The sequence below is a fragment of the Corapipo altera genome, unplaced genomic scaffold, assembly GCF_003945725.1.
Source record: "Corapipo altera isolate COAL_440 unplaced genomic scaffold, ASM394572v1 55, whole genome shotgun sequence".
Classification (NCBI taxonomy): Eukaryota; Metazoa; Chordata; class Aves; order Passeriformes; family Pipridae; genus Corapipo; species Corapipo altera.
In genome coordinates this window covers 12148552-12436909 of record NW_020884882.1, presented here as the reverse complement: position 1 = coordinate 12436909, position 288358 = coordinate 12148552, and the positions used below count along the sequence as shown (strand labels likewise).

At 39.6% G+C, this 288358-nt stretch overlaps 1 protein-coding gene and 2 long non-coding RNA genes across 4 annotated transcripts; 2 read left to right on the top strand and 1 right to left on the bottom strand.

Annotated features, from left to right (window-relative positions):
• The first annotated feature begins 64048 nt into the window (after positions 1-64048).
• On the top strand, positions 64049-69723 carry LOC113945993. Its single transcript, XR_003527248.1, has 4 exons — positions 64049-64144; positions 64633-64734; positions 69236-69327; positions 69442-69723. It is a non-coding gene; the product is annotated as an uncharacterized LOC113945993 (long non-coding RNA).
• An 11326-nt stretch (positions 69724-81049) lies between these two features.
• On the bottom strand, positions 81050-88989 carry LOC113945913. The gene is made up of 5 exons (XR_003527216.1): positions 88948-88989; positions 88549-88679; positions 86144-86221; positions 83769-83897; positions 81050-81195 (listed from the first exon to the last, which is right to left on the bottom strand). It is a non-coding gene; the product is annotated as an uncharacterized LOC113945913 (long non-coding RNA).
• A 445-nt stretch (positions 88990-89434) lies between these two features.
• Positions 89435-208878, top strand: SUCLG2 (succinate-CoA ligase GDP-forming beta subunit). 2 transcript variants are annotated; one of them, XM_027640666.1, is made up of 11 exons: positions 89435-89535; positions 112952-113093; positions 143303-143402; positions 143530-143620; positions 149606-149758; positions 150722-150811; positions 153204-153300; positions 156850-157011; positions 158433-158575; positions 199863-199983; positions 206921-208878. In XM_027640666.1, exons 1-11 carry the CDS (start codon positions 89452-89454, stop codon positions 207034-207036), a joined length of 1299 nt encoding a protein of 432 aa, XP_027496467.1. In that variant the 5' UTR covers positions 89435-89451; the 3' UTR covers positions 207037-208878. The 2 variants fall into 2 exon arrangements, with proteins under 2 accessions (XP_027496467.1, XP_027496468.1); XM_027640667.1 differs by lacking the exon at positions 112952-113093 and having other exon boundaries at positions 89458-89535.
• Positions 208879-288358: the final 79480 nt, after the last annotated feature.

Here is a 288358-nt window from a genome sequence, read left to right as displayed (position 1 = left end):
TCCCAGAATTATAGGCTGCCCATTTCCATAGATTATGGGATCCTTGAGAGACAGAACCTAGGTGACTTTCCTGGCCAAATTCCGCCATACAGCAATATGCCCTGAAACACCTCCACCTGACAAGGAATACCCCTTCTCTGAAATTCCAGCCATGCCAGAGGCTGCAAACTCCCATCCCGCTGGTTTTGGCAGCCAGTCTTTCCAAGGGTTTTACCAGAGCACAGCTGGGAACAAAACCAAAGTGGTGCAGCAGTCAGGGATGCTGCAGGACTATGGCAAACACTGGGAAAAATCTGGGATAAACACAGTCACGGTTTTCAGGGACTCTCTGTGGCTGGAAAAGTGAGTTTACTCAATGCTCTCCAAGAAGTCAGTCAGGTACCTGTGGTTCCAGGAGCTGACTGATGGGAGGTGTTGCTGTTTGCAGAGCTCTGAGCTGGCAGTAGCTCTCCAGATCTCCTGCACAGCCATAGCCCATCCACACCAGCCCCAGCAGCCAACTGAGGAGCACCAGGCTGGGTCAAAAAGTCATAGAATTAAATATTCTAAAAATGCAGATGTGACTCGAGCTTGCCACGCAGCCCAGTGGAGAAAGCAAACTGTCAGTGCCACATCTGCTCACAATTCTGCATTTATTACATTTGAAACGAAATTTTGACAGCTATAAAGCAGAAAGAGCAGTTGTGTGTTTGTATTTAAACATCATTTGGATAAGCAATAACCAGCGATTGGTGTAAACATCTGTGATATTATCTGGCTATTTTTGTTTGAGTCCTGTCACACTAGGAAAGGAAAAGAAAAAAAGAAAAAAAAAATGAAATTATCACATGTGATGGTTCAAATTTGGCTTTGTTAAAGATACATTCCTTTTGATTTTCCCATGCAATTCCCATAGAGTTAAGATAAAGATGTTTGTTTTTTCTATGGAATCAAACAAACATTCTGGTATTTTGGCTTGACTATGAATCATGCTCCTAAAACATTTTTGTTGATTAATTTTTAATCCCAAATTGATAAATTCCTGCTCACACAATAATGTTAACACTAAGATCCAAGCCTCCCTGAGCCCTTAATCTGAATTTCCCTTGTTAGTACTAATGGGGTTTAATTTGTCTATGAGAAAAATAATTAACTATAGCCGAAAACAAGAATGAGATGGAACAGACAAGAGAAAAGACATGATTTTTTAATAGATGAAGCATGTTAGCCTTTTGTTAGGTAATAATAAAGCCACTTTGGTTATTAGTATCCACTATAGAAACACTGAGGAAATTTATTCTAGCCACAGAAAAAGCACTTCCACGGTTTTATAAAAGCAAATATTTTCTTCATGTGTGCTGGGAGGGCAGAGTGGGAACCACTTAAAAGCATTTGTGGGACTTTCAGCTCATCGTAGTTTATGTCAGGCAAGAAAGTGATAAAAGATGTTGATTTTATTAATAATTTATATAAATCAGTATTTATAGCCTGCTCGGTGTGTGGCAAATCGAAGGCCCACAGTACTAAACAACTCATTAGAAACACTAAGCATCAGGATTGTTTAAATGTACACAAGTTCACAACATGCAAACCATTAATTCCCTTCAAAGAAATACACGTGCTTTTATATACATATCTCTTCCCCCTGGAAAGAACATCCATTTTATCCATTTCATCCATTTCTCTTCCATCTCTTGGGGCTCACTGACTGCTCCATTATTGCTGCTCCTGAGGGGAATTCACAGCAATGCTCCCTGAGGAGCAGTGGGAAGCTGACCAGTGTGTGACCCAAAATGTGTTCACACTTGACCCCCACAGTGCACTGTCTTGATGTTACTTCAGGTGCTGTTTTTAAAACAAATGATTTGTGATTAATCTGAGAAAGCTTCTATTTACCACCCCCAACTGAGATTAATAAGGAGGGACTAATAGTGCTACACTTTTTTAATTTTAATCCAGTGGTTAAAAAGAACCACAACCTTTTCTTTTTAATGAAAACTTAATTGATAGCAATATTCCTTAACAAAATTTGTATGGTGAACTAAAGCAAAGAGTTCCTAGATATAGACTCAATCTTCCTTTTCAGCACAGCTGATCTCTGCTGTGTCCCAGTGGCACTTTATGAGTGATGCTTCTGTAACACATTATAAACATTTCTGTCGAGTACTGTGGGTGGAGCTTTTTCACTGCTTTCCCTGGTATTTTTGAGATATTAAATCATTATCTTGGGGGCTGGAAACTAGGACCAGTGTCTAGTTCAGTCTTCAGCTGCAACTGGAAAATCATTCAGGCCTTTTACTTTGTTTTATGCTTTCTTAGCTGACAGTGATTTATGAAGATAGCATTTCCTACATGTTAAAGTTCTGAAAAGATCACATATTAAAGTGATGTCAAAGTTACCTAAACTGTAAGTTGAAACAATTAATTTAAGGCCTAATGCTGTAATGCCCACATTGATCAAATTTTTACAACTGCTTGCATTAAAAAGCTCCTTGATTTCGTGCATAGGCAATTATTATTAAAAGACTGACTTTAAAAAACCTCCTCTGTACGCAGTAGATCAATAACCTGTCCAAGAAGCAAGGAGCTGTGGAAATGAATTATAGAGGGAACTGTGAAGATAAATTATATGGAATAATTAAATAAAAAACCCCTGTGTGTGATTGACAGGAAGAAGACATTTTTGTGAATATCTAGTCAACATTTTACTGTGTTTTTTTCATTCTTAAAGGATACAGAAAAATGCAAATTAGGCCTTTACTGTGGTTTTGGTACCTTTCTTAATTAAATTTAGTCTCAAGGGAAGGACTTGTTTATGACTCTATACTGTGTGCAGGACTGCTTAGAGGAGACCAGGAAAAACATCAGCAAAGACGTGAGAAAGACACAGGTACATTGCAAAAGAAGCAGGAAAAAAGTGCCATGAATTTATAAAGAAATTGTAGCAGATGGCACAGGCTAAAGAAGAAGATGAGTGGGTCAAGAGATGCAGGGAGGAGGCTGGATCCAAACTCTCTGAACAGCCCCGGGTCTGGGCCCATCACCCAGTGTGGGCAGCCAGACCTAAACCTGGTGTCTAAATCTGGCCTCCGCAATAACCCAACATGACAGCTCCTCAAGTTATTGATTTGGTGAAAAACGGAACAAATAAACATTTTTGAATGTCAAATCATCCTGTCCATTACAAATGCCAACCTGCTACGATTCGTGCCTTTTAGCAGAGACTTGAGATTGATAAAGAAATGTTTCTGGAAGTGTAGGTTGGTATGGCTGCAATTGTATTATTTTGCTACTTAATGGCCTAGAACTGAGGACATAGTACATGTCTCAGTTTACTTTTCTGAGACAGCAATTGATAATGTAAGTTAACATGGTATATGCTTTTTATTCATTTATGGGAAGCCAAAGTGATGAAATCACACAGCTTGAGTTTCATAGGCACAACAGTCATATTTATTTAGTGTGCCCTATTTATAGTGGATTTTTAGAAGCTGCAATCCACATGAGTGCCATCATATTAGGCTACAAGAAATTGTTCAGATTGTTTCCTGTTTCCAGCTTCTGTACTAAGGAATAAACTGCTGTGTTAAAGATGTGCAGTGTGAGTAATGTGTGTGGTCATTCATATCTCCAATTATTTTTATTGTACAAATGAATTTATTATAGAGCACTGGAAAATGCCACAATTTGACATATTCTGTATTTAAATATGCATGCTTTGTATCTAGCATAGATTTATAGACAGTATGTTTGTACAAGTGTATCTAGTAAGTTAGAGGGGTTTATTAATCTTGGAATTACTGTGTAATGTAAAAGCATTATTTCTTCAGCCTCTCTATTGTTTAATAGAAATGACAAGTAGTTCAGACATTTGGAGATGAATGAAGCAGCACCAAGAGCAGTTCCCTTGGAAAAAACTCAATAAACATCTACAGTTGTAAATCTAACCACTTTTCTTGGCAAAACAACATTGAAGAACTGTTACAGAATTATAAAATGTTGTAAACCGGCCTTTTTAGGATCGAACAAGAATTTTGCTCTGTTCTGTTAAAGAATGATGGCCGATAACAAACCAGTTTCTCCTTTGCACTTTCCAGCTTAATTACTTGAAACACTGACTACTTCTACCACTAACCATTAGTTTTATGGTAAATCACATGACATTTTAGCCAGAGCCCGACAAACTCACTGTGCTGGGTTGAGCAGGGCTGGATGCCTCCTCCCCCTCTGTGTTCACCGACCTTGGTGCCTGCAGAGCTGCTTCTCTCACATATTCTCCCTCATCTCTCCAGCTGCAGTTTTGGTTGCACAAATACTTTTTCCCTCTTCTTAAATACATTATCCCAGAGGCACTGTCACTGTCACTGATGAGCTTGGCCTTGGCCAGTGGTGGGTCTGTCTTGGAGCCGCTGGCATTGGCTGAGTCAGACACAGGGGAAGCTTCTGGCAGTTTCTCACAGAAGACACCAAAATCTGGATCTCAAACCCAACACACCCACTAAGAAATGGCTGCAGTACTTTAAATCCTGCATTTAACAGTGAAGTTAGTTGGGATTACTCATAGGAGGTAAAGCTGAGTAGGAAGGTATTGTAGGTTTGTATTAGGGGATGTATTATTTCCAGAAGATAAGATGCTCTGTACATGCTCCTAATACAGTCTTCCATCAATGGTCAGCCTGCTAACACTGTGAATGGAAGTGACTGATCTACAATTTGCATTCCCTTTTCAGTCCATCAACAGAACATTATTAAATCCATTGAGCCAAAAGCCATTAGAACAGCACTCACGTATGAAACAATGCACAGGTCTGCTTGTTCCCATTTTTATGCACTGCTATAGGACTATAAATATTCATCGTAATGTAACTGAAAATTATTGAAGTGAGAAAAAAGAGAAACAGGGAAGCCATTTGCTTCAATTCATAAACAGCATCTGTTGGGAAGTTATTCATAGATTGCTTCAGGGCCTGCTGAGCAGCAAGCCCATGGAAAAGGATGCCATTGCAAGCAAATTGGCCAAAACTGCAATGGAGATGCTATTAAACATGATTCACTGACAGCCAGGGAGCATGATCAGGCACCGGGTTGTTTTATGTCTTCTTTTATCACTGGGACACAGAAGTAGCCTCCAGCCAAAGTCTCACACAGCTCAAATTAGAAGAGCAACCTTCTAAGTATATTAAGGCCTAACTAGTGGCAAGAGAAAGTTGCGTGAAGTGATATTACAGTGAATTCAGTTGTTTATTTGTCCCTACCTGGGGCACATGTAAAATCCCCTTGTGAATCAGGGTGGCTATAACCTTTCCTACTGTATAATTTTGGCCAAAAGGTGTTTGCATATCTTCTTGTAAAAAGGTGAATATGCAGCCTAATGGATAAGTGAAAAGCAGTTAATAAGTCAATAAGCATCCTTTAGCTTCTCATTAAATTTCAAAATACAGTTTGGCAGAAAACTGCATCTGTGCAAATCCACAGAAGAGAGTAAGTACATTTTCAAGCATAGTTTATTATTGGGAATAAAGTACTCAGCTGCCAAATTTTGTTTGCTGATTTATAGAGCAGAGCCACAAAAAGGCAAAACTGTTCAGCAATTTTTAATTCAGTTCAAATGGTGCTGAGTCTTCAGCTAATGAACTGGTCTAAATTTTTTTGCCACCTGTAGGATTTATCAGACCATGAGGAATTTGAAAAATGCATTTGCAATCAATATGTGGACAAACAATTTTCCCAACCCCATTCATCCCCTTGTTGCAAATTATTTATACTTTTAATTAACTCCAGCAATACACTGACTGTAAGTAACTGAAAGTGCAGCCTCCTTTGTAACAGGGATGTTACATAGGCCCACAGCTCATAAGGTGAAGAGTTTTCTTACAGATCTTCTCTGTTTTACTGTGTTGTAATTGAGACAAATAGCAAGAGATATGAAGTCATTTGAATGATCTTTTCTGACTACTTTAGAATATCAAAGAGTTGTTTTCTCTTTTCACAAAAATCTGGGGAAAGACATGTTCTTCATCTGCCTGACCTGCATGAAGTGGGAGACCTTCATGTGACTGGTAGGCTTTAAATCAAGCACATAAAAATGTCTGATTTTGCAAACAAACAATGGTATTTTCTCCTAAGAAAACATTAATCATTTGTCATCTGGTTTTTACATTTTGTTGTTGAAGTACAAACTTGACTGTGACTCAAGTGAGTGAAGGTCTTTTGCACATAAAAATGCCTGATTTTGCATGCATTTTTTGAGGGATATTTTGAGCAAATGCCTTTCCAAAAATTAGGACTGTTTCATGCTAGGGGGAAAAAGATAATTTATTCATCAAGTACCCTGGAATGTGATAACTAGCGGGCATCAGTTACATCTATTCATTAGACTCCTTATCCAAAAAGTTAACTTAGCTTTAAATTATTCATTTAAAGGTTGGTACACTCTCCAGGAACAGTAGGAGATGTGGTGGGTGTGATACATTTAAGGGGTAACAAATGCTCAAGCATGGAGAAACCTCCACTCAACCACTCAACCTTTAAACAGAAGAAAAAAAACATTTTAAGAAGTTTCATCCAAATTTTCTTTATATTCCCTTTTGCCATAACGTGTCCTTTTGCTATTCATTTGCCGGGAACTGTTTGCTAAAATAATTGAGATTTTACCAATAAAAGATTTTACTGAGAAAATATTTGTTGCCAATAGATTACAAATCTGAACAGCTACAAGATGTGATGTGCAGCTTCAGCACTCCCTGTTCAACGTGAAGAACTACAGCACGTGATTGACGACACATAATTAAACACCATACCCTGAAAGTCACAGATCAGGCTAAACTGTTCAAATGTGTGTGATATTATCACATCCTAGCGAGGCTAAATGAGAAAATCAATGTTTGACAAGTAAAACCAGATCATAACTTCAGAGATTAATTATTCATTGTATATAACTTGCTTGTCCTTTCATCTCTCCACACCCAAATTGTGTAATTCTATTAATTCCGTGTACACCCTGGTTTTAAACATGGAAGGATGTGGTCTGGCAGCCCCACATCCACAACTGGAATGTAAGTGTGGGTTTTCCAGCTTGGGGGCACCAAGTAAATCCTGTTACTACCCCTCCTCTGTTAAGTCAAGTAATAAAATTAATGGTCCAAGTGCTTTCAGACTCAGGTTCCATATTCTCCAAGGAACTGTATTTTGTGGTGTATTTATCCCTGTCCTCTTACACTTTCAGCACATAGTAGAAAGTATTTGAACAAAACACTCATACAGATCTCTACTCATAACTTCCCTGCTCCCTGAGTGAAGCCTCAGGGACTGTTCAACTGGAATTGGCATAAATTTAGACAAAATCATTTTAAAGATGATCAACCCCCCCCCCCCCCCATTCTTGTTTATGAAGAAAGATAATTAATTTTCAAAGATGCTACTGCATATATTAGAGTCATTAGGAACAGTTCTAATTTCTGCCGAGACAATTTATGGAGATTTCCATTCCTTTATTTATTCCTTTATTAAATGAGGGAGATGCCATAGCAACCCCTGTCACACACTTCCATTCATGTATTGATTCAGCATTATTCAATCTGTATGTAGTTTCATTATTCAATTCCATATGCAGGTTTTAATGTGGCCATTATCTCACATTATGCTGTAGACTCTCCAAATCAAAGCCATTCATTGTAATCCTCCCACATTTCCAGTTTCTGAATAACCTGGGACAGAAAAACAACAACTCTCAGGAGCTGGCCTGGGTCTGAGAAGACTTTACCTATGAAGACTTTCCCCAAATCTTTTCCAATCGATTCCCATTTTGTATCATTTCCACCTAAAATACCAACCAGATCAAAGCCCAGTCATTCATTTGAATTAACTAAATTTATAGTGAGAGGAAAGTCAAACCAATCAGCTTTGAAACAGTCTTGCTCTGGCACATTTCCAGCAAAATTCTATGCTATTCACAGGAGACTTGTCTTCTGAGTACAGATTATTTTATAAAAGCTACATTTCTCAGTATAATTGCAATTTTTTACCACTGTAAACATTTTCAGCCATTCACCAAAATACGGTTAGTCCCTTTTGTGACATAGTTCACACCTTAAAGTGATAAACCCTGGATCATCTCAGCTTTCTCATAAAGGCCACCAGAGGCTGGTGAAATGGCAATAATTTTTCCTCCTGAATATCAGAAAGGACCTATACAACAGTCCATCAAACTACTTAACCACACGATTCTGCAGCATCACTCGTGGGTCCAAAACCAAGTGTGAGCTGCAAACACAGGAACAGCTCAATACCTGAAGCCTGGCCTGGAAGTGTCCCACCTAACCAAGATACCTAATCAGCACACAAATCATGTGTGTAGCTGGTTTTAGGCCATTGTGCAGCTTTCTACTCCTTTTTAAGTTCCCCTGGAACTACTCCTTCCTCGAGTTCAGTTATACACCCAAGTTTATTTCTGTAAGCCCTGCCTTTGCTCTGTGGAGATGGGAGCTTGCTCCTTATGTATGCCAAGCCATTCCAGGTGCTCCATGACCACATTAGCCACGCTCCAGGCCTGCCTTAGGAAAAGTAAAGCAAATTAGTTCAGACTTGGATGTGCATCAGAGTAATCCCAGGGTTATGAGTTAGAGTAGATAACTCCCACAGCCAGGAATATGGGCATAGCAACCTCTCAGGCAGACAGACCCTTGAAAGGGTCACAAATGTTCTGCACTGAGAAACTCTGGGATACATCTACAAAATCCTCCTTTGAGTTTCTTACCTCCTCTAGGAGCTAACACCCTTTTTGCCTGTTAAGGCTTTGATGCAAAAGAGAAGAGCTGTTCACCCACAGTGTGAGAGAAAGTTGGATAACCACTTTTAATGGCATATGGCATGTCCATCTGTTAAGGATATGGCACGTCACACATCTGTGTTCTGGCACCGGCCTGGGAGCAGAGCTGCTCCGAGCTGCTATCAACACCATCAACTCCCTTCCTAAATAACAAGTGATGGCTTTCCCAGGAAGGGAGCAGCAAGCTCAAACCAGAGTCCTGAGCCACACCAGTGCGAATCACAGCAGTGCTTGTGCCTTGTGCACACAAATGTGTCGGGGTGTCAGCACACCACAGCGAGAGCAGACTCTGCCCTTTACATGTAGGAAATAGAAGAAAAAAGAATGGAAGGAAAGCGTAACAACTCTTGTGTAAAAGCTTTGTTCACAACAAATGTTCTTGACAAGCCTGACCCAAACTCCTCTCACCAGACAGGCTGTGAGTAAAAGCAGTGGAGACATTGTCCATATTGTTTTAGTTTTCTGGTCATGCTCTGAATCTTAACAGATCTGAATCTTAAATCCCAGAGCCAGATCTACATCACAAGGTGCCTCAGCAGGCAACTGTATCCATAGTTTTAATGAAGACTCAAAAAACCTAAAGATTCCTTTCCTTAATATTCATTATCCTTCCAGGACAGAGACTCTGCAGGCACAGGCCTAGGCAGTGATTAATCCTTAGGAAAAACCCACTGAGGCAACACCCAAATTTAACTAATCTCATCAGTTTTTTTCTTTAGGAGCAACTCTTCCTCATGTTTGATGTCAGGTGAGGAAAACTACAGAACCAGAAATCTTCCAACCAAAAATTTTTCACCAGGTTTAAAGGATCCTTAGGATAATAATTTTACTCATCTAATTATATTTCCAGTCCAAACAATTACATAAATAGGAAATAAAGATAAAGTTCCCTATAGGCTGCTTGAAATACTGTTCATTCTCCAAAAATGTAATCGATATCTCTGGGGTAGTTCAGAGAGTGAACATATAATCATAAAATACAGGAACAGAATGTGTTAGCAGGGACAGAAAAAAAAGCAGAATGAATGACACGGCTTCAGCATGTAACCCAGGAAACAAAAATACCTCGTTCAGCTGGCATTTTTCAAAGTGATATATGTCAATACTGTTGTTCCCTTGTAGGTTAACTAAATCTATCAAAAATGGATACAGTCTAAGACTTGGTAAAACAGTCTCTCTCTTTGCAGCTGCTTTCTTGAGAAAGTTCAATTTGTATTACAGGAGGCCAGCAGATAGAGAGTCACGTATCTCTAGCTTGCTATTCTCTGCCTGCCTTTGATTTTTATAAATTTGTGCTGTGGTATAATCAGAGCTTTTAGCACTGAAAACATGCATTCTTTTTTGTTAACACTTTAAAATTTGAAAACTCAGCAGCAGGAGGTTAAATCAAAAATCACTTGCCCTTATTCTCTCACTCAGTGGAGGGAAAAGTAACAATAAAAAGAAGCTTTTTGTTAGTCAGAGAAAGCAAGTGCTTTGGGCACTGCAAACAGCACCAGGACAAGGGATTTTTAAACAATGGGCTGACAATTGCTAATCCTGAAAGGGAAAGAATGGCAGGAGGCTGAAGAAAAAGGATTCAACTGCTTTTTCATTTCTACTTTCAAAGAGAATATGGAGCATCATAAACCTTTCTAGCACTGTTCTTATCCATAAACATGGAACAGAACACCACATGCCTTTTTATTACTATGGATATATGGATTACTATTGGACATACAGCACAAGTAAGTGACTATGCACAAGATAGGAGTGGAGGGTTTCCCAAGGCACATGGATGAAAGCATTTCCAGTCCTGCATGTGGAAATCTCTGTGTTTTCAGATAGATTATTCCTGCAGTCTAACAACTATTCACACAGTCCATTTGTGTGATAGCTGAGGGTAAGTACATTGTACATTAATAGTGCTTGTGTTCTGCAACTCTACAAGTCCTCAAAACCTAAGTGAGAAAAGGATATTTTGAATATTAAATAATAGTCACAATACAATATACTCATGACAACACTGGACCTATCTCAACAAATTTCCTCTTTCACTTAGCTACAAGTCAAGGATACTCAGTTTTTTCATGGAGGGATAAACTACCTCAAGTCTTCTTGGACTCTTTCCCTATTTGATGTTGTGCCAATGTACAGTCATCTCTTTGTCCTCTAAGAACATTAAGTTCAATCTGTAGGTCCAGGGAGCTTTCTGCATAACTAAATTAACTTTAAAAAAAATCAAAACAAACCAAAAAACAGTAGAAGGAAGAGGTTGTGAAGGACAAGCAGCATTAGCCTTCACGGCTGACAGCAGCTGCAGCTGCCCAGCTCTGTGGCACCCCCAAAACTCTCTGTTGGCTCCAACACCCAGCAAGTGGCTGGGTGAGACTCCAGGTAAAAAGCCACCACTAAGCTTTGTGCTGTCACACTAACAAATCCAAGGCTTGTTAGTTTAATGCTGCCTTTGGTGTGTCTCTACTCCATAACATTCACAGCAGCAACTGCAGCACAGACTCACCCAGGGAGAGGCCAACAGATGTGGTGAGCTGTGCTCACAGCTAGAAGTGCAAAGTGTTTGATCAGCTGCGTGTAGATAATTAGTTCTATAATTTAAAAAGTTTCTGTTATTCCTTAACATCCATGCTAAGCTGCAGCCATAGAAGTGCTTCTCTAAATACCAACTGCCAGAGGAAATTTCCATTCATGGGAACTTTATTTTTAATTCAAGGAAGAACTGAAAACAAAAGAAATTTGTAGGAATGCTTAGAAGACTCACAGGACAACTTTATATTATTTCTGTAAATTTTAATTTAAATAAAACAATTGATTGATTCCCAAATGCTGTTCAAATAATCTGTTAAGAAGTACAGTGCCAAATACTAAGTGAGGTGATCTTCCAAAACAAGTATCTCCATCTTTCTGTTGGATAATTATTTAGACCACAACAGCTCTGAACTTTGACAGCAGTGAGCATATGTATGCCATATTGGTTGATCACACTTGCCTAATTTTTGCATATCACAGTTCTGTCCACTGGTCACTCAATCCAGCTGTCAGTGGACTACATCTAGTCTCTGTTTTTCTAGGTGAAACCACCCATGAATATTCAGAGGATAACTTGCTCACAACTCCCTTACACCAGCTCAGTGAGAATTTTCTGTATGGGAAAGTCAAACTGTGGTTCAAGTTGGAAAAGAACATGTAAGAACACCACCTTTCCCTGTGCCCTGTGTCCTCTTCAGACACCACTCACCTTATCCTGCTGACTGTTATGACAGAAACTATTTTATTTTTTCTCAGCTCCTGAGAACCAGATCAGAGGGAAGAGAGGAATGGAAGTTACCTCCTTTGCACCAGCACCCTATAAGCTGTTTAATAAGTTTTAGTCTTGTGCAGATGCATTAAAAAAATGAAGCTATTGAGGCATCAATTTGTGCCCACTCTGGCAAAGAGCCTTCTTTATTCTCAATGCCTGTGACAGGAAGTTTGCATCTTGACTTCCAGAGTACAGACTGGAATTTGGAAAAAGAATAGAACATATTTCTAATTCTAAACTTAATAGGTTTTATACTGGGTCCTTGAGTGGTAAACACAAAACTTTATAAATATCATACTTATTGCCACTCACTGGAACAGAACAGCAATGTTAAAAGCTTACATTTCTGATATTATATATTTCTGAGACCTGCATAACTTTGCTGTATAAAAGCTTGAAAATGTTTGAATGGGACTTCTGATATTTCTCTACATTCTACTGACAAGAGCACTACTGTCTTCCTATTTCCACAGAGCTTTTAATTGAAAGTATGCATCTGTTTTTTGAATATATAGAAACCACTGATTAAAGCACTGCCCAGTGCAGTGTATCTGACATTTAATCAACATTTACCCATTGTACTGGTTCTCAATACCCACAGCCAGATAAGGAAGGACTTTTGCTATTTTCAATTCATGTGTATCTGCACATGGCTTTAAAGGAGAGGCAGTATTTCTTCTGAATTCTTTCAGAATTTCTTCTGAATTGCACCATTTCATATCCAGGAGAAAGCACAGTGATGTGAACCTGCTACTTTTGTGTATTTATGTGGAACAGAACTTTAAAAAAAAAAACATATTATCAGCCCATTTCTGCAAATGAGAATGTTGTTTTTCAAGACAACAGCAACCAGGTATTGTATTGCAGAGCTCAGGCTTTAGATGAGAGATGGCAACAAAGGGCTCCTGGGTTATGTGATTGTAGTCCTTCCCTCTCCCAGGTTTTACGAATGTACCTTTTTATTTACAAAAACATGGCTAATCTCAGCCATGTAAAATGATGACCAGGAAGGTTTGCTCAAATATGAAGGGACCAGATTTGATCAATCGTCATTGCTGTTGTTTTTTTCATTCATTGTTCTTACTTTAGATAAAAGGATTCTTAGGCCAAAGGGACTATAACCTTTGATATAACGTTTCATTCAGTTCTTTGATGTGAATGAAACTCCTTACTAAAGGTTTGGGGACAATTTAAGGTATGAACTATGGCCACCAACAGGACAGTAGCAGTATCCTTCTTTTAGAGAGAGTGGTGGCTGCAGATATGAAACAGTTTGAGTCTCTTGTAAAAATTGATTTGGAAATTAAGGGGGAGAAAAATTTATGGGATGATTTTCTCTCTCAGTCAGGGAAATGGTGCTCTGTGGAGCTTTGTGCTGCCAAGTAACTAGCAGATACACTTATGAAACGGGGATTAACAGTGCTGTTTGTTTTGCATTTCTTGATAGATTACCTATGATAAAGACCTTGAGAGCTAGATTTGGAATGCTTACTTTAAAAGTTTCCTTTGTATATACAGTGCCCTACGTGTATAGAGAAATAAATACCTTCATCCTCCATACCCTTGTTTAATAATGTAGAATGTTCCTGTTAGTTCTGTATCACTTTCTTGTAATTAAGACATTAGGTGTCTCTGTTACAGAAATATAATAAATTAACTTCTGCCTTCAAAATACCCTTATACAGTGCAGTTTTTGCTGTAAGGGAGATGCATTGAAGTGGCTGCTGTGTCAGCAATGCTCCTTCATCACGCTGTGCTGTGCCCACCACAGAGAAGTATGACCACAGGAAGCTCTTTCCCATCCCTTCATAAGGTACTATTAGTCTACAAGGGAAAGGATATTCCAAAACAATCCAAGGAAAATGACTTTCAGAGCAAATCCACAATTTTTATTTTTTCTGAATATGTAGGCAGAAACACTAGAAATAGCAAATCCTTTCCTTACCACCATTCTTGAACTGCACTCTGGCAACTTTTTATTTACAACACATGGCAGTAGTACTTCAGCAACTGGGATGCAGTTAAATGTTCATCTTTGCATCTGTAAAATACATATGAATGTTTAACAAACATATCAGATGACAGAGTTTTTAAGGCCTTAAGCTTGCTGCCAACTAATAGTAGTTCTCTTATCTAATGTTCTTGAGTGCTTAGAAAGACTATTGTTTTTAAAACATTAATGACATCCCAAGGCTACTGCAGCAGCCACCCTGTATATTAATATAAATGTTTTAAGGAAAAAAGCACAGTTGAGCCCTCTTAAAACCAAAAGATTGACTTTATTTGAACTTAAACATATGCTTAGAGCTATGCATAAATTTAAGTGTTCTGCTGAGTGGCATTTTTCTTCAAAGAACAGCCCTGTTAACTTCAATAAGACAATTTATATGATCATGTTCTTCTAGTCTTAAAGTATAAATTTACAATCCATTAATCACAACCCCAAACCTATGAAATACCATCATAATGAATTTATTTAATAAAGTTCACTTTTAGTCAGTTCTAAGCCTGACAATATGTCTGTAAGGAATCTCAAGAACATGGGATTGCAAAACTTAAAGGGCACCAAATATGGAATTTTAAAAACCACATCCATACCTTTTATTGGACAGGAAATTTAAAGGAGGTCTTGATGCCATTTCAAATACACTTTTGCATTCAAGCAAAGGTACTTAGGAGCAACACAAAACTGTTTGCTGCTACTCAAACAACAGAAGGGAACAGCCTAGAAATGCGAAGCACTTTTCAGCCTTTTTATGAAACAGAGAAGGCAAGTTGTGTATCAAAGCTTTCTGAAAATTATGCTGAAAAGTCAATTTTGTTAATATTAAATAGGCCGCACAACACCCTTTGATTAAGCAAAGACTTTCAGTTTCCCTGTGAGAGCATCTGTTTATTCACAGTCTCTGCAGCAAAATCCTTTGAAAGGGCATTATCAGGTGAATGTTTTGGGAAGGGGAACATTGTTCCTGATCGAGAGAGTAACTAAATCTGACCAGAAAGAGGTTTCAGGGAATACAACACATGGTGAGCAGGGAGGAGTTGTGCACAGCAGGGCACCAGGAGCCTGCAGCACACACAGGGACCAGAAATACTGGGAACAGCCAGCTCAGGGCTCAGGAGTTGCAGCAGGGGATTATGAGGGGCCATAAGTGCAGAAGGAGCATCTGCTGCAGCTCAGAAAGTCACTTACCTGGTTTGCCTGGACATGAAGAATCACCAAAGATATGGGAGAAGTGGGAAGGAGGAGTTCGTATTAATATTTCATCTGGTGCAGTCACCTTCAGATTTATTTATGTGCCAGGAGAGCTCGTCTCCTGAAATGAAACAGCAAAAAATATGCACATCAAGTTTCAGCTCAGAGCTTGTATGATACATGTTGCACCAAAACTTAAGGATTCCATACTGAAGTAGGGGAGAGAGGGAAAGATACAGAGAACCTCTCATCCCTGGGGATCCTGTGCATCCCCTTGAGAACAGATGGGTTTCCCTGCAGCATAATTCAGATCAGATCTGAAATGCAACATACATTTACCATGCTGGTTTTTCTGTTCTATAAAACATGAAGGAAACAATAGGGTGAAGCCAAGGAGAAATCCACCTTTTGTCCTGGACTTTGGGCTGAAAAAAAAATAGATGTCATCTTTTCCACTTATTTTCCTTGATTAGAAAAGAAAAAAAATGTTTTTCTTTTTCAGGGAAAGAATTCCTCATTTCCTACTTTGTGGCCCAGCCTTTCGTGGCTTTTGGTAACATCAGTGAGATTTGGACAGACAGCTGGAAGACTTGAAGGATATCAGGTGAGTTTTGAAAACTAGGGAGAGAGCAAGAGGGAGAGCAGACAGATGGGTTTGGGCTGGGGGCAGAACCTCTTCAAGCAGCACAGATACTCCAGAAGAGAATGTGTGTCTGCAGCCTCACAGCCAGCTGTGGGAAGTCAGATGAGGCATGAATGGATAATATTTGTAGCAGGAGAGGAAAGAGGAATTATGGATATGGGCATCTGAATCTCTTAAATTCTTTCAGCAGTTCTTTGCTAAATTCTGGTCTCACTGCCATGGGTTACTCTGCAGACTGTAAACTGATTTACAGACCCCACCCAAACCATCTGGATATTGTGATGACATTGCCTGGAACTGATTTGAGCTTTCCAAAGGGATTCGGGCACTTAATTTGTTTGAAAATCTAGGTACTGGCACCCTAAGAAGCTCTGCCATTGATTAGAAGGGTGGTGGGTTTTCATCTATGGCTTCACAACTATTGTTGTAACACAGAAACACTCTTATGTGTCTGGAAAAAAACAGTTTTCTTGGTTTATATCTGCATAATAGCAACACCTGTTAAATTAATTGTTAAGAATCTTAAACATTACGGTGTTCATTCTTTTAGGATAATGCATGATTTACTGTTGAACTTAACCTCTATTGAGATTAAAAGAGAGAAAGATGTGATGGTTAAATAGCTAGAACACTGGCAGATTTTCAGATACCTTTCTCCTGCTAAAAGCAATACTGCTACTCATCCTCTCGAGCTTTAGTGAGTTAAAAGGTAGAAGAGAGCAGAGAGGAAGTTCTTAGGTCAAAATATTACAGAGTAGCTAAGCACAGAAAAGAAGAGAAAAAGCAGTCTCTCAAGAAAACTCAGAACAAGGAACAAAAGCCTAATAATTTACAAGCCTGCTTCTAAAAACAGACACTGCAACGTATTTTCATTGCACTTTAGGCAACATTCCCTACTTTTCATTGAAAAGTGAGGAAAAGAAAAGAATACTTTGCTTTTGCATCTACCAGCAGTGCTTGCAATATTCATCTACTTGACCTGGCACTGGGAGAAAGAAATGAAAAGCAGGTGTAGGAATATCTGAGTGGGTATTGTGCTTTCTTAGAAGCAGGGAGCTGTTCATATTGCAATTTGGGTCTGTAGTTTGAAATAATTGGCAGGGTGCTCAGAGCAGGTGGATGGTTATTTCTAGTCTAGTCTGTTCTGGTCTGGATCAAAATTAATTAATAAAGTAGAAAATGCACTCAGCCTCTTGGCCTTTAGATTGGCTTTGGTTTTATTACTTATGGACTACCTGCAGCCTCAACTATTTTCTTTGTTTGGGTATGTAATTAATTGTTATTCTCAGTTATGGTTGTAAGCATGACAGAAATCATTACATCATGCCTTATATGACGAAATATGTTTTAATTTCACCCTTCTTTTGTGTCTATATGCAGTCTATTGTGTGGCATAATCATCTCTTCTTTCCACACATTGCACTTCAGAACTGGCAAAGTGGAAGTGCCCTTTAAATAGAAATCAAGTTCTTCCCCAACTGTCTTCAACATCTGAGGCAAGGCTGCTTTTTGTCTGATTTTCTTCCTCAAGTCCTGCCCTTCTTGCTATGAGTATCACTCAGCTGAACAGCTCTATCATTAGACTTCACAGGAAGGCGTGCACGAGCATCTGGGCAGGACAGCACCCTGTGCCTCTGAGGCAAGGAGTGAAAAATGTCACCGGCTGGATCCCAGACTGCTGACAGAGCAGGCAGCAGCAGGGGGAGCAAACAGGAGCAATTCAGTAAGTGATACACAGTCCCCGAAGTGATGCATTCTGAAGTTAGACAGAAAGGAAAAAGTAATCAGGGAATGTGTTTGCCATGGTTGCTAGCACTATTCCACTACTCCTCATGAGAAAGGGAAAAACTCTCTAATTTATAGCCATGAGAAGTGTTATCCCCGTTTGGCTGTCAGAGGGTCTATTAATAGTGCTGCTTACTAAATAGCTTATCTAAATTGCTCAAGGTGCTTTTTAAAGCTGCTATGATTGGCCCCATTAAAAGGACTGCTGAACTGAGGTCCAAAGATGCAAGTTTTCTTAGCTTGCAGTCCCTGGTTCCCGCACAACCGACTTCTGTAGGTGATCCTGCTGTGCCTGTGCTGCAAGATGAATTCTAGTTTGGCAGCAGATTTGGGCAAACTCATCCATAGGATCAATATGCCTTATGGCACAGGTAAGTTGAAGATGTCTGCATTCACCTCATGAATATGAATTTGAAACCTGAAGGGGACTGGTCTTGAGTTTATTGGTGTTCCTTCCAGACAGACCATAGGAATGAAGAAAGCTCGGATCCCCTCCAGGTCTGTTTCTCTCTAGGGACCTCCACACATGGACACTTAGTATGGCCATCAATGAGGACAGATGAGTCTGACCCTGAGAGTGGGGATGAACCTCATAAAGACAGATAGTATAAAACCTCAAGAAATATTCCATTAGGAGGGAAAGGAAAGAGTCCTTTTAATAAGATTTGTCCTGTATAAAACACACCTGCCTTTCAAAGGCACAGAATTTCTTGGACAGAAGGAAGAGTGGCCACAGAAGCTGACATTTTCATTAGATGGAGAAATAGCACATTATGCTGTTCTTGTCTAGTCTAAGGTCCTAAATTTTCTTTCTTTAAATGCCATATATATCTTGTGGCAAAAGCAGGCAGTTTGTCAATGAATGACTAACCACCAGAGCAGAGCACCATCTCACCATCCTTTGGCAGCTATTACACCTGAGCAGTATTTTTTGGAAGGAACTGGAAAATACGTGTAGGCTGAAGCTTTCAAAATAAATGAAGGGAAGCTTTACCCTCTCATTTCTAAAATGACAAACTAACTTTCAGCCCAGTTTTTTTCACAGGTTAAAGATTTCAATTAAAAAAATTCTCTGTATTGTAACTCTATGTCAGTCATGCAACCAAAAAGTTGCTCTGAATTCCTAGGGCACACTGTTGCTTCCCACTCAGGGAGAACTGAAAGTATCATATGTACAAGCCCAGACAAAACAGCACAATATTTCGACACAAATTTATTTCGACACAAACTTGAATCACAAATATATCTTTCAGGCTACAGCTCTGCTTTACTCAAGTTGGAATTCCAGGTAACCTGGCAAGAAAAAAAACCAAGAAAATCAACTTTTTTTCAAAGCCTGGCCTTCCGGGTCACAAATTTAAATTATACCTCTGAGACTGAACACTAAGATAAGCTGAAAGATTTGGCAAGAGCCAAACATGAAAAGTTTGCAACTGGAAGATTTAGAGAGTAAAGAGTTTTTTAAATCTACACAGCATCTAATATCTAACTTTGGTGTCAGGAATGAACTAGAAGCCCTTAATTTTTTTTCACTAACCACAGAGGAAGGTTGGGTCCCAAATTTGGGTGCTCTAAGTAGCCCTTTGCTGAGATGTCCAAGTTACCCTCAGGTGGGTGGTGTGAACAACCCTTTGTTACATACCACAGAAGTAGCATTTTGTAATAGAACTGGAGGAAACCTTGGCAAAAACTGGTTTTCAGTTTGTCCTGAGGTTTTAAAGAGTTCTGACACCAGCAGGTTGTTTTTCAGCAGCACAGACATTCCTCCCTATGCATACAGCCATGACTTCATGCTGCCTTATTAAACACAACTTACAATACAGCAGTTATTAGCAAGGAGGCTGGGCATTGAATACAGCACTCTGTAAAGACATGGCATTTTAGCAGAAGGACAGATATTTGAAAACAATATCAATTTAATTTCCCTTTCTTTCCTATGCAAAAAAGCTATAAAGTCTTAGATTTTTTCCTGTAATTTGCTTAATTGATTAACTTGATTGATGTAGATGACTGAACAAAGGGTAAGGCAATGAAAAACAGGCCATTATCTTCATTTGTTAGCATAGTTTGATTTTGTGTAAATATTTGTGTTCAAATTTATTCAGGTTCTTACACTAGAGAGCATTTTTCAAAAGCAAACAGTTCTTACTAACAAAAGACTTGTCACCAGAAATTTCACTCCCCAAAGGTAAAGAGGAACTGACTTCACCAGTCACATATTAGAGGAATTGAAGTGAGATCATAAGCAAGAGAGTAACTGCAAAATGAGCTGTGTTAGAGGGTGCTGCTCCCCCTGGTCCCAGTAGCTGAGAAGCCACTGCTCTTGGTTTGGATTGACACTTTTTCCAGCATGTCAAATAGAAAATTAATACTCTATTTGTTGAGCTGATCCTCAGTGGCTAAATTTGACTGAAGTACAAGATTCACTTTGTAAAGAAGTTGTCCTTTTGATAATTGTGCTGTGCTTTGTTTAGGAAGCACAGAGCAGAGTGAATTGTGCCTGTGGTGATAACAGGCATTTGGCTTTCAGATTTTGATTGTGCCATTAAAAAATGTGGAAAGATTGTTACTCAGAAAGAAGGCCTTGATAAATGATATGCTAGAAGAGTTGGAAGCACTGTGGGGAAAAGGACAATCACAAGAATTGGCTTAACTATTGATTGAAGAAAAATGCTTTTGTCCCAGGAATATCAGCATAGAAGGAGGATGGTTCTGAAGTAAATGCATGTTCTTTCCTGTTCACTGTGGCATTGCTTTAATTTCACAACTCAGTAGCCCAGCTATCACCTGAGTTCCTAAAGAATTGAATAATTGATCCATAATTAATGGACACACAAAGCAGGAAAACAGCAGCAGGATACAGCTAATACCAGAGTCCACTTTGGGGAACGAGGCTGTGTACCTGTCCAACTTTTGGAAATTGTTTTATTAACTTCTGTTAGATATACATGGCCACATGCTGAAAACCACTTTAAAAGGCACAAGGCATTTGGGAAAATTCTATGTACATATGCCAATTTACTTCCTATGAAGAATAACCTTATAAGTTCAGTAAATGCACATGGAGTTTTGTGCAGGGTGATTCAAATTCACTCCATGGCCACAGTAATCAAGAGATTTTCTTTGTACAGATGGAATGAACTGGTGGCACTTTCACATTCAATCACACACAAGGTATCTCAAAGCTTATATGAAAAGTAAAATTTTGACATAGAGGCTTCACCCTGCCCTCATCTTCTCCCCAAAGTTCAATTTACATGGTCAAAAAAAGCAGAGTCATTTTTACCTGGCCTCTGGGCATCTGGCAGTACTACAAGTAACCTTCCTTGCTTCCTGGGCTTGTGGAGAGACGACCTCCTTGCTTCCAACCAGACCACTGTGGTAAGAGAGATCATTCAAAGGCTTCCCATATTCTGGATTTTCCCTGTCCCCATCCTCGTGCCAGCATTATTCACCCACTTGCATATGTGCTCCCTGAGTATGGGCATGTACTCTGCAATTAGCTCAAGTTTAAAAACTCAGGTTACCATAACACCCAGCTCTCAGATATGAACAGATGGCATTTATAAATGCACAGAAACTGGAAGGTGATCCTCTACAGCAAGTTTATTTCTGTAAGCCTTTCAGAGTCATATGAAAATGATAGAGAGTATTAATCCATTGATCTGCTGAGCAAGAGAAACAGAGCAAACTGGCTTCTTTTAGCACCTCTGGCTCTTACTGTGACTTTGGCAAATGAAAACATGTATAGACACCTATATAGGTGGGTTATCAGTTAAGTCTACAGTACTTTTTTTTCAGCACTGGTTCTGTCCTGATGGCTGCCATTCAGAGCATTCCCAAGAAGAAGAATCTCAGAGAGATGCATGGACACCTCCCCATCCTGCAAGGCACCAAACATTTCCTGCATGTTTGTTGTGTAACTTGGATATCAGCCAGCAATGTGCAATTAGAGAACACAAATGAATTAAGTAAAAAGGACATAAATTCATAGAGTAGTAGAATGTAATTCAGAGAACAGACTGAAAACAAGGGTTCTGTCCATCCCTAAAAGCTGTTGGTCTCTGAAAGCCTCAAGCTGACAGCAGTTTGGATTCTAAAATAAAGACTCCATTTCCCATGTACAGCAGATGGAACTAAATGACAGAATGTGGATAAATATAGAAGACTAAAAAATATAATATCTATTTGAAGCAAATAAATCACCAAGCTCGTAACCAAAGGTACCCACCAAAAGGAGCTGACCAGAACTAGCAAGGTCCTCCTGAGTTGATGCTTCCTCCTCAGAACAGGCAGGTTTTTGGGCACTTGTCAAGCTCCTGCATAAGGAATACTCCTCAGACACCTGGTCTGTGGTAAGGAGTGTTAGGGTGACATACATGAAAGGCAGAGAACTGTAGCCAGGAAGTTCTTCTGTTCATTGACTGCTGATAAATTTGGATCAACAGTATGTGTAACATGGGAGCTGTTTTGAAAAGGGTTGGTGATCACAGTCACCTAGAATGCATCAGGAATAATGTTAATGCACTTGCCTGGGATTTGCATGTTGTGGCTTCTGACTGACCAAATAATTCAGTGAAGAAAAGTATCCCCACAACAGCCAAAGGCAGTTTGCCTTTTCCTAGTCCAAAACTCTACATCGAATTTCATCTCCAGGCTTCTTGAAAACTGGTGGGTTAGGGTCGGATTTTTTTCGCTATATATTTTTTGTTGATGCTAAAATTTACCAGCAGAAAGAATCTGAATGCAGCCTAACTTCAGAATGAGTCTGCCTTATTTAAAAGAATGTGCCAGAATTTGTCCGTTCAACTGAAGCATAAAGATTCAGAATAATTAACATAAACACAAGTATGATCTATGTTATGGAGATGGATTCCTGTCAGGTGGGTGTACACGGTTGCAGTGTGCATAGCCAGATGCTCTAGTCATTCTTTTAAAGGACCTAGAACATTTATAATGATTAATCACATTCTAAAGCAGTAATGTATGCTACCATCTGTTTAATTAAATCTCATACTTCCAGACATACGCCAGTCAGCTCACAGGGGTCAAACATTATTTTCCCCCCTTTATACATCAGGGAACAATTGGCTTACACCATTACACTCTTTATGCAGTCCTTCTGGTTTTAGGTACCAACCACTAATAGAGATATGACTGACAGCACGACAGAAGAAAAAACTATTTTAAAAGGTAGAGATCTGACCTCAGATCTTGCCTTCTTCATAGCTACTCTATAGTTTTTAAGCACCTGTTACTTTGTACCCTAGACAGCTTTAGGCATCTTATGCTAAAGCCAACTGAAAGAACAAACTCAACAGGTTATGAAAAAACTTCTCTGGAAACATTTGCTCGCTTCTTCACATGCTTGAGCTCACATGCCCAGAGACTTGTTTAATTCAGTGTAAAAAAGGATTTTGACAGGGTTGCATGTATCATCCGATCCTGTCCATTGCATGAGATTTGTCACTATGATTTTTGGTTTGTTTTATATGTGCCTAAAGGCTTTTTCACCCATTTACTTGTCCTGATTAAAGTCTTGGTTGAAATTGCTCAAGAAAAAAGCAGCCTTGGGGATTTTGAAGATTATCATCTCCTACTTTCATTTTGTAGCTATACTAAAGTATCCAGATTTGAAGTATTGCATTTAATGTAAACTGCTGAAGCATGCTTTATGTTTCAGCTTGAACTTTACATACCACAACTCATACAAATTTGCACTTTATTAACATTGCAACTGTGGGGTTTTTTCTTTGCTTATTTGTTTTAATAGAGGAGTTGCTGAGCTGACAAAATCTGCAGTGTCTCAGGAGCATTCCTGACCTCCAAACCGTACAAGCTGTTTGAATCCCACCCGTTGCCTTTCACCAGGAATGTGCCAACCCTATTGTCCAGCTAGATAAAAATGATCATTTCTGTTGCACTAATTCTTCTCCAAAGTGAGACAGATTTTTTTAAAACATAACTGTTTCTTCTAATGATGTCTGATCCCGAAGTACATCAGGTTTCTTAAACAGAATAGCTGCTGAATCTGCTGTATAAAAAACGAGGGGAACTATTTCAACACCATGTACTTGCAATCAAGGTACATCCATTCCTTACCCACACAGCACTCCCACAAACTGGCCTGATTGCCTGAGGGAAAATTACTGCATTTCCTTGCATTTATGAAGTTGATGTATGGTTTACGTTAGAATGAAATTAAGCAGATTTATCACCTAGCTAATTTAGTCAAATCTTCATACTATCCAGTGCTTTTGTTAAACCTTTCTTAAATTTAAGCCTTAAGTTCCAACTGTTTATTGAAGGAGAATGACAATATATGATAGCTCTAATGAGGTGCTTATGGTAAATATTCTGCTTATCTCCATTAGATGTGAAAGCCTATTTCTGTTCATGCATCTTTTCCATTTCTATTTGGTTATGTCAGTATTTAGGAGAACAGCTTTTCCTATGGAGGGTCTTCTATCAAATAATGGCCAGATTCAGAAGAAAAGGTAGGAAAATACTTCTGGAGAAGAGTCTTGAAATAATCTGAGCGCTAACCCTCTGACTGGCTGCCATCAATAGTCAGGTGTCAGTCATCAGTACAGGTGTTGTTTATAAATTCTGCAACATTAATCTTGAGACATATTCCTTCTGCACTTGGAGGGGAACTATTATGTAAATCTCCTTAAAAGCATTTTTCAAAGTCAACCTAAGAGAGATGTTCAGCCATCTAAAAACATCTGCAAGGCTGAACAGTTCCTCACTCAGACCTTCACGCCCTGTTCTGACGTCTACAATTGCTTCTGAACTTGCAGTAGCTTCACCAACTCCACGATGGCAGGAGAATATGTGTAAAATCAGGTTGAAACTCTATTTGGGGCAGAATAGGAAAGATCCTAATAGAGCTTTGAAGACAGAGGTCCTTGAGAACCTCACTAGAAGCACAGAGCTCTCAGTGTTTTTTGTTGATACCAGTATCACCATTACCAGAGTTTCATTCTTTTCTGTCATTTGATATTTAACACTGTGACAAATTCTGGAGCCTTGGCAAGGGAAGGTATTCAGCTGAGAGAGTTGAGGCTGTTCAACCTGGAGAAGAGAATGTTCTGGGGAGACCTTACTCCAACCGTCCAGTCCCTAAAGGGGCTCCAAGAGGAAGATAGAGAGGTACTTTTGACAAGAACATGGAGTGACAGGACAAGGGGGAATGGCTTTAAACTGAAGGAGGGTAGGTTTAGGTTAGATACTATGAATTCTTCCCTGTGAGGGTGGGGAGGCCCTGGCACAGGTTGCCCAGAGAAACTGTGGCTGCCCCATCCCTGAAAATCATCAAATCCAGGTTGAATGGGACTTGGAACAACCTGGTCTGCTGTAAGGTGCCCCTGCCCATGCCAGGGGGTGGAACAAGATATTCAAGAGCCCTTCCAACCCAAGCTGTTCTATGATTTTATGATTCTAATTCTTACTGTCAAAGAAGAAGACTCTTCATGGCAGAGGGAATCTCATATGTGATTTGGACACTGAATGAGTAGAAGAGTTTAGAAACTATAAGATTGTGCAGATTAGTGGATCTGAATTCCAGAAGAGTATCCTGCAAAAATATAGTCAGATTTGGTTCCCCTTGTAAGTTCCAGTTTGCTTTCCAAAGGGGACATAAATCCTGTTGGATTCTCTTACAGAAACAAGCAACTTACAAATAGATCTCATAATCACTACTTCCCCTGCAGTTTGGCAAATATCCCTTTACATAAAGGGACCTCTTTAAATAATTTCCATTATAAATATTTTAAGAATAGAAACAGTTATTGAAGAAAAAGAATCATATGATTAATTTTTCAAAGGGGTCACTGACCCAAAAGTCACTAGATAAAACAAGTATGCAAAAGTAATTGTTTAGTCACAAAACTTGGACTTGAAGATTGCATGTGCCAAGGTGTAAGACTTTAAACCTGGTATAATCCTGTGTCTAATAGGCTGTCTCATGCAAGGATAAAATAGAAGCATCACTCTTACTAAATCATCAAGGTTCATGATTGCTGCAGCTGAAATGCAGAAATAGACTGAACACAACTTGATCAGACAAGACAACGTCTGTTCTGAACTGAAGGGTTTTATTAAAGAGGCCCAAAATAAGCAGGTAATTTTTAGACCTAATTTCAGAAACATTGCAAAGTGAAGTCCAAAAACAACCTGCTTTCAACTTCCCTGGAAGATTTCACCCCAAGTATCCAGTTAGTCTTGAGTTTCTCACATATGACTCTTATAGGTGGGCATTTTGACTATCAACAATAACCAGTATAGACATATATTAAATTAAAACAAATAGATTTATCATAATATGAAATTTTTGAACATTTCAGGGCTTTAATCTCTCTGACACATCTGAGTTGTTTTTTCTTGAACAGATGGTGACATTACAGTCACCACAAACACTCAAGAAAAATTGCAAGAAAATATAGTTTTACACACAAAATTTAGAGTTTGTGTGATGAAAAACATTGTTGGTGCAGTCTAACACTCCATTTTGAAGCCTGTCCATATTTAAAACCTAAATCCCAAGCAGAGTATACAGCTTCAAATCCTAATAATCCATGCACCAATGAGTTACTGGAAGCAGGTGAAAGTAAAAATCCCTAAAAAGTTACAATAAGAGATTTGTTTTCATCATTTCTTTTCTAGCATTTAGTGATTTTTAGAGTTCTCCTACAAGGGGAGATTAAAAATGCACCTGTATGAGACTAGAGCCAGGTTATCTTGTTGTCCTGAAGTTTCTGCCAGAAAAGGACTTGGAGCAAGAAAACCTCTCCAGAACCTCATATAGATCCAGGGAGATAAAATCCCTTAGAAGAAAACTGATCACAATCCATGATATGAAAAGATCCCTTGTGGGCTATAAATTTGGAAGCTTGTCTGCATGAATGCTCAGGCTCCTAAACTGTCAGTGTAAACCATGAGATTGTGCCTCACACAACAGGATGGTTTGTGTTCAAGATCAAGAGACCACTGCCCCCAGCTTGTCCCCTGTCACATGGTGGGGATAACTGGGTGCTTTGTGAGGAATCAGTAGACTCAGCAGATCTCCTTTTGGATAAGCTGGGATTGGTTCATTTGATGCACTGACTTAGCAAATGAGTAGTTTTAGGAATCTTTCACAAAATGTTCTGGTATCTCTGCAAATAAAAAGAAATTCGCAGAGAGATGGAAGGTCTGGGTGCACTTGCAACCCAAATTTAATCTCCCAGATAATTGTCGAAGCCTCTACTGTTTTGGACTTGTACATATATACAAACCTGCATCTGCATAGGTTGTCCCATCCAGTGAAAAAAGTCTCAGATTGGGAACTACAGTTCTGCTGAGCTCTGAAACTAAATAGATACTTGCTCTTGGTTTTCCCAACACACAGTCCAATTGAATTTAGCTGTCAGAGTTGATATTACTGCCCCCAGCTGCGCCTTGACTGGGCAGGTGGACTTGGTTAGTTCTTACAACCCAGTCAGTCATGGACTCACAGCCAGATATTTTACATTATTAAGCTTGAATGCTCTATGGCACAGGTCAAAGGGAAGGATTTAACACATAAAGCCTCCTATTGTACAAAACAGTAATCCTGCTCTGCACCCCATCAAGACTGAAATTCATGTGGATAAAATAACTGCAATATCTTTCAGAGCAAGAACCACTCAAAACAACAGTGATCATCATAATGGGAAATGCATAATAGGGAAGTAATAGGGAATATAAGTAAATGAAATAAAATGCCTCTGGGCTGAAAAGCAGTAACAGAAAAACTGAGGTAAACCATTACAGCATCAGATTAAAATACACAGTTCATCTAGTGATGGTCAGAAAAAGAAATGCTCTGTAAGAAAAAGCCCCATTTGTTACTGTTGGACAGCTAAAGCATTGCTTTCATCCCACAATAACAGCTTAAAACAATTGCTAGAACAGCTCTCTTCAGCTGGAAGGATTATCTGACTCTCACACAATTCCCGTTACTCAGGTTCATTTCTGAGAGATGTGGTTCATAAACTTAAAGTGATTGATAGTATTTTTGGGATTGCTTTAATGTAAAATTCACTGCTAACGTGATTACATTCTGATCATCTGCTAAAGGAGAGTCCGAGTTAGTCAACAAAAGTACAATGTGCTTACGGCTCAAGGCTCAGAGGGAGGTTGTAGCAGCTATTGGACCTGGAGGGAATTAGATGCATTTACCAGTTTTGGAAAGCTTCCAGGCTTTATCACTGAAGGCTGTTGGAAACACTCCTAAGAGCATCTGGAACTTATAACAATATTTTCCAAAGGTCTGTTGTAGTTCATGCTTCTTGGGTAATTTCCAAAGAACCTGGGTGATTTTACAGCTATTAGAAAGCAATGCAGAAGCCAGTGGCTGAAATTCATTTCCCTTAAATTGCAGGATTAAAAAATCTCAAGAAAGAGTCAAAGGAGTATGAACTTGGCATGCAACAAAACAGAGAGGTCCAGCTGTGAGCTGCTGTGGCTGTGCTTCACACAAACCTGACTCTGTTAGAATAAGGTGAGCACCACCAGTATTATAATGACTCTTGACATGTTCACCTGCCTCCTCAGCTGTCCTTTGCTGTGGCATTTTGTGGGGTGTTTCACATTCTACTTATACCAAATAATAGGAGAAAATCCTATTTAATAACACATTTTAAGAACTTGTATGCAATATCTTGAAATCAATAGAGCTGCAGTGGCTCACCAGCCCTCAGGACACAGTGTGAAGCTATTATCACAAACTGTGGGATTTTATTTCAGTTCCACTTGGCCAGATAGCAATCATTCCTATTTATGTTATAAAAATACACTATTTAACAGTGATCTTTAAGTCAGGAATGATTTAGATGCACAAGGGGGATAAAGTGGTATAAATAACATGGTAGCTCATCTGACAAAAAGAGCTACCCAGCAACGTCTGCTTAACATTGGTTTTCAAAGGACAAGAATTTCAAGAGTAAAAGGAATATTCAGTCTGGGCATTCAGGCTTTGAGATTCTTATTACCAAATAGCCTGGATGACTAGTGTTGGAAACTGAGATGGAATACAGCACTATACTTAGAATCAGATTTTCAAATACTCATATGCTTTGAGACTATATCTGAGTAACTTAAATCTCACATAATCTAGTAATATAGTCTAACCTATATCTTAGTGTCTACACAAACCCATTCATAGCTAAGCTGAAGAGAATTGATGCAAAGTGCTACTCTAAATAATTGTCTTCTTGCCTCCACTTGTACGTAAGAGTTTTCCAAGGGTTAATCAGATGGGTAGATGCAAACAATTCCCCACAAAGCAGACAGAAATTTATGTAGATACAAAAATTAAGTGCCAGGAAACATACCTAGGCTAGATACATGCTTCCTCCCTTAAATCTGTGGTTCTCATATCTCCCTATGTGAGCAAGACTGAACATTTATGCTTTATCCTGTCTGAAGTATTTCTACATGGGATAAAAATCCTCCTCCTGATTAACATCTTTGATATTTCACTCATACTGCCCCTTCCTCCTTGAAGAGGCAAGCTTATAACTGAAAGAAACACTGCCCTCTTCCTACAACTAGGAAAGCAGGCTTTGATTCTTTGTAAGCTGCAGGGACTGCATTATATCATCTGTTGCTTACCCAGGAGAATGGGTTAAACAAGAGGGTAAGGTCTTTGAAGCACGATTGATTTACAGACACCTTCCCACTGGAATATAAACTGTTATCCAGAAAGATAAGCACGAATCTTGATTTATTTTTGATACAAGAATGACTGCAGCAGTAAGAACAGTGGTTATTCGAGCTACTATGTCTGTATCAGTCTTCCCAAGTAGAAAGCTCATAACACTGTACCTCTTCAAACCATTCTGCAGTAATAGGGCACTTTTCTGTGTGACCAGATGACTTTTGACCATGTAAGTTCCTTTGTGCAGAGAGACTGGGAGGTGACCTGTTCACATCTCAGTTGCCTGGACTCTGTTCAAATTCAGCTCACAGATGTTCTCCCTCTCTGTATTCAGTTCCAACACCCCAACCTGTCATAGCCTTGTCTTCCATTTTCTTCACTGTCCCTGTGAGCTACAGTTGACAACTTGCTTATTCAAGCTTTGAGTAATATAGAAAAGCAATAAATTCACTAGAAATTGTATCCTTTTTTTTTTTTTCCCTGTACAATGTCTAGCTCAAATATACGGTTGGTAGATCTGCAAAAAAAAAATCTGCTTAACAATTTCCCTCCCTGCTTTGCAGGTCCAGACAGATTTTAGACATGTTGTACCAAATCATCCAATTTCTACTCTGTCTTACCTGCCACATCTCCACTCCACAGGAAACACCAGAGATGTTTGCTGCTGTAGATCTTCACTTTACTTTTCAGAGTCATCTTTCTGCTAGATCTCTGATAGCTGTCAGAATGTATTGCTTTCTTGCCTGACATTTGCATGGGTCTTCCATCAAATATTGCTTTCCACAGCAATCTACCTGTCCAGATAAGTAAAAATCTCCTTTTTTCAGCTCTTTTCCTGTAAACATTACTCTTCCATCTTTCTATATTCCTCCCACCTTCATCAGCTTTGATTTGGAGCTACACACACACACAGACTGTATACACAAACACAAAGATGCTATAGAAACAACTGAAGAAATTGAGGTGTCTCTCAAAGCATAATCACTCAGAGTTAGGCTGGGAAGTGTAATGTCTAATTTATCATTGCTGGTTTATGCATCACTGTTAATGTCACCAGTGGATGTGCTTCTTCGAGAAGATGGAAATGCTGAGTTTCTTGCATGTAGAATTGTCCCAGAAATGCCATCACATACACTTCACAAGTAATATAAGACTGCAGCAAACTGGTGAACAAGCAAAAACATTCAGTGGTTTTCTTTTTATGGATGAGTGACATTTTAACACTCACAGCTTTAACAGAACACAGTGCATCTGGCTCTGTTCTCTACCAAATTAATGAATGAACTCTGTAAGGGTGGATAATAAATACAGTGATATGCTATCAGTATAAATTGATGAGCTTTAATGATATCCTTCATTCCCCTTTGGTCAGGAAACTTTGTCTTGTTAACAAACATCCAGTAAAAACCAAGAATTTCAGAGATACTCCTTCTAGCCTTCTTCCAGTTTTGACTGTACTTTAGCTGAACTGTTTAGGGTATCAGTTCTTATGCAAAGTTTTGCAAGAATGAAGAATTTAAGAATTCAGATGTTTGTCCAAATCCAAAGAGTTTTCACTTGCCTGGATGAAATAAGATTGCTATGTCTAAATTTTATAAGACATTCTTAAGGACAGACAACCTGACTGAATGGAAACAGCAAAACATTCAGCCAAATATCAGAAAAAGCATTTCCCATTGCTCACAAAAGGACAACAATTACAATTCTGACATGCAGAATAGATCTGATTTCATTTTTGGGTTTGTTATTAAATTCTACTAAACCTGTTGGTGAGTTTCTGAACTTTCCTTCCACCTCCATTCCCAGTGGAATCCAAACTATGAAACATCTTAGGAATGCCATATGAGCCAGGAAAGACCAGACAGAGAGATACCAGTCTCCTTCCATTGGTTCACTGAAGAGGAAACACCTGCTCTGCAGACAGAAATATGAAACAAGATAGGCTTGATGACCTTTAGACACTTCCTGGCTGCCTTTCTCTCCTACTCAAGTGACCAGGAAAAATCACATCAGTGTCAGTGTAGAGTGGGTTGAGGGAAGACAGGTAAGTTCATGGAATTAAAGTTCATTGAGGTTTTCTAAAACCTTAGCACTCATACTAAGAAGTGCAGGAATCTGGCAAGAGTTTTGGGAGGAGAGTCATAAATATGTTTCTTTTTCTACTCCTTCCCAGACATCAGTTTTTGACAAGTGTAAGAGACAATGTGTTGGTTTAGATGGTCCTTGTTTGACTCACAGCTCGAGCAGGCAGGGGAAGCACCTTGAGCAAAGTGGTAAATGTATGACAAGAAATACCTGGGCAGGAAAAAGTCATTGTTCTGCTCTCCTTCTGTCTAAAGAGGGTATTGGTAGATAAGTTAAGGTGAATGCATGCACGTGCTGATGTGTGTATGCAGTGGATGACAGCAATACACACACCTGCCTTCCTCACCACAGCACACAGAGAGGACTGAGGCAGCTGCTCCTGAGAGAAGTGAATTTTAGGAGCTGTAAACTGTTTCCTTGAACAAATGGCAAGCTGTCTCAGTGAAAGACATCTGTGGCTTGCTCCTGGTGAAATTTCACTGTGCTCACATAGAAAAACTGTCTCTGCTTGCAACAGAAGCAGCATATTCTTGTACAATAAATTCATGGATTCTTTGCAAATACCTCAAGCTTTGCGGGCAAATATTAATAAAAGGAAAAGTGGGTCAATTTGAAACCAGCAAGAAAGACACTGAGGACTAAATAAACAAAAGGAGAATTTTTGCAAAGATCTTAAGAAACTCAGTCTGAGAAATAGCCATAGAGTACAGAGCACAGCAAACTAAATATGAGCTATAAATACATAACATAAATACATAAATACATAAATATTTGATTTTGAGATTTTCAGATACAAGCCCTGAACTTCCTCTCCTTGATCTACTGCAGTTTGTTTGTTTTGCATAATAAAATTATTTTGGTTTGTCCATTAAAGCATACTGCAATTTCCTTCCTCCAAAAATCCCCACATTTCAGTGCAGTGATATTAGCTCTGTGAAGACACATGGCTTATTTCAGCTGAGAAGTGTTCTGATCTACAGGAACTAATTAGAGCATTTTCTCGAGCTCATCCCTTTCTTCTCATTACTGGTGACCAAAGACAACTGCTGAGACATGATTACTACAGAACTGTCTGATAGTGTATATGCATTATCTTTACAGAAACAAATCAGCGAATACAACCAGACTAAGGGATAGGGAATGCTTAGGAAAACAGCCACTGGCAGAAAACAGCACCCAAAAGTGTCACCCTAAGGCCACACAAACCATTCTCTGCCAGAAACAGCTTCAGAAAGACATGCTGCTGGGAAAAAGGAAAATAGAAGAAAATAAGTCTGTGCAGGGCGATATGAGTGTTTATTCGTGAAGGTATTCATAGAATGATCAGAGAGTTGGAACACATTTCCTATGAGGAAAGGCTCAGAGAGTTCTGGTTGTTTAGCCTGGAGAACCCTCCTGGGAGATCTTATTGCAGCCTTTCAGTGCTTAAAGGGGGCTTTTAGGAGATATTGGGACAGAACTTTTAATAAGGTTTGTAGTAATAGGAGACAGGGTAATGGTTTTAGACTGAAAAAGGGTAGATTCACACTAAATAGAAGGAAGGACATTTTTATGATGAGGGTGGTGAAACGCTGGCCCAGGTTGCCCAAAGAGGTGGTGGATACTCCAACCCTAGATATTTAAGGTGGAGTTGGATGGGGGTCTGAGAAACATGACCTAGTTGAAGATGTCCCTGTTGTTCACAGAGGGTTGGACTAGATGGCCTCTAAAGGTCCCTTCCAACCCAAACTATTCTATGATTCTGGGATTTCTCATGTGCTCTGCAGGTTGTTGCAACAGATGGGTATTTCAGCCAGTAGTTTGAGGCGTGTGGTATCTTGAGAAAGGCTGAACAGCTTCATACAGAGAGTTCTTGAGTTCAATCAATTAGTGTTATTTACAAATTAGTTTACTTGTTTAGGGCCATTCCTTAGCACCATACTCTAAGATTGATATATTTGACCACAAAGTGACAGTTTGCTTCATCTGCAAATTCTTAATTGCTGTGCAAAACCCAGTAATAATTACATCAGAAGCGAGGAAAAGGCAGGTCTAAGTTGCTCATCCATTTTAAATGTAGATTCATATTAATGGTACAGAATTTCTGCATTTGTGGTGCTTCTCCATGTTTCTGCATGTTATGCCTTTTTTTATTGTCTGGCTGAATGAACTTCTAAAAACCTGAACTAAGTTGTCATAGCATTGTACTCTTACTGGACTGAATGTCCCATGGAGTCAGCTGATATGTCAGCACATTATAAAGACAGAATAAGATTAATGTGAGGGAAGTGCAGAGAGCTATTCACAATATTGGCACCATCGTGCCCCTAAGAAGTGCAAAGGTTGCTCTTGCTGTTCAAACAGACTTGCCTGACTATATGTTTCAGACAGAATGGGTTGCTTTGCTGAAGAGTGTTAATAAGACATGCCAGATCTTAGCAGAGCCAGTCAATATGACAAATCCTATAGTCTGAAAAAAATGGTCAGGGCAGAACTCATCTTCAAAGAGCAACCCCAGCACCAGAACAGACTCAAGTAATTATAAAATCTACTCTGCTGCACAAGCACACTCAACAAAGAGTATCTCAACTTTCCCAGTCCTTCAAAAATCTCTTTTTTTTTTCTACTTTTGAAGTGCAGTGGGGCTTACAAAGCATAAGTTTTGAAAAGCGACAGATTTAAATCCAAACCAAAATAACAACAACAGGAAAACATCGCACCAGGTTTATGAGGGAGAAAATCAGATGGCATTTTTACATGCAAATGATGAATATCTGAGGGAAAGAATTCAATATGATAAATGTGATGCTTCCTCTCTGCTATTAAACGAGCTCCTGTGATGCATTTGTCTATCCCAGCCTTACATTTCCATAGGAAATTGCACAAGCTTTCCCATGAAAATTTGCAGCAGCTGTAAAGGGGATACCGAGCACAGGGTCATGCGTGACTGGTTGACCCATCAATCCAAAGTAACTTGTGGATCTTTTTCCTACAAAGTAAGGAAGCTGAAAAGAAGAAAAACTCTTCTGAGTTTCTCTGTGGGTTTTTTTTTTGTTGTTGTTTGTTTTTCCCACTTTTAACATTTAATTACTGCTACCACTATGTTTTATTTTTTAGGAAGAACAGAGTCTATCGCAGTCGTGGACTGAGTTCATGGCTCAGTAACAGTTTCCCACGGTGCTGCCAGCCAAGGCTACACTGAAACATTTAACTTGGTCTCTCTGTGTCTTTCTGGACTCAAAAAAAATGTATATAATTCAAGAATCCCCTTAAAAAGGTTTTAGTTTATATCATCAGTAGCTATGACAGCAGGGAAAACAATTTTCAGCATTACAAGCAGTGTACACCATCCCTTCACCAGGGGTTTCTATAATGGTGCTATAGCACAGGGATCTTCATAATTTCCCTTTGTGTCCTTCTTCAAATTATCTTCCTTAAAATATTGAATAAAGAGGGAAAACCAAATAATTGTATCACTTTCACAGGCATCTGTTACTTTCTGATATTTATAGTTGGAAGCCAACACCCAAAGTTATCATCTCGCAGTCCCCAAACACATAAAATTTTCACTACAGCCAACAAAGGTTCTGCCAGGAAAGAAGGTAACAGCAAACCAAACACACTGAACCTTATTTTCATAAGGAAAGACAAGATGAAAATGAAACGAGTTAGTCATAAATGTTCTTCTTGAGAGGACACTAAATCTTTAAGATGGTGCTACAAACAAAGGGTTAGATTTCTGATGGAGAAATGTTACAGTTGTTGTGTGTCTGTATTGAAGACAAGGAAAACTTTTCCCATCACTGTAGAACACTCCTTGATTAGGGGGGAAAAAAAAAAAGGAAGAAACAAATAATGACAGCCAATTTCCAATGCTTTTAGGCTATTTCATATCAAACAGTATGATGAATGTAGCAATATCACTTTTGGCTATAGCACAAAAAATATTATTCTCTATGGACGCTGTAGCATAAAACAAAAATGCTTTTATTACCAGTAGCAATGATGTGACATGCCTGATAAATGCCACTTTAAGACTCCTTTGGGTCCCAGCATCCCTTCACACTTATTATCAAGTTACTAATAGATTCTGTAGGTTTGACTGGCCATCATTTAGGAGTGTCATTTACTCTAAAATGACAGAAAAGTAAAATGTTCTAAAAAGCTCAATTTTTCTCTTCCCTGACTGAGTGACTAATGAGTAAGAATAATAACTTTTATTCATGTTGTCTAGGTGATAAAATGGTCATTGTAGAATGATGAATATCAAATAAAGATGTTTTCATTTAACACAGGCAGGGGAAAAAAAAAAACATGAGCCTTTAAGTCCTAAAAATATGAAAGAGAGCAGGCAGATATTTAAGAATTCACATCTCCTCTATGACAACTGAGTCTGTTTTCTGTTGTTATTAGTTTTTCTCTGGATGCAGAGAAACACTGAAAACAACAGGGTCAGACATGTTACAGATTAAATTCTTCCTTGCAGGATGATACTGTCCAAAGGCCCCCACTGAGATTAACACCCTTTATTCTGCATAATGTATAGATGTACCATAAAGGTTAATTCGTGCAGCAGAGTGTAGAAGTTACATAAACTAGATAGGTAGAAGATCAGAGCAGTGAGGGATGCAAAAAAAAAAAAAAAATAGGAGAAAATAGTTGTTAGCAGATTCCTGGCAGATCTCACACTGTATTATATTTAGATTAGAGATGATACTTTGCTTGCAAACACCTTGGAAAGGCCTCTGCAAATCATAATGACAATACCCAGCAGAAGATGATTTTCATCCACAGATGGTCTCTACACTATACTACAGTACCACCAGAAAAAAAATATAAACCACTTCTTTCTGAAAATTTAATTAATTGGAGCTGAATCCCTAATTCTCTAAAGCCATCTAAAAACCCAGCATAAGTTCTTGTCTGTATTAGAGAATTTGATCTCACCATGACAGAGATGCAATAAGTAATTCTATATTAACTAACTCAGTGTAAATGCTCATCTGACCCTTTGCTCATCATGCTCAGTCCTTGCAGTTCAGTCTGGTCAGCAATGGGGGACAGTGGGATTGTTCTCTTCTGGAAAGAACAAAACATTAAATAGTAAACTTTTCTTTCAAGGGAATAGATTTTGTCTTGCTCCTTATCTGGAAGAAAAAGAACAAACGAGAAACACAAAAAAAAAAAACCAAACCAAAGGAACAAACTCCTAAACCCCACTTCTTTTCAACCCAATTTGTGTTGGTAAAGTACAGGGCATTTAAAACAATTTCCTTAAAAATTTACCTTTCCTTAAGACAGCTCAATCCAGTGAGTTCTTTTGTGGATCAAAGGTACAAAGCAATATTGTGTCTGTATAAACATGGCAGCAAGTAATCATATTCCAATGTTATTTAAAGTAAAGGGTTACTTTAGATTTGACATGGCAGCAGCTATGGGAACTTTAGTGGAAATACTACTGATTTGCACAAATAATGTCCTTATTCAGTTTCATTGGCTTCACTGTTGATTTGCATCTGGATGAGTCCACCATCCTCAGCTTTTCAGTTCTTCAGTGTGATTGAAATCTCACTGGAGAGCTCAGTCCTGCCAAAAAGGGATTAAGTGAGCTAACTCTGAGCAAGTGTCTTTGGTTGTTCTCCTTGAGATGAAGAAATTCCATCATAAAAAGGACCTGAAGGACAACGGACCTTTTGGTGTAGGAGATGACTGGTCAGCACTCCAATTGACTCACCAGGCAGAGCAAAGTAGAGACTGGGAGATTAAAGCATCCACTGCCATGGCATCAGTAAAGGAGTCAACTCTGCAGCTTCTTCAGGAGTAGTGCCCCAGCCTCTGATTCACTCTGAGAGGAGCAGAGTGCCTTTGCCACTGTGCTTCTGTTTCATTAGGCAGACTTTGAAACATCAGCTCTAGTTGCTCAGTGGTCAGTTTTGATCGTAAGTTCCCTGGCAAACAGGAGGAAAAAACCCAACTATATGATCAGAAAGATCACGAAATGCTGCTCTGGCTATATTGCAGGCTGTGTAATGTAAACTCTATCAAATAAACACTCCCAGATATTTTCCTACTCTCTGATTACTGTGCTAGAAATGCTCAATAATGTTCAACAAATGTACGAAAACAGCATATGTCAATCCAGCATTTCCTTCAAACTGTTCTATTTTCAGTTCCTGTTTTGTTCAATTAACACTGCTGTAACTGACTCACACTCATTACATCTGATCCTCTTCAGAAGAACAGAAGGAGTTTTCGTTAGCACTGAAAATCTATAATTCACTGAATATTCTGAGCTGGAAGGGATCCACAAGGATCATCAAAGTCCATCTCCCAGCCCTGCACAGGACAGCCCCAAGAATCCCACCATGTGCCCAAGAGTGTTGTCCAAACACTTCTTGAGCTCTGTCAGCCTTGGTGCTGTGCCCACTGCCCTGGGGAGCCTGTTCCAGTGTCCAACCACCCCCTGGCTGAAGAACCTTTATCTAATATCCAACCTAAACCTCTCCTGACACAACTTCAGGCCATTCCCTTGGGTCCTGTCACTGGTCACCACAGAGCAGGGATCAGTGCCTGCCCCTGCTCTTCCCCACATGAGGAAGTAACAGCAATGAGGTCTCCCCTCAGTCTTCTCCCATCTGAACAGACCAAGTGCCCTCAGCTGCTCCTCATACGGCCCCTCCAGACTCTTCACCATCTTCATATCCCTCCTTTGGACACTGTAATAGTTTAATGTCTTTTTCACATTGTGGTGCCCAAAATTACCCCCAGCACTTGAGGTGAGGCTGTAGCAATGCAGAGCAGAGCGGGACTGTGTGTTAGAAGTCATTTGTAAAATTATTTTTTTAAGTCCTAAAGACAAATTCATTTTATACAAGCCTAGAAGACTCTCTTGCTATTAAATCATCATCACTGAAAACATCACTGAAAGGTCATTTTGTCAGCGTTCTCATTCTATATTGCCAGACCCAAATTTTCCTGTGTGTGCCTGGATCTCTCTGCCTGAGGCTGTTTCTCTCTGTTGCTCAGGTGAAGGCAGCTGCTGTGTGGATATACTTTACAATGTGTTTTGAAATTATGCTCTAAATAAAAATTTGGTTCTGTAGGCTGCAATAGGCAAGGATAAATAAGGAATGTGTCTGCTTTAAATACAGTGAGTAAAACACACATCCCTAACACAGAGTAAGAAACATTCCTGGATAGAGGCAGGAAGGTAAGACATTATGTTTTACATAAAATCTAACACTAATGAGCATTTCTATGATGGATTTGTATTAAAATTACCTTGAAAAGATTTTTAAAACAGGTGTAATAAAATGTTCATTTGGAATTGTTATGAATTTTTGTCTGAGAAGCAAGTTGCCTAAAAGGTTCCATTTTCTAACACAGAACTGTATTCACTATGAAATATTTTGCATTATATTTTAATTAAAGTTATAATTACGGAACTAAATATAATTAGCTTCTTTCTTCAAAAGAAATTGGAAGTGAACTTACTTTATTAAATTTTCAATTTGTTTCCTGCAGTGTTACATAGTTTATTCTAATTAATTGAATGAGATCTCATAAATATTTTATCAACATAGAGATGTGATTAACAGCTCGAGTTTTGTGTGTTTTTCTTTTTTCTTTCCAGCTTTCTTCTTCTCTTCATTACCATTCCCCCCATTTTTGTCTTCACTCTCCTGCCTTTGGTGACAATTTCAGTTTGGGAGCCCTGCCAGAGTTCCCCCCCTCCCCTTCCACAACAAAATGCTGCATTTTTGCAGTCTCGGCCACAAGAAGCCATTTTTAACTTCTCTTCAGGAACGTCTGTTATCTAAGGAAGCCCTCATATAACACAGAGCATGGAAGCGACACTCATTTCTTGTGTGATTTATGACTTCCACAGTGAATAGCTTCCTGCAGAATCTCCTCTGCTTTCGGGGTGTGTGTGTGTGTGCAGTATATTTGTTTATTCTCTGAGCAGATAAAGCAGAAAGGAGTAAAAAGGACTGCAGCCCCTCATTAGCACACCCTACTCTAGAGATTACAAAACAGAGCAGAAGGTACATCTCACACAGCTCCCCAGCCCCTGTTGTGTTGCAAAGGGCTCCATCTTCCTGTGCCATCAGTGAGGTTTAACCTTGGGGGTGCTGAATGGAGCCATCGTGGTTTGAGCCTTTGGCTTCACCTGTTCAGCCTCCTGTTTGCCCCGTGGACACTGAGCAGAGCAGAAGCATCAGCACAGTGCCCTCAGGCCCCTCTTACAAGATCAGAGCCAGCATCAGGGGGAAACCACACCAGGGGCTTCACAGGCTCACAAGGAAAGAGGCAATCCCTGCTTCAAAGCATGTCAAAGCAAACAGAAAGGGAGGGAGGACATGGAGGTGAAGCGACCTGCCTGTAGTTACACACTGCAGCAGGACAAACATGAGAATTTGCTCTCCTAATCCCCTCCCCAAGGTTTCCTCCCTCCCACCACTACTGGAATGGGATGATTACAGTCTATGTTGGAAATGCTGCTCCACAGCCACAGTGCTGAGTGGATCCACTTATCAGTATGGAGAGCTAGGCAAATAAACAGCATGTTGTCCATATCAAACAGAAAAAAAATGTAAGTACAACTGTATATAAACTGAATAGTCAGGAAGTAAGAAGATAATCATCATGGCTCTTTATCAGATTAAATCTCTGTCAGTCCCTAGTTTAAAAGGAAAGGGACTGGTGTCAGAGAGTAGCACTGTGTTCTTTTAATATATTCCAGATTAATTTAATTAAACACAGCTTTAATAATATCAAAGGAAAGATTCAGCCATCACCATGACCTTTACTGTCCAGCAATATCAAAGGTATGGGATAAATTGAATAAAAAGGAAATCCATATGTATTTTCTCTATCCATTTAGCTCAGGCAGGCATTGTGTCACTTGCCCATGTTGTATTGTTGACAGCAACAGGTTGAGTATCTTTTAATATCTAAAGAACAAATTGTTTTCTCCCAAGCATACTTCAAACTCCCAGTGACACAAGCTGCAAGTGTACACATTTCCTCCTGGTAAAAAATTTCCCCTAATTGTTTTTCCTGCCTATACATTCCTTTTACTACTTATTCTTTAATGTAGTGCAAATTTGGAAGCAGAAAAGTGAATCAGATTTGTTTCACATTCCACATGTTGAACAAAACTGGGTAGTTTCCATCTGCATGCACAGTAATGATGCTTTAGAATTATGAAATAAATGAGTGGAAGTCTTGTTAACAAGAACCTTACAGTGATGAATCAGTGATCCTGTTGTACTGTTAATGTTGTTTTCCAAAATCTAACACTATTTTCCAATCAATCCAAATTTTGATTGATAGATGAAGTTAACCTTGATGTTTTCAGGCACATTTTGGAAAGGCTGGAGCTGAAACTGTTGATGCCAGACCTGGATTTGACCTGAGAGTTGCTCTATATTTATGTCTTGTAAAGCCTCCATAGCAGCTTTATTGTGCTTGAGTGTTCATCTTCTCTTAATTTACTTTACTTGTCTGAAATCAAGTAGACTGTTACTTGCACAGCTGCAAGGGCAGTAACAACAGCAAATGCAATTTTTATGTGGAGTAGGTCCACATTTCTCAGCTCCTAATACACCAAAAAAGATGAAAAGGCCAGAAAACTTGTTCTGCTGTTAAAATGACAAGATTATGGATATTTTCTAAAATTATTACGAGAGGCCTGGGATTCACATGTAATATTTAAAGCACACCCAACATACTTTAGGCAGCACATTATTAATGTCAAATGAAGTATAGTCTCCAAGTATTTATTTACAGCTCTCCAGTGCTAAAGCTCCAAGAGGGGATTCCTTCCCAGGGCTGTATATTCCACTGTGGCAAACATCTTGTTCCTTCTCAGGGTAATGTAACCTCCCACTTTCCTAATTAACACGTCCTAACCTTTCACTGGCTGGGTTCTCTCCAGGCCAGAATAACACTTTATGTGGTTATTTGACAGGAAACTTTGTGTACTATCAGCATCAGCAATGCCAGCTGGGCCAGCCCCCAAACTCTTAAAATTCCCTTCCCACCACACTTCAACAAACTATGGCATTATAGTACTACTGCTTTATCTAGCAAAGGGTGTTTTATCTCCTTCTCTTGTTTTAGTTTGCTTTCACAGCCACAGTCTCATCTTTTACCTTGTAACATAGCTTCATGTACTTTTCCTGTTACCAGATTCTTTACTGCCTGCTGCAGATTTTTTTTCTCAACATATGGGGAAAACAGTCTCCACACTTTTCTTTCCATTCCATATCCTTGACATAAGGGGTGGTTTAAACAGTTTGCATATGTACACCCAATGGAAAGGGGAATCTGTGCTGACCAAGAGATGGACACTTTAAGCATTTTGTTGAAACAAATTTTAGAGAAGGTTCTATTTTTTTTTTTTTTTGGACATGATTTGAAACACAGATAGTATTAATTTATTTGTAAAGTTAACTCACAACCACTGGCAACACTGTAATCATTCTGTGCTTGCATTTCATCCATTCAGGAGGGAAGAAACGACCTAGACCACTGTGCTAGACATGGGACAGGCTCAGATCCCTCCATGGCAGAGGCTCCCAGCTTTGTGGGCTCGGGTGACCCCTTTACACACTTGCAGCAGAGGGGCACAGAAGCTCCATGGACATAAAAAACCACACTGAAAAGAGAATTACTGGTGCATGTGCTCAGGGAGCTGACACAGGGCACACCACATCGACTGTGCTGGATCCTAAAGAGATGTTAAATTATGAGATGGAGAATAACTCATGTCACACTGCCTGCTAGCCATTTGTCCAGAACAGTTTCTATTTCATATCTCCTTTTAATTCATGCCAAATTTATTGATGATAGAAATACTATGAGTTTGGCTATGCCGAGTTGGAATATTCTAATAACGAAGAGTCCTTGGAACAACTGCAAGGACTTTGAAGCAAGATGTACTAAAACCAGCTCTGAATGTTTTCAGATTGTGACCACTTCTGTAAGAGAGGACAAGTGAACAGCTTTTTGATGTTGGAACTTAGATCAATAACATTTTTAACTCTATCTGTAACTAGACCACAATCTGGATTTTTCAGCCTTTGTGGTTTTGTCACAGCAATCACGTGGCATATGTACCACAGTATCTTGATCAGCAGGTAGCATCTGTCTTGAGTTTTGTTCTATTTAATTTGATAAAAGTGGAGCTCATGCAAAGACAACTAATTGGAGAGCTGAATACACAACCTACCACCCACCATGTGTCATTACTGGAAATAACTCCACAAAGAAACCACATTTGGTGATGAAAAGTTAAGACAGCTTTAAGTCCTGGTAGCATTCTCTCTGTTTTGTTACCCCTCAGTGACTTGGGATGCTTTTTATGACACACACCATACACCCCCCTGCAACAGAAACTGGTCCCAAAGGCATTTTGAGTAAGGGACCTTTAATCCCATAGCTGCTGTACCATGGGCTTTACAATGGCTTCAGGAGTGGGAAGCTTGGCAGTAAAATATGGTCAGAGCATGAAAACTCTCCCCCTGTATCATTTGGTGCTATGACACCAGGATCATTATTGGAACAAAAATTTAGTAAAGAGCTGCCCAATGGCCTGATAATACACAGGATGAAAATGTTGTTTAATGGGCACAGCACTTTCTGTTTTAGGACTTCACTTTGTGGGACAAAAGAGAGACCTGACACTGGGACAGGGGCAGACAAATAAAGACATAACGGACCTGGTGGCTGCAGCATCACCTCTCTTCAGCAGCTTGGAGAAGGATAGAGGAAGAGCCTTAGAGCTGCCATCAAAACTCACGGCCATGAGCCAACTTCCTTGAAACTGTTTGGAAAGTACTGGCCACCTCTGTCCATTCTCTTTAGCCATTTTAAACTCTCCTCTCAGACATCTGCAGGGCACTGCATGACTAAGCAGGTTTCACTAAAAGGAAACACCAGGACTTTACAGTACTCCTGAGAGAAACAAAGGGGGGAAAAAAATCCATATCTGGCTTTTCCAAAAGCCTCTGCACAAGAGCATATCTATGTATGTCCATGTCACCTCCATTGTGATGCTCCTCAGGCTCGTTCAGGGCAGAGTACTTCAGGTGGACAGACCACCAGGGGCATTTATCCTCCCACAGACAATACACCTGTGCCTTCAAACAAGCTGTCAGAAACAGCCACTGCTCTGGGCATCCATCCTGACTTCTCACCTCAGCACCCCTGAAGTCCTTCCTTTGTAGCTGTAGTTCAGGTCAGATTCCAGCTAAGTCACTTTTTCCCATATCAATTCATCTCAACAGTTCTGTCTGCACACAGTGTAGTGTTTCACTTTCTGTTTTCAAATGGGATCAGTGTGGCAGATTCAGAGAGATGCTTTCTTTCATTGTCACCTAGAGAATGCCACAGCTCTTCTCCTCATTCTGATTTACATAGAACAATATGGGATAAGTGGAAACAGTAAAGTTTTTATTCTAGAGGCACTGTCACTAAAATGTCTTTAGAAGCTTCCAGAAGAATAAGATGTTGTCTATTATTCACAGAGCTACAAGCCATGGTTGAGGGTAGTGCAAAAGAATATCCTTTTCTATACAGAGATTTGTTTCACTGAGGTCCAGCCCCCATGGTCTTCCATGTCTTGAGTCATCATTGACCTACTACCAAAGATCTGCACCCAAAAATAACTAGAATCAATCCAAAAAGGACATTAAATTTTTAGTTAATTATGTCCTTGACTCTTTAATGCTAACTCAAGTCCTTGTAACTTTGTGATTAGACACTTCTCAGGTGTCAAGCTGATTTTAACAAAGAACTTCCCAAAAATTCAAAAAATCTGCATCTTTTTTCACTGTTATCAGGGAGATCCTTGAATGACCTGCTATCAGTAGAGTTTAGTTAAGCAAAATTTTCCATTCTTCACATTACTTACATGTTTGATCCAATTAGTTTGTGTCTCAGAAGTTTCCATAACTCTTAAAATATTTTGTTCATTTAACGCAATTAGAATTCAACATAAGTCTCAGAAATCAAAACAATAAAATCACATCTTACTGTAACTTTAAAGCTGTTGCAGAAGCTCGAATTCTTTCCCAAAATCTTTCTTTCTCTCCAATTAACTATGATATATTTACTGCTTATTTCACAACACTAAGTGCTTCAGTTCAAAAGTGCATAAGTAAAAAAGTAATGTGCAAGGCATTTAAACATAACTCAAAGGAAATCCTAAGGACCTGTGACATGCTATTTTTCAGTAGGAAGAAAAACAAACAATTGTGGATAATTTAAATCAAACTACTTTGTAGATTTTTGAACACCACAATTCTAATTTTGTAGCCATAATTTTCACTTTACAATGTACTTCCCAGAAGCCAAAATGAAAATTTTAAGAGTTTTGAATACATGTGGGTGTGAAAATGCTATCAAGGGAAGCATAACTTTTTTTACGGATTTCTAGATGATATACTCACATATCAAAGAGTTGGATTTTTCCATCAGCTTGTTTTCACCAAGCAGCCGAAAGCATGAAATAAAAAGAAATGGGACAGTGTGGTTCTGTGATCAAGGAAATGATGTGGAAATATTCAAGTTCATAAATGAACATGATTATTTTGCAATTAGTTGGAGTTAGACATAGAGGCAAGCAGGCATTCATCACGGTGACCATTGTGAAAATCTAGTGTGACCAGTGGCCTTGAATTCTGTGTGGGAAATTGTTTGCAGCAGCTTCTAATGCCTTTTCTTTTGGATGTGTTCAGAAACCATATGATGTAACATTTTTTATTGGCAAATGTCAGTTATGCAATATGAAAGAGTTCACAAGACAGGGTTAGTTTCAATATATTTCCCTCCACACATCTCTGACTCACACAAAATACCAAAATTAGCAAACATCCTGTTTGCCAAGTTTTCTTTCCTGGTCTAATAGACTGTCAGTATTTTCAAAATTATTGAAAGAAGAATCTGAAGTGATACAGCATAAGATGATCAGTCACTTTGGATTTTTCCATTTCCAATTATATCCTATCTCAAAAGCATTATCTCTAAAATTTTACAAACTGCTACAGACTGGGAAAACCATTTCCCACCCAGGTGCAGTATCAGGTACTCCTGCTTCCAGCCAGGTGTTCCCACAGAGAGAAATGTGAGATGTGTCTCTTTCTGCCACTCACTCTCATTTGGAACTGATTATGAATTGCTTGATCCTTTTTTCTCCCACACTGGAAAATGTTGGCTATTTAGCACTGGACATTCAGGTTTGTCTGGGCATGTTTTTCCCATGTAGGTACAGTCCAGGCCTCAGGCATTGGGGAACAGAGTTAGAGGATGTTACTTTCTGTAAATGTTATATTCTACCCAGGGTTTGATGAACATGATTATAATGGACTCAGATAAAACTTTGATATAAAAAAAGGAAGGGATAAAGGTAAAGTTTATAACCACTTTAATGTCCCTGATAAACCTGTGCCTGTGCTGTACTTGCATCTCTCTTGGCAGTGTGAGCTCCAACATCCCAGAAACAGTCTGGTATATATTGTGCACCTGTGAGCCAGAGACATTTCACAACAGCACAAAGTGAATAAGCACAGAGTGAATATACTGTGGGAGTATTATTTCTGCTGGGAGGAATAGAGAAGGAACAAAAGATACCACATATCTATGAGCATGCTGAAGGGACCTCTCACATTGTTAAGATTTTATAATTGCTTGAGCTGCTCCCTAGGAAAAAGAGATAACTTCTGGGAAACCCAAGAGACTCTGGTGACCATTAGCAACTCTGTAAGAGGGGAAAAAGTTCAGCAAGTAGCTTTTTACCCAGACTAAACAACAGATATCGTAAGTGATCTGGAATGCCAGCTCAGCTTTCTGACAGCAAAGCCACAGAACCATGCCTGTCCATTCTTCCACTACAACCTTTCCTAAGGCTTGGCCTTCAAAGAAAACAGAAATAGACTTTCCCCTACTAGGAGCAAAATTGGAAAGTGTTGAGTCTTGCAGAGCATATTTTCTTATGAGTTTGTTCCTTACATGCAGGCTGGTGTCCTCTTTGGTGAGGACTGAGAGTAGCATCGCTTTAGATGTGCTCACCAGAACAGATGTTATTTTGGGGCCGGGGGAGGGAGCAGGAAGTTGGAGGCTCCTGCTAACAGATGGAAGAGCAACCTCAAGCCTGCTCTAACCCATGCCCAGCAAATGGTACTCATGCTCTCAGCTCCATACAGACTTTAGAGGAAGCTGAGAACATGGCAGTAAGGAAGTACATGCCTGGGGATTTTGCAGAGGGGAAACTGGAGGAGAGAGCCTGCTGAGTCTACTTGGAGCACGCTAGTAGTGTAATTCAAATATTAATAACAGCTGCCGGAAATTTAGAAGAGCCAGCTAGGTTGAAAAACGCCCTGTGCATCTGCCCTTTTGTAACCATGTGCCCAACACATACTCTGTCTCTGCCAGGAGTAGTATTCCCTCTCTGCAAGGCATTACAGTTGGCACGGGTGCCTGCCTGGATCACTGCCGGTCCCTGGCACGAGTGTTGCAGAGAGCAGTTGTTCTGTAGTCCCCAACCTCACTGAACCCCCTCCCAGCACTGGCAGCACAGGGCCTGGAGGAAGAGGGGAAGAGGGTTGTTGTTGCCTCTCCTCTGGACATAACAACACATAGAACTGAGGCAATCTGACCATTTTGATGGCACTCCTGGCTGGAGATGGAAGTGTACAAGTGTAAGTGAAATGTTTCAAAGAATTTAGTCCCTCGTTGGCTACTGCATTTGTCTCCTGCAGCTGGTGCAAGGATAAAGTTGTCTAAACAAGGGCCATCAACTCTTTGGATGGATTAGCCCACTTTTGTGGGCTGTCAAACCAGTTGTGTCAGGGAGTAAGCACACATTCACCTCAGCAGATCTGGTACCAGACTTCTTAAATGAACTCTACTTTCAGGGGCTGCAGTAGTCTCAGCACAGGTGGTTTGAAGGTACCTTAGATAGGTTATAAGTTCTGCATTCATGCCATTGTAGACATATTCAGAGACGACACATTGATTACTGCCAGATGGAGGGAGATGGAAACATGCCATCAGTCTGTGTTTTAAGTCTATCCACCATCCACTCTCACTGTATTTACCTATTTTGTTGCAGCCATGTTAACAGCTCTGAAGAAAATTCTCAGTTTCAGCTCCATCCTACACTCACAGAAAGGAGCCTTCCATTGCCCCAGAGTTTGTAAGCGAAGCCTATCAGCGAGACAAAAAGAGGACAGGGAACTGTTGGATATTGGCCACCGGGGTGGAGGACAGGAAGTGCCAAAGAGGCTGGAATTAATGTAGATCTTCTGAACCTCAGCCGTAAAATCATTCCTCCTCTCAGCTCTTCATCTTTGAGCACTGCACGTTGGGTCAATGACCCTACATATCAGACTGCAGCATCAGCCTCAGAACCGAGAGCTCCTGGAGATCTTTCATTTGTGTTTGTTTTCTTGATGCTCAGTTCTGAGTGCATCCATAGGCATTCATCAAGTACCCCAGCTCCTCTTGAATGACTGGGTTTTTTACAAAGAGAAAGCAAGGAACTTTTCCACTTAAAATATTCTGCTCCAAAGAACCATGGCTGTCATTTCAAAGCTATTTCTAGTGTTAATATTTTCCAGAAGACTGTTTCATTTAGTAATTTGGATCGTAAGAACAATTGTGGGGTATAAAAAACCATGCAAAGCCATATGATCAAAAATCCACAAAGATTTCAGAACATATGAGAAGAAATGTATTTTAAAAAAACCAGACATGCAAAATAAAAGATTCAGATTAAATTCTCATAGCTGTAGGGCTTTTGCTTGCTATTCATGAGAGCTATGCAATTCACTTCTACTTGACATCAGAAATGCAGATTCAGTGAATTCATTTAAGACAAAATTGAAATCTTATCTTTTTAGGCTGGATTTTCCAGCCTTAAATGCAGCTCAGTTTTAAAGAAGCTAGATATTATTTTACGTGAAGCTATTTGAGATCCTTTGTATTTTCTGCACTATATAATTTAGGTTTTATTGTATTTAGTTCATGTGCATTATAACATACCAAGAATAGTTGAAAGATGACAAACTGGGAAATGGGAAAGGCAAAGTAGTCATTTGCTAATGCAAAAAGATAAATACAACATAAATGGGAGGAGCTCTAAACCATTACCTTAAATATGAAGAAATATTTCATGAATAAGCATACCACGAGGATTTCTACATTTCCTAGTTCTTTAGCTACCATGAATAGCTGTGTGTGTATGGGGACAAATTATTAATTGTTCTGCTCCACTATACCCCCTTTTCTACCTGTTCACACCACAGCACTTTCCAGTGTTCTTATTTCCTCTTCCTTAAATGTGAAATCTCCATCTGTTCTCTCTTCTTACTCAGTCCATACCTTACACTTATGGACTACTGCACAGGCAGGCTGACAGCCAGGGAGAACAAATGGGCCTGCTCCAGGAGCACGGAAGTGCAAATATCTTTCCTCAGTTCCCAGAAGGCTGAAGTACATCTTCATCATATTGAACCATCAGCTTATTGTCAACAGAAGCAAATTTCAACCTAGCATTTTTTTCTGAAGTTTCAGTAACTTCTTCATAAACCCAAGGGCAACCAGTTGCTGTTCGCTTTTTTTAAAGGGGAATTTCGTTGAATCTCAAATTCCTTCCTTAAATGTTATAATTGCGTATTGACTTCCCTACTATTTAGCACCTCGCAGAACACATGACCCTGACAGGATTTATTACATCATCTCTTGAGAAAATTCTGGGAGTGAATAAAGGTAAAAAAGGAGAAAAATCTGTTTCTAATTTGACCAGGTCATCACATGCTTTAAATATCAAATATGCTTTCAGTGAAATCTGTTAAAAGAACTCAGATGCTCTTGCTTACTCCAAGGGTTGAAGCTTCTGTCATTCCCTCTTACAGTCACCCCCTCACCCATTCAGGAGATGCAGTTGAGTATTTCTGCATCCCTGAATGACAAAAGGTTTAGTTCAATTTCTGCCTTTAGTTCACTAAGAGGAGCAGCTGTTGCAGCCCAAAGTCTGTGGTCACTTTGCTGTAGTGCAAATCCAGCTACAGAACTCCTTCAGAGTGCCCCTTTGGAGTGTTTCTGTCAGAGTGTGGAGCCAGCAGCAAACACAGGACCACTGCACCCACCTATCTGCATAACAAGGATCTGGGCTCTCCAACTCATCCTGTGTTCTAACTGGTTCAATGAGCAGAACCCATTTGCTAAGGAAAAACAGGATTACCACTAAATATTTTTCAGCTTCCTGGGAGAAAATTTCCTTACTAAAAATAGTTGTGCCCCAATCTGACAGATGCAGGCTGAAGCCCATGCCTACCATTTTTGTCCCTGGGAAAAGCCCCAAGGAGGGCATGTTTTCCAGGAGCATACATGCACCACTTCCTGCTGTGGTGCTGGGGGAAGGTCCAGGCTCAGCCTCCTGCTATCCATCATGTCTTCAGTGATAGCTACATGTAATACCACTTTTCAATGAGAAGGTAGACATGTTGAGTACCTGTCTGCTCACATTGCCCATTTCGTGTCCTAATTTCAGAGAAAACTGCTGCAGAAAGAAAAAAAAAAAAAAAAAGAAACTAGCTATTTTCACAATGCTACACACTGTAACGAAAGAGTCATGAACTAGAAATGAGTCCCCACACTCCTGTGCAGTGTACAAGGTGATCCAGGTTCATACTCTCATGTCACATACAGGGAGCATGCCCTGGGACTTGGGATGGATCATTCTCCTTTCACTAGAGTAAGTGATAATATCTTCTGACAATGTGTTTGCATCACACTCCATGTTTTCTCTTTTATAAAAACATTTCCTCTGTGTCTGCATCTGCAACAGTCCATCAGTTCCAATCAGTTCCCTTTAAGGGTGTAGGACTACTGAACACATTGCACTGCCACTAAGAGATGACAGCACTGAGAGTCTTAAATTGTAAAGAAGGCATGTTTTCTAGATGAATACTTTGAACTTGTAGAAATGAAGCCTGAAAATGATAGTGGCAATAGTAATAATCAAAAAATTAAAGTCTTTGCTAGGATAAATAGACATTGTTCCAGTTACTTTATTTTAATCAGCCTCCTCTAACATGGCATTTGCCTTATAATTTGTATAAAACCCCAACATCTTCTGATATTTATATTTGATTTTGGCACAGAATCATCAAAGGAATGCAGAACAAAAATTGAACAACTTCCTTAAAACCATTAGCAGAGGTAAATTATATCATGAATATGAAAAAAAAAAGCACAGCACACAAGCAGAAGAAAATGAAAGGCAGCTGGGTATAGTAAGAAGAGAGATCAAGGTGCAAAAATAGCAGTTCAAATATTTTAAACATGACTTTAATATTCATCAACTTGTTCTTCTGTATTTTACAGTTCATTCATCTGTGACTTAAGGGTCACACGATAGCAAGCATGGATTGAATTAGGAAACCCATCTTTCCCGGCTTTAGACTCAGCTTTGAATGAGAATAGGTAAACAGAATTTCCTAAGTCCCTGGGTTTTCCAAGCTATGCAATAGAAATAATGATATTTATCTTAGGTTTTAGGATGCTTTGAGACCTGTGATGAAAAAGTGCTCTGTCAGAGTTTGGATAATGTAATGTTGCAGGCAACTTTCTCCTTATTTGACTCCATTCTTCTCTTCAGTCTCTGTTAGGCATCCTTTGGAAATCTGTGGTTCTTTCAAATGAGCTCAGGTCTTTTTCGTATCTGTGCCCTTTCATTCAGTCCCTCTGTGAGTACCCCTGGCACAGGTAAGCCTGGGTATGTTCCTGTGCAGTCACACTGTCCCTCTGCCACTGAACTGCTCAGACTCTACGATGGTGAGGGTGTAAGGCAAGCCCTACATTTTGATCCGTGACAATGACCCAAGTTGTGCCATCGGACAGGGAAATGTATTTGGGTTGTGATTCAGATTTAGTTTTGGAGCAGCTGAATGTCAGGCAGTACCAGGGCTGGAGCCATACTGTTTCTAGAGCAACCCAATTCTGACAATATTCTCTCTAAGCCAGGTAAACATTCTTCAGATCTGCTGGAGTCTGTGTATAGCCTGCCCACATTTGCATGGGCCTGAAACATAGAAAAACTCATTCCCACTGGCACACTCCAGTCTAGATCACCTTCTGTTCTTGGCTTATATAATAACGATTTTCACTGTATCCTTATCAGCTTGTTTTTTCAGGAAATGCATTCTATTTTCCATTAAGTTCTTTTTGCATAAAGAAATTCTTAAATCAAGCAGTCTACCAGGCTTTCTTTATCCTTGACTGACCTTTCCTAGGTTAGCCTGGCTAATGTCTTGCCTATCTATCCACTCCATTACTCCTGGCCTTGCACTGTTGGTATTGAGGGCAGTGCTTTCCAGGAATTACAGGTACAGCACTGTGAGCAGCCACTTCCCTCAGCTGACATCGTGATGAGTTCTATGCAGGGCCAAAATCTTCAGGTTTGATCTTAATAAGGAGCCACTTGCATATTTCTGTCCAGGTGCAACACTTCAGTTTTTAAGTCAGATTCTCAGTCTCACTGTGGATGGGAATGGCAGAATCTGGTGCCCGGGCACAGATCTGCCTTGCTATGCCAGAATTCCTTCATTCACACTGGGCTCTGAAGGCTCCAAGGCACTATTCAGTATGAGAAAAGTCATCTGGATACAGCCCTAAGGAAGTGCATGTCAAATTTAAAAGCTCTGTTGGTTGATAAATCAACGGGAATCCCAATTGCTCCAAATGAAGACCAGGCAGACTTCTTCTTTCTGCCAAGAAGAAACACCAAGTTCATGGCACTGTAGGATCTAAAAGATCCCGTCACAAAGCCTCGTGAATTTTATCCAGCTGTTCATGTACTGAGCCTATTACTATAATTGTGACAAAGGGTTAATGTCTCAGGATAGCAATAGGCACTTGCAGGGTTTATGTACTGTTTTGCAATAAAAACAATGCAAAGGCACCTAAAAGAATGTAAATTATATCGCTGCTGAGGATCCAATAAGCAAAGTGATGATTTCTTGTCTTTGATCTGTGTTGTTGTGCATTGTTATATTTCTGAACTGACAGAAAAGATGCTCATTTCAAGGCACCAAAATGTCTGAACTACTTAGGAATTGTCGCCTTGAATCAATTCTGGTTTCGTATACTGCATCTTCGCCAGCGTTACTTCTTCCAGATCAATTCCACCTCCAAACTAATTGTTTAAAAGCCATGACTTAAAGGAAATATCTGTGGCACTCCCAATTAAAACAAAAATATTTACAGTAGGTTACACAGTTTACACAAAGGTATTGACAGCAGTAAATGTTTCCAAATGAAGATCTTTCACCTTTGCACATACAAAGAAGCTTTTTAAAGGCTGAAGTGCCTATGATAGAAAAACATACAGTACCTGCTTCAACAAGAGAATCAGACATCATTTATAATTCATGTAAGTATATTGAAGTTTTCCACTGCCATCCAAGAGAGATGGTTTCAAATCTATGGAGTGCAATAAGCCAATATTCTGTGTTGCAACTTCTATATATCTCACATAGATTTTACTCAGGAGATCATTTCTATACCGAGGTCTTCACATCTACAATGTGCTACATTCAAACCCCTCACTTTCTCTGCATATCTATCAGCATTAATGTGTCAGCTTGTACCCCGTGCTATTTTCATAAATGCTTTAGGGACACAGATTTGTTGAACAGATAGAAGACAGAGTTAAATGTAATCTGAGAAAAATCAGAAGCAAGAGGAATAGTTAGCTCAATATACAACTATTTTTTTTTTCATATCCGATACAAAAACCAAAGAGAAATGAATGATAGCTCTGGTCAGTTCCTCCTGCATTTAAGGGCTGACACAAAACTGCTCCACATAGTTCATCTACCTCCTCCAACCACACAATTTAAAAGCCCAACAAGTGAGAGGCTGAGCTAAGGGAAGTTCATTACAGTTCAAACACAAACAGTTCAGTTCTGCTCAAAGGCAGACTTAGATTCCATTTGCCAGTGAGGGGAATTTGCACTGTGACTGCTTGCAAGGCATCTAACCTATCCAAGACTTCTTCCTATCACAAGGGCAATTCCATTGCCAGCTCTGTCTCCTCATTCCCTAAAGCTTGTAGTCTCTTAAATAATCCTCTGAAATTTTAGGACTTACATTAAACAGTCATGTATAATGTATAAAATCCAGTTTTACAGTTTGGTTAAAAGTCCCAGAGAATTTGACTTCTAATAAAATTTTCCTCCACCTCTGCAGCTTACAATAGTATTTAGCACAGAGCAGAGATAATGCACCACAAATGACTTTATCGGCTGTCATAGACTTAAAACAGCTTTGTTCTGCACTTGATTAATTTGTGAAGCAGTTTATTTCAGATATTGAAGCTGCTTGTTCTGCATGATTATTAAAACTAAACAGAAGCAAGTATCCATTATTACCTAAAAATAACGAGTGCAGAAGAGGCACTTGGGACCCAAGGAGGTGACATTAATGTTCAACATCTTGAAAACAGCAGCATATCAAATTATTGATGCAAAGCATTTGACAACTGTCTTTCAGAGGCAGGGACAGAGGCTGTCTAGACATGATCAGATATCAAAGTCTACGGGTTTTGCAATCTGATCATTTTGTTTCCCTTTTACTAAGGTAAAGAGGCGCCTCTCAGTATCTGACAGGCTGCAGACACAATGATTATAACAACAATAAGAATAACTGCTCTCAGTAGTACTATTATCCTCTGAATAACTTTGTTGGAGGAACTCCGTTGCAGTTTGTTTATTTGTTTGTTTGGTGGCTTGGTTGGTTGTTATCTCTAATGGAGGGTAATGTATGTATATTCTGTGCCCCTTTGTTACAGCTCCCATTAGACAGGGATTTAGACACAGACCCCAAATTGATGAGTCTCTCCACAGTGGCATCATCTCAAGAAGTTGAATTGGAATATATTCTAGATAAGGCAAGTTGTTCTTTTTTGAATTGGACTTGGTGAGTAAATCTCACTTAACCCTTCACATCCACTGGAAAATTTCTGCAGCTCCTCACCTCACGGTCATTTATCAGACCCCAGGTACAACGATTATAACAGTAATGGCTCTTTTTAGCAGCAGCTTATGCTAACAGCTTTCCAAATGGTATACTATATCTTTAAGATAATAGTAATTTTAGGAATTGATGTGTGCTTGTTTAATAATTCTAATTCAATATCTCTCTTTTGACCCAGACTTCATGACTCTGATTTGTCAACAGAAAATGGTAATATTTTCCTCCAAGGGAAAATTCCAGGTCAAGTGAAAGTTGAGATAGAAAGCATGTGGTAGCAGAAACTACGATTAGGGCATTTGGTTTAGTCTTTTCTTTGTACCAGATTGTGTGGGCAAACCCTGCTAAAGTTTACTTAAGAACAAATTCCCAACTCAGTGTTTGATTCGATGTAGACACTGATGCTGCTGTCATTTGAGTGAATACCTAAATACCCTGCTAAAGTGTACTTAGGAACAAATCCCAACTCAGTGTTTGATTTGATGCAGACAATGATGCTGCTGTCATTTGGGTGAATACCTATGAGAAAAATAAAACAGCTACTTAATGGGAGATTAAGTAATTCAAGTGATTCCTGAAACTGAAACTGTTGAAACCATATTCCATAATATTATTTTTTATTATCCACAAGCTTTCATATGCCTCAAGTAATAACATCCTATGATGCTGCGTTATGACACTTAAGCCTGTGGGTTAAAACATCAAGTTTGCACCAAGTCATGCTGTTTAATACCCCAACGAGTTAAGTCACTCGTGATTTTCAAAGGCTTTAAATCCAGACTGTGCCCAACTGCTATTTATCATCACTAGGAAATGGATTTTTAAGTCACACCTCTCTGAAGGCTGGTCATCACACTAGTGAATCAACTTCCATATTGCAAAAATAAGACTGTTGCTTGTTATCAAGAGGACTTTAGACAGCTGGTCAGTAACTATTTTTCATAGCAGCCAGTGGAAACTTGTAGTAGAAAATGAGAAAATTAAGAGGAATAGGTTATTTGTAGCTCACCTATAAGAAGTGTTTCCCATTTCTTGGCTTTTGAATTTTTTAGAAGTTAAAAAGACAGTTTGTGCTTTGCTTTGGAAAATCAGTACCCTGTTGTGTTAAGCATTAGAAGTACACACAGTAGGAAAATTTTCTTGTCCTTACAAAGCAACTACATAGATCAGAAAACATCCTATTGTCCCAGTTCCAAGCAAGGAAATCAAGGCCATTGTCTGAAAATTGCAGCAGAAGCAGGAAGCAAATTCACTTCTCCTAAATGTGCACAAATCATCTTTCTTTTGCATGAAGTCAGTGAAAGAACAATAGGGAAAGCTCTGAAGACTACAATTATTTAGGCAACTGGGGTAGCACTGAGGATAAGAATGGATGCCCTGTAAGTAATCTTAGCATTCAGACCAAGGTCTGCATCCCCAAAACCCCATGGATCAGAGCTGAAGGTTGTGGCTCACACTGTGAAATACGATGTGGTCACTGCTCCTGTGCCACTGGGGAGCTGAATTCTTAAACCTCCAAGGTTGTCATTTCTCTGTACAGAGAATCCCCACAGACACTGAGGTGCTTGAAGGCGCAGTGGGCTGTGTCTGATCCAGAACAGCAGTGAACCCCTGCCTTGCCCACAGTTACTGCACTGTGGCCTGGTGTTCAGAGAAACAGAGGTGACAGAGGTGCTCCTGCCCTGCTGGGACTGCAGTTTGAAACAGCAAAGCACACGAGTGATGGGAAGGTCCAGGGAACCAAACTGAGTCTTGTCCCAGGCAATGCCCCATCCACACAGGACAAGTGGAGAGGCCACAGCACCAACTGCCCCAACCCACTGCTCCACTCCCACTGTGGGTTGGCACATTTTATTCAGCTCTTCACTGTATGTCTAAACTCCCAAATGCTCTTGAATTCTGCCCCTAAAGTGCAGTGCAGTGCTGTTTGACCAGCCTTCAGGTGGCTGGGATTCCTATTTAACCACAGGTCAACCATCTCAGTGCCTGATCTAGTTCTCCCCTTCTTACTCCACAGCCTCAATTCACTAAGGACTTGGGATATCTCCTGAACTCTTGATCTGTATTATGAATAATGACAGATAAGCAGATAATGTTTCCAGGCTGCTCTACATCCATCTCCAGGATCTGGTGAACTTTTGCTTATGTCAGTAGAAATACCCAATGGAAAAAGAGCCTCTGTCCCTGCCAAAGTCTTCATCTATTAACCCCTTTTTACTAAAAAATGTGTGTCTAACCCCAAATGGGAGGGTTTATCACACAAAGTTTACAAGAAAAATGAGTCGTTACTTAAAAAGTTATTTAATAGCATTGCACACAAATGGCCAGAAAATGTCAATTACTGGGGAGCAGGGTCACAGGATACTTCATGTAATCGCAACCGTTGCTCAGGGGAACTTATGTTTGAGCCTTTCTGACAACATCTACAACACTCTAATTGAACTGCTCGGGCATAGAGGAATTGCTTCTTGCTCCTGTGAAATAGCAAGCAGAATTACAAAAATGGCGTTTCAGAAAAAATGCAGTGTATTTTCAAGCTTTTGAAATGTCACACTCCTGGGCACCAATTTATCTGCGTTACATTGCAACATTACAAATAGCCAGCAAGTCTTACAGGGCCATTTTTCACAATAAAAATACTTTCCTAACTGCTATTTTAGTTCAGTAATGATTGTATAGATCTGTTTATTATGCATTTATATTTATCCCTAAATAACACCTTACTGCTGGCAACATACTGAAATAGAGGAAAGTGTGCAATATTAATGGGGGCCAACCACTTGCCTCAGCCTAAAAATTTTTTTGACTTCAGGTGAAAAAAAAAAAAGAGAGAGAAAAAAGAAAAACTCATGAGAAATCCATAAAGAAAACAAAGAAATCCTTCAGCTATTTTTCTAATTTAATATTGCTTCCACTTCTATCTGTTGTCTTCAGGATAATGGCCATTATGATCATAGTGAAAAGATTACATTGATTGCAGAGTGCCAGGGAAGCTATATTAAAGGTCAATAAGGAAAACTGGGCTATATCTCTGCTGGAGCTATGATTCAGCCTCTTGAGTCCACTTCTGAAGATATTTCCATTGTTTTCTGTTGTATGCAGAAGCAGAGATAAGCTGCCATTTTTAGAAAAGTAGAGCCAAAACCAAGGGATTCCAGCTCCTAAATGCTTTACAGCACCTGTGTTGTACAAGTTTTGCAGTATCAAAGAAACTATCAGGCAATGCAAGTCCCAGTTCTTGGAGACTTCCTTCATTAGCCCTAGGATAGCTGTTCTCACTGATGTATGTCCTGCACCTGCCCAGCTTAGGCTGTCAGGGTTGAGCTGAGGACTCCAAGCCCACATGCTGGAGTGCTAAAACAAAAATATGTTGCTGTATATCTGGCTAATCCTCAGCACTCTGTGGCTTATACGTCTCTTGGAGGCATGCAGGGCATGTCTCAGGAAATGTACACAGCCGAATTTGACCACTGAATATGTGTTCCCTGTGGCACCAGAGACTGCAGTAGGGAGTTATTTCCAGCCAAGAATTATATTGAACCTTTAACACTTCCTGCATTTTTCCTGGAGTTATTGAATAACAATTATTAACAGCAAATTAACATGCAGTTGGCAACAGCTAACATTAATTGTCCTAGCAAAATGCCTGCATAACCCTCTTAGCACTGAGAAAACTGCAGCTCTAGAAGGTCAGGATATTTGATTTCAGTGGAACCTCTACTGTTCCAATTTTATCCTTTAATATATGTGCACACCTCACAGAGGTACCTTCCTGATGCCAGGACTGATAGATGGTGCTCACTGATTCTAGTACACCAGAAAGAGCACACCTACAAATTTAAAAGTTATATTTAAAGTTATGTTTTCTTTGGTACTCACTGAAATAACAAGCTGGGTTGGAGTAGTTTCAACCCAAACAAGGCATGGGATAAATTTAGTCTATTTTTTTCCTCAGACACACAGTGAGACCTGTTTTTGTCCCAGCTCAGCTCAGCATAAACATCTACCTGAGGTGCCTGTGGCACAAGTACCATAATCCTGTGTACCTTCTGCAGTCCCTAGAAAAAAGTCTGTGCCTCCAGATGGTGACTTAGACTAGTCCTGATCTGAATCATACCTGAAGAAGTCAGCATGTCTTCATTACCTACAGAAGAAATCTAAAGGGAAGCAACAAGTTAAAACTCCACTTAAAACTGGGAAATCTCTCCCTTAAGGTCCTAAGTGCCAGTAACTTTCTGACAGGAGATGTTAAAGGAACAGCTCTGGCACTCGAAGAAAATACTTTCTTTTCAAAGAATTAATTGGTACCAAGTTGCTTAGCAGTGAGAGCAATGGAAGATAGTTGGTGTATCTCACATAACAGCAAATATAGATGTTTTAGGACTCCTTAGACCTCTTTCCCCCCCACACACTGTTATGCACAGGTGAGCAGAGATAAGTATTTTTTACACTGTAATAAAAAAATTTTAAGTACTAATAACTATTGTTCACTCTATTGGTGAGATTTTAGTACAGAACCCTTTGTCTTTCTTTGCTGCTTAGAATCATGATATTACAACCTGGAGAAAACAACATTTATACTTTATATGGGCATAAAACAATTCCATGCATATATTCTAAGCACATGCCTTAGCACAGGCCGCCTCACTGGCTGCATGTGTTCATAAACTGGACTCTAACATAAACTCTGCAAGCTTTCAGATTAACAAATCAAGCACACAGAAAGTTGTTCAGCCCACAGTTACACATGTGAACAACATTCTCATGACAGTTTCACTTTATTTGTGCTTTTAGACTGTAGTTGAGGAATGGCTTTTGAGGAATTACAGTTGTTGCTACAGAGAAGCAATGGGCTCAAAAGGAATCTTGGGATGAGCAAAATCAGGCTAGAAAACACAAAAACAGAAGGATGGCTATTTTGAAAGGAAATAGCATGTGACTTCTACCACAATCAGAAGGGCTACCAGAAGTATTTTCTGTCTTCCTAAACTAATTTCTCTGTATTTGTGACTTCTGCCTCCTGTCTTGCAAAGGGGGACTATCTCTGTATCAGAATTAGGTGAAGAAGAGAGGCATGCAGAGAAGCACTGACCTACAGGATCATCTCATGGCTTTAGGCTTCAGAGTAGCAAGCTCAGATTATTCACAGAGACACTGAGGTTGGTATTCAGCAGCCACCAGCCTATTTACACAGCAGAAGCTGACACTTGAAACAGTCAACAGGTCTTGTTTTTGATGTCTGCTCATCCCTAGGGACACGGGCTCTTCTCAGAGCGGCAGTACCATGACTTTGCTTAAGTGATCATCTGACCCACGGGAAAAGCTGTTTAAACAACACTTGTGATACTGAAGAAGCCCAAAAGGAATTGCTTTCTTGCCCTTTTAGCTACTAGCATTGAGGGTTAGCACATCTGTGACAGTAATGTGCTAATCCTAACAGGAGAACTGATGCTTAACAGTGGTTTTTATCTCTTTGATCACAGAAAACAGATTAAAACTTCCTGTCCTGAACCAGAACCTCAGCCTACAAAAGAAGGATATGCAGCATAAGGGCACCTTGAAAGAATGTTTCTTTGTGACATATGGACCATGTTTAAACAGTCCAATTTCCTGTGCCAGTTAAATTACTGCCAACCAAACATCTAACCCAACTTCAACAGAGCATTCTTCCAAGTAAGAATGTTGCAGAATACTAGAGGCTTCCTTTTTACTTTTCAACACACATTTGAAATTCTGCATTTTCATTCAACTCACAAAATCTAGAGGATAAGCTAAGAAAACAAGTCATGATAGAGACTGCATACTTTACCTATCATTTGATGGGAAAGACATTGTTATTTGTTTGATTAACAGTGCATAATTAAAAGTCAATATGCAAGAATGTTATAGAATCCGTGTAACTAGTCAAATTTTTGTCAAAGACAATGTCTAATTTATAGGAAATTGGTAATAAAATGTTTGTTGTCAACTTAATCTGCAAAATTATTTGTATATTATGAAAGTAAATCCATACAGCTTTGGGTCCACAGATAAACATCCATGGGCAAAGTTCGTGGGAAGGTGATCCAGCTTAGGCACTGAACTAAGAAGAGTTATTCAGGGAAGATAAATTATAGTTTACTTCTTCAGGTCTCTAGCACATTGTGCAGAAATGAGTTTAGTTCCTTTGAGAATATCTGTCATATCCAAGCAGGGAAGAATACCTTAATAGGCTGTGCCCATTTCATAATGCATACAAGACAGATGTCTCCAGAGGAAGGAGAGGAGTCGTCTTACGTTTAAAAGTTTCTGAGCACAAGCCTGTTAAGAAAGTTGGCAATCAATTACAGAATCGAATCCAATCAATTAATTACTACTGTTTGTTAGTAAAGCACCATCAGTGTGAAATAATTTCATTAACTATAACAATACACATGCTATACCGTGCCCTAGTCCAGCCAGTACAGCAACCAGATCTCTAAAGTCTGAGGAAAAAAAACCAGTAATCCTAAGGATTTTACTTCCAAAAGAATTTAAAAGGAAATAGTATCTATTAGTACTTGACAGGGGCATGTAGAAAAATAACAAAGGGAATCTACAGATTGAAATGGGATACTTCCAAAAAGTTCTTCCAAATGCCTGAAAACATTTCCAAAAGGATTTGTTTATGCCAAGAAAAGCAGTCTCTTTTCCATTGTTGCTCAAGATGCCAGGCATGGTAGGAGCTCACAGAGACAGGGAGAGGAGCCAGACCCAGCCAGCTCCTGTTGAGGATTGGAAACAAGCCAAAGAGCCAAGCCTGATCCGCAGAGCCCAGACTGAGATCCTGATCTCAGCCTTCAAACTGCTTGGGTCAGTCTGAAATCAGACTCCTTGCTCTGGATCTCTCCTGAGCTTGGCTTGGCTGAATGAGTTCTATCTTTTTTGTTCTGAGCAGAAATGAGGGGGTGATTTGACATGCAAACAGCACAGCTCTGCAGCAGCAAGCACATGAAAGGTAAGAGATGCTGCTGTAAAGTAAACCCAGAATCTGTTTGCATTTTGAGCACAGACACAGCCAGTGAGTGTACAGTGTCACAGCACCCGACCAGACCTCCATGGAGGGAGAGACCATAGGGACTGAGCAGGCAGATAATCATCCCTTTGATTCCATGATTCCTTCCACATTCCTGTTTACTAGGCAGCAGGACTGATGTGCTGATATTACAGCAGTTTTAACCCGCATAACAACACTTCAAGCCTGAAGCACTTTGCAGTCCTGTCCCTGTTCTCCCCAGGTGACACAATGACCTGCATGTGTGCTAATGCAATCAGGACAGGTAGTGCTTGAATTCTATGACACAAACATACTAAACCTAGTCCAAACAGCTTCCCTCTGACCATAGGTGGGCAGAATCCATTTTGGAGACAGGTTAAATCCACACTTGCACTTTGAAAACTTGTTGCCTGGGCTTGAGGCTTAAGGGGGACAGGGGTAGAGTCAAAAGAGATGCCTGATTGTCTAGTGTAGAGCAGTGGCAAAGCATCAGCTCCAACATCCCTCCTCCTACAAACCCTACAGAAGTTTACACTGAGCTGTAGTAAATTGCTCAGAATCCACCCCCTTCCCAGCTACCCCCTCCTCCTGCACTGGCTGCAGTTACACCACCTCTTGCAAAGACTTTGAAAATCTTCCAGTCATAATAAGAGAGGAAGCAAATTATTACTTCCCCAGTAGCAAATTATTACTTCCCACAAAAGCAGAGGAAGCACCCTGCTTTGCTCTGTGGGTCATGCATGGCTGGGCTCTCATTAGAGTTACAGTAGAAATTCCACCCTGCTGAAGTCATCAGGACTTTGGCACCGGATTTCATCCTTGGTAAATGTCTATGCTATACCCTTTGAAAGCACTGGCTGATATCTCAGCATCTCCAAACTAGAAGAACCAGGAATTTCTAGTTTGGAGATCATTATCTCACAGATGGAGTAAGAGGTTTGAGTAAAATCCCTGTTACTCCAGCTGGGACAGCTTAGCAAAATGTGGTCCACATTATTGCCTCACAGTGACCACTCATAGCCTATTGACCACCAAGTGTCCTCACAGGACTTGCAGAAGCTCAGAGACACCAGACATTTTAAAACACTGGGAAACCTGGTGAATTTTTATGGAACAGTTTTCCTATCTGCAAGCACTCAACTACTTAAAAGAAAATGTATTTTTCAAATGTGTGCAGCAGTGATTTGGCATCTTTATGTTAAAATTAACTAATTTTATGGTGTTACCTTCTGGCTGCTTCTCATGACAATATAGAGTTTGCAGTTATAGCCCATTATAAAAGGGAAGGGCTGCAAGAGGGTGTTAACAGCCTATTTAGGATATAAAGCATTGTGCAGCACACAGATTTAAATTCAGGTGCAGTATAAGGTCAGCCTTGAATTGTATGTATAATATGTTTGTCAGGCACCCCATGTGTAAAACTGACAGCTCTAACCTAGTTGCCACAGGCTGTTCTATACAGTTGGGAATATTATGTCTCTCTGACTTCAGTGATGTACACTTGAAAAGAAAATTGTTTCATTTTGAGGAAACTTGGAAAGTCAGAGCCTATTGCATTAATGAAATACAACCTAAACTTTCTAGTTAAAAGGGCTATCTGGAATTAATTAAAATTAGCTCATGCCACAATTACATGCAATACACACACATTAATAATAACAAAAATAGTAATAAAGGAATAATGATGCTCACATAGTCCAGTTTTATTCTTGTATAAATTTGACACGTGCAAAGTCTGGCTTTGCTCTCTGTGTTGGGAATGTGAGTGGAATGCTGGGAGCAGTCTGGATTCCAGGGAGTGCTTGGTGTGTGCCCTGAGTGCACAGAGCCAGCAGCACTCACAGCTCTCTGCCTCCTCAGTACTTGAACCTCATGTTCCCTGCATGATCCTGGAATTCCTGCTCCACCAGGGTAAGGGGGCTACTTTCCCAGTGCTAACTTTAAGACACAAGCTGTTTGCCACCACCACTCCATCCCGTGGAGCTGCAAAGCTCTGGCCCTGACTATTCCCAGCTGATATGATAATAACTAAGTTTTGTTGTCCCTGTTTTACATTTAGTTTGCTCTAACCTGGACAGAATAACCCTGTCATGCAGTGAAACATGAGCAGTCCATGGCAGAGGCAATGCTCTAGCACAAATAAATTGAATTTAAACACCAGATCACTTCTCACCTAGAGCAATCCTGCCTTTCATAAATGACAGGGTGGTGGAATAAGAAAGGCAAGCTTAGAAGGAGTGTGTTGATGAAGGAATTGAGGCATATAGTAGCACTGTAGCTTGCCAAAGTAATATAATGGATCTGGAATAAAACTGTTCCTCAATCTACTGCCCCAGCAGAAAGCCCTCTTGCTTACACCACGTGTAACCACCGGGCTGAAGCAGAGGAGGGAACGTTGTACAGCAACTGCAGAAGTGAGAAAGGTGGAGGCTCTGACAGGACAAGGACTGACCAGCATTAGGATACCATCGCTTTGTTATGTCACAAAGCTTTTTCCAGAGAACAACAGCACTGTTTCCAATCACATCTCCCCCACTTTCTCAGAAGAAATGGATGATGGTTTATCAGGCCATTGCACATTGATCTAAAAAGTCCAGCTCTTCATAGAAAGGTTTGAAGATACAAAAGTTTTTATGAGCTCTCTTGGGAGTTAGCTTCTCAACTGGTATAAAACAACACTCATTAATTGAAATATGCCAATTTATATTGCCCAAGGATTTTGTAGCTTTATTTCTTATATAAGTGCTCTCAATGTCTTTCAGTCACCTCCCTAAAAGGTACAATTCAGATCAAACATTTATCATCCTTCTATATTTCTTATCTTCACTTTAAATTGGAAAGGAAAATAACAAGCTGTCTGCAGAGTAATCAGTTGCTATAGTAAACACTACTTTAGCATACAATGCAGTACTTATCTCTGTTCTCTTTAATTAAATCTGTGGTATACACTGTCATTTGTCTATGCAGAGAAAGTGTTCTTCTCAACAACCAGAAACTTAACTGCACTAATTAACTCTTTGGCTTTAGAACAAATTAGGAAAGAGGTTAAATTAGCCTGATTTTCCTCAGACAGTTTTCTCATTTCCCATGTCACTGCAGACGAGTCTCTTTTGTGTCTCAGCACCTTTGATGAGCAGAAACTGCTGTGAACCAGCAAACTTCAGCATCCAGTTGTAATGAGAGAAAAAATACTTACACTGTGTAAGAAAAGCCATTTTTACAGACCTTATTTATCTTCTAATGATAATAGATGTTCCAAGCCTATTGTTTAACTGACTATATGAATTTTTAAGTTGGGAGGATCATATGCAGGCACTAGCACTACTGAAGGACAACAGTATGAAGAAGATACAAAATAAATGTGAGCCTGATGATTTCAAGCATTTAAGTGAGTGAATATTTGGATCTGAATTGCTAATATGTGCATATATATAAACCAAACATTGATGTTTAAGTTATACATCATTTGTTAGGCTGATCCAAATCACTGGAAGGTCCTTCTGTATCAGAGGAAATGGTCAGGCTTCTGCCAGCAAAGCGTCTTGCCCTTCAGTCTGAAGAGAAAGGCAGTATGCTGTCTTGGGAAAGTCTCCAGGAAAAGCATAACCAAAGGCATGTTTTCCTACCACTGACAAAGCACATTTTAACTGAAGGCTCCAGCTATTAAACCCAGGCATCACTTAGAAGCAAGATGCCTAGGCAGCAGCACCTAAGAACTCTCTTCAGTGAAGTCTTTGTGCTCCAGTTCAGAGGAGCAGCCCCAGCAGTGCAGTGCTGTGCTCAGCTGCACAGCCCAGGAACTGCACTGAAATCCCTGTAAAGGACTGGGGCCTCTGCCTGTCATTCACACAGGTTGTGGACCCCACTCTGCACCCAGGTATGTGCAGACCTTGGCTCTGTGTTATAGAGTCATAGAATCATAGAACATCCTGAGTTGGAAGGGACCCACAAGGATCATCAAAGTCCAACTCCTGGCCCTGCACAGAACAGCCCCAAGAATCCCCCCACGTGCTTGAGGCACAGATACTTAAAGCACAGTTTGTTTATGAGCTCACGGTTTCAAACCCTCTGCTAGACCCTGAATAATCCAGACTACAAAAAAGCAGTAGGAACACAGCCCTGTTTGCAGACTATTGCCTGAATTTTTGTCAATGCCCTTTGCAGGGGTGATGTTTTCCTCTGGTGTAACACTCGTAACAGTTCAGTGGCTGTACAGTCAGTGCATATCCTTGGTGCATGGAAACACTGTGTTGTTTCCCAGTTCTGTGGTGGGGCCCATGGGCACTGATCTAATTTCACTGCATCACAACAAGGCATCTCTAATATTATAGCACAACATACAGTGGAGCTGGAGCCGGCGCAGCCACCACACTGCTGGTACAACACTGTCATTTCAATTCTTTACGCTTTCTTCACCAGCAAAGTCTCATCTGCCCAGTCTAATTGTATCAGCTAATAACCAATAACGGCCTCAACAATGGAAAATTTATGGAAAGTCAAACAAAGGAACAAATCTGAACGATGAAACAGCAGGTCACATTCCTGATCCAACCCTAAGTAGTGGCAGTGGGACAAGAGTGGTATAAAAGGGTCTTTTGATTTTTAGTCTAAAGGAAAATCAGGAAGCCAGCCTGTTCAATCTTCATAGTGGTGTTGCTTAAAAACCACATCAGTGTGACCTGAAGTTTTAGAATGATTAAAAAAAATAAAAAATAAAAAATGTTAATCTCTTGGGTTCAAAAGGTCATATTTCAACTGACTTGACATTTGGATGTGCATTTTTTAATTCCATTAAAATAATATTTCCCATAAAGAGCAATAACTTTCAATAAATAAATAAATAACAGTGAAACTTCAGAAATAGAGGTTTTGACAGGAAATTTTTAATTTAGTTCAGCATAACTAGATTATGGCGTGCTTAAGAATTTTATCAAATGGCTTGCTGGAACATAAAAAAACCCAAACAGCAAGGCCACGTAGCACACCAGGACCCTCTGTACGTCTATTTTCCATATCAAATTGTATTACACTTCTATTTGTGCAAACCCATCATCTCTTCCTGGGTTAGTGCCCATGAAAAACATTACACCATCACTGATCAGCACAATGGAAAGATTTCATGTGCTGAAATTCTCTTTCAACATCTCTCTGACCCATCTTCTCCTTTTCTTCCCTAAGAAATTTTAAAGGAGAAAGAAGACAATCATCCCTGTGTAAACCACACATATGAAGGAGTTTGCAGAAGGCTGTGCCACCTCCGAGTGCCAAATTGCAGTTCCAAGTAATCTGCTTGGCCAGTAATGGAATGAAGCAGGGAATACAACCCTATACTACCTTTACTTGAAGGACTTCAATCTGCTATAGAAGCATAAAGTAATTAAATCTCATAACAGCTGGAAGAGGCAGGCAAAAGACCTCTTTTATTTAAAGGGATTCTTTCCCTGTCTTAGAACAGGAGCCACAGTAGGTGCTTAACAGTAGATTGCAACATTCTACATCTGCAAAGGGAAGAGAAGGGAAAGAACTAACATGCCCACAAAATGTTGAATGGAATTTAATCCAGACTCATCCTTTATTCTATAGAACATGGCCCCAAACCCTCTATTATTCATAGGTAGACAGGGCCTCTATTTTACCTCCCATCAGCTCCTCCAGAAGGCAGTGCTGACCACACTGCTGAGGCACAGCTTCTGCTCACAGACAGGAGCTGCTGATCCTAAAACCAACTAGGCCTTCACTTGGAAATGTGTACTGCACCTAAGTATTTGTATTGGTTTTCTTACTCTGTAATTTGCGAAAAACATTCTCTTCTCAGCTACAGCATCTCTTTTCCAGTGCAAGAATTCCAGCTTTGCACACTGGAAATGGTGATTGGTAGCTGTCTGTTCAGATTGTCACTTGATTATTGTCCAAACAACCCTTACATAAATTTTGTTCAGTAGTTACAATATTACAATAATCTAGAAAAATCTTAACAAAATTAGGCTTCTTTAGGAAGATTTAGACTATCCTCACACTATTTATCCTTCCATAAGGTGAAAAACTATATGATCTCTTTCATTAAAAATATATTTAATTGTAAACTGTATTGCACACATAAAAACATGTTCTCCAGCTTCCAAAATTATTCTCCAATGATGCTAAATAATACTCCCTGTCATATTTATTAGACATTATATTAAACTAATAAATTTGTTGATGAAATATTGCATAATGGAAAAGGAAATGTTTATTTTTCTAATAACTTCCATGGTTTTTAATCAGTTCAATGTGAATTCAATACAGCCAATCTTCTCTTGGTACTGTTTCCCTTATTGAAATCAATTCCTCAAAAAGGAAGGCAATAAAAAAAAAAGAGAGAATGTAAATGTCTGAGTTACAGTCAATGGAAATAATCATAGAATTATAGAATGTTCAGGTTGGAAGGGATCTTAAAGATCATCTTGTTCCAAACCCCTGCCATGGGCAGGGACACCTTCCAGTAAACCAGGTTGGTCAGAGCCTCATCCAACTTGGCTTTGGACACTTCCAGGGATGGGGATTCCATAGTCCCCTTCCATTTTGGGGAAACTGACTGTCTGGGAGTTCTGCCTTCCCACTTGTGCAAAAGTAGAAGTTCTCTCCCAAACAAAGCACTTGGAAGTGACACATCTTTGGTATCCCCCTGTGCAGTTCAGAGACTGGCCAGTTATCAAATCTGGTTTCTGCTTTTAGCAGAGTAAACTACACAACTTCCCTCAGGGTTTGAAAACTGGTGCTCAGTGGCTGCTTGAAGCACTTTAGATGATTTCTTTGTCCCCCACGGTAGTCTCATAAGTAAATGTCAACTTGCTAACTGAGTTCATAATCAAAACACTATGAATTCTAGGACTTCTGTTTGTGATTTAATAAAAAACAATATAAAACAGTGTCATAAAACATACAGAAGTAAACAGCTTTCACAATTCCTTAATGTTGGAGAAAACAGTCAATTTTTGGTAATTTGGCATGACGCTGATGCCCTACAATTTTCAAAGATATAGCAAGAGATCCTCCCAGGTGACTACAGGACGTGGTGCAATGTTAAATCCTGACTGATGAGAGAAGTTGTGCTGCCAGATTCCACACTGTCCACTCACATCCCCTTTATTTTTACAGAATGATTTACACAGAGCCACAACTATCGTTGTAAAGATAATCCCACACCAGAGCAAAGAAATTCAAATGGAAATTCTCTGTGGGGTGGTATCAAACACTGTGACTGATGCTTTAGACATGCAATGCAACACATTTTCTGGGGCAACACGACTGTTTAATTGTTATAGAACTCATTTTGGGGGCTTTTGACTTTATCCATGTACATGGCCAGCTTCATACTCTACCACCTAATTCAATGGTAGGAGGAAATTTTATTCAATCTATTGGACAAATATTATCATATACAGTTTCAAGTTCAGGATCTTGTCTTCTGGGTTCAGGATCTTGTCATTTTGGAAAGATCCTGTTTGACGGTTTATTTTTAAATGTCCTCAAAAGGAAAATAATTGCATGCATAGGAATTTAAAAAGTGAGGGTTATCTAAAGAAAGTGGTTTACCTAGTGATAAACTATTCTGTCAACACTTGAGCTCAACTTCATAATTCTTCATTCCTGTGAAGGATATAATATTCTGGATCACTTTCAGACAAGATTTTTTTATTATTATTTTTTATTTTATGAGCAGAGCAGACTTAGGATTTGCTTTTCTACAGAAGAGATCTACCTTCTCATCCTCTTCTTCATGTGAGTAGGATCTGCATGGCTCCAGAGCTGTAGGTACTGAGTGCAAGCCACTGTACTCCTGTCTGCCTACTTTGTTAATTGAGGATGGGACACAGCAGAATGTTATTGATTCTCCTTCGACTCTTCCTTCCTTCCCTGTTGTCTCAGCCTGTTCCAGGTCATTCAGAAAATGTAGTTCCAGCAGCAGAAGCTTCACAGATGTCAGATCCAAAGCAAGACATAACATGATTAGCAGCATCAACTTTACACAGATGAAGATTCCCTCTAGCAAAAGGTGTATTCTCCAGGCGTCAATCTGGTCAGTTAAGTTCATTTTGTATTGACTAAACTTAATGGGCTATAAAATCTATTTCACTATAAGCAATCCTTATTCCAACCTAGAAGGTAAAAATATTTTCTTCTCCCTCTTTGAAGCCAACATCAAAAAGTCCCATGAGTTTCCTCGAAAACTGACCACATTCTTTTCTGTCCCTGTGCAATGCCATCTTCTTCGCTTGAGAGAAAAATATATACAGAATTTCTGTAAAATCGTATAAAATTATTGTAATCAAGACTCCTGCTTCCTCTCCAGTATTACATTGCAGTCAGGAAAGGACATTTATGGACTATCTTCTCCTTTCATGGAGTCCTGAATTTATTCTCTTCTTGTTCTCTTCAAATCCGTTAGCAAGCCATCGGTCATGCCACTACATTCATCTATGAGTTGCTCCTTGAAAGCATCTAAAGCCCTGAATAAAAGCAATGGATCAAAGGCACTTGGCTGAAGGAATTCATCTGGAGAACAAGCCATTGGGAAAGAATTCCCGTCACAATGGGAAAGATAAGGCCACTAAAACTCGATCCTAGAAGTAGCTGCTATAAGGAAAGAGAGAAAACCACCTCGAAGACAGGAAGAACCTTCCATGCACTGAAGGCACTGGCCCAGAAACACTGAGGTGCTACAATGTTTGGCTGCTCTTTCCAATTCCCTTGGGCAGCCAGGCTGCAGTCGATGGTGTGGAGACATCATAGAAACCCCAAGCAGAAACACAAATGCCTGTGCTAAATTGGGTTCACATGAGTAACACAGATACTTGCCTGAAATGGTGAAATATCACCTTTAATAACAGTAGCATCCATGAAAGGGCTTGTCTTCAGAATCCCTGCTTACTGATCAGCATTCCTTGGGGTTTTTTTCATGTGTTGCAGGCATTTCTGATATTTGTGCCACCTGAAAGGTACAGCTGCACTCCCAATCTTCACTTGAAGGCATCCTCACACTGAGAGTTTTTCTGAGAAATGGCAGCCTGTGCCCTCATCCAGAAGTGTGATTTCTGAATGGAGTGCAGGTAGATGATTTCAGCTGAATGGGTGTCTTCTAGAGGTAGAATTTTACATCTTTTACACCGAGTTCTTATTTTCTTTGTGTGACAGCAAAAGCCTGAGTCTATTTATTTAAGTACCACATGTCTGAGCCTACAGGCTTTGCATGCTTCTGCCTAGCTAAAATACCTCACTCCACTGCTGAAATCTAATTGAAAGAGTTCTGTGCAGTCTCATTATGAATTATTCTGTGTTATGCTAGGAAGGCTAGAGGTTGTGAAACTAGTTATATCAGCAAAGCTGGCATCTGATTTCATTAGCTTACTCTGTAATTGCCTCACATTTGATGGGCCTGATAGTAACACTCCTGCTCAGAGAAGATTTCCGTTGCCTTTGTTTCAGAGCTGCCAGTTCCACTTTGGGAGCTTATGGCTCTGTCATCCTGCACTTCATACTACAATGAGTATCTGGCTGCCAAAAATATCCCAAGCAGGCAGGGCGGAACAAGGAGCATGGAGATGCCATATGTATGTCTTATAGGAGAACACTCGTACTAGTCTGATCACCTCTAGAATCAGAGCACTCTATTTTAGACCACTCTGCATTTTACAGTCCTTTCATTCCTGGCCAGTTTGCCCAGTAGAAACACTGTCATTACAAGGCCTGTCTGCTCTGTCCAACAGTGCCCCAGGTAAAGCAAGAGTTGTAGGTCTCCATGACATTACATAGAGCCAGACAACGACAGTTCTGAAAGCAGAACACATGGGTCAGTGCAGGCACACAAATAGAGACAAGTGTTTCTCATGCCATCTTCTTTTAGAAACCCTGACCTATGTGGAGTTTTCCAGCAGGATTTTGGGAAGTGAACAGACTAGTATTAGTGTCTCTTTACCCTAGCTATTTTTTGAGCATTTATCTCAATCATGGCAGCACTCAAATAGTTGATCAACAAGTTTTGTCTCTCTGCCAGTGGGAAAGTAGAATGGAAATGGGCTCCTCCGTCTCTGCCATTCACAGGTAGAAAGATGCCATATACCAATTATTAAGCTTCACCTAGATTTATGGCATGTGTTTGCCATGCAAAATGAAGACATTATCCACAAAGATTCTATGATTTATTACCTGGAGAGGTGATGCATCACTGAAGAAAAGGAAACGGTGAAGGAATAATAAAAGAGAGAGCTAAACACAGGCAGCAGCAAGGTGGCAAAGGTTTTCTTCCTTTGCCTACAGGAATTATGCTTCCTAATCCATGCACCTCTTTTAGCTCAAGGAAGGGAATTGGAATTCACAAGGATTTCTGCAAGCAACCTCAAATTGCAGCTGGAGGTCATGTTCTTCTATCAGTTTCTTATCACTGTTCTCCAGTTCAGTGTGATATTTGCCAGTCTTTTCCTCCTTTCAAATTCTCTGAGTCTCTGCAGAAAGTATATAATGAAAACTAATATATCCACCAGTTCTGGAAAAGTTGTGAACTTTAGCCTGCCATTTTTTTCCACAGTCAAGGAGATCACAGCATTCCTTCCTCTGGAGTTTCAGATGTGTGCTTGGGCTCCTCCTGTGCCACTGGCTGAGCCAGAGCAGGTAGAGCTCCTGGGAATGTGAACCACTAGAGCATAACAGCACCACTAAGAATCACATCACTATCAAACACCTCCCAAGAAATCAAATTCAATCCTTTCGAACTGCTGGGATAAGAATAGTACAACTGTCCAAAATACATCACATTCTGTAAGAGCTCTCCAGCTCCTTTCAAACTTTCTCTTTGAAAGTGTGCATGAAAGCATAAAGTTACTGGCACCTTTAGCAGAATATCTCTCAGCTTCCTCTGCCTGCTATTGAATGCTTCATCAACTAGTTTGATGTAGTGAAAATACCATGGCTTCACTAAAAATTAACAGGAAAATATGAATGGTTTTTAGAGAAAAGCTATAAACCAGTTTTTCTTGCTGCAGGACACAAAGTGCTTACAAAAGATACTCTGCAAAAAGGCAAAATGGCTGAAGCATTAAAGCAGTTTAATACAATATTTGACATTGTTTCTATTGAAGGGGGAGAAGATACCAATATAGCTTGGTATCTTACTTGATGCTATATACTGTTGGAATACTACATGAATTTATATAAAGTTACCAGCTATCCTTGGATTATTCATCTTTTTATTAATGCTTTACTATGTAGTTTTATGATAGCAAATTCTTTTGTAACATACAGCATAATTGAGCTGGTCAAGCAACCACGATTTCCCATAGAAACACATCCTAATGGGGTATAAATTACTGAGTGATCTTGATGAAGAAGATGTAATTACACACACAATGCAATATTTCCAATGCAATTTCAGACTAGACTTGAGAAAATGAATTTTCAAGGCACTGTGAAGTCTACAATGTGGAAGAATGAATCTGAAAAAGAAATCAAAACAGAGCTCCACTGAAAAATAAACCAAAATAAATAAAATCCAGCATTCACACCTGTACAGATGGAACATCACTAAAGAAATAAGTGCATGTGCTCAGGTCAGGTGGAAAGCTGCTGAAAATACACAGGCTGGGGTACAGCTGAGAACAGCCACAGCTCAGACACAACAGCAAGGCTGACAAAAGTGCTTCCTTATGACAATAAGATACATCTTTGCTCCAGAGTCCCTTGCAAGGAAAATGGATTGGAAACATTCCCCCCACACTGTGCAGGGAAGGGAGTGAGAAATGATGCTGAACAATTTACTAAACAGTTCTGTGATGGAGCTGTAAGTCACATCATAAGGTGAAAGGAAACCGAAGCAGAGTCTGTGACAAACCTCAGGAACTGGCAGCATTTGTTAGATAAATGGAAGCAAGTGACAACAGACAACAAGCCAGGCTGTCTGGGCAAAGACTTTGTAGCTCTGAATTTTCAGGTGATAGAAAAACACACCAAGATTTTTAAAGGCTTTTTTTCCCCAGAACCATTGACCTGTCCCTAGCGAATATTGGCAAATAAAGAGATGGTAAAATTTTTATTGCAAAAAGATATATCATGCACAAGATGGTTGCTATGAATATTCAGTAACTGTCTTATCTAACTTTTCTGAGGACTTGACAATTGACCATTTCTATACTGTTTTAGTGTGCAAAATATATTTTGGGCACGAAACTGGGGGAAGCAGGTTTTACAAAGAATGTTATTCTGACTGCCAGAAAGATTGTTAGTCTGAGACAACTTCACTTGAGTAGTGACACGGGGGTAAAATGTCTAAGATGAAGATTTTCCTCCCAGATTCACTGATTCCAGAAATGCCAGAAAACTATCCTTGAATAACAACTACGAGGAAGGGAATGATGGCAGTTCACAGTCCTCTCCTGAGCAGAAAATACCAATTAACACTGTGTTAATTCAATGCTCACCAAAAGTTATCTACTTAGCTCCAATCAAATTGGATATATGCTCTGTATTAGCTCTATGTAACTAAAAGGGTGCAACAAAGGTGAAAGGGGTGTACTTCATATTTTTGTGGATTTGCAAGTATCACCTATGGTTATTTACTCCAGCTAGGGTAATCTAATCTGTTGCTTCTGACATGAAAATCTACACCTTTCCCTCCCCCAGGGAATAAAAAAAACTCTATGAAATTCAAGTCTTGGTCCTAGATCATAAAATCAGACCAAGTGAGACAAGCACCAGCAATGTCCTATCAGCTGATGTCAGTGGCCAGGAAGGAAGTTGAATGTTTTCTGAGAGGGGACCATGTGCTTCATTCCAGAAAAACTCCTTGCTGCACTGCGAGGCATTGATGGCAGTACCATCAACTCCACTAAAATCAGAACCTAGCAGAATATGGATCTGTAGGATCTCAAAGCACTCTTAAGAACCTTGGCCACCTAAATATCAAGCAGTAGCAAACCACAAAATATGTCCATTGCTCCTTAGTACACCTTGTTATCAAATTTTTCCACATCTCAGAAACTTTTTACTGAGTTTATACAGCTTATTGTGGGAGCAATAGAATGAGTGAATAAAATAAAAGTATTCTGTCTTCTGTGTCATTGAAATGCAATCAGATTTGCTCATAGAAAAAGTACCATACCATCCCCATCCCCAGTGTTAACATTCAGGACTTCCTCTCAGGTTTGCTTATCTGATAAAAAGCCTCTCCACCTGGAGTCTGATATTAATGTATAAATCCCAGAAATGTGTCTAGAAAAGTTCACACTATTCAACTAAAAAGCATTAAACAGAGTATGAAGAGAGGATAAAAACATTTCAGGTTAAAATATGATTTCTATATTTCCTTTGAAAAGAGTAGCAACAGACCATAGTCTCAAGGGAAACTGTAAATTCTCCAAGGAACAAACAAAATAGTCGAAAACTTCAGAGATTTAAGATATTAGAGGCAAAAGGTTCTGGCAAATTAAATATTCACAACTCTGCTGTTCATTTAGGCCTCAATGTAATGATGTTAGACTGCAGCATGGAGATAAACAAAAAATGAACTGGGGACCTCTGGTCCTAAATACATCAGCCACTTCTGCTTGAGTCTAATGACCAGCCCTGGAGCTAAAAGCGGTAACAACATATCATATGTGGATTGGGAGCAGAGAGGATAAGGAAAAGGTACTGACTGCTGGCCAATAAACACTTAATCATGTCTATCCATCTCTCCCAGGGTTTTCCACTGCCGTCCATCACCGTAGCATCTGAGTGCCTGCATGGAAAATCAACAGCAGTAGTGAAATCCCTGGAGGATGTCACAGGAGCTTCAGAACATCTCCTCTTCTGGGTGTGTGCAGAGCCATACAGTCATGCTATTGATTTTAATGAGACTGTTCAGGAGTACTATGCTAAGGAGACTTCCCATAATCATACAAACATCAAATTATTCCTCCAAATACTGTTGCTAACAAATAGGCTCAGATACTATGATTTTTCTTAAATTTACAAAAAAAAGCTCAAAATATAACATATAAACTCATAAGAAACCCAAGACATTTTCACAGAGTTCACCAGGGAGAATTAATTCTTTCTGAAGAGCTTTGTTGGATTCTGAAACTAACAAATGAAGATGAAATGGATTTCAGCACCCATTTGCACCAGCTGCTTAGCAATGTTTCTAGAAAGTGTGGATATTTAAAGTATTGCTGTTGTTTCTTTTGCTGTATTTCTGTCCTGCTATGAAGAAGGACACACAGAGTATCTGTGCCTACATTCTATAGCTCAGTTTGAACATTTAATGAACAAATGATTTTGTAATTTACTAAATGTTTGAATCCCTTTCATCTTTTAGTGTCAAAGAAGGGCATAGACAAACCTGGAGACACTCTCAGGAAGGGCCTCATTTCAGAGAGGAGGCAGTTTATTGTCTCCCCCATTCACACCCTTTGTCAGTGCCAATCCTGTATCTAAATGATGTCACCATCATCTTCTGTCATGCTGATGTCTCCACTCAATTTTTCAGCACACTCAGCATGTCAGAAATAGATGTACTTACAAATTCATATCCATTCAGTTCCCTTTACTAGCCCATGCAGGAGTGAGGTTCAGTTGTGGTAACTCCAAACCAGATTATATTTAAACACTGTTCAGAATTCCTTCACCGTACAACGAGTATAATGTTATTTCATTTCTCTGATTCTCCAAGTTTTAATGATCACTCAGCAAACAAATGAAAATGCACCTCAGAAAGGAAGTGGGCAAATAAACATACCCAAAAGGTTGTACATACATTTCCCTCTTAACTCATCTCACTGAGAGATGGCAGCAAAGAGCTCCATTCCTCACCTTCAGAGCTGCCACAGTTTCATACAAGTATTTTGTGGACACATGAGCTAAATATCCTTTCAGATGGATTAACAACAGCATGTTTTCCTCATGACATAGGGTTTGTCTCATTCAAGGACCATATAAATATGACCACCAATAAATGAAAAAAATCCCATGAGCTGCCTAAGCCTCTGTGACCTGTTGGACTGGCTTGCTGAGGGCAGGCCAAGACCAGTGGTAATGGTAGCCAAAGGAGAATTGTGTGGCATCAGAGGAGTTGCCTTTCACACTCTGACCTGTAAAACAACATATATAATATGGATGGGTTGGCCAGTGAATCACTCCAGCCCTTAGAATAGCCACAAGCCCAACAAAACTCTGAATATTTTCTATACATACTACCATACATTGATATTTATACAGGAGAACTGCGATTTCAGAGATAACAAAAGGGCTCGAGACACAAAATGAGCTAGAGTATAAGGAATCCAAGCTTCCTAGTGCCCACTTTGAAAACATATGCCAACCCAGAAGTTTGATCAAAATTAATTTCTCCAATTCCACCTGACTGTACAGTTCAGAACTGAAGCAACAGTTCTTTGAATACAGAAGTATTTTCTTAATATATTCTTACTTTTTTTTTAATATAGATCATTTGATTGTTTCTTTCTTGATATTGAACATCCAGAATAAAAATAAACAGGACTTAATTACCAAAGACATGGATGAAAAAAAAGTAATGTAATGTTATTATATTGTCACAAATCTTAGATTTTCATTAACAATACAGTTAAAGTACAATATGTATCCCACTAAGGCAATAGAAATCTCAGAGCTGAAAGGACCGGAAAAGTGTGCTGTGAACAGTAACAGTTATACACATTGTTTCAAGAACAACCTAAAAAAGCCTAATTGGTTGAATAATATTAGCAGATTGAACAGTAACTACTTTAAACTCTCTGTCCCCAAGCGAAAATCCATGTTGCAACAAAACCTGGAACAAAAGTTCCCAGATATGGTTCTGGAGTTTTCAGGCTTCTCCATCAAACTTGCCTAATTAGCCCAAACCTCCCTCTTTCCTACATCCTCCTCAGCTCCTAGCACAGAGCTGCTCCTTCTGTTATCCTCTGTGTTATCCTGCTGAAATCACAGGATACTGGGAAAAAAAGAAAAAAACCAAACACCAAAAAAACCAAAAACCAGAAGCCTTGAGGTTGGTCCCTCTGCAGTGCCTGCGAAGGCAGATGGGATTTACACGCAGGCTGAGTTTGGGCAGCCCACAAAGGCTGTAAGAGGACATGAAGTGTTTTCTGAACAGCTGCTGTTCCTGGGGCTGGACACTTCAGTTACCCAGCAGAGGTGAACAGTATCATTGTACTGCTGTGCTGAAGCACAGAGGAGCTTTTTTTAGCATTCATTTCATTCATTAAAATAAATCTTCCTTGTAAATTATTGGATGGGAATTGAGTCCTTAAACCTCACAGATTTGGTTTTGCTAGTTTTATGGTATTTACAATTGTATGGGTATCATTTCTGTAATAAAATATTTTATATTTGATATATAGAGTCTTCTGTTACAGCTATTTTCTGAATGTTTTCAAGGGCAACTGGCATGCTACATTTTCATTTCCTGGGCATACAGGAATGCCAGATATGGATGGAGGAATCTTTACTGGGTCTGTCTCTTAAAATTGCCACTAACCTATAGCAGTATTTTCTCACCCTCCTCTTCCTTCCCTTTGGGCAAAATGGTACCTCAAAGGTTTCCAGTTTTATGCAATGCTCTCTAAGTTTTCCTTCCCCCAATTCCACACTCTCAAAATAGAGAACTACATCTGCCCCTGTTTTCATCTCTTTTAAACACCAAATTTCTTCCCAAAAAAGTTTTTAGCAAATTTTTTTCTTACAGTATGTTTCAAAACTGCAGAAGGAATGATAGAAAACAGTAAAAACTTTACAGCCTATCCCCTTCTCCCCCATTCCACACCCTATAATCTCTGTAATTAGAAAGCAATTGTATTGTCTTTTGTTTTTCTCAGGCTTTCCAGAATAATTCAACTTTCACCAAAGAACATACCTGGAAATACATCTGTGTTCTAAACACAGAAATAAAAATGTTCTAATGAAAGTTGAGTTTCACTCTTACCTACAGCATTCCCCACTGTGAAGGTTACTGTTTAAAAAGTCTGTTTATAATGCACCATCTGCTTGGCTTCTTTACACTCGTTTTATTTTTTATTGTGTGCTGTAATTAATGAGGTTTTCTGTATTACTACCATAAGAGCTGATGTTTTTCTTTATAAATGAGAAGCAATAGCTCCCTGATGAAAATTCCAGCTTACTTCAACAAATGAGAGGAATTGCCTTAAGACTGGATGGTTTGCTCAGGTGTCATTGCAGCGTCTGAGCAGAAGTCTCAGCAATCCTGCAGCCCACTTGCCTTCAGACACCGTGAACATGAGGTGATAGATGAGCTGGATGAAGTTGGGATGGCAACCTTGTCTGTAAAGGACAGTTGTCACATGTGACTACTGTACTTTCTAGCAGATAAGAAAAGAAATGAGACAAAATAATTTAACACCAAATCTCGCTGTGAGTTTTTGCTTCATCTGTGCTTGGTGGCTTTGAAATACATCACAAAGATAAGGACAGGCTGCTAATACCTTTTGACTGTAAGGACAATTTCTGTATGCTCTTGTTGCCTCCTTTTATTTTTTTTAAGTTGCACACCGTCTTATCTTCGTGGAGAATGATGGAGTATTTTAGATACACAAAGAGAACAAGCAGAAATTGCATGACAAACACGCCCTCTGGTTTGGTTCCACACAGACAAGGCAGCAAAAAGCCACACAACACGAAACATTCACTGGCTTCCAATTCACAGATAAGCATGATGTCCTAAAAGGAAGGATTTGCCTTTTTGTGGACTTTGGCTTTGTCTCCTTTCTTCAGCTTTCACCTCCAGTAAACACCTTGCACTCTGCAGACCACAGCTGTACATAGGAGACTTCTGAACTCGACATTTAGTATTGGCTAAAGCCTAAGAGATAATCAGCTAAGGCTGAAATGACCTCTGATAGATGCCTTTCAAAAACTTAACAGCCTGCCTTCAAAAACACCTTTCTCCATCTGCTCATCAAGGAAAACGATTTCTGATGGTCTGTACTCACCATTCACCCAGGACTGATTTTCTCATTTGAGTGGGGGTTTATGGAGCTGATTCTCACTCTCTCAACATCTCTCAGTTTATTAAGTCAGACCTGTTCTGTCTGACAGCACAAATGCAACCGGGCACGACCGAGCTACATTAACAATTCTACGCAATTTGATCTCACTGTGCCATATGCAGTTAATCTGTACATGCTTGTTAGCAATTTCTGGAATATTAGGTGTCCTGAAACTTTCTCATCATTTTGAATAAGCAGGAGGAAAAAGAAAGGAATTAGGAAGGAAAATATTGCATAATATCACCAAAAAACAGTAGAAGAAATATCTTATATAATACTTACCATATATTTTAATATAAATCTTCTACCAGTAAAGGTCTCCGTTATATTTATAAGCACCTACCCACATAGACACATATATGTATACATACATGCTTTAAATGTATAGAAATCTTTGACTTATTACTTCCACTGGCCTAGAAAGAATGAGAGACTTCTGCAGGATATACTGGTGACAAGTTTGCATCAGGCACAGTGCCACTGCTGAAGTCTGTGCTACTGATATAATACAGCATGAACCAAACTGCTCCTTCCATTGAGAGGTGAGGGGGGAAAATAAAAACTCATTGCTATTCTCCAGGAATTCTGGACAGGAGACAAATCCCTTCATTTTCTGTTTATTGACTGAATCTCATATTTATATGCTGTATCACAAGATCATACTTAGCACTAAAGCTCAGTGATTAATTCATAACAACTGCTGCCTAACAAAGTCTTCTCATCTTCACAGAAGACTGATGTATTTTGCAAATTCCTCAGTTATTTGTTGTTCTGAAGTAATGAATTAATTGCAATAATTTTCTGCTTTATAGAATGGCAATAGTTGTGTTTTCAGCTGAAACATGGCATGTGTCATACAAGGCATACATTACTGTTTTTCTTTGCTGGCTGGCAATATTATATGCAGTTATTGCAGGAAACACTCACAAACTCTTACACAGATATAAATTCCGTTAGAATTTGGGGGAGCATTCATTGGAAATATTAAAATTATTTTAAATTCTTTCACTTACAAACAACACTTTGTGACTTCAACACTCTTACATTATGCACTTGTATTAATGTCTGCAGGATGATCAGTATTAGTGAGTTCAGTCCTTTGTAGAGAACTGAACCACGGGCCATAGACACTGTAATAACCACATTCCCAGAAACCAGCAGAGATAAGAAAGTTTACTCTCAGCATTTATCCCTTCAAACTCTATTAGAAGCCCCATGTAGCCTTGAGTAACAAACAGATTCATTTCAGTATAGAGCTCAACGCTCATTAAAAACATTAAAAGTCTAAAGAAGCTAAATCTAAACTGAATAAAAGTAATTTTCACTGAACACTACACTTAAGATGCACAATATCTAAATTTTAAACATAAAATCATCACAGCCATTAAATGAGCTGTCCACATAGATTTTCTGTTGTTTCCCTGAATTTTTATTACAGAACACATTTTGAGCCTAAATGGCTCTCAAAACAAATCACTTACCTCCTATGGCAGCTGTTGCTAATGAATTGGACTTCACTGGTTTTCTATTTAAGACAGAATTCTGAAGCACAGACTGGTGGTATAAAACTACCCATTGGGGTAGAATTTTGATTGTAGACTTGCTTGTATGCACTAAAACATTCCCAGCTTTCCTAGAGAAACAAAACCATCGAAACACATTTATTAAGGACAAACAATACACAGAGCAGAAGCTATACCTGATAGTGCTAAATTTAACAGCTAAGCTTGCAAATGCTTCTGTAGTAAATCAGATGGATAGTAGAACTATCAGTTGCTTGGAGAAATTTTATTCCAATTTCCTTTGTGATGCAGAATGCAAAAGAGTAATTCTTTAGGCTCTGCTACAGACAAGCTGATGGCTAAAGCATTCCCATTTTGATCAGTTTAACAAATGCATATTAATTAAAAATATGGTAATTCCTACATACTTTTGTAGAAGCTATTAAAGAGAAAGGCCACAAGGAAGTTCTTTTTGATTCCTCCAAGCTCTACTAGTAGAAAAAAGCTCTATATTATGATTTCTCAAAGCATGAAAAAACTGCAGAAAATATGCTTACACACATATAATATTTGAAGGTGTGATAATCTGTCTATGTCCATATCCAAGAGTTTATAAAGTTAGTTAGTTGTACGTATATTTTTTATTACAGATTGTAACAAACCTCATAAGCAAAACATTTTGGACTTATTCTTCTTACAGACTAAAAAAAGTTTTATCAAAATGAATTCAGTAAATGATGTGGCTTCTTTTACTGAATAAAATGCATCTATGTAGAAAGCAACCATGAGGCTTTACTCTCCCTACTCACCTGTTCACATAGATATTGTCCCCTGAGGCTACAAACTGATTTTTGCCCATTTTCTCTTTGAATTTCCATAAGATTTGCAAACATCATTCAAACAGCAAACACTAATGCAGGTTATTTACAACCCTCTGTGTAGGGGAGGTGATGCTTGCAAATGTCGTAGGAATTCTGGTTAAGTATTTAGGCCATATGGTCAGAAAACTATTTACAGTCCACCATAGGCATGGCCAGTTCTTATTCAATTGTATTTAATGTTTTCATTAGGATCCTAAAGGCTCCCTGCATGTAACTGGAAGGGATCTCCAGAAACAGTTACAGTCTCTTTATTCTGCTCCAGAAACATTTTCACTACATTTTGATTTTTTAACAATTGATACATTAGCTGGTAATTGATACATTATCTAGCAAAAGGGAAGCACCTCTTTGCAGTATCATGTGCAGGAAGATTGATGTTTAATGGTAGTTTTATTCTAAAGAGAACAGATTACAAAGTAAATCATCACAATCTCATCTGTGTAGTTGCATTTGTAGATATTCTCCTTCTTCTCACAGCTGGGCCCAAAGCTGAGCCCACATCAAAACACATATCAAATACAGAAAAAAAATTTACAAACTTTGGCCTTTTTATATAGAGGCACTTTGGGAGAGCTCACATTTGACATGTATATTCTCTCACTGAGAGACCTGCAAGAGTTGATGATGGCAATGTCCACTATTGGATGACATGAGAACCGTGCAGGGAAAAAAAAGTGAAAATTGAATGACTTAATGTCTAAAATACAAAGAGTGAGAAATACTGAAAAGCTGTTGGATGAAATGGATGGAGGTGTAAACTAGGAGAGAATAAACAGTTCAGAGAGGCAGTGAGATGATAAACTGTTGAATGGTAAATTGATGCAGGGCACCCAGTAACCCAGAATAGTCTGTACTGTGTCTGATCCCAGCACACAGAGTGTCCTGAATAGCACAGAGTGTGGTACCTACCAGGTCCCTGCATGGTTTGAGGTACAAGCCCAAGAGTTACTCTTTATAAACAAGTGCCATTCCAAGTTCTCATTAAAGCACTGAGGTCTTTTCAAGGCATCAGTGATGCAATCTGCCTGCAGTTGTGACTGGGGACAGCACAGCTCCATCAGCTGGAACTGCTCTTGTCATCAGCTATGGGGAAAAATCCTCCTCTATGTTACATACTTGTAAATGTCCAAATATGCTGCCTAGACAACAAAGCAGTGAGCATATGCACCAAATGCCATAGTGACTGTTGTTACCTTGCTTTATGTTCAGGCAGTTCAGTTTTCTCTGGTGGTGCATCCAGGTTTTGTTATAAGATTTTTCATACAGTGCTGCACTTCTTTGTTAGGCTACTCGGAAAGGTTATGGTTTTCATAAACTTCCATGATCACCAAACCACTTGCTGGTGTCCAACCAATTGTAATGAAAGTGAAAACTGCCAATGCCAAAAGATTTTATTGAAATAGGAAAACACAGCAAGCAATCTACAACATCCACTGAAATAGTACCCTGTGACCCCAAACTAGGTAGCATCGAAAGTTACTTTTAAATCAATACTTCACTCTGCAGAAAAATCAATTTCCTTCCCTCTGCAATCCATAAAATTCATCAGGAAAAAATTACCCCTTACATATTACAGTCCTTTCACCCTACTGGTTTGGAAATTAATTACAATAGACAATTTCAAGCCCTGTAACAGGTTGGGGCAACACGCTATAAGGTATTTTGCAACCTGTGAATTAAAACATGGATTAGATGTGATGTGAACACCTATAGCTTTCCTGATTTGCGCAGCTTCCCTTTGGTAAAGGCAAACACTGCTATTTTAGCTACAGCCTTCTAGTGTCTCAAGTAGTATCCAGGTTTCATTCCCGGAAAACACTCACCTGTTTGCAGATACTGTGCAGGACACACACAACCCCACATAACAAAGCTTGTTCTATCAGCATCCAAATAATTTCTCTTAAGGCACTGACATCTTGCCTTTATTCTTCCATATGGGAACTGCAGCCCTGCTGTGAAAGAGTTAAAGAGCTTTACTGCACAGCACACATGGAGATTCCTATCAGTCAGTGTGCTCTTGGGTATGGATGTTCCACATTTGACTGCCTGGGCAAACTCTTCATCATCTTAGAACTTTCTACACAGCTTGTAGAAAGCTGTTAAAAATGTTTTTAAATACAATGTGCAGAATCTTATTGATCTAGTCAAGATTTTGCTCATTTTAATAATGAAAGTTTCTTTTTAGAATATTTGTCTACATAATAAGCTGACTTGTTCAGCACACGCCACAGAGCCTGACTTTCCATTACATCACTGTTTTCCTGCTGTTCTAACCTCCATTCCTTTACCCCCAGTAACTTTTGCTTTTTTTTTCCCCCCCAACTGTTAGATATTTCTTTCCTGAATTTAAATTGTCTGTATCTTTTAGAGACTTCAAAGTCTTTGTGAGGCTATAGTCACATCTTATGAAAGAGGTCCAGCCTCTGAGAGGTTGTTTTCTTCCAGTGTATCCCACAGCTCAGATCTTTACACTTTTTGTATTCAGTCCTGTATTGTCTCTGACAGAAGTTCAATAAAATTGTCTTTCTACCCACAATATCAGGGTTCTCAGCATTGCTGGAACTGAATGTTATAGACCCACAGTCTATCTCTGTGACAAACCTGAACTCCCCTGTCTGCCTCATTATATTGTAGGCCACTGGCAAAAGGTAGCAGTGCCTCTCCTGGAAATTGATGTATCACTTCTACTGTTTTCAGCCAATTAATTTATGTCATAATTCATGAAAGTTTCCTTTTTCAACAGTCAGATGGTTAGTTATCAAAAAAGGTGGAGCATTATTTTTGCTATTGCTCCCCTTGGTATTGCCTCTCTTGCTATAAATCTTTTTAAAGTTGTTATTTCACTACTTTTTCTCCTTATTTCTACATGATATTATTTAAAATCTTCCCTGGTTTAGCCACTTTTTAATTCTTAGCTTCAAGTAAACGTCAAAGCTATCACACATTTTAACAGTGTTAAAATGCAGCACCTTGGCTTCCCACAGCATCAAGCAGAGGATGCAAACACTGTTTTAAGGCTTCACTTGATTCTTTCGTTCCAAGCCTCATCCAAGTTCCACTGTGTGCAGCAGAGGGACAGGAAATTTGAAAATAAAAAGGGCAAACTGATATTTACATACATACTTCAACGGTGCAGCAGCACATAGAGCTCATACGTTTACTGAAGACAGTGCAACCAGGACATTTGATCTTACCTAGCCAAGAAACACCCCATCCTGCTTGCCTCCAGGATCTCTTCCATTATATGCCAATAATTTTTTAATGAATGGAAATTTTGTGGCTGTATGCAATGACTGAACTCAGTGATCTGGGAGGTAATTCACAATTCTGATATGCTATTTTTCATTCCTAATTTTCATCCTTCTTTTCAGACTTGAACATTGTTATTTTAATCTCTTGTTACCCTTTCTCCACCCATTTACAGTACATTTTTCTTTTTGGTTTTACATTTGAAGACAAGGAGACATGAACAGAGAAAAGGAATGAGAAATAGTGAAGGGCTGAGAGAGCATAATAAACTGAGAGGAATCTGTGCACCAGGAGTTGTGCTTTGTAGAAACACCATAAGACTCAGTCTGTGATCTTGTTTCCTGTTCCTCAGTCACCTACAGTGGGGCTACTTGAGTGAGTTTGTTGCAGTCTTAATACCCTCTTGGGGATGCTGTGTGTGGTGTGTCTTTCACACACAGATTAAGTTATTCTCTACAAAATTTATGTGAATACAAAGCTCCATAGCTGACCCAAGAATAATTACAAGGTAATAGGAAAACGATGAAATGCCTTCCAGCCCACTGGTTACAGTTCTCTGAAAAGAGGCTACAACCCATCAAAACCTGACTAGAGCAACCACTTTATCAGTGAGCCAGTGTGAGGGCTCATTGTTTATCAGTGTGAGAGCTCATCTGACTCACACTTACTCTGCTGCAGTTGTAAGACTAGTCGTGTGAATAAGAAAAGATGTATTTGGCCCAATTCTCTTTGAGTCTAAATTAGAAGAGGATCATTTATGTAAACTTAAATGATCCCTGCTTTGCTGCTACAATAGTGGTTTTATTCCTGACATGTATCAGCATGAGCTCAGATATGTTACTCAGGAAAAATTACTAAGAAAAAAAGCTCCATTCAGCTCTGCTAGCTATAATGGATTTGTGTTTGTCCAGTGGGTTTATGGTTAAATGAAAAGTTAAGGATAAACAACCTTCCTGAATGGCTGAAAACACCATCCATGTGCTGGGTCAGACATCCACCTTCAGCAAATGCTGATTTGGGAGGTAATCTGCACAGGTAAGAAAACAAATATACAATGTCATTGTTAGCAAGTACTATTGCAATGAAGAAGAAATGTAAAAACACTTAAAATTACGCTTTACCTGTGATAAGGTAATTTTTTTCATCTTTAAATGTTTTCACTTGAACACTATTAACTATTTAGCCTTAAGGAAAGTTCTTAAGAGGTATAAACCTTACTCGATGCTTTTTTAAAACTTAATTGCAAAACCATTAATGGTTGTTTTGCATTAAGTAGGCCATTGCTAAAAATTTGTGTTTGTCTAGTTACAATCTAGCCTTTTATGCATCCTGGGGAAGAGAGGAGAAAGGCAGCACTCTCAAATGCTGGATATCCATGCAGGGGTACAGGGAGGAATGTTTGGAAGCCTAGAAGGAATGTTCTTTGAAATTGGCCTCCCTACCTACCCTTTTTTATTTTGCAGTTCACTTCCCTTCCCTCCTTATTTGTGAGGATAATGTATTGAGACTGCTCCTCAGCTGTTCCCAAATTCCTGCATTCCAAGTGTGTTCCCTAACTAATTAATGTGTATCTCTTCTCTCACACACACGTCCTTGTACCCCGTGTTCCAACAATGCTGGTTCCTGCTTGCTCTAATTGCTTCAGAGACCTGTTTTATCTAAATTTTCTGTGGTTTACACATACACAGAAGGAAACTGAATGTGAAGACAATGAATCTCTGTACCTTTTCTCCTTTAAAGGTCAGATATTTTCTACTCTAAAGATACAAAAAAATCATGTCTTGGTGACTAACCCACACTGTACATCTGCAGTGTTTTTCCACTAAATCTAAACAATAAAAATATAGTAAAGAAGGTTCTCCACTATTTATATTATGCAGTGAAAGTGCTCCTCATAGCATTAAATGATAGCCTTGCATGCTATTCACACACATTATCTGAAAGCTTATATACCTATTATATATATAAACCTAATGCCGACAGCCATAATAGTCTGCATGAACAGGGAACTCTGTGCTTACTGAACCACAGTCATGAAACTAAAAATGAAATTATAGTTCCTCCATCATAATACCAAAGTCAGTATATAATATTCTGAAAGAACAAGCACACAGTAATACCTAGCTTAATACTGGGTACTATACATTACTGTTCAATGCTATCAAAAAGCTGCACCTTCAGATTCTTTATTGAAACATATTACATTACTTAAATTGTCATAACAAAGACAAAGGTGTTCAATTTTAGATTTTTCTGGCACCTCAGTTTTTATGAAATTGCATATTTTTTTCCTAATAGAAGTATAATTTATTTGTTGATTAAATTCCAATAAGGGAGTCCTGATTTTTTAAAAAATACATTTGGGAAGGCAAGTTCTAAGCACTGACAGGTACATTCGCCTTTGTTTCCACTCACAACCTGGACTAGAAGACTGGGATTTGACTGTTTTGTTTTTCCAACTATTTCATCATAAACCACTGAATAAATAATGTTCAGCATAACTAATGCCTCCATATAATGCTAACACTGCATGATTCCATATAAGTGAATTTAATATGAACTGTGGTAAAATTGGAAGTGTATCTCATCCACTGCTCAATTTTAGCAATTTATTTTTTACAAACCATGATTGTTAATGGACAATTTGAGTGAGCTATTTAAAGTTAACTCTCCAGTACTTACAAGCAGATTATCCAAAGTGTGCATTACCCATAACCAGACACAGAAATGGTCAGTGGGGTCACACAGAGGCTGTACCTGCAAAAATCAGGCCATTTGACTCCTGAGTTTGCTTCAGACTGTAGACATGACATACTTGTGTCCACACCAGCCCCTAAGTCATTCCTGATGGATGGAGCAATTTTCACAGATTTGGCTTCTGGGACTCACTTTCATGAAACCTCTGCTTGGACTGGGAACTCCTATGTTAGATTTTATATCCACGTGATGAGTCACGAGCTATCAGAGCTCTGGTCTTAGGCACCGTCCCCCAGGTGGGCTTGAATTCAGTGTCTCAGGTTTGGCATTAACTAACAGGTTTTCACAGAATCACAGAATCATTAAGGTTGGAAAAACCTCTGAGGTCATTGAGTCCAACCTTTGGTAGACCATGGCACTCAGTGCCATGTCCAGTCTTTCCTTGAAATACCTTCAGGGATGGTGACTCCACCACCTCCCTGGCAGCCCATTTCAACACTTGACAACTCCCTCTGTTAAAAAAGTTCACTGCAATTGATTTGTTGATTTAGGATGTGTCCATTTCATATAAACACAGACAGAAGAGGATGTTTACATGTTTGTGTGTATACATAAACAGTTATGTTTGTATACATAGATTTATCTGTATATACATACTGACTGACGCATTTTGCCAGTGGATGAAGAACAAACAGAGGCATTTTGTGGATTCAAAGTGCTTATGAAGAGTCAGCTGGATCCCAGCAGGCTTTATTAGGGTTTATTAGCTTGAGTTGATTTCGTATTTCCTAGTAAAAAACAAAAGACCTTTCGGTCATGAAAAAAGAAGTCAGAAGGTGGCCTCCAGCAGTTCAAGGCTGTCACCTCACACTTCCCGGCCCCTCCAGACATCGCTGCCCTCACTGTTTCCAGCCACTGCCTTCCCCATAAAGCCCTTTTCCTGCTCTGATCACACACTGGCCCTTGGTCCTGCATGCTCGGCATGGTCACCCCAAACCTTCACAGGATCCCAGAATCCCAGAATGAGTCAGGCTGGAAGGGAACATAGTGGGTCACCTGGTCCCAGCGCACACGACACAGGATTGTGTCCAGACAGCTCTGGAATATCCCCGGTGCGGGAGACTCCACACCCTCTCTGGTCTCTGTTCCAGTGCTCGGTCACCGCACAGGGAAGAAGTTCTTATGTTGAGGTGGAACTTCTGTGCATCAGTTTCTGCCTGTTGCCTCTTGTCCTATTCCCCCTCACCACCGAGCAGAGCCTGGTCCATCCTTTGACACTCTCCCTTCAGGTACTCGTATACATCGGTGAGGTCCCTTCTCAGCCGTCTCTTCTCGAGGCTGAACAGGCCCAGTTCCATCAGCGGTTCCAAAGAGAGATAACACACCTTCCCTCACACCAGCACCCCACGGTGCCACCCGCGCCGCCCCAGACCCCGCACCCCTCAGACCCCATCCCGCAGCCCCCCACACCCCTCGCACCGGCCCGGCCCCACCGCTCCCTCTCCGCCCTCCGCCGGGGCTTCCGCCCGGGGCGCGGGGCAGGGCGGGGACAGCGATAAGATGGCGGCTCCGCTGGCCGGGCAGGCGGGGGTTGTGCTGCGGGACCTGGCTCTGCGATCCGCCCGCCTGCGGGGCGGCTTCCCGGTGAGTGAGACCGGCCCCGGCCGCCGCAGCCTCCGCTCCGCAGCCGCCCCGCTCCCCGTGCCCGCACCGCCCGCGGCCGGCGGGGATCCCCGCTCGCAGCCTCCGCCCCCGTGTCTGGCAGCGGGAAGGACCTCTCGCCTCCCGCCGTGGCGGAGCTGGGGCTGCTGGTGCCCGGGCTGGATGGAGGACGAGTCCAGCCTCCGGCGCTGCGCGGGGTCGGGGCGAAGCTGCGGCAGATGCGCCGGGTCAGGGCTGGGCAGCTCAAAGCGTGACCTGCAGCGCCAGATCTGAGCTGCCCTGCAGCTCACACTGCTCTCGGTTATTTCATTAGCACAACCAGGTGTGCGTGAAGTAGCGCCGTTTATCTCGACACGTTTCGGGTTGGCTTTGGCTCTGTGCTGGTGGCTGGAGTCAGGCTGGGGGGAGTGATGCCCACCGGGAAAGTCGGTCACAGCTCGGGATTCCCGATGGCCTTGGACCTCAGCAGCGTGGTGGGAAAGAGCGAATGGGCCTCCTGGAAGGGCTCGTGCTCAGGAGCTCTCCTGAGGTGTAGCAGGAGTTCATTATTCACCTCGAGAGCAGCCACGCTGGGGTGAAATGAGATGTGCACGTTTCAGGCGGCTCTGGTGCCTTTGGCAACCAACTCCTTTAGTTCGTGTTTTTATCATCATCAGCAGCTGCATGGGAACTGCTTTGGCCCACGTTTCTGAGCATAAGTATTTTCCCCAAGACAAAAGCCTCTGGAGGGAACAAACCGAGTTGTGCTGTGCAGGTGCCACCACTGGGAATGCTCGTGGCTGCAGGTGCGTGGCGTGGGATGGCTGCTGGATAAAGTAGGATGTTGGCGCTGAACTTAATTTGTGCGGTACAACTGCTTCTGTGTGGTTTGTCTTTTAACCTGAAGGAAGTTAGCTCGCTTGATTTTAAATCTGAAGTCTTTTGTGCCCAACTTTCCTATTTTAATGCTGGGTATATTGTTCAGCAATTCAGTGAAATTAATTTGTTGATTTAGGATGTGTCCATTTCATATAAACACACACAGACAGGGAGAGGATGTTTCTATGTGTCTGTATACATACACAGTTATGTCTGCATACATAGATTTATCTGTATATATATATATACACATATGTAAATCTATTAATATCAGTGAGCAGTGTTGTCACTCCCAACAATGTTTGGTGCATATGCACTGTATGGTTGAAGGTGCATTCCTGCCATCATGACTTATGTGAGTCTGATCCTACAATAAGGAACTTGGAGGTAACATCCCTGTTCTTGTAGGACTTTGATATAGAGGGCCTGGAAACACTGGAGTGTGGAGCATTGCCTGGACAGACTCATCTCAGCTTAGAGGGTGTTTTGGTTGAGCTCAGTTTTAAGCCCTGTCTTTGTCTGGCGCTGCAGTAGAGATTTGAGGTACAGGTAGAAATTAGGAGTTAATGCTCTATTCTATCGACTCTCAAAGCGTGGAGTAACCCTATAAACTACCCACTGAAATCACTGGGTATCAGCTCAGATTCTCAAGAGTATTCTTAGGATATCAATGTGGCCAACTTTAGAAAAAAAAAAAAATCTTTATTTGTGCATTATTTTTGAACTAGGGATGTTGAACTTGTATTATAAATCACATTTTATTATTCTGTTTCTGAACTCTGACAGATACTGAGAGCATCTCCCAAGATCTGTGCTTTCCAAGTAGGCTATTTTCAAGAGCCACATCAATACTGTTTAAGAACAAATCAAGTTCTTAATTTCAAAGTAAACCACTTTGCTGTAGAAAGGTCGTAAGTTTTGCAATGTTACGTAATAGAACTCCCATCTAAACAATCTCCTAATCTTCCCCTGCCTTAGACTTTAAACTACAAACAAGTTGTTCAGCCAGAGTCTGCATTTGTGCGCTACAAAGTAGGATTAAGGATCTGAGGGTAAGATCCTTTGAAAGAGGTTTTTCTCATTTGTATCATTCCCTCCTTGGCTCGGACCATAAGTTACACTGTTACTTTATTTATTTCCCATAAACCATCAAAACCTGTCCTCAAAGCCCATCATATTGTTCTTTTCACAGATAAGGGTCTTCTATAAGACTGGTATTTCTTAATTACTTCCTCTGTAAACTTTGTTGTTTTGGTAACTGTGTGTGAGGAGATACTTGGTGAGATTTAAAATCTTGCCTCATGACATACGATTGGAGTGGTGTTTGTACACTTTGTATCTGTTGCAAAATTTCCTATTGTTTCAAAACTGTTGATGTTCATAGTTGTGTTGATCAAGTTTTTTGAGAAATTTCATTGTATGCTGTCCTTATAATCTGTCCCTCCACACGTTTTCCTGTATAATTTCACTTTAGGGGTGGAATAAATGGTACTTGATCCTATGGCATGAAAATATTTTATCATCCTTCTGCTTTCCCTTTGGCTCTTTACCTTTTAAAGCTGTTAAACATTTTTTTCGCTCTTTTTGCTTTTTTGTATTTTTGATAGATTCAGTTCTTTGTGCTTCTGGAGTTTAAATCTGACCAAGTGTTCTAAGAAGATAAAAGATAGATTTCAGTTGTCTGCAGAGCATGTGGACAAGCGTATTTAGACCTGCTCTTGCTGGAGCAATATTTGTAAAGAGCTGTGACAAACGCTCCAGGGACCACTCCGCTGCAGAATTCAATCTTGTTGGCTGGCAACAAATAGGCTCCACTGAAGGCTGTTTATTTGAATGGGAGTTGGATTGGGCCCTTTGGGAGAATGCTGTGTTTTCAAAATAGCTTCAGATGCAGTGGAATTCGGCGATGAATATAAATGAGGAACAATTAAATCAGAATAATAAAAAAAAAAATGCTCAAGGTAACTCTCCGGTATTCTAATAGAGTGAGCAGGTTGACTGGTGTGTTATGGACCCTATCCCAGCCTTCCAAACAAGCCTCAGTCCTGCCAGAACACGTCTAAATTCTGTGTATGTTGAAAATATTTTAAAAAAAAGCAAGGGCAGGAAGATGGAATTAAACAATATTCCTGTTGTAAAGTCTGCTGAATGCAGATAGATACTAGAAATAGGGAACTGTGCAAGGTTGCTCCCTGCAGATGCCTTCAGTTCCTAGTTTTAGATGGCTATAAAGCCTCATTAACATTAAACAGAGAAAGTTATGTCTTTGTTAAGAATTTATTAGCTGTGGTAGCTGACTTTCCATGCAACACAAAACATTACTGAAAACTTTTCAATTCATGACTTCAGGAGCTACTTCAATGCCAGATTCTTATTTTTTTCTTAGTTTTGTGTGAAGTTCTTGAAAATTTCTTGAATGTTTGGACTGTTTCCCTGTTTGGCTTTTCCTGGTTGGCAGGTTTGCTATAATTTTCAAGGTTTTACGTTTAGAGGCAGGAAATACATGAGCCTACAGACTTTCACAAACAGCTTTTTCTATAAGCACCTCAACCAAATGACAGGAAAGCCCTCTTCAAACTCTAGACAAAACTGAAATGCCAAAGTGGAGCAGATGTTTGGCCCACTCCTCCCCGGCAGTTCCATTAAACACATGGTTATTGAATCCTATTTTGAGATGAAAGAAGGAAATGAAAACGTAAATATAACCTCAGACTGTGATTTTTTTGAAATTCATGTTTTGTTAATTTTTCAGTGAGTTTTATGCTGGTGGAACTTCTACTTTGGGAGCAGTTCTGGCTCTGGCACAGATATTCACAGCTTTGTCTTGAAGTAGAAAAGCTGCAATTTGCTGCATTGATTTACCTTCCTTTGTACCTCCTGGGGGTACAATCAGGGGATAGGGCTAATTAGATGAGAAGAGACAGCCTTCATGAATATGACATTAGATTGAGAATTAGCTGGGACACCTGTGGTCTTAAACCTGGCTATGGATGAGTAAACCCTTCCTCCAGACCCTCCATCTGAAATTCCAAACACTTTACCCAAAGACTCCATACCTTGCTTGGGTATATTTAGGATTGGTTAAAGTTTTTGATATAAAAGCAAATGTTTTTGGGTTTTTTTATTGATCTGCCTCCTGAGGAACTAGATGAAGTGTCAGTAGACAAACTGTGTTTTCTTTACAGGTATCTGAGTGACTGTTTCCTCCTGTTTTTCTCTGAAATAGTGTCAGTGTATGTAGCCACTTTTTTTTATCCTTTTTTTGAAAAGAAAAAAAAAAAGGCCTTTCATTTGGTTTTTCTGACTGTTTACTGCCAACAGGGATGCTATGAAGAATGTGTGAAGATACTGAGATTCTTCTGAGGATACAGAAAAGTGAGATGAGGGTTTAGAAACACTTGGGGTTTATTTGTTTCTTAGAAGTAGATCATTTCTCTGCTGTATTATCTTCTCTCTTGTTTGGAAGGTTCATTTTCAGCAAAAATTGGAAATGTACTCATTTAATGCTTAGAGATGAGATTCTCTCCCTCCCTGTTTTGGGGGCTCACTCCCAGATATGGTTCCGGGATGATTTTTAGTGATAGATTTTTATTGTTGCTCTTGACAACACCTGTAGTGAGTAGTTTGGCTCATCATTGCCTTGGCCAGTCCAATTTTTCTGTGCATGTTTGAGACTATCATCTGCAGCTTTGAGCATATACTCTAAGGATTTTCTCCAGAAAATTTCCTCCTTTAATACTCTCAGCTGAGAAAAGCAGTTTCTAGCCATCTGTGACTCAGCTTTGTGAACCTCTTCCACAGCATTTTAATAAAACACAGGACAGAAATCATGGTACCTGTGCAACTGCTTATGACAGTAACTTTGGAACTAGTAATTAAAGATTGATACATAATTAATAGCTGGCAATTGATCTTATTTTAACTAGATAACACAGCAGGAGTGGGCATGAAATGAAGAGAAGTTAAGATTGACTATTGTGAAAAATTTCTTAATAGTGGAGCTGTGCTATGCTCTCGAAGTCTCTGTTGCATGATTGATACTTAAAACACATTCTGAACTGAGCTGAAGCCCTTCTTTAATATGGTAATGAAAATGAAAACCCAGGACTGGTGTTTTATTTTGTTTGTGATGTTATGCTGATGGTGATGTTCTTGTATAATTAGTGGCTAAATGTTAATTGTGAAGAAATTGAAATACTTGCTATTTTTCCATTTACTTGTTGGAGCATTTTTTCAAATCTTCAGTTAACATTTTATACTGATGGCACAAAATACATTCAGTTAATGCAAGTTCTTGAGTTTCACTTGGTTTGGTTTGTTTGCTTGTTTAAAAAGTGCTTGTTTGTTGAACAGATTTACTCATGAGCTTTTTTCTTCCTGTCACCTATCTGGTCTCTTTCTGTTTGCTCACAGGTTTTCCTAAACTACAAGAACATATCCCAAAATTGAATTACATTTTATTTTATTTCTGTGCTGAGCTGAGAGTGTATAAACTTTGAATCCAAAATCATAAAGCTCTAGGCACTCAAAACCCCATTGGACGTGAATGTGAGTTGGGGTTTTTCACTCAAAGACTGTTTTATTTAAGACAAGCGCTTTTTCAATGTCTTGTAAGTGATTCATTATCATTCATTTGGGTTTATTTCCCTTGCACATGGGTAGCACTTGGTGACAGACCAATTTCGATCTACCCTGTTTGTCTTTAATTTGTGCATCACAGAATCACAGACTGGTTTGGGTTGGAAGGGCCTAGAAAGACCATCCAGTTCCAGCCTCCTGCCATTGGCAGGGACATCTTCCGTTGGACCAGGTTGCTCCAAATGCCATCCAGGGTGGCCTTGGACACTTCCAGGGATGGGGCAGCCACAGCTTCTCTGGGCAACCTGTGTTAGGGCCTCACCACCCTCACAAGCAAGAATTTCTTCCCGTGTGGTTTCTGTGTCTTAGACAGTGAAAGCATCTGAAAAGCTGGAGGCAATGGCTGAGGGTGGCCTGTGACTGTCACTCTGGTCCCCATTGATACCAGCAGCATTCCCAGGAAGGAGGTGGCCTGAGAACTCCTCTGCTTTCTCTTTGTTCTGTACCTTTGTTTTGAAGCCTCAAGAAAACATTACAGAATTTGAGGTATTGTAAACACCTGATGACTTAGTATTCCCTTTTCCCCTCAGTCTTTCTGTGTGATGTGTTGGTTTCCGTTATTATTTTACCACAAAATTAAATTTATGAGAATCAGCCTGCATCAGACATATTAAAAGAGCAGCAAAAGGGTCACATCATCTGCCTGAGTTAAAAGAGACTGTTCTTCAGCTATGGAAATTATTACTTCCATCACACTCCAAGCAACATGGCTTTGAGGAAAAAGTTCCTTTCCTCAGAGCATGCTGCCTGCAGCCAGTTGAGGAGATGGAAAGCAGCATCTTGGTCCACACTCCAGCCCCAGGGGATGTTTTGAAAAGCATTTTGGTTTGTTGCACAGGGCTTTATGGATTGGCCCCAGAGAGCAGAGTAGTTTAAATTTGCCACTATCGTTTGTATTACTGCATACTAAATGATTTGGGTTTTAGGTTTCTGCTTTTCATAATCCAAAAAGGTATAGATTTGTGTTGTTTACAAGTGAAGGCCCAAAGGTTGCAAGCATGTCCTTATCATTTGAATTAGTTTGCACAAGAGACACTATAAATGTTACCACTTTGCAGTGTGCTCTCTGCATACACAGAGTGAAGGTGTACAAAATGCCTGGGCATTTAATCTTTGCCTTAAGAAAGGTGCAACAGGCAAAATAATGACCTTGGGTAGCAATCTAGTTTGGAACAAAAGAGTTATCTTTTTTTTTTTAATGATTTAATTATACATGGAAGTGTTTTATTTGCCTGAAAAAGGGTAAGTATTTTGAAAGAATCACTAGCAGCAACTTTAAACATGCATTTGTACAGTGTGTTTATAAAGATTCTGGAGCAATAAGGAAGCTCTTGGAGACAATAACTGGGAAAGATGGAAAACAACAAGGTATTGCAGGAGTAGATAGACTTTGAGGAATGTAAGCCATGCAAAATAGTCTGTTTGTGTAAGGAGGAGATAGAATCACTCACACTGTAGTTCATCTTTGATGTCTTAGCTCTTGTCCACCTAAATTCTTTGTGAGATGTAAAAGTTTTGTAAGAATTGTCAGGAGGAATGGAAAATAAAGCGAGATTTTTGATCATACTTGGTATGTTTGTCTGCTTGTCCAAGACTTTTGACTGAAAAATATGAAGCTGCAAATTAAAAACCAGACACAAATTACTAATGAAACACTTCATCATTCTTTTGATATCTTCCTCTGAGGGATATGTGGACAAAAGAACAGTTTAATTTGACATCTGCTAATTTTGTGCCAGCCAAGAAAGCAGTTACTGCCTTGTGCAAAAAAAAGGAAAAAAAAAAAGTTGTTCATACACAATATTGGTATAAAAATGTCAGGGAATTTCCACTTATGGGAAGAGTTATATGTGCAAATATGGATAACAATGATGGTTATAGTTAAAAAATACATCTACTTATGATAATTATAGAGGAAAGGGCTATTAAAGGCAACCACATCCCTTTTGTTGTCGTCATAGTAGTTGTTTAAGGTCTGAAAATGGCATCAGAAGTGTATTTTTCTCTTAACTCTTCTAGCTTCTTCAATTCTGTCACTGCAAACACATTGGAAACAGTGAATCTATTTAATTGAATTCTTTCATGCAGAGTTTCATTTGTTTTTCGGTTAAATGGCTCAGATTTAAAATAGTCTAAAGTAACGCCATAAATTTTGGAAGTAGAGGAACAGATACTTAGAGCTTGCTTTAAACGTGGTGTGAAATGATTAAACACGATTCCAGAGCAGCTGGAATGCTGGAGTTCCATCGAGGGAGGGTTGATCACACATCTGAGAACCTGTGGGTCAGGATTAGTGGGCAGACCATCTTTACTGACAGTGTTATTGTACATGTTCCGCAGCTCCACCAGCGAGAGTCAGATGAAGCCTCAGACACCTGGAGACAGCCTCATGTTTGCAGGCCCTGCTCCTCACAGAGGACTTGGTTCCCTGCAGTATCTACTGGACTGACAGCCCAGGAGGGCACCAGTAATCAAGAGATCCAGGAGGTTTCTGGAGGGCTTTGATAACAGCTTCCAAATGCAGATGACTGAGGAGCCAACAAACAGGAGACAGTCCTGGACCTCGTGTGTGCAAACAAGGGGGAACTGCTCAGGGACCTGGCAGCTCTCTCTGGTGAGGTGTCTGCCTTGGAAGCTGGGGAAGAGCAGTGGATGTTATTTCCATGGATACAGCATGGGCTTTAGTAAGGCACGAGAAACAAGGCTGGGCATAGTCCCGATTTCCTTAATCAGCAAAGTAATGTCATCCTTTGGGCTTGGAATTTCTATTCCATGGGATTAAATTTTTCCTCAATCTCCATGGAAGTAACCAGGCTATATGTTTTAGTAAGTTTATCATGCCATTCAGAACTATGCACACTGTTTTGGGGTTTTTTTTAAGGCTACATTTAATTTAATTGTGATCCATGTGATGCCTATATACATTTGGGTTTTAGGAGTTGTATGGATCTTTTTACATCAAGGCATCAACCAAGTGTAGAAACCTCTGGTGCATAACCTCTGTGTGTGTGGGATGTTTTCCATGTATTCTCAGGGAATATTCTGTGTAGTGGTAATGGGGAGATTATTTTGGTCAGTTCCAAAATCTTGTAGCTGCCCCACAGTCTATCCAAGGTGATAAAAACATGACAGAGGTGTCAGTCTGTCAGATGGGGAAGGTCAGTCTTTGATAATGAGATGATGCTTCTTGTAGTGTCCTAAACTTGCTTTGAGATTTCAGAGTGGCAGCATGGTGAATTTCCAGTGTCAATAATAGAGAAATATTAATAAAGAAATTACTTGCAAAGGAAGGAAGAATGTTCTTAATGTTTGGCTTCCTATTAAGGGCCGATTTTCATCGATTATTCTGGGTAGTTTCTGGTTTCCCCCCAGCTCTTCCCAAGCAACTGAAAGCTCTGTCTCTTCCATCTTTTCTCTAGAGTTTGCTTCACGTCAGTCTAAGGCAAATGGTCTAATTAAAACTAAGACTTGTTAATTATAAAAGGTATGAAGCATTCAGATTGAAACAAAAAATGGGTACCAGTCTTTTTTTTTTGCTGCCTCCAGGATAGAAACTGTTATACTTCATTCTACACTGGTTTAATAAGCCAGCCATGACTTAGGTGTGCAGTGAAACTGTTTCTGTAGATACTTTTCTATATTTCTTTATTTTACTGCCCTGGGCATTTGCATTTTTGTTGCTTGGGAGTGTTATACTGCTTAGTGCTCAAAAGTCATAATCTGTGATGACATAGTTGGCAGCATGGAAATTATCATGATTTGACTTCAAGTGTTAAAGAGCTGGAACAGAAAAAAACTGTGGTTATGTTTTACATTTGCTTCTCTGTGATGAAAAATGGAGCTCAAACTGTCGAAATTGGCATTTTAACGATATTTTTCTTAAAATACCAGTGACTTCTAACACTTGAAAAAGTATTCTTCCAGGGTATGGTAGGCGTGAAATGCTTCTTTGATAGATATGATTACTTGAGATACGAATTAAGAAACATTTCTGTTCAACCCATTGACAATGCTTTGAGTTTTCTAACAATTCAGGAAGCCTAATTAGGATGCAGTACACAAAAAATTGATAGTGGGTACTTTGTCTTGTGTTTGGTGGTAAAAGAGTTTTAGAATTATTTTTTCCTGGTTACGTTTACTATTTTGAGCATTTCTTCATAGTTGGATAAAAATATAGTTTTAATCTTGTAAAAAAATTAGGAAATTAAACACCCTTCTAAGATGAGAACAAAATATATTGAATTTCCCCTGAAGATATTTAAAATAAAAGAATATTTCTGATTTATGTGGAGAAGATGGCTCGTTTCACTTTTTGAATGTGTGGTGCATATTACCAACACTCTTCTTTCACTGGCCAAGGCAGGGAATGTATTTTAGGGTATTCTCTGCAACTAATTATGCAGGTGTGTATGGTACTGAGTTTATTTTCATCAGATACTTCAAAGCCTTACTTTTTAGGTCAGGAAAGTATGCTTCTCTTAAAGCTTTGAAGTTGAAAAAAGCAAAATGAACGTAATTTGACTAAAATTAATTACTAATGCAAAACAGAGCTTCCGATGGTGAGCACATTGACAAAAGCAGAAATTGAATCTGTGAGTTCATGTTCTTCTTCCTTTGCCCAAGAAAAGGCTCTGAAAATCAATTCAAGAGGTGTAAAGCTTCTGTAGGCATGCTTGCTCCTTGGGCACATGTGCATGTGCAATAAGTCATTTTAATACTGTTTTATTCTGCTGAATTTTGGTTTAAAAATGCAAGGAAAAACTGCAAACAATTTTTGAGGTGATAAGGGAGGGCATCTGTTTGCCCCTTTGAGTGGACTGGCAGCTTGGTGTTTGGACAGGCAGCTTTGTTTTGTGACATCCTGTTTGTGGTGTGACCTCAGGCACGTTGTTCAAACCAGGCAGTTTTGATGTAATCCTGTAGAATAAGGAATCTACCGTGTTTCAGCTGGGTTTTCCAAAGTTGCCAATGATTCACTGCTCCGGTGAAGGTTGGTGGGGTGGGAGTGTGCTCAGCTCTGCTCAGGAAGCCTTTACACACTGACCTGGAAGCATCTGAGAACTTCATGCCAGAAGTGTGCTGTCAGTTAATTTGCAGACATTTTATTTTGCTGTTTGTATTTAAATAGGAGCCTAAATACTCCCATGGGTGGGGAGCAGGATGTGGGTTGTCAGGGTGATGTCCTGCTTAATTTGGAGGTCAGTCTGTAGCAGCCTGACTGGAACAACTGCTCAACAATAGGCTGGCAAGGTGTGAGAAATGGAGGAGTGAGGTCAGGGTCTTAGTGTTCAAGAGGACATTCTTTCCACCATCTCCTCTTTCACTTTTGAGGACTGTAGCCCTCACAAAAGCATATCTTCCTGCAGACACTAGACAGATCATCCAGGTGGTGGCTGCTAGGATCTGCCTTGTAGCACGCAAGGATGTGGGCTCAGATTCTGGTTTTGTGAGATAAGGAGAATAAGGATGACAGAAGGAGCTCAAGTCTGACCCTGTGCATGTTCCTGGTAGTTTACAATGGAGCTTAGTGGGTAGGAGAGTGTATTTACAGAATAGCTGTCAAAATCCCTGAGTGTAAGCAAGCTGTAAATAAGTCTATAGAGTATAATCATTACTGGAGACTTTAAATCTGCAATGAGTGAAGGACTTGCTTCAAGTTCATTCTTGTCTCTGCTTCCTTGCATGAGAAGTAAACAGAAGGATAAATCAGAATGCTGAGTTTATAAATGAGATTTAAAGGCACATTGGAACAGAATTGTGTAGTTTCATTTGTGCTTTCTGGAGCTAATGACCCAACTGAGTTCTGCAGTTTAGGAACATCACATCACACTACATGATTTCCAAGGGAGTGCAGAGGTTAAGCCTGGGATCAATCAGTTTGCAATCAGACTGATTATAAAAGGACAAGGAGGAGTAGAAGATAAAATCAAAAGAACTTCGTAGGACAAACATTGGGGAACCCTTGAAGTAAAAGGGTTTCTTGCAGTAGACAGGTAGCAGGAACGTTCAGGAGAACTGTTAAGGGAGTCATTACATTTTGTTAAGGTTGCAGGCAGGATTTTCAGTCACGCTTCCTCTCTGAGTACATTTACTATCCTTACTGTTTTATCTACAATACTGTGAAATATCCAAGACATAACTGAGATGTTTGTAAAACTTTGTGGGTTTTGTGTGCATATGGTTGTGGCTCAGCTTAAGGGCAAAGGTTCCTGAATAGATACTCTTTTATTTATTTTTTTTTTAATCCAATCTATATGGCTTTGTAAATCTAAATTTCAGAATTGTGAATGAGATTGGTGCTGTCTTCTGAAATCCTCTTCTGTTTCTGTGAAATCTGTTAAAGCACAGAAAAATTGTGCTGCTTCCTGTTGGAGCCACTGTGGAAGGATTTAGAAGGTGGGCTTTTATGAAAGAGATAAATAATGCAAAGGAAACCTTGACAGCACCCAGCTGCCTCAGAACTGATGGACACACTCCTGATGTTCCCCTTTCCAGCTGAGGGATCCCACCACTGAGAGAGGAAAAAAACCTTTGAATCAAAAATAAAGAGGGATGTTGAACTATCATTATATGTTTTCTAATATATATTGATTAATATGTCATTGCAGTTTAATGTATTTTTTTAGTGGAAGAGAATGTTGTATTGAAGGTGGAAGAGATAAATCCTCACAAGTATTTCACGTTAATTTTGAGGTAGTGGGGAGTGAGTGAAATGCTCATTCCCCCCAGTCAGGATGGCATTTGAATTTTCATCTTAAAAAGCTTGAATAGAGACACATATTTTTAGATTCAATTACCTAGGAAAGTTGACAGTTCAGCTTGTGAGTGAGTTTTGGGAAGGTTCACCCACTTCAGTGAGGAAATCGGGGGAGAGTGAGGGAGTTTGATTCATGACTTGACTTTGGGGTCAAATCTAGTAGGCTTATTTCTTTAGTTAAATCATTCACTCTCCCAGGTTAATTTTAACATTCTGGGTAGGCTGTTCAGGTTGAGGCTGAAACTGTTCTTTTTATAATTGGTTTCTGCAGGATCTTGTTACTTTGAACTGTCCTGTATTACACATAAATGTCAGACCTTCCTACTCTGCCTAAAAATGCACCCTGCTGCAGTCTCTTATGTCTGACTTTGTATTTTCTTCTTAAAAAGCAGAAATGTGGCTTATATAGCCATATCATGTAGAGAGTATTTTATAGGTGTTTATTTGATACAAATTTCCATTCATTTCTATGATATTATTGAAATAAAACTCCTTTGGCAAGACCTGAAATTTGAAGGAAAACTTAATATTGCTTCTCATTTAAATTGTGTATGAATAAATGATTACAAATTGACAGATATTGCTTACAGTGATTCCTTTCTTGAGTGAAAAACCAATTTCTCTTTCCTTCTTAATTTAGGAACTTAAAATTATTAAGAGATAAAAAGAGAAACTAGATGCAGCCCCAACACAAGCCAAGAGAAATTGCGAGTTGAAAGTTTAATAGTTGCTTTTGGTTTCAGGGCCATTTTGCAGGGCACTAAACCTGCAGATGAACCAGCTTTTACTGCCCTATTGCCGTGGATAGGTTAGAATTTATTAGTACCAATAGCAGGAAGGTGCAGTGGGTGGGTGGGTGGGTGGAAAATGCAATGGACTGTGTTCTCCAGTGTCCTAATCCGAGTCCTTCAGCCTCTGCCCCGTGGGCTGGGCAGAACTGGTGCCTCACCTGGACACCGGTTCTCTCCCTGGTGGAGCAGAGCTGTGTTAACACCTCTGCAGGGTTTGAAGAGCTCTGGCATTGCACACCAGGTGGGTTCAGTCCCTCACCTCTGTTAGGAGGGTCCAAGGCCCTTGGGGGTGAATTCCCAGGTCAAGTTTGCTGCTGCAGCAAATCCAAAGGATTTGCTCCCTGTCAGGCTTTTATTATTCCTTTAAATAGCATACAATATTCTCTGGTTTAATTTGTTTTGGAATTATTCAGCCATACTTTTTAATGCCTTATGGAACTCATCAATACTACCTGTGTATCTGTCTAATGACAGTTCAGTAAATTAGCATAATCATTAAACAAACAAATTATCGTTCTGCTAGTAATTGGTGACTGCCTTTCTCAACAGATGAGTGATGTCAACTGGCATCTATTAGTTTAGTGTGCTTTGTTATCTTCAGGTAGGTAATCTGTGCTTTATATCCTTGCTTTATTATGTTGCATTAGAATAATCACTGCTGCCTGGTGATGGAAGAAAAGTAGTTTCTCTTAAATAAAATGGATGAGATGACTAAATATACCTTCTTTAGCATTTGAGTTAAAATAGCTTCCTTCTCTAAAATTGACATGTTCCTAGTTTAGAAAAACTCTTCCCTTTATTTCTTTGATGTTTGTCACCATCTTTATGTTTCCTGCTGTGATGCACTGTGATTCCTGCCGTCCTATCTGTGCTTTGCAGTGGCTCCTGTTAAAAAGAACCGTGTAATGTGACAAGAGGAATTGGCTTTTCCTTCGACTATGGGAAAGTATTCAGGGGAAGATTTAACTAAGCACTCGTTTTGTTTGCATGAACTAGAATTAAACAGTGACACAAACACATAATATAGTAATAAAAAAATCCTTTGATTGTTTTAAACTGTAGACTTCTGAGTTAAGCTCTTCTGGAGTGTTACTCTTCTGGGCAGTGAACTGCAGTGAATTTGAGTAATTGCTTCAAAGGAAAAATGCAGTTGAGCAAGTAACTTCATATTGTCTTCCCCAGGCTTGGTTTGCAACAGGCAGTGTGGCCTCATTTTCAGTAATGTGGCCTTCTGAGCAGAAGTGGTGACCTGTTTCACTCCTTTCGAGTTTTTAAAGACACTTTCCAAGCTCTTGGCCACCCTTTCAACTGCATGAGTCTAATTTTTGTAAAGAATTTAACAGTAGAAATCCTAATGATAATATTGTGAGCTCCTTTTATAACCAAGCCCTCAATTTTTTTTCTGTATTTTTTGGGTATATGAAGAGAACCATTTAGTTAGTTAGGCATCTCGTTTCAAAGAATCATAGATATTAGGAATAGTAATAATCATCCACCAGAACAGGCAGTCTGGCTTTAGTAAACAACAGTGGAGGTGCATATTTCATGTGGCTTTTTTTACTTTATTTTATTTGAAGTTGAATTCCATAAACCTTTACAGTTGCAACAACAGTTCTCACTCATTCTGAAAAGTGAGTATATGGTGCAGTGGTATAAAACAGTAAATTGCCCCTACAGTGTATTGATCAAAATTTTGTAGCCTTGAAAGAACTGGGAAGTGAGATATTGTTTGGGTTTGTTTTTTTTAAACATAGTGTATTTCACTGCTTAAGATATATTGTGTGGTATATTTGAAGGAATAAATATGGAACTAAAAGGCCTATAACTGTCAGCTAGAGTTTGTGTGTTGGTTTAGTTTTAACTCAGTTAAAATAAATTCCCATTTGTAGGAATAAATAATGGAACTTAACTATTAAAAGGTCTTCAGCTACAGTTGTAGAAGATTTTAAAACCCAAGACTCGTGTTTAAGGTCAAGTCTGCTGATGGTGTTTTGATACAGACTATAAGAAATAAGCAATTTGTATCTGCTGCAAACAAAAGTATGGAAGATCTTTTTTTACCAGGAAAATATTCAAAACTTCTTACTCGACTAGCTGACAGAATCGGCTTTATCCTTGCATAAATGTATCACAGAAATCTAGATGGAGACTTGGATTGTAATGCTCAGTGTTGGATGAGGCTGCTGGTCTCTGCTGGTACCAAAGGGACCTCGCTGCCATATGGTACCCCAGCTAAAGTGGGCAATTTGGGATGTTGATGGAAGATGGTTTCCTCTGTGGCTTTTCAACAGGATGACCTGGACACCAGTTTTTACTTTGGAAGATGGAAATGGCAGCCAACTTGGGACGGACGTTTGCTGTCCTGTTTTTCATAATGTACCCAGAGGTTTGTGGCTTTGGCCATCTTTGGAGAGCAGGGGATGTGTCCTTTGGCTCAGTGTGACAGATCTTACAGCCCATCAGCCCTACCATGAGCCCTTACATTTTCTTTTGTGCTCGAAAGACTTGCTCTCCTACAGAGCATACGTTTGCTTTTTATGACTTACATTTGCAATAAACAGAGGTGCTCTTTTTCTAAATTTTTGTTTCTTGTCAGGTTAACTTACTCATTTCATGGACGCTGCCAGCAAACTGAAATAAGTGTTTTAGTTTGTTTTCAGTGGCCTATGTGGTATATTTTAAGTATATGACCTAATAAAATGTCCCCATACCTGCAGTGTTTTATGTGAAGATACTCAGTTTAGTTGTATTTTTGATGGTTTCTTTTTGATAGGAACTTCTACATCTTTGTCAATTATAGAGGTTGTATGTCAATAACTATAATAAAGGTTTATTCCTCATATTGATGAACAGTGTACTCTTTCATTACTGTCATCTTTGTGTACCTGTTTTCTCTCTTATGTGCTTAGAATTGTATTACAGGTCAGAGTGCACAAATTGAATAAACTGGAATGCTGTAGAATGTGTTTGTTGGCTAAGCAAATAGATTTTTGGTGGCAGACTTTTATTTTAGATCAGATACACTAAACACACTTCCTTTTAATTTCAGACACAGAAAACATCTGAAAGACCTCCTCAGAAACACCACAGTTTTTCTTTCCGGATGACTTATTTCCAATATAACCATTACAATGGAGTCCAGATTTATAAAACGTGATGCTGTATACATTTGGCATGTAATTTGCATTCATGCAGAGATAATTTGCATTGCTAGAGCTGTTTCATACTGGCACAGGATCTGTTAGTATAGTTACAGCTACTTGACTTCAGTGGAGCAGCAGAGGAGGAAAGAAGCAGGCATTTATTTGACCAGCTTTACTGTCAGGTGCTGTTAAGAAATCCATCTTTGTTTTGTGATGTTCATATTGGCTTCCATTCAGACTATGAATGAAAAGGGAATGTGGTCTGATGTTGAAGTGTGTCTTCCTTTAACAGTCATGCAATAAAATGCATTAAGCTACATTAAAGTAATCAGTAGAGCTGCTCAAATTATATAGGTGTGTCAATGGGAGTTCAATTGTCATAGAAATTTCCTTAGTGGTGATTTTGTTTACTTTAATAGTGCTGATTATCATCAAATTCTCTTCCCCTGGTTAGAATTATTTGGCATTTTCCAAAAGTAGAGATTTGACCTGAAGAGTGTTGCCAAGAGAAAATAAGTATTTAAGGTTAGGGTTTTTTTAAAAGGGAAATTATCTAAACGTCATCACGGGACTTGATATGGTGAAATACTTAGTAGTGGATGGTTAGCCAAGGTAGTCCCATGTGGAATTAGGCATTAAACAGCACAGAATTTTGTGAAATTTAACTTTATTGAGACCAAAAGGTCTTGGTTGTAATAGAGATTATAATTTGAATCTTTGGTTGGTTGTTAGACTTGACCTTTCAGTTATTCTTTCTGACAGTTTCTTCATATACTTGTTACAGAACAGACTGAAATGATTCTATTCTATTTAGGCTCTATTAAAAAAAAATGTGTGGCTTAAGGTTTGAATTCTACAGGTAGGTAGTGGGGTCTGCCTGAAAATGCTGCTCTCCAGCCCCTGCTGCTTTTTCCAGAAATTATTTTAATTCGGTTTTGCTTTTTGGAAGAGACCTGTCCTCTAGCAATAACTTACTGAGCTGAAGTGTAAGTGCAAAGTCCCAGTGGTTGGTGACACTGCTGGCTAAAAATGTTCCTGTCCTGAGCTTCAGTTGCTCTGCTGACACAGGCACTGTAAGGCTCAGCTGTGAGGTGATTTGGCTTCAAAAAGCCCCTGGTTTTTTTACATATGTGTATGGTCGTGGTGTCTTCTTCTTGTTTGTTTATTAAAGCTCCTCTGTTTATCTCACCAGTGTGACACTCTTTGGTCCCTGCTGCACAGGTGCTTTATGGCAGCATTCATGTGGAATCGTGTCTTGGAGTCAGTCTTGGGTGTTTTACCAGGGAGGCCAAAGAATGAAAAAAACATTATTCTGAGCATATAGGTTCAGATAAGAAATAATCAGTAGCATAATTTAATGCAGTTTGGGTTTACTGATGCTGCTCTTGTTTTGTGGTTATATGGAACATTTATTTCCGAGCAGAGTTTTGCTGAAGTCATTAACATGCAACTTGCAAACTTCTGGTGAATGTGTTAAGACAGTTTCTCCTGTTTTTATGTGTGTGTGTTTTCTTATTTCAAAAGCAAGCACTCAAAAGATACCTCCTGGGTCATCTGAAAGATGTTGTACATCAGAGTAGTTAATGCTGCATATATAAGCACAACTATGTCTCTCTGTTCCAGTGTTTGCTAAATCTGTCTTTTTTTTTTCGTTTATTTTGAAGCAAATTTCTGCTAGAAAATGTACTTGTAGTTCCCCTCCTGTTGTTATTTTTAGCCTGGATTATTTAAATAATGCAATTTTTTTTTCTTACCCTGTGACAGCTCAAGGATTGACAAGGGGAGTAGTGGAAGTATAACGCAACTGCTCTCCAAATATATTATTTGAGTAAAGTCCTTAGTGTTTGATACAAAAAACCCCACCAAACAAAAAGGATGTTGTATAAGAGGTTATTCATGTTTTATGAACAATCAATTTTTTCTCTAGCAGTCATCAATGAACCACTGATACAGTTCTGTAACACCTGACCTTGTCAGGATGATCAGAATGAGATGTTTGATTTCTCGGTGTGTGGGTCACTCATTTAATGGTGCTGTTGGACCAATCATGGTCTCTGGTTCCATGAAGAAGGAACTTTGAACAGAAAGCTTGTTCAGAACTAAATGGTAACAGCAGTTTTCTGAAATCCTCCCCACTTCACAGACTTTTGGTCCACATTAATGTGATTCTGACTGGTAACAAAAACCTTGGAGGTTGCAGAAGGGAAGGGGAATTAGAGGCAAACCTCAACCAGTACTAATTCCTTGTGCTTTTGGAAAATGCCAAATAATTCAAGCCAGCAGGAGAGAATCTGGTGTGAAACTTGTACTTGATTGAATAATTCTGCTTTCACCTCACTTTGTGTTACTGTGTAGTTGAGGCCTTTTGTTACACTTATTTGACTTCTGGGACTTTTGAAGCTGTTGTCAGGCTCTGAGGAAATGTTATCAGTTGTGAAAGAGCCCTATTTAAGTATATTAATCTCTTTGATAAGCACTTATGTTAGAAATTTAATCTTAAAATATATCTTATTAGGATGAATTTAATTCCTCTTAAAAGCTTTATTATTTTAAATAAAAATTTTTTATTTTCTATATGCTACTAGTGATGTTTTTCTTAGTTTTATGAACTGATTTATTCTTAAAGCTTATTTGTGGTTTACAAAACAAAGAAAAAAATCCCTTTCAATTTATCAGACAGATCTTAATCTCAAGAGCTACTTTGCATCTACAATGTTGTACATCAATACACAACACACAAAGTTCTCATATGAAAGCTATTTTTTCTTGTAGTAATACCAGATCTGTTGGAAGTCTTTAGCAGACCAATGAATTATATTTATTTTAGCCTTTTTATAAGAATTTCCTTTCAAAATACTAAATCCTTTAGTTTGAATTTCTCTTTATTCCATTCCATGAAAACATATAGTCTGGATTTTCATGTAGACTCACTGGAGTGATTTTAAGTTTTTCTTTGTTGTGGCAACTGTAGCTGACATGCTAAAAAGAAAAGATTTAGGAAAATTTAAACCTACAGCCCTTCTTTGGGCTGTCCAGAGCTTGACAGAAGTTAGTATTCAAGGTTAAGGTGTATTTACAGTAATGAGGATGTGGGTAAGTTCAATAAAATGTTGTAAAGCTTCCTCTTGCTGTTAGAAAAATTGTGTTCAGGATAACAGAGAAATACCACCAATGGAAAATCTTCTGGCTTTTGCCTGTCACCTTATGAAGGTGAAACATGAGTTGTCCCATAGGGAGTCAGGGCTTTACTGAAGTCCACAAACTATTTCCAGTCTCTTCTTCACAGGCTGGTGGGACAGGATGTGCTCCTTGTACTCCAGTGCAACCTTGCAATAAAGAAACAGATGAAACACAGATATATCTTAAACTGCTGGAACACACTGGGCTGCAGCTGGAACAGAGCTCCATGGGAAGATCTGAGGGATCTGTGCTGGTTTCTGGTAGGGCTTTCTGACCTCTGTGTGGGGAAACAGATGAAAAGTCTTCAAGCAAGGATAAGCTGGGAATAGAAGGTGGTGAGAATCAATAATGAACAGAAATCCCTAAAAGGTAGGGATTCTGCTGCCCTGTGGTTTAGATTCTCTTTTACTTGCTTCCCTCATGTCCCCTTTCAGATTGAGATTATTATTTTTCTGATGGTAAATTACAACCTAATTCTTCATTCTGTCTTTCCTGAGGGCTGAGACCACGGTGGTTAATTTAGCAGAGCTGTTGATGGTGCTGAAAGCAATGAAATTATGGTTGAGTAGAGCTGCAGAGTGGGAAAATAAACAATACAAAGACACATGATGCTGGAGATATGTTTTGTGCTGTGTTAAAGTCTCCTTCTAATATCTTTCAGGAGGAAGGGATGAATTATGGCTGCCTGTGGAAGACTAGTTGTGGGAAATAGCTTTCTTTGAAACCTTTGTAGACTCTTCTTGGGCTGTTTTGAGGCTGTACCTTTGTCCTTTAGCTCTGTTATGGTCAGTCTCAGGCAGAGATTTATCTGTAGGATGTGTGGACATTTAGGATACCCAAGAACTTATGCTATTTGAAGCCCATCTCAAATTCTTGTTAATATTTGGTATAAATGTGTTTGGGAGGGTTGGAATTCAAGATTCCTATACTAATTAATTCTTTTTATTGCTTTCCCTTTTAAGTACAGACACAGATTTATTGCAACCAAAACATCTTTGAGTTGGGAATTGGTTCACAGAATCATCTGTTTACTCACATCTCTAAGATCTCATGGTCACTTTTTTTTCTTCACCCTAAAACACATCTGTCTGCAGCTGTTTTGGTTTTTCAAGATGGTCTTGAAAGAGATGTAGCCATCACAGATTCAAAGCTTTTGCCTTATTTCATCTCTTTAACTGCTTTATTTTTCCTGCAGTTCTCAAGACACACAGTATGTATCCTGTGAGTGCATTAAAGCAAGTTTTTCATGTTTCTTGCTCTTCAGAGCTTCTGGAGCAGACTTCAGATACTAATTTATTTTGTCAAGTAGTTGATTCACGACCAGGACTTTGTCTTCAGTGGAAAGTCTTGATTAAAACTCTTCATTTGGCAGTCAGTAATGATGGTCTCTCTTAGAATCGTGTAATGTAGGAGTAGAAAAAAAGAGTATGTGCTTGCTAACCTGAAGTTTGTAGTCTTTGCTTTTCCATGCCAGCAGTTCTTGGCCAGATCTTTGTTTCATCACCCTTAGGTCTGCTTAGACAGCTCTTTCAAATTCCTTTCTGTGTTCATCAAACCTGTCTGGTTTATAATTTATGAAGGAAATATTGTCGTAATATCTAAATATTAGATATTATCTGCAGTTTTTATAAAAGAACAGACCTATGTCCATATGCTTATGTATATCTGCACTGTATGGATATGTAATAAGATGTTTAGCATCTCAGCAATGGAGTGTCTCTGTGGGACATTTTGAGTTGTATTTTTGAGTTGTAAAACTGTTACATCCCAAAAACACCTGTAACAGGGCAAGAGGATGTTTGGGGACAGAGGTCACTGCAGGTTCCTGTTGGAGCTGTTGGGCTTTCTTTTACTCATTGGCAGGTCAGGCTGAGTTAATGTTGGAGGTGGTTGCCCTGGAGATGACTTTTTTTCATAAAACAAATGTAGCTTTAACTGCTTTTCTCACTGTCATCTCTGTTCTTTATCCCTCACATGTTGGGAGTTATCACCAGTGACTTTATTAGACGGTGACCCTTTGCAGTCCTTATTATTTAAGAGATTCCTTTAAAGATTTTATTACTTAAGCCTTGCAGTTTGAACGAGCAGTGGAGGTGTCTTTGTGCTGCATTGCAAATTCCTGAACTAATTAATTCCTACCTGAATAGAACATTTGAAAGAAATTTGTGTTGAAAGAGACTTTTGTCAAGAAACAATAACAAAAGTCTTCCCCAGAATGAAAGTGCTTGAATATTTTCCTTCTTATTTATTTGCTTTAGATCAGGCTTAGTAATGCATACATGTGAAATGATTCATTGTGCTAAATTATGAGTAAAAGCTGCTTTGAAGACTTGCTGTTTAATTATAAAATCAGTGACCAAACATTTATCAGCTGTATTACTGAACTGTAGAAGTTTTTAGATAAACCTAAAGGGTCCCTGAAGTAATAATTTTTAAAGCCTGGCAGATAACTTATAATAGGAAAACAAATTAAATGTCAACAATTATGAAAGTGACTTTAAATTTTGACCCTACATTTGAAGTATTGAACCAATGTGATAACATATTGTCTGTGAATAGCATGGAGGAATATAAATCATACTGAGGTGTCTGTATGTTGTGTAGAATTGGAGACAGCCATGGAGCAAGCTGACAATGGCATTTTGTTCCTCTAAAACATGTTAATCAGGTTAGGGATAAAAGAATTTAAAATGTGTCGTTCTGAGCTATTTGTAACTGCTTAAGTTCTGTGGGAGTCACTTTTGCAGAAAACATGCAGTTATATTCTGTAAAGGATGGGTTTGTATTTTCTTTATGTGTCTTTTGTGCTGTGTTTCAAAGCGAACAGAACAGATGGGGGGGTTGTTTTTGAGACAACTCAGCATGTAAACCTTGAGTATTGTGAAAGGATGTGTTATTGAAAGACTTTAGCATGGAGGGTTTTTTTCAGTCTAAAGTTACATTAGGATAATATTATTTTATCGTGCTGTTAGGGATCAAAGTATTAGTATAGTAAATAATCTTCTTTGTGTAACATATCTAAATATGTAGCACTAGCTTGCATGCTGTGCTCCTTACTTCAGGAGAAACCAAGAATTGATTGTGGCTGTCTGCCAGACCAGCAGTTTGTCTCTCCTTGTGGGAAGAGCATCTTTTGCTGGCATAAATGGGATTGTCCCATTGCCAGGAGCCAACTCCACCTTTTGCCATTATGCCATTGCCAGGAGTCAGCTCCAGTCCCTTAATTATCCCTTTTGTCTTTAACAGCTTATCCTGTATGAAGAACGTGTCCTTTAAGATGTTCAGTAAAAATCCTGTGACTTTGACAGTGTCTGTACTCAATGTTTACTGCCCCAGGCAGATGTGATGTCCACGTGTTCACATGCACACACCAGCATCTACATTGGGATATTGAGAATGGGAAGGGAATTCTTCTCCAGCTGTTGTTGGCCTGGCATGGCTGATGTGGCTGTGCTGGCATCCTCAACAAAATGCACTTAAAAGCACAACCATCTAAGCACAGATAACAGACCACTGAAAATACATATATTAGTATGTAATTTCTTACAAGATGATGCTAATTCTGTGTAGTTGGTTTTCTGCTCAGATGTGCTGCAATAAATGCTTAGAATAGGTGGGAATAACTTTATAGGGGAGAATTGTATGAAATGTCATGTGAATAAGGGTATTTAATATAAAACTGAATTTGTTTTAAGATAACAGTCTGTTACTATTTTTATAGCATAAAAGCATAAATAGACTTTAGAGTTCAAGCCAAGTTTGCCAATCTGCCTTGATATTAAATGCAAACCATTTTGTGTAGCCAAGTGAGCCTTGTGTCGCTTTTAGAAAATATCTGTAGCTTTCAGAGTACTTTGGATGCACAAATGTTAAGAAAAGGCACTTAGGTAAATCAATACCTGTTTTACCTTTTCTCTGGGTGTCGTTTAACTGCTGGTTTGAGATAACCATAAGGTGGAAGAGCTCAGTGGGCTGTCTCATGAACTGTTCTTAATGAGCATTATTTTATTTTCCCCTCTAATTTTTTCTAGGCTGTTCAATTAACCCCCAGACGATGGCTGAACCTGCAGGAGTACCAAAGCAAAAAAATAATGGCAGACCATGGGGTTACAGTTCAGAGATTCTTTGTAGCTGATTCTGCAAACGATGCCCTGGAGGCTGCTCAGAGACTAAGTAAGTTGACTGATAATGGGAGGAATCTGCTTCACTGGATAGCAGTCTGGGAAATAAATTGCTTTCTAATAAGTTGTACACAGTCTTTAAATTGATGCTTGTTGCAAAGGTTTGATATTTTATCCAGACCATAAATATTTCCTTAAGTTTATATGGGAAAAGTAGTTTATAACAGCAATACTTAGAACTTTATTTCTCAAATGTTTTGTATGCACCATGTAACGTGGATTCTTTAATTAACATTATTTATGTAATTAGGAATAATTCAGAATATGGTTGCTGAGGAACATTATTTGTTATTGTGTACTTGATGTAATTTAAGGAACTGAAATAAATGAACTTCTGTAAAAAGTTGTTTTCAAACAAAAATTTGCTCTAATGAAAAGCAAAGGAAGAAAAGGGTTGGGGACTCTGCAAAATATAAAAAATTTAAAATATATTTAGAACCCAGTTGGACACAGTCTGCTTTAGATGACCCTGCCTTGAGCTGATGGGTTGGATTAGATGTCCTCCAGAGTTTCTTGCAACCTCAACTGTTCTGTGATTCTGTGAAGAAATAAAATATGTACAAGAGACTTTTATACTTGTGTATTTGTTCACCATGTGTGTGTCTATATGAAGAGATTAGAAAAAAAAGGTAAGTTGGGTTACCTGCCATCCCAGAAGGACTTGACAGTGGCTTGGAGAGAAGACCTACTTCTGGAGCTGCATTTTGGTTCTCTAACAACATCCTCATTTTAGTGTGATGAACATATGATAATGTGGGTCAGAAGTGAATTTATGTAATACCTTTTCTCTCAAAAAGAAATGCCTTGAGGTACTTTGTCACCCTGTTCTAACTCTGAAATAATTTTTCTACTTTTTCAAGTTGAGCAGTTTGCATAGTTTTCCTCTTTTCGTTTAGCCTTTGTTAATATGTCCAACATCAAAATGCCAGAGGCCAGACATTATTGTAGTCTAATTGTGTAGTAACAGGAAGGGGTTTTTTTTTTGTTTTATGCTTTACATAATGTACAGGCCACTTAGTTAAATGCACTTCAGTTTTGCACACTGGAAGGTAAATTAGAACAACTTACTCATATCAAAGATCTCATCAGAGCTCAAGTAGCTGAATAGCATTATCATAATGGTTTGCTCAATCTCTAGAAATTCATTAGGGTAGTACATTTTTCAGTGATCAAAACCTTCTTATAACAACCAGTGTACTTGAAAATATATTTGAAACAAAAAATTAAATACAACTGTTATGGTCATTTAGCAGTACAGAATGGAAAAGTTGGACATAAAGCAAAGCACATAAAATTGCAGTGTTTCCTCATGTCTGGATGTCTGAGAAAATCGAGAAGTGCTGACTGAAGCTGTGGCAGGTTTATCACCAATCTTACAGCACTTAAACTTTCCTCTTCGTGATTGAACTTATAAATGGATTGGTCTGTCCAATAACTATTACTATTCTTGATCTGTATAACTATTTGGAGAAATAAATGACTCCATTAAAGGCATGAACCTCCTTTGGTTTATGATGCCAAATTTATTTTAAGTAACCTCTGTAGCTTACTTGCTTTTCAAATCACAGAAGTATCAGTTAATTTAAAAAAAAAAAACAAAACCAAGAAATATTTGCCAGTGAAACTTTACCAGATAAGTTGTATTTTAACAGGGTTGGCTTGTTAACACTTCAGAAATTGTAAGTCAGTGGTACCTTTCTTCTTCTGAGGTAGCTTCATTCAGCCACTCTGCAGTACTGAGTGTTAAAGAATTGTGGTTTCTGGTGTGGAATCTCTTTCTTGTTGAAACGATTGACACTCCATTGATCCTTTAAATAATTAACACCATCCTTGTAATCATTCTGATAGTGTGCTGTTGTCGTGCTTCTAACATGCACTTTGAAAACTAAGCATCAAGAACACCAGTTTTGCTACTAGGTCATTGTTGTTCCAAGATTTAATCAGGTTTATCTTATTTATGATCCCTCGGCAGTGTCTCTGTCACTCAGGTTTATCTGCACAGTTTGCAGCTGAATATGCAGCCACAAAAAGTACAGGGTTATGGGAAAACAAAAAGCTTCAGCCTCCAGGAGGCAGAAAATATTACAAAATAGAATAACCAGTGAAGGCAGCTTTGGGATGTTGTTGATAGACAGACATTCTGCAGTAAATCTGGTGGGAGGCCAATCACCTCTGCCAAGTCCTGCTCAAAAATCTGATGTTTTAGATACTGGGTGCCACATTGCAGCTGTCCTTAACTTTCTCTGCTTCAAAACAAGAAAAGATGCTTGCCAACATATTTTAAAGATAAAAATAAGATGAAGTTATCAAAACTTGAAGGTCAAAGGTTCGGTATTTTTCTTATGAAAGGAAATGCTTTCTATAAATCTGTCATCGTGAATACAGGAGAAATAAGAACTTTCCTTTATAGCCTTACAGCATTACATCACTCACATGGATCTGTGCCTGTGATAAAGGGATACAGATAAAGGGGGTAGAAAATTTCTGTCAAGGAACTTTGTATAAAGTGTGGGATTAACAATTTAATTTCACAATTTCACCAAATATTTTATGCTTGTGACAGAGTTGTCTGTACTGCTGCAGGCCTGTGCTCACCAGTTTTGCTATTGTTGGATTTCCTGTTGATGCAATGGAAAGAGATGAGATTAGATATTTTTTTGCTGCTGTCTTCACTTGTCAGGAAGGTGTTAATGCATGTGTTCTTGAAAGGGTTTGCCTTTATCCAGTATCAGCAGTTTTGTTACACTTTGCTCATTTCCTCTATTCCTCTCTATTTTTATTAATATGTACACTGAATGTTAATTTTCTCAAAGACTTTCAAAACTTACCAACAGCACAAAAGGCATTCTACAAGGAGTTTTTAATGGAATTAAAGGATTGATTTTAATTTTTTTTTCCTTCTAAGATAAGAATGGCAGATGTGCAGAAAATTAAAATGACATCACTAATATTGACTTCAAAAGAAGTTGTACACAATCAAGAATACAGAATTAAGCCCCAAGGAATTCATTGCCTTCTACAATCTAAGCAATTTTCAGGTGTAACTCTTGTAGAGGAGGAAATATTTACAGAATACCAAGCAATGCAGTCACAGTAGTTTTCTGGTATATGTAAAATTGCTTGTTTTTCAAGAGAGGAAAGAAAAAGGCATTGTGCTGTTTTGCTGCAATAGAGTGGTGCTGTTTGATCTGCTCTGTGAAGAAACTCAATCTGTAAAGAGGTTCTTACAGTTCCAGTGCAACTATTTAATAGAACAAAGTGAAATATTTGGGAGCTGAGGTTTTGTCTGAAATGTAAGATGCTTCTGTACTAACTCACAAGTCTTCTGATCTGATTGTCACTTAATTTAGGGCTTGTTTAGCCACAGAGGGCATTTCCATACTTTCTTTTTCTTTTCCTCATACTGCAGAACATATATAGGGAAAAAAATCCTTCCATATACCTACACTGTGAGGGTGTGTGCATTGCCATGGCTTGTGCTGTGCATCATTTCAGGGACCATCATTTTCTCTGGGCTCCTGCAGTAGAAGCCCTTCAATCTCCTTCAGCTCCCGCACTGCTCTTTGTGTTCTGCCTGATGGAGGAGTTGTTAAGGGACCCATCATTTTAAACTAGTAGGTGGACAAAGCTGAAAGGGTTGTAATTATGCTGGAGGGTGTTACTATGCACTGTCAATTGGCTCTTTGAATCAGCAGAGAACCTACAGAGGTGGTTGGCAATGCTGACAATCCTAAATCGATGCTGGAAGCTTGGCGTGTGTTTCTTTTTCTGATTTTTAACAAAAGCAATAGAGTGCTGCCTGTTGCCACTTAGAGTGTTTCATTACATTTAGGAATCAGTCAGGTGCAGTGTTCACACTCTATCACGGAGAAATGCAATTGAATTGAGTGCAGGGTTTTTATTCACTCTTCTTTAAAGAAAATATAACAAAATATAGCCTCTGCATGTCCTATTTCTATTGCTTATGCATGAGGGAACTCATAAAATTCAGTTTTGGACTGAAGGCATGCTTTTTATATCAGGCTGGAGAGGTAAACATGTATTTTATAAAGAACAGAAAAGGTTTATTGAGGCATCTTTTCATGAGGTCATTTACCTGTCACCTATTATTCACCATTTTTTAGACTATTGAAAGAGTTCTCAGTCATGTGAGCACCAGTCTCCTTCCTATCTTAGCTGCTGAGGTGGTTTTTTCCTTCCCGTGGCTGTTTAATTTAAAGGGAAGGCTGCATTTTTAGATGCTGTTTTTGATCCCTTATCTGAAAATTCATCTCTCCAGTATAAGTTGTGATAACTACTTGAAAGCAATTTATGTTTAGAAGGGATCAAAAGTTGACCTTTAGCTTGGCAGTGTCCTTTTTGTGTAGATTATGAAGAAATTGTTGGTGATAATGCTGTCTGCATTTAATCTAACCTTCTGTGTCAGGAAAATTAAAAAGATCCTTGAACCTGACATTTCTGAGGATATTAGAAATGTGAATTCAGGTTCTTTTATGTTATACCAGGAAGTATAAGCTTTTCTGTGATTATCATGTACAGAGTAGCCCTCTATGAAGTTTTATTTGAGCTACTTGGCTACTTAACTGATATTTTTTGACTGTCCTCATGTGCTTTGCTTACATGATTTATTTCCCTTTCTGTTTCTTTCCATCAGGATAGACAGGACAAGAATTGCTTCCTTCAACATTTCTAGGATTTCCATATTTTTTTGCATTATGGGGTTCACTGTGTAGTTATTTCTAAAAAACTCTATGCACTAGGTGGTTATAACTAGCTATTTTTTAGAGCCCCTCAGATTATGCTTCTCTGCATATGTTGAAAAATCACGTGTTGTTGAAATAGAATTCCATGGAGCTGTACACAGAGAACTTGCTCACTGTTGAGGAACAGCTCTCCCATAAGTCCTCTTATTTTCTCTGACAGCTTTTATTAGAGTTTCTTGTACTTAAATTATAGCTTTCTGAAACTATTCTTTCAGGCAAAATAATGCTATAAGTTATTGACTAATATGATTTTATTTTCAAATGGGTAAGTGTTTAGAAAACAACCTTTTAAATTTAATAGAGAACTAGTGGTGGATGAGCTGCCTTTGGACCACGTTCAGTGTTACTGAGCATGAGTATTTCTTTATTCCACTTAATAGCTTTTCACTTAATGTTTTTTTTCCTTGTTGGAGTGGTGAAACCTAAGACTAGAGCGAATCCGCATTTTCCAGCCACTTCTCAATGGTAGAAAGTACCTGTTAATACTCTGTTATTTCTTCTTAGGCATCTCTTAAATGCATCCATTTCAAAGCTCCACAAAATTTGTCAGTGTCTGTGGTTTTAATCTCTGTCCCCTGTTCGTTCATTTCCCTGCTGTTACTTAGACCATTTTCCTTATTGTGTCCATTTGCATCATCCTCCTGATGACCTCTGATTGAGAAAAGCTAAACAGTCAGTTGTTACCCTATTTACCATAGTTAGAACAAATATTTAGCAGTTGTGTATGGCTAAAAGCCACTGTGGGTTTTTGTGCATGCTGTTTTTTTGCTTGATGAAGTACTTTGCTCAGACCACCCTTTGCTTGCCATGGCAATCTTAGAAATTAGTTTCTGCATATGATTAGAAAACATTGATTGTTAATAGTTCAAATAATGTTTTGTCTGTATTTGTCCACATTGAAATGGTTTGATTTTTCTGGAAGAATTTTCCAGGTATAATTGTTCTCCTGACAATTTTTAAATTCTCATTTATGCCTGAAAATGACAAAAATAATAAACTAGAGTAAAAGTTACGAAGGCAATGCCTTTTTTGGTACAGTTAAAGTAATTCTTTGTGGGAAGCTTGATAATCAGTACATCAGTGAGCCAATTTATTTACCCCATCTACTGCATGAAAAAATCAGTCATGGAAAAGCAGAGGAGTTAGGGAAGGTGTTTTAAAGGGTTGTGTTCACTAAACATGCTTTACCAGGGAGTTTGTTAGAAACTCCTGGTGAATTTGAGCAAACCAGGAGTGTAGTACCTATTCCATAGCAGCTCTTTTTCTAGACATTCTTCTTTCCCTCTCACGTTTCTTTTAGGTGTGTTCACTTAATCTGCCTTGTGACCTTAACAGCACAAAGGCACAATTAAAGTGGATTTAGGGTTTCCATTTGACAATGTCACACACAGTGGCTGATGGTGCTACATATCCTTCCCCTGGATATGAACCCTACAATGCTGCTTTCTACTCTTTGTGTGTGTGGTTTGGTTGGTTTTGAATATTTTAACTCCTGCTTGTTCTCCCTCCCCCTTTCTTCCCTCCTCCCTCTGTGCTTCAGGCTAAGAAACTTTATTTCACAGAGGCGCCAGAGAAGTGGCAAACTTTTTAGTGCAGCCATATTTAAGCAGTGCAATATCCTTGATAAACCCTGCAAGGGCTCTCTCTGCCTTGGCTTTTACTGCTGGTCTCATTCTGCCTCTGCAGCTTAGAAATGTTTTTCCACATAAGCCCCTGGCACCTGTGTGAAAACCCGGCAGCTGTCGAACAAACGTGTTTGCTGGTAATGGCCACATGTGCTGCATCCTGCGTGCCAGAAAAACAGGCAGGGAAACTTCCAGCTTCCCTAAGTGTGGGTTTGAGTTTTATTCTTTTTGAAACAAAATTAATAAAAGATTTTGTCAAAGCTCACCGCTGGGAATTGTGTTGTTTCAAGTTGAATCTTTCCGTTTCGAGTGAAATTACAAGTTGTGGCTTTTTTAATATTTTAGGTATGGAAATTCTTCGCAGGACCCTCCATCTCCAGAGGAATTACAGAAATAGTTAATTTAAAATGTATTGTTATGAAAAACAAATTGTTTTGTTTTTCGTATCTGTTCCCTTTGTTAGAAAATTACATGCTGAGAGTGAGTCAGTAAATGCAGGCTTGAGAGTGCTTACATTAGTTGGACATTTTATAACCATTTTTTGTCACCAAACGTCTTCATATTCAGTAGATTTATAGTAATATGAGTAATGACTTGGGGGCTTACAAATCAAAATCTCATTTCAGATGTTTGACACTAATGTTGAGCTGACTTATTGTTCTCTGTGTTGGATTTCTGATCAAATTACCAAAATAGCTACTTGAAAGTAACAACACAAAGTAAAAAATACTCTAGAAATGGGGTACTGAATTTTAAATTTAATGTGTGCCAGAGTGGTCATTTACAAATTTCAGTAGTGTTAAATACACTAGCAGATTTTTGTTAATAAAAGGAGATGACAGAAGTCATAGCTCTTGATTGAGGAATTTTATCAGGTAGTAAAAAATGCAAAATGTTACAAGGAAGGTACAAGAGGACTGCTGGTATTTATCCAGACTTGTCACACCGTATTTAATAGTTCTTCAAGGTAGTTTTGCAGCTGCAAAACAATAACCAGATGCGTAATTGAGAAGCAACGGCATGAAATTTTCATTTTTTATGCATAAAATCAGAACCAATAGACACACTTTATGTATAAGGTATGAAACACTAAAGAACAATGTTTTCTCTATCGTACCAGCAGCTGTGTAAAGGAGAGAAATCACACCATCTACACTCTCTAGATGCCCATCTGCTTCTAAATATTTGGGGATTGATTACTGAAACCAAATTTCATTCTTTTATGGTTTTTTTTTGTTGTTGTTTTTTCCTTGTCTGGTATTCTAGCTTTTATTGGAATGTATGTGATAAAGCACTTGCTTTGGTTTTAATTTGTAAAACCTAAAAATCCACCTGTCACACTAAGTAATTTTTTTTTTTTTCAAATCACCTGTATTTATAGCTGCTGTTTTTATCTGAATGCCACAGCATATCCCCATCTGGGAATGTCTGTTCCTGATGGAAGATGAATGAGTTGTGCTGGTTTTTTAGGATTCTTCCACCACTGACTGCATGCAGAACTGCATCCAAATTTTTCGTTTGATATAAAGTACAGCACTGTTGAAAGAAATAGCAGCTTGTTTGAACAATCATTTGATTGGCACTTGTATTTTAACAATTTGAGACAAGGTATAAAATTGTGGTTCTTGTCTAGAAGCCATGTGGCACTTTCACTTGAGAATTCTTCTGTTATTTCCCATGAAGCCTGATGTGTGTATTTATTTATTTAAAGGAAATGTATGTGTTGATAATTATTGTAGCTTACCAAATACTGTAAATATTGTGGGTTTAACTTGTGAAGGAAAAGATCAAGTTCTCAGCTCTGTAGTTTTTTCTCCCTGGACCTCATTACTGTGGCTGTGTTGGTGGTGTGATCTTGGAGGTCACTGTCATTGGAAGAATTGCACTTCTCTTTACATGGTATCAACCCTCAGCAGGAGACATGGTTTAGATATTAATTCTGAAATAATGTTTATTAGTCAGAAACGTGAAATGAGATGACAAAGCTTCTGAGATTGCTGGGTCTGCACTGTGTGGTGCTACATCTTTTATGTGATCAATCCCAGTGGATAATTCTGTGTTACAAAATTGATGCTTATTTCTGTAAAATGTAGGGGATGGGGTTTTTAATTTAAACTTTTTAGTGGAAGGGCTAATAGCAAAATCATGTTGAATTGAATGAGTATAAAATGTAAGAGTTAATGATGACAGTACTAAGACAGGATAGTTTATAATTGATACTCTCATAGTTTCCCTGACCTCCACTAGTGTCCCCCAGGTGTCACAGGGTACAACAGGAAGGTACAGTTGTTAGATTACCACATTCTGTATATAATTCAGTTGGGGAAATTGCTTTTTTTTTTTTTAATCTGTCAATTGCTTCTGTTAAATTTGTTGTACCTTTTGTCTTTACAGAACGTGGTTTAGGTGGTTTAGGATGGGCTGGATTGATGTGTAAGGATATTAACTTGTACACTTGCTATAAAAGCACATGTTTTTGAGCCAAGCCAGGAATCTCACAACTGGCCTTTCAACTCGTCTGAAGATCAGAGAACACTCAGCGTTCAGCCTCCATACCACAATTCCCTTCTTTTCCACCCTCAGCCTCCTCCTGTCAATGAAATAATCTTAACTGGTATTTTGCAAAGGTTAGTATGACTTGCAAGAGCTTGTTTTATCTTTAAAGATGGGAGTAATTTACAAGCTGAATATATCAGCAGTTGAGAAGTATGATCATAAGAGGCTGTGATTATTATTTTTTTTTTTGGTAGATAATCTCTACCTAAAATGGTAGAGCAGTTTTTGAAGCTGAGGATGTTCTGACATTTTGTTAATCTGCTACTTCTTATTTGAGAAAGTGCTGTGAATTTTAAATATGTTTATCTACATTTCTTCAAATATTTGCAGTTTAAGAAAAGTAAAATATTTCAACACATTTCTGAATATGAAATGTGTCTTTGTAACCCTCCTGGATTCAACTGGGAGATATTATCTTACTCTCTGCATCACAGGATATTTTAAATGAGCCTCCAACCCTTGAGAATGTCATCACAAAAAAAACATTTAGTGAGAATTATGTTCAGGTTAGTTCCAGAAGTTAGCTCTGCTCTTATTTTAAGTGATTTTTGTTTTATTAAGAAAAATCTGAAGTTGACAGTTTTACCTACGTGTGGTATACTCTTCCCTGTCCTGCAGTTAAAGTCAGCTTTTGTTTCCTGCATCATTACGAAGGAGAACATTTTTCTTGTGCCTCCCCTGGGCTTAGTTGGACTGCTCACCTGAGTAAGATGAATACAGCTAAACTCCAGGCTATAAATCTTAAATATATTTATTGTTCTAAATGCTTAAGAACAGCCCTGGGATTTTTGTGGAAAGAGGACAGAAAAGCAGCCATGAAGAGTTTGCTGTATAAATAGTTAATATAAGTCACTGGGAAGATTCACCACTGCTGCACTTCCCTCTACTCCCTGCTAAGTCTTAGCCCTCTATTCCTCCAGTTATTCATCTGTATATTTTAATAGTAGCTTTCCTAATCTTAATGTGTGTTTTGTGCCCCACTGAAGATCATTGTCATAATAATCCTGATACTCTGCTTGTCCAACACCCCCTCTTCTTGTTGTTACCACACATAAATCTTTTACACAGGTTTTTTTTGGTTTAAGTTCAGTGTGGTTGATTTTCTTATTGGCCTTTCCATGTCTTGCCTTCAGTATAATACAGCTTTTGTTTGGATATGTTGGAATAAAAGTGCAACAAGGGAGACTTGAAGCTGATTACTGCAAATTTTACTATCTTAGGAAAAACTATTGTTATACAATTTTGCCCTCTGTTAATACAGGTTCGTCTCATGCTATAAAGTAAACTACCATTTAAATATGGTGATTAATGTATGCTATAAATAACTTGCTTATTATATCTTCTGAGTGACATTCCTATTTGAAGTGCATATGCAGATAGTGTTTATTTAGTTGTTTCTTTGATCCATAAGAAGCCAAGTTAGATGCTTAAAGATGCCTTTGTATGGAAAAGTTAGTTTACAATTTTGAGATGAAAAATTTTCGTATATTTTCATACTTTATGTTGTTGGTTTCCAAAATGAAACTCCTGTGTCCTTAAGTTTATTCAGCTTTGTGAACATTTGCACAATTTGAATGTTATGGATTCCAATTTATTTATGTTTTTTACATTGATTTTTTTACATTTAATGTCCTGTAAATAGTGAGATGTCCAGACTTCCACAGACTGGAGTAAGCATTCCTACAGAAATCTGTAGGCTGATGAAGAAACAAAATAAACCAGTCAAATACCAGGGAGAGATCTTTAAGGGCTAAGATTCAGAGGTAATTTAACAGAAAAAAAAAAGTTGCATATCACTGCAGGTGTCTCCATGATGTCAGAATTGTCAGTTGTGCAGAAAGAATGCAATTAGTGCAGTTAACAGCAGGTAGGGCAATGTTAATTGTATGTTCTCTTGTCTCTCTATGAATTGTTTAAGCTATTTAGAGCCTTCTTCTTTGGCATATTATTAGGTAAATTATTCTGCAAGAGACTTTCTGAGAGTTAACTGTGACCATTATTTACACAGATGTGATTTATACTGCCTCAGATACCTGTTCTGAACTTGACCTTAAAGTAAGAAGGTTGCAATGGAAGAAATGGCAGAAGCATGAAGAAAACTTAATGCAAAAATTTTGCCTTTTAAAGAATTGCTGTATTCTATATCTGACATGTCAGTAAAATCTGGAAATATTTTCTGCAGCATAGAGAGAAGGAATAATCTACTCTAGGTTTCTTTTCAGCAGTTACCTCTTCTAACTTGTAAACCAGGCAGACACAATTATGTGACTCTGTGCAGGAGCTGAGAAGTGGGGTTTTCAATGTGGTAAAGCAACTTGCTGACCTTAAGTTAATGAAATATTAACCAGTTCTCAACAGCTGTCAGGATGTCAGAGAGCACCTGTTACTGAGAATTCACAGGAGGGGCCATTGGGATGGTGCTTAGGTCACTTATTTGTCATTTAAGTCACCAACTATCAGAACCTACACACTCAGCTGGCCCAGGGTTATAAAGCTGGTGTAGAGACGTGATCTCTGCTGCTGACAAGACCAACACAGGTTTGATTCACAGTCCTGCTCATCTGAAGCTGAGAAGGTGCTGAACAGCATCATGCATGAAGAATGTGACCATTTGAGATGTACTTGCTCGCCTGTTATGTCAGTCCCTTTATAGGTTCAGCACAGGTTCAAAACTCTTTAGTCAGCTGCACATTCTCTCTCTTTGCAAACACAGTTGGTGTTTATTCCAATTTTACATTTTTACCCAGAAAAATTCCTTTTATATATGAGTAATTGAGAAAGCTCCAAGTTCCATAGTCTGATATGTCTGTTCACTCATTGTGGTGTTTAGACTGTGCAATTTCATTAAAATATGTAGAGTTCCAGTTCCATAATACCTGCCTTCAGAATCCCCACAGAGCTCAGCTTGCACGAAGCCTAAATGAAACAGCTTTGCTGGTTTCCACATCATGCTGAGGTGCATCCTTTCTTGTGAATGCTGATTGCCAAACCAAAAGCTAATGCCTCTCTGTTGCTTTTACATTCATTTTTCTAGGCTAATTTAGTGTTGTGAAACCTGTAAAACATGAAGTTTAACTGTAATGTATATAGTTATGTCTTTGCTGCTGAGGTGGTGATTGGAGCTTGAGATATAAATGCTAAGCTGTCAGAACCGGTGAGCAGGATGTTTGTATTCCCTTAAAGTACTAGGAAAGGGCTGTTTTGTGAAGTAGGCTTCTAAATAACCAGTGCAGCACTACTAATGATTGTGACTTGTGCCATGTGTATGTAAGTCTATGTACTGCTGTCTTTTAACCAACTACAAAGTGCCTTATTGGATACTAGAAATTGGTTGTCTTATCCTCCCTCCTCTTTGCAAGTTCTAAGAAGCTAATCATATATCTTCAGGAGAATCACAGATTGCATTCCTTGGATTTAAACTTAGCAGTGGTTGGCCTCACTACAGCCTGTTTGATCATAACTCCACAGAATTTGGTGTGCTATCCAGCAAACTGTTCTGAACAGAGTCCTGTGTGAAAGATCAAATGCTGAATTGAAATGCTTGGGCAAAGCTGTGTAAACCTTTCCCAGTTCACAGAAAAAGAGAGGTGAGAAAGACTGGAGCAGTCAAGGGAAGCACTGAAAAACCTGCAATAGGCAGGAGGTTTTTGTGCTTATCAGTGAACATTTGTGTGTCCTCAGCTTTCCTGTGGGGTTCAGGGCAGCTCAGCACTTTGTAAGTTCAGATTTCTTCAAGAACTTAATTAGAAGTTGTGCAGATAACACAAGAAATCTGCGGTCCACGAGTACCAATAATGCCTGTAGGTGTTAGGGAACATTTTTGGTTTCTGACAATATCAACACTTTATTCTGAAATGCAAGTCATGACAACAATCAAAGACATTAATTATTAAATTCAGTAATTTTGATCTCACAGTGGGTTAAAATTGTGTTTAATAGTAACTAACCTATTAAAGCACACAGTATTTCTGATTTGATGATTAGCTTTAATATTCAAATAAGACGATAGAAAACGTGGTGAGCATGGGGAAACCTAAACATCTAAGTTACAAGAATTAGTCTGAGAACTGTGTGAAAGCATGAGATGAAATATATTTTGTTTTAGCAGTCATGGCTTTTTCTGGTGACAACATTTTTCTTAAAAGGTAGCATATCTTTAGATAGTCTTTAGTGGGACATGGACACATCTCATAGCATCTGAGATTTGCACAGTTGTTCTGTTGTTTTTACTTATATTTTATTAGTGCTTTTTAACAGTGAGTAAGATCAGGAGCTTTTCTACTCTCTAGTGCTTCTCACTGAAACCCTGTAGCCCTTTAACATGGTATTGGTGTCCTTAGCCACACCCTCAAGCAGAGGGTGCAGAGCAGAGTTCTGGGGTTACAAGGAACCAAGAACTGATATCTAACATCCCCAAAATTCACTGTATATAATACACTCAGGTGAGCATGGGCCAGTGAAAAAAAGAGCCGGTTTTAAAAGAGTGAGGAAAAAGGAACCATCAAAACAAACATCAGATTCCTCCAACAAGAGCTCCAAAGAACAGCCCTAGACCAGAATGAAACTGTCAAACTTAGGACCCAGAAGAGCAGTGGAAGGATGAGCATAACACCAGGAAAACAGGTAGAAATTAGGAAATAGTTGTGTAATAATTTTATCTGCATTATGACTGAGTCTTTTTCACATATAGGCATTCTTCCTTGTTCTGTAACAAGTAAACCTGCAATAAAAAAAATAATTCCGTTGTTAAGATTATGGATATATTTACAATATATTCTTGGCTTTATATGTCTCTAAATATGTAAACTGTGCTTTCTCTTTGCCCATAAACAAGGTTTTGAGTGTAACATTGCCAGTGGCCAGAGTTTATGCAAACACCTGACAAGTATGACCTCCTTCCCTGAGGCTCAGTTTCTGTATCTCTAGAAGGTTTGTGAGCTGTTTGTGCTCCTCTGCAGGAGGCCAGTATTTGGATTTTGAAACACATCCCGCCTTTTTTTATTATGAAACCACAGTCAGTACACTGGGAGCATTCCCCACTTGGAAGTATTTTTTTACAAGAACAAAAAGACAGTTTCTTTTGTATATAAAGAAAGAAATAGGCTTATGTGCAGGAGTGAAAGATCTTAAATAAAACATTGTCCTTTTTCTACTTTAGTTCAGCTGGGAAAATCAATTTTTGGTTCTTCAACTGCAAAGAAAGATCAAAAGGAAAAACTGACAATCTAAACAAAGGGCAAGGTGATGTGGAATGCTTGCACTCCTGTTCCCTGGTGTGCTTCATACAGGCTCTTGTCCAAGCAGAATATATTTACAGAAGAATCAAGGGTGGGTTTTTTTATCTTTGAATCAACGATGTTGGTACTAAAAGTGACCTGAATATAAAAGTAAAAAAAAAAAAAAAGAAACTACTTTATATTAATTTTGTGGGGTTCTTTGATGCAATATAGACAACAGTTCTCAGATGTGGCAGGTTCCTCATTGCAGAATACTTATGTTTTAAAGAAATGTCATTTTGCTTCATTACAACTGGCCAAAGATAGTCATTATTTTCTAAGCATGTTATGTAATGCAAGAGAAAAAATACTTTTATTCTTGCTTAAACGCCTGCTGGATACATATTTAAATCTTCATATAGAAACTAAATCAGTCAGTGTGGAGGGAAACTTTATGGAGATTGGCCTTTTTGCTTTGTATTGATTCCTATTTTTATCTTTAATAAATAAAACATGATTTATTGTTATAAGCTCATATTTACCAGAGGAGGAGATTAAAGTGTCAGCAGGAAAAAAGAGAAGAGAAGAGTGTGAAAACTTTCTTTAAAACACACAAAAAAAACCACTCTAAACTGAAAAACAACTTGGGAGACCTTCTATGGAGTGTATTAATTATCTTCTGCATAAATGTAAAAAGTTTTAAGTGATTATAAAAGTATATTATTTTAATGTATTTCCACTTTTTGCAGAGAAATATTGTGTAGACATCACTTTTGTCACCATACTAAATGTTAATTCAATGGGTATAATAAGGATAAAATAAACAGGCTGCATCTGACTCGAGGCACATCTTTGCAGGAAAATATTTGTCTGTATGTTTTGTATCAGTGTGTTGGGTCTTTACCCATGCAGGCAGAATGCATTTACATTTGGGACTCGGTACTTTGGCGTGTCTTGGCATGGTAGAAATGAAAATAACTATGTGCAGAATGCTCATTTCAAATACAGATGGTCTGAAGTTTCAAACCCAGCGCTTGTAGCTGGCAGCCCTGGGACATTTTGGAGTGTCTGGTGTTTTCAGGGAAGAGTTCTCTGCACTGCAGCATTTGAAAAACAGAACCTTTAGAAAGTGCTTCCAAATGATTGTCACAAATGACTAGTGATGTATAAAGTTTAGGCCTTTTTGATCAAGACTTGCTCCACCACTGAGAAGGTCCAAGATCTCCTCCCTCTAGTCAGGTGTGTCCAGGACAGTTTTGAAAACAAATCCACTGATTTAAGGCCTTAAATTTGTGTGCCTGTGTAATAGCTTTGCAAGGCTGATGTCATATTGCATAATCAATAAAAATATGTCTTTATGTTTGATCTATGTAGATTTTGAGCCACTTCTAACCACTTGCAGGCTGTTTATTGTGGAGTTAAATCTTACCTTGTGATGACAAATAATGTTCTGAATTAGGTGAGTGGTAAGAAGCCATGTAGAAAAATTATTGTGGTAGTAATGGAATGTGCCTGGTTTTATAACTGTGCTCACTGGCAAGATTTTTCTCTCTTTGTCAGTTCACTTAATTGATTGTGTAACAGGATTGTTCCTGGGAGATGTGGACAGAAAACTGGCAGCTCCACCTGCTCAGCCTGCAATGCCATGGCAGTGTCATTGTGGTGCTTCATCACTTCACTTCTTAGACAGTAGAGCAAAGGTTTGCTGTACCTCTCTGCTGAAAGTAATCCACTCTTCATCTTCGCTTTTATTTGTTGTCCTGTTTCCTCTTTCTTTAGCCCAGGACAGTTGAGAGCTTTAGGACACGTTTACTGCATGGAGCACACGTGACTGATCCGGGTGGCCAAGGTCGGAGCCTTGGATGTCTTGTTCTCTCTATCAACACCTTTTCTGCACTGCTGGCTGGAGCTTCTCTCCAGAGCTGCCCTGGGCAGAGCTATGAAACAACCCACTCCTGGGGGAAATTACTTTATTTCTCACGAAGATTCTTGTTCATTACTGATATTCTTCTCGTGCTACCAGGTCCCTTGTCCCTCTCCAGTTTTCCTGGGTTACAAGCACAGTAACAGTGCTGTACCCTGGAGGTGGGGAACTTTTATGCCTTATTTTATCTTGTGGTTTGGCTTTTGGGGTTCTATACATGCTGCCTCAAAGGGTGGAGCACTTTGTTTTACACAGGCTGTTGTTCTGTGATGTACTGTGGTTTGGTTTAAATCTGTTTGCCTCCAAATGTTTCCTATGCTAAAATCTCAGGAAATTGTTGATATTTCAGCTTTACTACGGGCTACAAGCACATAGGACCTACCCTCAATTTAGTTGCTGCAGCTTTAAAATTCCTTTAACACATGTGGACTTGGTTCTGCAAAAGTCAGCTGAGGTGATGTCAGAAAAGCAGTTTGGTGTTAAAGGACAGACATGGTTTTAGATGTTCAGTTTCAGATCAGTGATAATAAAGTCAAAAAGTTATTATGTGCATTATCAGATTTCATTTCTCATATATCCAGAATGTTTGGCTTTAAAACTCTTTTCCAGAGACTTTGCATCTGATTTACTTTGAAGAAAAATCTATTAATATCAGAACAGCTACTTTTGTGAGGAATTTGAAAAAGTTTACAAAACAAAGGAATTTGTATATACAAAGAAGAAAAAATAGATTGTGTTAAAAAAGAAAGTGCCCCAAAAGAAAATAAGGAATGGTTTAGATTTCATGCAAGATTGTTTAGGACACATGCTAAAGGTAATTTTTCTTAGGGGGAAAAATGGGAAAGCTATGAGTATGGTTGATAATTACCGCAATATCCTTAATTTAGATGAAATCTGTGATTGCTCTTAGAATTGTCACTTTGGGATAAATGACTCTACACCAAGATGTAGAGTTTTACTAGCACTGAGGTAAAATGCTGTTTTTCAGTATTTGTTGGGAGTTAAAACATCAGTGAGGCTTGTAATGTCACCAGTGCTCAAAGAGTAACCTTTAACCTCCTTTTACTTAATATTTGGGTTTTATAAGGTAGAACCATTTTTTGATTGTAGAATTGTTAAAACTCAATCACTGGGATTATATTACTTTTTTATGCTTGGGACTGTATTAGCAACCAAAAAGAGTATTACTGATATTGGCTTTGCCCCTAGGCCAACAACACAGGGTTTGAATTCTCTTCCCTCTGTCCCCAGCCAGATAACTCATTACTGTTATGAGAAGGGTGCAAAGATGCATATCCAGGATGAATTGGTTCATAAATTCAAGTATTAAAATTACCTTGTAGGATGCACACTTTCCCATGGTTTTATTGGGCAGCTGCAATTGGAAATATGAAACACAGTTGTTTCTTCACATCACCTTAATCAGCTAATTAGTTATGGGCCTCTTAAGAAAAGATCTTCAGGAAATACTTAAATCTCTCCCCTGTTAATTGAGGAAAATGTGCACTTAAGTGCTCAAGTTACTTAGGAAATTGTCTTCTTTCAGTCTGTGTCTGTTTTCTCTAGCAAAATGTGGTATTTTAGTTTAAGTACCCAGAGAACTTTTCAGAGCAGTTCTGAAAGGCAAAATGGGCAAATGATTATGACTGTCTTTGGGGTGGTGTATCCTGGTAGAGGGTTGCAGCTCTTTTCTGCTGAGGAGCCATCTGTGGAGCCCTGTTCTGCACCCAGGCTGGTGCCAAATATTTTCTGCTGTTGTGTGTCGTGTTCTAACTCAAGTTGAATTGTGTAGGCCATGCTGCAGGTTCTTGAAAAGGTAAAGCAAATGCCAGCATGAAATGCCCAATGGGATACCAAGGAAAGAAAATGCAAGCAGTGGACTACATGAGTAGACTCACCCCTAATGTGCATGTATGCTTTGATTACACCAACTGGTATAGATATAGATATATCCCAACCTCTACCCATCAGTTTGACTTCCAGTAGTGGATAGCTATAAAAGCAGTTATCCCAGGTGCTTCTAAGGAAAATTCTCCATTTGCATATGTTTATTCCAAAAAGTAAATAATTCTGATGATACAGGTAGGCTTTTTATTTCCATTTACAGTTAAAGACTTCAAGAGTTTATGTAACTTCAGGTACTCAGACAGGACTCAGACTGAACTGCTCGACAATCAGCATGTACACAAGATGTAATGAAGGGCAGGCAGGAGGAAGGTGGCTGTTACAGGGTGATTTAGAGCAGCAGCTTAATTTTCAGTGATTTGGACTAGGCTGGTTTCTCAGCTGCTGTGTTGGGCTGTGTGAACTCTTAGTCCCTGTAAAATGACAAGGTCCTGTAGAGAGCTGACAAGCTCCCAGTCCAGTCTCCAAGCCATGGACATCATTCCTCTGCCTGACTGAGCTCTGCCAGGTCCCTATGGCTGGGCAGGAACCAACCCCTTAGCAAATCCATGGAGCAGGTAAATGGGAAGAGTATCAGAATCACAACAGAAATTGTGCTATGCAGATCTTCATACAGGCTGTTGTTCTGAAGCTCTGCTTCTAGAAGAAAAACCTTAATTGTGACCCTTGGAGCAAACACTGATTAATTGTAACATCTAGGGCCTGGCATGGACCAGAAATGTGTGAATAGGGAAAAGGCTGAGGAAGTGTTTGAAGCATCCTGGACATATGCGGCAATTACAAAGCTTAATTTCCTTTATAAAATTCCAACCATATGTATTTTTATGGGATTTTTTTTTAGTGCCTGAATATCAGAAAATAACTTTTAATTGTTATTTATGAAGTGCCATATGGCTGTTTGTAATTTCAGCTTCTCATGGAATGAGGAAAGTGAAATTATAGGAAATCACACTCAGAAATCTATTATTAAGTTAATGGAACTAACAGCTTGTCCAGTGTCCTCATATAGAGTATGTTGTAGCTGCACATAATAACAAGCAACTCCTTATAAACCCACAGAGAAAACTAAGTGGCAGAGAGAGGCTGAGCCAAGAAGAGGAGCTGCATATGTTGGTACTGGGCATGGCCATGAATGGTTCAGCTAACAAGCTACTGGGTAAAATGAAGGGTGCAACATGTATTTTGACAGTTGCTTTACTGTGTGATCCAAATCATTAATATTCCCTTCTAGGTTCATGAATTAAAGTTTCATCTCAGATAAAAGTCTCCCATCCCATTTTTTATTTTCATCTTTCAAGTAGAAGCTTGTTTGGTCCTCCCAACTAAGTTGTTCCAAATTCTGTTTTCTTTGTGGCTTTTGTTCAATAGCTCATGGGAACAATTTAAATCTAACTTTTTTTTTTCTCAATCTCTCCTAATATGCAGTGAGTCTTCAGAGCCGAGTCTGTAAAGTTTGCATTATCTTGTTTCCACCAAACATTCAGAATTGAAGACTTTTAATACAACAGTGTTAAAAAGAGGAACTCACCAAGATGAAAGACTGTAAGAATGACCAAGCTGTGAAAAACACAGCAGGACTTCTTTTCTTCTTTTTTTTTTTTTTTCCTCCCTTATCTGGAGCATTCCCTAAATTGTCTTTCTCCAACATTTTTGAAAAGGTCTTGGTGTACAAGATATGTGTGAAGGAATTGTATAGGCTGGGTAACACTGTGAAGCTGTAAAAAGAACATTGTTCAGGGAATATAGATCTGAAACTATATTCTAAACAAAACAAAGGTTTTTTGGGGCATTGAATCCAAATTCACCAGTGTATCACTGATCAGTGAGATGGCCTTTTTATGGAGTAATTAAATCTGAAATATTGAATCAGATATTAATAGGTTCTTATAATGGGTCTCCTCTTAACCTTTTTCCAGTATTAGTTTATTTTGGCAATTGCTTCTATTTCACATATGTGATGAGTAAACAAAAATAAGAGGAGGATGGTAGTGCATCCTCTCTCTGTTAGTTGGGCTTAGGGATTACTGGTGTTATCTGACATCAAGTTATAAACAGTTGTGCTTACAGTAGTTAATACTTACTGGTTGCCAGAGGACTAAAATATTTCTTTTTATCCTTCTTAATGCAGTAAGTTTTTCTTATGAAATAAAAAGCAAGATGTCATGTAATGTAACATGAGTAATCCTTAGAAAAATTTAGGCAAACTGTGCAGGAAAATATCTCCAAGAATAAATATGGTGAATATTCTGGTTGCAGCATTTCTATAGATTTTTTTAATATATATTTAATTTATATCTATGTTTTAAATAGATATTATCCATTTATTTTTGTATTCCATTGTCTCTTGCATTCTTTAAATCTTTCCATGGTGAGCTTTCTCTGTCTGTTTCAAACTTGGATTACTCTGTTTTCTGGATCTATAGCTCTGGAAATGAATGGGCTTTTGCCCAGAGTCTCCAATTAGTTAAACTCCACTTGATAGGAATGAAACATTACAACCAATTCTGATAGTTTCCTCCTTCTTGGTTTTTCTTTTCACTCTGGGTAAAATTCATTGCTTCTCCAGATGGCCGGAGCCAAACCTGTTCATCACTGAAGTCCCACTTATAACTGCAAAAGAACTTAAATGTCACATAGCCTTGTGCAATCCCTTAGCCCAGTATCTCAGTTATTGGATTTTTACTTCTCCATCTGGCTTTTACACCTGCTATCAAGTGCCTGTGAGAAGCCATGATGGAAAAAGATTGTTTCTTTAAATTGAGATAGTGTTTATTTTCATTGTGGTGTCTGATTTTCTTCTTCAGATAGAAAATACCTCAGTAAATGAGTCTACATTTCAGTGGTAAATTCTGGGGTCTTAGAAATGTCCTCTTTTAAGCATGTAATTTCTGTCTGTAAGTATGCAGAAGATTGGGGGGTGTTGTTGTTGGTCATTGGTTGTGGGGAGGGGAAAGTGGAGTGTTTTGGTTTGGTTTTGGCAGGGAGTAGCAAATCAGTGTCTTGCTTCAAAATCAGGGCCGGGAATCAAGGGCATACATAAAATAACAGCTCCAAAGTAATACTTTCCAACTTTTTGTCTTTAGCACTACTGAGGCAGACATAAATTCTTCTATGTGATCACTCTCCCATCCAGATGTTGCTCAGATAATGACCAGTCTAGCATAATTCTCTTCAGAGGCTCAACAAATTATTTCTGCAGTACATTGAAAACTTTGTACTTAATTCCCTGAATAAGCTGGATAATGAATCAGGTTACTGGAGGGCATTTCAGTACTACTGGGCTTGATTCAGGTCAAAATACTGCTAGATTTGCTATTCTTTTGCACGTTTCTAATTTTGGGTGTGGATTGATTTATTTATGGTCTGAATAGCAAAATGTGTGGCATTTAATGCAGCCCTACACAATGATACAAAAACCAAGGGATACAAGACTAAGAGCTGGAACTGTCTCTGGGAGGGAAATGTTAATTTTGCTAAAAATGTAAATTTTCAACTGAGAACTGTTTGGTATTTTTATTGCTTTGGGTAAAAATGCAAACTGTAGAAGAGATTTAGGTTTGGAGCTTCATTAAAAAATTCTTCATGAAAAGTTTCAAAGGGAAATTTTTATGCAAGCACCCAAATGCCAAGGTGTCTTTAGTGTGTGCTTGTTTGGTGAAAGCATCAGTGTTGTGTGACTGTAAATTGTTGTAAAGAGGAGAAATGACCACTGTGATGTCGAAGCAGAAAGGTCCTTCAAGGCTGGGCAGTGCATACACATGGTCACCTGTCAGGTCACTTTGTCCCAGCATTTAAAAGGCAACAAGAGATGATGAAACCCTTTGAAGGGACTTGGTCCTGACCTAGTATTGACAAATTTCCAGATGGTGGGTCTGAAACTGCTCTGCTTTCAGATGCCTCCCTTTGAGCACGTGGCCTCTTTCTCATGCTTTTGAAGGCTGTTGGTTGCCCAGCCTGCACTCTGTGGTGTCCTCCACAGTTGTCTTAGCTTTGCCCTCCATTTTAATGCTTATTTTTTGAGGATCTTGCTGGTCATAGCATGTATGTAAAGACTATGCTTGGCAAAGGACTAATTATCAAGTCTGTCCTTGAACAGCATTCACCTGTCACATATTACATTACTAATTTGTTAACACTTCCTAAGTAATGGTGGTAATGTTGCAGTTGTCTTTATCCTCTGCATATTTTCATTTATGAAAGAGAGTAGGTTTAGATTTTATATTAGGAGAACATTCTTTACTAAGAGACTGGGGAGGCCCTGGCACAGGTTACCCAGAGAAGCTGTGGCTGCCCCATCCCTGGAAGTGTCCAAGGTCAGATTGGACAGAGCTCGGAGCAACCTGGGCTAGTGGAAGTGTCCCTGCCTGTGGCAGGGGGTTGAAATGAGGTGATCTTTAAGGTCCCTTCCAACCCAAACCATTCTGATTCATATTAACTTACTTTTTTACCATGTGAATTCTCTGATTTCTTATTTCATTCTCCATTTTTGAGAATGTCTTCAACTGCAACAACTCCTTTATGCTTAAAAGTGAAGTATGAAAAAAACTAATATATGTTCCTTAGTTTTTTATGTATTCTACACTACATAAAATTTTTTTCAAAATCATCTCTGCAGCTCAATAATGGGTAAAAGAATTAGAATGAGTCAGAGAAGGCTTTGTGTCTTTTGTGCCTTACATATAATCAGAGAGAATGAAATTTTGAATGTGTTCCAGGAAAGCAGGTGTGTGTATTGTTGCAGTGAGGGGTGAGAACAGTGTTTGTTCCTAATGGCTTCTTGACTTCAACACTGCAGATTGCTTAAAGCCTGTTCCCTGAATTGTATTAAAACAAATTGTGTTGTGGTATTCAGTCAAGAATTTAGACACAGTTCAACTGCCCAAGTCTGCTAACTTTAAAATATGTTTTACTGGGAAAAAAAAATGTTTGCACGGTATTTTGGCAAGGAAAACCTGAAATTCCTGTAAGCTTTAAAAGGTAAAGATGCAAAGAAAACTGTGAGTGTATTCATTTCACTTTAGGGTTTTTTTGGTAGGTTTTGGGATTTTTTTGTAGTTTAGGGAAAAGAGAAGGGTAGAGAGAAATGTCTTGTTAAAAATCTGGTAAAGTTGTCAAATTTTTGAATGACAGTAGTTTTAGAAAGTAAATCTTGTGATTTATTCATGTATTTAATATTTATAAGGAAAACAGGTCTACTAAAGCACAGGAATTAGCATGCCCAGACTTCTCAGTGCTTACAGAGTATCCTGAAGATACTCTGTACATGGAAGAGCTTCCATGGTGGTGTCATCAGGTCATAGGGCTTGCAACTAATACAGAAGGAAAAGTCTTTGCTTGCCTTTGCAGTCTCTTAAAATGAAATCATTGGAAAGGGAGAGAAATAATGTTGACTTGGGCATAATATAAAGAATATTTTGAACTCTGAAATTAGCAAAAATGGACCTGGTGGGTATAATGATGGAAGAAGCCTGGATCAGTTTGCATGGATTTTCCCCTTTTGTTCAGTATTTACTGTGCCCATGGTGCAGGATGGTGGGGTGACATTGTGGGTGGCAGAAACTGGCTTGCTCTGTTTTGCCCATAGAATGGATGTTGCCTGAAAACTGGTGGAAAGAGCTTTTGCTCTGTTGTCAGTAAACTTCAGTGCTATTTCACCAAATGAAGAACTTATTTCTCTCCTGATTGAGTTTCAAACCATGTCTGCTCTCACGTAAGCATATGTGAAAATATTCGAAACTCTTTGTCTATTACAGAGGAAATTTATGTAAAAAATAATGACAGCTTAGGTTGAAAAAAGAAGCTGTTGAAGGCTGAAAAATATCAGAAATAAGATATCCCTTGGAGTTTTAAACAAGCACATACAATGAACAGTTTTAATGTGAGAACTGTTTTTTTGGATCCCTGCCTTCATGTGCATATTTTTCCATGCATTATAGTGGTGCTGCTGGATCTAGTGGGGCTCTGTTTGCTGTATAAGTAATTTATCAGGTTTAACTTAAATGTGGGATGTGTGAATACATGATTGCTTTTACTCTGAGAAGGTTTAAGAGTGCAATAGTGAGAGCGAGCTTTAGCTTAGCTGATTTTATCTAGCTTTAAAATTTTTATCACCGGTGAAGTGTGTAGTAATGGTTATGAAAGCAATTAATAACAGCAGTGACAGAATCAAGAGACTGACTAATTTATCATTATAGATTTTAATGAGGCTTATAATCTAGCAATAAATATACAATATATTCAAAAGTATGGAGGTATAAAAAGGATGATTTATTTAACTTTAGTTCTAAACTAGTCTGCCAACCCAAAGGTTGTAGAAACTGGGCATGTAGGAACATAATTCTTTTTGGTGTTATGGAGCAGAAGGACGAAAATAACAGAGGAAGAGAGTTTAAATTAAAATTAAATGGGGGGAAAAATCAATTGTTTATCTTCATTCTAAAGGTCTTTCAGCACAACAATAGTTTTGTAGATGTGGGAGGTATCTTGTGGACAGCTTCTTTGTCATCTCAATCTGCTCACTTGGCAGAGTGTGGGAACTGTCTCACATGCTGCATCCCTGGAGGTCTCAGAAGATGGGGAGCAATACTTGCTCCTTGGGAAAAGCTGTCTCAGATTTCAGAGCAAATCGGTGTAAAGAGACCCAAATGCAAAATGTTATTACCGCAAGTTTAAGATTCAGTGTTCGGTTTGGAAATTTGGCTTTATTACAGTTTTTGTATTATTGTGTTATGTTTTTAATGGTCTTCCTTATTACTTTTATTCTTCTCCCTTCTTTCCTTGCTGATGTAGCTGTCCCAAAGTGCCTCTGGATGGGACTATTGTTAAAAAGTAATAAGCACCTGACAGGATCTTACCTGAGCAGTGTAACAGGGTGGCTGAAATTTGGAAAATTAATTATAGCCAGTCTTTCCCAAAGGGAAACTGGGAACTCAGATGGTAGGGGTGGCATTAAAGCAAGAAAGAAGCAATTAACAGTAATAGAGCAGGACAGATGAAAACCCGAAAACTAGGTTTCCTTACTGTTGGATCAGCTAGAGGTAGGTAATAAAACCCCAAACCAACCCAAAGTGGACCCTTTTAGGGCTTGTAAGAGCAACCCTTTGTTTTGGAAGAAAGGCTCTGGGCTGCAGAGGTGCAGTTGGGGAGAGGTTATCTAGAACCCTTACAGGACACCTGAGCATTGGTGGATTTACATCAACAGTGTTGAGGAAACTGAAGTAGGAACAGCATGTAGGTGTTCTGGGATTTGTTGATATCTTTATAGTTCTTGTGGTGTCCAAAAAGGAAGTATAATTGCTGTCAGAAAATGTCTACCCTGTTCTCAGCCCTTTCATGTTGTGAAAGCAAAATTATTAAGCAGAATGGGGGAAAGCCCCTTGCTTTGGGAAAGGAAGCACTGAATTTACTGCTGTGTTTTAGGAAATCAGTGTTCAGCATAAACAGAGATGGAATTGGTCATCCAGTGAGAGTCCCAGCCAGTTCTTCATGGAGTAGTATTCTAGACAACCATGAATTAGTTGTGGACTAAAGCTTGGCTGGCCAAGCTTGGCACATGTCCAAACAAAACAGTGATTTGTGTCCCTCAGAATATTCTTACCAGGTAAATTCATCTTCAGGTTGGCCTCTGCCTCTTTGTAGAGGTGGAGAGTTTGGAGCTGGTTGCAGATTCATGTACCTCATTCAGCTCTTTCAGGGTTTGGGAAGGGGGAAGCACTCAAAGAGTTCTACTTGTCAAGTGTCAAGCACAACTGAATGACTTTACCTAAAGAAGGGTGACCAGCAAAGTTCTTAAAAACAAGTGACCATTTGCCTGACCACTGTGGGCTGGGGTCCTCTGTGTGTCCTGGGGGATGGAGGAGTCTGGTTAACTCCAGCTGCCTTTGTGGAAACAGCTCTCGTGTGTTCATAAACTCAGTGTTTGGGTCAGTAAGGAGACAGAGCTTCTGTAAAACCTTGATTTGACATGTCCTCAGTTTGTCTTCATTGTGCTGCTCCCATGACAGTGGGTTGCTCTCATCTCCTTTGCAATGTGTGCTGAGCTCATTCCGAGAGATATCAGGGCATTTTCCAGGGACACTTTCCTGCTGCTGCCAGAGTTTGGAGTCAGCCCTTCTGTGCTCAGTTGCCTTACACTGGGGTAAAAATACACTAATGTAATACTGAAACAGTTTCTGCATTTTTAAAGAAGGTGCAGACACTAATTAATTTACACAGAGCCCCTGTAGACAGAGAAGCCGAACTGCTGAAAGTCTCGTGGTGAGACAGAAATGTGATTAGGAATTCGTGTGAGACCTCCTCCCTTTGTCCCAAGCTCTAATTCTGTGGTGTGGGATGCCTTGTCAAAGTAGTCCCGAGCTCTCTCTGGTAGAAAACCTTTTGTTCATAAACAGGCAAGCATGAGACCTATTGCTGTGCAGTCGTACATGGTCTGTTCTTTACAGCAGTTTATTTTTGATAAGCTACAGCACATTTTAATGTAATTGTTAACATGCCTAATTTGCAGTCACACAGTCGTATCAATAATAATGGAAAGTTGTTCACAGGTAATAAATTAGCATAGCATATAACTGGCAGAACTCTGCTTCTCACTATATTGTTTCACGATCAAGAATTCAGTAGTTAAATATACTCAGCAGTGGGCTGAGAACAAGCTGTTCATTTTTGCTGCAAGCAGTACCAGTGGACCAAAGTAATCATAGCTCCCAAAAGCAGGACTGATTTTATTGATTTTAAATAGGCTTTCTGTATAGCACTGAGCTTATTCCAATTACAAGGAGTATCGCTGCTGTTTGTATTCACAGCGCTGGCTGAGGGAAGGAGAGGTCTTGTTGGATGCACTGTAGAGGCTTCTTGTCCCTCAATGTTCTATTCTGTCCTTCTAAAACTTCTGAATTTGTTACAGAAAAAAAAGTACTGAAGGCTTTTTTTCCTATGTGGTTGGATTAATTTTTTTTAGGAACGTAGAGCCAGCTAAAGTGTGAAATTTTAAATTCTGAGGATTTCTCTGAGGAGTAAAGGTCTTGCTAATTTATTGGCATCTGAGTTAGGGACCACTGTATTTTTCTTCCATTTTTTTTTAAAGGACTCTTTAGAAATCATCATATCATAGATTCACTTTGCTTGTAAAAGATCTCTAAGATCATTGAGTCCAACCATTAACCTCACAGTGCCAGGTCCAGCACTAAACCACCTCTCTGAGCACCACACCTGCACATCTTTCTTTTTCTGTAGAATAATGTAAAACAGACAAAGACAAGAGTCAGTATAATAAACTGTTGAACTGAATAAACTGTTCAGTCTGAGATATTACCATATTCAGGTTATAATTAGTTAAGAACACATGCTGTTACCAGCAATGTGTCATTAATCTGCATGGAGCAGTTCGCGGCTACTTGCTGCTAAATTAGTGACGCTTAAAAGCAGTTGGGTTTTTGTATTGTTTTTAATGATAAAGAAAATTTTAAACCTGTGATGACAAAAAAAAGTATATGCACACTTAAGAAGCAGGCTGGTTTATTATTTTGGGGGTTTGTTTTTTAATTTACACAAGGCTGGTCAGTCACTGGACACGCACAGATGTAGCTGAAGCCTCAGTGACCAAAAGCTGTTGAAAACATTGTGCTGTATTTTATGGTGGTGTAAAGACGTGTTGCTTGTGCTTGGTTCTCTTCAAATCCTGTATTTGTAACTACACAGCCCTGCTCAAACATTTTTGCAATGTTACTACAACAGTTTGGAAGGGTGTTAATGGAAATTAGTTACACACCTCTGGTTTTAATGGGTTTCATACTGAATTTGGGTATCTTTTTTTAGATTATTTTTTATTTACTCATTTATATCAAATCTAAAAGCGAAGGTGAATTACTTCAGATATTCCAGTTAAACTCACATTTTTCTTTTGGGGTAGTCTTTCTAACTTAATTTGGGAATTCAGGCAGGATCTAACACAAAAACCTGGTGTGGGCATTTCTAGAAATCAACTCATTAAATAAGATGGTGACATTCAGTAGTGAATCAACTTGGTAAGTGCTGAATGATCAAGCCCAGTTACCGTAAAATAAGACCTGGCTGCTTTACTTCATTTTACAGAGTTTGGGCAAATAATTATGGAATTAAATTGCTTCCTCTTGGTTTCCCGCAAGGCACAAAGAACCTGCTGTACTTGCTCTGCTGAGCTGCTGCATTGATTAGTTCTTCAGGTCTAATCTTTACGTGGTTATACTCACTTTCTAAGCCGTTTGTTTATGGGTTTGAGAGTTGTTTTCCTGAAGTTATTGTATTGCCTTGATAGTCCTCTAGTGGATTACAAAGATGTACACATTAATTCCTTTCTCTGACTTCATTTGTTGGTTTTCAGTGGAGATAATCGGTGCTCATAGAGCATGTTGATTGGGAATGAGGATGATGATCACTCCCAGAACTGATACCACCTATCACTGACAATCAAAGCTCGCATTGTCAGCTAAAACTGATCTAATTAAATGCTTGCAGCATCTATTAAGAATACTTTATTAGATTTTTTTTATCACAGCAGCTATTTTGATTCTAGAGTTTGCTTCTGCAGGTTGGAAAGTGATTTATAGTTTTAATTCATCTTAATAATTCGTGTGCATCGGAAACACTTGATATAAAACTTTTTGTTGCATTTAAATTTCCTTGTTATCTGCCCTGCAGTGGCATGACTAATAGGGAGCCCAGAACATGAATATATTGGAATACATGAAGTACTTGCAAGGAGAATGCTTTTAAGGTTCACAGTGATATATGTCAAATGTTATTGAATGGATAAACATGTAGGGGGATTTTAGCCTTGAGAAGCCTGGAAATCAGGCACCTTTTAGAATAGTAATTGTTGTTAATAATGATGATGATGATAATAATAATAATAAATGTGTTAAAGTACAATACCTATGTAAAAAAATTATTCCTGTCTTAATGCAGGAAATTGAATATTTGTTTGATAATATTTATTCTATCCTAATATCCAACTGTTTTCCTAGTTGCTGAAATTTATTATACAGGAACTTTGAAATGATTCTGTGTCAGAGCTGGGCTGCACCAAAAATTGCTGCACCTCTCAACTTATATTTAATAATCTATAAAATGTCCTTACTGCCTGGAAAGCCTGTGTTTGTTTGAATGAAAGTATCTTTATCCTCTGTGCCAATTAAACAGTAAATTTGTCAAATTAACTACAAATTCTCATGTTTTCTTCATACTTGGATATAATATTATGATTCAAGGTGTGACCTAATCTAAACATTGCTGAAATCAGAGATTTCCACACACTCTAGGAGAGGATAACAATGTTGGCCTTTTCTAGGCACACTTAATGATATGTTAATATCAGGATCTCAGACTTTGCAGAGAACCTGGCAGTATTATGATAAATGTGCCAATGACAGTACTGGGTGTTAATAAACATCTTACAGGCACCTGGCAGGTGTTCACAGTTCAGGAAGCTGCTGTGATCCGTGGAGCTGCAGAGATCATGAGTGACGGTTTTGGTTGGTTGGTTGTTTTCTTGTCCCTTTTTCCCCCTTGTTTTACTCTGTAAGGACGTCAGGATTGCTTCTGTGTGGAATGTAGGACATGGTGCAATTGCTTTTGTCGCTGTGTCTTGCTTCACTTTCTCGTTACTAAGCTACTGTTGTACTCAAATTGCCAAAGACTCAAGTGATGCCTCAGGAACAGATGAAGTGTCTTCACAGCTTCTGCCCTTGCTCTGCACTTACCTGCCCTTTGGAGATGGGGATTTCTTCTTTTAGGACCACACCCATACATTTCCATGTGTTTAGAGCAAGGAATGAAATTTCTTTTCCTTGATGAGCATTCATTTGTTGTGTATTCAGGACAAAATATGATCTGATTCATGTTTTAGAAACCATGCCGGAATATAATCCATCGCACTGTGCAGGTTATGGTTTGTTGTGCAGGCCAGGTAGCATTAACAGCATGGTTCTGATCCATAGAATGGCATATTTATCCATTTAATAAGCAGTGTATGTTCATTCCTTAACTTCCTTGAGCAATTCTTTTTTTGCAAGGTTGCTTTATAAAAATGCTGAATTGACGCTTGATTTATTGCTCGCTATTTATGAACAACTTCTTGTTGTTTTAAAATAGTCCAACCTGGAAGTGCTTTTTAAACTTGGGTTAATAAGCTCAATAAATGGCACACCATAGAATAGAAATGTACTTTTCTTTTACAGAGGCAAAGGAAATTGTTCTGAAGGCACAGATTCTGGCTGGAGGGAGAGGAAAAGGTATTTTCAATAGTGGATTGAGAGGAGGAGTTCATCTAACTAAAGAGTAAGTCTTTAAAATTGAAAAAGCATAAATAAATTGCTTTTTCTATAATATTTAAACTGTTTACAATAGCTGTGGACTGTTTCTTTTAGTATCTTTCAATAAACTAACATTTTTCCTTTGTTTGTAGCCCTAAGACTGTTGAACAGCTGGCTAAACAGATGATTGGGTACAATCTGTCAACAAAACAAACTCCAAAGGATGGTGTGACAGTTAAAAAGGTAAGATTTTGGCCTCTTGAAAGTTGAAAACTGTGTTCAGCTGCAATTTTGCATTAATAAGCTGGGGAGTATGATGTAGGGTTTTGATTTTTTTTTTTTGTTTCTTCTCCAATTCCTCATTTATTACATCTAATTGATGAAAAAAAAAAAAAGAAAATGTTATTTTTTCTTTCTCTGTGTATGTATTTTGTTTATCAATTTTGGCATACCCAGTGGTGGAAAACTATATTAATTTCTGCTGCCTATGTCAAAGGGAATCCCTTGTCATAGGCTCATCCTTCATCAAAAACATACTAAATGCTAAAATATCTGCACTTAGAGTTAACTGTACATGGTTATTGACATTCTGCTTACAGAAGTAATATATCCATGATTACCTCTAGTAATAATATTATTAATAATAATATTTCATGCACCCTCAGCTCTGGGCAACTGTTAGTAAAGTGATAGGTGACTTTCACAGAATAACAAAGTGGTTTGGGTTGGAAGGGATCTTTAAAGTTCATCTGGTCCAACCCCCCTGCAGTGAGAAGGGGCATCTTCATCTAGATCAGGTTGCTCAGAGCCCTGTCCAACTTGGCCTTCAACGTTTCCAGGGATGGAGCATCTACCACTTCTCTGGGCAGCCTGTGCCAGGGCCTCACCACCTTCATTGTAAAAAAATCTACCTTTTAGTTTAAAACCATCTTGACCTATTGTAGCAGGCCCTACTAAAAACTTTGTCCCCATCTTTCTTGCAAGCCCCCTTTAAGTATTGAAGGGTTTGCATGAGAGAGATCTCAATTTTTAAGAAGTGTGTAGCAGGACATTCTTCCTACTTGTTGCAGATACAGAGTAAAATAAGGTCATGGTAGTGGTTCAGCTAATGTGTGGGAGTTCATCTTCCTATGATGGTTCCTACTGCAAGGTGCCAAGGTTCACTTCAGCATAAATTAATTGCTCTGTATTGGCCTAAAAAAGAGATAACCCTTCAGCAAGATTCTCCTTCACTTTATTTAAGTTCCATCAGTCAGGAAAAACCAACAATTGCCTTTCTGCTCTATGTGTTTTTGTCTATTGCTTTGTTTTACTGAGCAGGAATCCTCATACAGGTCTGTGTGTCTGATGCCAGAAAATAATTTGTCGTGAACTGAAAGGAACTGCAGTTCACATTTGATATCCTGTGAGCAGCTTGGTGTGTCAGCATAGAAGGGGAGCACCTGTCTGGAAAGATCCTGTCTAATGAGGGCTGGAGGAAGGTGTTCAGGCTGTTCTTCTCTTGGGGAGCATGGAGAGCAGGCTACTATCACTCCTCATAGTTGCTGTTGAAAAGAAATACTATGTATTCAAAAGGAGGAACAGTATTACCATTAAGACATGTCTGTTGGTTATCCTGATAATACTAAGGGTGTAAGAAGGGATATCCCTTTCCCATATTTAGGCACTCTGCTTGGAAAAATTAGTCTTGTAAAATCAGCTTTCTTTTCTAAATTCTTAGGTTTTATTCTTTTCCCCAGTTGACCTACCTTGAATGCATCAATATAGAAATTCTACTCTTTTGTCAAGAGTGCAAGCATCAGTTATAGATTCAGTTCTGAAAAAGAAACTTCTAATTTTCTTTGAAATTGATAGAACTGAAAGAAGGGTGTGGGTGTTGGGGTTTTTTTACATGGATTATTCAAAGGATTTATATTAAGATGACTTGTATAGAGTAGCTATAGAAGATTTAACCTGTGATTCCTTTCCTCCCCATTCCATACATTGTTTGTATGAATAAACAATGGCCAACAGGAAGCAGCTGGGGCATGGGTGAAGTTGATGGGGAAGTTGGCACTGCTGAATTTATTTTGGTGGTTCAGGATTGGGTATAGCCTTGATAGATTGTGTGTGTTTTCCTTCCTGTCCTTTCAGGACACAGCTGGCAAGTATTTTAATATTGATCCATGATAAACCAGTGTGATGCTTTTCACTGGGAGAAGCTGATCATCTACTCACAAAGACTTTCATTCTGATTGTACAGTTGGCTTTTAAAAGCATGTTGACTTTTAAATAGCATGTTTTATATTTCTGATGTTGAGATCTTGATTCTTGGTAGTATATGGTAAGGCCATATATCCTGCTTTAAATTAATTCATTATGTAGCAGTTTGCCCTCTATTATGCCTATTAGATAGCTAAGAAAGCGTGTTTCAAATTATGTACCTAGGTCATCAAAAGCTATTTCTGAGCAAAATTGTGGTTTTAAAAGCATTTATCTTTCACAAAGGTAGTTTAGGGATCTTCAAGGGGGTTAAAGGGGTTGAGGCATTCAGGTTTGTAGCATGTCAAATGCTGAAATTTTAGTCAAGGGAGAAACTACAGTAATACCATTAAAAATATACGTTTAGCTATGTATAAGATATCATTTAATGCAGTGGGAACTTAGTGCACAGAAAATGCCAGGCAGACTCTTAGAGCTTGCTAAGAGCAGGGGGGGAGTTGAAAAGTAATAACTGGCATTTCTGTTCTATTTCAAGGCATGTGCTTTCTGTGTGTGTGTGTGTAAGAGTTTGTGTGTACATGTACTTAAAGAAAATTGCTGTTCAAAGTGGAAAGTAAAAGCATGTTTTTAGGTTTTGTGAGGTTTAGACTTTTTGGTGTTCTGGAAAGTTTGAGTATTTTAAAACACTTGTATGTTTTAAAAAAATTAGGTAATAAGGGTTTTTCAGAAGGAAAATAGTTATTATGTCACTTTCTGTGAGGCAATCAACAAGCTGGTGTCAAGTGAGGGAATGGAAGTCACATACCTTTTACATGTATTTGTAAGGAAGGAATAAAAGATAGAAATTTTCTACAATTAGAATAATTATGGAGCAGAAAATGGCATTTTCAGCTTTCTTTCTCAATTTGTGCACCTGCTACAGAATTTAAAGTGTGTTTGTGCCTCTTCAGATTGATGTTTCTCAAATAAACAGCAGTCTCCTCAGATCCCTCGTAACTTGGAAGCTGTTTTGTGAGTTTACATAAAATCCTCTTATGGCAGCTTGGAATTTGGAGAGCGTGGTTATCTGAGAAGGCAGTCTTCTCTTATCATGACAACCTGAGAGTTCGCTACCTATGTTTTCTCTCCAAGCAATAACAGAATGAACATTTTGCATATTTGATTCTGCGTAAAAAAAACCGTTACAGTTACCCTTTTGAAATCAGATGTGTGACTTAAACTTTTAGGCAATGATGAGTTATTGAGAAGCAAAACTGGAAGTTGTCAGGAAGTTTTAGTGAAAGCTGATTTTTCCCCAAGACATTTTAAATATAAATGTGATGTGGCAAACAGATAATGATGCTTCACATTCTTTATCAAAAGCAAAACAGACAAAGAGTCAACAATCTGTAGATTCAATTTCATTACTCTTAGCTGTTCATTGATGTGTTTGCATTAGTTTTGTTGTGTGAATGATGGGTAGACTTCAATAATATTTAAAGACCTTGAACACTGATTTCCCTGACTTTGCTCTGCAGCAAACTGGGAGGATTGTGAAGGAAAGTTTTTTTTGTTGGGAGAAATGAGAGGTCTTGTACAGTCTGACAATTTTTGCTCTGAGGTTGCCCCTACTACAAATTAGATTCTCAATAGTTTTGTGAATTAAGATAGAGAATCTGACGATGTTGATGTGGTTAATTAGCAACAGTGAGGACAATCACTCCAGTTGGAAGTAGCAGTTGAAGATACCTGATTTAATAATGTAAGTCCCACCTGCTGTGCCTGCAAATGTATTCCTCAAGACTTGTTGAGTGCACTCCCATCCTAAGTCTGGCCCTGACCCTGAGCTCTGTGGAAACTGAGCTACTCCAACAAGACCCGGGAAGACACTTGGTTTTATTTGACCTATGTCTAAAGCAACTCACTCACATTTTTCAGATACATTGATGCAGGATATGTCAGAAGGTGAAAACATGGATGCAGGTAAAAATAGTAGCAAATCAAGGATGCTTTCCCTGTCTTTGCTTGTTAATTTGACAAATCTTGGCAGGTAGCCAAGCTGTGTGTCTGAAGTTGGCTTTTAGCATCCCTCTCTAGTAATCTAAAATATGCAGATGCTTTTAAGTAGAACAGTAGTTTTCTGCATTTTTAGTTCTCTCCTTCACCCTAGTTTTCTTTAGTTTCCTTTTGAACAGTCGCTTATTTGAACTATTCCTTTACATCCCCCTCTGTTGTATGAATAAAGTGAGGTAAAAGTAGAAGGAAACAAAATTACTATAAAGCAAGTTTCTTCCAAGTCAAAAAAACCATAAAGAAATTTCATCTTTCCTTCCATTCTGAGCACAGAGGGCTTTATTTAATTCCTTGTCTCTTACTTTTTTTGCCCCCTGTTCTCTAATAACACACAGCCTGGCAGAAGGTACGTACATTCCTTCTTATGTGCGCTGGAATAGAATGTCAAAAAAACGACTTGGGTGAAAGTATAGTGCATCTTTCTTGTTTATAGCCCTTGAACTATGAAAACCCCAGGAATACTCATTTGATGGAACACCTCTTGCCGGGCAGGCAGAGTTTTTAAGGCTGCAGGTCTCAGATCTGCTGACTGTTAGAATGAATGTCACCTGATGTTTCATTCAGTGAGGATCTTTGTCCGCAATCGTTGTTCAAAACTGTCACTTCATAAATAGGCCATGTTAGAAAGATGTTACCACTTAATCCTTCCTAATCATATTAATATTAGGGAAGTGATTTTCCTAATTTCTAGCAGTTCCATTGAAAGATGGGAAACAGTAACTCTGTTAAGGAAGAATATAGTTGATGATCATCAGAAGAAGCTGTAATGCTGATTAAAGCAAAGGTGGCTGATTCACTTTCAGATTGAAAAGCAAAAATGTAGTGTGGAGCAGAACAGCAGTCTTTGCACCTGAGATTATGGCACCTGTTATGATCATAAGGAAGAATTAATAATGGTCATATGCAGATTTTTTCTTAAAATGAAGAATAACTGGGGGAATTTAGTATTCTTATACCAAAACATAGTTTGTGAGTCCTTGGCCAGGTGTATAACTACCTTATCTCTGAAATTGTTTCATTGGCTAGTGTTAAACTATTGAAAAAGTTGACAGTTCAGATGAAGAGGAAGTTACAGTTATTGCAATACTAACAGGGCAAAGACTTTGTAATTTTTTTGTGAGGAGTGAAAAAGTTTTAGCAAAGACTTTATATGGTCCAATTTCTCCCAATTTTAATGTGAGTACTTGTAGATTCCAAACATGTAGGATTTGAATCATCTGTTTTGTTGTGTGCAAAGGTATCTGTCAGATACTGGTACAAAAGGGCTCTGTAGCTTATATATAATAAATAGAAACTAGTAGCATTTTTTGGAAAAACAAACTTCTATGTTTCTAGATTGTGCCAGCATCTGAAGGACACACATCTGCTTGACTGTCTGAGTTGAAAGTAAAAAGCTGGATGGCAGAATTATCTGTAAACCCATTTTCTTAGGAAATACTTAGGGCAAGAATTCAGGATTTTAAGGGTTGGGTGGTCTTCTGTCAGAATGAGGGAGAGGACTTAGGCCAGAGGATTTGCTGGTGAGGAACAGTGCTACTGGTGAGGTGCAGCTGAAAGCCAATGTGCCCACCCTTACATCCATATGACTTGCAAACTGAGTCCCTTCTGAGGCAAGTTTTTCTTGAGGCAGCACATAAAAGTGCTTTTTGGGAATAAAAATGTAATATAGAGTAATATAATAATTTAATATGTCTGCCTTATGAGCTCAGCAGCAGCTCTGATTCTTTTCTTGGAAAAACCCCAACAATTACATTTACACTGCTTGCTGCATGCCCAAGTGAGAACAGCAGCACCAGAGGAGTGTCTTATTTAGGGAGACAGGATTTCTTGGGGAAAAAGGTGGCTGGGTTGTAATACCTTGTAAAAGCCATGAAACAAGGATAGCAAGTGTCAAACTGCTGCATTTTAAGGCAATGCAGAAGGACCCATCAGAAGAGTTGATTTTTTTCTTTTCTTCCCTGTATTCCCTTTTAGGTGATGGTTGCAGAAGCCCTGGATATTTCCAGGGAAACGTACTTTGCAATTCTGATGGACAGAGCCTGCAATGGACCTGTCATGGTTGGCAGTCCCCAGGGTGGTGTGGACATAGAAGAAGTTGCAGTAACTAGCCCAGAACTTATCTTTAAGGTATCGAAATGATGTTTTACACTAAAAATTTTCCATGTCAGTTATCCAAAGAATATTTTTCCCTCTTTCTCTTTCCATTTTTAATTCTTCCGTGTATGGAAAGAAAACAGTAAAAACCATAAAAATTGTTTCATCGAATACAGGATCAAACTTGTTATCTAGTAGATGAAGCATGTTTAACATCTGATTTTATTAGTGTTTGTGTCTCCAACTCAATTAGAAAAAGAGCTTAAATCTGGTTGTTATGCTAAACTTTATATCTGAAATGTTTTATGAGTGAGTTTTGCTCTCAAGAAGGTACACAGTTTTTTCACAAGTAGATTGGTACCAATATAGTTATTGCTTCTGTGGCTGTTTTTCTCTAATTGACAGAGTTGTTAATTATTTCTTTGTACCTGCAAGACCTTTGCATCTGAAATACAACTGCTATAATTACTTTTATAACAATGACTGCATTTAAGTATTTTTTATGTCACTGTGGCAAGATAATGAATAGACAAGCTATTCAGCTGAGAAAATAATTGACACAATCAAGTGTAATTATTCAAAAAATTGTAAAAATATTTAATGTGCATTTTAAAATTATATAAACTTCACAGTATTACTGGGCAGTGACACTCATTGCCTTGAAAATATTCCAGAATATGTCATAAAAATTAACAGACTAAATATTCGTCAACGCCATCTGTACAGTAATTAAAAGTGAAAACTTGTGTCACATTGTCTTGTCAGTGTGCCACCCTGAAGAATTATATGTTTTTTGGAAGGACTGTTTCATAGTCAGTGTGGTAATTATAACATCCCCTATAGGCAGCTGCCACAGCCTCAGTCTCAGGGAGCCTTGGCAAACAGCCAGGCTTTAATTACTAATTTGCAAATATATACTAAGTGTTTTCCTTTTGAAGTTTTAAATCTCCATTCAGATTGAATATTTAGTTATATTTATGCATGTTATTGTTGCAGGAGGAAATAGATATTTTTGAAGGCATAAAGGATCGTCAGGCTTTGCAGATGGCAAAAAATTTGGGATTCCAAGGACCTTTGCAACAGCAGGTAACTTGGCTCTACTCCCTTGGTTTAGACTGAAGACTTTTTAGCCCAGCTATACATTAAATGCTTTCCAATAGGCACGAAAGGCCAAGTGTCCATTAAATCAGGATCATTTTGACATTCGAAATGCTAAATTGCACCTATATAATTGTCATCAGGCATTAGCAGTTTGAATAAGGTTCTTATTGTTTTGAAGTGAGAGTCCCTAGTCTTTGAAGCAATTGATGACAACAGGCTGTTACACCATGTGGGATTCTTTTGCTTTCATTGGAATTCCAATGGAGCTCAGGGAATGACATGGGTAGAGCTTTTTTTTAAAATTGGCCCTTTATAGAGAGAAGTAAAAGTGTATCTGGCTGTGTAACTGAAGCCTTTTAGATTTTTTTTTTTTACCTTCAACTCAAAACCAAAAGGCTGCCAGCTTGTTGTCTTTTCAGTATCTCTTTTCTACATAAATATATTGAATATATATTTTTGCCTGTATGAAGCATTTTGCAGAGAAGAGAGCTCCCTTAATCTACTTTGGCGTGTTTTTGTTTCTGTAGTATCAAACTGTCATTTTTTTTAGAACTCCTTTATTTTTAATTCAGCAGTTTTAATTATTTTCTATCCCAACATGCAATTAACAAATGCATAATCATTAGGTTGATTAACACAGATTTGAAGATTTAGCTGTATATCTAATGAGGAAGAATGATTATGTAGAACCTTTCAACCCTTGAAGAGTTCTGGTACTTAATAATTAACAGCAATATATGGACTTTTAAATAACACATTTAAATAATGCTGCAGGAATACATTTCTTTCTTTATGCTGCCAACTCAAAAGAATTTACTGAGGCATAGGGACACAGCTTTTATTCAGACAAATCCTAGTATTTACTTATATTTTCACTATTTCTAAGTTGGGATTTTATGCTTTGCCTTGAAGAGGCTCAGCACTTGTAGACCTTGAGAAAGAGAAGTGTTGACATTAAGCTGCCTGATTCAGAGAGGTGCTTTTAATAATAAAAGTGAAGTGATTTTGGTGGTCTGCTACAAATAGAACAGATTCCTGTGGCAATAAGAGCTTTTCAGGTTACCCAGAGTCAATGGGGGTTGCAGGGTGGAGCTCCCTCCCCAGCATCACTGCTGACACAGCCTCACCCGTGTGGTATTGGGGCAGTGTGTCCACCCCAGTGTTTGTGCCAAGGAAACTGCTGCAGATTTATAACTGATAATTTTTTTAAAGTCAAAACCACTGAGAATGCTTCAACTGGTAAATTTTGAGCAGGGAAGGCTTCTTGAGCAATTTGTATGCTGCTTCCCAACTGTGACTCTTTAAAGATATCCTAGAATCACAGAATGATTTGGGTTGGAAGGGACCTTAAAGATCATTTTCTTCCAACCCTCCTGCCATGGACAGGGACACCTTCCACTAGACCATGTTGCTCAAAACCTCATCCAGTCTGGCCTTCAGCACTTCCAGGGATAGGGAGTCCACAACCCGTCTGGGCAAAACTGGGTCTGGTTTTGAGTCTTTCCAGTTGTAATTTTTTCTTTCATGTGACTGACATTGTAGGAGAAAGCTGACTTCTGGGTTTTTTATTCTAATTCACTTATTAGGAGAGGTTCCAAATTTTTGGATTGTGTACTTCAGTTAGCTGATCAGTAATGAGGGGACAAATTTGAGTGCTTCTTTATTAGTGCACTTCATCTGAAAACTTATTTCAGCTAATAGGTTGTCAGTGTGTAATGAACCAAAGGGGTTTTTTATGCGCGCTCGTGTTGCTGTTTTCAAGTTGTTCTATTAGTGGAAGAATGTTATAAGAACAAAAGATTTGGCAGTTGGTTGTCAGTTTTGACCACGCAACTGGGCACTGAGATAGATGGTGAGCGATGACAGGAAACAAGCAACGAGTAAACAAGCATGCTTTGGATATAAGTTCTTCAAGAAAACATTGCAGATTGATGTAGGAAGGAGAAATAGGTATTTTTCTATTTCTAAGTCAGTAATGGGCACATACAGCTTTGTGGTTTCTGAATGAAGACTGATTAACATGAATTCAACTCAGATCTCAGCATACTGGAGAATACATCATTTTGTTAGTACCCAACAGTCACTTTCCAAATTAAACTTGTCATAGTAATTGTAATGTTTATTTTGTAGAAAGTCTCCAGTTCATGTAGTCTTTAAATGCACATTTACTAAGTGTTATGCAGTATCATAATGCTACATTATACCTGTTTAAGAGACTATGAATATGGTTAAGAAAACAGAAATAAAAGCAGTAATTATCTAGAGCTAGTTTGCAATTTAATGCATTAAAAATAATCTATAATGGTTTACCTTTGCCTTGAAAACATTTACTTTTATTTTTCTGTGTGGTAATTGTAAATCGTTTGATCAAATTTAGGCAGCAGATCAAATTAAGAAGCTGTATAATCTTTTCTTGAAAATTGATGCCACTCAGGTTGAAGTGAATCCCTTTGGTGAAACTCCAGAAGGGCAAGGTAAGAAATTGAAGGAAACAAATGAATGCATTATAGTTCTTTATTTATGCAAACTATAAATTAAATTGCATAGAAGGATGTAGCAGCAGCTTTGCATTAATTTCATTTTGTAATGTAATTTAAGCAACATTCATAAACATTCCCATGGCAGATTTTATATTTCAATACCTTTTGTTCTTTCATCCAAATACTGAAAGTATTGGCTTCTACACGTTCTGCTTGGTGAGAAACAGCAAAGTTTCCTGCTCTTCTGCTCTTGTACAGAGTTGAGGTTTTCTTGGGTTTGTTTTGGGTATTTTTTGTTTAGTGGTTTTGTTTGGGGAGGGGGGGTTGTGTTAATACTGTTAGAATTACTGAGATTGTGTGCAAAGAAACTTGTTCATTTATTTTCCTGTATATATGGGTAATTTAAGATTTTAGTGCATGACTCTGCAGCCAATTAGAGCACAGGACAAATTTCAGCTGGAACTGACACTTGGCTACACCCTTTGGGAAGAAAAAGGGTCATTGGTTGGCTTTCAGCATGACTACAGGACTGAGGGACAGGGTAAAAATGAGGACCTGGATTACCTTTCACTTCGTAGTTGGTCTTCCAGCTGAAACCTTTCCTTCCATTTGTCCTTTTTGTCCAATTAACTTGGACAGAGGTGAGGAGAGGAGGAACTGTTTCAGTATTCCTGTGGTATATTGAAGTAGAATAAGGCTGATCCAGGTGGATCACAGTTACCACCTCGCTCTTTCACTTGCAAGAGTTGCCAGAGAATCTGAAAAGCACTGAAAGATGGAAAACAAATCCTGCCCTACCCAGCTTTATTAATGCATCTTAAAAGATGGTGCTCTTTGTTAGAAAATAGGCTCTGGGACACTTAAATGCCCTATTGTAAAGTGACATTTAAAAAAAAAAAAAGGAATATTGAAGTATATCACAATAATTCAGAGACAGTGACACCCAGGAGTCCTTTTGCTTGATCAGGTGGCAGAAATTGGGACATAGTCTATGACAATTGTCTAAAGTCAGGCAGAGAAACAAGCTCAAGGTGAGCTCTTTGTGCCAGGGTCAGGCTGCCCTGGTGTTCACTCACTGGCTCAAGACTGGCTTGGGTGACTGGGAGAGAAGCACTTTGCTGTTCTGTTATTTTGGCAGAGCAAGGGACAGAACCCCAGTTCAGTCCTTACATCCCTCCCAGTCAAGAAGAAGACCTTTAAGTATGTCTTGGGTGTTGGTGAGTGGACACTGAGGATGAAGTGAGAATGGAAGAGGCAGCACTGACAGGTAACACGACAGGGGCATCACTGAGGTGCTGAAGACATATTTGGTGGGTACCAAGAGTGGCAATTGGTAGACAAGTAGGGGCAAGTGAAGGAGAGGATAGTTTGAAATGAGAGAAAACCAAATGTGGTCCTTAAAGGTCCTAAAGAACAATGCTGTTACTAACTTTGCATCCTTGCTGGAGCACTATGAGGTGTCACTATGGAAATTATTATTTGGATAAGTTACCAAGTTGGCTTTTCTGGAGTGGCTGTGCCTATTTAGTGAGAAGGGCTTAATTTGAGGGATGGTAGGAGTTTTTATGCTCTTCTCTCTGAAGTTTTTCCGTATGTGTTTTGCATCCAGGAAGCTGAGGAGCAGAAACAGAGTGGGTTTCAAGCTGTGAAAGCCATCTTACCAGCAGACATGCACAGGAGTCTTCCTGTGCTTATTTCTTTTTTGCTAGCAGTTTCTCCATCTGAAATGTCTTTAAGAAGAATAAAGATGAAACAAATGGAAGAACATTTGAGTAGCTTAATGCAGTTATTTCTAATGATAAAATACAAGTCTCTGTATGAAGACCATTATTCCTGTCAAAGTAATGGATAAGATGGATTTATTTCTTGCTGTGTTTTGTGTTTTTCACTTGTGTGAATTTCCATTAGGAGATACATTGGTTTATGTATTTTGTTTAATTTTGTAGCAAATTCTTTGTCAACAGTAGTGGGTCAGATTCCTCTTATGCCCATTTTGGGGTTTTTTGTTTTGTTTTGTTTGCTCTCAGTGTAAACTGTTGAATTTGTAGATGACAAAAATCCTACACCACTAGCAATAACAACACAAGTACTTCATGAATATAACTGTTGGAGCTTTCTTTGATATTTGTTTAGAAGAAAAATCCATTTGTATAATCCATCATGCATGTAACAATGTGCTTTTGATGGTGAAAATGGTTTGATAAATATTAATACATGTTTTTGCAGCTACTTTGTACAGCATGGCCTTTGTTAAAGATGAGTGTTCTGTAGAAATGAGTTTCTATTAATGTGACATCGAGGATGTTTGTGTTTAAACAGAGCTCTGAAACTGCACTTGTACTCTAGCTTTCAGTTGTTTTTGCAATTTAAGGAACTGAAAGCTTGAAGAAAAAAAAATAGTCTTAGTTCATTGCTAAAAAAAATAAAATTGAAGCAGCTTTAGTACAGTAGAAGCATATGATGAACTGCAGGTATTTCTGCTTTTGGCACATTCCCACATGATGGTTGACCAGGTGAGATCTAGACTCTTCCAAGAGATTTGTTGTACACACTCATGAACAGTTTTCTGAAACTGCAGTCACTGAAATGAAATTTGATACTGTTTTCATTTAATCTGCTATCAGTTACAAGTCAGATATTAAAAAAATAAAAAACAAAACCACATCAGCATCGAAAAAAAGCAAAACAAGAAAACCCAATAGAAATCAAGACATAGAGTTACAACTCTCCTATTTGTGTAAACGTTTTGAAAGACTAAAATTATCTTTTTAATTGTAATTGACCTCCAGATGTGTACAGTGCTCATGAACACATTCACATGTACCATCTATGTGTTTCAATGGCAATATGAATAAAACCCCAGCAGATAGAAAAACTATTGGATACAGCATTTAAAGGCACTTAAGTCTGATTGATTTGCCTTAACAAATCAATTATACTTAAGTGAGTAATTTTAATTTGGGTATAGCACAAGTGAAATTACTTAAATAGTAATATGATACATATATAGTCTCACATTTACTTACAACATTTTAATCTAATGAGGTGTTTGCTTATGCAAACCCGGAGAAATAATGAGTCAGGAAATAGGCAAATAACACTCTACAGGCATTTCTGTTACTGGTGTGTTTATGTGAATATTCCAGCTGCTAGCCAGACTTTTATCTGTTACTTAATATAGTCAGGTTTAGCTGTGTCTTGATTTGTTTTTACAACCATAGTGGATGTTGATATTGATGAGAAGTTTTCTATTTACTTTTTAAACTTTCTTGATTTAAAAGTAGTCTTTTGGTCATTTTTAACATATGTTGGCTTCGTATTGTTTGAGATCTTTAATGAAATAATGTGTTCTTAGTAGAGAATTTAAGGGAAACCTGCCCTTTGCTGCTGGACTCAATGGACTTCAGCTGATCATATGCTGGAGGTGCCATCATTCCCAAAGCAACCCTCTCCCCCTCCCTGCTGCAGTAGCCATAATATTTCAGAAGCTCTGACTAACTGTAAACTCTAAATGCCTGCATGCTGTCTTATTTTCTCCTGTAGTTGTTTGCTTTGATGCCAAGATAAACTTTGATGACAATGCAGAATTCAGACAAAAAGAAATATTTGCCATGGATGACAAGTCTGAAAATGAGCCCATAGAGAACGAAGCTGCCAAATATGATTTGAAATACATAGGACTGGATGGAAACATTGCTTGCTTTGGTAAGAACAAATACATCCAAAAGACATTTGAAGACAAATTCATACTTGTTCAATGTATAAACTTTGTTTACATTCTGACATTCAGTCCACCCTTGACAATATTTCAGTCTGTTTTGCTGAGGTTGTCTGTCCTTCCTCAAGTTCTTGCAGGAATGAAGCTAAAATTGTGTTGTAACTGTGATGATGGCCACAGCAGACAGGCAGGACATGAGTGGTGTCAGGCTAAAGAAGAAGCCTGAATTTTTAAGCTGATGCAATTGATCTTTCGAGTAATTAAAACAAGAAAAGTCATCAAGAATCAATCATTAAGTTTCAAAAATGAGACTGTGGTACTTAAGACACTGCAAAAGTATGTGTGTATAAACATGACATTCCCACTTAAAATTGAATAGTGAACTCCGTTTCTCTTTAAGGAAAGCTGCTAAAGAATCTGCTTGGCTATTAAAAGGAAAATGACAGTTTTTTATTTCCTGAAGTTCCTTAGAACAGAAATTACTCTGCTGTTTAGAAGAGATAAGTAAAAAAGTCTGCTATAGTCTACACAATTTTAATTTTGTAGAAATTCTTTTAGCCAGTACAACATTTTATTATTAATCTAATTGAATTAGATGTTTTTTCTCAGCTTGGTGAGAAAATGCATTTACATTGCTCAGATATGTGCTCTAATCACAAATCTAGAAGATTCTAGCAATGTTTTGCAGTTGATTCAGTAAGTCACAGTGAGACTTTAATCTCAATTTAAAGCAAAACAAAACCAACCAAAAGACCCCAAAACCCAAACAACAATTGGCAATACTATGGAATTTTTTTTAGTATTTGGTATTGCTCTTGAATTCCAAGTGACTGGGGAACCTTTGTCCAGCAGGATCAACCTACTGGGCACACAAAATTTTCATCTACTTTTCCTAGTTTAGAGGATGTTCCTGCCCATGGTAATGCTTCTAGACTGGTGCAAATGCAAAATAAAAGGCAGTCTGAGATCTGCCCCCAAAACTGAGTTGTCTATGTTACACTAATACAAAGCATCATCTACTGCTATCAGAGTGTTGGGAGGGGAGCTTAAGGAGTCAATTTGTCCTTCATGTCTCATGATACAATCACTGTTCCCAGAAGTTTCTGTGTCTCTATTTTTAATAAAATCAGCAGGTTTTGCATTTCCCCCAATTACCATCCCAGTCTTCATACATGCTTAGGGGAAGGTGCACATCTAAGTCCTAAAGAAACCTAAGTGTTGGTGGGTTTGCACCAGATTTTTAATTATTCGTTGTGTGGGATGTCCTTGAATAGGTACTGACATATTTAGAAATAGATATGTAAGATTTTGAGCCATGTTGTGTGGTTGTGCTGACACATTTTAAGCCTTTTCACAAATCTTATGTACTTTCATGGGAAAAATAAGCACTTGATGTTTACAATTACAGTCAATGGAGCTGGACTTGCCATGGCAACATGTGATATAATATCCCTGAATGGTGGAAAGCCAGCCAACTTCTTGGATCTCGGTGGAGGTGTAAAAGAAGCACAAGTGTACCAAGCATTCAAGCTGCTGACAACAGATCCAAAGGTAAAAATGTTGAGTTTGGACCAGAAGCTTCCTCATGCAGTGATACAACTGCGTAGGACCATAGGAGCCCTGCTATAGGACTATGAATAGTGAAAAATACAGATAATGGTGTGAAAACTGAGGATGAGTTACCAAAAGGGTGACCTGGGAGGAAAATTATTTCAGTGTGAAGCACTGGAATGACTTACTGGCTCCTGATTCATACTCAAATTTTCTGGTCATTTGTGAATGGGAACTTTTTCAAGGCAGTTCAACACCAAAGTGCCAATGTGGCAATGCTGGGCACTGAAGTGTTGAACTTGGAGCATCTCACTCCTAAAATGGAATTTGTGAGTTTTAGATACGTAAAATGTCATTCCTAGCAGTGTAGTACCACAGTAGACTGAAAAGGAAAATGTGAATTAAGGAAATAGCTAATTCTAAAGTTCATTTGTACTCCTTTAAGCTCAAGGTTTCTAAAATATCTGATCCTGCACTGCAGGATAGTCTGTGTTTAATTAACATTCCCACACTGGAATCATAGCCTGGAACATTCTGACACTTCCTTTTGCAGATGGAGGTGCAGTTGCTCTTTTCTTTTTTGAACAAGACGAGAAGACATTAGTTTGTGTGTATTGAGTAGAAGTTATTTCTAGAGATGCATGTTGGCATGTTGAGGTCACTGGTCCCCTTTGCAGACAGAACTGGAATATCTGCTGAGAGAATATTGATCAGGCGTGGGCTTTGGAGCAGTGCCAGCCTGACCATCCTGCCAACAGGGAGTTCTGCTTTTGTGTGTAGCCAGAACTTAGTTGCTGTTGATATTTTTACTAATGGAAATCTGTCAAAGGGCTTTGATCATCTTTCCCATCTCCTGCACCCAACGTCACTGCTAAAGTCCTTGTTTCAACATATTGCTTCTTTTTGTGGATTTATCTCCTTTATCTCACTTTTTCTGTGCTTCCAATCATTTTTCTCATGTTCATTGTGATGTGGTATTAGCTCCTCTAAATAACACCTTCCTGTGAAAATTACATCACTGTAATTGCAGTAGTAAGTGACAAAATGTTATGACTTTTTAAATAGAGGTGGATACTGTTTGCAGCAAAATTTCAAGGCAAAATCAGGAAGAAGATTTACAGTACAAAGTAAGCACAGGTCAACTTCATATTGCAAGCTCTTTGCAGCTGTAGCTCTCCTTGCATATTTTTAAAGCACTTAGTACCTTGATGGCTCAACTCTACTAGACAGGGTTATCTGCATTATTTAAAACATTCTGCACTCCAATAGACCTGGGTCACACTGACCTTTTGTCTGTAGAAGTCTAAGTGTATGTTCTTTCCAAGAACCACAGGAAGAGAAGTGGCTGTCTCCTTCTGGAGTGTAGTGACCTTATGAGCTTGAAGTCATTAATACGCCTAAAGGAACAGACTTGGAAAAGTAGAGAAGTGAGATATCTTGCCTGGGGTAGAAGGGAGACAGGACTTGAGAAGGGACTTGAGAATCATGATAGAAAACTGGATAGTTGGGTGCTAGTCTGGTGCTCGTAGGCACTGCTGTGCTTGGCTTTGTGTGAGTTCTGGCTGTTCTCAGGATGTTACAGGAAGATTTGGTGGTGTGTGTTTGAGCTGCTCTGCAGTGTGTGCTTCGTGTGATGATCAAGGTTTGGCTGAGATGTAATTTAGTTCTGAAACCCATGTTAGTGGTAGGGAAGCAGGTGCAGTAAAGTCTTAGATACACAACTTGTCTGGTGATTATCACTATGCTAAGTAGGTTCTACCGTCTGCTGCAGCACAAACAGCAGGTATTAATTCTGGTGATGGAGGTTACTGAGTTTAAACAATTTTAAAACAAAAAGGTATTTCAGTAGATCTCAGCTGTGTAACATCTGCATGCCCAGCATTTGACTTGTAAATGTATCCTTCTTCTATTATACATTCTGCTTATATATTACTGCTTAACACTAACTGCTCACACCAGGGCTAGTGAAGCTCTGCTACTGAGATGAAGAAAAAGGTACATGGAAAGGACCTGGAATAAGCGTTGATGCTGTAGCTGTGCCATTCCTGGCACTGACTGGCTGAAGATAGGGAAGGCAAAACATTTCATGTTCTGTTTTGTTCTGTTCAGAAAATACAGTAAATGTCTTGTTATTTCCTCTCTTGATACACCATGTCCATTAGCTCACTAATTTAAGTAAGATAATTAAATGAATCCTCTCTTTTCTTAACTGATAGTAAGGTTTCAGTCCCAGGAGTCTTTGTGGCTGATTCAGCATTCACAGTTCTATCTGGTCAGTCATTTCCTTGTAGCCTTTAACTTGATTCCCACCTGGTTTGAGAAGATAAAAATTTGTTCTTGGGAGCTTGAGATTCAATTAATTGTTGTAAATGTCTAAATGTCTGAAGACTAAAGAATTTAAAAAAGTCTTCAGAGCTATAATATGGTGAAGCACTTCTTTTAGTTGTGCTGAGATGTGGCGCTGCAGAGTTAAGGACATTGCAAGAGAAGAAATCTTGCAGAAGGAAATGTTCAACTGCACTTTGAAATAGATCTCTCTCTGCATTTAGTTATCTTTAAAATGTCTACTTTGTATTAAAGCAAAAAAAAAAAATCTCACAAAAAAACCCCAAGTATGCCATGATTTGATATAGTGAAGCTGAAGATACTGGTTTTGGGAAAAATTAAGATCTTAGCTGGTTTGCTACTGGTTTAATCTGTCAGTTGTCAGTGTCTATAATTCTTGGGGGAAAAAAAACGTGGTTTGGGTTTTTTTATTGTTGCAAAAGGTTACCCACTGGCTTTTGGATGGAAATGCTGTCCCTGGAATCAGTGACCCTTTTATATTGTTCTGGTCTTGTTTGCAGTCTGCCGTATCTAGATTAGACAGGCCATTGCAATGGTTCTGAATTCCTTTCTATTCACTGTCTAAATTCCATTTGCCTTTTTTTCTTTCTTTCTTTTTTTCTTTTCCTCCTTCCTGCCCATCTTATTTCTATGAATTTGTGCTGTGCATCTGCTTTGGCAGGAAATAAACAGTCTTTCCTCTTTTTAGCTAGTACCAGGAAAGGGGAAGATGGCTCAGTTCTGGGAGTTCAAGCTCCTGGGGGGCACAATGGGAGCTACATTGATCTGCTTTGTCCCACAGTGAAGCAGAAGAGGTTGTTTTCTTCAGTATTTCAGAGGTTCTGGGTGATACCTGGCTCTCCACTGCATGTATGAAGTGCTGCTTCAGGCATCCCCAGTGAAGTCCTCACCCTTGAGTACTCTCACATGCTGCTGAGCACACTGAACAGGTGCTTGTTTTTCTTCCTGCTGAAGATCTGGTTACCATATGATGGCTGTTTGTAGGATTCAACAAGGTTTCGAAAAGAGTAAAGCTGAAAAAATACCTCCTCCCCCTTGGATCTCCCTGGGCTGCAGGGGCACAGCTGCCTCACCACAGGCTGCACCAGGGGCTGCAGGAGAATCTGTGCTCCTGTGCCTGGAGCACCTCCTGCCCCTCCTTCCCTGGCCCTGCTGTGTGCTGGGCTGTTCCACTCCTATTCTCACTCCTCTCTCCAGGTGCTGTTGTGCAGTTTTTTGTGTCCTCCTTAACTGTGTTACCCCAGAGGTGCTGTCACTGTCACTGATAGGCTCAGCCTTGGCCAGCAGCAGGTCCATCCTGATCTAGGATCGGGCACTGAGACAATATAATCACATCAAATGAAAGTAAAAATAGTGTCAGTGACCAAGTGATGAGTGCAGGCAGTTCCCACAGATCGTTAGTGGGATCTGGCTGTTGCAGCATCAGTTGTGCCAGTCAGCCTCAGCTCTCAAGTCTGTCTTGACTAAAAGGAAGAGATTATCAAAGGCAACATCTAGAAACAACCACCTCATTTGATTTTCATAGAATCATAGAGTGGGTTGGGTTGGAAGGAACCTTAAAGATCATCTTGTTCTAACTCCCTGCCATGGGCAGGGACACTTCCACTAGACCAGTTTGCTCCAAGCCCTGTCCAACGTGGCCTTGTACACCTCCAGGGATGGGATCCCCACAGCTTCTTGAGCAAATTTTCTTCTAGAACTGCCTTACCCATTGATAAGATTGGTTATTATTGCTGTTAGTCCTGGAAGTTCCATGTGGGGGAGTGGAAAGGGATCTATTAAGTTTTAAAAATCGTAAATAAAAACCAATGTGTAGAGGTTTTAAAAATACAAAAATTACAATGGTCACATTTCTGTGACAGTGAGCCTCATCCTAGTCAGAGTTAGAGCAAAGGCTGGCTGTGGACAGTTCATCATACAGTCTCTGCATTTAACTGACTAAGTGTGAGCAGTGGATTTCTCAGTGTTACAATAATGCAAAACCATAAATCAGTAGGATCAGATAACCTTCTCTGTCACACATACAGCATATGTCAGTGTGCATGTAATGGAGGAAAAAAGGAACTGTAAATAGCATTCAGTTATGGACATGAAATAGAGCATTAGTGCTGAATTTGTTTGAGTTGTCAGATTGCTTGTCATTGCAGATAAGGCAGGGGAGCCCTGTTCTTACTGAGTCATTAGAAATCTTTTTGCTTTCTCATTCACATATCATGCTCCCTTTACACACTTCATTACCCAGCTCTTCTTTACACAGCATGAAAAGTTTTTATGCCTTGTATGTTCTTCCGATTCTCACAAGAGGGTGAAGCCTCATGTGCTGGTTTGAGTACTCTTAAAAGCTGCAGCTGAAGAGTTATTGTGGTGAAAAATCTCTGTGTGCTAAACTATATGGTTCTACAAGTCCTAACTGCTAGTCCAAGGTTCACACCTCTGTGTGACCCTTCATAGCTGGGTATCTGAAAACGGTGGCACTTGAATTTAGTGAACACTTTTGAAAGTTGAGGCTCTGTCGGCTCTTTTTACCCCTCTGTGTGAACTGTGGGTTATAATACTCATCTACCATAGATTACTGATCAAACACTGATCAAAAATTTTGTAGTTTGTTTAAGAAATAAAAAAATTATTAAGAAAAATAAAAATTATAAAAATTATTACTCTTTCTTCACTGCTTATTACAGAACCCTGTTGTCCTGGCAGCTTAGCACTCACCACAGCTTTTGTGAAAGTGCAATACTATTTTCTTTTAAACAGTCATAATAAACCTGTTGAGTTTTTTTGTAGCAACTTAGACATTTCTGTAAGATGTTGTCTAATCAATCCACAGTTTTTGGAAGCTGGATCTTACTATGCCATCTTAGTATTATGTCCTAATAGCATGTTGAGGGGCCCTTTTCTCTTGGGGGGTGTAAAGAGGTAGGTAGAGACCATCCTCTTATTCCAAATATACAAAAGATACACAGTTTGAAAGAGGAACCAGACACAAAAAGGTGAAGGAAACCTTCAGTTAACCTGGGCAATCTGCTCAGTGTGTGCCTTGGTCAGGCAAGAAGCAGTGAAGTTTAACTGCAGGAAAGAAGTGCAGGTGTGTAGTTTGGCTGTACTGAAAATTGTCCAGCGAGAAAAGGTAGTTCAGTCCTACAGCAGTTTATTTTGGGAATTTAGAGTCTACCCAGCACCACAACTTTTTTAAGAACTACCTAAACAAACATTTATCCAGGATGTTTCAGGAACAGCTGACCCTGCTTTGTGGCCAGCAAATGGTCTGGAGCTTTCTTTTTGTGTTTCAAAGAATAGCCCTAAACCTAAATCTGTGATTAGCAATTTTGTATGGGCAATAATGCCTTGGCTTTGAAAGTTTAAGGTTACTCTCATAAAATGAGAATTTGTGGAGGTAGAAAAGACCCATGAGGGCACAGAAACATCTTGCAAAGCTCGAAAAAGTTCACAAAGGAGTATTGTATTTTCTGCCTCAGAAATTTGTACAAATACTTTGCCTTTAGCCAATGGAGCAGTTCATGGTTCTTTTATAGCTACTATAGGTTTTGAGTTTATAGTAGTAATTTAGGATTTTCCCACATTTTTATTAGCACTGCATCGTTGAGAAAATACAGACTAATAGAACTTTAACAAGGGCTTTTTCTAATGTCTTTGCAGTTTTGCAGAATTAATGTGAAATGACTATTTATCTTTTAGAATACTTACAATATTGTAAATGCATTCTTTCATCTCATTGAGGCATTTTTAGAGACTGATAGCATATTGCCAATATTTATGAAAATGTGAGGACAATTATGCATTTAAAATGCGTAATTATGCATTTAAAATGTATAATTGAATTGTCTTGATTTATAATCAAGAATAAAATATTTTTCAAGAGCATGTGTAGTATCGAGTCCCACGTAATTGATATGTAAATATAGTTTAGCATGAATCTGCCATTATTTATGGGCACTGACAAGTTGAATGCCTTTTGGCATTTTAAAGTAGGCTATAATGAATCTTAAAAGCTGGATATGAAAATAAACTTCCTAACCAAGAGGAAAACTTGCAGTGATTTTTGTAATCATTTCCTCTGTGGCAGAATGAGAAAGATTCACAAATGTTTTCTTAGATGGTAAATGCTGTTAAATTTGTGGAAGAACCACAATAAAAACTGAGCTGTTAGGTTTGGATGGAATTTGAAATGTTTGTGTGCCAAATACCATCTCTGTAGTGCTATCCCTTCTAAAACAGGGAGTGAAGAGCAGATATTTCCATTTCCTTGGAACACAATCTGCATCACCCTCTTGAGACAGCTGCCGAGTGGTCAAGGCTTGTTGCGTTTTCCTGCTTGTCTGATGAAGGTGTGTTTAATTAATGATCAAAGTGTTAAAGGATTTTTTTATTGGCTGTGTTCACCAGTGCTTGGGATTGGAGAATCTGGACTTTTTCTGAGGTATCCACTGATGAGCCAGGATGGCTGAGCCTGTGGTGGGAAGTGTTTGGGAAGTATGTGGTGATTATGGGATAGTACCTGTCTCTTGTAGTGTCACAGCCTGGTATCACCATCTCACTCCAGACCAGGGCCTGGAATGAAAGGCAGTGGGTACAGGCAGGATTTCCATCTTGAACCCCTTGCCAGCATCACCTCTGGCTGCCAAATGCCCAATGTCATGTCCAGCCTGGGCAATATAATGTGCAATATAATGTCTTTACATATCTTAGTATTGCCCAGTAAAAGGAAATGCTGTGTATAATACGTCAGAAAAGTGTTTAATCTTTCACTGTGATTTCCAAATGGATTAAATTTTCAAAATTTATGTGACTCATTTCCCAATTAGTGAGAATAAAAAGGGAAGATATTTTAGGAGTCTCAATTTGGTAATTCATCTTGGTGAGATAAGTAATTTATTGTGAATCTATTTATAGATCACTTATCTAGTCCACTTACAGGAGAATGAAAGACAAATAATCTGATAATACAGGTAAGAAATAGTATTTTAAAAGAAAACTTATAGGTGTCCTTACTTAAACTCTTCTGGAGAGAAAATCATGTTTTTATACTCATTATTTTTAAGTGGTTTGAGGTGTTATGGCTGTCTAGGAAAGTGTTTGTTCTTTCCATCAAAATGAAGAAATTTAATCACCTTATCTCCATCTGTTCCTGATAGAAACAGACCCAGATGATTAAGTCTATATCTCAAGTAGGTGCTTTCAGCCATTTGTACTGGGATAGGCACACTCTGCTGACAGTGAAATGAATATCAACTGGTTTTACTCATCATTTCATGGAGCACAGGTACATAGGACTTCTTATTCTTCTTACTGATAAGACTCTATTTTGGGAAGAAATGGCAAAACATAACAAAATTAATGAGCATTTTCCCATCATAAAATTATCTTTTAATGAGGGAAGAATAATAGACCCTGATTTTGCTGAGATTTTTAGTATAAAGGTATGTCTATACTTAAAAAAAAAAAAAGAAGATGGGAATTTGAAGTATTTTTTCAACATAAGCTCTTTGTTTTGAAGCTGAAGAAGTGCAGTATCAGGCTCAGTGCTGTGATTATTGGGGAAGAGGAGGGAATTGCATGAAAAAAATGCAGATGTCACACTTGGCTCTGCTGGGAAGTCTCTGCTCTTGTTTGCAGCCTAATATGGGAAATAGATCCTGATCAAAGAATCACAGAGTACTTGGGGTTGGAAGGGACCTTAAAGACCATCTTGTTCCAACCCCCTGCCATGGACAGGGACACCTTCCACTAGCCCAGGTTCTCCATGGCCCTGTCCAACCCGGCCTTGGACACTTCCAGGGATGGGTGATCTTGTTCTAACCTAATATATTTATTATTAATTCCATCCACATGGCACAAGCAATGTGATCAAGAATAATAGGCAGGTCTGGCAAATACACAGCTTTTACATTAATTGGCATCTTTCTAAGAAAAAGGTCTGTTGGAACATCCACCCATTTCTATGGAAATGGCATTTTGAGGTGCAGTTATCTCCTGTGTTCATCAGTGTATTTGCATAGCTAAGTGCAGGGTCATGAAAAAGCTTTGGAAGAGACAAAAATTACTTGAAATGTGGCTTAATGAAAGAGGGCAAAAGCTATTTCTTTCCCTTGAATATCTGTTTTGTTTCAGGTAGGACTGAATTATTTCACAACTTTATTATTCATGCTGAAATTCAACAAGATATTCAAACCTCTTTCAGGTTTTAATATTTTAGTATCTATTATTCTGAGTGGATGGATAAAGCTGAAATAAATTAGTCTCTTCACTTTTAAAGCTTGTCATGTGCTTAAGTACTTGGCAAATCAAGTCCACATCTACTACAAATGAGTATTTCTTAGTCTTTTTGCCGGAGGTTTAGTTTCATCTTCTAATAAAAAACTATCCTGTTATAGGAAGATGAAATTAGTCCTGTTTCTCAAAAGATGTATTTTTTGTACCTTTTCAATATTTTGACATACTGAGCAGTGTCTAAAATCAGGACTTCAGGGTAGTGTGAAATTCTTTAGGGTAGTGTGAAAAGGGAAGAGCTTACCTGTATTAATGCTGCTGGTTTTGATAGCAATTTGCAGAAAACATGAGGGTTTTTTATCCCCCAGTTCTTTCATATGTGCAGTCTGGGAGGGGCTGGGGAAGAGTATTTCAAACACACTTTGTGGGCTCCTGTTCCTTCGGTTGCACAGGAGTTCAGCTGATTTAGGTGGCTCCAATATTCATGTTATCAGCTGTGAGTAGGGGGTAGGGGTGTGGAGAGTCTGTGTAAAGCACTGTGAGGGTGAAAAGTATGAGGTCTGCAGAAATAACCACTTCAGTCACAGCCTGGGGGGCTGTCTCTGTCAATACAGGAGATTTTATGGTTATCAAATTCTTACGTTCATACGCCAAACCTCAACTATCCTTGAGAAAAAGCACATTGTGTGCTGTTTATATCAGGTACAGGGAGCACATCTGAGTCACTTGATCTTTCAGTGACTTTGGCTTGAATTAGGTGTAAAGCTTAATCAATTTTTGAATTTTCTTTAGGGTTCTAGTTAATGCCTTTGGAGGGGGAAATAATTTCCCAGTGGGTTTTTCGTTCATTTCTTTTTTAAACTTTTCTCTCTATCTTAAAAATTCACATTTGTTTTTCAGTCTCAAACACCACAGTAGATTCTGTCTTAACTCTGGTGAACAGAAAGCAGGACATTTTTGCTGCTCTGTTTTCCCCCTCCGTTTGTCACAATTTGAAGGATGTTTCTTCTCTGCCCCCTTTAGTCAACAGAACTGAACTTTTGTTTGCTGTGTGAGTACCTTCAAAAGCACTGGGGAGGAAAGTAATCTTAAATACCTGTATTTAAGAAATTCATTCCCTCTCTGTTATTAAAATGACAATATAGATTCCTTTCTAAAATGGAGACAGCAAGTCTAGTGAAATAAATAATTCAACCTTCTACCAGCATGGATTGACTCATTCCTACAACTCTTTAAGAAAAATTTGATACTATTTTTTTTGGGTTTTTTGTACTTACAAATTGTCTGGATGAGGTTGTATACCTCATTCTGGTGCTGGTAGTTTCACTGGATTATAGGGGACTTGCCTGTGGTTCTGGATGCCCAAGGAAGGGGTGTCATATGGGAGAAGGCAACAGGTCACTGTGGGGGGCTAGAAGGTGAAAACTGGGCTACTGCTGCCTTTTGGAATAGCTTACATAGCTGGGATCCTATAGAGGCTCTGTTTCTGAAGGGAAAAGTCGATCCCAATTCCCAAGCATTTTGCTGTGTCTCTGTTATAAAACAGAATAGAAATTTAAAGCTGTTTCTTCTTTTTTTTTTTTTTTTTTTTTTTTGCAATGGTAGTACCTAAATGCTAACAGAAACTGTCACTTTAACTGAAGGGGTGTATTTGAAACTCTGAGATCCTTTTAATGGAAACTGTTGATTTCTCCTGGGGTTGGTGGAAGACCACACGTTTCAAGGGAAGAGAATTGACTTGAGGAAAAGAGCTGAAAACTTAGTTTTTAATAATTCTTTTTTAATGGAAAAGTATTAAACCATTTTGAGCCAAATTACTTGGAAAATTCCAACTAAAAGACAATTAGTGCCTGTGTAAAGAAAGACAGGTTGATAATGTCTGAACAAATAAGTTTTGCTGAAATTTCTAAAATTATTCAGGTGTTTTCAGTGGAAAAAAAAATCAAACATTTTAAAGATTCTTCTTTTTTAAGCAATTAGAGGAGTTGATTAAGAATAAGATAGCCTTGCTTGTTTCAAATAGCAATAAAATTTGTTCTGTTTGGCAGTGGAGCAGGTAATATACTATTGCAGGTATTCCTAAGGAATAAAAATGCATTTCACTGCTTTTACAAACCTTGAATTTTCCGCAATGGCTATCTTATTCTTTTTCATTTATATACATATTTTTCTCACCAAACAAGTCAAGGGAAAAGAGAACTAGATTTTATTTTATTTTTTTTTAATTTTTACATGCGGTTTGCTACAGTGAAGTGTAAATGTGAAGGTGGATGTGTGAGTGTGTGTATGACTGCTGCTCTTACACAACTTGTGTGCATGTTTGCACCACCTGTTTTGCATGCAGTGCTGGTTGTTGCTGTGCTTCAGAAACCATTTCTAATTATTTAAGAGCAAGCCTGAGTAACCAGCAGAGCTGCAGAGCACCAGATGTTCATTCCCTGTGAGTGTGGGGGAGAAGGAGCCTCCGTTGCTCCAAGCAAAGCGCTCAAGGCAGAGGAGCCTCTGGCTGGAGCTGTCGTGGCACTGCCACCCTCCCACCAAGAACTCTGCAGTGCCCCAGTGCAGGAAACATAGCAAACCTGCCACCAGTGCCCTAAAAGTGGATTTCTGGGTGGATGACAGGTGAGCTGACCATGGAAGCCAGTGTTCACTTCACCAGAGAAGGGAATCAAATCTGTATCTACGGACTGGCGTTAAGCAAAAGTTAACATAAAGCTCTGTCCTTTGACAGGGTGATGCCAACTCTGTGATTGAAGCAGAAGCCTTTGTGCAAACTATGGATGGCTCTTGTGAATGGTGGATTTGGGATTAATGGTGATAACAGAGGAAAAGAGTAAAAGCATCTCATTAAGAAAATGGATTACATTCGTGCTTACGTGGTGCGAGTTTTAATCCAGACAAGATTAAAAATAGAAAATGCTGAGGATTTCTTTTTTCTTAGGTAAATCTTGATTAAGTCAACCTCCCAGAATACTGTTACAGGTCTCTAACAGGCAAAAAAAGAAGAATCAATTATTAGGTAGAAATGAATGAATGTACAGAGTCAATATTTTATAGTAGGTGCTGAAAGTTGAATGCCTGATGCCCAGCAAATCATTTGATTTAAAGGTTTGGGACTGCAATGCTTGACTTCTCATTGAAGAAATATAAAAGAGCAAATTACTATTTGCTGGAAAGTCACAGAAACCTTATCAGAATTGTTTAGTTCCTGCTGCTCCCTGGAGGTTTTCCTCTTCAACCATTGATTGAGTATGTGCTCTCTGAATTGTGAAGGATTTGCCTTTAATCAGAACTTCCATGGGGCTCTGTACAGTTGTTCTGGGATTTTTGTGTGTATTACTTGGAGAGAATCTCAAATCATTTTTGTTTTCGCTTAGTCATACAAACCATGGAAGTAATTGAACTGAGAAGATTAAATAAAAGCAATTAGAGCAAAGATGATGTCTACATATCAGCAACATTCCTTTAACTCTTAATAATGCTGAACATCTGTTGAACTTCAATAAGAAAATCAGGTGGGTTCAGCCTTGCCCCTGGCCTGTGGAACACCCTCCACCTTACTGACCACTCCAGTTTTAGGCTTTTTATCAAAGAACTAGTGCTACTTGTAGTATCAGTGGTCAGCTGTGTCTTTCCCTTCTGTCAAGGACTCAAGTCTGAGGCAGTTTTTGTGTATGTTTGCACCCTCCTCCTCTCCATTTGCACCCACACTCCTCTGACACCACAGGAATGGGGGTGATGGTTTATATATAAAAATCATGTAGTGTTAAGCTGCCTAGGAAGCAGAAAAAAACCAAATTTATATAGACATTGTTGGCCTATGACTAGATTTGAGCTTGGATTAGGACAGGCTTTCTTTCCTCATTCCATAAATCAAAGGTAGTCTGTGTGTTGGGAGTTTTGACTCAAATCCAAGAAAAAAAATGAATGTTTTTGTGTGAATATATTTACAAATTTAATGTCCTAAAAATAATAACTAAGCATTAAATCTAGAGAAAGATTTTCTGCAGCTCACTCTGGTGAGGGATCAAATGTGCTGTAATCTTCCACCTTTGTTTGACACCTGACTTGATATTTCATTTATTTTTCGGTCCTGATGAGTTCAGTGTGTTTTAACACAGAACACTCCATGGTGGTCACTATCAAAAGCTGTTCAACAAACTTGCATTATTCATAATTTACCATTTAAAACCACAGGAGCACCTTTGGCACAAATCTAATTGCAATAGAAACTATTAATAGTATCTTACTGGTATTGGTGCTGCAGTTCTGTACAGTGAGAGATCTTCTCTTTGTGTGGAGTTGAACAATGCCAATACAAGACTGTCCCAGAAAGCCAAGAAGAGCAACTCCACTGCTGAATTGTCAGGTGCAGTATTTTGTCATATAAATCAAACCCTGTCTAATTCTAGTGCCAACTTCTTGGTCAAAATCTTAGTCCCAGTGTTGAATTTAATTACATGGATAAAGAGCATGAAGTACTTTCATGTTATTTAGGAAATCGTGGTCATGACTACTAAATAGCTTTTATTATTCCCTGAAGTTGGTACAGGGCTGATTGTTTATCACTCACAAAGTCACTCATTTTCCCCACTTCTTACAGTCAGTGGTTCTGACAGACCCCAGAGAGTCTGTCACAATACCACCCTCAACAGAGGAAGGTGATGTTCATCAGAAATCAGGGGAACTCAGAATCAAGCTGAAAGTGCTGCAAAGGTGGGGTTTTTCCCTCTCTCAAGAGAAGAAAAACTTGGTGAAAATGATTGCATTATCTCACTTCCTTCTCTGTTTTTGATGTACTTCTATCAGCTGATTTGTTCCAAATCAATGCCCAAAATGAATTATTGTAATGTAAAAGAAAATACTGGTTTGGTCAGTTCCTTCTTCTCCAGGTGCATTTTATATTTTATGTGTGATTTTTTTTGGTTACTTTGGGGAACTGTATTTGCAGAAGGTGGGGATTTGTTTTGGAAGTCAAATATTGCACTCCCTTTGCAAACTGGGGATGAGGGGTTGGTTGGGTTTGGGGTTTTTTTTAAAGCATTTGTCAGGGCAGAACAGCTCTAGAGGCTTTAAGTAAAGCACTGATTGCCCTGTCAATCAGAGTGCTGAGGAACTGGGAACTTCACAGATTGATGCTTGACAGAATAATTAGAAAACTGTCACTTGAAGTAACCACTGTGGTGTTCCCTGAAGAAATGTGCCGGTGCCAAATGTGTGCTGTCCAAATCTAGAGGTTAAATGTTCAGTAAGACAAAACATAGCGTGTCACCAGAGAAAATTACTTCCAACATGCTGTGGAAGTGATGCTCCTCAAGCCCCTAAACAGGGACTACACAGTTTATTGAGCTTACCTGCTTTGATCTTGCTCATGTATTCAAGAGCTTTTCAATGAGGGGGTTTAACTTGGTAATGCAGCGAGGCATTATCTAACATTTTAGATAGCAGAGGGTCTGGAAGGGTTTAAAGAAAAAGCACATAAAGCTGTAATGATGTTTTCCAATTTTGGAAAGGTTTTACAGCAATTCTTCAAGTATGTTTTAGTACTTTTCACTAAAAGTAAATGGAGGCAGGTTTATCACAAGCTTCTTTCTTAATCCTTAGCCCAAAAGGAAACCTGGATGTGTTTGTCTGGTGTGGGTTGGTTTGGGGACTGCTCTGAGGAGTGCAGGACAGGGGCTGTGACATTTGTGTGCTTTGGTTTTCACTCATGTTGGTGCTAAGTAGTCTGCCTGGGGGGTGGCATATCAAGGAAATGAGGTTTGTTGGAGTCAGTTCTGGAATCTCAAGCTGGAAAAATCCATGGAAGGTCTCTCCCAGGTGGAGTTTCTGTGGGAAAAGTTTTTCTCCAGAGTGAACATAGTAGGTTTATCTTATGCCAACCAGACTTGCATAGTCTTTGTGTTGAGATTTGTCTGATGTTCACCTTGGAGTTTATTTTAAAGCATAATGGATTTTTTCAGTATTTGTATTTTGCCTAAACTGCTTATAGATTCTCCAGGTAGTAAATACAGAGGATAATTCAAGAACTGGAAGCATGCACTTCCCTATTGATTTGGAATTTTGTAGGAAGATGTGCTTTATTTTGTCGCTCCGATGCTTGAGATCACTTCAGACATGAGAGTGGTTTCCTGACTGCTTGTTATCTGTAGGGCTGACTCTTGAATCGTGCAAGTCTCTTGACAGAGGAAAAACTGCTTGAATAAGTGAGAATGAGTGAGTTGTAGATGCTCAGATTTTGTTTCTCAGCGCTCACTCTGGAGCTGCTGGGGCTGTATTTGCGATGGGTCTGTCAGTCAGAAGTGCAAGTACCTTCTCTTTGAACATTAGAGACGCTGAAGGTCGACGCTTCTATGGATTTAACTGAGAATAATTTTCAAATTTCTTTTTTCAGAGTTACAGATGATATTTCAAAACTGTCATAGGAAGAGAAAAGTTTTATTTCCATGAGCAGGCAGGGTCTGAGTCTATTGTCAGTGAGATGTTTCTATTAGTTATAAATCTCCTGCTACTCAAGTGTTGGTTCTGCTTTGCACTAGTCTAACTAAAATCATATTTTGTCCTTAATACCTGTTTAGTTCTTTCTTGTGCAGAGGGAATTAAACTGATTTTTTTTTTCCCTAGGCAATGCACATATGCAGTTATGTACATCCACATACACAGGATCTGGAGCAGTGTTCATGTACCTGTGTGCACATTGAAGCCAAATATTGATTACTGGCATTATGGCATCTTAGGAAGGGAGATTGTTTTCTTAAACTGTAGATTCCTCTTTGGTTTTATTTTTCAGATGGGATTTGTAACTGTAATTTTGTAGCAGGGACAATAAAATAGGGCCACCAAGAAGTCACTAAAAGTGCCTCAGTGCCTTGTGCAAGGCTGAGGTTCCAGTCACCTTGATAACTGCATCCAGCTCTGTGGTCCCCAGCACAGGAAGGGAATGGAGCTGTTGGAGCAAGGCCAGAGGAGGCTCCAGGATGATCAGAGGACTGGAGCACCTCTCCTATGGGGAAAGGCTGAGAGAATTGAGATTGTTCAACCTGGAGAAGAGAAGGCTTTGGGGTCACCTAATTGTGGCCTTCCAGAACCTGAAGGAAGCCTACAAGAAAGGTGGAGAGGGAATGTTTAAAAGGGCCTGGAGTGACAGGACAAGGGGGAATGGCTTCAAACTGACAGAGAGCAGGGTTAGATGGGATATTGGGAAGAAATTCTTGGCTGTCAGGGTTGTGAGGCACTGGCACAGGTTGCCCAGAGAAGCTGTGGCTGCCCCATCCCTGGAAGTGTCCAAGGCCAGGTTGGATGGATTCCTCTCTTGCATAAGGTGAGATGATAAGACAAAATCCTTCCTTTGGGAGTGTGTCTGAGAGGTCCAAATTCTGCTGGAGTTGGAATTTTTTGAGTTACTATTCTTTCTCAGCAGTTGGCCTGCAGAGTGGAGGGAGAAGATTTTTCCCTATGTTGGATGCAATGCATGGAAGCATTGACTGTTCACTGGGTCAGGTAGTTGGTGCAGCCACAGATACAACAGATGTTCCAGTAAAGTTTGTGTTGTTTTTTTTTTACCCAAACCACCCTTCAGATTTCAACATGGTGTGTAAACTAACTTTTCACTGACACAACTTTTCACCTGCTGCATTGGTGACAAAATTGTTTCTGTAAGAACTGATTTCCTCAAAAGACCAATATCAAGAAGCCAAAATCAAATAAATGACATGAAATAAAATGTGATGCTACAGATGCTCTATTTTTATGGTTATTGTCACTCATGGGGGGGAAGATCCACATAGGACATTCCTATCTCTGGCACCCATAAGAGATGTTGTCTCTCCAAGCTCACAGCAGTGAAACCTTAGAGGTTCCCACACCACTTCCTATTAATTTTATTCCCTTTTTTTCCTCCTATCACACATACCAGTTTTCCATGCATGCTTCATGCACGTTTTTATCATAATAGTTTCAAGCAAACTTCCCTTATCTTGCTGCTATTCTGCAGCCCAGAGTTTTTAAAGCTCTGGTGTACCTTTCCTACACTGAACTACAGTAAAAGTGTTCATTCTTTTTTTTCCCTCTTAATATTTTTTTTAAGGAGTTGGTGAATTTTGATTTTATTTTGTAAATATGCGTAAAGGGAAAACTTTCATTTCCTACCCTTTGAAATAATTCTTGTGTAGATTTTGATAAACTGGGCCTGGCATAAAGGCCTTCATTTTGTCCCTTCATCAAACTTCTGTGTCTGAATAAATCAAAGAAAGCATCAAAAATAGTGGAGGCAGGGGGTGAAAGGGTTTTGGAGAAGTGGTAAAAAATTATACTCCCTGGGAGGAGGGACATGCTGAGCATTTTGAAGTGTATAAAAGGTGTAAACATGAAGGAGGGAGTATAGTTATTTAATCTTAGTAAAACTGGAACTAAACATTTTTAAAAACAAAGAGAAGTGAATATCGTAAAAAAAATCCTATCAGTAAGAGCTATAGTATAAGACTTTGATCCTGAAATTAGCTCAGTGTGTGCCCTTCCTGATGAGGCAAGGAATCTGCTGAGTAGGTTCTTCCCTTACTCAGTCTGCATTTTTGTTTGCAAAATCCTGCCAAAAATCACTGAATATCTAAAGTGCAAACCATCTATCTGGAAAACTTTAGAAGTAAGTAGGCTGGAAAAGGAAAGATATTTCTTGGTCTGTCAAGAGAGTAAATGGACCTCTTCATAGGTATTTTTTTGGGGTTGAGTCAGTGATTTTGTTGCATGCACAGAAGATGGCAGATGGTAAGTGCTGTTTCCATAGGCTGTGGCATAATTCCAGATTTGCGTCTGGAAAAGGGATCTGGCTTCAAATGTGTTCTCTCAGTAAGCCCAAACTTTTACAGGAGTTACCTTTACAGTTCCTCCCTCTTCCTCTGCGTGTTCACTCTTTCCCATATGGGAACCTGAACTCCAAACATCTTTTCATTCCTCCCTTACAGGTTCTCCTTTCAGCCCCTGCACCCTGGTTTGCACTGGCACTTCCAATATGGAGCCATATCCACCTCCCTGGTAGGAGGTGGTGACTGAGTCCATCTCCACAGTCCAACACCTTGCTGGTGGAGGAGACAAGTACTGCTCTGAAGGGTTAATAAAGAAATGGCCATTGTGTCATTTGATGCCAGGGTGTGTCTGGGTGAGGATTAACTTGTGTTCCAGATTTGGACTGTGGGTTTTATATTACTTTGTGTTCAGAGCTTGTTAAAAACTCTCCTGTTGCTTTTGAAATCTATTCAATACCTGGGGCAAAAATCAGTGTTGGTGTCCAAGGCTGAAGAGTCCCAAGATCAGGGTCCCAAAATAGCTTCTAGACGATCACAGATCTTGTCAGTCTCTGGGGCAGAACCATGGCACAGACTTACCCATACTCTGATTCATACTGGATATTACCTTTTCTAGAGTTAATATTCTGGATTTAATCTCTTTGCTTGTAGCTTTTATTGCAGAAGGGAAGTGATAAATTTCCTTCTATGCCTGTTAATTTTCTGTCTTTATTTCCTGGTCAACACACACCACATTTCTGCCTTATCTTAAAAGCAAGCTTTTCTGGTGCTGGAGTAAATGTCCTAATTGAATCCATCCAGTTGGCATTCTAATAGCTTGTCAATTTGCTCATGTTTGACAGCCAGCCCTGTTGCCTTCACAACTAATGCTAGTTAAGTGCCAATATAAATGAGCATGATAATAGTCTGATATTATGTCTAGTCTTTTTCAAAATGTAATGTCAACTCTTTTCTGAATCTGTTGTGTTTTCCTCAAAGAAAATGATTGAGAAATAATGAGATCTTGCTGTGTTTGTCATATCTGTGGACACTGAACCCTACACAGAATTTTTCCTTTTCTTTTGAAAGCCACAGTTGTGAACACTTTTTAAAACAGTTATTAGCTAGACTATTACAATAAGAATGCAAAACTATGTCCATTTAAAAGAATAAGAGAAAGGGGGGGAGAAAGGTGAAGAAAGGCTGCCCTTTTGATGATTTATAGGCTACCTAGATCAAGTGTGTCTAAATTAGACACAGTTGTATAATTGACCTTCTGAATGGATGTAGATTAAATTCAATTGATGATGTCACTATTTGAAGAAAGACTTTATTTTTTTTTGCCATTTTTGCTGTTTTATTTTGTTGGCATCCAGAAACAAAACAAGTACTTTACCATTTATCATGACTTTCCAAAAGACTAATAAGTGGTTCAGAGGAAAGATTGATGAGTTGGGATGGTTGTGAGGATAGTGAGAAACTGGAACAAATGTCTCCTGGACAAGTTGTGGATTCCCCATTGCTGAAAGTGTTCAAGGTCAGTTTGGAGCAGCCTGGTCTAGTGGAAGGTGTCCTTGCCCATGGCAGGGATCTTTGGATGATCTCTAAGGTCCCTTCCAACCCAAACTGTTCTGTGTTTCTGTGATTTCTAAATGCTCTACCACTTTGGTGTTCAAAATTATGTCCATGTGAACATTGAGTTTAACAGGCCCTTGGAAGAGATTTGTTGTAATTGTTTATGTTGAAGTGTGGAATACAAACCTGGGCAGGAATCAAGGTCTTTCAGTCAGCATCCTACAGCAGAGCTCTCCCTTTCTTTAAGCAGTTTAATCTAACAGGTAAAACATGAAAAGAAGAAGTTGTCTGGAGGCAACAACACTTTCCCAAGTGGCAGAGCCTGTGTTAGAAACCACATTATGTGGCCTTGAGTCATGCAATGCCACATCCTCCAGTGTGGTCTCCTGCTTCAGCTGTCCCTGGGACTGAGCTGTGGGGAGGGCACCTGTTTATGTATTTGTTTATATATATATATATGTTTATATATAAGTATCGAAGACCAATGACATAATAAGCAGAAGAGTGGAGTACCTGTAGTCCCTTCAGGTTGTTTTCCATGCAGCAGAAACAAACTAATAAAACGTATCCTCATTAAGATTTTGTTCCTGCTGACATGCTGGCTGGACAAGGTTTGCTATCAGTATTTTGTCAGGAAATTCGCTAAATTGACAGGAAAGGGGATGTTATTTATTAGTACCCAAAGCAAATGCAAATAAACACAAATAAATGCTATTCTTTTTTAAAGCTGAGGTGACTCCCTGTAAAACGAAGTCACTTTCATTTTGTCTGTCTGCTTTGTTGAAATAAAGGTGTATGAAGAGAAAAAGGTTACTTTTTGAGATTTAATGCCCTGAAAATTTACAGGCTTGATGCTTAAGCAGTAATAAGTGAAGCATTAAGGCATTTCTTGGGGATTAATGACTGGCTGGGAGGAGTTGATGGCTTGAAGAATAGCTGAGGACCATTAACCTCCACTGGTCATTAATCTTCAAAGACTGCCTTGAATACTGAGGTCATTATTGTTATAGAAAATAAATATTTGAGGAGGGGGAGAGAAGGATCATACAGACTTCTAAAATACATGGTTTGAATGGTTTAGTAGCTACCCTGTCTATCACATGTCATGGTAGGTGAACAGTCACTAATATTATTTGTCTGCAGGATTAATAATAGTTTTGTATTTCCATTGCTCAGGTTGGTTTTATTCATTAATTCAGCTGTAAAATTCATAATATTGGGATAAATACAGTTGTAGAAATATGACTGTAAGGTGTGTACAGCTGTGTGGTTAGAGAACAGGCCAAGTAACAATGCTTCTAACATGGTTTTTGTGTTTAAAGGAGATATTGTGGCTTCCATTAAACACCCTTTGTTCTGCAGCCCCTTTCCCTGTTCAGGGAACGTGCCTGTGTCTCAATTTCCTTATAGGGACATAGCTTTCCTTGTTTCAAGTGCTCAGCAATGTTGTTCTCTGTTCCTTGCAGTTCCTTGCAGAATAGTGTGGTGTAGCATTTTTTTTGCTGCTACTCAGGTTTGTTTGCCTTGTGTATGAAAAGCTCTCGAAGTGGCCTCTGTGTGCCTCAAATACAAGTGAAAATCAGGCTGGTGGTACTGCTGCTGTTCCCAGTTTCTGGCCTTCAGCTGCAGAACAGAGAACAGTGTCACCTGCAATACCTGATGCAGCATTACCTGGAAACAGGTGTTTCTAGCAGCCTCCCAAATGCACTGCTTTTATATGCTCTTCATCCGAAGTTCACCGCATGGAGAGTGTTTTGCATCTTTACCACACTTTGTGCTGTTGAAGGGGTAATGTCAGGTGCAAATCAGCTCATCTTTATCTTTGTTAGGTTACAAAACTGAGCACATTCATGAACAAAATATTTGGGGGGATTTCTTCATCTCTTTGCTCTGTTCAGCATCAGCTTTCTGTATATGCTGAGTTTATTTTCCAAGTTGAGCTGCTGTGCTCTAATCTCATGTCCTGCCATCACAACGAGCTGTCAAGGGAGCAGCTGATGGATATTCTGATGATCAATCATCTGTATTTTGTGTCAATAGGTTGCTGCTGCTTTTAGTGTTCATTAAGATGATGGTTTGTTCTCTCTTACTCTCAGTGCCTTAAATTACTCTTGACTGCTTTACTACTACATTTTGCAAAGGTGATCACTGAAAATGTGTGTTTCTTTATAGCAGGTGGCACCTAAGGGACAATGTCTTCAGCTTTCTAGGACCACTGAAGGCCCCCAGCAGAATTCAAAGGAATGTCTTTTGCTTTTAGGAACAGTATGCTGCCAAAAAGTGGGTTTAGCTTTTGCTTGCAACCAGCCTTCATATAAGTGGGAGATTCTCTATCGGTTCTGGGAAGCTCCAGATGAAGTTCTCAGTGGCACACAGAAGCTACATGGCTTATTTTCTCCTTGTCTCAGTCCAGGAAGCACCTGCTATGTGCCCCAGTCAACAGACATTCAACCACAAGTGCTTAGGGAAAGCAAGGCAGGATGCTTAAGACATGCAGGGAAAAGGATCACTGAGGTTTAAATTTTAGGGTCGTGCTGTTATGTTTTGCAGAAGCTTGTCTGCATTTCTATAGCATATAGATGCAAAGAATTGGGAACATTTTTGGTTTATTCCTTACTTTAGTCATAATACTCCCTTAAGAAGCTTCAAATTAAGGCTTCTTTCTGTAGTGATTTTGCCCTTTTTGTATTTGGTACACATTCTTTTTCATCATGTCAAGTGTCTGCCATTCCAATTCAGTGGGTTTTTTTGACCTCAGTTGCCTCATTTACCTGCAGAACTTTAATGAAACAAACTTGTTTCAAAAACTGTGGATCAGCTGTTCATGTGGTCCAGCCTTGCCAGAAAGAATGTAGGTAAGCAGACTTGTGTCTGCCTGTTCCACACCCATAACTAGTTGTGCAGGGGAAATCCAGGTAAAATCTACCCTGTTACTCTAGAGTTAAAACAAATTGATATCACCAATATGCTCAATTTGTTAAGGTATGTGGAGATTATACAAAACCAAATCTGTATGTGCTTCTTACAGGAGATTTGAAGATTAGCAAAGACCTTTAAGATCATCTAATCTGACTTCTCACAACCTCTTGACCAAAAATTCCTTCCTTGAGTTCAAAGTCTTGTGATTGAATTAGCCTGTGTCTTTTTTAGAAGATATTCTCAATCTTCATATACATACTTCATTAGTTTAGGCACATACCAAGCTTATGCCTGGAAACGTTTCCATAGTTCATCTACTGTAGTATATTTTTATATTCTGGTATTAGATATCTCCTGTCAGAAGTTATTTTGTGATCTTCAACTCAGTAGTGTAATAGATTTTCTTAAGTGAATTTTGATATTCTGAGGGACTCTTATGGTTGCAATCTCTGACTCCATTTTCTTGCCAGAAGTCTGAGAAGGTGAGAATTAAACTGAATTCTAAGAGGAGAAAAGACTGAGACAACCATTGCTTTGTAATCTTCATATTTTGCACAGGAAGGAGTATCTGGAAAGCAGAAACTTCACATGGATTGCAACAGCAAAATTAAGTTAAAGACTTCCTAAACAGCTGTGCATAATATCAAGTTTGAAAGTGTGAAAAACATGCTGAAAGTTCTTTTTCTGGTTCATTCTGTAAAATCTACCTTTTTCTACCAAAACATTTTAAATGGGAGACTTTACCTCAAGCAAAAGATGAATTAATCAATTTAAGCCTAAGGCAAGACAAGGTGTATGTCAAGTTACAAGTTTTTGGTGAAAAGCTGTCTGCTGCTGGGGTTGATGTGTGCAAGTTGCATAGCAAGCTATGCAATGGAATTGAAAACTTAGGAATAAATACGTGTCTGGTGTTGAAAAGTGAATGAAACGGACTTGCACTGACACTTAGTGCTCCCAGGAAAGATTTTTTTTCTTGTAGAAATGAAAAATTAATAAGAAACAGGCGACAACTGCAACATCACTTTATACTGAAGGAAACTGCTACCTGTAGTTTTTTCATAATTGGGAAACCAAAATAGCTCTCCAGAAATCAATAAAATGGGGTTTGTTTCTCTGAGGGTTTGTAAACATTTAACAATCTTAACATTTGCAGCTGTGTGCAGTGTTCAACGGTGCCCATGCATATTTTTTTGACATGTGGATGGACCAATGTTTACAAATGCTTACAAATATGTACCATACACGTGAAGGCCTGAAAATAACTAGTAAGTGAACTGAAAACCCAAACATCCCAGTGACATCCACATGCAGCAAGAAGTGAAGTGTTGCAGAATTGTGTGTTTTAAAACAGACTGTCCTGCCTATACTGCAACCAATGGCTGCAGCTAAATGTAGATCCTGACCAAGACACTTGTATGGTCTTGTGAATTAACAATAAGGAAATTCTTGTTTGCTGGCTGTAAAATGTTTGAAGGAATTTCAGTGCCTTCTTCACGTGAACCATTGTTAACTGGGAGCATTCACAGCTCTGCCATTAGCTGGGTTTGTGGAATTCGTTTGTCAGATAATCACTGTGGGGCATAAAGGAGAGCTGTGATTCTGCAGTGTTGGCTATGGTGGAAAGGTTTGAGCAGACACAAGAAGGACTTGCTGGGTTTTGATTTCAAAGCCGAAAGAGCAGAAAATTATTTCAAAAGTAGCTTTGTAACTCGTGCATGAATTTTATACCAAAGGGAGAGCGGTGAGTTCTCAGTGTAGAACTACTTTGGTATTTTCTGGCAGTTCCAGTGTTTTCTAGAAGTCATCATCACAGCTGCAGCCACATAGAGGAAATCAGGGATATTGGATTTGCTGAGATCCTGGTAATCAAAGCCTAGCAGGTAATAATAGAGACTGGCTATGATGGTGATTAACTGGACCACAGTTGTTTAGGAGGAAGGTAAATTTTATGGGAACTTGAAGTCCAGGCCAGAAAATAACTGAGGTGATGACATTGAATGAGGGCTCATTGTAAATAAGTGCAAAAAACAATGGCCAGTTGGAGGCATTAACTCTTTAGACCAAGGATCCAAACATCCTGGTGACAGTCACCTGTCACATCCTCGGTCTTTCCTTGGCAATTTGCATTAAAGGACGATGTTGAATAAACCTCCTTTGAAACACCAATACAGTTTGCTTGCTGTACCCCAAGTAGCCTTTTCTTGAAGGAAAAGAGTACAGAACCAGTAAACACAGGACATGAGCAAAAGCATTACTTACTAATTTAGACCAGAATTGTAATCTCTGTAATTATTATATCTCTGATGGTAACCTTTAACAGATGGCTAATTAAAAGAGAAGGGTTAAAGAAACCCCTTAAGAGGCAATTACAAACCAAAAATAAAATGTCTTATTCAAATTTCCTGAAAAATTTTTTTTTTAATTTACTAAAATGCTGTATTGAATTTTTAATGATAAAATGCATATGCTTGGAGTGGTTAAATATATTTGTAAAGGTCAATCTGAGAATAATAATTGTAATAGTAATGGTATATTCTCTGTACTTCTGATAGTAGTGACTATAAAAGAATGTTCTCTATCTCAATGAGTGAAAATACTCATCACAATAGGATTAATGAAATGTAAGTGTAGCTGTGTTGTTTGCTCTGGCAAGTACCACACCTGTTTACATTTGAATCCATTGCAATGCAGTTCTGCATGAGGTTTTTTCTTATCTCTGCTTGTTTGTAAACATATAGAAAAATGACAAATGTTTCACGTGTATTTAGGTGCTTTGTTATCCAAACTTCATTATTCAGACTTTGAGCAGGTGTTGGCTTTTGACAGGATGAATAAACCACTCCTATGGATGATAATCTGACTGCTCAGCTTGAGCAGAGGAAACATTCACAGGTGAGAGTGTACAGGAACTGGTAAATTGGATCATTTCAGTATCTCTGTGTTATTGGTCCTTCTGATCTCCACTGGCTCTTACCAGTTAATCTGCTTTCTTTGGACCACTGGTTGTATCACTCCTCACCTTTCTAGAGAACTTGTACATATTTTACATGAAACTCTGAGACATTCACAGCTGCATATCTGCCAAAATGAACACCGACCCTTTCATTTTGCGTTTTGCTTCCCAAATCCAACCTGTCCTGTTCTTAATCCCTGACAATGCTTTTCCTTCCATATCAAGTAACTCCCTTGGTAATCTCTTGCAAAAGAACCTTGACAAACACTTGTGCATTTCAATTATAATGCATGAGTAGCCATAACTTGCTGACACAGTTCATTCTTTAATTCTGAATTCCAAAGCCTCTTCATATGTTGTTAATCAAATATTTGGGGGTTGTCATCTGGCTAGTTGAAAAATCAGGAAATAGTAACTGTAAAGTATTTGAGTATTTATGAGAGAGATGTACTGACTGTTTCAACAAGGACCTATCACATTTATCCAGTGCTTCTCATTTCTGATGTACATCAGTTCTGTCTGCAGCAATGTGTTGCCTGGAGTTGTGATTGGTAATCATCAGGTTTCTGAGATAACTTTGATCATCTACTCATGGAGGATTTTTTGAACAATCTATCTAATTCCATATGATCAGAATAATCCCAAATGAAAGGAACTGTGCAGTAATCACTGTGCCATTGACCTTGGCTTAATTTGTTGATTTTTTTTTTTTAAAGTATAAATTCTTCTTTATGCAGTTTCAGTAGTGTTTCAGTTTTGGAACAAAATGGAACTAACAAGGAGAACATTTTTCTTCATTGATATGAGCTGCAATTTTCGCTGTTTCAGGCGTTTCTGGTGAGAAGGAATTGCATGCAGTGGAACAGATTTAAACACAAAGAAATGGTTTTTTGGACTCAGTGAAAGTCCTTGGAGGTTTAGATACTCTTCTAATTTGGATCAAAACTGGAACTGTTCAGAAGTTTGTGGAGCAAAGAGATTTTCTTGATGCTTTACTTTTGATACATTTTAAGTTTTTCATCCAGGTTGGGTTTAATTCAGAACAGAGTCAACATTCCAGGAAATACCAGGGAACAGCCTGTTGGTTTTTCTGTTAGGCACGATATAGGACTTTTTGGGTGTCTTGAAGCAGAATTTTGAAACACTGCCCAGTTGTTTGTGGAAACAAATTCATAGGCTGAAGTCAAAGGACTAATTCAAAAGCCTTTGCCAGTCTGCAACTGGCAAAGGATTATAAATGAGTATATCTGTCTGCTGCAGACACTGAAGACAAACAACAAAGTGAAACTTTGATAATGAATGTTTTATTATCTGTTGTTATTCAAGAATCATTCACTTGACTTCATGGATTATAAAGTTAAATTGTTTCTCTGCCTTTCCCACTCCTCTTCCCATCACACCAAGGGAAACGAGTTTGCAATACTGTACATGAATTACAGGTATTTAAACAAAATAATTGATTTTAAAATGCCTGTATTAGACCTCTGGAGCAATCTTGCATTAAGTCTGTAAGAAATTTGGTGTTTTGTTAGTTCAAGGTTAACTATAATGAAAAAGAGCATTTAGAAGGAAGTGGCGACATGCTGTTCTAGTCTAGGTCTTGGCACATCTTTTGTGTCATTAATTGTCTGTGCTGTAGTTTTTTGTTTGTTAATTATACCAGCAGAAGGTTTTTGTCTGTCAAAGATGTCACTTGTGCAACAAGCCTGCATATTACTTTTATTCTATTTGAATATACTGGGCTTGTAAAGATCTTGTACATTTATTTTTCCCATTTAAGTGGAGAAAAAAAGCATATAAATGCTGCCATTGTGTTCAGAACCGTATTCAAGAAGTGGATTACATTTCTGGTCTATTTTGAAATAATATTCCTACAAAGAATTCAGTCTTTTACCATAAGCAATATAGTTCACTCTGTCTTCATATTGACTCCTAATTGTTGGCATTACAGAAGATTAAAATAAGGTCTTACAGGGAGTGCAGTCACACAGGCTTTCAGATCTAAACATCTGTTGATATGGAAAGCAAACTATTCTTACAAATTATTAAAGCCTGAAATTAAATAAACTCTTATACATTTATTTTTTTATATCTGAAACTCAACCTTTATGCTTTCAAAATAATACAGGCTTCCAAGCAGTTAATTCCAGTGACAACTTTTCACAGCTTAAGAGTTACCTTATTTTTACAGAATTAGTCTTAACCCATGGCCTTTAACATTTTACCCACTCAGGCAGGCATTTTTCAATTAATAAGGGGGCTGGCACCTTAGCAATGAATAGACACAGGGAAGCCTGCAATTAATAGATAACCCGAAACAATACTTTTAATAGCTCATGATTGAGCTTATTTAATAAGTAAGAAGATTTTCTCACTTTAAACAAAGAATAAGTGCATGTGTGGGAGATTAGCAGTGTGCATCAGGGGGATGGCATTGTCTGGGCTGAAAAGAGCTGCACATCTGTAGATAGTTGATAATTCGGATAATTATGCATTTATGTGTAACTGACTATTTCATAATAAGAGAGGGGTACAAGTTTGGGGTTTTATTTTGTCTGACTTAGGGAAATGATTAATTACAGAGCTGTATTTCGTGTCAATTTGTGAATAAATATGTTTAGCATTCATATGGTTGTTTACAAACAGGAAACCCACACCGCTTGCCAACAGTTTGATTAAAAAAAAAAAAAATCATTCAATTCATCACTAATTCTCTGTAGGAAAGATCTTTACATTTGTGTAGTTTGGCATTTTGTAATTAAATTCTTCTAAAACATTTTAATTAGGCAGAAGTAAACCAGAGTCCTTTTGTTTGCTCTTTGTAAACACTCGGAGATGTCACAGAGGTGAGAGCTGTCGAGAGTGCTGCAGGGTATCTTGGCTTTTGAAGAGTGCTCAGCTTGAGGCTTTTTTAGTGTGTCCACACTTAGTTGGGAGATGACTTTATCAAATCAAATAGTAAATTCCAGAAGCCAATTTTCAGTTCAAGTTCTACAACTACGTGTTGGTTCCCTAAAGTCCATCTGTGGTAAAACACTTTGGACTGATGTCTCACAGAAATGTTTTCATGATGTTTTCCACACAAAAGAGAAGGATCTTCTGGAACAGGGACTTATTGAAAAGCAGTTTGGTTTTGTCCATTGTCTTTTTTGCAACCACCAGTGAGGACCATTGAGTTGCCATGCCTTTCAAAGGACCTGGGTAATGGAAACCAAGAGCTCTGGTTTCATTTTGCCAAGAGTCTTACCTTTTTCAAGCTGTGAGGTTTTTGGGGGATTAGAGATGTGATGGCTAAAAGGTGTCAGTGCAGTGCCATGGAGGAATCTGAATGGAAAGCTGCTTTTAGGCATGACAAGGTGCATTAAGATGACTGTTTAGTTTAGCTGGTGGCTGTCATCACCTGGCAGGACAGAATCTAGGCAGGAACCTACCCTGTTGATGCTTCTAAAAAAAAGGTGAGAATGACATAGAGCTGTTGGAACAAGTCCAGAGGAGGCCACCAAGATGATCCAAAGGCTGGAGCACCTCTGCTACAGAGACGGGCTGAGAGAACTGGGGGTGTTCAGCCTGGGGAAGACAAGGCACCAGGGAGAACTTACAGCACCTTCCAGTACCTAAAGGGGCTCCAAGAGAGGTGGGGAGAGACTTTCTGCAAGGGCTTAGAGTGATAGGACAAGGGGGAATGGCTTTAAACTGAAAGAGGGTAGGTTTAGATTAGATGTAAGAAATAGATTCTTCCCTGGGAAGGGTGGTGAGGCCCTGGCACAGGTTGCCCAGAGAAGCTGTGGCTGTCCCATCCCTGGAAGTGTCCAAGGCCAGGTTGGACAGGTCTTGGTGTATCCTGGTCTAGTGGAAGGTGTCCCTGCCCATGGCAGGGGTTGGAACGAGATGATCTTTAATGTCCCTTCCAACTCAAACCATTCTATGAAAGAGGTTATGATGAGCCATTAAGGGCCTTGGAAGTGAAGGCGAGGCTTTCCTGATTAATCATCAATACTGTGGCAGGCTGTGGCTCAGCACGAAACACCCACTTGGAAATGTTTCTCTGTAATCTCTCTTTTCCATTCTGTTTAACTACTACTGTGCGTAAATACTTAAAAAGTAATTAACAAAAACTACATGCAATACATGCATTAAACTGTTTCTGCCTGCATTAATTTCCCTGGTTGTAATCATTTGCATTGTTTTATTTTGAAATATGGACTTTGAATTCACTTCTACAGCTTGGCCCAGATCACAAATTGTTCTCAGTACTATGCATATTGGAAAACAGGGTGTGTTTCTCAGGTGAGAAAATAGATTCTGACAATGGGAATTCTTCCCTTCTGTCGATCATCCAGGAGGGAAATACAAAAAAAAAAAAAAGTTACCACGAGAAGATAAAAATGTGCAACTTCACTTTTATGCTCTCAAAGTGTGGAATAAGTAATCTGCTTTGGGTGTACTTGCTTATCTGATTTTGAGATTAAAAGGTATGAGAGACTGCTGGACCTACCTGTGTGCTTAGCATTAGATATTGCCACTGAGTTGTTCACTATAGTAAGGTTCTGAATCAATTTTTATTTGGGAGTTGGCTCTTTGGTTGGATCTTTGGAGTCCTACACCAAGGAGCTATGTTTATTTTGTCAGTGTAATACAGCATTGAACATGGCAGAAAATCTGAATTTAGAAAAAGTCTCCTACTGAAGTCAGTTGTCAACTTTCGGCTGTGTGAAAGCTGGTTGGTTGTATAACTGAGTATTTGCTGACTGTTTGTTTGTTTTCATCATACTTAGTTTCAGGTGTTATGAGAGCATGCATTTGGGGATTGTTCTGACATTTTATTCAATTTAATGGGGGAGTTTTAAACCCTCATAAGATTTTTCTAATTCTCTTTGAAGTTAACAAGTATCTAGGAGAGCCATTTTTGAGATAGATATTTTCCTTGACCATACTGCAAAATCACTTGTGAAACAGGGGAATATGGTTAACAGAGACACCTACAATTCCATGTGGTATTCTTTACAGAACTGGGGTGAGACATAAGAAGCAGACTGTGATTTACATGTGTCTCATGTTAATTTTAATGTGCTTGACTCCCCATGGCTGCCTTGAGCATCTCAACCTTGATTAATCTAAAGTTAGGTTCCTTTATGCTGGCTTATCTGTGATTGTTTTATGCTCACTCCATCTGTTTCTTAATGTAGCTCTATAACTTCTTTCACAGTTCAGATTTGCTGATTATATCACTTTGGGGTTGTGGCTAAAACATTCAGCTCTGGTTTTACTACAAGATACTTTGATAAACTTGTGAAAATGGATGGGAGATCATTATCGAATAATTATTTCTCTGAAGGTGATTCTTTTTTTAATGCAGAAATAGGTAAAAAAAGTTCAGTAAAGATGAAGATGATAGGTCAAATTATTAGAAGTGAAGTGACATCACTGATCTGTACTTGTCAAAACAGTCAGGCCAATCTTTTCCCACTTGCTCTAAAGAAAAAATGTTAAGTTGCATTTTATGATTTTGCAAGTAGCAAGAGAATCCAAAGAAGTATGTAGAACCACTTTGTCAACTTCTGAGTCATCCCATTTTGCAATAATCGAGTTCTTAGCTTAGTATCCTATTTGTGGGTATTTTATTACTGGTCATTAATTTTTAAACTGTCGCGCTTTTTTTTTTTTTTTTTTTTTTAGTTTAAATTGCTTTATATAATCCTTGTGGAAGATAAAGATCATTATCTATCTTTCAACAGTCCTATTCAGAGCTGAATGTCTTTCATACATAATGCCAGAGTGGACAGTCTTTGGAAAGAGGCATTTCTGGAACAAAAATTCTCACTAACGTTTAGGTGGCAGCAAGTCCTGCTGGTCACTGACTACTAAAGACTGGGAAGAGTCTGAGCTGATGGGTGGTCAGGAAATGTTGCAGACTGAGTTTAGCAAGATGGGAGGAGAATGTCCTCCTTCTGCCTATGTTGTCTTCCATTTAAGGCTTGGTATGTCCCAGGGAACTGGCTCCTCTCCCTCTGGGTGAGCACCAGAGCCTGAATGAAGCAAGAGAAAGATGGCATAGATCAGCTGTGCTTAAGTTTGTTCCCCATGGGGACAAAGTCATTGGTATTAATTTCAGTTCCCACCTTCTGATTGGGATCCTATGCTTAAAAGGATAGGAAAGAGCAAGGAATTAATTGTATTAAAATAAAAAGGTAAGTAATCAAAATCCCCCATTCTGATCACTTGTCCAGTGCCACAGACCTGATTGATGCTGAGTGGTAACTGCTGAGATCAGACAGTTTTGTAATCAGTGAAACTGATAAAGGAACATGACTCAGACACTATTTTATTATTTAATTTGGACTGGGGTTGCACAGATGAATTAAAGAAATTATGGATATATGCTGTGTTTTAATGGAAGAGTGTAACTACATTGAGTAAGATTTGGACCTGAGTTGATCTGATCTATTTTTCTCCAGTAACCAGAGGCAGGTTCCTAGAGAGAAACACAAGAAGAGGACAAGAGTGTGAGGATACTTTCCTGATAGATTCCCCCTGCTTCTTAGTGATCTTTGATGGACTTGTATTTACAAGTCTTTGGTGGCTTTCTTACCAGGAATTTGTTACTGTATATTCACATGTCATGTAAGGTTTTGACATAAACAACATCCTGTGGTAGCATTTCACACAATAACTATACTCTGTATTTAAAAATAACAGTAAAGGGACCCCTTTTGTATTTTCACCATCTCTGGCATTACAAGAACTAAGGACTGAGAAATAAAATTACCCAGAGGCAGGTACAGAATGGTTCCACCTGGTTCCCTTTTTCCCTTGCCAGTTGCAGTCTTTACTCTATATCCTCCTTCTGCCTTCTTTGCTAAGATGGAAAATCGTGGTTTATTTAATCTTTCTGTATACAAGGTTTGTCCAACATCTTTATCACTCTTCTAAGTACCTTTTTGAGTTTTACTATTTCTGCTTTGGTTTACTACATGTTAATAGTGAGCTGATTTTTATGTGGTAGTAATTTGGAACCTAATGAGCACAGCAATTTGCAGTTTTGATGACTGCAATGTTACTGTAAAAGAATGAGTTTTAATTATTTGGAGATTTCAGATGTGTATGTGCAGTTCAATACCCATGACAATGCATTTTTAATCTTTAATTAAGCTTCTTGAAGTACAGAATTCCTTTTTACAAGTTTCCATTGTCTCAGTAAGAAAAGCAGCCTGACCTATATAGGAGCTTCTGGTGCATTTCATTTTCTTCTGCATGGGGAGTATATGTTAGAGATGCTTCTCAGGTGACAAAAAGGAAGATCCCAAATCTCTCTAGAGCATGAGAATAAGTGTTCATCTCTCTTCTCCCTTGTGAGGGGTACTTCCACTTAGTATTTAATACCCTAAATCAGTATAGTATTTATATTTCAAAGGCTATTTCTAAAGAGGAAATAAGGATAGGTTCTGTTGAAATACTTGAACTAGTCATCAAATCAACACTTCTGTTTAGTCAAGCCCTGTTGTGGATATTAGTGATTGAACCTCTGACTAGTATTGGTTTTGGTGATTTGCCAAATGTCCTTTACACACCACAACGCAGGGACCAGGGTAACACTGTTTGAACAATTCCTCTGGCAGCAGCCCTTGCTGTGGATTGTGTGCTGCTCCAGTTCCATTTCATCACACATCCATGCTCTCCAGGTACTCCCTCTTTTGAGGAATATTGCATTTTTTTTTAGTTTAAACCATTTAAAATTGACCTTTTCCCCCCACCTTAAGATGTGATGAAACTGTACACAGATACACCCCAGGGCATAACATGTTGTTGAGAAAACAGGAATGCATCTCTACCTCCTGTGTCACGGGCCTAAATAACGATCATATCACTGCATTGTTCTTCAGAAAGCTGATTACTGTTTAGCAGAAATCTAATTGGAACTCCAGACACTAAGAGCATTAGAGAAAGTGCATGATGTGCCTTTGAGAAATTAATCTGAAGTACAGAGGCAAAATTCAGCAAATATTGGATCAATTTTTATAGACTTTGCTGTTGTGAAAGAACTACTTGCAGCCATGCTGCTGTATAAACTGTCTTGGATGAGTGGTTTTGGAGGGTGTCTGTAACTTATCATGCTAATATGGAACAGCAGCATGAATTCCCTCAGTACTTAATGACCAGTGCTTACTGCTGGTGCCTACAGGACAGGTGGTGTGGGTGCATCTGGATTTTACTTGAGTAATATCCCTCCAATCAGGCCTAAACATGCAACTACCCTTAATTCTGGATGCACAAAGAGGAGCTTAAAAGAAAATCTGTATTATTACACTCTCTTCTGACACACATGAATTGATCACGTGTTTTTTTCAGTCTTGCAATACGTGTTCATATAGGTAGTTGTCATCCCTATATTGTTCTGCAGTGTGATCTGCTCATCCAAGGGCTCAGTCTCCTTGAAGCTCAGATATTTAAGTAAGAGTCAGAGCAAATTTACGTGCTTATATGATCTGATAGAAGAGTTACCCTTCCCTATTTGCAAAATACAATTGTTCTTGGAACTACCTGCTGCATTTTGTCCCCAAAACAATACTAAAAGCTGTCACCCTGGTTCTCAAATATATTTCAGAGCAGTGGTCTCAGTATTTTCTTTCCCTCTTTCCCTCTTTTTCTTTATTCTTTTCCATATCTATCATAAATAAGGATTATATTAGGAAGTTGTTGTGCTACATGTCAGTGAAAGAACATGCCTGTGTGGTTGCAGACACCCCCTGCCTGCTCTGCCTGGATCATTAAGGAGGGGTTTGTGGTCTCTGGGCAGGACAGGACTGAACCCTGGCCAGGTGGGAGCACAGGCACGGGAAACATCTGATAGTTTGCATCTTCATGACCACATCTCAAGTGTGATCCCATACCAAGGACTGCATGGGAATGATGGATTGTTGTGATGGGTGTGTCTGTGCCAAGGCTCAGGCTGTGCAGAGTGTGTCCTGCAGATGAGGAAATGCTCCCAAAACCATCTTGATCTGAGACTTCTCACTGTAATTCAATCAAAATAAAGGTTCCTGAGGCCACATTGCTGCCTGCCGTGATATTTTGGAATTTGAAAGAGGCTGTGTGTCTGGAATTGAAATATTTCTGTTCCCAAAATATAGGCTCCTTGCAGCTGGTCAAAGGAAGGGCTCCAGGGACTGTTTCCAAATACAGTACTGTGCTGTGTAATCTGCCAGTCTTCATTTCATCTCATGCTATTAATTTAATGAGCTCTGATCCCTTAATATTTATTCTTGTGTCAGTGCTACAGAGAATTAAGACAAAATCCCATGGTGGAGATGTTCCTGGTGGTCTATTCTGGGAGGTGTCTTTAGTTTTGGAGGGTACCAGAGCTCTCCCTGCCCCAGAACCTTGCTGACCTCCGTGGGCCACAACCTGGATGTGGTCAGTCAGCAGAGGATTGTTGCTGAATAGTTTTCAAACCAGCAAAAGCCAGTAAATGTGTATCCTGTTCTGGATCCTGAATTTGCTGTAAGCAGGAAGGACTGAAGACTGTAGGCTGGCTGTTTTAGCAGACCCACAGAGTTTTGCTTTGGAAAAACTGTGGTATTTGGGACTCTTAGAATGGCACCAAAGGAGTTGTGTTTCAGAAAGGCTCCTTCCAGTGCCAGGGCAGGTATTACCATCTCACCTGCCATCCAAGGAAAGGGCTTCACTTACAGTGGGATGTGGCAGGACCTGGACATTTACTCTTGGTGAGACTTGTGTTCCTCAGGAACATCTTGAATACAGGCCAAAAATTATCTTTAGATAAAATCCTTATTCGATTTTTCCTACCTGTCAGTTGGTCCCCCCAGACAGAAAAATCTAAATTTTATTTTGGAGATTTATCAGAGTTCCTTTCCTGCCGGGGCATCAAGGTGCATTACCACTGAATTTAAAACCTTGACCTGTTTTAGAATAGTACAAGACATTCAAAATTACATTGTATCAGCATTTCTTCACCTGACTGCAAACTTTCTTGCTTTGCTTTTTGTTGATTCAGCTTCCTTAAATTTATCACATTCAGACTTCCAAAATTCCATCCAAAAGAGGCAGAGTAATATTTTGCATCATTTTTTATAAAGCAAAATCAGATAGTTTGGCTTTAAGTAGAAAAAATAACACTGCTCTCCTCTCCAGAGGGGTTTTTACGTCTCTTTTCCACATTGAATTGCACTGTCCTCTAGTGGGTATTTTAAGCAAATGTTTTTGTGTTTGTAAATCTTTCGTGCTGCTTAGATACAGTAAGCTTAATCTTTATTTTCAAATGAACCATAAATGTCTCAGATAAAAAGCTGGAGGATTAGAGTAATATTTCAAAACTGAATAAGAAAAAATTACATTTGACCTGTGGCCCAAGTTGTACTAATATAGAGATATATATAAAGATGTTTGTATCTGACTTATCAGTTGGAGCAGAAGGATAAAGAGTGAAGATGCAAGTGTATGGTTTCTGTTTTATTACATTTTATTACTTTTTATTGGGAATTGGAGATAGTCTGCTTCTTTCATATTGAAACAAATTCGGTAACTATGAATGAATGAATAATAAAGACCAATGGAATAATAGGAAGGATTAAATGCACCTTATTAGATTCAAAGTGGAGAACTGTGCAGCCCATTTTACCCAGTGGTTGGGTTTTTTTCTTAATATTACTACCTACCTCTTAAAATGCCCTTCTTTTTGACTGGGATTCCCTGGGATTTGAGGTGCAAATCATGTCTGAAGATCAGAATAGGAATATAAAAGTTTTAAGTGGCAGTGCTTGTCAGGTTTGTGTGTGTTTGCAGTAGTGGATGTCTGGATCCAGCTGCAGGTGACAGCACCTTTACTTTCCTTCCATGAACTGGGAATACATCTGGATCCTTGGTGCTTGTGTCCCAGCTTGTGTCCTGTGAGCTTCCCCACATGTTTGAGTGACTTGAAATATCATCCTTGCACGGTGTTAATTCTGTTGAATGAAGGAGGGAAGAAAAAAATGCCTGTCATTGTGCTACTGACTTCCTTTTCTTACTTATTTTCTGGCACCTTAATGACTTCATTTGGTGAAGAATGTGCTTTTGCAGACACAAAGTAAGACTCTACTGACCAGAAGGGTTGGGAGACAAGATGCATGTTTTAACCTCAAAAAATGCTGTGAGCCCCCAGGCAGGAACATGTTTGCCAGCTGTACCATGCAAACCCAAGCCTGCCACACTGATGTACCCTGTGGCATCCTGGAGAAGAAAACTTGACAAATACAGTCTGTTTCCTGCTGTCTGGGTGCACTTTTAGCTGATGAAAGAGTTAGGAGTGGTCAATAAATGAATTCACTTAGCTTGAAATGCGAAGATGGTTTTTTTCAGATTTCAATCAAACAAACCCTGAGCACATCCTTTGCATGTGTAACTTTTATTGTTGCTGCAGATGTAGTTTTACCAACAGTTGCTGAATAAAGTACATGGGCTGAGCTTCAGAGTCACAGTTTCCAGGAAGGCCAGAGATTACATTGGTGATTTTATAATAATATTTATAGTTCTCTATGTGAGCATTCATGCATCTCTGTGTGCATATAAGGGAAAAGGTGAGAAAGGATGGGGGGTTGACAGAGTTTCTCAAAAAATGCACTAGCAGAAACTTTGATTAAAGAGATCTGAATGTTGGAATAATCATGGTTTTGAGCTGTCTTTATGTCAGCCATTCCAAAATGTTTCTTTAAAGAACATATTTTAAAACTTCTATTAAAAAAAAAAAAAGGGAATACTTATGTTCCAGTGTACTATTCAGTAGTATTCAGAAGAAATCTGTGCTGTACAATCATTTGGGCTTTGATTTTTATTGGACAGTTCTCTAGTTGTATTTCTGGCCTCACATTTTTGTACGTAGCTAATACTCAACCTTATCCTGAAAGGCAGTAGCTAAGTGGTTTCACTATTGCTGGCACATTCCCACCTTGCCCCAGGTCCTCACAGTATGTTGGGGGCTCTTCCTCCCTTCAGGGCCAGTGTTGGTTTTGTCTGCAGGGTCAGTCGGATCCAGAGGGTTTTGGATCCACAGAGCTCAGATGCTGATATGGCAAAAGGGGAGGGGTGTTTATGTGCAGGACAGGGAGGGGGAAAGCAGGACAGATTGTTTGGTGTCTGCCTGTACTTGGGTCATCTCCAAATGATTATGAAACATCAGCCTGAGCTGAATTGCATTCCTGCTTAGATTTCTTTTCTTTGTGAGATTCAGAGCTTGACCTCCTGTGAATTACCCGTTTGGAGCTGCAGTTGTTATCCTGCACCTGTTGTAGTTGTTTTGTGGTAACAGCAAAGGTGGAAGATCAAAGAGAAGCAGCAACTTTCAAGTGTCAGGTTTTTGTCCTCTCTCTTTTAATGTACAGAACTTGTGCTGTAAGTGCGGGCTCAGGTCAGCAGGCTGGAATGCAGCGGCTGCAGACAGCCAGACGTCCCCAGTATAGATTTATAAATGGGCTTTGGGAAAGGTGGAATGTTTTATAGGTCCTGCCTTCATTAAACCTTAACTGTATGATGATCAGAACTCGGTGTGCTTTTACTTAGGGCTAAGAACATTTTGGAGAAAAAAAATAATAGGAGGATATAGTAAATGCACGCACAGTTTATCTGATTTTTTAGAGAGCAACCAGGTGTGTTAAAGCTACTTCTGCTGTACCTAAAATGCCCTTAGTTGTGAGGAATCTGGCAGCCTGGTGGATCATGTCAGTGATCCAGTACAATTCTAAAAGTAGTCTCCTAACACCATTACTTTGCTTAGTATACAATTACACTTATTTGGGTTGGAGGGGGTGCTGTTGGTGCCAAACATTCAAAGCAGATTTGTGGGCTTTGACAAAGCTGACTTTACAAAAAAATCACTGTAAATTAAAACTATTCATTTTATTAATAAAGCAACAGAGATTTCATCGATACAGCTATACATAAATATATCTAGTTTCTTATATAAAGAGAAAAATTACTCTGTGTGTCTGCATATATGTTCTTATAGCATTTTGGAGTGGGATTAATGGGTATTCCAATATTTGCAAAGATTTGATAGGATATCAAACATGAAGACAGTGATGGTGCAGCACTCAGTTTCTATCCCTTTGGCTTCCCAGTATTGGTGCTGAGGCCTGGCAGATCAGGTTGTTTTTTACCAACATTGATGGTGATATCTTCATGCTATTGGGGGTTCCCTTGTTTCTCCAGAGGAATCCATGATCAGTTGCGAGTACATCTGATGGTGATTTCACATCTATCAGTTGTTTTGGTGGATGAAAAAAAGCTTAACCCGTGGACATACTGCTATTTTTAATTAATAATTTAACATTTAATAATATTGCTGAAGTAGAAAAAAAATTATAAGGCATGCTGGTGGGTAAAAATGGTTATTAGAGTAATGATGTATTTAGTGACCTGTTCTGTCAGTAGGCAGTTTGCCCTCTCCTTGATATGTCTGATAGTTCACATGCATTAGACACTCAGCATGTGGATATATAATGGTTCTGATCTGGAATTAGAGGTTTACTTTTCTCATAGGCTCAAGTAATACGGAGATTGTGCATTCTCTATGCACACAAAACACTGAAAACCTCTTCATCCATCTGCTGGGTCTGAATGTTAAAGTTCTTTGAGCTGGAAATGCAGGATCTGGTCAGGCTACAGAAGCAAATATAAACAATGTTCACAGATTTCAGCAGAGTTAAAGTGAATCTCAGCATGATTTGAACTGATCTTTTGGCTTATTTGGAAAATTACAGTAAAACCCAAGATCGAATTCTCTACCTGATTCAGTTTATTATTGATGGAATCCTTTTAGACTCTTCTCTAATCTAACAGTGTATTTTTATTAAAGCCAAACATACCAACATCAATTATCCAAACTGCATCTAATTTCCTTCAACTTTTTTTTTCCTTTTGCTGCCAATGGATTAGAAGGCCTGATTAAAATTCCACTTGAGAGCTGAAAAGCAGATCCTTAAATGAGAATGTCTGAGTTAGGAATTAAAATATCTGTACTGGACATAATATCCTCCTCCTTATCTCTAATAACGTAAACACACTTGGTTAAGTTGATCTGTCACATGTCTGGTGCAATGTCCCTGAATTAGGAGGATGTATTAGAAGGGGTGGAGTGGTGTGTGTGGCTTGTCCCACTGTTAGAATCTATCACTAGTGTGTTTTAGCACCAAATTGCTTTGCACAGAGATATCTCTGCCACAGGGGTTAATGTGATAAGAATTTGAAGGGCTCCATTTTTTCTTTTATGTTGTTTTACTTCCTAAAAGCAGGAAAGGTTTTATATGCACAAGCAATAGGACCAAGGCAGAGAAGAGGCCTTCTAAGCTTTTACTATTGGTAGCTTCTGCAGAGTTAAGGATTTTGTAACACAAAGGTGAAATAAATAATTGCAATGGCATCACCAGCTTAATATCCAGTAAAGCCTAAACTGGTAAATGCTTGTATTTAACATGACATGAAAGTGTCAAATCTATAAGAAAGAGTTATAAAATAAATTAAATTGTATGTTCTGGTTCCTTCTGATGCCCAGTGTGCCTTGCCTGGGATGAGGAAGCCATACCATGAGCCATATCCAGGCTGTTACTGTGCAGGCTTCATGAACTGAAGTGGTTGGTGTCATGTATTGGATCATTGTACCTAATCTCAGAGAGAGAAATTTGGATATCAGGATTTTTAAGGGAGTTTATTATTGCTCTACTTATATGACATTAGAGTTTTTTCATGCCCTGAAGGTCTTAATTGGATAACTAACTCCACTGCAAATAGTAAGAGGAGACAAGAAGCAGGGGGAGGCAGTGTCCTGGCACATCAGCACTACATCAAAGATGTGGTGTCTAATAAACTTGAGAGGAGAAAATGGGACTGTGTCCCACATGCTCAGATGGAAGCTGTTTTGACCACTTTTGGGTGGCATCATGAAAAGTCTTAGAGCTGAAAGGAGCAGCAGGTGATGAGCGAGATGTCAATGACATGGTCCCATTGCCAGCTTCATTTTATGACTGTGGTGTGAGCACTGGAGTTCAATTTTTTAGCAACCTGGTCTAGTGGAAGATGTCCCTGCCCATGGCAGGGGGTTGGAATAAGATCATTTTTAAGGTCCCTTCCCACTCAAACCATTCCATGTTTCCGTGGTTCAGTGGTGCGATGCAAACGCTGCATTTACACCAGTAAATGAGGTTCTTGCAGTCTAGAGAACTGCTTAAGGACTGAGGTAATTTCTTGTGGGAAGTAAAGCATTTGTTGAGATGTTGTTTCCCTTTGGTACTGTGGATGGCAGTGTTACTACCAGTGGTGAGCCCTCAGTCTGTGCGTGTGACTGCACGTCACAGGAGTTGATTGTCACGTTTTGTCTGCAGAGAAATATTAAACCTGATTGTGCAGAGCTCTAAATGTGTGTGACTGCAGGGAATTCCCTTGGTGCTGGAATGAGTCTGGCTACCTGGAGGTGGGCACAGTGAATCCGTTCATCTGGTGCAGTGAGTTGAGCATAATTGCGGTTGACATCATGCACAAGTGAAATCCAGTGATATTTCATTCCTTCAGACCTAATCCCTTCTTTATCTTGTCAGTTTTTTGAGTCAACATGATTCTGGCAAAGCTTGTTTGTGACACCCAGTGAAGCTTGTTGTAGAGCACCCCAAGAGCTGTGGATTAGCTCCATTGTGGAATGAGAAACAGCACAACCACATCCTTATGGTGACCTCCTCGGCATAATAAGGCATGGTTGGAAGTCTGGTATATGTGCTTGGGTTAATATTATATTAACTTAGCAAGTGGAAAGAAATTATATTAATATCTTGTATGTATTAATGTCTTGTATGTTGTGCAGGGTAATTTAATTGTGAATTAGGTGCAGAAATTGCAGTTTCCAGAAACTGATGAATAGCAGTTTTTTGAGGTTATCAGTTAACCTGTTGTAATGAATGCTCTTCATTACATGCCTCTCCTTGTTAATTAGAAGGGATTTTTACTCCTCTTTATCAAGTCAGGGCAAGTATATTACCTTTTCCTCTGTATTGCTTGTGATAAAGTGAAGATCCAGATTGTTTTGTGAAGTGTCCACATGAATATTTCTTTGCATGTGCATCACACATTCATACACTATTTTCTGAGCTCCAACCTCTGATGATTATTCAATACATTTTAAAAAAATCAAAATATTGTTTAAGCTCTTTTTATTTATACTTACTGTTAGAAATTCACCCTTTTTTGTACAATACTGTGTTTATGACATTAATTACCATGCCAGTTTAGACCAAGACAATTAATCACTGCTGTACACTTCAGCAACAATAGACTCAAAGTTCTCTGAGTGCAGAGGTGAAGCTTGTACCTTCCATAAATGAGAACCTACTTGACTGAGGGTAATTTGTTCCCTGATTTGGATCTTTTGCCTGTGTTTATTTATAAAACAAAGCCAAAACAACACAAAAACAACCCCTTACTTATTCCCTGCTCGATTTCTCTCCTCCAGGTTGAAGCAATCCTTGTAAACATATTTGGTGGGATCGTGAACTGTGCCATCATAGCCAATGGTATCACCAAAGCCTGTCGAGAGCTCGGGCTGAAAGTACCTCTGGTGGTCAGACTGGAAGGTGAGTGCTGATGGTTTCAGACCCAAATCATCCCTCAGGTGCCCAGTAACCCACTTGGGCTTTCTTCCATCTCAAAGCTCTAAACAGATTGGTCCCACACAGTAAGAAAATGTCCAGTTCTCCAGCCATAGCATGACCTGAAGTCAATAAACTCGTATTTCTGTAGTCGTGGTCCCTGGTGGTACTTGAAGCAGTGAAATTTTGCAGTGGAAGCGTTATGGATTTGCCTGTAAGATTTGCAATGCAAATAGGAATTATTTTGCTGCAAGTTTCTGTTTACTGGAAGGTATTTCTCTTTCAAATGATTTTTTTTTTTTACTGAATGCAATTCCATTATTGCTAAACCTGCAGCAAAGTATAGTATTCTTAAGTTTACTCCAATCCTGTAATTAAAAGAAAGATGTTTGAAACAGTATTTGTGAGAGAGAAATTACTGTAACATGTTCCTCTGCCCAAATACGCAATCCAGCTAAAATCCATTTAAAACCAGAAGATTTGGTAATGGTAAGGAGTATTTTTTTTTTTTTTTTTAGCACATCCAACATTGTTACACAAGAAACAAGAAAAGCAATAGAGGGGTGAGGACGAGCACTCTTTGGCAGTTTCAAGCTTTACTATAATAGCAGTGGGTGTGGAGTTCTGCCTCTAATTTCTGAGAAGTGCCCTGAAGGAGGGAGGGAGGGAGATTCTTCTGCCCTTGTGTGAGAAGTGCTTTGATTGCAATCAGCACACAACTCTGGTAAGCTTAAAACGTTTCCTTTTGGCTAAGTGGTTTTGGAAAACAGAAGGGTTTCTGGGAGTTTTTTAAGGTCTCTTCCTCATAACTATCAATATTCATGTTTGGGTGTGTGTAAAGAGCATAAAATGTCCTGTCACTCAGCATTGGTGATGAAAGGAGGAAACGCGTCCCTTTATGGACCTGAGATACGATTTATGGTGTATTTTTACAGTATGATAGAAGGGGGAAGAAAATATGTTCTGAATACACCAGACTTTTTCCTTTTCAAAATATAACACCACCAGGACTCCTGAATGTGTAGATTACCCACAAAGCCCTTTGGTTAGAGGGATACTTATTTTGTCTTTCATGAGAAAGGGGGTTTTCACATCCCTCATTCTCATGCTACACTACATGTGCTGGCTTGACTTTTGCTGTGGTAAGTGCAGGGAAATTTAAGTACTCTAAAATGGATTTTAGAAACATTGCGAAAATTTTCTTTGGATGATGCAGCACCAGTCAACATGTTAAGAGACTAAGTAAATAGTTTAATATGGATGAAGGAGAGACTGATGGATGTTGGTTAGAAGCAGGAAAGTTTAATAATACAAAATCTCATTGTTTATCAGCTCTAGGCGATGTTATTTAGCTTTTTGTCATAGCAAGAAAACTTTTCCTGTCTGTCATAGCTGGGAAAAAGTTTATCTGTCAGATCTGCAAGACTGCTCATCTATTGTAGCTACTGTTTTTTAAGTGGAGATATTGAAAAAACCGTTAGTTTTCCTTATGAACAAGATGTTTCTACTGCAATATTTGAAACTCCTGTAAGAAAAACAAGAAAATCAAATTGCTCATTTTAAACTGCAGTCCACTGGGTCTGCCACTGGGTTTGCTTGACCTTTCTCCAGTAATTTTGATACTTCCACGATTGTGTACAAAAAAGAGTGACTTTTTTTTTTTTAATATGACTTCTGAGAGATTACAAGAGCCAAAGCTGGGCTGAATGAGAAGAGTCCCAGTGCTACTGCACTGCAGAGTTTGTGTGGAAGGGAAGGTGTAGAGCAGGAATGCTTCTGCCTGGAGGTTGCAGAGGTGCCTGTTCCTCTCATGCCCCTGATGTTTGAGTCGTTTGCTGCTTCATGCACAGAGATCGAAGCTGAGTCATCGGAATGTTGAACTCAGATTTTGATGCAAATATCTTTTGGTGACCATCTTCCCGAGGCTGCTCACTCTGTACTGATTTACTACTTCACTCTTGCTCCAACTTTTGCATAATCTTTGTCACAGAAGGTTTTAATTCCTTCTTTCATTCCTAGTTCATACTAAACAAAGAGCTGTGATGTTTACAACCTTCAGATGTTGGACTTAGAAACTGTTAGATAGCAACTCCTGCTTTCTCTGCCTCCTTAATCACCCAATCAGGCAATCTATCCATCTATCTATCTATCTATCTGTCTATCTATCTATCTATCTATCTATCTGTTTGGTCCTTTTAATCTTTTCTCAGAAATCAATCCCTCTGGATCCTTAATTGTCACTGTTGTTCTTCTATGAACTCACACCGGGTTATTAAAACATATAAGGATTTTGAATTAATAATGAGTACTGTGGAAGTAATAAGACTGCCCCAGACTTTTTAAAACATCACTGATAACATTTCACAGTTCAAAAGGAGAAAAAGGGGCAAGCAGTCTTTTGGATTTCCATTTTAAACATTTTTCCAACAGAAGGTTTGTGATTATTTCCATAAATCTAACAGATTTGTGACCTGCACTTTAAAGACTCTTTGCCTGCGTGCACTGTACTACAAGTGTCTTGATGACTAGAGTTTTAATCAGTCAAATCTGTCTTGATTTAGTAGGATTCTGTGGACAAATCTTTGTTCTCAGTTGTATAATAATTACAAGCCGTTTTACCAGTGGATAAAGAAAGGATTACTCTCCTCTTTGAAAATGGTAACTTTATAATTACATATGTTTACTTCCCTTATCAGTGAAGAACTCACCAGCTGAGACACAGGATTATTATTTAAAAAGCTCATGGACAAATAGAGAAACCACATATTTCAGTTTTTATCTTTTTCAGATCGAAAACTAACTGCTGCTGGGTTTTTGCAGGATTTTTTTCCCTTTAAAATGTAATGTACTTCAGTTAAGTTTTGTGAAAACTGGCTGGGAGTGCTGAGCAGAAGCCAAAACTTGTTTCTTGTTTATGTAACTCAGAGCTAGATGAAAAGAGGGGAGAATAAAAAAGAATTGTGAATTAGATATCTGCTTCCTATGCTGGAAATTATACGTTCTTTCTCTTTCAAGAAGTGAATTTTGTGCTTCTTTGGTCACAGGACAGGAAGAATTGCGAGGAATTAGAACTACTTAATATATTGAAACTCTGCTAGGAGCAAGTTGGCTTTTATTCAAACATCTGACTCAAAAGTTTCTTTTTATATATTCCATTTTTGTGATTAGTGACCTGTGTTTTTCAGAATTTAAATATTTTTTTTTAATATTCAGAAATCTTTTAGACACAAATTAGGTTTTGCTACAGCTTGTGTATCTCACTCACAAGTATGGTTTAGTTTGTATGTCTGATTTTTTGATTGTTAGTATCCCAAAGTGCCAGTCAAGAGAGAAGGATGGGGTGTTGCAGGGTCACACTTCTGCAGGGGGGGATTTGGCTCTCAGTACACTCAGCACTGCAGCAGATCAAAGCTGGAACCTTGCTATTGGTAGTGTATTATGGGCACAACGTGTTCATGTCTAATATTTTTTGACATTCTGCATATTGTGAATTTTTTGCTATAGCAGGATGTTCTGGGTAGATCAGATTATTTTACATGTTAGTCATCTTTAGTATATTCCAAATGTAGATAACTTATCCCCGTATATCTTATTTACCTGAAAAGCCAGAAATGGCATTGCAGACTCCTGCATCCTCTCCAGCCATCAGCATTAAACAGTGGCAATTTAGCCTGTTCCTAATGGTTTTATGGCAGTGCAAGTGAATAAAGGAACATTATCCAAATCCTGCATACAAAGTATGATCAGGGGTGTTTTATTTGTTTGATTTTCATTCAGCCTCTGCAGTTCTTACAACGTGTGTTGGTATAATCTTACCATTTATAGAAACATGCTTAGACAGAATATTTATAACTAGGATTTGTTGGTAATGAGTTGAATATATTTGCTACAGATAGCAGAGATTTGAAGGCAATGGAAGTGTAAATGTGAGAGATTGCATGTATACAGACTGAGAGGTTGTTTCAGAACCCAGGTTTCAGCAGGAGGGTGTTTAGATTACAAAGCCTGAAGGTAAATGCTGTTAAAATTCATCTTTCATGGTTTTCCATGGAGTGTCATTGACAGTAATATGTGTCAGAAAAAAACTTCCTTGTTAGAAAGCCATTCCCTTAATAGAGTCCAGTTTGAAAAAAAAAAACCTACAAAAAACCAAACCAAAGAAACAAAAAACCCAACAACAACAAAAGCCCCTCAGCCTTCAGTCCTCTGAATTTTCTGTTCTCAGGTGGCTGCAGCACAGGTGAAGGGCAGGTTATTCTGGTAGCCTGGGTAGGGGATTCTGTTTACAGTTCTCTGACACCATCCAGTGGCAGGAGGTTAATGTTGGAATAGTGAGATTCTTTATTTGTTTATTTTACCGACTATTGCAACAAGACTCTTTGTAGATTCCTAAACTGTAGATTTCCAGTGTTTTCTGAATGTTTAATTTTCAATCTCTTACCTCTGCTTTCAGCAGGCTCTTGTTATAATTTCCACATTCTCCACATAGCTAAAATACTTAATCACAATAAGATAAAAAGCCATCACTTAAAAAAAAAGAAAATTACAGCAAAGGAAATGCTTGCTGAACAATGTGTTTAGTTGTATGGCTTGCCTATAAAAGTATTTTATTTAATAAATACAAAATGTACTCTTACTCTTTTGACTGCAGTAAGATTTATTTTTTTTTTTAGCTTTCATCTTTTCATTTCCCTGCATAAACTCCCCCTCCCTTCTTAGGGGCCTGTGTTTTGTATTGATTTTGTAATGCATGTTAGACAAGTGGTGTGGAGAGCAATCAATGCAGTGCAGAACAGATCCAATGTATTGGACCCGTTAGTAAATTAATATTGGCCACTTAGTGAAGAGCAAAAGTTAGTTTTAAGTACATGGCTATCACAAACAGCACAATAATTTTTCTCTGTGGGAAAATTTCCAGGAAAATTTACCTCTTTCCATTTTTTTCTCCTCACAACACTTTGTCTTGTAGAATCCTGTTTGAAAGATCGGTACAATCTCGACTGCTTAAAATGTTTATCACACTTGTATCTCAATAATAGATAAAACCTTCAAGGCTTGATGGGGAATCACTGTACAAATGTGAGGGACTTAACAGAGAAGAGGACCTTGGCAATGCCTCCTGCATCCCCTATGCAGTGCTGTGCTGACAGGCAGCAGCCTCCACGTTATCTCCTACAGGATGGTTGAACAAAAATCTAATCTTATGCTCTTTTTTGCCTGTGATATTATTTTTTTTCTATAGGAAAAGTTCTGTACAGTTCTGGATGTTACCAAGCAACCAAATCCCCCTTCTGTCAGAGATTTCAGATGTCTTTGACCTTCCTACACAAGTCCTACAGTGTGTCCTCTGCATATCGATGGGGAGCACGACCTGTTCTGCCAGTGCCTTTTACACAGGGAGCAGATGGGGTCCCACATTCCTCTTCCCAACACCTGCCTCTCCCATCACAAAGTGCTAGGCCTGCTGTGACAGGGATGTCTTTACTCCCTTTCAGTGCCAGGAGTGGGAATCCTGACTTGAGCACGCTGATGAAGCAGGCTTTTGAAATTCTCCACTTCTGTTGTACCATTTCAGACGTTTTATGAAGTCTGCCAAGGAAAAAAAAAAAATCATCCTTTAAAATGAGCATTCTGGAAGCTGCAGAGTAAAGAGTCTGCTTCTTGCTTGGTTAATAATTAAGGGTATAATTAGTGTATAGCTCCAAATATAATTAAAATTCATTTTGCTAGGTCTAGGAATTACAAAGTAATTAAACATTTTGACATGGCAAATGAACAAGGAACATGACATGGAGGAGGGGGATAGGAATGATTCTAAAAAGGATCAGCTCAGGACCTTGTGCTTCTGGCCAGTGTGTGATCCCAAAGTGTGGATTCTGCTTCTTCAGTAGGATATCTGACTCCAGGTTCTTCTGTGGACAGAGCATAGCAGTGATGGAAAGTGTCACCCAGCTTTGCTGGAGAAAGCTCTGGAGATGTCAGATTTTCTGGTTTTCCTTGGTTTTCCAAAAACAATGAGCTAAAATAAATGGGAAGGTGATCTGCTTGTCTTTTATATGAGTGTGAACAGCGAGGAAAATGAACTTTCTGAAATATCTTTTTCAGTTTGTGAGCTTTTCTCCTTTCCCATGCATGTGTTCTTTTAACTAAAGTTGAGCTTTTTGCTTACAGAATGGAGCCCTTGTCTTTTATATCTATACAGTCTCCTTTGAGGTGGGGCAGATGTGGGGCTCAGGGACATGGTTTAGTGATGGACTTGGCAGTGCTGGGTTTACGGTTGGACTTGATGATCCTAAGGGTATTTTCCAGCCTAAATGATTCTGTGATTGTAGTAATTTAGTGCAGCAGCAAAGGAGGGAATGGTGTCATGCTGAATACTTCAGGGTTCTCTATGTTCCCCCTTTTTAGCAGAAATGCAAAAGCATATTCAAGAGCAGCTCAAAACCGGTTATATTTTCAGGATTATCCACATATTTACCTTTCCTTAGCCCATTTTGCAGCTTTCAGTTACTATGGGTGAATTTTAGTTATTGTTGACTTTCTGCTGCTGATTAGCTGTAGCTGATTGTGGCTAATAAGTGTGTTAGATCTGAGTGTCCTAGAGGCCTGATCCATGGTCCATTATCCACTGCTCTTGCTGGATGTCCCTGCTGACTCTGGTGGATGCTGGTTTGACCCTTTAATCTTCACAAAGCCCCTGTGGTGCATACAAGTGCTATTATCAGATTGCATTGTCTGTCACAATTGTAATTGAAATTAAGAGTTCCTCCTTCTCAACTCAGTCTAAACCACTGATTGAATCTGTTGTTAAACTGAAATGATGTGTAGTTTGAAGCATTAACTGTTTTTTTAGAGATGTGCTAGAAGACTTTAATTTATTCATTAATATTAATTACTAATTATAGTCAGTATTCTTTTATAGGAACAAATGTCCATGAAGCCCAGCGCATTCTGAGCGAAAGTGGACTCCCCATCACATCTGCCAAGGACCTTGAGGATGCAGCAAAGAAGGCAGTGGCTAGTGTGGCCAAAAAATAACACCCTGAAGATTATTCTCATGGAAAGACATCATTCCTGTTGTTATTTCAGAGGATTAGTGGAGTTATCCTAAGCAGTCGTCAGGTTTGGTGGACCTAATTTGTGATACATGGCCAACTCAGGCCTTAGGCTTGCAAGTTAGGCTTCAGAACTTTTGCAGCTACAATCTTGAGAAGTTTTTATGTCTATCTAATTTTGGTAATTTTGTTACAATTGTAATAAGTAATACTTCATAAATTTCTTTTTTGTCTCTCCTTCCAAAATCGTCACTGATAAACTCATGATAAGGTACAATAATTAATAATTGACTTGTATCAACAGGATTATTCTTTAATCAAACACATGTAGGTCACCTATTTCACAATATTTTAATTAATTTTTTTATATTGTAAAGCGTCGGCAAACTAACGGGTTTATATTTTTATGGACTTTTAGAATAATGTAAAAAATTGTGCTTACAATACCTATTTTTATTAAAATGAATGATGTTTATTTTCCTTTTTTTAGCAACCACTGATTTTGCCTTAAGACAATTTCCTTTTGTTGATACCAAAGTATACCTCACGATAGGAAACGGGATTAAACAGCTGGTAGTGAAAAGACCTTCCACTCTTTTACTGTGCCTGTAAGCCTGTGAAATGTGATTCATTTATTTTCTAGTTTTTGGAAATGAGGTGCAGTATTTCTAGGTGTAGCAGGACCATACAGGGAGCTCCAGGAGGATGAGTCTGCCAGCAGGAAAATGGCTGCTAACTTTTTGAGATAACCTCTTTCGTAATTATGTCAGTGCTGTGAGGTTTTAAAATAAGATGAGAAACTGAAGCAGTTTTCTGCCCAGGAGCATGGAGTATTCTTCAATTGATTTAACTTCCAAAAACCATTTCTGATTTATTTGGAATAAAACACAAATGAACTTTTCCATTTTTAAAGTATTTGATTTCTCAGGCACCAGTAAAAATATGTACAAGGAAAAAAAAAAATCTGAGCTTCAGCATTCAGATATTGACCAACATTTATTTTGATTATATCTTCTTTTGTAACAGTCAAAATTCAAGCTGTTAATTACACAAATCATTCATTCAGGGAACAGAAGGCGATAGCAAACAGCTCGTGTAACTAAAGAACTCGGTACAAATCTGACTCAGCCCAGGACTTATGTGCTGAAAATCATCGATAAATTTGAACAGTGAACAAATGAAGGGATATTATGATCTGGTCTTGTAAATGGGCAGAGAGGTAAAAATTTGTGTAATAAATTCTTAATTGTGATATTTTTTTTTGAGTGGCTCTAATCAATACCATGTTCCTCTTAGAAAAATGTAAATAAATTTCTCATGACATTTCCATTAGAGCTGTTACATTCAAAAGAAATTATCTGCACCAATCTTTGGTTCTTGACACAAATAGTGTAGATAGGTTGCTATCATCAATTCCTACAGGTTTTTTGTTCTCCATTCCTTTCTCTACATATTGCTTAAGGAAAAAATGTGTGACCATTAGAACAGCAATAAATATGCCATGAGGTGTGTAGTTATTGACGGAATGAAGGAGAAGGGTGTCGTTAGCAGCTCCCTGGAAGGTGCATAAAAGCACAGACCTCTCTGAAGGAAGAGATGTTTACCTCACCACAATATATAAAACAGTCTCCCTCTATTTTATATATTTTAATACTGGAAACAGAAGCATTCTGTGGAAGAACTGTTTGTGCAGTGTTGTCTCACACTGTGTCTCTAAATTGTGGTCTCAAAACTATTCATTATGTGTGTACACAATTACTGTTCTGCAAAGATTAATGCTATGTACACAGTTTCGTCAAATAAATGTAAAAAGTAACATGTTTAATGACTTTGTCCTTTCTATAAAATAGAAAATGCTTAATTTGTCTGTTGCATTCTATGTTCCTCCATTCAGCATTTTGTGACAGGTGGGTGAAATCAAATGCATGGGAATTTAGTTTCAATCAGGTAATATTGCTATGCTCTTATATAACTTTTGTCTAAAAAAGTAGATCTCTTTATCTCTCTATATTTTTTCTTATACGTAGGTTAATGACAATGCATGCAAGTTTTGTTCCTCCTAAGCCATATACACAATAGGACAGTATAATTTTTATTTTTCAGATGTAATATCAAAAATTCTCTTATTTTTTCTGGTTTGGTGTCCTTGCAGGTTTGTCATTTCACTTGTACCAGGCACTGGCCGTACCCAGGAAGCAAATTGTGGTGTTGGGGACTGGTTGGTTTTATTTGTATGGGTCATTTCTCTGCGTGTGGAAATGTGTAAAGTGACCTTTGGTCTCTCTGGGAAAGGCATTTTGGTTGCACTTCCTGTGATTTTTGGCTGTTACAAATTGCACTTGAACGTGGTGCCTGGAAGGGACTGTGACTTTGCCTTTGCTCAAGCACACAGAGACACAAGTTGTCAAGAGTGTGGTTTGCTTCCCCAGCAGCTCTGTGTCTACCTGTCTGATGCCCCCCACCTCCACAGGGACCCCAGCTCTGCTCCCCCAGCCTTGTACAGCTGAACCCCAAAGCAGAGAAATGCCCCCCTGCACAAACCAAACAGCAGCATAAGCAGTGGGTAAGTTCCAGTTAATCCCCTCTGTGAAAGTTTTAAGTGGGATTTAATTAGCCTTTAAATCTGGAAATTTCAACCTGCATTAATAAAACTGTGTAGGATGGGGCACTAGGAAGGCAAAACAGGAGGAAACTGTTAATGCTGACACTGTGTTACATCTTTAACAAGATACCTTTATATTCTCTCGCAGAAAGTGTAACAGCTGGGAGTTGAGGAGTAATGTCCTTAACGAGCACTGACTATCCCATTTGTCAGGCCTGTACTTCCCTGCATCCGGAAAAGCAGCTGGTATCGTGCAAAATTGCTGTGATTGGAGCAGCATGTCAGTGCAAATCAGTCACCAGATGAGATCCCGAGCAGGGCTGTCTGCTCGCCCTGCCCTCCAAGGTGAGCAGAGCCTGGTGGCCTTGGGGCTTTTCAGACCTGGGCACCTACGATAATATCCTCAGGTTATTGTGTGTCAGGTTGGCCTGGATGGTTCCCTTGTGCTGAGAGCTGAGCACAGGACTTAAGAGTGGCCTGAAACAGAGGTGTGAGCAGCCTCACTGGGCTGGAAGAGCCAGGAAGTCTGTGTGCACAGGGTCAGGCACCGGTCAAGCCATGTCCTCTGATAAAAGCTGTCAACATACAGAAATCCCAAAACTTCCTGGGCTTAGTGCTTTATTCCACAACATGTAGAATGCAAGTATTCAGTGCTGCTGTAAGCCTCAACTGATTGTGAGATTTCATTCCTTGTTTTTGCTGCCTTTCAGGAAATTGGAGTCTCTTTTGAAGTCAAGGTCAGCTCTAGCAAGGGACAAGTGGGAGAAAGCAGGTCATTGCACGTTTCAATTTCTCATCTCAGATTCTTTCCTGTTCTTCTACTAAACTTACTGGATTTCTTTTTCTCACTTTTCCACTCACAGAGCTCTCTCCCTGTGCTTCCTCTCTATTTGTGGTGTCATTCTCAAAAGTGGATGAGCCCACACCGCTGGGTTTTGCGTTTTGCCTGGTTTGTGTGGTTGGGCTGGGTGGCCTGGATCTGGATATGTTGTGTGAGCATCCAGCTGCCTACCTGGGAACTGGGTGTGCTCTGGTCAGCCCATCTGGCAGTGCCAGGCTAACCTCCTGCTACCAGCAGGCACCAGTGACAGTGTGTGCACCAGCCTGGAAACCATCCTGGAATCCTCTCAGTGCCTCTTCCCAGCCTGTCCGGCGCTGACCGCAGACAAAAAGACCTCAACCTCCTGTGTTCTCCTCCTGCTTCTGTACAACAGGAATAAAAGCAGGAGCAGAAATGGGCTGAGGAGTGTTTCACTTGTCCATTCAGGAGTGCTGAGCTCTGAAACAGGGCTGTGTTTCAGAGAGGTTGTAGACAGACATGTTCAGAAGAGATGAGAGGAGTGAAAAGCGTAGGAAAGCTTGGTAGGCATGTAAAGAGCTGCTCCAAAGGGAGAAGAAATACTCTTCTTCCAGGAGAAATAGTCTCCCTAAGTCCAGTGTGGACAGGACAAGCAGTGAGGAGCTTTGACTGTGATAAGGGACATTGAGGTCAGCCCTGTAGCCATGAGGTGAGCCAAGGAACAGGCTGTGAAATCATCAATGGGTGCTTTTTAGAGTTAGATGAGCATCTGTCAGGGATGGCTTAAGAAGAGTTGATTTTTGCCTCAGGGCAGAGGGATGGATGAGGTGACCTTCCCGCCAGATCTGATAGGATTTAATGCTTGTTGGGAAGGCTTTGTTTTCTTATTTCCTTCCTAACTTTTAGTTACAGGGAGGAAAAAGAAAGACAGAACCGGTGGATTCTTGAAAGAAACTGTTTTTAATTTAGTCACCAAGAATGATCTGCAGCTGCCAGGGAAATGAAAAGCAGATTATGCAAACTCAAGACTTTCCTTAACAATGGATGTGGTGTTACTGCAATGCATAAAAGGCTGAGCAGAGAATTAGGAGTATCTATCAGCTTTAATATGTTTAATTTAAAAAGGAACAGGTTGCACCAACACTTTTTTTTCCTACTTAATGAGGCCCATTCATAAGTAGAATAACAGGATTTGCCTGTCACCCAGAGGAAATCATGACATGTGTATTTGTACTTTGGTGCAAAACTTGTGTTGATCGCAGTGATTTAAAACTTTTCCCATCCCAGCTGCAGTCAGTTTGATGTCAGGATCCTTTCATCTGGAGACAGATGCATCCTTGGTAGAATCCTCAACACGTCTGTGCCTTTGTTCAGTCCCACAAAGTACCAGCTAAAGATTAAAAATAAAAGTATACATGGATTATTTCATGTTACTCCTCAGAGATAACTACTGTGAGAAAAAGTTTGGCTTATCCAAGACCTGGCAGCAGATTGCAGAAGGATCTCTGGTGTGTATGTGAATTTGGCCTTTTGCATTTCTGTTCTGTTCGTGTTTGTGGGTGCTGAGTGGTGCTGGGATAGCAAAAGTAGAGTATTTCATAGCATATAATGCTCCCCATATCTTGGGACCATTCCTCTGCTACAGGACTTAGAGAATTGAAGAGGAAAAAGGTTTTCTGTGTGTCCTGAATCAGTGTCAGGCTGGAGACAGGACTAACATCCTTTCTGGTGTGTGGACAGACACAGGCTGATTCTAATGAGTTACCCCTTCCACATTCTGTTCCATAAGTACAAAGTGGCCTCGATGGGCAGGCAGAGGGCAGAAAGCTGGGGGGAGCTCACTGAGTGGGGATGGCAGGGGGGTCTTCACTGGTCCTCAGGGCTCTGCTTCACATGTGTGCTATACCTCACCCTGCTTGCAAGGAAGAAGCTCCTCACTGGAGTTGTGATGGTCTCCCACATCTGCCCTCATTGTGTCCTTGGAGTCCTGCTACATCATCAAGACTGAGAAAGCACGAAGATAATATTCCCTTCTCCCATCACTTTGGGACAGGAGATGCCTCATTCTGTACCTCCTTTTGTTTGCAAAGATGGGGGAATAGCCTGGCCCTCAATTCCCAATTAAATCCATGTTAATTTGTAATGAAATCTAAGAGGGATAGCCAAACCTGGAGAGAAGGAAGCAACTGACAGAAATAGATTGCTCCATGAATTAAGTGCTGTTGGGATGTGCAGCATGATGGGATTTGGAAACTGAGTCCTTTTTATTTAGCAGAGCAACTCTCCTGAATGCACAGGCACCTACAAACAGGCCATCATCAAAGAGGTGACAGTGACAAAGTATTGGTAAGCAAATCTGGGAAAGGAGGGCTCAGAGAGATCAAGCATAAGAACTTTTGCATTTCTCTAGATACAGAGATGAGAAAATGAGAAATTTGATCTTTCTATTATAATCGACATAAAGAATTACAGGGCTGCAAAAGGCCACACAGCCAAACAAAGCTGCTCCCTTTAAGTTTATTTCAAATGTCTCTCTGCTTCAGCACTGTGTCCCTCAAGACTTTCCCTCTGTAATTGTATGTGGCAACCTCTTTAGAGTTAGATGCCGATTGCTGCTCCAAAACAGAAATAAAAAATAACAGGCAAGAAAGGGCATTGCAGCAAGTGCTTAGGAGGGATGTTCCTCCTTTGTTTCTCAGGTGGGTCAATAAAGGGGGTTAGAAAATGCTGTTTTGTTCATGAGCACTGCTCTGTTTGACTCCGTGAGCGAACGTGGGCCAATACTCAGCAGCTCTGTCCCCCTAACAACTCTGTTTCCTTGTGCTTCCATTAAGACTTTACCCTGGAAGGCAGCACAGGTCAGGAAACAAATGGTATTCGGTGCCCTGCCTTACCTGGCTGCCTGCTCAGCAAAACCGACCCTGTGCCCCAGCAACGTGGGGCCAGAGGCTGCATTCAAAGGATGTTGGCAGCAGCGTGAGCTGATCTCCCACAGCCACAATATCCTGGGCTGTAGGGGAGCCAGTGCTGGGGAAACAGCCAACCTGCAGCTTTGGAGGGGCTCATGCTGTGTTTCAATTGGAGCCCAGCAGTGCCACCATTGAACATCAAAGGGCTCATTCTCACTCTGCCACCAAGCCCTGGGTGAGATGGGGTTTGCATAGCAAATGCAGGCCAATGCAGGTCCTGCCCTTGTGCACCTCTGTGCCATGTACAGATGAGCTCAAACTTTACTATGAAGGTATAAAACTTTTCTTTATCGTTAGAAGATACCAGGCCTAAAATCCTCTGCTCCTGAGTAGGTCATTAGGATGTGCTTGACTCCCCTCTGAGATGGGTGCAAGGGAAGTGTGTCAGTGTTGTCAGCTCTGTGCAAGGAGCTCCTGGAGATGTTTGAGCAAAATGAGCTGTGAACTTGTCCCTCCTTTTTCCTCATCCTGGAGTTGATGGGGTGCACCCCTTTTGTTTTTACATTTTTGAGGCAGACATGAGAAAAGGATCTTTTAAGAACTGTGACTGCACCATTCCTATCTGATGTCAACAGAAATTATTAGGGCTTGCCCAGAGAAATCAGTGTTAATAGAAAGTCAGGCAAATTCACAATATTTTTCTAGGACTTTTTTAATCCTGTCCATTCACTGAAGTTCAGCTTCATTGATTAGCACTGCTCAGCCTAAATCCCATATTCCTGAAGTGCTGGAAAACCCTTAGTGCCAGAGGCTTTTTCTGTTGTTTTCCCAAGTGATTTTCACATACTGTACAGCGGGAGGAATGTGATGTGAAGATGTTAATCCCTTTTGAGTTGTGCTCTAAACAAGGATGTGCAAAACACAGGGAAAATGAAGCAATACATTATTTTTCATTTAATTTTCCATAACTATTGTCTTGTAGCCCTGGTGAAATGCTTGACATAACACATCTCCACAGCTTGTCCGCTGAACATCTGGTGATCAGTCCTTAAATTCGCTTCAGAGCATACTCAGAGCAGAAAGTAAATTTTCTCAGACATGCAAAATGAATCTTGTAAGAGAATGAATCTTTTTTCTATGATTACCATGATGGGAGCAGGATACTGCTGTCTCATTCTGATGGCCATAATGCCAAGTGCTCCTTCGTCAAGACAAAACTGTTGAGGACAACAGTAGTCTGGTGTCAGTTCTCCATGTACACAATTCAGCTTTAAAGCTTCAATCCTATTGATTTCCTTAACGGTAGCCATCTATTGATTTTTTTCCCCCACTATCCTCTGGATTATACCCGTTGTAGAAACTGCTGCTCACAAACGTGAAGAATTCTCACTGTCATGCTCCATCTGCTGAAGCCAGTTTGTTCTTGCATGACAGCTGCATTGGATTTTATCCTTGGGAAATTCCCATCTCCATCCTCATGAGGCTGCCCTTTGAAAAGGGCTTGCTTTCAAAGGACACCAAGGGGTCTGCCAGAGCTGTGCCTCTTTCTAATGATTGATTTCCAGGTTTCATCATTAAGCTTGAGCTTTTTCACATCACAGCTCCAGTTCTTCCCCAGTTGTTCCCAGCTTTTGCAAAGATCTGAAAATGCAGCAACAGCAGCAGAAGCAAAGCCCATTTTTGCAGCCTGTATGGCAGGATTTTTATGTAGGGTTCTTTTTGTTCTGCTCTCTGCTGCTGTTATAACAGAACCACCCACACACTGCGTTCAAGTCTCTTCTAAGATGGGTATTAAAAGCAGGTAATTCAGAAAGTGCCTGTATCACTCCCAGCCTCCACGACAGAGCTGTGTAGTATCTGCAGATGTCCCACAACTCCCATCCCTAACTCAGTGTATGTGATTCACAATGAAACATTTGTTTCGCAGCTCAAGAGTGGGTGCTACTTTAATGGTTTGCAATAATTGCCTTTCACTGAATCACTGAATGATTTGGGTTGGAAGGCACCTTCAAAGATCATCTAATTCCAACCCCCCTACCAACCACCTCCCACTAGACCAGGTTGCTCCAAGCCCCGTCCAACCTGGTCTTGAACACTTCCAGGGATGGGGCAGCCACAGTTTCTCTGAGCAACCTGTACCAGGGCCTCACCACCCTCACGGGAAAGAATTTCTTCTTTAATCTAAATTTACCTTCTTTCTGTTTAAAACCTACACTGCCTGATAAATAGTCCCACTCATCTTTCCTGTAGCCCCCTTTAGGCACTGGAAGGGGCTTTTCCTTGTGCTGTACATAAATGCCATAGTGTGATGAAAACTTCAATGGGTAGTATTTTTTCCACAGACTTCGGCCTTTCAATTTTCATTCAATTCTGTCTTTCCATAAAAAAAGAACAAAAGGAACCAGATTGGTAAAAACAGAACAACTTTCTGGTAACATTCTACTTATTTATTAGGCACAGTAAATACATCCATAACACTTTAATGTTTTATTTATCAGGCCTAAAGTACAAGTGGGAGTGTGTGGTGAAGGCTGCCCTTGCAGCCAGAGCAGCCCTCATGGTTCTGATCTGCCAGCCATGGGGAGACTCTGGAGTGGGAGCAGCTGCTGTGACCCCTTGGTTCCCATCCCTTCCCTGCACTTCTAGACTGGCTGGATGCCAGCAATTAAAAACTAATTGAGAAGCTTTAAAAATGCATCTCTTCCCCATTCCTTCTGCTCTGTTTAATCCTCTAACAATCCCCAGCAGAATTCTTCACAGGGGATTTTGCGCCGCATTTCTGTTTGCTCGGTGTCTGGAGTTAAAGCAGGTGTCTCAGCAGAATGGGGCTCTTTGGGGACCCAGGAGGGACTCACTTCTCTTGCTATTTTCTCTGCTGCTCTCTCTTCCTGAGCACTCCCTGTTTTGGCAGAAACTGGGATGTCACCTGCCTGCAGAAGCATGTCCAGGTCCCAGAGCTGGTGCACGTCCTGAAACTGGCATGGTGCCTGCAGGGATTTTGGGAGTGTGGAGATCAGGACACAGAGATGTAACACTGGCAGGTATTTCTGTGCTTTTCCCTTAAATCGGTTTCAAATTAGAATCTGTTGCTCCTGACAGCCTGGGAATTTCCCAGAAGCAGGAGGAAAGTGGGTTCATCTCCTTACTGGCTCCTGGCCATTTCTGGATGTGTGATAGCTGGATTGTTGTGCCCTTTGCCTGGCAGCGAGGAGCCCTGGTCAGTGACCACAGGCCAGTTGTACCCAGCATTAGCCAAACAAGTAGCAGTGAAGCCAGGCAGTGCCTTGGAGAGCCAGGGATCCTCTTCTGGTTTGTTAGTCTTCTCTGGCCTATAAGCCAATGTAAGCCATTGCTGCTCATGATTATTCCCTGGAAACAGGTGTTTATGTCCTGCATACAGCAGAGGATGCAGTTATATACCCCTTTCCTACAGCTTTTCCCCTTCTTTCCTGCTCACTCCATCTCCTGGCATCCTCTTGCTGTTTTTGTCTAGTCATCAGGCTTTCCAGACCACCAGTGGAGGGTCAGGAGTGTGTGGAGCCTTTGTTTTTCATCCTTTGACTCTGCCAACTCCATGGACTGTGGGCCAGACCCCACATCATCACTATCACAAACTCTTCGGTTTAGGGAGAGTTTTGAGCACAAGCACTTAAATACCTGGTAAGTAGAAAACAAGAAGCTGCTTTTCCACTTAGACCTGGCAGGGGGAAGATGTTTGGAACATGTCTTGAAAGCACAGAACAAGTGTAGCCATCCTCATCCCTCCTCCTCCTGCCTTGGGTGGCTGCACAGGAGTGCCTGGGGTTATAAGGGAGCAGCTTTACCTCACTTTGCTTTTCCCCCTGTTTGTTCCAGTTCCCCAGCCCATTTACCAGTGGAGCACCTGTTTTCATGGGTTTAGTGCTCACCTCTGATAAAACTCAACAAGAGATTTATGAAAGTAATGTATTAAGATTGTGGTCTGTCAAATGTCAATAAGCAGAACAAAGAGCTCAGCACTGCAGTTATAGAGATCCAGCAATTAAAGCATTTGATGAAAGTATTTTATGGGAGTATATATTACCATTTTGTTCAATTATTCTGCCATTAAACATTAAGAATAATTGAACCAAATGGTGCCTGATAGAAGGAATACATCTGCTCTGATGAATTCCTGCCAAAAGGCACGGGAATCTTAGTACAAGCATTTTGTCAACCAAGATAACAGTATTTTTCTCTCCAGCTGATAAAGCAGAGCTTTTGAATCTTATTTATGACGTATAAATTGGCTAATTTGTTACCAGTATCAAACAGCCCATAAGAATGAGGCAGTGTAATAGCTAACAAAATACTGACAGCTTCATCACTTGCTGACTGCATGGAGTACGATATATGCTCAATTAATAGAGAGTGCAATTATCACAGAAACTGTGAGCAGGAGCTAATTACACAGAAGCCAATCACAAACAGCCCAAAGCAAGGTGGAATCTATTTCTAGATACCAAATTATTTTAATTTTTTTTTTCTGATCTCCATGTTTGCCTCACCTCCACAAAAGGGAAGGGGAGGTGGCATCAACAGGAGGAACAAGTCAGCCAAGATCCTTTCCATTAAGCTATGGGTGAGCTCTGGCACAGGTTCCAATTTCCATATGAAACAGAAAATCACAGTGTTTTTATGTTTAAACACATTGCAATTTTGGTGTAACTGGGGATAACCAAAACATAGCTATATCCTTTCCCTAAGGTATAAGAGACTTGCACACAGTGACAGATGGGAACACTTTTAAAGGAGATTTAAGGAGAAAATAACATCTTGATATGTATTTTGAAAAAAATGGTCTGCTCAGAGAAGTGGGGAGTACCCTCTGGGAAGGGTAGCTTTTAATTTTGGGAGAAATACAGTAATTTACTTGCTAAATTCCTAATGATCTTAGTTGAATATTTGGTTTTGCACCTGAAGATAAATGGCCATTTGAAATGGACGTTATTCACTGAAAGTTAGGAAATGGCAGTTTATACTGAAACCAAAGGAATACTGTGCTGATTTTGATTGATTAATGTGACAAAACCTGAGTTTTCCAGTGGCAGAGCCAACTTCTATTTTTTTTCCTGGATGGTGGTGTTGTTTTTTTTTATTTTAATAAGATTTTAGATGCATGAATTGTACCCAACTTGTGATGTTACATTTTGGAAGCTGCTTTATTGAAAAGGGAGCTGTAAGGCTCCATGGAATGTTGGAGGCAGGTGGAATCTCGATTCTTATTTCCTTTATTTTTAGGCTGAAATTATTCCCTGAGTTTGCTGGCTGCAAAACCCTCTAGTCCACAGTCTGCATTTTTGCATCCATGTATTCTCTGCTTGGTGAAAAACAAGGTTGTTTACCAGTGGAAATGATCAATGGCTCCTGCAGGCCTCGGCTCAGCAAAGACTTCCAACTGCAGGAAACCACTTAAGCATGTGCTTTGCTGCAAGCAAAGATGGAAGGCAGAAGTTGTGTGCCCTGAAAACCGATGGATGGATGCTGATGGTTTTGCTAGCTCATTTTTAACTCTGAGGGGTTTATTAGACTTTCACCTGCTTCCAGCTGTACTGTAACTGAGACCTGCGGAGCAGTTTATTGCTCCCATCCCCTCCAAAGAGCACCCTGCATTCCAGTTTTCAGTGCTGTCACCCAGCACTGCAGTTCTGGGATTAAACTGGCACTATTTTTGATGGAGAACTGATTCTGGCAAGCTACACCCATGGCTTAATGCTTGGTGATCTGACCTGTGGGGAGTCTCCCTCATGGTCAGGGTCCTCTGCTGTGCAGGACTCCACATGTCCCTCAAAGCACATCCACAGGGCTCAGTGATCCCCCCAGTGAGCTGAAAAATGTGGTACAGATCCTGAGAGGACTGGGATTTGGAAGATAAAATTAGTGCTGCCCTGTGGCTGAGAATTAGCAATTGTCAGCACTTGAGTGGCTTATCCTGCATTGCTCCAAGGAGAGAGGACTTCCAGCTGGAGTGGAGCCAGAGCTCACGGGCTCACCCTGCTGCCTTCAGACCTGAGCTCTGCTGTGTTCATGAGCATCACCAGTAGCAGATACAAATCTCTGTGGAAGGGCAGTACTGCTTGTAAGAAAGGCACTGCAATGCTCTGCAGGAGACCTGCCTTTTGTTTGTGGCTCTCAGCCAGTCTCCTGGACCATCAGGACAAAAACACTTTTTATTTCTTTGTACCTCAGTTTGCTATCTGCCAAATGACATTGGTTTCTTTTGTAAAACCCAGGGCTGAAGAGTGATATTCCTATTTGCTGCTGTATGAAATTCACCATTGTTAGCGTATTCAATGTCATTTTTTCCCTGATTTAAAAAATAGTTAGTGGCTGCATTTATTTTCTTCAAACCTTTAGAGCTGTGGAGCCTTTTCAGTTTTTCTGACAGCTATTTAAATCCAGATTTTTTCAGTTCCTGGTATAAACTTCCAATGCAGAATAATACTGGCAAGCTAGGTTAAATAGTTATTTGATGCTCAATATCTTTGCACTTGCAAGTTCTCCAAGAGCAACCAGTAGAACTCCTCTAAACTCCAAAATGAGGTTTTCTCAGTCCATTTATGACTAATCATATTAATCCTCTTCTCTGGGTCTGACACTGATAATACAGCATTTGAAACAGATTGTCAGAGCAGCAAAGAATGGAAAGTAAAATAACGCTCCGGAGCATTTAGCCCCCTGTTCTACCTCTGCCAACAGAAATTCCAGGATTGCTACAATTTGCATGGACTGGGAGGTTTACAGAGTTGAAAGGATTGTCAAACCATAGTTAAACCTCCAGCAAAAGCAAAGAGAGCTTTTCACAAACCTTTCTTCCTTTGCCTGGAACCTGAATGCAGCTACCCGTGCAGCATTCAGCCTGCAGAAATCCCCAGGGCTGGCTCAAGGCTCCTCTGCAGGCAAAACCGAAGGAGAGGTGAGACCATGGCTGGGTTTCTTGGGCACAGGAAGGGAAGAGATGCTGTGGTGAGGGAGGAGAAGGCAGTAAGTGTTGGGGGGGATTGCTGTAACAGTTCTTTTAGTCCTGGTGCAGCTCAGAGTGTTTCACAGGTCAGAATTTGCAAAGCTGGGACTGGGCTCCATTTCCTGATTTGCAAACACTATTCCGCTGGCACTGGGTGCTTGCCCTGCCAGCTGGGAAGAACCAGGCAGGGTATTTTCCTGTCCAAACCCCAGTTCATTTATCTACCTGCCTGTGAGTGTTGCCATTGCAGTCAGCGAGCCTCTCTCTAAACAGGTGTTAAAGCTTTACTGGGTCAGAGCTAATGCAAAGCTCTGAGTGCTTTCAATCAAAAAGGGAATAGAATCATGTAGTCCAGATGCTCATTAGCACTGCCACCATTTGTCAAGAACATCTTGCAGTTCTCTCTGTTCCATGGTATGCTCTGTGCATATTTGATATTCACGTCTCCACATACGTGTTGTTTGTTCTGTGGATAAACCTCTCCCAGGGTTCAGGGCCTTGGCTGTGGGCAGCTAATTCTTTGGGTTCTCTTCTCCTATCGTGTCCTATAAGGACATGAAGATGTATGCTTGATCTATTCAAGTACTAATCAAGGCTTGAATGACTCCCAGTATCACTCCTGTTCATTTTGAGTTGGGAATATATCAACTGCAGAGCAAAACGGTGTTTCTCAGCAATGTGTCATAATGATTGGTTATATGGGTGTCACAATTCTGCAAGAAATACAGTAAGTTCTGTTCTATTGTCAGGAGTGCTGCCTCATGGGGAGGCATTTGTAACTAAAACTGTTGTTCATTTGCAGAATCTGTAAGAAGAATGAAACCTTGACTGGAAATATGCTGAAAAGCTGCCGTAATAAATTTGACATAATATGCGTGACATGGATGGATAGACCATTGTTTGCCAGGCCTGGCAAATAAAACTGGTGTGGAGTCAGAATTACAGGGAGAGAGAAACATTGTTCTACAAGGCATGTCTCAGAGAGGAACCAAATTTGAAGCAGCTATATATTTTAGTTGTGCTTAAATTGAATAATAAAGAAGGCTTGCTCAGAAATCTTATTGTGCCTTGGAACACACATTGCTTTTTTGTTCTTGTGAACTTCTAAGAAAGTTTCCTACTCATAACAGAAGCACCTGTGTATCTTTTATTCCTTTTCAGTGTTATTAAAAAATATTTAAGAAGCAGGCGTGAGATACCTAAGAAAGAAAGCAGAGAAACAGCTGTATAGTGTTATACCAGGGAGAGTTTTAGGACTAGCATTTTAAATTCCACTTGAGAGATCTCTCCCCTATTCTTGGTGCTCTTGCAGATTCCCTGGACGTCTTTGGCAAATTACTTATTCTCTTTGGCCTGTGTTTTCAAAGGTGATTTCCAGGTTTGATGTTTGGATTTCCAGCTGAGTTGCTCCTGGAGGACCTATATGAAGTACAATAAACTGTGTGCAACAGTTCCACGTTGGAGTTTTGTACCCTACCATTTATCTTTCTGTATCTTTCAAATCAGGATTATTTCTTATTGTGTGTACATGTAATATCTACCCCAAACCAAATCTGAACAGTTAATGATATATAGTATTTACAAGTATACAAGCTCTCAGTAAAATAGTGCAGCAATGGGTAAAAGGCACGAATTTAAACAGATGGAATTGCAGCTTGTAAAAAGAGGCTAGAATTTTGAATTTTATGGTAGAAAATAGTGATTTTCTGTTCTGGAGGTTTTACCAAAATATCCCTGGGAATGAAATACCACTTCTGGTATGTACATTATTCTGAAGCGTGTTATTGTGTGTTACACTCTGCTTTAAAAGCAGCTGTGGGTCCATCCCAGCCACGTCTGGACTCCATCCATGAATTCCAGATATGAGATTTAGGGCAGAAGTTTTCCAAAGTTCTTGAGTGAACTAGACTTCAAAGACATCTTTAAACTGTCTCTGCCTTTATTGGGAACAACTGCATCTTAGGTGGGTGAGGGCTTTCAGCAGACAGCTCTACTTGAACAGCTGGAGGACAGAAAGGTCCAGGGAGGATTTCTGGATGCTGAGTATGGGGCTGAGCCTGACCTGGGCACAGGGGGGACTGTGAGAGAAGGCAGCTGAGGGCTCAGGAGGGAAAATTCAGCAACGTGTGCCTGGGAGGGTGAAATAGAGAATGCCATGTTCACTGGGGGACACATACATCCCCCAGACTTCCCTCAGCAGAGAGCTGGGGACCCTTGCGTCCCACCTGGAGACATGGCAATGGTCTCAGTAGCCCTGTGGGTCACCAGCTCTGCCTGGAGCATTTGGTGGATGGGGTGAGTGGTGCTGACAGGGGGCAGGTGGGAAGGCTGGCTCCCCCTGAGCATTACACCCACAGACAAATAAACACTGTGGAGTTTGGTAGATCCAGTTTCCCCTTCCATGCAGTGCCCCAATGTGTTTCCTCAGCCCTGTGCCAGTCCCTGAGAAGAGGTGATAATGCTGTGCCCTAGGAGAATGTGGGAAATGAAACCCTCCATGGTGATGCGGGTCTGTCTCTGCATGACTGCCAGGGGAAAGACTGAGCCTTCAGCACAGCATGCAGGCACCAGGTGTTTTTATATTATTAATGCCCTACCTCACCTCTAATTTAATTATAATCAGTTAATGGCCCAATCCAGGGCTCGCTTAATTGTGGGAAATCATAGCTTTGAAAGGGGATGCAGATGTGAACTGGGCTCTGCAGGGTGTGATGGAGAGGCCAAGCTCTGCAGGATCTATCCCTCACAGCTTCATCTCCTGTTTTTTTTATGGAAAAAGGATCCATGTTGGCCCTCAGCACCTGTTTCTCTGTGCCCAGGTGCCCGGACACATGCCCAAGAGAAGGGGAAGACTGATAGGAGAGGTGATTTTACACCTTTGAAAGGTTTCATGCTGCAGGACACTTTGTCCTTACAAACCAAATTTTCCAGTCTTACCGAGGGGACCAGAAAGCATCACAGACAGTACCTGTTTGGGAAGTACCTGAGGACAGCTACCTTTGTGCTCCTACAAAGGCCACCATCTAACTCACCTGCACAGCAGACACAGGGTCATTGCTGTTTTCTTAGCAGCACTGACTGCTTCTATGTGCCCATGGAAAATTGGGAGAGATAAATGTTTTTACACTCTCACCAATAAGCTGTCTGTGTGGGGATGAAGGTCACCTTGCAACAACTCCGAGCAATTACCTGAAGGAGGCTAGATCTCTGTCCTCTGCCTTTACATTATTCTCATAAGCTGCATTTTTGGCACCACTTAGAAGCCAGGAACATATCAAACCCGCATATGTCAAATGCTATTGACATCAAATACCTTTCATCGAGCCCCAAGCCTCTTGGCGTCTTTTGAGCTCTGCACCCAGGAAAGTGGCTTGTCAGAGATGATTTTTCCAACTGAGGAAGCAAGTAGCATAATGAGACAGCATAGCTTCAGCACACACCTTCCAACAAGTTTCCCAACTGCTCAGAAACCAAACATGAGCCTGAATAGTAATTAGCCCACAAAGAAAGCTGGGGATACAGTGAATGTATGAACTGTACTAGGAAAATATTTACGGCCCCTCATTACCATTCTCCAAATGCATTTCTGTCTGCATTTCCTGTTTTCAACAGCCAAGATCATAGAATCATGGAACAGAGAAACAAAACAAAAATCCAATTTTTTCAAGCAGCATGAGCATGATGGCTGCAGGAAACACCCAGATGTGCCAGGTGCTGTACAGGTGTGCTCAGCACTCGGGAAAGCCCTCGAGCTGCCCACAGATCTGTTGCTTCTGGACTTCACAGCAATCAGAAAGGATTTTGCTCCACCCAGGGTGTCACCCTTCCCAGGCTGGCACAGCACACTGTGGTCAGAAGGAAATTCCCCTCGGTTTCAGCACCGTTTGGATTTGCTCACCAATAACTGTGTTGGGGATTTTTTTAATATTTCTTCTCCAGAGCAATAGAAGGTGAGCCCTGACCTGGGAACGTGTTACCTCCAAATACCTCTGTCAGCAAAGGACCTTGTAATGAGGTCCCTCTTCTCATGTCAGCTCTTAGTTCCCCAGGTGATGGGACCTGCTCAGCTGAGCTGAGTTTTGAAGTGTTACCTGAGCAGTGTTACCTGTTATAAAATGTAAACTCGCACAGAGAGACAGTCTGAAGAGCTGGGTGTGTGCTGTAAGAGATTCCAAAGGCCAACTGAAATAAGCCAAACTTACTCTGGGCAGTCATGGTTCCCACAACACCTAAGCAGCATATATTGCAGATATTTTCCTTTTTTCCTTTTTTTCATTTTTTTTAATCTGAATTAATGTAGCTTAGATATTCCACACTTTAGTTTTATTTCTTCTCTTCACATGTGCCCAAACTAAAATGCCAGAGGAAAAGTCTTCACCTTTCTTTCGGGGTAATTTTTGAGGTTCCTTTCCTGTGAATTTTTTTTCTTATTTAACCCATGACCCAATTCCACAGAAAGGAAAAAATGCTTTTCAGGGCTTATCTCACCTTCCTCATCTAATGTGATGAGGAATCAATAACTGCATTGTCTTCTCCAAAAACAAAGAGCTTTTAATAATTTTTATTTTCCAAGCTAAAAATATGTATGTTCCTAAAAGCTCTTGGCAATGGTGGAAGATAAAGCCGGGTAAGGGAATGAGAACTGACATATTTTTCTGGAAATATTTTCACAGTCATTCCTGAAAGGATTCATTGGTATGAGCATCCAGAAGAACTTGACTTGGAAGAGTTTTTGGTAAGTGACAAATATTGGAAAAAAATTTGTTACTTTTTAGTAATGGTGCAGAAATACATATGAAAACAACTTGACAAGTAACTGAATTCAGTAGCTACTTGTGTGCAACTTGTGTAGGGCTGACACATATTTTGAAGTGACCTAACCCTTTGCCTGAGGATGGATCGGGTAAAGCCTCGGCGATGGAAGACTCTGAGCACTCCTGCTCTTAGGTTTGGAAGTAGGACAGGTGACAATTAAAATGTTACCTGTCTGAAGGTTTTGCAGGTTGGTGTGTTGTACTGAGGTGGTGACCTGCTGGACACCCTTGTGATGCCCTTGAGGAATAGGTTGGATGTGGATGGCCTAGGAGGGAGTGTATTTTGGAGCAGTGTAGGAGTAAGGAGTATCCAAGTGATGCTGGAGGGGATGACACAGGGTGTAAGTGCTCAGCTGTCCCACTTCTAGATTTAGTGCCTCTGACAGCACTGGGGGAGGGGGGGGAAAGGCTTTGGCTCAAGGCTGAGGGAAAAGGAGAAGGGCTGGGTCACTGTGACCAGCATAGATCTGGCAGTGTCACCAACACAGCCTGCAGAGGGGATGGGATAGGGAAGGCAGTATGTGTCCCAGCTGCTCAACCCTCTGCATCCTCTCACCCAAAAAGCCCACCCTATGGCTTTTCCCCCTCTGTGATGCACCTTCCACTTCTCTCCTCCTCCCTTGCTTGAACCTGAGCTGAGAAACCAACCTGGTTGCAGTGCTCCCAGCAACAGAAGTCCTGTCCAACCCTTACTCAAAGCCAATTAATTTTATCACATCCCCAGGCCTTCTTAGGAGCCAAAGCTATTAAACTGTCCCTGTGTTTCCCTTGTTTAATAGCAGCGTGGAGTTCCTTTTAAGTCCATGTCTTTGCTCTGTTATTTGGTATAGACTAGAGAGAGATCCAGGACTGTGCAGCATGAAGAGTGTAAGCAGCATGTCTTATGTTTCACAAGAGATCACGACAGAGCAACGACTGGAAGCTGGACTTCCTAGATAAACCAGATTTAGCAATTAGCACAGAAATCTGTGGATAGGTTGTCTTTCAAACTGCCCAAGCCTTAGGCAAAGTCCAAAATGTCTCTGGCCTTCTCCAGCCTCTGCAGTTGCTCACAGAAAGACCCTTTTCATCAGCTAGAACAGAAATCCTGACTTTCCCTCTGCTGCTGTGACCTGTTCATTCATCAAGCTACTGGAAGACACTTTGCCCTTGCCTTTCCCCTGTCATCAAAGGTTCTTTCTTCTCTGCCCTCCTCAAAGCCTAAAACCATAAAGAAATTACATATTCTCCTAATTAATGTGGTGATTTTTACAGAAATAATTCAGGGCCCTGTGTCCTTTACTGCTGTGAGGTTTGTGTGCTCATTACATTACCCCTTCCCTGTCTGAAATGTTTGACTGCTGGTTCCAGTGGTGGCCAACACTGTGCTATTAACTCCCAGTGGTGGAATGCTGAGGAGATGCTCAATGTCTGCAGCTGGTGGGGTTTGGGTCTTTGCTGGAGTTCGCATGCACTGCTGGGTGAAGAGGAACAGGTAAGCAAAAGACCCAGTCCTGATGAGTGTCCAGGTTCACCCAGCACCCTAAATGCCAACAGCAGTGACTCGGATGCCTCCCAAGTCCCTGCTAATTATTTGAAAGATTGCTTTTCCATAAAAGTAACTTTCAAGATCTGAGTCAAGTTAAGAGTTGATAATGAGATGCAGAATGAGCAATATTTTAATTGTCTGACACATTAGAAATGAGTGCTGTTCCTACTTCATGCTGTTAACAGTGATTAATCAAAGATTGAGGTGATGGAGTCGCAGGTCCTTTTCAGATGTGCCCAGAGTACCTTTTCCCAGGGGATGTGAGGTTTGCACAGTGACCTGATACAAAATCTGCAATAGCCATATATTTCCTGTATCACCCATTAAATGAGCAACACTGTTTAAAAAGTAGTTGTGTTCTGAAATGCTCCTTCAAGGACTCATTGGATCAGTTATGCTAAAATTGTAGAGCAGCAGTGTCTGTAATAGACTTGTGCTGGGAGAGTAAGTTGCCCTACTTAACGTATTCATAGAAAGCTACAGTTGTAGATTTTTCTTTTATACAGGTCAAGCAGGGGGAATTGCTGCTGATTCAATGTATCTAACTCCTTCAACACCCAAATTTACAAAGAACACATTCCTGCTAAGTTTTCTATCAGCTTTTTTTGATTGTGTCTCACCAGAGCAAATTCACATAAGGTGAGCCTCTAAAAGGACTGATTTTCTTCTCCCCTTGACTACACAAGATACTCAAAAATTAATGAAAAAGTGACACCCATCTGGCTTCCAGGGCATCACGTTTATTTCTGCATAAATTCTCCCAGGTCAACTCAAAAACAGTTCAGGGTTAAAATCTCATCTAGTCACCTAGATTAAAAACTAATTTCTCTAAAGTATTGCCTATATTGAAGCCTTTTCATGCAAATAAATAGCCAAGGGCCTCGTTCTCTCCTTCTCTATTAGTTGTGCATGTCATGAATTTGAACAGAACATTTTGTCCTGTACTCTAATTACATGCATTATAAAGAAAAATCCATTCCTTGCATACATATTATTAGGAGCAGTTCGGAAGCTCCATTCCATCAGGGCAACTGTCATGGTGGCTCATCCTGATATTGACAGTTTAATCTTTTTGTCTCACACGAGATTAAAAGTCACGCGATGGCCGTTCCCCTGTGGGGCGGGCGGCGAAGCCAATCGGAGCCAATCCGTGTCCAAGCGCCATTTGTGCTCTGAAAACAGGCTTGCAGTTTACGAAATCTATTAGGTAATTATCAGTGGTTATGGAAGAATGATAAAAAAATACTGGGCTGATGACAGAGTAAATAGGGCTACTGTTAAAAAAGTAAAATGCTCATTTTGCTCGCAGCTGTGCTGCAGTACATGCACATGAGGACTAAGTCAGTGGCTGTCTAATGTATTCACGTGCATAATCGTTAGCAGCTTCAATTCCCTTTGCTTTATCTCAATGAAGAAGGAGAGAGCAGTTGATACACCAGGCAGCCACCTACACCTATTCCAATTAAAGTTGCCTTTTATCAAAGGAGAGTGTAACCTCCTTGAAAAGATGCGGAGAATTTTAATAAATGTAGCAAAATATTAGACCTCTACCCTTGTTTATTATTGTTTAGAACAGCCTGAATTATCTTCCAGAGGCAGTATCTGATTTAGCCTCTGTCTTTCAAAATGCAGACTGGGAATAAGCAGTCATAGTACAGTTCTGTCCATTTTTGGCTTCTCTGTGTGAGACACGATACAGGGGAGTTTTTCAGAGGACTGGATAATGTTCCCTAAAGATCAGTCCCTGCCAAACCATCACATATGGGGCACCATAGATCACCTGTCACCTGCACAAATGCTGACTAGAATAAAATCCCAGTGGATCCTTCCCCTCACTGAGGACGGGACTGTGTGGAGCATCATAAGAAGTCAGCAGCTGAAATTCGGTGTAGTCTGAATTCTCAGGTAAATGTAGCTCCAGTGTGAATGTGAATAACTCTGTATCTACACCTGGTAATACGGGAGTGCTGCCAATGCATGTGCAATGCATAATCTGTCTGTCTAGGTGAATGTTGATTCAACTTGTTTCTAGTCTGGGATAGCACAAGAACCAGGTACTGTATTTTCCTTTAAATCATGCAGTTTGGTCATTTTATCTAGCATGTTTCAGACATGATAAATACCCTGCAACTTCCAGTGATGACCTTAAAAGTTTAGAAAGATCAGTGACTGTCCACCAAGAGATTTGGAACTTGAATCCCTTGAGTGCTTTCCCTTGGCTGGAACATCTTGAAGAGTTTAAGCTAATGTGCAATAACTGCCTCATTACTACGAGAGTGCTGTATTTGAGGTCACAGCTAAAAAAAAGACCCAATAATTGACAAAAAGTCTTGTCTCCGGCTGTAATTCCTATTGGAGTGGATAAAACTTAACTATTATTATTATTATCTTAAATCCTTCTTGGTGGAGTGCCAGGGAGGTACAGTTCAGCACAAAAAGGGGAGCTGGGTCTGTTGAAGAGTTTCACTGTGCAGGTTTGTGGGGCTTTTGCTTGTTCAACATCAGGTATGGATGATCCAAGCAAGTTCTTGGCCCTGTTGCTTTCCCTCTAAAGCCACATTTAGCAAAGCCCTGGTACAATGGGAGAAGATTTTACTGCACATTGAATGCCTTCCTGCTGGAAGAAATATTCTGGCTGCAGCTCCTGGGCATTAACCTTTCACTTGGCTAAATCAGGCAGAATTGCCTGTGTGCTGTCAGTGTCTGCACATAAGAGTAGTAATTATGGAAGCAGGATCATTCCCACTCTCTAGCAGAGTGCAGTCCTTGAGTAAATGAATTGTGATTGGGAAACAATTGGATGGTGGAGATGTTTCTGAGGAGAGCACCTTATTGACATTATTTTCAAACTAACAGGACACATCCTTGCAGTGCAAATATTGCTTTCTTTTGCAAATGTGAAAGAGTTATTACTTACTGCTCTGTGAGAGGACAGACCTGCCACTGAGATAATAGCAACTTAGTGTTTTATTGTGAATCTTTCCACACAGACTCGGTGATGTTTATGATAGCAATTGCATAGACAATCCATTCTTCATTTCCAGTCTAACTAAATTACAAGTGACAGCAATATACAGCCTGATATTTAATTGCCTCAATGAACATTGACTTCCTTGAGCACATATTATGCACTCTCTGGCTGACACTCTCCAGGGTTATGTGTCAGTCTGAGGAGCTGCATTTTTGGGTCCCCAGTTGAGTCACTAGAGTGAGTTCTGACCTTCTGAAAATGCCGATAGTGAAAGATTCCACAAATGGCTTTAAATTAAGTCTTTTGTGGGTTCTCTGCTAAGGTCATGGCACAAGCTGAGAAGCTTTTGGATGCTGCTCTTGATTTCTGTCTCCCAGGCTGCCTGTGTAACCTTGACAGACACCAGCACATGGGAAGAGGCAGCGCCCTTCAAACAGGTGACCTGTTCTGCTTTTGTGAGAGCTGTTCTCCTGCTTGGTGCTGCACATCCATGTGCTGTGTGTACGTGGTGACATCTCAGGGCAGCCTGCAAATCTGTAATGTGGGTGAAACAAAACACAACCAAAAAAAAAAAAAAAAAAGGTCTTTGTGCTGCCATAAGAAACCTTGGCTTATCAGTGCCAAGCACACTGATACTAAGAAAAGCTGCTTTCTCACAAAGATGAGGTAAACATCAGATCTGGTTGCTTAGGGGGCTTGAGGCACTCTGTTGTTGGAGGTTTTCAAGAAAAAATTAGCCAAGCATCTGCCACTGGTTCTGGAATAGAATGAGAAATTCCCTTCTCCTAGAGCTATTGTTTTGAGCTATATGGAAGACCAGACTCTTTAAGGCTCCTTCAAGGATTCCCTTCTCAGACAGCAATTCCAAGCAGCCAAAAGAGTGCATAAGTGCTAGGAAATACATTTAGAAATTGGCTCAAGCCCTTTTTAACCTGGAGGCCTGGGGATGCCTCTGACAATAATAGTGTATCTGCCTGACATATCTACAGTCAGTGCAATCAACTTCACAAACATGTCTGTAAGTCAATAAATCAAACATATGTCTTATTCATCTCAGACCCTTTAAGTCCTGCTGCAAGGAGAAATTCTATGTATTTTGGAGCCTAGAGAAAAATAAACCTTTTAGCTATTTTTTTTTATGAATTGGAAATCACTGGAGCTGTAACTTTTAAGAGAGCACTGAAGTTTAAGCTGATACCCTAAATTATTTAAAATCTCATAAAGTGTAGTACCAGTAATTATTTCCAGATTTAAAATGAGAGTTTTAAAGAATGTGTTGATGATGTCTTATGTTCAGGCTGTGCATGGCATGTACATAACACTGTGCAGTTGTAAAACTGTTAATGGGATCATTTAATAAATCCTGGTGTGTATTTCTCTATAACTATACCCAATATAAAGATCTGATGTGTGTGCATCTGTATCAGATAAAGACACACATTAATATCTTTATTGGAAAATATAGCTTGTCTACTTAGACCTCATTAACTCTAGATACATGGTAGCCCATTTTGGAATGTGGATATACAAGCTGATTTTATTTCAAGAGCAGAGAATTCTGTAAATGTCCTCTAAGGTTTATGTGCCCTACAAACTGAGTTAGTTTTTGATTGATTTCTAGAATTCCTGAATTAAAGATGCTTTAAACAGATAAACCAAATTTGTACAAACACTTGAGATCCTATTAGAAACAGAAGTAAAACACAAATAATTCTAAATGGACTAGTTTGGTTTTATTGTTTACAGATTTCTACATGGAAGGGATTTGTCCCTCTCTTCTGCATGTATGCTTGTTTCAAATAGAAGAATTTATTTCTGACAAAATTGCTATAACTCTTTTGATTATGTTAGCAGTATGAAATCCAGTCTGAGAACAGGTGAAGTGCCCAACACTCATCATTCTATTTATACAGTTCACCAATGGATTGAAAAAACATTGGATGATGTTGGATTGCACATTTTTTGTCAAGAAAATGAGATATCAAAGATCTCATATGTCTCAGACAATGTTCTGTGCAGACTGATGTCTTGCAGTTTTCTGACTTATTTCACTATTTTGTAGTTCTATTGTCTGGCTATTGTGTTCTCTTTTTGATTTGGAGTAGGAAGGTTAGAAAGCAGGTGGCAATTTGCAAGCAGTCTGTGGGAAGCAAAACACAAAATTCTTTATCAGTTGTATGTAGATCCCTTGATTTGTTGGATTTCTTTGGTTTAGTCATGGTTGGACATCTCTACTGAGGATGTGTTGCTAGAATGCAAACCAAATTCATACTACAGAGATTAGTATCCAGAGAGATGTAGGCTGAATGTGTCTGTGACAAATGTTGTCATGAGGAGAAGCAGAAAGAATTCATTGGGCCTGAGTTTCATGAGTCTTCAAACAGGTTTTTGATCCCAATACTGTTTTCTTCTGTTTTTTGCTTAAGAGGACTTCATATTTCCTCAAGAAGAAATAATCTTAGAAGGGTGGGTGGGTCTAACCTTCTGCTGAGTTTTTTATTACCAGGTTCTGCAGGGCAAAGGGAATGCCCAGCTGCTGCTCAGGGAGGTAAAAGCTACCTGGCTCAACCTGTATTGGATACACTGTGGAAGGGTTTCATCCTCAGCATCCCCTGTGCTTAGAGTGGGACTTGCCAGCTCTGTGTTTCATGCCTCACTTGACTCAGCTGCAATGTGTATGTCAGAGAGCATGGTGAGGGGGAAAGCCTGGGAGAGAGAGAGAGTGGTGGATTCGTTCTTCCTTCAAATCGACCAGGTGATAGAAATTCACATTTTTTATGACTAACATTGGTGTGAATCTTCACATCAATAACACATTAATATTGGAGATAAACCATGAACTGTGGGCCAGAGGTGCAGGCAGGTTATTTTTCACAGCAAAGCAACCTTAACCCTGGTTAACTGACTGTCTGGGCTGGGTTTGAGCACTCTGAGGACAGTACAGAGCAGCAGAGTTTGATTCTGTGCATTCAGAGCCTCAGTTTCACAGTCTCAATACAAGCATTTTGCAGCAATTCTGAATCTGGGAAACCTCTCCCATTTTTCAAGATACCACTAACTTCAAGTAGGGCAATGTACTCAGATTGAAAAATGCTGCTCATGGAAGGAACCTACACCGTGTATTATCTTGGTATTGGGGAGAAAGACCTATGTCAGTGCTGGCTAAAGCTGCTTTAAATGGACAGTGAAGGTTTCTCTTGTCGTGGAAGGACATTTAGTTGGTGCAGAAACACATTTGCAGGCTTAATGTGTGCTCTAAGGGATACTTTGGGGTAATTCTGGAGGAGAGAGAGTTACAGCTTCTTCGCTGTCCCTGACCAGTATAATAGATCTCACTGTAATAAAAGTTGCCCACGGAGATGGATCCCACCACTGATCTTGGTGGTTCTTGTCCAGCGGCTGAGTGACAAACTGGCAATGAAGAATTTTATTGTCATTGTAATAGTTCTGCTGGCCATGGCTCATTTCCTTCGAGTTTTATAAAGGCTTTGCTCTAGACAGACACTCAACCCTGGCCGTGGATAGAACGGCTGCTGTCATTTGGCATTTATTTCCCAACATCTTGGGCTGGTTGAGGACTTGGGGCACTAAAATGATTTGCTCTTTGAAGCACTGACATGGTCATGAAATCGTGGCACACACCGTAAATCCTCTCAGCAGCCCATTGTTGGTACAGTCTGTTCTGCAGGTCGTGTTCTGTAAAGGTGCATCTTGGGAACGTGTTAATACCATCATCATCACTAGTTCATAGCCGGCTTTGGGGTTGGGGTTTTTTTGGTAGTTTTTATAACCCTCTGCCAAGACCAGTGTTCCATGGTGGTGGGGGACATACAGAGACTCACTGCCCGCAGGCTCCTGCACAAAAGGCCGAAAAACAGGAGAGCAGAGCACAGGTATAAGGAGCCCTGTGGGTCTTAATCAAATGTGAGCAGCAGGGCAGTGGCAGAGCTGCAATAAAATCCCTCTGTTCTAGTCCACTGAATCACCCACTGAGTGATACACGACTGTGCTACCAAACCCAGTCTTCATTTCTCTGTTCCCCCCACACACCTCAAGCTCTTTTGGTTTATATATCAGAAGAAAGCTTCTTATTCACCCTGCTTTTCTGTCAGTCTTAGTGAAAAATCACGTCACAGAGTTTTTCCTTCTCCTCATATTCACTTTTCAATTGTAGAAGAGCTAATCTTCCATCCTTAATGGAATTAATGTTTCTACAGATGTGTTTTACAGCGAGAGCCCTGAGAAAACTCATTTCTTCATGTAGACCATGAGTTTAAGCTTAATGCTCTATGTACACTGTAGGATGTAGGAACATTACACTAGTGCCAATTTTGCAATATTAGTGCCAATTGTATCTGTTCTGATGAAAGTCATGGATACAAAGTCAAAATGAAAAGTCAAAACCAAAAAACCCAGTTCAGAGACTGTAACTGTTGCTGCTGTTCTGATAGAATATCATGGAACCATAGAATATCCTGAGTTGGAAGGAACCCACAAGGATCATCAAACTCCACCTCCTGACCCTGCACAGGACACCTCAAGAACCCCACCATGCGCCTGAGAGTGTGATCCAAGTGTTCCTTGAGCTCTGGCAGGCTTGGTGCTGCAACCACTTCTCTGGGGAGCCTGTTCCAGTGCCCAAACACCCTCTGAGTGAAGAACCTTTTCCCAATATCCAGCCTAAACCTCCTGTGACACAGTTCCAGCCATTCCCTCGGGTCTTGTCACTGGTCACCACAGAGAAAAGATCAGTGTCTGCCCTCCCTCTTCCTCTCACAAGGAAGTTGTAGACTGACACCAAGTCCTTCGAACAGACATCTTGATTCTTCATAGCTTTCAGGTGTGGGTATGGAAGCTGGATGGGTGGAGGCTCCAGTGCAAAGACTGTAAGGAGAAGGGGAATTTCGTAAGAAAAAGGGAACTGGTATGACCTGAAACCGTGGTGATTAAGAACAATGCTAGCAACACTTGCTTTGTTGCACAGGATGCTGGAAATGAAAAGACCAAAATTCTTACTTTTTTTTTTTCTATTTGCTTGTTTTACTGCAGGGAACTTAGTTAAGCCAGTGGGAATCACTCTAAGTAACAGCGAGCAGCCCCAGTTTTACTGCTGTCTCCCTGGCACTCATCATTGTCTTTGCTCTGGGGGCTCTCAGAGGAAGCAGGTTTTGCTGGCCACTCGGTCATTTTGATGTGTTACACCTCAGCTGAGATCTCAGTTTCAGCTCACAGAAGTGAGAAAGAGATTTTTAAAGGTGGTGTGTGAGCAAATTTTGTTGGCCTTTAAATATGCATGTAATTTCTACAGGGCTTTGGAAAATTTTGCTGTAGCTTACAAATGTTATAACTCTAAAATGCCAACCTGATTGTAATTATAATGCCCCTTTCTCCTGTAAGCTGCAGAGGAAAATAATTCAATTTAATAAAATCACTCACTGTTTAAACAAATGGGGGAGTAATTAAATGTAATGGATACTGTGGTTTCTGTACAACTCTATGAAGTCTCTAATGAAATCTGTAGCTCCATTGTGAAGAAATGACAGATTAAAAATGAAAAAGAAAAGAACAGAAGTCATTACTTTTGTGATCTTCAACAAGAATGTGCTCTGCTCCATCTGCTAGTTCTGCAGCTGTGGTTAACTAATAAACAGTATTCCCAGTCCTGCACTAACTGCATTTGATGTGGCTGGTGCAAAAACAAAGATGTCTTGGCAGAATAAGGTGCTATGTGAGTTGTTAAAGAAGGGCAGCCTTGTCAGTTTTAGATCCAATGACAGCAAAGGGGAAAGCTTTGCCTTTGCCATATGGAAAAATAAGCAAGTCGAAAACATTTTACTCACAATTTTCTAAAACTGTAAGACATAGTATAGAGAAACAGTAAGAATGTGCTCAAGGCTATGGGGTATTAACACAGGCTTTAAAAGCACTCACAAGCTGTGGTTTTCTTTTCTCTTCCCATTTCCAGTGGCTCTGTCAGGTGAAACCAGAGAAAAGATCCTCTTGAAATACTTCAGAAAATTTCTCAGCTTATTCCAAAATGTTAATCTTGGATCTCTCATTGCTCTGGTTGGAAGGCGGATTGCACAGAGACTCCTGTGATTTGATGGAGACAGGGCTGCCTTTGGCCTCTTCCCTGCTAACTCAACACTCACAGCCTCAGTGGAGCTCCCAAAATCGTGAATCCTTTGTCCAAGAGCCTTACTGAAATGTAGTCTAGACACACATGAAGCCCACTGAAAGCAAGACTTCAAAAGGTAGGATATATGCTATGGTGCTTCTCCCAGTGTCAAAATTTCTAAGTGATTATTTTTCAGAGTTTTTACCTCCTACAGGCTTGACAGGAATTGCAAGTAACAGAATCTCTTTTCTGTTGGCTCAACTGTGAATTCTGTAGCTTAACTTTAATTCACAAAGTTTAAAACACTTTGGCCTGGATGTCTTGGTTCAGGGACATACCAGATATGCAGGTGGAAGGTTTGTCACTCTCATTATGCATGGATTGAAATGGTTGGCTTCAAAAGTTAATTACTCTGTTGTTGTCGCAGAGTTGTGCCTGAAGCATCAGTGAGATTTTTTCTCTTCAAGTCACTGGCAAATATTGTTCTGCCAAAGTAGCTGTGAGTCATGCTGGCAGTCACAGTATTGGTTCAAGCCTGGCACAAGGCTTTGACGTGCTGCTCTTGGAAATGAAAGGGAAAATGCTTCTCACAGAAAACTGCTCTGTGTGAAATACTGCAGTGCTGGCAACAGGAAATCAAGGAGATATAATTCTGCTGTCCCTTGCATTTGTTCTGTAGCCATACAAAACTAGAGAGAGACAATTTACATAAGACCTTGTCTAAATAGAGATTTTGGTATTCTTCCTGAGGAAGAATGATAGTTGTCATCATTAGAAACCAATTCACACTGTCATAGCTACATAACGAGTTGTGAACAAATATTTCTTAGTACCTGACAGAAGTGAACAAGGGTCCTTTAGTACTTTTACTGCTCTAGGTATACGTAGAAGAGGTCTAACTGAAAAGAGGGGACGGTGAGTGACCAAGGTAAAGGAGGACAAGGTTGCAGCCAGGTTCCAGTGGCAACAGCAAATGGAGGGTGTTTGTGCCTCTCCCCAGTTCTCCAGGGCAGGACTGCCTTGAAAAAACTCTGCTACTTTCCCTCCCAAATGCTTCATTAATCTCCAAGCCTTCAGCTGCTTGCACCTGATTTCTTTTGCCTTTATGAATAACTTCCTTCGGCTCAGTGAGCCAAGACGTGTTCAGGACCCAGACCACAGCTTTTGGGCTCTCTGGGGCACAGTGCACAGAGCTCCCCACGGAGCAGCATCCTGCCTGAAGTGACAGGGCCTTAACAAATACAGATGACACTGGAATTCTGAAATTAGGAGGCAGATGGGAGAGCTCTATCTATAGAAAATATAGGCAAGCTGAGACATATATATATATATATACACACATATATAAAATATATAAATATGTATAGATATATGCAACACGTGCCCTCATGTACAGCCATGTCGGGCCTCAGGTAGTTTCTAAATTGTGAGTGAACCTCAGGAGGGCCCAGATCCTTGGTGAGGCACATCCAGCAAGTTTACACCAGCTGAACACACATCCCAGAGCCTTTCCTGGGACAAAAAATGGAAAAGCAGAGAAAAGGAGATTGGTCTTCCTTCCCTTATGAGTTTCTCTCATTTGATCTCTCAAATGTAAAATTACAGTTCCTCCAATACAACAAAAACTACCCTACAGATGAAGCCACATTTTTGGTCCATGTAGCTCCTCTGCATCATCTGTGCCACACCAATTTACACCCCAGAGGATCCAGCCTTCTGTTTGTAAACAACAGAATGTTACAGCTAATCTAGGGGAATGCACAAATGAACTGTATTCTGTTCAGCCAGTAGCTTGCTAATAACTTTCTAAAATTGTTCTCCAGCATTAATTGAAATCATAAATCCCAATCACATTCAAAGCATAACTACTGTATGCCAGTGGCTCACTTCAGTTCTTAATCATAGTCTTCTGGGGAATTTTCTTGCTGCTTCCTGCTTCCTCCTTCCCCCAGGAGTGGCCATATTTATTATTGCAGTTCAAATACCTGGAGATATTTCAGTTGAAAAGCCGTATAACATCTCTCTAAGCATGTCAATACGTGTTCAGCTTAATATGAATGCCTGTGCCATTCCCACTGGAGAAAAGTAAAAAATGTCAAGGAAATATATTTAACTTGTTTCTGCACAGAAGCCTGCAGATATCTTGTATCTAAAGAATATTTAAATTCTGTTTTGTTAAGACAGGATACTTACATTATACAGTGGAGCAGCCAGGAGGTTATAGTCTCCACTAGACAATTTACCAGGCAAGAAAGATGGCTTAGTTGAAATGTTGACAGCTTTATTCTTGTGGCTTTGGCAGAAAAACAGGCAAAAAGATTGCAGAGGCGGCAGGATAGAATACAACATGAAAGTTCAGAAAAATATTAACTGGTTGTAAAATGAGTGGGTGGATGCACTAAAGGAGGTGGCATTTCAGTTGTATAACAACTTATTGCAACATGTTTATGGCCAAATTATGCTCTTTTTCTGTGCTGTATTTTTGCATCTGCTGCCCAGCTCCAATGGAGAGGCACAAAATGTTTATTTGGAAGGAGAAAAGGGCAGTAGCCATTCATCATTTTCCCCTGAATCATCCCATTGGCCTCAGTGAAGATTCCCCTGAGAATTTTATTCCATTTCTACTATATTATACACTGTGATTTTACAGATCTGCTTTTATTTTCTAGATCAGCCACTTGCATAAGGCCCCTACAAACATCCCTGACCTGAATGTGGGTTTAGAAGCCATAACGCAGGGCACAGCAGGCAAGTGGGGATGCCAACATTCATGGGGGAAAATAGGGTTTGATATTACCATCTTTCTGGCTGAGACAGATCAGGCAACCTGATGCCTCTCCACAGGCATGTCCTTGGGCCATCCTGTTCTTCTGGGCATGACAGAGGCAATTCCCCTCCCAGGGGCTCCTTAGCCAGAGTGAATTCAAAAGTGTGTATAGTGATGGTTGCACTGAAGAGGTTTGGACTCTTATTCTACAGATAACTCTAAAACAACTTTCCTTGGCAATCCCCTGTGCACTTCACTGGCAGTACAGTCTGTATGGTAAAGAGCATTAGGCATGAACAAAAGGAAAGATATAGGGTTACTCCCACTTCAGAATGGGGAAGTGAGGCACATTTTCCTTTTCTTCTCCTTTTCACAAGTGTGGAGGCTTTTAGGGGAGGATCCTTGGAGCAGCTGTAAAACATTATGGGGGAAATTGGTTTTGTCTGTGCTTCAGGTGGGGCCTCAAGAGGTAAATTTTATACACTGAATAAACAGGATCTTGGAGTGCTCCAAAGCCCAGTCTGCTGCATTGTTCAATATCCAGTGCAATAATTTCTGCAGCCTAAGTTGTTACCCTAATTCTGAGGTTTCTAGAGCCACCAGTACCAGTTTGGACCCTCGTGCCTCTATTGATCCCCTGGAACTTAATCTTTAGCTTCCCAGTGCTACATAGTACATCCAGTCTGATTCTCTCAAAATCTGCCCTGTTTTCCTGGGCTAAGTTGAATAGGGAAGGTTTTCTGAACAGGAAAATATGTTTGCATGATTTGGAGAGGGATAATGAAAAGTCCTTCCCAGTGAGATCAGTGAGAGTTTGGTAACTTAATGATAAGGATTTCTTTAATATTGGGTCATAGAAGTAAGTGTGGTAAACCTGAAGACCTTAGATAATTTAATTGGAATTTAATCACCAAGTTTTACGCTTTCCTAAATCCAAAAGGTGACAGCCTAGACAGCCTTCTCAAAGTTTCTGAGTTTTTCTGTCTCGAGGGTTCAAAGGTTATGTAGGAATTTACTATGGTAGGAATAATGGCACAGATAATAAATAATGGAAGAGCCAAGGTTCAGTGACCAACACAGGGAAAAACAATATAACAACCATCATGGGAAAAAGTGAATGAAATATAAACTACAAGACCAGGGACAGTTTATACTAAAAACTGAAGACTGGTGAAGAAAGAAACTCAAATAGCAGTTAGAAAATTGTCAGCAGGGTGAGAGAAGATACCAAAATCAGTTCTACAACTAGAGAGAAGGGTCTGTCTGCTTTGATGGGTTCCCAATAGCCCAATTCCCAGGAAGGTGGGAGACCTGATGAAGAGACAGCTGATAGGGAATAAGTGTCTAGAAAATGGATTTGTTTTTCCCTGTGGAAAATATGGTGCTTTTTCTCTAAACCTAAAACATTTTTACATTTCAAAGAGAAAAGATATTCCCAGGATAGTTTCAGTGGCAGAATTTTGGTGAGTTAGAGACCAATTTTTGTTAAGAAAAGTCATACAAAAATGTACCAACACACATCCTCTGGGTGCTCCCTACTGACAGAGTAAATAGTGAGATTGGAGCACAGCTTTCAAGGAGCAAGTGCAACAAAGGTCATTTTCCTGGTGCCAGTCTCCCTGATATCATTCCAGCCAACCACCTGAACCAGGCATTTCTTGATCACCACTAGCTTTTTATAACCTGGACCGGGCTTATTTACTGAGCTCTTCTCTATGTTTTCTACAACACTGTTTACTGTTTCAAACATGGCTCCATTGCATGAACATTTTATTTCCCATTTTTACTGGTATACCGTGTGCAGTTTGGCTTAGAGAAACTTGTTTTTTCAATAAAACGTCTATAGAAAGTTATTGCCAGACATTTAATGGAACATTTTTACAGTGATGGAAGTTTTGTCAGAAAAGCAGCAATTGATTGTGTCTGTGTGTAAAACTGATGTGCGTGAACATTTCTGCCCCGGCACAAAATAAAAAGAGCATTTGAAGTTCTCTATGAGCTAAACTACCCTCAACGCAAGATATTTTAACAGATACATGGCTTGAATTCCTCCATAAAAACCTCAGAAAACTTTCAGGGAATGTTAGACGTTTTTTTCCCTTCATTCATCTTTGTGCAGCCCAGGTGTTTGCTCTGCACTTGGTGTAACTTTTTAGCACTGTGGAAGAACAATTCCCATGGGACAGTTTTTCCCCCCAGTTATTCTGTAGGTTTCCAAAACAAAAGAGAAAAAAACTATTCTATAGCTAGTGAAGGAAACTGAGCTTTCCAGGTGTGACTGAGATACCTTTTACTCCTGTACCTTATAAAACTTGTTCCTTTACTTGTACCTGGGACAGGTGCACGTTACACCTCCCATAGCTACAGCAGCAGGACATGAAGATCAAACAAAATGATAAAGTTTCCTTGTGGAAGTAATTTATCTACCTGTGCTCTAATCTAAAGGAGGTTAACTGGATCTTTTATGAATTTACAGCTATTCTGAAACTGTAAATTCTGAAGTGTTTGGAGATTATGAGATGCTCAAGGAACAGAGTAAGTCTAACCAAAAAAATTTCTAGAAACTTCCCCAGGGGTCAGAAGCTTAGGCTAGTTCCCCATTCATGGAATACTTCAGTGTTTAGTTTCCATATTGAAAAAAACCATAAAATAAGCAGATTAATTACACTGTAGTGCCTGTTCAGTATTTTCTACATATGACAACACGTGTCGGTGGAAATTCCACCTTCCTGGTTTTTCTGTAGAGATGTTCAGTTCCTTGCTCATGACGCTGCAAAGGTTTTAAAGACTGGACTTGGTTTCAGAAAACCTTCAAGTCAGCCTATTGCAGAGAAGCCTGTGTTTCACATGCATCCCACCCACTGGAAGTGCTGTGCTCGAAATGTCTCTGGGTTTATCTCCCTGCTGTTTTTATCTTCTTTCTGTCACATTGTCGTTCCTCACTGACGTGGCTAAAACTGGAGTTATAGTGGGAAAAAGGGACTGGGTAAAGGGTATGGTGAGTAAAGTGGGAAGCAATGCAGGTGGCAAAAGAACGGACAAAAGTATTTTCTGTGCAACTCTTTCAAGGATTGTTCACTGGGAATCCCAGGACACTGCTGTGATGTTTGCTGCATTTTTACAGACCAAAGGGGTATTTGCACTGTGAGCGCTGCAGCACTGGGAGGATGAAGAGCTTTGGTTACTGGGCTGTTTGTAAACTCAGTTCATGACTCAGGGGAGACATTTTTGCTCCAGTGACCTCTAAGCTGCCTTTAGTTTATTGATTGGCTAATAGAGAAAATTGATTTTTTACTAACTCACCAGTTTTTAGACCTGAACAGAGTTGTCACTTCCAGTAAGGGTACTTTTACTCCATCATATAAGTTGTCTCAGTCATCAATTCATTCTGGATGCTGCAAAAGGTGGGGATGTGCCAAAAGGCTTGGCAAGGAGCCCAGAATCAGAAGACACAACCCAGGACAGTCCTTGGATGAAATGTGTTTAATATTATGTTACACCTCTCATACATGCTCTGGTCTTGGCAGAAACAGCTGGCTGTGCCTAAGGGGTAGTAGGCTGAAAATAAGAAAAAGCAAATTCAGGGAATATCAGGGAAAGATTTCAGGGAATATCAGAGGAAAAATACTGGGGAGACATTTCTGAGGAGAAGTGTCTCACTTACAAGCCAGACTTTCTCACCCTGAGACCTTTAAAGCTGAAGTCAGGAGGTAGCTGAAGATATAATATACAGGAATATTGGTCTGAACTGGACCTTTTCCAATTCTGATATCCACAATCTGAACTGAAAGATTTCACAGGTAGAACTGTTGCACCATATTTCGTAAGTGTCCTCCTGTAAGATCCAAGTTCAGGGGTTCCAAGTTTCATTCCATTGCTTATTTTCAACTCACCTGTATCCTTGGGAAGTGTCAGCCAAACTGAAAACCAAGGTGGGAGGTGTAAGTGGGGGGTGACACTGTTTGTTTTTTCATTTTCAGGCTGTTTAATAAAAAATAATTTATTAAATTTTACAGGAAAAAATATACTTTTGAAATAGAAAATGAAGGAGCATCAGCTAGAAATGACAAAATGAAACATGAGAAGAGCAAAGCGAAATGCATTCTATTTTTAAGAAGGAAAATACTGGGAGTAAAGATTCCAAATTTTTCAGAAATATCTTTTTTTTTGTGAAATTGAAAATACTTCTCTGCATCAAACCAAACTGGTGAGTAACTCTGTGTCCTCTTTTCTGAATCCAGTCTGAAAGAAACTTTCATTTTCTGAGTGAATTTAATGTGTGATTCTTCTTTATATGATTCTAAGTTCGGTGTGTAAACATTAATGTATTTTAATTAATGTAATGACATGAATAGCTTCAATGACTTTGACTGAAGTTGTTTAGGATAATGGCAAGCTCTGCTGGGAAGGCTGTTACTTGCCTGGTAAGCTCAGCCCATGAATCTGGAGGATTCAAACCAGCCATTTGGCACCATAAATATCTTAGTTTGGAGAATCCCATCTCATATATTGGGGTTAAAATTTTGCAATCTGTAGGTGATCTGGAATATATATACTATCATCAGGTGCAAGTATGGAAATTGTAGGTTTAATTCTGCAAATATTTGCTTGAAATGAGGGGTAAAATGTGTGTGGATGCACCAGGGCCAGGAACTGAAAAAACAACTATTTATTTGGGACACCCATATCATGAAAGTTTAACTTATCTGGTGTGGCACTCCACAAAATTCGTGCTCATGAAGAACCCTGGGCCCTCCATCTTGGTTCAGATATTTTTGTTCCCAGCACAGACATTTCCTGACAAATTTCTTTGGACAGATTTTTTCCCCAGTACATCTGAGTTGCATCTCCTCTCATGCCAAACAAGACTGTGAACTGATAAAAGCTAATCTGATGCAGTGCAACCTGGTGCCACAGATGAAAAGCAGCAGATGAAAACATCTGAATTTGATGAAAATCCTTCAGCAGGATAACAGGGTATCGTGCAAAGGTGCTGCTGGGAAACATGGAGTGTTTGAGTCTTGCTTCACAGTGGCAAAGTCAGAGGGTTACAAAGATCATGGTCTAGAGAAAGGGTCATGACACCTTTTTATTTATACGTTGGCACATGCTGAAATTTTCATTCTTACAGATTTTCTCCTCTTTCTTGATCTGTCAGCTACACAAAATTCAGATTTAAACATCTCGTTGAGCTCAGAGCTAGACTGCTGTTGTTCAAGAGATGGAAAGTAAAGAAAATAACAAAGCTCTAAAGTACTTTCCTGGCTTTGGACCATGTCTTAGTCTATAATTTGTGAACATGGGGACTTGTAAATGAGGTAAAATCATATTGCAAATGTCTACAGGCAGGATGTGGCTCTATATTTACTGATAGCTATTCTAAAATATACATACCTGTCTCCATCACATAAAGTGTGTAGCTAAGTGTAGCTGGCAGCATGGCAAATTTTAGAGGATACTTTTAATTGAATGCTTTAGTTTTAGATTATATATCACAAGTTTTACTGTTGCTATGTACTTCACAGTATTCTCTGGGGGGTGAGTGGGACTGCAAACGTGTTACAAGAACATTAAAATGTAATGTCTTGAAATTGTGTCACACAAAGGAAAACTCAAGCATATTTGTTGATTATTTTGAGAATGTGTTACCTCTGAAATTGGACATAAATGCACCTGCAATCTGCAGACATCGAGTGCTCCCTTACTCTGCAGCAATCTCACTCATTTCTGTGGGACTGCTTGAGAAAGACAACACGATCCCTGGGTAAGGAAGAGAGACTGATTTTTGCTGTTAAATACAAATCTTGACCTCATCACTCCTAGATCACGCTGTGGACAGATGTTAGTTTATTAAAGGGAAGCAAACATCCAGCCCAAGATGTTCCTTTTAATCTCTTATCTGCATTTCTCTCTTGCTTTTCACTGATGTTCAAGGGTGTTTTAGGCTCTTTGTGTGAAGTGTTGCCCCCTGTCAGAAGCAATCAGACATGTAATAGACTGTGGGCAACTCAGCTTGGCTCATTTCTCAAGCCTCCAAAAAGCATCAAAAGCTTGCTCTTTAAAAGATGTGCTGTTTACATGCTGATCTAGTTTGTTCTCAATAATTTATTACCAACTAATATCTTTTTTTTTTCAGTCTAGCTTATTCTCAGTGGAGGCAGTTGGATTTTATCTGAAGGCACGGTTATTGTGAGGATGTGGAGTAAAGAACCCTTAATAGTTTATCCATTAAGGCCTGTAGTTTCACAGACTTGGGGTTTCATAGAATTAATTTTTTTCTCTTCAGTGAAGAATTTGTCTATTAAATCCATTTAAGTAGGAAAATAAGGAAATAATCAATTTATAAAATATTTTTAAGTATTAGCCAAATATACTTGATTTCTTATGTTTATTAGAGCTTTATGTTGAGTTTGAATTTGCAACTTCATTTAAAGGTGTTAAATGCTAAGGATTGTCTGAGACACTACCTGTGCTGTTTCTGTAGAGGGATCACAACTGTTTGTTTTATCATGTTAAGGAAAAAGAGTTTTAAATCACATTTTACAAAAAACCATTGAACATTTCTAGGCAGGATCACTGACTAACTAAATAGTCTTCTCTTCTAAGCTTTTATTAGTACTGACTTGAAGTTTATAGAGTTTTAGTCTCTGAATCAGTATGCAAAAATCACTCCAATAATCATGTTTATATTGCACTAACCTCAGCTATATTCCTAGTGAGAGCCTGCCTTTCTCCATGGTACGGTCCAAAGCTTACCAGAGGTACATTATTTAGATAATTTATATTCTTTTGATTTCTCCAGTTTGATAAATTACATATTGCAGTGTCTACTGTGCAGCATAGTTAACTGCAGATGCTGTCCTCATATTCACATTGTCTATATATGTTTGTGTGTGTATACATATGTAAATATAAACTTTTTTCTATGTTCTATTTTTAAATTTTGGGTTTCTTGCATCTCTCTTGTTCTTTTTTGTTAATTACATGTCTGTTACATTATGGTGAAGTTGTGTTTTGGCATCTTTTACAAGAACACCATTTTCTCGTGCAGTTGTTCTTCCAAAGGTTAGAACTCCCAAATCTTGCTTTTGATGACCAGTTTTCTGAGTTCAGATGGACAGAGAAATAACATGCCTGTTGGAGAAACCCTTTGGCCATGATTTTCAGTTTCCACCTTTCTGTTATTTGTGTGCTGTCCTTGACAACTCGGAGTCGCTGCTGGAATAGCTGGTATGTACTGAACAGTCTGGAATACCTGGTATGTACTAAACAGTAGCCCCTCCATCCCCCCCTCCAAAGTCTTTATCTCTGTTGTCTCTTTCCACCTTCAGCATTTTGATTGAGCCAGTTTATGCATCTTGAAGGCAGAAATCCCTCATGGAAACATTTCACTTCAGCTCATTCATAATAAGTATTGATAAAACCTCTCTTTGCCTCTCTCAGGATTCAAAGAGCCCCTGCCATTACCCCTGGCAGCATCTGCCTGAGCTCCCCTCTCCACCTACATCTGGTGGGAGTGATGAGGGTGATGCATAATGCAGGAGTGGAGCTGTGCTCGGGCAGGGGCTTTCAGGGGGGTGTCTGTACAGAGATCTCAAAGGTGCTGGCCTGGAGAGGGCAGCCCTGGGAATCCATTAGGCAGCTGTCTGGGTTTTTGCTTTAGAAATGTTTCAGGAAGTTTTAATATCCTGCAATTCAGCCTATGTTGCTGCTCACTGCGTTCTGGTTCCCCGAGAAAGTCGACCTCAGTGGAAAATCCAAATGAACCCAAGTTGCAGGAATCCCCTTTCCCTGGCACAGAGACTCCCACATACCTCTGGAGAGCTTTGTGGGCTCAGTTTTACTGGTGCTACATTAGCAGTTCACCCCCTTTGTGTTTCTGCTTTTCCAGTCTGGTATTCAAGTACTTCCTCCAGCAGATTAATTACAGAGGAAATATGAAAGAGATTCCTCTAAATCCAAAGAATATGCTTTAACCTAAAGTGAATACATAACACTCCTGATGTGTTTCTTTCTGTACACAAGTGTGCTTCCTACTCAGAAGGATTCTAACAGGTATACTTGTATTTATCATGTCAGGACAAAGTTTTGATTTGGCAAAGTATATTTAGACCTTCAAGTCCTTTGCTGAGATAAACAGAAGATGTATTAACATCAAAGCAGCTTACACCAGAAGAACCTCACTGGACTTCTATCTGGAGAATAAAGGGTGTCAGGAAGGGGTTTCAGTTTGATTTAGTGAAAGGTCATACTTGCTCTTTTCTGACAAATAGAGATGTGAACTCAAGATAGAAAATTAGCTCCATTACTAACACTAAAACCCCTTGTGTCTGAAGATGTCTTGAAATCTGAATAAAAACACAGTCCACCAAAGACTGGAGCGGCAAATTGAAACATCTGCTGGAACTGAAGAACTGTTCCCATCACTATGTCTGGAAAACTGTTTTCCCACTCTTCTTTCCTTTGTTTCTAAGCAGTCATACAGGCACATCAAAAATAAGTCTCCCACAATTCCATTCAGAGACAATCTCCTTCCATTTGAAGGCTGGTACATTTTGGCTATCTATAAAATGTGGGAGGGAACTCACAGACTCCCATTTGGACCTCTTTCTCTTACCATGCTCCTGCAAACTGTGGCCCCTGCTCAAAGCACTATCGATTTTGGTTTGATTTGACACAGACACAAGGGGAAGCCAGAACAGATCAGACAATACCATCAGGACTGTGATAGCTTCATCATTAAGCAAATCCCAACTGTGTGCCAGTCTGGCTAAATCTGATTATCCCCTTACTGAGTCATTGTTTTCCACTGGAGCGTGTCTGGATCTCACAAGAGCACGGTCCTCATACCAAATGCTTTTTGCCTCACACAACACATTCTGTAATACTTTTTTCTTGTACTATAGGAATGCAGCTTCTCATTAATAAAACAGCTGTATTGTTGGTGAAGGGGATGATTACTCTGACACCATGTCTACACTGCTGAAGTTCAAGTGATATAACTAGAGGTCTTCCTGATTTACCATTCTGTGCATAAGGACAAAACCTGAAAGAATCAGGGTTTTGTTTCTGGCATGCATGAGCCACAGTCTCAAAATAATAAAAATGAGTCTTGTCAAACAACCTCTAGATGGCTCTTGAGGCTTGCTTTGTCAATTAGCAGGCACCTGAAATAAGTCTGCATCAGTCTGTATCAAGATTTTGCTATTTATCTATTACTTCTTCATACAAAAGATGAAAACTTGGAGTGTTTTGCATCCAGTGGGAAGGCTTCAAGAACCCCTCAGCTGAAGAGAGGAAAAATGTTTGTTGTCTTTCTATCCAGAAAGTCCTAACTGTGGATTCCACCTGTGCATATTTTGCTGTAGTTACTACACATTTATTCACTCAGGTGTGCAAATTACCACTCTCGACTGAAGCTCCTCAAGAAAAAAAGCACAGCCACCCATAAATCAAAGTAGAATTGCCTCCAAGCATCTGATTTACTGCCTCTTCAGAAACTGTGGTTAGAGGAGTACCTCCCTTTTTCATACTGCAAAGGGCATCTGGTGTTTATTCCTGATTCACAAAGGAGTGGGGAAGTAGGGTGAGGAGGCAATGAAGAAAAGCATATTCGTAGTTATAAGGGGAATCACATCATATCAATCCGTGCTTCACCCAAAGCTGATCCTGTGAATTACTTACTGCTCAAGGTGTTACTGAGAAGATCATATTGGACATGATACTTGTAATCCAAAGGGACACAAAGGAAACTGGCAACTGGGGGGGTAAAGTTTGATGTGTCAGACAAAGTATTTATACCAACAAATGCAATACAGTGCCCTGTTAACAATTAAGAGCTCACGTGCCTCCCATAGTGTTTCCTCTGGCACAGTAAACAGACATTTCTATAAGCCAGGCATTATATGAGCTATATACTTAACTTCACTACTAGCTGCTTGAAATTAATTTATCCTCTAGATGAAAATATCATCATTAGAATCCTAAGGCAGAGAAAATATTCCTTCCTCCCTCAACCAAATAAATGGCCAAAATATTAAAATATATTCTTGTACAGTATTTAGTTCTTGCACAATTCAGTTGGAAAACCTATTATGCTCTCAAGATAAAGGAAAGTTTAAAGATGTTGCCTGCAACCAAAATGTATGTATGCTTTTTCCCTTATGTAGTAAGAAATTATACACTGTTTAATAACACACCGATGTCCTCCACAACTAAAATACAACAAGCTGATTTAACATTTAACAAGTACTATGCAGAAAGAATTCAATGCCTTCGTTGTTGCAAAGCTTAATATCTTTGTGTTATGTACATTAAGAAAACGTGTAAAATATTTATGTGGTTAAATACAATACAGAACTGGCCAACAGAGACAGTTACAGTAATTCTCTGTAATTTTTTTTTGGGGGGGGTGGAAAAAGAAAGGTGTCTTTGTACTTAAAACGTTCCATCTCAGTCAGAGCAGTGGATACTTGGATGTAGATCAGCATCCCTCCACAGTGATGGAATGCACCTCTGTGCAGGAGTGAGGGACACATTTCTCCCCTGTGAATACACTCACACAATGTGTTTGGCACAAATTCCATGCATAGGACTCTTCTCTTTGGAAAAGTTTTGATGAGAGGGCTATTCTTGAACAGAGGATGATGCAGCACTTGACCACCCTTCTATGCTTGGACTTTAGCTCACAGCCACCAAAGGGTCTGTGTCTTTTGTTATTTAGAGCTGAATATGCTGAATGTAAGGAAACATCACAAAAGATACTGACAAAGAAATCAAACTCATAATAGGAATGGATCTTCTCACATAAACTTGTTCTGAACTATCTCCATCTGGAAATACTGCCCAAACTGAACTGGGAGCAGCTATCTGTGCTTAAAACTGAAAATCACATTGTCAACAGTATTTTGGCTTTATATAAAAATCTTTCTGCCTTGCTAAGACATTAGTAGGTGTTTCATTCTTGAGACAGCATGCAGGATTAGCCAGCAGATGCTCACCAAAAGCAGAATCTCATTTTTTCAGACACTGAAAGAACTGTATGCATGGGACCAATTTAGAGAAACCCAGCCCAATGTCACTTTCTTTTATAGGCTATATAAATAATTATGGGGAAAAAAATCATGTAACCACAAAGCAATAACATGACCTGCAGATTACAAGGTAATTAAACTTGATGCTACCAAGTACAGTGCTCCAGGAATAATTTACCTCGTGGTGTGGGGAGCTAAGATGTTCTGATGTTTCTTGCAAAAGCAAAATGAACAAGCATTGGGAGTTCTGACCTGCCAGAATTAAGGAATTAATGGCTTCCCTACCTGTACCTTTCACTTCTTAACACTCTTGATGACAATCTAATTTGGAAAGCAGCAATAACCATGTGGTAACTGTCTTTAAGAGGCACTTGCTGTGTCATTTTACGGTCAGTGTTTGAAAAGATGGTGTAGCTGATGTGAAGCACATTCCCTTCATTAGCTGGCTGTCACTTCAACAAGAGACCTGAGTGCATTTTGCTGCACATTGGTACAGTTGGTTCCTGCCTTGAGCCAGGTGTAAAGGGAATGTGAAGGGCTATTTGAAAAAGGATTTAGAAAAGCTTTAGGCTGTGCTATTTATTTCTAGGTGAGTAATCCGATCTCATCCTCTCCTTGCCCTGGGAAAAAAGGCACTGGAAGTGAGCTTTTGGAACATGAAGATGTGCTCCACCAAAAGGAGGAGCTTCAGCAACATAGATACATAACTCCATTTGGTAAAAGTCACTTCTTGTTTCTTACTTCTGACAAGCATTTGGTCAGGGGCAGAATTGAGAGATGAGTCCAGTTAAATTGAAATGAAGGTGATTATGCTGATTTGCTGTGATGTGCTGCGAGCTCAACTACATTTCATTGATTAACTGACAATTTAAACAAACATCAGTGCAGCAGATGGCATTTGAATAGGAATTGGTTTTTTTAAATTTAAAAATGTAGAGTCTTTTTGGTTGTAAATTGCTTGTACTACCATTGCTCGGGCTGCAGCACTTGGAGCTGAAATCATTGCTTTGTGTCCACTGCACACAAGCACAAATAAAGTAATTTTGCCTTTCACACCTTGACTCAAGAACAGCCCGTGGCCATGTTTTTAACTCTCCCCAAACTCAATGAGACTTAAATGAGTTTTAAGTGCTCTGCTGGCTGCAGGTGTTTTCTGTAACTGGGGCAAGGGATATTTTTAGCTTTTCCATTGTTTATGTCTTTGTCAATGTGCCCCTGAGAAACGATGATGGCATTCAGTGCAGCCCTTCCCTCTATGCAGTCCTAGGGATACATTTAAGGTATATACTCCTCCCCAAAGATGGAGTGGGGCCTCTACACATTACAATTATTAATCTTCCACAGCTGGATGATTTCTGCCCTAGCTTTGAACTATCACTCAGCTGTGCTGGAGGAGGCTGAGTGCCTTTCCCTAAACCTTGCTGCTGTAAATGTCAGGAATTTATAAAACCAGACTGCAATCTGCAGTTACTCAAAAAGTCTTACATTAAAACTCAAAATAATTTTGATATAAGTGTATCACAAGGTCCTAACATGAATAAGACTACTCATATTAGTAAAATCATAAGGTCTGCACTTTGAAACATGTTCCTAGACTATTTAAACTTTGGCACTTCCACTCCTCTCAGCTCAAGTTCAATGGTGGCTGAGCATGAGCGAGTTCTTCTTTTCAGGAACAATACAGAGAACTCATCAAGGTAAAGCTGACCCTCATTTAACTGTGTGTAACAGACACAGAAGCACTGAAAACCTCAAAATACTCAGTGAAACAATGATAGGTTTCTTCTAGTTTCTTTGAGAACAAAGTAAACACTGCAGCAGAAACAAAACCAGTATTTCCAGAGGCACTAGGCTGTTCCTCTGTGTCCAACGACAGAAGTTTGACAAATACTTCAATAAATCAAACATTTTTATTGCAGTATTTAACATTTCAAGACTTTCTTTTGTGGTGCTGCTAGAAAAATCCAGCAGCAGGTCGATTGTCTCTCTCCAATGTGCTAAACACCCACTGCTGCTAAAGGCACGGTGGGAGAAAGGGAGGCGTTGAATCCCACTGTTCCCTGCTGCTTTCTGTTTGAGTCCAGGTATTGAAAGACAAAACCACTGTTGTCTTCCTTTGCTGAAATGGGAAATAAATTGTTTTACTTCTGGTTTATAGCTTACAACCACAGCTGAGCGCTGGAGCAAACTTCCTGCTTAAAGGAGTCCCACGGATGAGTCTGGGAAGCTTCACCAGGACAGAAATCAATCCCAGCAAGGAGAACAGACCTACACTAGCCAATGTTATTTGCTTAATTTTATTAGGCTTTTGGGTAAGTGAAAGTGAATTTGGGCCACTGGACAAGGAAAGGCAATGTTATGGCAAGGGAACAAATACTAATTTCCTTTCCAGTAACACCAGGTCTGATTTCCTCCCCAGTAACATCAGATCTGAACACAATGACAAGATTCAGCAAGGACAAGAGGGCTGTAATGGGCAGTAGAAGGAGACAAAGGTAAGAGGGAGGCTGTCTTGGACATGGTGAACTGGACATTCTCCCTGTTGCAGGTCTGCTCTGTGGGCTGAAATTTCCACCTCTTACTTTCTTTTCCTGTCACCATCCTCGGATACTGCTGGCAGGCGCTGGCACCGTGCCAGAGGACTGATTCTTCTCTCACCGAGGTCAGCAGAAAATGCTTCCTCAACACAAACAAGGGCAGGTCCAGCCTTCCAGCTCCCTGCAGCTGGCACTGCAAACAGTTCCCTGCAGGGCTAATCCCCTCTCCGAGCCGTGCGTGCCACACAAAGGCAACACTACCATGCACATCTCCCTTCCCCCTCTTTTTTTTTTTTTTTATTTTTTTGAAAAATGACAATGAATGCACACAAAGCTTCAACTACAAAAGATTATGGGCTTCAATTTAGTGTGTGCTGTAAAGTTGTATTAAACGATCAAATGCTAATGAGGAGAAAGGCTCTTCTAGAGAAATAAGGAATTAGCATAAATTAATAGAGTTCCATATGTGCAAGTTTTATGGGGTAACAAAGTATCTCATCACAACAGTATAAATATTTAATTTAATTCTTGTTGGGGCCAGTACACAACATTATAGTCAGCGCAGAAATATGAATTAAAGTGTGCGAGGCAGCAAAGCACTACCCAGTCCAGGTTCACAGAGAGGTCACTGACATGGCTCTGCTGTTCTTTTTTCCAGCTCACACAGTTTGAAGCGAGGTCCAAATGGCAAAGCAATATATGCATGGCCTCATCTGCAGTCTGGGGTGTCCTTATGTTGGCTTCACTCGGTGTGTTATCAAGTTCCTTAGCTCTGCCCAAGAGTATATTTGCTTGTTAACATTGGATCTTCCTACTCTTACAGCTGAGAGAAAAGGCTTCAGAGGTACTTCCATGGTGCTTTTACAGTACTTTCCTGTATCCTGCTGCAAGTATAAATTGAGTTGAATTTGTAATTTACATTTCACATTAATGCTGTGAGTTGCTATAATTAAGATTAATTTTAGTGAGGTAAAAAGCAAGCTCAGTCCTATATGTTACCTTCCTGAACAGCTGTGGCACTGATTAGAGTCTGCTCCAGCCACACTCTGCACACACAGGGAAGGGTCTTTGTGCCTCTGTAGCAAACATATTGGGACTCTTGGGCTGGCTTTTTCTTGTATGACCAAATTTGTGGGACTCAGGAGAAAAGCCACATGTACCAAAACCGCTGTGTTTCTCTTGTTCTGATGTTGCATTGCTATAAGCAGCTGTCTTCAAGAGTGCACATGTGTTCACATTTGGATGTGTAGAGTGTCACTTTGTCTCCTGCAATTGTGTAAATATGTGGGTGTGTGATGGACTAAGTTCATTTTTACCCATAAATAAGTCTAGGTGTTGGATATACTTTGCTGTGTTCTATAATTAGGAGAAACTATGATTCTAATTTGAAACTGTACATGTGAGTACCAGTATGCTCAACACTTGAGATTTATAATTGTGTTTTTGAGAGGTTTTCATTTGATTAGCCTTACATTTTGCAGCAGAAATATGCAGCAAATTGTTTAAATCCATGACCAGAGAGAGGTGTGTCACCTTCCAAGTCCTTTAGGTCATTAGATATAGTAATTTTGTTAATAGAGTTTTTACCAGTTTCCCATATACTGGGCTTCAGGAAATAAGACTTTTTACTAATTGTTACATTTTCAATCCACCTTTTTCATCAGTGTGATAAACAGCTGCTTGAAAACAAGGGGTAAATCTGCAACAAAATAAGAAGAGAACAATGCCTAAAAGGTCCACTAGAGAGGACCTGAAACATCAGCATATTTCTTCTAGTTGAACAAATCCCCAGAAGACTGCAGCCACAGTCCTCTTTTCTTTGGTCCCTGCTCCATCTTTTTCTTTGGCAGAATATACACCATGTACTGAATTATGCTTCTCTTGGCTGAAATTTGCAAAAGGTGTTTCTTTGTGGAAGAACAAGTTCAATGCAAAGGCAACGGATTTGGTTTGCAAAGCCTTGGGATCGTTTGTCTAATCCCAGCAGAGACTTCTCCTTCTGACCTTGGCCAATTCCTTTCATGACCTGTGGCTCTGCCCACCTTCAGCAGAGCTTTCCTTTCCCTTCCCTCCCACGATCCTTTGTTTGTTTAGGCTGTCATCTCTGTGAGACATGGACTGCTACTCTGGATTTTCACTGCACACAGCTCAGCAGAGCCCAGAATCTTCTATTAAAATAGAAATAACACTGATCGGCAATGGATCCTATAATAGTTTTGGAAGGAGTACTCACCATGGTATTCCAAGGTAGGTACCTCATCAGGGTGAACGAGACTGGTCCAGTCCAGGAAACTTCTCCCAGAGACTGGGAGAAAAGGCAATTTCTTGCATGTAACTGGCAGGTACAGATCTAAAAATCCCACTCAAACCTCTCGACTCTGATGCATATTACATCAAGGATAGTTGCTTTTCAATGGCTTTAGAAAGCAGCACTGGTATTTCTGGTGGCAACACAAGAACACAACTTCTGTCTGATCATATTTTGATTGATCTGAGTCGTTCTAGTTGGCTTCAAAGGAGGGACTGGTTTTGACTTAGCAGAAGAGAAACCAGGTCTGGCATTAATGCCAATGAGACCATGTGTACCTGCTCACTATCTGGTGGTTTTCTGCTTTGATTTTGGCTTTTTTGAACAGACTCTTGCCCAGGAATGTCAGTGCTGTGTCAGTGATATCACGGTGATCTCATCACGGCCTGAACACACAGAGGTCCAGGAGAGCACGTCTCTCTTTCAGGATTTAAGACAAACCTTGCTGCCAACAGGCTGTGCATGCTTTGCATCTTTGCTTTGCACCAGTTGAAACTATCTCAAATTAGTCCCTTTTGAGAACCATTATGTCAAGAGATCTGTCTTGACTGCAGAGCCTCTGTGGGCATAGGAAATGTCAGTCCTGTTCAGAGCACACTCCTGACACTTGGTGACTTTCTGCCAGGTTACATGTTTGACAGCTGTTCTGGGGTGTATGTTCCCAGCCACTGGCCTGACAATCATCATGAAGCCAATTACAGTCACAGGCAATTAATGTTCCCCTGCTCAGGTTCTCGTGGAAATGATAGCATACTGCAGAGGATCAGCGTGAAAACTGTGACCTTTGGAAATGTAAGCTTGAGACAGGAGCTGGGCTTGTGTCTGCATCAACTGTGTCCAATTAAGCTCTTAAGACATGGCAAGGGAGATGGAAAATTACATGTTTCATAAAAGCAACGTGAACAATTTTTTTCCTCTCACCTCCAAACACAATAGCTTCTAGCTGACCTGAAAATACCAGCTCTTTCCCCACGCTCTCCTTGCATCAGTTACTCAGATCTCATGTTTAGTACCCTCTAGAAACAGCTGTAAATTTTTACAGATTTCTGTTCTGCTCTTGTACACAGGCCTGAATGCATCATCTTTCTCCTGTTCTGAGCCGTGTGCAGGCAAGTCTACAGGGCCAGCCCCTCCAGTGATGCAAAGCCACAGAAATGAAGAGAGATGTTTATCTGCAAACTTTGAGCTCCTCTCCCAATGGATTTCAGTCAAATAGGGGAAGAAAAGATTCTTCCCAGGGTGACGTGGCCAATTAAAATGTATACAGCTATCCCTGAGAATTTTTTTGTTGCTCTGCACTCTAGAGAGAGACTGAAAACAAGCAACAAGAAGTTTCAATTTAATTACTGGGTGACGCAACTTCAACATTTCTTTTCCCCTCCTTCCTGGCTGCACCAGTCAGGGATGTTCTAGTTCAAGCCGAAGTACAGGCAACTCCTTCTGTCCTGGTCAGAGTAGATCATGGTTTTTCTATTTTGCCTCTGTATATGTGTGTGAATGGCCCATTTCTGGCATGGAAAGGAGCAGTATCTATGTGCAGAGGTCCTGTTTACCATGTAGAAAGGGTAAGGGAGGTTTAAGCAAACAGTTTGGAATTCAGCGAATTCATAGCAAAGAAATTGTGTGACAGCATCACCTAGAGTTCAGATATTTCATCTGCTTCACTCCAGATGCAGAAAATTTTTTTATTTGCTTTCAGAAGAGCAGGAAGTTGCCATGAAGCATACTGGGATTTTAGGTCAAAAGATTTTGAGGATGGTTGGTCTAAAATCGTACTATCTGGATAGAGCAACCTGGAGCCTGGCCTGTCTAGTTGTCAGGTTTTCCACATCACATCTCACAATTAAATATGCAAACTGAGAAAATAGAAATTTTTACATACTTTCTAAATTCCGTGGCTTTCAGTTCAGCTCTGTAATTCTTAAGAATTGTTGGTTTAATTTGTTGGGTTTGGGTTTTTATTTTTTTAGTATTTACCATTGGTCTCTGATCCAGCCTCTTAAATTAGCCTCTTGATTATCAGGCTATAAAGTCATAGGATGATATCTACAAAGTAGGTAGTTCTGTATAATCATCCTTCACATCACTGTCTCTTTAAACCTGAGTGTGTATTTCTGGGTGAAGTTTCTGATAATACACTGCCTAGCCCTCCCAAAAGCTTTTCCTGTGGGGTGTAAGGCACTGCCTGCCCAGGTCAGGAGGTTTGTAGCACTTCAGGCCTCTGCATGAGCCAAATATAAAGCTGGTTGGCTGCTTCTAGCAGCCTTGTGATGAAATATTTTTCCTCTTTAATAATGAAAGTAATCCCATGAGAAGGAGCCTGAACTATCAGAAAGGGCTGTGCAAGTGCCATGTGTACAGGGACTAACTGCAGGGTGATCCATCCCACAAAAGAGACTGTGCAAAGAAATCACTGCTGCCCATTTCCACAAATTCAGGGTACAGTAAAGCATTTCTACCTAAACCCAAGCACATCCTATTTTTTGCAAGATGATTTTGTATTGATATCAACCGAAAAGGGAAGGGGAGTGGGTAGGGAAGGAAAGTTTATTTTTGTGTGCCCACAATGCTTTGATCAATGAGGCTGCAGATATTTGGAGCATGGATATTCCCACTGGTATGACACTGGTGGCTGCTTGGTGTCCTTGGGCCACAGATGTTTGGTCCTGGTGCTGATGTCCAATATGTCCAGCTATTGAGGCAGATGGTGAGCAGCAAAATATTTCTGAACTTTTGGAAATATACCACCCTGGAGTCCAACAGGGGAGACAGCTGAAATTGGAAAATAATGTAATAGAATATTTTATTTTTCACAAAAGACTTTAAGGCTGGGAAGACTGCCATTTCTGAAAGGGCACTTTGGCTGACTTCCCCATATTCTGCACAGCTTTACAATGACCTTCCCTTTGCACCCCTTCCCTCTTTTAGACTGAGGCAGAGGTTTTCACTTCATTTTATACACATATACATGCACATTCACAAGACAACAGCAAGTGATATTGAATTTGTAGACATATTAAATGAAAAAGGCAGTCTTTAGCTCAGTCTTTCTGCAGCAAAGGACAGTAATAACTCTAAGCCATACTGAAATATCTGGTCTCTTTGAAGGTGTGTCCATTCAGACAGCGGTCTATCCATCCTCCCTCCAGGAACAGAGGAGAAGAAAGACAAGGGAAGGACAGTAACAACCTTGTTTCATCAGAAGACTCATATTTGATTAAGTTCATGAAACTACATGGAAATCAACAGGACTGATTTCCATTTATTGGTAGAACCCTTGTTATCTGTGGGTTACTGGTAGACTTAATAATAAACTTGTGCCTCACTTTGCCCTTTCTTCAGGGCAAATATAATGGCATATTAATACATTTATTTATTTTGTAATTAATAGCTTTTTGGAAGGATTAAGCTTTTTCTTTGCGTTGGGGGTAGTGGGGCTGTATTTCCCACCCCCCCCTTCTCCCCAATATATAATTACAGTGCTACTGGGAGAAGCTGAATTGCTTGCAGGCTTTTTCCATTAAAAAAATCTTTTCCAGCCTCAGTGTTATGAATTTATTCTGAGGCAAATTCTTTCCTGAAAGACAAGGCCATGTCTTTGTCTTCTGAAAAGGGAATAATGGAGAGTGAATCATAGTTCCTATAATTTCTACTTGTTTTGGATTCATGAAATTCAGTAGTCAGGCAGGATGGAAATGGAGCTCCAAGCAAAACAATTATGACAAACAGCTTCAGTGGGCTTCATATGCTTGGAAGGGGAATTTTCTGAACTCCATCCAGGAATACTGCTAATGGGAGGCTGAAGATAAGTAGCACCAATGAACTAACACAAAGTTCATGTGCAAAATACATTTATCAGTTCTGTTTCCAAGACAAGTCAAGGATGAAGCACTCTAGATAATTCTTATGATTTGTATTTGCTGAGTTTATTTTGGGCATTGTTTTAACTCTAGATTTTGGGTGAATTCTCCAGGATAATTTAATTCATTCCAGTGTAGCAAAAATCTGCAGTACAGTGAATGATGACTAAGTGCTGTTTGCAACAAAAAGAATTAGGAATGAGGACATGAGGAAAATATGTAGTTTCGCTGGAGTACTTCTAGTCACATTCCAATAAAAACACCTTCTAGTTTCTAGAAGACTGAGAAACACTCTACTGGGAACAGATGTTTAAATATTTTACCTTTGGAGTGTTGATTTGTTATGTTCTCTGCAGAACAGTGACTTCTCTTTAGACAGAGAATCATTACTTGAGGGTGTAGCATGGTCACAAAACTGGTTTTGAATGGTGGTTTGTAAAGTTATACACATCAGCAATCAGTCAATCCCCAGATCCATTTGGGGGCCAAAAGGGTGAGCGAATTGGTATCAGTATCCAGAGATTGTGCCAAGCACAATCAGTGTGACTCCCATGGCTGTATAAACATCTTGTACATATTACCATGTGTGGAAATAACAGAAACTTTTCATAATTAAAATGATGAGGTGAGGAGGGCCTAACTCTTCACTCTGTACAGGATCATTCTTGAGACACCCAGGTGCCTCCAGCAGAGATAAATGGATGCCTTCAGTTGATGATGCTGTGGGTCCAAGAGTTTACCATAGGTTTCAGAGACCATTTGGCTGCTTTAAGATCACATTAATTGTAATTGACCTCACCTCTCAGAGGGGTTATTAGCACTGGGCACCTTTGCTGACACATTTTTGGCATTAAGGAATCTGCTTTGGTGGGTTTTGACTAAAGGTAAGTGGCTTAGGGCTTTTTCACCTGGGACTGCAGTGATGTTTTTAAGTTTTACAGTCTTTTTTTTTTTAATTCTACTACAGTAAATACGAGCATACATCCTGGAGGTGTTAGTACACACCTGAACTACGTTTAAGCAGACCAATGCCTTCTAAGTACATCCTGAACACTCAAATTTGATCTGGAGCTCACTGACATACACATAACTGGACTTTCCTGCTACGTGTATCTGTGCAGGTGTCACTGACATGAAAAGTGTTGTTTAAATAGAAGATATAATGTATAAAATTCCTTCTTTATGCTCAAGATACCAGCAGACCAAATAGATTTTCAGTGTAATTTTTAAGACTATCAGCTATTCACACTACTTATTGTAATGTACTTAAATGCTTTGCATTAAAGGATATGCTCGTTCCAGTACAGAGGGATTTACATGTGTATGGAAACTTCCAATAAAAGTTAATATGCATTTGTAGAAATCCCAGTGCATAGAGATGTGACTATACTCTGAGCCTTCACCATCTGGTCTGTCCTCTAACGATGAACCCAGCATCATAATATTCACAATCTACTTCTTTAAAAAGGGAGGTACAAGTCATTCAAATGCAGCTCTACCTGCATTTCTCTTCTATAGAGAAACCTGCCTCTGTCTTGTTTACTGAGAGCAAGATACCCTGAACAACGCTGAGAATTGTTATTTTTCCTTAGTGCTCTGATCCCAGGAGGCCCAAGAGACTGTTGATGCAATTGAAATTTCCAGATTTAAGCTTAGTGTCCCTCAAAAATGGAGCATGAATATTCACACAGCTGTGTGTTTAAGACCATTATGGGGCGGGCTCTGTTAACGCTGCGCATTTTGTTCTGATGCTGTCAGCCTCATTTCCTTATAGAATTATAGAATAAGCTCTGTTTTGCTCTGATTCTGATGATAATATAAGTTTAATGGCCAGTATGAAATGGGAAGAAAGAGATTTGTTTAGCTCCTGATATTACTACCTGACTCTGTGCAAGAAGCAGGGAACTAAGCGGCATCATTAAAGCGCCTGCGACCGTAACACACAGTGACAGAAATGCTTAAATATGTATGCACACGTCAGAAAGGACTCATTTCAGTTTTACCTCTCACTCGGGTTTTTATCAAGGGTGGCAAAATTGTCAGGAAGGAAACAATAGTGAATAATAGAGCTGAAGCAGCGCAGCTGTTTGTGCAGCTCTCCCAGAGGTGCAGCGCTCCCCGCTCCTGCTCGCTGAGACAGCGCTGCACAGACGTGTCGTTGCTCACAGAGGGGAGTATATTTTTAATGTGTTCGTGGCTGTCTGGAGGCTGTTATCTGTCGTGCTGACAGAGTGATCTACCAAAGCTGTGGTGAGCACCTTTCTGAGCACATCAGTCCTGTCCCACCTAGCGATGTGGCTTTTACAGTGAGTCTGGTGCTGTTCTTCCCCCCTTGCACCAGGTTTAAAAATTTGGAGATGAGAGATGGAGAGTGGGAGGCTCTGAGTTGCTTTAAACTTCCTATTTGCCTGATCCACTGTGAGTCCCCACTGACCCTTGCCAAGAGCAAGAGCATCGCTGTGTGCCCTCAGGAGCACAAGTTCAGGCTGGAGCAGTGAGGGTAGAAGAGGCAGATGGAATTTTGCATGCTAGGAAGGTGCTATTTCTCTCTTTTAATGTTGCTTTCTTTGTCCCATCTGTTATCTTCAGAATCCAGAGGAAGCAAAACTGGCCCAGCCCTGACCCCTGTAGGCACAGTGGTCGATTCCCAGCAACGTCACTCAGGACTTTGGGGCAGCAAAACCAACAAAGGTGACCAGTAAAGCCCCTCGGGTGAGTAAGAGCTCTCCTCCTAAGTACACCCAGTACTCCTCTTCATTTCTGTCTCACTGTCTGCTGGATACAGAGACCACCCCTCCAATTGTCTATCTTGGAAATTAAATATTCAAGCCAAGAAATTTTCTGAGAGTGCTAAGGGATTTAGACACACACTTTGCATTAATTTTAATGGACAATACACCTAAATTACCTGCTGTGCTTGGGAAAGTCTCAGACTGAGGTTTTATTTATTATTTATTGAATATTTCCTGAGTAAACAGAACTTAGTAGCACAAAGATGATCTGGCAGGAAGAATGGTCTTAAAAGGTACCCTATTATTCATGCAATTATACTGCATCACTCAATCTTTTTTATTATTGTTTGTATTACTGTAGCACCTTGAACCCCACAACAGAGATGAAGGTCTCTCCATCTCAGCTTCTGTTTGAACACACATTAGGAGCCAAACCCCATCCTAAGAGCTGCCAATTTAAATGGATAAGGCAAAACAAACTGTGAGAAAAGCAAGTGTGGAGAGAAAAAGTTTGCTTATCCAAGGTCACACAACAAATTGTCAGTAATAACAGACCTAAACCCAAGGTATCCTAAACTCTTTGGCCAGTTTGACACCACTGCTCCTCTTCTTCCTCAAATAACAGAGCATATGTACTAATTTCTGCTCTCTGATACTTACCTGATGAGTTTCATTAGTTCTAATAAAATTATTCTCCTTTTTGACTCTTCAGAAGACTCAGTTCCAAACTTTCACTTTCCTTTTGGCAGGCCTAACATTACAGGGGAAGAAATATATATATATTCACAACACAAAACTCACATGTTGTTTGATTTCCTTAACCAGGCCCATGGAAACAGAATGCAGCCTGATAGTTTTGTAAATCATAAATCTTTAGCAACCTCTGCAAAGAACCAAACAAAGAATGAAAGCCCAAAATACAGCAAAGTAAACATGAAAATTGTATTCAATTTGGATAGTTAGTGATTTAGTTGCTTCATTGTCACTCATGGTCCTGGTATGATGAGACTGGGTGTCATCTCTTCCTTCCTCATCAAACTCTAGTTGTTCTTACAGCACCCCTGCACAAACACCATCCTCTATCAGGCAATGAAACTCCTGGGGGAGAGGCCATTAACTGAGGCAGGAGGAATTGTTCCCTGTGTTCTCTTCTGGGGCAGTCAGGAAAGAAAAATAGTCATTCCTGAGGCTCTTGCCTACTAGTTCCTACCAAGAGAGCCTTAACCTCATTACAGCTGTGTGGGTGTGTATGTGCTGCACGTCAGGGTTTACTGCACCCCTGGTGCTCTGTGCAGGATGTGTGCCCCGCCACGATGTTGGCCTCTTTTTGCAAATAGAGCCCTGCTGAGGATGGGGAGGTTTGTCTCATCTCACCTCACCTCTCACAGAGCTGCCCGACATGGGCTTCATTCCCTTTCCTTGTAGCTGAGCAACACAGGAATTCCTCTCATCCCCCTGGCATGAGGAGGCCACGGGCTAGGTACATCTGTGAGCACACCTTGGGTAAGGAGCAGAGCCAAAAAGCAGGCTCAGAGCACCTAAGCATGCAGGAACCTTTTTTTCATTTACTTATATTTATTTCTTCTGCATTCAACAGTGGAAATCTGCCTGTACTCGTGATGTGCTGCAGCAGGATGGGGATTTAGCTGCAGCAGTGTCAGCTGAATAATGGTACCACATGGGTCAGGAGCCCCATGCACCTCCTGTGGAAAGCTGAGCTCTCTCTTCTGTACAACATTCCTGCATAAACAGAGGTTGCACATGGACTTTTACCTACTCACTGGGTAATGTACCCCAAGAAATAAGGGTGATCTAATCTCTCTCTCAAGTTTCTGGTAGGATACCAGTCTTCTTGGGGAATTTTCTATGAGCTCTGTCCAAGCCTTTCTCACAGTCACAAAGGAAATCTGGACTTGGGGAGATCTCTGTATTACCTGCAGCACAGTGCCCTTTAACCCATCCTTTTGCTGAAGGGTTGGATGATGATTAGAAAGGGCTCTCTCAAAACCTTCCTCCCGTCAGACATCTTTGGGTACAGAGTTTTCAGGGCTTTGTTGTGCTTTCTGATTTTGTTCATTAGGAATCATGAATAACTGCCTGCTGGAGAGGACAGATGTAGTTCTTTTCGCATCCTCCTGCCAGAGACAAGTGCACATCAACACTTTCATTATTTTGTATTGCCTCATCTGCAGATCTTGGCTGGATAGTTGAACAACTAATTCTTTTCTTATCTTGGCTGCAAATAGATATTTGCATGTACGTGTGCCAGGATAAGATTTGGTACCTGAAATTGTTTTGTTCTGCCCACTCCTTCCCCCACATCCTCCTGTTGGAATGCACAGTTGTGGGATGGCACTGCACCCCCCCTGTTCACATTTGTTGGGAGCATGTTGTATCTGTAAAGGAATAAAATGGGTGAGATCCAGTTCTGCTGCCTCCTGTCTTGGCTGTTTATTTCTGGGAAGACTATCCATGCTTCCTTTCTTTTAATTTTATGACAGGGGGATGATTTATAGAGAATCTGTTTATACATCAGTGTGGAGCTGCATGAACTGAGCAATTAGGTGGAAAAGCTGGAAGAAAAGGCAGGAGGGAAAACATTGCTGAAGGAAAAGGCAGCTTCCAGAGGTAAAGGCCCAGGCTTTCCCAGCCTTCAGATATGTAGAGATAACCCTGCTATGCCACTTTAGAAGCTCCCTTTGTTTTCAGCTGACCTCTAATGTCTCTGCCCTGCAAGAGAATAAGAGCATAAGGTGCTATTTCTTTTCCTGAAGACACTGGGAAATCTCAGTGCTGCACTGCAGAAACTTAATAATATATTTCCAAATATCAGTCATTGAGATCTCATTAAAGTCATTCTTTCCCAGGTCTCCACCCCATTTTCTATCAAATAGTTATCTCTTGAATTGAACAATTAATAAGTAATGGTCAGATCTGTACTGATCTCGTAATACTCTGTAAACTTTTGAAGACTATTTCAATTTATATTTCAACAGGGCCATTTGGGAGAAGGTTTAGGCCTGCATGGAGACAGCCTTTTGATATGAGCAGAGTCTCATCATCAGGCAATTAAATCAGGTCACCAGTGACAGTCAGGAAAAGGACAGAGACTGAAGCAGGTAATAATGGATCAAATCAAACTAATTCAATGTGGGCCCTTTGCAGGACAGTAGCTGGGTCAAATGAGGATCTGCAAACCCCAGAAATTTGGCAGAGCTGAAAGTGTTTAAAAAAAGCCTTCAACACTTGCCCCTGGTGTCAGAGGAGACATAAAGAAACAGTTCAGAGCAGATGCTTTCTGTCTGGGAGAAGTCCCTAAGTTACTTAAATGCTTCCTACTGTTATTCTACCTTATCCTACAATGTCCCAGCATTAGCAGGGATAACCTGAAAGCCAAAGCTGCAGCACTAGGCTCCCAGCCTCCTCTCCAGCTTGCCCTCCAGCCTATGGCTCAGAGGTTGCCTGCTGCCAAACTCCCTCCTTGGTGACTCCAGTGATGCACAAAAGCAACCCCTAATCCCTGAGTTTATATTGCTTTACCCAGCTATCCAGAACAAGTCCTCATTCCTCATGGGGATGTTTCCATTCTCTGAGACTGGTTGGACCTTACAACACATTCCAGTAATAGCTGTTCCCCTTCCAGGTCAGGCTTGAGGACACTGAGGAAGGAATCCTGAGCCAGAGCATTCTGCACACACCTACTGCTTCAGCAGCCCAGATTTCTGCCAGTTTTACACAGTGAGAGATGCAAAATAATTGCACTAAAAGGCTCCCTCAACTTCCTTCTCTCCAAACAACATCTCACTAAACAGGGAACCATCAGCATGAGGAATGGAATGCTCTTCCCCATTATCGTTTTTTTGGGCTATCCCCAGGAAGCACCCAAGTCACAGGGGTAATCTCTCTCCCTTGGTAAGAGAATAATGTTTGGTGTCATTTCTCTCATATGCCCTGCAGGAAGCAAGAGCAGGATTTGACTCAGATAAAAGTCTCAAATGACCCTTGTAAAGGCAGGACACCATGCTGGCTGTCAGAGTAACAGAAGGATGGATAAAATGCATGTCAATACAGTAGGTCCACAGATTTCAGTATTTCTCTCTGACTTATAAATCGCTTTTCAGGCAGACTCAGCACTCTGGTACAGGGCAGAAATCTCAGTGAGGTCATATAAGCCACCAATTACAAAACCTCTTTGAACTCCTGGGTGGAAAAACCTCCTCCTTTTAAAATGTGCATGCTCAGAATGCCCTGGGTGGAAGTCCTGTTTCACTTCACTGTTCTGCAGTACACAGGAGGCAAAATATTGCTTTGTGTGCAATGTTTCTTTTGGAGGTTTTGTGTACTGGGGAGTGACCATCCCCATATGCTCTGGGTTTGAAAATTATTCCATCCTGGTTTGTGTGTGCATGTGGTTGCTGTTCCTGCCTTTTACATGGAACAGAGAGGTGTCTGTGCTTAACCCAAATCTCACATCAAGCCTGATAGCAGAGACATATTTCAGTGATAAAAGAGCCAAAATAAATGGAGTTCTAGAGACAATACCCTGGGCTTCAGGTGAGAGCGGGACAAGGTTCACTGCTGGGACTGCTGGCCCACAGCATAAATTATGAAAACAGTGCTCTTCCCCTACCATGCACTAGATCCTGCATGCTTTCCATTGTGCCTATTGTTGTTCTCTTTATACCTTGTCTTGCCCTATATTTTTTCCCTTTTTCTAAAGCCTTGCTCAAAAAAATATTCTCAGTTTTATAAGGAAAAGCAATATATGACAGTTCCATTCCGACCATTATCTCCCAAAATAAATCAGAAAAAAATCCCTCCCTTCTGTCACACAGCAACTTCCAAACTGTTACTAACAGCAGACAAAGTCCATAAATCATTCCTAAATTGCCTATCAGGCCACAGTTGGACTTTTATCTACAAAATAAAGTAGGGCAAATATATAAGGTCTATAAAGTTTAAGGACATACTATTTACCATTGGTAATTAAAACCCAAGTGCTCTACAGTCAGCACACTGTCACAGTGGACTCCAGGCTGATGTGAATGGGCACAGCTCCATTAGCCACCACGAGGCAAATTACATTAATTTTAGCTGAAGGTTTGTTCCTTACACATCTTATTTTGCTACCGAAAGGCCAGGTGGTTCTTTCCCTACTTGCATTATATAATCCCAAATTGATTTCAGTGGGACTATTTGAGTTACAAGGTACCACTCAGCTTGAGTAGGGATGGTTGTACTTGGCCTTTAGTGTGCAATAGATTTTTTTTTAAAGCCTATAAAAACAGACATTTTCTTTGCGCATTCACCTGGAGTTCTATAATGCAGGTAGTTATAACTCTTCACACCGTTTGTCTTTCTCTTATTTTAATGGTAATGACAACAGATGGAAATAGTCCTAATCATGGAATTAGCTGGTGCAATTGGCTTCCTCAGGCATTCACACCACAAAAGGGTTAAGACAATGGGGTGATCCCTGTCCCTGGCTGGGACACATAGCGTGCTAACGTCAGATTCCTGAAGTCACACAGCTCTGTCAGCTCTCTCCCTGTCAAGCAGGTGGTGAGTGAAAAGTTATTCAAGGATGGTGTTATGTACCCTTCATGAATTATGCATCTTAAACAAACTTACATGATCTGAGGCACTCAAGTGGAAGCCTTTTAGCTAGAAGCAGCCCACTGGAGAGCTTAGCTACAGATCTTCGATAATGGTTTAAAATAGCTCGCTGCAGTGCCTGCTCTTGTTCCCTCTTTGGCTCAGTGGCCCATGCTTCACTTCATTGGCTTGCTGCAGCTGCAGTGGAGCCTCTGAAATCCCGTGGGAAAAGTCCATCCTAAAACATCTTCAATGGTTAAAAAGACTATGCTCCTTTCTGCTGGGGCTTTGTCTTTTAATGAGCTTGGGGGGGAAGTGCTGCCTCAGGATGGGTTTTATCTTGAAAGAGTGAGAAGGAGAGACAGAATTTCTGCCAAGGTCACTGGGTTTTTTTCCCTTTCATGAAAAGATAATGAATGTTGTTTTAATATTTGCTTTTGGTGAAAGGGAATCTTGCTGTGCCTCCATTGCAGCTATGAGCTGGTTAGGGAAATGTATTGCTCACTGTGTCACCTAATCAGCCTGTGACAATATTGCCTGGCACTAATTAATTGTTTCCTCTTCAGAATGCATTACTTGGGTACAAGATATGGCATTTCATTTCTAATCCTCTGGTGATGTTAATCTGGTGGGAAGATGAGTGGACTGCCTACTTACACTCCATAAACCATGGATTTTCAACACCTAGTTTTCCTCAAGCAGAGAGGAAAATTAACTTTTGTTCTTCATTTAATTCAATTTAACTTCATCACTCTGTGAAACCAGGCTGGAAGAGGGGCTACTTTCTCTGGACACAAAGTTATGGTTTCATTATGGATCCACCCCTAAACTTGCACTGGATAGAGCTTTATTCCACTAAGAGGTCCCTCGACCTGATATAAGGCATGTCACATAGAGCAGGAGCATACAAAGCAGGACATTATGGTACAGCTTATTACAGACTGGTTTCAGGAGCTCCAGTTACTTGGGACTCAGTCTGTGTTGGTGGTGTTAATCCTACATTTGGTTCTCCTTTGGTTCTTATGTTTTTCTTTGTCCCTCTGTTCAAAGAACAGCAACACCTATTAAATGAGAACACTTTATCCAAGCCTGTCCTGATCCTATGCAGCCACAGGCAGTGGGAACTTTGCTACTGACTTCTTAGAGGTCAAAGCAAGCCCATGTGTATTAATCCCACAGTGCAATGTTACAGCTGCTGCCTCCAGAAGAAGGCTGGGGTGGGGAATCCACCCTCCTCTGATTTTGTATTCTTGTAGTTTTGACTAAAGGGCATAAAGAATTGTTTAAATGTTTATAGTGAATATGTTGAGTAGCTGAGGAAATGCATCCTTTCATTAGCTTAACTGTGCATCCAGCCTTTCTGGAAATATGACTTAATATGAACCTTCAACAACCCGAGAAAAAGTGAATGACAGGGGAAGAACTCAAGTTACAAGATTCCAGATGCACCACTTTCCTCTGTATTTCTAAGCCAAACCTGAGACAATCTAGCTGGCCAAGTAAGGGTTTAATTGCCAAAGTGTCCTCAAGACTTTATTGAGTGTAAATGTTTTTTAAAAAAAACCAGAAGAACAAAGGAGCTCAGTTTGACCCTGGGAGCTCCCCCTTCAATCACTGCTTTGATCAGCCTTTTCCCCACAGAGCTCCCTCAGTGCTGGAAAACATCCTCCCTGGCACGCAAGCAGGCTCCTTTTGGGCTGGAGCACAGCACAGACACCCAGCAGAGCAGTGTACTCTGGGGGGCTCTTACTGCACCAGTTCTGCCCTTTGCTCACCCTCATGTATTTTCTGGACATCCTTAGGTAAGGACATTACATTTATAAAATCTGTATAAACCAAAAAAATTTGGTTAATGAGCCCGTAAGTAGAATCCAGAGGACTTTTGAAGATGGATTTTAAAAGTCTGATTTTCTCAACTGTAGCTGTAGTAAAAACACAAATAAGAAATTTGGGAAGCAGTTTCTGCAATTTTTTAAGAGTGACAGCAAGCTGGCAGGTCCTTGGCTTCTTTGAGATGAACTTACTGCCTATATTGTTAAAAAGTGTGCTTACCTGGGGAAGGGGGAGAAACGGCAGTGTTTGCCTCTCGGAGTGTAACTTGGCTTGATGTCCTTCCCTGACTCCCCCACTGCTCACAGTTGTTCTGCTTTGACATTTTGCCTTGGACACTGTTCCTACCTGCTTAGTGCTGGACACTTATTAAAAAGGTTAAAGTCATTTCTCCAGCTGTAATCTGACCAAATTCTGTTTGGAGACTCCATGAGCCAGACTGTGGCCAGAGGCCCTGGTGGGAAGTTTGCACCCAGGTGGGAACCTCAGCAGCCGATGGCTTTGCTGAGACCACAACTTGACCTTTCAGCTGAATACATCACACCCATTCCTATTTCATCCTGCTCTGGTTTCCAGAGCCAGTTAAGATATTATGACAGACATTAGAAAGCCAACCTACAGCTAAATCATCAAGGTAAATAAAGGGAAATTATAATTATATAATGAAATTGAGTGCCAGTCCCTAGTTACCTGGCTAATCCCATGGAATAGCATGGGTCTGTTCCTCCTGTCTCCCTTGGACATTAATGAGAGTAAGCCTGAAGTATTCTTAGTGTTTAATTGGGTATTTTCTTTCAGATAAAATTCTAATTTAAAATCAAATATTCTATTTTTGTGTCGTAAGTAAGAAAAAATTAAAAGAAAAACAAATAAGACCATAAGACAAAAAAACCCCCTTAATTTTCATAAAAGGGTTTAAATAAAATTTTAAGTATGTATAATGTCCCTCATCTAACTTGGAGGCCCCCAGTAAAACTATTCCAAAATTATCTTTTAAAACAAACTTGCTGAATTGCATTAAATGTCTGAAAAGACAATCTTATGCTGGATTTAATTGAGTTTACCTTAATTTACTTTGGAAATAAAAATCAAATTATTTCTGGTTTAGTTATGAACAATGAGGCCTACAAAAAAGTAAATATGATTCAACAAATTCATTTTACACTGGGGTCTAGTTTTAATGTGGATACATTTCCCTAGTTTTACTATGTAGCAAGGTAAATTTGGAATAAATCAGAAATTATTCCATGATTTCAAGATTCAGCAAGACAAACACACAGCTGATCCGAGCTGTGCAAGTTGGCTCTTGCATGGAGCAGGAGTTTGCTGCAGATGACTTTTAAAAATTCCTCCTTCTCCAAAATACTGATGTGCACCAGTGTAACTGAGTACACTGTGCTGATTGTCCTCACTGACAACTTGGTTTTAGAGCTGAATTTTTATAGTGGGGCTCTTAATATTTAAATAGAAGTACAGCTATAATTTTTGAGTTTCTGGAATTATATTTTTAAATATAGAGATAGAAACCAAATAATTATGGGAGTAAACTGGCATTCTATCATATTATGATAATATCCCAGCTAGGTTTTTAAAGCACTGAAATTTGTTTTAAATTTAAGTAAACTTAATCTGTCAGAATAAATCTGCTTCATTATGTATAATGTTAAAGCCTTTGCTTTGTTTGGCATATACAAATAAAACCAGAAAAATACATTGATAAGAAGTTTAAAATGCTCTGGGGAAACACAGTCCATTTAAATCAACAGGAAAAGAGTCACAAAATCTGTTTTTTAGAGGTTTTGGATTTACAAGAACCCTTAGGGAAGAATTTTTGGTAGCAGTCATGTTGCTGAATTACAAAGGCGCTTTATAAATCTCGCCCGTTATCTCCAGTAAAGTCAAACAAACGCAGGCTGCTGGGTTTGATTTACTCACACTGGCTGGGTTTTATGTGGATTTTTCACAGACATTAACTGGGAAAGGGGCTGAGCCCTCCCCTGTTTCACGTGGTCTCCTGAAAGGTGGTGACTTTCAGTTGCTGTCTGAGAGATGGAGCACCTTCATATCCTCTACAAAAACCTTCATACCTCTTCAGAGTTACACCTACTTGCCTTTATAAAACAGGGAAATGATTATTTGAGGTGGAAACCTGGTTCCTGCTCCCAGGAACACAGAGATGTCCTTTGGTGTCAGCCCAGGCCAATTTTCACCTGTACAGAGACCCTGCAATGCCTTCAAACTCGCCAGTGCCACAGAACTTGCTCGTTGAATGTGAAAGTTTTTTGGTCACAAAGCTGAACAAAATCATTAGCATTTCACTGAAACATTTCATATGGCCTTGAGAAAAATAATTAGATTGACTTTTAGGCCTTCTATTGCTGTCTGCAAAGTGCCTTGAGTTCAAATGTCAGATATTGATTTGAATCAAAAAGAATAAGAAAAAATAGCCAGTTTGGGACCATTTGCGTTCTTCCTGGAGGGGCACAGCACTTGAAGGAGCCAGAATAAAATTTCTGTTGAAACCTTTAGTCCTATCTTTGAACCAGGACAATTTCTATTTTGCAACCTTTGAGAAATAACCCATCCAAAACACTGCATGGAACAACCAAGAAAACAAAGAGCACCCAGCTTCATTTACTCCACTGAAAATTACCCTTCTGTGCATCCTCAGAGGATCTGGCCTGTTGTGAACCAAGTCTTTCCCAATCTTCCCCTAGAAAAATCATTAAGTGCTGGCTGACCTGAATGAAATAGGACACCTGATTTTTACCAGCTCAGAATTTTTCAGATTAAGGAGAAATCTGTACTTACAATAGTCTTCCCAACAGACCTCATTTATTCCTGTCAGGGCACACCACACCCATTTTTAGATGCATTGAGCTGATTGTCTACTTTTTAATTGCATCAGTAATATTTTATATGTGCCGAAGTGGTATTAAAATTTAAATTATTTCAACAATAATTATTTTCTACCTGGCAGACAGACAGTCTCTCATGCATAATAGTAGACAAAAAGAGTGAGAGAGGTGTATTAGATGTATTTTAAGACTAAAGCACCTTCTGCAGTCCTGGAGGGTGAAGAACAGACACTTTGATATAGTCATTGAGGCTTATTGATCCTATTAACATTATCTTGTGGTAAAATCGATGCTGGAGTTTCAGTCTTGCAGGAGACATGTAAATGAGAAGATGAAAAAACATGCCAAGGCAAATAGTTTCCTGATGGAAAAACAGATATGAAAAGAAATAACAGGAGGAAGGGGTGTGTTGAGCAAAGATAGTACTCAGAGACAGGACAGCAAGCACAGGACCTTGCCAAAAGTCATCCTCAGTGTTTGATGCAGGACGTGGTCTCCTGAAAATTCTCTTCACTAACAGGGACATGGCCTTGAAAGGCATGAAGTGCTGATGGCTCCTGTTGCTTGGACAAACCCTGGACCCATGTGGTCCCTTCTTATCTCAGATCCTTCACATTTGGTCACTTCTGTCAGTCCTGTGTTTATGCAGGGTCTGTCTGGGCAAGGCCCATCCTGCCATCAGGAATTCAGAACTCAATACAACTGGCTCTCATATGTCCAGCTCACTAGTCCACGAGGTGGGGTTTTTCCACTTCAATTGCTTTACACACTTACCCAGAGAACTAGGGTACGACCCTAAGCTCCTCTGCTGGGCCCACAGCTCTACATTTAGGGTGATATTAGCCCAGATTTGATGGCAAGAGGAAAAGGGGGACTCTTAACCAGCTGTCACCGATTGGGTGCTCACCTTGCAACTGAAATGCCCTGTGTGCCTCCCTGTCCTGTGTCTGGTGAACCCCCAGCCACAGAGCATTGGGAAAAACCAAAGGTGTTGAACAGGAAAGTCAAAAACATGAAAGGAAATTTTTTCTGAGAACCTTGCACTCCTTTTGAAGTGTTTTAAAGGACTTTTAGAATCAGATTTTCAAGTAGGTGAAGCCAGCTCCAAGGCATTCACTCAAATCACATCATTAACTTGGAATTAAATAGTTCTCACTCTTCTACATTGCAATTACTGAATCTTTTCTTTTTTTAATCTGACCAGCTCTTTGCAATCACCATGAATTTGTGCATTTTTAAAGGGAACTTTAGGAACTTCAAAAGAACATAGGATGTACCCAAGAAATGAAATCTGGCTCGGTGCACAGGTTTCACTGGATGCTAAATCTGCAGCTCTAACAGCATCTTTACCCTTGTGCATGGCTGCAGTAGGGCAGCATCACAGACATCAGTGAGAGCTCAGGGCTGCAGGCAGGGATGCTCTCAAAATAAATCTGTGATCTGTGATAACTGAGACAGAACATAATGAAACATCAATGTCCTCTGGATTTGTTTGGAGAAACGTTGGTTTCTTTCTTTCAGAACTTTGGGGGTTTTGTTCTTCACACACCAAGAAGCCCACCTTTATAACAATGTGTCCTTAATGACCAATTAGTGAGTTTCCAAGCCACAATCCATATTACAGAATGACAAATTAGAGGTTTTCTGTTCCCTCTGCAGTACATTTAAATTAGTATGGCTTCATTTGCTGGGCAGCTTGGTCAGACAAGCTGTCTGTGCATGAGTGAACGTACAGCTATGCTGTTGTTTTTAAAGTTCATTTGATCTGTATAATATGAACTTATCCGGTTCTCTGCTCTATCAGTTCAGCCAAGTTATTAATGAAAAGTAAAATAATATTTCTGGTGGAAATACCATTGATAACATGTAAATTGTTTATAGGATTCCCATACTCCCAAGCCCCTCTCACCAATACTTACCCAAATATCACCTAAAAACAAACCAAGGAGGAAGACAGTAGCTGTACTGAGCATGACAAGTGTCCTGTCCCTGACAGCTACCAGGTGCAAATAGTTAAGGATAGGCATGTCCAGGTCTGTGTTCTTTGATGCCTTGAGCCATCCCTGTGTCTGGGGCTTCACCAGACTGGCACGTGAGCTTTAAGGAGAAAACCTCCACAGCGGTGAGTGACTCTTCCTTGTTCCCCTTTTTGATTCAATTTATATTTTTAAACTTTAAAATATATTTTTGTCAGAAACTTTTGTAGGGGTGTTGCTTGGGATTTTATTTCTTTTGGTTTGTTTTGTGCCTGCTCCCTGGTGCATTCGTTGGGTTCTCCAGAGCTCCTGCTTTTATGAGAAACTGGGGAATAATTTTTCTTATTTAGGTTGGATTCACCATTCATATTGTAGATCCATATTGTGCCCTCACTCAGTTACTTTATTTTTAGGTACATAAATAATGCTATTGGCCTAAAATTAAGCATGTTGTAGAGTGCTTGCCTCCGTTGGGGCCAAGGCTTTTGGCCAGTTAACTTCTGTTCTCCATTAGCCAGAGGAGTGTTTGGATGTGCAGGTGTAGCACAGGACTCTGCACTCCCTTTTCCCCACAAAAATGAAGAGCTTCCCCTTGAGGGATCCTTGTGCTGCCTGTGGCTCCTGGCAATGCTCATGGCCTCCAGGGTGTGTATTTAGGACTTGAAGCTGCAACCTATTTATTCTGGAGCAAACCTTGTTCCCTCTGTCCTCTGAACACATATCCAGGCAGGATGAGGCCGTAGGCACATGTTGCAGCATCTTTCTAATAAAAACAAAAACAAAATCTATAGTTCAAAAAACCCCCAATGACTAAACAAATAGATCAAGACTCATAATTAAGCACAGACTCCATTGCCAGTTTAACATGAGGAGCAATTTAATTGGGACCTAGACTGCTTTGTGTAGCTTCGTTAATGTAATTGAGTAATGCATATTGATTTTTCATGGGGCCCAAATCTTTTTTTTCTTCATCTCGTCTAAGAAAGCCTGTTAAGGAATTATTAATCACATTATAATTGCTTTAAGATCTATGCTCTAATTAAAACCATAAATTCTTTATTACATCTTTATTTTAATTAGACATCCAGAAAGACAATAATTTTTACAAGAAAACTCATGCAATAAAATTACCCCACTTAGCAATGCTTCAAAGGGCCTCTGCTTAGGACACACAGACTTCAGTAGGACTTCCTAAATGAAGATGTGCGTGATTCTAGTCATAATCAGAATTAAAGATGTCCCCTGAATGTAATTAAGTAACCTTACAATAAGACCTTCTCTGTGCAACAAAGCTGGGTTCATCCACAGGAGTCAGACTTTACTTTCTCTTGTTTTTCTTTTGTCTTTTAAAAATCCAGGCTTGAAGAAGCATGTTCTGAAATTTTAAGAGCCTAATGAAAGGTTTAAAATATAATCCTACTGTAATGAAAATAAGCTTATTATCATAACTCCATCTGGTATTTTCTTTTGGGTGTCTTTGTTCCTGCTGTGATAGGTACTCTTTACCTACCAGGAGGAATTAAAAATAAGAATATTTCCTCATCTCTGTCGAAGGGCCTGGTATTTCTCTCATTTAGCCTGTTGGGAAGCCAAGTCCTAGAGAGGAGAGTTTAGCCTAGAATTGGTGTGGTTGGTTTTTAGGGTTTTGAGCTGTGAGTCCTGTGGGTCTCTGTTAAGAGAATTTGAAGATGCTTTAAAAGCACACCATTTCACTTTTTTTTTAAGATTAAAATTATTTCTGTAATATGAAATAGCATTGTGGTTTGAAATGGCAGCTAACCCACAATTTACTTGGGTTTAAGTCTTAAACTCGATCAGAAAGGTCAATGACTCAGACTGAAACACTTCAATCTAAGCATGATTGAGAGTTCACTTCATCCCAGCTCGGGATAAAATGCCTTGGAGTGTTCAAAATATTCACAGAAAAGACCTTTTGGGTTCCCCACTTGAAGGTGGGGTATGTGCCAGAAATTCTTACCACAATTCTGCAATCTCTTCCTGTGATTGGTGCTTTGTTTATGGCCATAGTCTCACTGCAGCCAGGAAAGGAGCCTGGGCCAAACAAAACATGCCTTTATCCATATTTGTGGGGAAATGTAACAGGTCATTCCTTATTGCACGCCAGATTTTAAACTGTGCAAAGCACCAGGTGTAAAGTGCAGTGATGTGCTTGTAACAGAAATGAATGCCCATATCCCATTTTCCTTGAAGAATCTGCAGTGTGTCTCCTTTCAAATCCCAGAACTGCACTTCAGAGTGATGTGTTGCTATTTAGGCCGACAAGGTCTGACTGAAAAGCCAGTTCATAGCCTAGCAGTTGGTAAATGGTGAAAAGATAGGTTTATTTGCCACTAACTCCTCCACTCATCACTGAAAGAAGCCAGTACAGAGACAGTGCATTGCCCAGACACATCACTTGTCAGATAATGTCTTAATGGTCACTTGATGCTCATTCAAAATAGATGCAATGAGGTGTTGCTGGAGGTTTTGTTATAGTGGCTATTAGATCTGCATCTCTGGCTCAGCTGTGATCCTTACCTGTGCTAGGCAGTGTCTGCCCATCTCAGTGAGATATTCACGGGCTGCAGCCTCAAGTTGTTCTGATGTCTTTTTTTTTTTTTTTTTGACACCTGCCACTGTTTTCCAGCACTTTTATGATTCTGTGTAGCTATTGCTTTTATTTAACCTCTGCTTATTTATGGACTAAACTGCTAATGCTTTCAATATCTCTAAGGTGTGGCAGATGCTGACAGAGTAAATGTGCTCGGGGTTTAGGTGCCCCATTCTCAAAGCTTTGCCTCCACCTGGTAGCTGGAGTCAAAGCCACTGGCCTGGTCTGGACCCAATCATGGGGACCTTTCCATTGGTTTTAGTGGGTTTTAAATCAGGATAACTTGACACAGTGGAGGAAACAAGCCAGATGAGCGTGAATGGAAATGTTTGAAAAATGCATATTCCCTAGAAACATCTGCCTTGACAGTGCACAGCAGTCACTCAGAAGGATGATAGTACCAGCTTTCATCTTAGTCAAAATGCAATTATGGGAGTGGGAGGACGCAGGGAAGCCTCTACTTGAGATGCAGAGGGCTGCCTGGCACAGACAGATTAGCAAACAGATCAAACAGCCTTGCCAGCCTTCAAAAATGGCTTTTGTGAAGTTTGCAAGATGTATCTGCCCTGGCTCCCGCTTTAGAGAGTGGGAACATGATGGGGTTTCTTTTTCAGACTGGAGTTCTGAGTCTTTGCTTTCCTGATCTGTCTTTGCTTGGGCTGAAAACAGCTCAGCAAGTCTTCTGTGGGAATTTAGCAGAGGGACTACAAGGCTGGGAGTACATTTTGAAAGCTTGAGTTGAACAGCTGAAGTAGGGAGTGAAGGGATGTGCATCACCAGAGCTCAATTTCAGCCTTATGTCCTCTGTGAGGGAGGGTGAGCTGCATCTCTGCTTTTACCATGGCTCCAGAGCTAAGCTGAAGGAGAACAGAATATGGCATTGTCTGTAGCTTGACTGTTCCCCTCAAAAGTCACCTAGTTTCAATTATACTGGTAGAGATACTGTAATTTGTGAACCTGGGTTTACTGAAATTTTCCTCCAAAAAGGACAAAGAAGGCCAAGGTTTACCTTAGAGGTTGCTAACAACCGGAGCCAGGAGGGTGTGGCTGGAAAATATTAAATATTATTAATGTATGAAAAGTTATTGAATAAATAGTAGCTAATTTAGAGAGACCAAAGTACCCTGAGACACTCAGCTGAATTATTGTGATCAGCGTCTTTAAAAAGCATCCTCAAATATGGGAAATTTTAGATATCCTTATCAAGACAGCAGATGCCTATCTGATCACCTTGCTGCCCAAATAGAAATCAAAGCAAAAAATAGGCTTCCTGTCATGTAGGAAATGGCATTATTTAGTCTGTCAATACATTTCAGCAGTAAATCAAAAAGGGATTTTGACATCTCTGGCTTTTGAGCTCCACTAAATGCTAAAGACTACTATTCATTTCCTGGGAATCCCTAGGTGGATATCATACTCAGAAACTCAATATCTATTTCTTTAAGAATCAAACAACATACATTAAGCATATATTTATTCAGATAATTTGTGTGTATTCAGTATCCCTGAGCCACTGATCTTATAGGTATAATCTGCTTCCCCCCTTTGAGAAACAAACAACCTTTTTTACCATTACAAATGTAGGAAACTTATTCTCAATTTTTCATGAATGTGACAGAGGGAGGGAGATATCACATGACATTATTAAGCAGAAATATAAGAAAGGAAATGCACAAAGAAATTGTGGAACTCGTGGCTGCAGGACGCTGCAGGATCAAGGGAATAAAAAACAATAAGAAATTACCTGAAGAAAAGTTCATTGAAGGCCATTTAATGGTTTTCTAGATTTCTAGCAACTGGGGACATTGGATAATTCAAGACCAAGCAGTTGTAAGAAATAGTGCAAATGTTACTGGACATTCTGGAGAGATGCTATTAGGCTAGAAAATTCTGTAAATGACCAGCAAAACAAGAAATGTCCAGAGCAATAAATTATTTAAGCATGGGCAGCAGAACTGGGAACATCAACCCTGGCCAAGTGTCTGTGACCTGTTTGGCACAGATTGAAAAAGAGCATGGTCTCCTACTCCTTCCCCTCTGGCTCTGCCATGGGTGATAAGAGTAGAGCTTTTTCAGAAAAGGGATGATATTGAGGCCATTTTGTAATGCTATTGATTTTAAATTGTTCATGGCATGAAACTAACCCCAAATTCCTTGTTCCTAAGTAATTCCTCTGCTCCGGATCCATGTGGTAACTCTAGTGTTCCAAATCCACCCTGGTTGTCCCCAGCCTTGGGGGATTGATAGAGATAGTCTTTATAGAGCTGCATCCATCTCTCTTTTGATCCTGGAGTGATAATCCTTCAAACTGTGTGACTTAAGAGACCCTCCTCCCAGACAGGCATGTAGATTTTAGGGTGATATAAAATGCATTTTTCTACTCCCATGGGATTACATTGCCTTCCAAACTCCTGACCTGGAGCTACAGCCAAAACGCCCCTTCTCCCCTCCAGTTTCCTTCAGCAGGACCCAACTTCCTTTGTCATTATAGCTGAGTAAGCCTTTAGGGACATGAACCACATACTTGCCCATATTTCTTGAGGACAGTGTGACAGGGCTGCAAAAGGACTGAAGACATTTTCCCTCAGTTATTACAGTTCCTGTCTGCACTATGGACCTTTATTTCACAATCTCTGCTTGTTCTCCATTCAAAATGTCTCCGTGGATGTGGATGCAAATTTCTCACATTAGTGCACTGGCAGGTATTTAATATGAAAAGAGAAAGCCAAGTGAAGATTGAAATCTTCAGTCCTTTAGGCATCCATTCCAGCAGTGAAACTGCTAACTGTTACAAATGCCTGTTGACAGTGCAGCTGAATTCCAGGTTTATAGCAGTAAAGAGGCAGGAGTTTTATTGCTTCTGTGGTCTGAGAACACCCCATAGGCTGCTTATGATGGCTTAGCTTGGGTAATATGTATTACAAAAGGCTGGGGAGCCTGTGCTCCACCCAGCTGCAGTTGGCAGCTCTGGCCCAGGTCCTCCCTGCCCACCCCGGACTGAGGTACAGAGGGATGATGGAGCCAACTGCTCAGACAGGGCAAAGGGAGGTAATTTTACCTGCCCACTGATTGTCCTGAGCACTGACAATGGAAGACAATCAGCAGTTAAGCTGTGAAACCCCAGAAGTGACCATCTTACTTGTGAACAAACCCTCAGCTGTCAGTTTGGTGGGGCTTGAGATCCATAACTCCCCTCCTGTGAGGACAGACCACCCTGCAGATCCTGTGCTATAGGAGAGAGAGTAACACCAGGTAAAGGCAAGAGGGAGAGGCAGCTACAGTGCAGCAAGTGTTTTGTCCATCAATTACACCCAATTCTCCATCCAGAAAGATTAAAGGCTGTTTGTTTGCAGTTATGTGTAATGTCACGCTCTGTTTGTCATCTTTTTAGCTCTCCTGGGATCAGAAGACATGCCTAAATGTTACACTGCCACCTTTCAGAAAACAGCCTACTAAAACTAATTAATAGTGCACCCTAGTTAACACATGCAAACTTGGCATTATTAGTCTAATTAAACGGATTTTAACAATCCGAGTTCCCTTCTCTCTCCCCCTCACAAATTCCAACATATGCAAGTCGAGTAAATTAAACCCATTAATCACGATTGGTGCAAATGATACAGGTGCCTGTAAGGTAGGCTCTTCTCTGAAGAGAGATGGTAACAGGCCTCATTATGTTTAATTTTGCTCCTTAGCAAAGGATAATAAATATAAATTGTAACATCACAATAAAATATTTAATTATTCACGAGTTTGGTGAGAAATATAATTAGCTTACTGGTATGTGTCTTCATTTGGGTGATAATGGATCCAATTTAGGACCTTAAAAATTTCTGGATAAAGGCTGAAAATCAGAGGTTTGCCAGGACATTAATGCTTATAAATAAAGAGAATGAGCCCATTTCCACAATCTTTATTACCTCCTGTGGAGCTGTGTGGACATCCCAGCTAACAGGCCTAGGAATGTACCACAAGTACCTGGTGCTCTCCTGCCTCTGAACAGGTTTGAGTTGATCTCTTCAGTCTTCTACAGACATGGGAAACTGAGGGCTGATGGTGTTTCCACAGATAATACTAGAACAATCACCAAGAACAATATGTGGATGTTTTAAACTTAATAATTGTGAGTTTTAAATTTGCTGCAGAAAAACTGCTTTGGGTTTTGCAGGGATTTTCTTTCAGCTACATGAAAGAGAAGCCATAGTTCAGGCTATGCCCTATTTGCAAACAGAGAAGGACTGGATGGAGAGCACACTTACCCTCCCCACCTCTCTCTAGCCCATCTGTATCCCTGGTCACAAGCCTGGTCCTAATGAAAATGTCCCAGGAGCTCCTGTGGATGGGCCCCTGACTTGCAGAGGTGCTGCTACTGCAGCTCAGGGGTGCAGGAGTTAAGCTGGTGCACTGTTTGGTGTAGGAGACAACTGAGCTAGCAGCATAGCTGCTGCTGTTTGCTTTTATGGGATCCTAATTTTATTTATTTTATGTTCTCCTTATTGCATGTATTTAGGTGACAGATGCGCGCGTTCCTTAATCTCTTTCTCATTATCCTACGAAATTGTAGCTGCGTTTTGACAGCTTTCAGACAAAGATAAAAGAGGAAAGGAGAACTTCAAACATATGGAAATTTGCAGATACCCTGCCCTGACTCCTGGTGAGGAAATCACTGAGCACATAGTTAGAGGAATTAGTTAAGACTGGTGGCCTTTGAGTTCATGGTGTCTGAATGCAGATGTGAGGGAAAGCACTGCTCCAGCAGCCATGATCCCAGCTTTCGATTATGTATCATACGGGAGTGAAGGGAGCTTAGGGGTGGATTAATGCTCTGAACAGATTAGTTCAAAATTGTATTTCCAATGCACTTGCCATGCACCCCTGAACTGTAACCTTGCTTAAGGGAGGGAGAAAAAGAACACCACCAGGAAACCTAGGATATCTAAGCACCTGCATGATGCAGCCAGTATAATTCAAACTTACTTTGTAAGGTAATTAACAGTGGATTGATTGTCCTGACAGAATAAAGTGTCTTACCACAAAGGGCTCAGGAGATTTACATCAAAATCAGTGAAAGCAAGGCACAGTATTTTTGCTTAGTCTGAATTATTTTGCATTATTTGCCATACCCGTATTCCTGACCCTATCATGATGTCCCCTTTACTATTTCCAGTCAAAACAGATTTTCAAAGAATCCCCTAAACCACGAATTATATTATCTTTCTGAAGAAGGCATTCGGATTAGTGCAAGAGAATGTGAATATAAACTTGCAAGCAATGTAACAAATGTGGTGTAAGTGTTATTTCTTCCTCCACTAATTCTTCTGAGCAAGATTTACTGCCTCAGCAAAGTTTTTTTTTAAATAAATTAAATATAACATGAACTAGATAGTTGTTCACATGGAGCTAGAGCTGGAGAGGCTCATTAATCACTAGTTTAAATCCCAGAATATCCAGTCATCCTAATTAATGATTCAGTGCTGAACTTTACTCTGGCAGTGGCAGCTGAACCAGGCTATTAGCCATCTTGGCTGATAGGTACCAAGCAAGCTGCAGGAAAAGAAACAGCCCTTGGGGCTGGTGAGGCAGAGCTGCTGCTACCTGGGCACCTATGCACCACCTGCGTGGGCAGCACGGGCTGTCAGGGATGCCAAAAGTAGCTGCCCCTGCCACCAAATAGCCACATTTTCATGGGTTGGTGCAGGGTCAAACTGCGGGTTTGGGGTGTGTGCTGAGAACTACACACTGCACCTCTCTGGGGTGAACTACATCCAGTCACTCCTCCCCAACAACAGCATTCCTAATATGTAGTCTAAGCTGGGGCACATCTGTCTCCAGCAGGCACCCCAGCCACTATTTACAGAAATCACAGAACCTGCTGAGTTGGCAGAGACCCACAAGGATCACTGAGTCCAACTCGTGGTCCTGGTCCAACACCATGGGCCTGAGAGTATCATCCAAATGCTCCTTGAGCTCTGTCAGCCTCGGTGTTGTACCCACTGCCCTGGACAGCCTGTTCATGCCCAACCACCCTCTGGGTGAAGAACCTTTGTCTCATATCCAACCTAAACCTCCCCTGACACAACTTCAGGCCATTCCCTTGGGTTCTGTCACTGGTCACCACAGAGCAGAGATCAGTGCCTACCCCTCCTCCTCTCCTCACAAGGAAGTTGTAACTGCAATGAGATCTCCCCTCAGTGTCCTCTTTTTCAGGCTGAACAGCCCAAGTGACCTCATGGAGTATATTTTTGGAGTATGAAGGTTTCTAGCCCCCTGGATTCCTGGCTAAGGTTCTTCTCTTGTCAGAGATGCAGGGCCCCAGAAAGGAAACCACGTCTGTTCATGGTGCCTGACATCTCCTCTGAATCCTGTCTGGGGTCCTGATACTCCATGCACAGGAACAGAGCAGCTTTTGTGCAACACAGTGCATAATTAAAGGTTGTAGAATTGAAACTCGCTCTCGTAATAGGAAAATCATAAATCATAATCCCATTATTCAAATGAATTTACCTGTTCTTTAGGGTTACATTAGTTCTGCATTTCATTTATCTGTGTTTCTAAGGCAAATAATTCACACAGTTTCAGTACTGGTTTTGCAGTAATGATATAGGATGTAAATTCTTTGCATTCCTCACAAATGCCAGGGAAAGGACATATTGTCTTTTGATTTTTTTTTGTAGGAGTTTTGTTTATTATGTATTGGCAAGAAACTCCACTAGGAAAGTGTTTCATTGTGCCTTGGAGAAGAAGGGACACACTCCAGATTAACAAACCAACAAATGACAAACTCCTGTCCCTTGCTGCAGCCCTGCTGCCTGGAAGTTAATTAATTAGGTGGTCCTGAAGGGTTGAACTTTTCTGACTTTGGGGATAGCAGAGGTTTTGTTCCTCATTTTGTTTTGTTACAGGCAAATTCTTAGAGGAGATAGTTAGCTTGAACGCAGTCTCAGCACACGGAAAATCTGCATAGAATGAGTTTTGCACTTGCATTTTTATTTTGGACTTTAAGTCTTTGTCAGCTGTTGTTATAATTAACTTAACCAAAAAAGCTCTTAGGGCTCTACTCACTTAATTCTTAACACAGAATCAGGACCTTTGCAGCAGCAAATAATTTTTATTCTTGTTGATTTTCAGCCTGGCTAGTGGGAGCCGGGAAATTTTAGCATATGTAACTTGAATTATTTCATGAAACATTTAACAAGAACCTATTTCATTCTTCACTAAGGCAAGTTGATATAAGAAGGATGATGTTATGGTTAATGTAAATCATAATTATTACCAGGTGCATCACTGAACTGGGAAATTGTGCTAAAAATGTAAGTTTTGCTCCATTTCATATTGAAAAATTACTCTGCAGCCTGACAGCCATTAATCTCTGTTACAGGAATGTTATTCTTTATTTTTATAAATTACAGAGCTAAGGTATAACAAGGCATAAATTATCAGGCCACAGGAGTCCACTTCGCTGAGCCGAGCTGGGCTCAAACAACCCCTGTTTGTGAGAAGGACCAAGGTATCCACACCCCATGCCCCCAGCCCCGTGCTGCCCACGCTGGGGACACCCAGCTCCACACACAACCAAGCCTTCAGCACCTCTGTTCCCCAAAACTTTTCTTTTGGCCATATCTAAAATGCTTTGTCAGGGCAGCACTCCATCTTTGTAGCTCCCACAAGGCTGTGCCCCGGAGAGATTTGTGGGCTGGGTGCTCTTCATCTGTTGGCATTGCTAAATCTTCTCTAAAAATAGGTTTGCTCATAAGGCAGGGCTCCAGGAAGAGTTATTTTTTAACCCACCAGCTTCATTCTCAAAAGCAGGATGGGCTATCTGTGTTCGGTATCCAACTCTGAATGGGGGATGCAAAACTGTGTTGCCTTCTTTACCCCCAGGGGATGAATTGGCTATTCCATGGTAGAAGCTCGAAGTACATTCTAACTTGTAATAAAAATGCTTTTTTTCCAGAAGTGATTAGCTCTGTGTTGGGCTTGGTGGATGGGGAAGCACCATGGGAAGTAGGCTCTAACAGCACTAGGTGTAGCAAGGTCTCCTCTACTAACAGGGAGAGCACTTGTTCAAAGGAATATTTACTAGGAAATACCTGAACTTCCTCAGAGCAGATGCTGCTCATCTCAGTTTATGCTGTAACATCAGAAGTAGAGAGTCCTAGTAGTTTGTGCTTTATAAGTGGAAGAAACAACAAAACACGAGTTTCCAAGCCCTGAATTATTCAATAGGAGTGTGTAGGTTTTTGAGATGATTCTCCACAAGGCTTTTCATCTGCTCCCACTGAAGTAGTTTTGGTTGACCCTGCTCTATTTACTGTGAATCCAGTTTCCAGGCTACTGACTCCATGGATGCTATGAAATTCAGAATAGCCTTTATTTTTGATAGATATGTCTTTCTGCATATAAATGATACCTCTTCCTTTCCTCTTACTTTTGGTACCTATTCCAGATCAGTGTAATCATTGTCACTCTTCACAACAGTGTTTTGAAAAACAGCACAGGGTTGTCCATCAGCACATCATCACCTGCCATGCAACACTTAAGCCTGAGGAGGTGAATCTCTGCTATCTCTGAAATACCTGTATCTCCCATTTTGTTGGAGCTCAGCTCCTTATATACAAATCATTGTCCAAAAACCCTAAGGACCCCTCCAGAGTTTTTTATTGATTGTGCAAGCAATATTTCTCAGAAGACCCTTTATTAAATCCACCCTCACATTTGTTCTGCACACTTCATCTTTGACAACTTCCCAAGACAGGATGAGCAGTTTTGAAAACATAACTGAGGGATAGACCAGAAAAAAGTCTGCCTGCCTTTAGTGACCATTTGTAATTTCCATTATGTCATCCTCAAGCTGCCAGGGAAAGGGGCTGGAGTGGACACGTCGGCGTCCTGGAGTCTCTGGTCTCTTCACTTGCAAAAAGCAATATTGAAAGTGTTAGAAGTGCACAGCAAAGCTGAAGTGCAGCCTGTGAAAATGATGATAACAGCAAATGGGAAACCATTTAATACTAGATGTGCTGGTCAGCCTGACAGCACTGTGAGAGTTTTGCCAAACCTTAAATACGTGTCTTGACAGTGCAGAGTCAGCAGGAAAGTCCTGAGCCAGTTGAATCACCGTGCTTTGTGTTCAAAGAAATGGCTCAACAGATGCAGGTCGTGTTGCATTCAGGGTTTGCTAGAAACACATGAGAGCAACATGGAGCTGCCCTTTACCTAAGCAAAGCAGGAAGTAAAATTAAATACATTTCTCTAAAGTTGGTGCTCAGCCCAAATGGTGCTCACAGGCCCATTAGTAACTAACCTGACCAAATTTGGTTTGCATAGCAATGCAATTCTGGGCAGCTCCCTTCAAATGATTGCTAAAATATTATTGGCATTTTCCATACTTTAGCATCTGGTATATTGTTATACAGAGGGCTTATTTCTCCTGGAAAATGCTGAAGTGAAAGTGGTTTCAGTAGACCCGTTGCCATTTGATAGCAGGGAATAGTGCACCACAAACATTTCTCTATGTGCCATTTTCTGGGCTCTTAGAAGAAATGTAGTGTCTCAGCCAGAAAGAACAGATGTGAGAAAATTGCAAAATGGTTGCCAAGCATCATGAATTAACTCTGCTGCTCAGATGTTCAACACCCCCAGTTGATTGTGCACTAATCTGAGAGTAGAGTAAATCAATCATTATCCAGGGTCAGGATATCTAGGTAGACCATAGGAAGCCTCTTGATTAATATGCACATCCTCACCTAGATGATGGTTAGCTCTGCAATTCATGGTTAAACTGAAGGCAGAAAGAATTGCTTTTTAATAACCTTGATAATAACCCTTCTGATAGCTCCATTTAGGCATCATTATTGAATAATGGCCTGTGCATGTCATCAAGTCACTGTGACATTAGAACAGAAAATACACAAATATCCTGGTCATGCCACTGATCAAAACAAGAGACAAATCCTCTTCTGGGGCAAATTAACATAGTTCCCTTGATATTAACAGAATGGAGTAGAATTTCTAAACAGACACCAAACCAAAATTATGCTTAAAATTTTGGTGCAGTATGTAAAAGATTTTATGCATTTAAGATTCTTTTAAAAAGCTTTAACTGCGTCTCTGCTGTCATTCTGGCACTGTGCAGCATCGAAACTCGTGCTTAGTGGGTTTGTGAAGGACTTGAAGCTGCAGGATGGAGCAGATGGATGAGCATCAGAACCAGGGGGACCTGAGCCACTGCAGACCACAGAGTGTGGGGAGATGATCAGGGATGTTACAGGGCGGTGAACCAAAACTGCAGGTCCCAAAGGTTTCCAGAGCCATTTATCACAGCTGCTGTTGTGGCAAAGGAAGGCAACACTGGAGAGACTTGGTAAACACAGACAGGAAAAGGAAAGGTGGGATAAGGTGGGATATGCCTGCAGCTCTCAGAACACCTTTCAGAGGGAGACGTGCTCATTACCAGAATTTGCTGCCGTCAGCTCAGCAGTGCCAACATCAGTAAAACCACAGTGAATTACATCAGCTGCTCGTTATCTGCTCCATGACATACTTCATCTGAGCCTGCTCCCACACTGCAATATCTCTGCTGATTCAAGTGGGAACAAGACTGTGTGCAGCACAAAGTACTGATCCTCTGTGCAGTTAGCACGACTTCAGCCATGCATGGCATGTGAAATACCCATTTCATGGAGGCTTTTGTTTATTTTTTCCTCCATTAAACCAATTACTAGCTAATCATTTTGTATAAAACAACACAACATGACATTAATAGATCTGATACATGCAAGCCTTTTATGTATAACAGCCTTGGTTTAATTTCATTTGTGGGATTAAAAGCAAACAAACCTAACAGCAAAATTTGCATTAATGAAAACAAAAGTGAAGGCAAATAATTTTCATCCGTGTTCAAGCAGTGTTGAGTGATATAAGTTTTGTTTAAATTTTCAGCTCTGATGACATGAAGCTAAAAGGAATCTTCATGCCAGATAGTCAGCAAAGAGGACTAAAATGATTCAGTTACAAAAATGGTCTCAATCAATCTCCTTTCCCTTTCATTTTTGTGGTAATAGTGCATTTCTTATGGTACCAGCCTTGTGTGTGCACCCACTCCCCTGGATGGCCCCAGCATGAAGCATTTACTGGCTGGGCAGAGAGGTGAGACCACTCTGAACAAAGTAAACGAGGTGGTGATGGAAAGGGACAGTGTTCAAATCACTTTACCTCTTCCAGGTGTTTAACTAGGACAATAGGTATTTTTCTTGATGTAGGAAATGAAAGACATATTTGCTCTAAGTTGTTCCTTACAGACAAGCTGTAAGGCTAATATGGCAAAGCAATACCGTGGAAGAACCAGATTTTTTGCAGGAGCATTTGAAAAAGCATTTGCAGAGTAAACATTTCTTATTGTCCTCTTTCAGAGCACTCTGATTCTGTAGTTATGTACAGTAACAATTGTTCCTGAGCTGCTAAGTCCTTCACAAATTGCTGTGGCCTGGTGCTTTGCAAATGCCAGTGAAAAACTCCCCAAAGAATCAAATCCCAGCCTAGCTAAATCAGAGGTATAAACTGAAAGGTGCCTATAAATCACAGCCTGCTTTCATAACTCTGTTCATATGTGAACAATATGTAAGAGCCCCCGTATTAACAACAGAGCTGTGGTGAACAGCTCTGTGGAAAATTCTGTATTAGCTGCCAAGAAAATATGATTTATCTGAAAACTTTGCATACAGAAAAACTGATATGCTCTCCCAGGTGGCTTTTTTCCCCATCCCTACTACTTATGGCAGAAAGTAGAGCTTGAGCTGACAAGCCAATTAACTGTCAATTAGCTGGTAGATGTGCCCAGCACTAAGCAATGTGCAGCTGGACACACTGTCACAGGCCTGGAACCACAAGTTCAGTTTTAGCACAGACCTTCCTGCCCTGCTGCTGTCTAAGTGTGTGTCAGGATTCATCCAGGAGTAGAAACAAATTTTAGTAAAGAAGCCCCCTGGTTTTGCCCTTGCATTGACCCCTCAGCCTTGCCTTTGGGTGGATTTAGAAGGCTTTTTTCCTTCACTAAATTTTACTTTGCCAGAGTCAGAACCCCTCGTAGCAAGAGTGATGAGGATTTCAGCATAAACCCACAACTGCTTACTGGGCTGGGGGGTTTTGTTCTATTTACACTACTGCTAGTAATCCTTAGTTACAGTTACATTTATTCCCAACACTTCTGTGAAAAACTAACACAGTTTGCTGTAAAAAAATAAGGAAGGGGTTTTTTTCAAATAGAGTATCTCGAGTTCTTTATTTACATTCTCCTGTGAATACACAGTCAGAATTCCTTCTTATTCATTGGCTATTATACATTACAAATTTCTTATTCCCTGTATCAGTGGCTGTTTATTCAGTTACACTGTGGAAGGAAAAGTGATGCAAACCTGCTAATGTTAGTATCATAGGACCTAAATATATTCCTTTCTTTCTCTCTCTGTCTCAATAGAAG

Excerpts from the sequence above, each read along its gene's own strand:
- SUCLG2 (XM_027640666.1), top strand. The coding sequence starts at position 89,452 with ATGGCGGCTCCGCTGGCCGGGCAGGCGGGGGTTGTGCTGCGGGACCTG. Across the intron at positions 149,759-150,721 it reads GCCCAGAACTTATCTTTAAG|GAGGAAATAGATATTTTTGA; the intron begins GTATCGAAATGA and ends TTATTGTTGCAG. Across the intron at positions 150,812-153,203 it reads AAGGACCTTTGCAACAGCAG|GCAGCAGATCAAATTAAGAA; the intron begins GTAACTTGGCTC and ends GATCAAATTTAG.